This window comes from Rissa tridactyla, chromosome 3 (genome assembly GCF_028500815.1).
Source record: "Rissa tridactyla isolate bRisTri1 chromosome 3, bRisTri1.patW.cur.20221130, whole genome shotgun sequence".
NCBI lineage: Eukaryota > Metazoa > Chordata > Aves > Charadriiformes > Laridae > Rissa > Rissa tridactyla.
The window spans coordinates 49,036,035-49,324,392 of NC_071468.1; the positions used below are offsets into that span (position 1 = coordinate 49,036,035).

The following is a 288,358-nucleotide window of genomic DNA, read 5'->3' on the forward strand; positions in this document are numbered from 1 at the left end:
AAAACCACCCCCGAACGGAGACAAAAGCTCTGCCACCCACTCATCACCGGCGGGCTCATCCCTACCACACACCGCCCCCTCGCTCCCCTCAGCGGCCGTTACCGGCCGGGACGCCCCGCAAGTATCAACGGACCCACGCATCCTCTGCCAGGGCCGCCCGGCGGATTGACGGCCGCCCTGGCTAACCAGAGGCCGCGCCACCGCCCCGCCCCGCCCACTCGCTGCCCGGCTCCGCCAATCCGATGTGCGGAGGGGCGGGGGAAGCCAGCGGCTGACGGCGTGCGGGCCCGGGCAAGGGCGGGGCGGGCCTGGCGGCGGGAGGAGGGTCCTGCCCCGCCCGGGCCCGCCCCCCGTCGCCGCTCCTCCTCTGGGGCACCGGCGTGCGCCCGCTGCCTGCCCCGCCCGGGACGCCGCTCCTCGTCGTGGCCGGTGCTGGATGCCGCCCCGGAGAGGCCGGCACCGGGGCCACCCCGCGGTAAGTGCTCGGGCAGCGCTTGGGCTGCTCCGCTGGGTCACCGGCGCGGGGAGCTCCCGCGTCCCCCCGGGGCTCTGTGGGTGAGCTGCCGGGGGGGACAAAGGGCGGGTGCCGGGTCTCAAGAGCGGGGCGGTAGTGGCACCTGCTCCCGCCGGTGCCGGCCGGCTGTGGGGAGCGGTCCCCGCGGGGGCGACGGGGCTGTCGGCGGGGCGCGGAACGGAGGGACCTGCCGAGCGCCCGGTCGGGGCGAGGGAACCAGCCCTGTGAGCTGTGGAGGTGAGGGCGGTGGGGAAAGGTGCCCGCGGAGCTGCGGGGGTTTCTTCCTGCCTGTGCCCCCCGTGGCTCCGACCGTGCGGCAGCGGCTGCCGAAGCGGGGTCACAGCTCCGTCGGTAACGAGAGGTCCGAATTTCGAGTTCGATTCCGAGTTTTATTCCGAGTTTTGCCGTCGAAGGGGCGGTGGGCGCAGGGCTGAGGCCGTGAGGGTTTCTGCGGGCGCGGGGCTGTGGCTGCCGGGGGCGGCCAGGGTGGGCAGGTACCGGCTGGGAACGGGGGGGAACGGGGCACGGGAAGAGTTTTGGAGTTGCGGCAACTCCCTCGTCCCTCACCGTTGTCCCTTGTCCTCTGCCACCGGTGGGTCTCGCTGGTGCTAGAAGATGAGGTGATGCTAAGGCGCGTTCCCTGGCTCAGCAACACCACCAACCATGCGACCAGAGGGAGTCCGTCACGGCCCAGGGCAGCTGGCCATGTCTCAAAGGGCTCGTCTGGGACGCTTCCCACTTGATTGGCTGCCACCTGTCTTGCAGGTGCTGAGGGAGAGGGATATGGCTGTGGCCGGGCAGTGCAGGATGGCTTTCGGACAAGCAGGGCACAGGTCCCTGCTCTCTGTAGCACCTTCGGGCAGGGTGAGCTGTGTGGGACAGGTAGTTGAGCACCTGGACCTTCTCCAGTGCCTGCCACCACCTCCATGGAGGCAGCCTCGGGTGTGAGGGGCCGGATGGAGACATCCTGCGGGGCTGGTCTGGGTGGTCTGACGGCGGTGACAGCCTTTCATCTACTGGCACCGGACAGGACAGGGAAGGAGATGAGTGTCCCAGCAGGTATATGTGCATGGGAGAAGGGATGGGTGTCAGAAAGGAGAAAGTCTCCATACTTCGTTGTTTCTCCACCTCTTGAATTCTTTCTCAGTACCGATTTACAGGGAAAGGCTCTGGGTTTCCTCTGCTGCCTGCGCTGAGAAATCGTCATCCTCTCCACCAAGAGATGTTTCTCCTGCTGCTCGGCAGTGACAAGCTCTCAGGTTAACTCCCAAGAGGCATTTAAAATGCACATCTGTTTTTTTCCACCACACCAGCAAACTGTGACGTGCTGTCTGAACCTTGTCCCTTCTTCAGAGAACTGCCGTGATGCCCAGGCCCTCACAATAAATACCTCAAAAGCATAGGACACTTTCCCAGGGCAAATAATGAGGATGGATTTCTAGCACTCATGATCTCTGGAGTAATGTTTTAAAAAAAAGAAAAAGAAAAAAGAAAAAAACCTGAAACAACTTTTTGAACATTGGTTTCCCATTCATTTGTTTAGCTTTTATCTTTATTTATTTATTTTTAATTTTGTTCCTGGAAAACTTGTAATGACAACAGAATGCCTTAGCCTCGCTCTGTTGTTTATTCCTCCCATTTAATTGTTGTGCGTTCTTAATCAAAGTGTCCTGTTTTCAGCACTGGTGATGTTGAGAGTCTGTGTAGTAGCCATTGTTTTGGATTCAGATGAGGAATGACAAATCAGAAGAAAATGGAATTCAGAAGGGAAAAAAAAAATGTTTTCTTGCAGATATCAGCTGAAAGGGGTGGTAGGGGGACAACACACAGATGACAAAAAGGGGTAAGACAAGCATAAGCAAAAATAAGTCTACAAAATGATATTGAAGAACATGAATTGTAGTGATTCTTTTCAGTGGTTTACCAAAAAGATGCTGTCTGTGCTCTTTGGATAGGTGTTTTTCCTTAGGGATTTTTGTTGTTAACTAGATTTTTATATGAATGTGATAAACTGGTATAAACACCAGTGACAAATAAAGTTCTGTCACCTGTCAGCTTTTTTTCCTGAAACAAAAAATCCGAAAACAAACAAAAAAATTTTGTATTTACACGTGTTTTTCCGATTTAAGTCTTTTTTGATAGAGGATAAGGGCCAGGTCGTTTTGGTTTTGGTTGTGTTTGTTTGGTGGTTTGGGTTTTTTTTGGTTTGGTTTGTTTTTTTTTTTTTTTTTTTCTCCAAAAAACCCAAAGCTGATAGTGCTTTAAAGCTACAGCAGTCTTTTCTGTTCCCAACACCGCAGGTAAAAAGTACGCGAATGCAGTGGTTAACTTTGTATCAGTTAGCTTTTGTAGTTAAGTCGTGGTCCTACTGTTCGTCCAGTGCAAGACAATGTAAATGACTCACGTGCTTACTGTGCTCCAGGGTTACACTTCTTTCCTTGCAGAAAATCTTGTGCTACTCCGCTCTCCTTGATTATCTTGGTGGTTTTTAGCAGTGGTATCTTAATTTGTAGTGTGTGGTTAGTAACAGAGCATGGACAAATGGTGGTCTCAGCCCAAAAGAAGTCCTCTGATGAGGAGGAGCTGCTCCTCAGCGAATAGCAGGAGGAAATAATTTGCTTCTTGTTAAACCATTTCTTATGCTTGCTTTCTCTCTTCCTGCCCCCCCCCTATTTCTTCTTTTTGCAAAATCTGGCATGACCTCAAAAATGCAGCACACTCTAAAGCTGTGGGTTTGGGGTTTTCTTTTGTTCTTTTTTGGGCCATGTTTTCCCATTTTCCCCATCGCTTTGCTGAAGTTGGTGTCTGGCAGTACCATGTGCGGTCTCTGAACTGCATCGAATTGTGGAGACCCTGCTGTTTGTGTTAATTTTATCAAGGTATTGGCAAATTGGTGTTTTCACACTTGTAATAGAGGCAAGCTGTGTTCCAGGTGGAGTTTTATCTATTCTTTCTGGAAGTCCGTCCACTTTACATAAATCAATATTCCTCTCTGCTTTGAATATGTTCAAGACTATCTGTACACTTTAGGGGTAAAAAGTTAGCGGCAAACTGATGCAGAAGCTGGCTAGTTGGTCTGAATATTTAGACGGTGATTCAAATGCCAGGACATCAGCAGTGGACTTTCTCCTTCCTCTGAAGAAGTAAGCCAATGTTGGTGTTTTTTTGTTTTGTTGTTGGTTTTTTTTGTTTGTTTGTTTTTTTCACATGGGCATTACTGATAGGAAAGCTATTCCTGCTCAGAAGAGTTCTTTACGTGATATACTGGTGAAAGCATGTCTGTTCTTACTTGTCCTGCAACTCCAGGTATTGCCTGTGAAGTTATAATGATGCTTTGCTTTTTTTTGTTTGTGTGTTTTGTGGTTGTTGTGTTGGTTTTTTTTAAGTAAAGATTTCATAGTCTGCTTAATTCTAGAACTTACAAGATCTTGGTGAGAATAGAAAATGAAGGAAGAGTTTGTTCACGCTTTTTTTGACAGCTCTGTAAAATATTTCAGAAGGCTTAGTGATCTGTTCCAATTCAGTCCAGCCCAGCTCAAATATAAAAATACCGTCACAGTGGAACAATTTCTGCAAAGACAGTCTTGTAGAAGAGTGTCACTCAGCTGTTGTGCTTAAGGCAAGTGTATAATAGATCTGCTTGGGAGAAGTCCTGTTTCTAGCCTTGGTAGACGTAAAAAAAAGGAATATGTTTCCAGTTGGAGAATTAATTTATGGGCTTTTGGATCATGAGACTTCGTGCATTTGCAATTTGCATGGTATAGAACGATGCTTCTCTCTTGAGTTGCTATTAGAGAGACCAGGTCTTGCTGCTTCTCTCCTTGCACTTCCTAAGCTTCCTGACTGGCCAGGAAGAAAGCCTCGCTTTCCCTTATTTTAAAGACCTTTCTGCAGCTCTCCCCCTCTGTACTTTGCCCCTCCTGTTTCCCACAGGTAGAAACGATGAACAGTCTTTAGTAAAGATTGCACCGCTTGGCAGAAGCGCGCAGGGCGAGCGCTGGAGCACCAAACCGAAGTATCTGCTATTGCTGTCCTTCGCGTTGAGATGCCAGACTGGTGGCTTCTTTTACTGTGCTGCTGGCTCTGCATATGTATGCTCGTGAATAAGCTTCCTGTAAGGGTCCATCTCGAAAGAGATGCGAAGCAGTTCAGTTCCATTAATCTTTGCAAGATCTCGTGTGATGCTGTCTTGGTAATCCATCTGAGAAAATGGAGCTTTGCACTTGTGAGCAGGCTTCCTTTGCAGCCGCTTTATGTGCGGTGTGATGGACACTGAGGCTGGCTCACACCTTGTGCCATATTTTGCTGGTTCTGTATTTACCTAGGCCAGTCAATACCTTCAGTTGCTACTTACTCATAAATTTTAATTAATGTGCTTGATTTATGAATATGAGGAAGCCCTATAAGCGATTGGTAATCAATAAACAAGGCCATTAATAGATTATGCATAAGTAAACAAATTCATTGTAACAAGAAACTTCATGTTGGTAGTCGGACATGGTAAGATACATGCTACTAATTTTACCTATCAAAGAAAAGGCAGGACGAGTTGATCCATTGCTCTTCCCATGTTGTCAGGAGAATGTTTGTCCCCCCAGGAAAATGGCATGCTGGAAAAGAATAGCTGTTTGGGTATTGTTTAAAGCATGTACGTTGCTAAGTTTTGCATATGCTTCTGATAAAATAACATATTTTAAAAGGCTGCATGTTTTTGTGTACAAAAACTCAAAAGCACTTTCCATCACTTGGAAGTGGTGGAAAAACCTGGTCCCAGTGAGATCGTAATTCGTCCCTTTTTGCCTGCAGCCTTTAATACTCATTGCCTGTTTCTCTCAAAAGGCTCCTGAATTCAGTTTTGGTTTCAGGGAAAGATTAAGCCCAGATGATTCATTCTGGGCTGTCCTCATAGGGAGCAAACTGCTGAGGAGCTTTTTTCATCCCATGGGAGAGACAGATGGAAACGTGACAGCCTCTTTGCGTGGTCCTGCCTCTTTGCGTGGTCCTGCCTCTGCACTCCCACGCGCTGTAGGAGCACCTCCTTTGGTGCTCTGTCCTCAGCTAAGCCTTTTTCCTCTCCTTGAGAACTGGTTTGCAGCAGTGAGGTCTGATGTGTGCCCAGAAATGTGTGTTGCTTTCACTTGGCTACCAGAGAATGCTGCATCATCCCTGGGTCGGAGAGTTGTCCCCTGTCTTTGAGCATAAAGACTAGGGTAGCCTACAGAGTAGCATAGCAGCGTGGTCCCAGGTTCGGAATGGGTGTCTCTGGGAATTTTCAGAGAGCCCTTCTTCCTGAGCACACTGGCCACACTCACTCATGCTCCTTGACTTGAGGCAGAATTTCACAGCACGAAGGTGGAGTGTGGGCAGTCATGCCTACCTAGGAGCTGTGTCTAATCCAGCAATGAAGACTAACAAAAAAGCATTTTCTTCTTTATTGTTAAAGCTTGGTGTCACCAGGGAGTGCAGCTAGTACAGGAAGGAAAGAAGAAGGATGTTGGTTGGCATTTAAGACCAGTGCTTGGTGATTTCCCTGTCTGTCCCAAAAAGTGTGCAGGGTGATGACCAAGGGCTAGGTGCTAGGGCTCCACAGCCCTGGAGTTTCTAGAGGCATCTCCCATTGTACCTTTTGAAAATCCAAAACGATAAGTGGGAGCCAAGTTCACATCCCATGCCTGTGAGTGGACCGCATTCAGATCTAACAAGTGTTGATAGCAGATGTAGAAGGCCTGCTGCAGTTGCATCTCCCACATCTGTGGACTGAAAGCCAGTTGTCTTTGCTGCTGGTGTGGCACCTGTCCTGTGGCCAAGCTGCATGCATTCTGGGATCCAGTCCTTCAGGGCACCCAAGCGACTGGGAGGTATCTTAGTGTTCCTCATTCAATGGCTTGGCATAGGCCTTCCTACTAAGTGGTGTTCAGTGCTTGAAGGCAGGTGTGTATTCTCCCTCAAAAGCATCATGTGGACACCAAATTCAGTACCTTGCCTCCTTATGGCATCCTTGCCCTTGGATGTGCCGTGCCAGTCCCGGAGTGATGCTGAGGCAGGTACATTTGACAAGTCATTGTACTCCTGGAAAGTTACTGCAGGACATGACCTAGTTGTCCTGGCTGTTGGTTGCAGGTGGCATTTTTCACACCTGCTGCAGCCACGACATAAAACAGTCTACCTTCAGTTTTGTTTTTGACCCTGACAAGCAACTTTCCCCCCCTCACTGATGCATCTTTCCAGAGAAATTTTCATTATCTCAAGGGGTAGTCAAAGGAGGTGGGTGGGGTCTTAAAAGTTGCTGGGAAAGGCTAATATATGCCATCATTGCATCTTTTACTTGCTCAGGCTCCTTATTACTCTGTTTTGCAGACAGTACTGGTGCTCTACAGTATGCCTCTGAGGGGACAAAATACCTGGCAGGTGAGGGGGGTTCTCAGTTTTAAGGCCGTCTCTCACCAGTACGAGGCAGCCCAAGTGTGGGTTGCTGCCGAAGGCAGGCTTGTTTCCAGGCAGTTGTCTGTCTGTCTTGCTGCAGGGCTGCCTTGATTAAAGCTGCTTAAGCTGATTGTGAAACTGCAGCCTAAGAGTCTAGTTGTAGGAGCCTAAGACATTAATAAGAGTCTTAACATTTCTGGACAGTTTTTAATGGGACTCCATAGGGCCACTCTGATGAGGTTCCATCAGGAAGATTCTCAATGCTCATTTTCTGTCAGCTGTACCAAAACCAGCTTTTCCAAGATCTTTCACTGTAATAAAGCTTACAAAGCAAGTTTCCAGGTGTTTTTGAGAGAAGCGCAGAATTACCTATGGGTTGGGATTTTTGGTTTTTGGTTTTTTTCTCCCCCCCCCAATAGAGGAGGACTTTGTTCTGCTTTGCTGCTTTGAGTTGGTGGGTGATTGTTCATTCATCTATTTGCTTCATCCCCTTGAGATGTGGTTGTGGCAGTACCTAGAGGCTGAAATCAGCCTTAGGACCCAATTCACAGCGGTTCCATAGACCGATGTGCAAAATACAGCAGTGCTTGTAAGGCTACTCAAACCCACACGCTGTTTGGATGAGACCTGCTTCCAGACAGGCTGGCCGTGGCATGGCCCCAAATTCACTGGTGGTAAGTCATCCTTGTGCCATTGTGTATATGGTCTGTGTGAGGTGGTTTAGCTAGTTGTCGTGCTGATATCTGAAGCCAGCAGTCTCTGGAATTCCTCTGCATCCTCCTCCTCCCTCCGAAGGGTCTGCGGCTCTTATCCCTCTTGCTGGAGCAAACCTTGGCCATTCCGGCTTTTACTGAGCAAATGCTGAGGTTCTGCTCCGGTGCTGGGAGGCAGCTCAAGAGGCAACAGAAACAGGAGGAGAAGATTAGGGGGTTTTTCTTAACGAGTTTCTTTGGCCATGTGTGAGCTGTTTAATCAGAGGAGTCTTGAAATTAATGACAGGCGTGTTTTCCAAAGCTCCACTGCGTGTGTGTTTAGGTAAAATAAACAGTGCTACATAAGCTGTGCCATCACTCTGGGCACTAATAAGCCTCCTGACTGATACCAGAAGAATACAAATAAATAGTGCCTTTGACTGTTTCATTGATAGACCGCCAGGCCTTTGACCGAGCAATTACATCTCAAAATGCACTTCTCTGGGAGATAAAACATGAAGTGATGTAGTTAAAAAAAAAAATATGAAAAAACAAAACAAAACCCCAAACCAAACAACCTGTAGGGTGTCCCAGAGCCTGATGATTGACTTCAGCCTTTATTAATTCATCTGCAGTGCGTTTGCTGGAGCTTTTAGGGTTTAATTGAGGTTAAGAGGTTGGAATCTGTGGTAAACAAAAGAATGGCATATGGGCAGTCTGAAATTGTGTACGTTTGAGTAAGAGCATTCCTTCTGGCCGCTTGTTTTCATTGGGCAGTTACTTGGCTCACAACTTTTTTTTTTCCTTTTTTTTTTTTCTTAAAAAGGTGTAAACATGCAATGCTAGCGAGTTAATGATTCATTATGTTTTATCACATCCTAACATACCTCTAAAGAAGAGAAGGCTGAGCTGGGCTTGTTTGACCTCCCCCTTCAGATTAAGGACATTGCTTCTTTAACCTCTTACCTGCTGTGGTGGGATCGACAAGCTCATTTGTTTTAAAATGTAAAATGAAAAACACCTTCTCCCTGTCCTTCCTTACTTTCTTGCTCTTGGGGTTCACAGTTGTTCTCTTAAAAATTCAAATGGACAAAGCAGGTGTGAGACCAGAGGAAAAGCTTTCCAGAAGCTTTGTTTTATAGAGGCTATGGGGAAGTGGGATTCAATTTCTTCAGTTATCTACAGAAAATTGTGTGGATGTGTTTTTGTGGTCGCTTCTTTGTCCTATTTTCACTTGTGTTATGAGCCACGTGAACATCTTCACTGAACGTGATCTCCCCTTGCGAGTGGGAATGTGCGCTGGGCAGCGGTTTGACAATTTAGACAAACCTCCTTGTGTTGTAAAGCATGAGCTCATACTCCAAGGTCTTTACGCTGTTGATAAAGTTTATGGCGCATATGACATCAGCTGGCAATAATAATGGTGACCTGTTGCCCTCAAGTCATTCCGTAGGCATCTGTAATTTATATACAGGTGTTAGTAGTGTGTAGCCTGGAGCCTAAGAGAGCTCATCAGTATAATTATATCAATAAGAGAGGATAAATCAGATTTTTTTTCTCGTAATATTTCATTTAATAGAAACTTTCACCTGTCCCAGGAAGTGAAACGTGTCTTTCCTGCTTGCTTATAATTTAGAGCAATCTTCTTTTTAAAACTCCTAGTTCTTGTTTAATGAAATTCTGATTTTGAAAAAAAAAAAGTAGTAATAATACTAGCCTTTAATAACCACCTCCCTTCATTAATACAATAAATGCAATTTTTTGTACTTGTGTATCATAAGAGATGCTCTACATAAAGAACTTGTATCAAAAAATGCTTTATTAAGAATAAGAAGCATTTTATATGCTGGCTCAGGGAAGGAGGTGCGTGGATCAGCTTTTGTACTTGCAAAAGGACACTTAGAGATCTTTTTCTCGTATTTGATTTAAAAAAAACCCCAACTATAACGTTGGAGTGTGGAATTGAAGGGAGAGGGGTAAATCCAAGTTCTTTTTTCTGTCCTGTACTTTGTTTTACTGTGATGGTTTGCTTTTCCCATCTCCCACGCAAGAGTTTAATTCTGTCATATTTTTCCCCTGAAGCAGGACAAACATGATTGTAAATACAAAATGCTTGTAAAACTTACATGTAATGCACACATGCACAAGTACATATATGTATATATGTTGTGTGTTTGCGTAACATGACCTGCTTTCTTGCTGCTTGTTTGCTTGCTTGAATCCATTTTGGAGGGTGAAGGCAAAGCCCGTGCGTCCCTTCGCAGCCTGTCCCCGTGGGCAGGCTGTGTATTTGGCTGCCCTTGCTGGGGAACGTGCCCGTCCCCGGGGTGCGGGTCTTTGTGGGCAGGTTTCAGCCAGCAGCACCCCTGTTGCTGTCCCAGTGATGGGTGTTTGGGTGTTGCTGGCCAAAGGGAGTCGTGCGGGGGTGACTATGGGCAGCCAGGGTTTGCTGGCTTGCATCAAATCTTGTGCGAGGGTGGAGCGGACCCTGTAACCAGTTGGTATCGCACCAGTTCAGATCTCTGGTGGTGTTCATCCCTAACCTACCATTGAGGAGCCTCTCCCCATCCTCCCGGATTCATCAAGTGCCATGGGATGCTTCCTTGCCCTGGAGAGTGTCAGAGCAGAGGGCTGTAAATAAAATGTCACAATTTGCTGAGCAAACTGTGTCTAGCGTAGCGATGACATGAAGATGATGTTGGCTACTGTGTTTTTGTGCATAAATTGAATTTCTGTCTCTTATTTCTGTTGTTACCATAACTTCAGCTCTAAGATGCTCGTGCAGCTTGGGCTCAGCCCTCGGGAGGAGACTGGCAGTGCTTGTCACGCAAAAAGTACCAAACAGCAGCTCAGCCTTGTGAGTTTATGTGTTTCTGCCTCTTCCTTGGAGTTGAGGGGCAGAGGATTTGGGTTCAGCAGTTTCCCAGGGGCTCAGAGCAAAGAGAGGGGGGAAGACAGCTCGGAAGAAGTCCACTGCGCTGACACGTGCCTGCTGACGGCTCATTGAAACCTCCACTTTGGGCAGGAGTGAGGCCCCTGGTTGAAGGACAGTGTGCTCTCCCCTTCCTCGTGGGTGTTTTCGGGAAGCAGCCCATGGTGTCACCTGCCTTATCACTTACGTGCGTCTCGAAACCTTGAGTCTAGTTTATTATTCCATGGAGACGCGACTACTTTATGGCATTCTCCTGGGACTCACAGGCTCTTTAAAGGTTGACTCTGCCCACTTTGTGCTGCCATGCCAGTGGAAACATTGACCGTGGCACTGTAAAACAGATGACAGCGTTTGTGTTTTTTTTTTTTTTTTTAAACAGTGACAAGGAAAGCATCCCATCAAACATGTGCCACAGGCTGCTCCCAGTGCTGGCAGGGGCGTGGCACTGATGCTCTCTCTCACCTTCTCGGCAGGTGCGTGGGATGAAGGGAGCCTGACGTCCGCCCAGAGAGGAGACCCCTGGTCCCCGTGGAGCTGCCCACCATGAGCCGGGCACTGCTGGCCGGCAGGATGCAGCTGGAGAGCCGAAACGTCTGTGTCTTCCTGCCCACCCGGGAGCAGCTCAGCCTGGCTGTCGGGGTGAGTGGCTGGGAAGGGGGGCCGGGAGGTCTGCCGTCGTGGCTGGCTGTTGCTGCCCTTCAGTTTTGTTAGCTCCCATTGTTCTCCCAAAAGCCTGGTGCCGGTCTGCTGACCGAAAGGCTATTAGCCAGCTTAGGGTAATTGGTGTTCCATTTTCTAATTGGGCTGCTTCGACTCATTTGCAGAGTTCCTTAAAAGTTATGTTTGTATTTTTCAATAGGGGGTCCCCTCTGCTCTTTTTCTGTTGTTATTTCTTTTTTATTCTCTCTGAGTGTTTTCATGGTTTTTTTGCTACTGATAATATGTAGCAATTTTTTAAAAAATTGAACCTGAAATGGGTTGATGACTTAGCAAGCATGCCCAACACATGACCTTTTGCTCTGGCGTTTTAGCTATTTCTGGATTTGATAGTCTGCAGATCTCTTCAAAGCCTCTAAGGCAGAGTAAACAACCATGGAGGGTTTTTTTTCCCCTCCTTTGAGTACTTGTACACAAAACAACCCAGAGGTAAGTCGCTTTGTTCCTTTGATCGCCACTTCAAATGCCTGAGTGTGTGTGCACGAGTGACAGCAGGGCCAGGTCAGCTGGCAGCCCCGTGTGGCACGGTGTCCACCATGGCGCGGTGCTGCTTTGTGCAACACTGGCCGCTCCTTGAACTTGCGAGGAACTGAGCTGAGCGAGGCACTTGAGGTTGAGGTGACAAGCTGGACTCAAACAGAAGTGCTCTCTTGGGAGCGTGTGCTCTCATGTGTGGGCTGGGGAGGTTTGGCTTTGTTTTGGGTGGGTTTCCCCCCAACCCCGCCCAGGATGGGGAGGGGGAGAAGACAGTTGAGGTGAACTGTTATTTTAAGCACTTGATTTGAAACGGTGGCTTTTGAAACTATGCAGGCTAATCTTCAAAATCCATGTAGGAATTTTCCTACCTGCCGCACTTAAGTGCGGCATCGTTAACTGAAACAGCCACAAAGAAACAAGGCTTTAACAGCAAAACGTGGGGCACTCTGCCTCTAGGCTACCGGTTCAAACCCAGCCCATCTACCACCCCAGAAGGCTTTTGCAATATCCTGGCTTAAGTGCAAGCCACAAAACGATGATTTAATTGAGTTCTTGGTGACAGGTGCACGGACTGGGGTAATGGTCTGTTGCAACTGAGTCTAAATCTCACCTTCTTAAAGCTTTTATGAGGGATGCTCAAGATCTGCGATAGCAGAGCCCGCCCTGCTGCAGCGAAGGTGCGGAGCGGTGTGCAGGAGGGCGGCGTGCTGGCAGGGCTGGTGCTGTCACCGCTCCTCGCTGCGCCTGTGCCCGAGCTGGGCATACGGCTGTTCCTCCACCGCTGGGTCACTCTCCACTGCATTAAGTATAAGCAGTGCTTAGACCATACGGTAAATCCTCCATACCTGCAGTTTATCATAAAATCATAGAATCATTTAGGTTGGAAGAGACCCTTAAGATCATTGAGTCCAACCGTAAGCCTAACACTGCCAAGTCCACCACTAAACCATGTTCCTAAGTGCCACATCGACATGTCTTTTAAATACCACCATGGTATTTAATAAGAATAAGAAATGGTCTTTTGCATTGAGCGCTGGCAGGGACAGAGGGAAGGTGCTGTGTCCCCTTCCCATTTCTGCCTGCTGCACCTCCAAAGAGTCAGGGCACCTTGCGCATCGTCACCTTGTCCTGCAGAGGGATCCCTGCCACAGCACCCCTCAGTAGCCCTTTTAAAGACATTTTCCCTCCTCACTTCTGCCCCTTGCTTTGGTGGCTGGGAAGTTGGGAAAATATGTACGTGAAGATGCCTGCACGTGAAAGAGAATAGCTGCCTGGGACAAAACATGAGACCTCAACGCGCAGTTGTGTCCTAATTGCATAGAGAGTGAAACATGACCTGTTACAGCTGGGCAAGTCACCAAAACCAGCTTTTCATTTGGCTTCTGTCTTTACCACAACACCCCTTTCAAAACAACAACAAAAATTAAGATTTCACAGCTGAAGAGATATTTTTGTTTTTTTAAAGGAACATCAAGGCAATTTTCTAGTGATGTTGGTAGAACCCAAATTTAATTAGCACAACCACAGATACTTTGTGCATTTATTAGAATAGTAATGGCACCTTCTTAAGATTTCCAAAGCCTTTTAACCTCTTCAGTGTGGAATGCAAATACTAAACAAGCTTGCAGCTCAGTGAGGTAGGTAGGAGTGGTTATCCTTCCAGCAGAATAAATTACAGATCCTTCCCGTGATAAGCACCGTGTTTATGCAGGTAATTCCTTTCTCCCCCTTCCCATACAAATTCCACCCTTCCAGATAAGAGTTTACCTATATGTCTTTTATGTGGTCACATGTAGATTGAAGCCCACTCTTTAAAATGGATTTGTCTTAATGCCCTTCGCAGACAGTACTATTGAAGAGAGGAGCAGGAGCCATTTTAAAGTCTCTTCCCCCATAATCGGGTATCTCTTAATGTTGATATCCACCTTTCTGGATGTATAGACAAAGTTGAGGGGATTGTGAGGAGGAAAACTGTCTTCCCAGGACCAACTGTGAACATGAGAAGAAGCAGAGCAGTGAGGAGAAGTAGTGGGTGCTGCAGCTCACCAGCAGCCCCGAGGACAGCGAGGCAAAGTGGGAGGTCTCCGCTGGGGAGAACGGACATTGGAGCACAGAGCAAAGCAGTCTGCCTTGCTGCAGGCAGCCCCAGTGGGGAGATGGAGCGTGAGCACTGGGGAGGTTAAGCAGGCTGTGAGTGAGAATGGTGCAACTAAAAACTGTATCTGTTGCACCAAAGATCTTGGAGTGGTATCCAGTTTGTTCAGTTTTGTTTATCTGCCAGCATTGTTGCTTATCTCCCTAATAGTTTTGATCAATATCAACTAGTTCTTATGACTAGGTTTCTGAAAATTTTCTGGGGTGGTAGCAGCTGAATAAAGGAGAGACCTATGCTAGTGAAGGTCCGGCTGCCAATGAGGGCAGCAGGGCAGGCAGCTGCCCTACCTGTGTTTGGGTGGATCAGAAGCAGCCACAGCAGATGTTGCTCCTTGCCTACTGCTGCAGAAAAGGTGAGAGTGTGAGATGGAATTTTTGGAGGGGAGGAAGTCTGGTGAGGCCCTGTGTGTTGGTGAATGGCAAGCATAGGTCTGAAGTGTGAAATTGTTCTGTGAGCAGGAGAGCTGATGTTTTAAAGCATATCAACCAAGAAAAATAGAGATAGGTAACCAATATGTGTGCATATTTGGACACAGAATGACCCTGGAGTAGCAGTTACCTTCTGTAAACTTGCACTCAACTTCACTTTGGACTAAATTTCATGTGTGAAGAAGCCCTGAGTCTGACATGGGGCAAAGCTGAGCATCAGGTCAAGGAATGATTCACGGTGTGTCTGGGATGGAGCTTGGCATGGGAACCGTACGCAAAGGGAGGAAAGGCCAAAGAGAAGCGCACGGATGAAAAATGCAAAAGGCAATGTTGGTTGCTTTGAGCAGAGGGCAAGGCAGGAGGAGGGAACAGTGATTGCAAGTGTAATCAGTATTGCATAGCCTTGAAGGCTGGGAGTAAAACTTGATAGAGAAGGGAAGTGCTGAAAGAAGAATGGACAAGGTGGTAGCTCACATACCTGCTGTGCAAGAAATCTGATTAAATCACTGCTTTAGAGCTGAGTGTCACAAAACATTGAAGTGCTCAGTTCTCTAGGACTAAGTATCGTAAGCAGGTTTTTCTTCCCTTAGGTGTGAAAGCATGTCACTTAGAAAATTCATCCAATCATATAGCTTTTACATAGAGTCCTGTGCTGCCAGTGACTCTTGTATGCACATAATCATTCTGGCTAGGGGTAGGTCACCTCTTCCTTAGTGAGTCCTTCCCAGATAGAAGAACATGCTCAGAGCTTGCTTGCTTGAGAAAGGGGGCAGATCTGTGCCCAACTTCCCCTTCCAGCTGCATGTTCTTGGTGGCTGAGCAAATACTGCATTTAGGTTTGAGACTGTCAGGGTGCAGTCTCACATGGGGACGCATAATAAAACCGAGATGTGGTTTTAGGTCTTATCAGACCTGTGAACTACCTCCTTCCCTCCCAAAGCGTGTATATGCACACACATGTGGGTATTGGTGTAGCACAGGTTTCAAAGCTCTCGATAAATCAGTAGTGAGTGGTCTGCTAGTGATGCCTTGTCAAGTAGAAGAAAATGAGTACTTAAATGACCTCCAGTTTCCCATTGTCCTTGTCTAGTGACATGGTACATCCTGGGCAGGGAGGGGAACACGGCCTGTTTGAGGAGTGTGGCATGCCTGCACTAAAAGGGTTTGAAGAATTATGGTGGCGATTAGTTTGATGGCGGTGATTAGTTTGTAGGAGAGCTCAGTAGTTGACTTCTGCCCCTTCCTCTTTGCTGCTGAGAAGGTAGCGCTGCACTGTCCCCCCTCGGGAAGGCTGCTCCTGCTAATCTGCATCGTCCAGCAGCGGTGTAATAAAATCCAGAGGTTCTGGCCCATTTTTGAGCTGGCTGCACCCTGGGCTGAGCTGAGGTTGTCTGTGTTGCTGTTGTTCTGCTCTCCCCATCTGCTCTTGCTTAGAGCTCCTGCCCCCACACCTCTGAGGGTGGGGGGGTTTGGGGGTTTTGTTTGTGGCTGTGGTTGTCTGTCTGTCTGTGCTCCTGGAGTGTTGCAGTGGGGCAGGGGGAAATGAGGCTATAGGTGGGAGGAGATTTAGCGGGGGAATTTTCCAATCATAGTACACATCCATGTCTGCTTTCCCAGTGCTTCCTCAGTGCATGCACAGTGTTATGGGAGGCAAGGGTACTGGAAGGTCTCGGTGTGGCATGGAAAGGGGCAAGAGCTTATGGGCCATTGGCGACAGCTTCAGAAGATGATGATGTTAATTGCTGTGTGACGAGAAGTCAGCAGGGGACAGCTTTTCTGTGTGGCGCCCAGAGCAACCTCATCTCTAACCCATGAGCTATTTCCGTTCAAACCATACAATCTTGGGTTTGTTTGTGTTCTTCTGTTCTTAGTTCTCCTGAATGAAAGTTTTCTTCTTTGTTTTTTCTCTTAACCTCTCTCTCAAAAAAAAAAGTCTGCAAGACAGTAGTATTTTTCACTTCTGTGATTACAAACACACTTTCTGTAAGAGCACCTATAAATAGCATGGTAGGTACCGCACAAAACTAGCGTTTCAGCAGTGCTCCAAATTCTTACACAAAAATGCCAATAGATAGGAAACCTTTAATTCATGTCTTACTGAGCTGAGCCACTTTGCACTGTGAGGGAGGAAGAATGACATGTTGATTATTGTTCTGTGATAATAGCAATAATACAACTGAAAACAAAGCTTGTTATGTGGGGGGGTTTTTTGGTGTGGTACCCAAAAATGTATTGGCCAATGTAAAGAAGGCAAATTGCTCCATCCAGGTGTGAGCCATCTGTAATGTTGAATTGGTTGTTTCTTTCAGGTCAAAGCCACTGGACAGGAGCTCTTTCAGCAAGTTTGTGATTTAGTGAAGATTAAAGAGCCTCACTTCTTTGGCCTCAGCATTGTTAAAAGTAAGCAAACTCAATGCACGGAGCAAATGACTTGGCAAATGTCCACAGACCTGCTTGTGTATTTACAGTGTGTGCATATATACACAGCGGCCGTGCCTGGGGGGAATTTGATTGTAATAAGGTCACAAAGTATGTAGATTATGTACAGGCTTCTCAGAGCTCTTTTGATCTCTGGTATGTGGGCAGACAAATTGGGAGAAGGGGGGGCTTTTGTTCTCCTCCTTTGTTCCACCTCTTTGTGGGGTTTTCTTTCCTGTAGCCAAGTTGCTAGCCAACATATTTGTCACTGAATTCAAAACTGTCACTAGCTGAACAGGAGGTGAATTTTAAAAGGACACAGGGGCTGAAAGTGTTAACTTATCTTCTGAAGTCACATGCAAAGAATGTGGGACCAAGGGGAGGAAACTCAAAAGGTTTGAGGGGACTGAATGCGTGTGTGGGACATTGGGTTTTGAAATATCGCGTGTGAAATACAAAACTTATTAGTCCATGGGTTGAAGTCCAGTCTGCTTGGTCATATGGCTTAGTATTGACCAGAGAACAGTGTAAGATGATGCCTTAAAGAAGCAAACTGATACGAGATATTACATTTCTAGGATGGTGCGTGCATTGGCACCCCCCCCAACTCTTAGTAATTAGAAATGGATCTGTTGTCCTCCTCCTTATCCTGCCTTGCTGCATTTCCAAAAGCGTGGGAAGGTCTTTTCTTCCCTCCAAGAATTTTTCTCAAGTGTGTTATTATTTACTACTGCAACTCTAGATACTGCTTCATTGAAATGAGAATAGTCTTTTATGAGTCCTTCTGAATAAGGTTTCTTTTGCCTCCTTATGAATATGTGGGATAAAATAGTTTAAGTTTACTTGTCTCATTTCCTTTCTGCTCTCATTCTCTAAGAACTTTTGGTTTCTTTGAGCGCAGCACTCAAACTAAAACTGGAGTAAGCTAAGTTTATCTGCGTAAGGTTTGTAGTCTCCAAGAGATTCCATCAACATAACTAAACCGGTAACGAGCAAATACATCTGTGTGTTTAAACCAGTGCAGGTATTTTTTTTTTTTTTATGTGAGGAAGACCTGAATGCTGTTAACCTTCTTCACAAATTGACTGGTCTCCTGTGAGTCTCCACCTCTGCCTCCTTTTTATAACACCAGTATTTGCCCATTCCACTTGCAGGATGTCTTGGGTGAAATTTGAGCTCCTGTCCTCCTCTGTAAGACAGTGCAATTTCATTCCCATTTTCTTTGAATTAGGTGCTCTTCTCCCATTCTCCTCATGTTTCTTTCACTTTTTTCCCCCTTCATATCTTTCTTCTTTCATGTTTTCTGTCCCCTGCGTTTTCCTTCCCTCTCACCTTTTGCATGAAGCACTTTCCTTCCCCCTGTCAAGCGCAGGGACTCTGGCCCCAAAATACCCTATTGTGGCAGATGCCTTTCAGCCTGTTGGAAATGCAGTATAACTGCCCCAACCCAAAGAGCATAATAAAGCTGTGCTGACTAGATCTTAAAGTATATTGCCCATAGCTTTAAACATAAACAATTTTCTTTTCGCTTCACAAAAGCACTCTTCCTTTTCAGAGAAGCTCATTCTTCGCAAAGCTCTTAGAAAAATGTCAAGGAAGAGTTACAGGAGCCCGGTAGCCTGAAGTAATCTCTCTCTTTTTTTTGGTTTTGTTTTCCTGACTATTCCTTACTCATGCTTGCTGCAGCTCAGTTTGTAAAGCTGCTTAATTGAAGGCTCCTCATGCTTACCCCGGCTCCTCCTGACAGCCGTCTCCCTCCGCCACCCAGCCAAGTGTCAGGATTCGGGGTGAGGAAGAGATTTATTTTTGTTTGTGCCTCCGTTTAAGAAACTGTTGGGGCCGGACAACAGAGAAGTGTCAGCAGGGAGTTTCTCAGCCTGAATGGCCACAGCCACCAGGAAGGCGGCAGCCAGCCTTCAAGAGAGGGAGCAAACCTGGTCCGTCTGTTATTGCTTCCTCCTGTCCCTACCTTTAGTCTGTGAAAGTCCAGTAAGCTGCTGACTGGAGTCTTGTGCGATGAGTTTTAGAGTTTTCTTAATTTTATTTTGTTTTTAAAATAGCTCCAGGTTTATTACTGTAGAGCTCTAGCAAAGGAAGTCTTCTGGTTTTCTGTTCCCCAACTTGATTTCCCACCTCCACCCCCCTGTTTTGGCCAACAGACTGGTGATCATCTCCCTTGCTGCTGGTGGTAAGTGAGGTCTTGCTTCTGTTGCAAATGTAGCACTCTCCATCTCTGCCATTTGGAAGTAGCCTTTAAGGCATTGCCTCCTTTTCAGAGATTTTTGGTTTCATGGCAAGCTGTCATCTCAGGAAAGGGAAGCAGTCCAGTCAGGTTGTGGGTAGGCCTGGGTAAGTTCTGCAATGCCCAGGGGTGACTTGCGGGCACTTAAGTCAACTGCCTTGGCCGGGCAGCAGGTCGGTGTACGTCCTGCGGAGGCTGCGAGGGGAAGGTGTGAGGCTGGTCTGTGAGGCAAGGATGGGTTAGATGCCTGAAAACCAGAGTAAGCTTCTGTGTTTCACACCAAAGTATTCCTCTTCTGCGTCATGCTTTCACCTTTCTGTGATGCAGCTCTAAGATATCATTTTTTAAGAAACAACGGCCTGTTTTAATAAGGGTATATTTCCCTGTTTGTTAATGTGTATTTATTTTTGCCAATGATGTTTCCGTATGCAGAACAAGGTATTCTAATCCACCTGCATCCATTACCTTGCTGCTAATTTGTCAACAAAACGCTGACTGTCAGCAGTGGCAGGAGAATGAAAATTAAGGGATTTCTGCAGAACTGTAACCAATCACACTGGGTGGATTATCTGGATTAGGAGCCCATTTGACCTGCAGACGTTGTACAGATAGACTAATGCTCAGTTGGTCTCGTAGTAAGTATGTGTGTGAGGGGGAGAGGTTGGGCTTCTTAATCATAAACAGAAGTTTAACCCCTAAGTGTGGCAGAAGTGAAAGCAGCACCACAGAGCACTGTGCAAACTGCAAGTCACGAATGCTGTGAGGTCTCAGCTCTAGGTCTTGGACTGTCTCTTCTAGCATTTGTTGCCTTCACTTCTGACTGTTACAGACGCTGAGGGCAAGCTTCAGGATTTAACTTAACAGTAACGGTGATAGAACAGAATTTTTCACCCCTTTTGAGCTTTTTTTATTCTCAAGGCGAAAACCCTTTCATCCAACTGTATTGGGGGAAAAAGGCTTGCATCTATAAGAAGAATCTGATCCCTTGAAAAGTTCAGGAGTGTATATTAATGGGAAGCCACACCAGCACAAAGCTTGGGACATGTTAGTCTTCTACTTTTGTCACAGATCATCAAGCAGGTTACACCATGTGTGCTACTGAAGTGTATTTTTTTCCTTATAGTTTGCTCAGTGAAAGACCCTGCAACCCTGCCAGGTTCGAGCTGCTCCATAGGCTTCAGCAGATGGGTCTTACATTGCAGCTCCTTCTGCAGGGTTAGCCTTATCTAGTGCCCTGCAGGAGATTTCCCTCTTGTTATCAGAAAGTGTATGCAGCAATACAACTCGAGTCTTCTAAAACAAAACTGATTGTCAGCAGACAAAGAACAGCCAGGCCACCTTTGTTGTTAAAACCCAGATCCCTGTGATCCTGAATCTTGGCCTTCTCCTTTCTAGGAGCAAACCTTGCTTGACCCAAGCAGATGGAAGCCTTTGACTGGGAAGGAGCAAGCCTGCAGCTTCTACACCCTGCTGCGGTCTCTCTGTGTCGTCTTATCAGTTTGCCAGGCTGGCTTTCTAAAGCTTCAGCCCCCCTGCCTCGAGGATAGTCCTTCAGTTATTGTAGCTGTGGCTGTTCAGCTTGCAAGACCCATGCCTCCCAGTGCACACCTAGCAAGGAGCTTAGTGGTTAACTCTGCCAAGACCATTCTGTCTCTGTTTATCTCTTCTGCATCTGTGTATCCTCCAGTACTGAAGTTCATGGATGGACTATGCTACCATGTTATCTTTATATTATGTGGGTATCCATTATAACAAAGGATCTCTTAAGAAGACAGATGGCAAGAGAAGTTCTCCAAAATACCTTCTGATGATTTCTACTCCCCAGTCCTTCCCCACTACCCTGGCTTCTGCCTCTCTTCCCTTAAATCTGCTTGGATAGTTGCATCTCCCTTATGAATTTCTTCTGTATTCTAACTTAACATACAGCTCTATTGTACTGACTTTGATATCTCAAATGAGTTAAATGCAATGTAAGAAAAACATGTGCAGAAATGTGCCACCTAGAGGGAATTGCAAGGGTTCAGGTGTTCAAAAAGTATGTAAAACTCCTTGGAAGTACTTGCATGGTCTCTTCCTAGGAAGGCAACTTTTTGCCTGTACCTGCTGTCAGTTATTTCTCCTTCAGCATCAGTACAACATCCAGCCAAGTGCTCTCCTAATTGACAATGGCAAGGGGTTTGTTTGGTCCTGAATGAGCACTGCTAGAAATGGTTCTGCAGCTCCTCTTGCACAGAAGAATCCCCTGTGACACTGCCAAAAGTCTGAAGATCTTTGCCTGGGCATGCCTTGTTGCTAACTGTAAGGTGCCAACATAAAATTCCTGCAGTACCTATCTGATGTCAGGAATGACTGAGCCTTTATCTCAGTCTTCAGACCTCAACAGTTCCTAACGGCCACATGACCTTGGACTTCCTGATATTGCCTACTTTCATTCTTCCATCCATATAACTTCTGTCCATTCCAAGTAAAGTAACCTCAGCCAGGACCTCCCTTGCTTTACTCCCAGCCTCTCTTGTGGTTTTCTCTTCTTCACTTGGGCTATGTGTACTTATCAGCTAAAGCTAAAAACACAAGGTTATCCTGAACCAAGTTAGACCCCCTGTTAAACTAATCAACCAAGTACTGAACAGTGGACGAGGCTTCTTTCTGTTGGCTTGAAAGGTAACACCAGAAGCATCAAGAAGTTATGAAGAGGTGGTGGGAGCAGATGCCATGTGGATAATGATATTCCCGGGCCGCCAGCACTTGGAAGCCTGCGGAGTTCCACATGCAAAAGGAGTGTGTAGCTGGCTCTTCTTCAGTAAACAATGAAAACCCCCCGTGCTGGTATTCAGAGAAGCTAAACAGGTTATGTGAGGTCTACAGTATGTGTTGTGAGGTATTTTTGAGCACTGGTGGTTTTTGGTTTGGTTTTTTTTTTTTCCTCCAAGCTTTAGCTCTCCCCTAATCCCAGCATCCCTGTGTTTGGCTCCTGGTCTTTTTCCTGTTCTCACTCAAGGGAAATAGTGGTGTTGCCATGAGGCTTCTTGAAGCATCTGGGAGAATTTAAGCGCTATAGCCAAGGATAATTTTTTCCCATCTCTTTAAGGCAGAAAATGCTTGCTATGTCCAAGTTTGGTTTTGCACTAATTCTTATTTTATTTGAATCCTAATCTTCTGGACTGTCTAAATAGTTATAATATTAAAATATACTTGATTCAACCAAAGGAGTTAATGGGATGTTCCTGGCTGCCAACCGGGCCTCTTGGTAGGACAGGACTTATTTCTGTGGAATTTCTCAGTGCTCCTAGCCCAAAATGGGCACAGGAGGAGAATAGGTTTTTGGAATTCACCATGACTTACCTTTTCTGCAGGGAACTTACCTTTCATAAAAAAACAAAATGGGGAGGCACTGGTTAATGCAAAATAATGGTTTTTAGTGTAACAATGACTCAGAACTGATTTGGCCCTGTATTACAGCCACAATTTTCTATTCCTGTTTTCCCTGCAGTGTAAATAATGCCTATTGTAAATCTGTATCACTCACTGGAACTGTGTCACTTTTATTCTGACTGGAGGCCTAGCCCATTATTTTTTTTGCAACAATGTGCGTCCTATATTTGCTTAAATATGTAAATGTGCTAAGGTAATTTGGCAGAATAGGAGCGCTGGAATGTTTGCATTTCTGGTGACTGCTTAATTTGAAGTGAGATTTTTACAGCATAAACTTTCCATTTCGTTTGAGGGCTCTTAAAAGCTGAAACTGGGAGAAATGTGTGAATTGTGTACTGCAAACTAGCTGGCTGTCCAGATGTGTTTCTTGGGATTGTAGTGCAGTGCACTGGTGTGTTGTGCCAGGTCGGGTATCTGTACACACTTACACAGGGAACCTTTTAAGAGAAGCGAACATGATATATTTTTACGCTCAGTGGCAGCACTGAGATGAGATTTCATGAACACAGTGTCAGTAGCTGCAGGTGGATGGGTAGGTGTTTGTGTGCGTGCTTCTAAGCCAGCTTCTTAGTACCTTTCAGTTGTTGTCCTTCAGCTGAGCCCAGTGAAGCAATGACAGTTTGTACCTGCTGAGTATCCAGACCTGTTTGGATCCACAAATCGGACATGTTCCACCCTGGAAAGGCGACCATCTGTGCATTTCTATACTGTCCTTTACAGCAGTGCTCTGAGGTGCTGCAATTTGGTGCCTTCATCTCTGCTAGAGATGCTTGTTTTCAAAGCAGAGACAGTTTTAGCATCTGGCAAAAGATCTCTTTAAGTTTTACCACTAATCCAGTGTAAGGAAAAAAAAAAATAATCCCACAACCCACGTAGGGCTGGGGAGGGAAATACCTCTTTTGTTTTTGTAGATGGAGCCTTACACTGCAGGTTGACATTCCAGTGATATTAACTTCATTAAGGCAGGAATGCAGTGCTGCATTCTTGCACAGGGGGGAGGAGAGGGAGGATGCTGGGCTGGGCTGGGGAGGAGTGGGACCCCCAGGGAGAGCTGATACATCGGGGTGTCCTCCTCCTTCAGCCTGGCTTATTCTTGTGGTTTATGTGCACCTCTCAGTAGGCATGATAATGACCTGGAGTCCTCAGGGTTGGCATCTGCGCCCTCCCAGAGTCATCCCTCTAACTTAACTAACGTGACAGAGATAAATAGAGGCTGCAGGTAACAAACTGCTCTGTCATCCATTTTCCCTTTCTGTCCCAGTATCTGTGTGTAATGGGATGGCTCAGGGTATATCTCTGCGATTGCTGTTGACATCTTTCCCGTGTCTGAGGAATAATTCTTGGATTTCCCTAAATGCCTCTGGGCACAGGATTATTCCTGAACAAGAAGGGAAAACTGACCTCACAGCTTCTTACAGCCCTGTAGGTTTCCTACCCTCTTTACCAGATGGCAGCTAAACACCATGGTAGTGTCAGAACTGGTACAGGCTTTACCCAACACTGCTGTGCCATCAGCAGCAGCCCCAGTCCTGCCACAGGAGCCTGTAGTGGAGCGAGCACGCTGCCCTGGGACTGCCAAAGCCCGGGGAGGACTGTGTGCCATGCTCGTGTTATCTCACGCCTGTTGCTTGCTGTGCAGTTTCCTCCTAAATGAGCTTTTATTTACTTCTTTTTAAGAAAAGCTTTACAGAGAGACGCTTATCAGCTTGGCAGCTGACAAGGGGCAGAGACAAGGCCAAGAGATGGACCCATCTCTCTCCCTGACTAGGACTTCTATCAACCTTTTCAAGGCAGCGTTATCTGATCTTAATGGACTTAAGAGAAACAAGGGTTGGGGCCCGCATAGCCTCCCAGCCACCCTATCTTACAGGCGTAAGTGAAGAGGCAGGTACAAGATGCAGTCGCTGTGACGTTAAAACCTCTTCCTCTCCTTGTCAAAATAGCAAAACAACTTCTCTATCATCTTGTGTGCTACAGCACTTAAATTCCCACCGCTAAAATTTTCAGGATTTCTGTCCAGCAGTTCCAACGGTGCTGTTAAATACTGTTGCATATGTATGTGACATGTCAAGCAACATGTTAAACAGAAGTGTAATTATATTAAAATTACAACTGCAATCATTACAATGCAGGAAAGACCACAGAGATGAAAACAGGACTTTTTAGGGAATGTCCTCTTTATTTGTGTCCAGTGTTACAGGTATTTTACACAAGGCTTCCTCTTGGTGTGGTGTGTGGACCAATTCTGGCTAGCACCAGCTGTGGTTTCTCTCACTTGAGGTGGGAGCTGAAGGAGGTGGCGATAGGGGGTTGTTTTGCTTGTTTTGTAAAAGCTTGCAAAGGAGGTATTTGCTGTATCTGCCTCTGTAAGGAACTGGAATGCTCTGGGAGGATGGCTTCGAGGTGGCTCAGAGCTCTCTTGAATACCTGCTCTAACGCTGGCCTCTGCTAGTCCTTCATCTGCTGTACAGACACGAGTGCAGGCTCTCATTTGGTTGTAAATCTCCATTAGAAAAATTTCACTTCTGTTCTCCCCTTCCTTTTTTTTTGTCTTTGACATCAGAAAGCAAAAGCCAAAGCTTGGAAGTCTGGGCAGGTCTTCAGGGGCAAATTGTGAAGGATTTTTTTTCCTCTTTTTCCTTTTTCTTTTTTTTTTTTTTTCTCCTCCCCTGCTCCTTTCATGTCTAAGGAACAAGCTCTTCAACTTGGCACTTCTGTCACCTGTCAAACACTTTCCTGGTAAGACCAAAGAGTAGAGGGACTGGTCGGGTGAATGCGCTCAGCTGGCATTGCTGCTGAAGCCTGAAACACCCATCAGGTCTTTTTTTTAAGAGATTTTAGAAGACTCGGGGGGGGGGTGGGGGGGGGGGGAATCTTTCACTGGCTGAGCTGTTTGGATTTGATAATTGGTAAGCAGCGTTACAAAACATTGGCTTTGAAAGCAGCACAAAGCTCTTTCAAGATGATGTGCTGTTCAGGCTCTCTTGTTCACCCTCACCTGGGTGGAGTGCAAGTCCTGGTCCTTTGAGGCAGGCCAGGTTTCCCTTCCCTTCATTCATCTTTTTGCTCTATGAAAGAAGTTGGGTGTGAGCAGGAGACGCCAGACCTTCTTTTGGGTTTGGTCCTCCACCTTCTCACCATTTCAGAGGATCCCATTCATCTGTAGAGGATGAAACTTGTCAAATATCTAACTCTTTCCACTTGCTTATGCCACGTTGAACCATGGTTGCTACATGATGGCAGAGCGGGAGTTTGGGTAGGGCTTGCTTGTTTAATAATAAAAAACTAAATCTCCTAAACTGACAGTACAATTAGTTTGGTAAGATGATGTTTCCCTTCTGTGAGTGGCGTCTTGCTTATAAAGCAAAAATTCTGCATTTCTGGCTAAGGTGTTTGGGAAACTTTAGCTCAGCATCTCTTGTATCAAGATGTAGCTGACTTTCCTTCCATAGTGTCTGGAGTAGCACAGGTACTGAAGAGACTCAGTGCCCTCTCTTTTCCCTGCCCCATCTATTCCCTGGTCAGCTTTGTTTTAAAGTGTGTTGCTGGGAAACAAGTTGTACAGTCATCTAAGTATTTAATAAATAAGAATTTATAATTCTTTAACATTAAAAGCTTTTTCCTCTTGTCTTTCAGATAATGAATATGTTTTTATAGACCTGGAGCAGAAGCTTAGCAAATACTTTTCAAAGGAATGGAAGAAAGACACCACCAAAGTAAGACAGATGTTTAATTTCAGAGGCTGCTGCTTTGGTATTGGACTACACAGTGAAAGAAAGCTCTTAAACTAAGATCCATAAAGCGTTTCTTGAAGATGGCCTGCGGAATGCTGTTCAGTAGCAAGATGCAGTGACTTGTGCACAGCTGTACAATTAATTAAAAGAACTAAAATGTTCCCTTACACAACTTTACCTGAGCAATAGTAGCCACATGGTTGCTGCTTAGCTGCTGCAGGAGTGGAGAAGGTCAGTTGGTCAGTCTTCCTTTTGAACTTAGTCAAGCCCGTGAAGAGTCTGGAGACCTCATTGTTATCCTTAAGCAGAACAGCCTAAAATCACCTTTTGTGACTTGAACCTGATGTGAAGGAGAGGGCTGGAGCTGTGACTCTCCCACAGTACGTGCAAAAGGGCAGTGGAGCAAAAGGAAGGATATTTTGTTTGAGAAGAGCCTTAGTTCTTTAAGGCTAGCCAGCCCTGTCAAGGGAGGGAAAAGCTGTGTGAAATAAAGACAAGCCTATGTAATTGTTTAGTGCTGGTCATTCAGGCACGATAATGCCTGTTTGTGTGTGTCATTTTAGAGGAGCCACGGTCTAGAACAAAGTGGAGTATGCAATTACATTCAGATATCTTAATTAACTCATTATGACTTTTTCCACCTTCCTTAAGGGTTTTGTTTTGCGGAGTAGGCACGCTTGCCATTGCTGCTGCTTAGAGAAGTTTGCAGATGACTCGTGAGGTTTGGGGATCTCTCTTATCACATACTGCGTCTCCCACACAAGTGAGGGTTACTTCAAAGAGAGCTGCCAGTCATGCGGAGGGCTGTGTGTCCAAAAGTGAGGGTTTCCCGAGGCAGATGTTTCTGGTCACCTCGGGATGGGGTACAATTTGTGGTCGCTTTGAGGCTGGATTCTTGCAACACTTTTTAAGTCAGGTTAAGTGTCAAACCTCTGGTGTGAGGTGAATCACCTTTTGGCTGAATGAGTTCCCATTGGCAGTACTAAAGTCAGAGAGGAGTTGGGCAATTGGACTGGGTTAGCAGACAAGGATTTCATTCCGATGAAGAGGTTTCAGGTGGAAAGCCCAGTCCAGCTGATAAAATAGGGTGACTATGAACAAGTTCCAGAAATAAGATGTAAATATTTGCATGATGATCAAGAAGTTGCTGTCTGTATCAGATGTGCAGGGCATGCCACGTACCTTGTCCCAGGGAGATGGGTCTGACCAGCAAAGCATTGGAACTGCCTGTGTGAGCAAGGTTACCTGTATGAACATTAAAGAGAGTGGCAAAGTAGGAAAGACTAGAGAATAAGCTAGTAAGATAAGATGTTCCTTTCCCAACCCCCCTTCTTTTTTTTTTTTTTTTCTTTTTTTCTCCTGTTTAAACAAGCCTGTAAGTCTGAAAGGTAGGCTGTAGTTAAAACAACAACAGAACTCTTGCTGGCTTTCTTCTAACAGACATCTTCAGTGTGAAGCAGACATCAATGTCTCCTTTTGGTCTGTGGCTGCAGGAAAGTGTGAATAACTAAACATTAGCCCTGCCAAACAAAAGGCGAGGAGTTAATATCAGGCTGGTGCGCTTCAGCCTCGGGCAGTAAATGCTGAAGGCAGCAGCACGTGTGTCTCTGACGAGTGATGTGGTGCGGCGCAGAGATGTCTGGTTACTCCTAGGAGTGCTGGCGTGGCACGCTGCCCTGCTGCCTTGCCTGGCGCTTGGAGGGAGGCTGTGTTAAACTTGCTGCGTTCAGCGCTGATGCCTCTGTGGTGCTGCCAGGTGCTGAGCGAGGTAACTCTGGGCCAGGCTGAGCATCCCCAGGCTATGCTGGGACTCTTTTATACCTGCTCATCCCCCCCCTCATCCAAAATATTCTACCCTCCCTAGGATGTTTGGCCGTTCAGGTTGTCTAAATGTTTTATGGTGCCTCATTGTTGTGAACCTCCAAGGCAGTCAGGTCGTCCCCCCTGAAAATTGCCAGAAGCTAAGAGTAGAAAATGAAGAGCAGTATGGGGAGTGAGCCTGGGAGAAGAGAATGTTACCACATGGGTTAGCAGGAATTTTGGATGCTGAATGTTATTTAACTTGTCTTCTGTTTCTGCTCTAGGGAACAGAGAAATTCAGCCCTCCTTTTGTTGCGTTCTTTAGAGTACAATACTACGTAGAAAATGGAAGAGTAATAAGGTAGGTTCCCTTCTGTGGTAGTTACTGTGCTTTGAATTATTCACTGTGTTCTTAAAAGGCAAGAAAAATAATGTTTCTTTGCTGAGCTCATCTCTGTGAGCTCACAGAAATAAGCTTAAAAAATCCACTTGATTTTTTTTTTTAAAGACCTTCATGGACTTCCTCATCCAGCCATGAGTGTTCTCCCCCTGAATCACACTCCTTATCCCTAGGAAAATTGTGACTGCTTTTCCATCTGTGTTTAGAGAGCAGGTTGAATGACGACAGTAACAAAATATGTTCAATACACTTTTGCTTGCATCTTTTGTTGTATTGAAAGCATCAGATGAATATACGAAAAATAGCTACTTATACTCCAGAGCATGTGCTAATGATTTTGGATCTGGTTTTTGTATCTGAGTAGTGCTTTGTGCAGTCTGCTCCTGGAAATAGAATTTTGTAAACGGCCAAAAGGAATTACTTCCTAAGTTAGACAGTTGTAACATTTGTAGTCCATTCACATGGAATATGGGCTACACTCAAAACACCACCACCCTCATCCATGGTACAGAACAAAGGATGAGGTAGTTAAAAATGAACAACTGACAGAGTTAATTTGCATCAGCACTTCTGGCGTGGCTGTGACCCTGGGGCAAGCCAAGGCTGGGATCATTTGGGTGGATTAAAATCTTTGCTAAAATTTTGGCATTTGTTCTCATCTTGAACAAAGCTTGGTGGTTTTTTGTTTTTCTCACTCCACAGTCTTTTCATTTTGGATACAGGGGAGTCTTTCTTCTGGCGTCTGTTTGGCTGTTACGTGTCTTTTATTTAGTTTTGCTTTTAGGTACAAACGGAGATTGCATATCATTGTACCATGCTGATGTATATATCCTTTAGCATTACAAGCAACTTTCCCTTGCACTAGTAATTTAATCGGAGAGGTTTGTGGAGCCATGCAGAGGTAGTTACATGGCCCCTTCAAACTATATGCACACATTTTTACGAGTGGGCTGTGGTGTCCAGCACCTCATCTATACGTACCCATCAGCAGCCTGCTCCCTGTGAGCTCTTACAGTGCGGGGTGTGTGGGTTATCAATGCTACGTGATAGTTATGCCTTATCAGACTTTCCCTGTTTAACAGCTTGAGGAAGAAGACAAAAACAAGCCCAAGGCTCCTCTGTCTTTTGATCTACCTTGCAAGGAATTAACTGTTGAAAAGTACCTTGAGCCTAAGGCAAGGTGAAATGAAAAAGCAGTGCCAGGTTTAGAGGGGAAGGGAGGACAGGTGTGCAAGAAACAGGACTGGGAGTCAAGGGAGTTGACTCTCCTGACTGCTACAGGCTTTCCAGAGAAACAGAAGTGCTTGATGTAGTCAGTCTCCAAAACAGGTGTGATGTGATTTTTTTTTTTTTCTTTCATCTACCTTCTGCCCTAACTTCTTAGATCTCATGCTTCTCAAGATAGAAGCTGCCATTTCCCATGTTTGTACAACACTTAGTGGGAGAAGATCTTGATCTTGGCTTGCTGTTCCCTACACACACGTAACTGTATCAAGGTGGCACTGGCACACACCAGGGATGTCAAAGTTTAATCCCTCCTCTCAGAAGGAAGATGTGTTTGAGGGACCTTATCTGAGCCTGAACTTTCTTTTCTTCAAGTAAATTTGCCTTTGTGTCTTGCAGCGATAAGGTGGCCCGGCAGCTCTACTACTGCCATCTCAAAGAGCAAGTACTTATGTCTCGGTGCAACCACAAAGAAGAAATCTACTTCTTGCTGGCTGCCTACAGCTTACAGGCAGACTTGGGCAACTACAGGGAGAAGGTCCATGCTGGCAAATATTTTGAACCTCAGGCTTATTTCCCGCAATGGGTAAGTTTTGGGGGATCTTTCTGTCAACAGATTGTCTGTGCAGCAGGAGCTATGTCAAGCTGGTACCCAGCTGTAGTCACGCAACTTCCCCAACTCCCACTGCAATGATCAGGCAGAGTGGTAGAGCATCATCCTGAATTTCCCTCAGGAGGTATCTGCTCTCTTTCCACTGGATGTAGGTGCCTGTTCCTCCTGGGCTCACTCATCGGTGAGGTGGGTGGTGTGTACCCGTCCTTGGTGAGGGAATGTGTTGGTGTCAGATTAATAACTCCAACAGTGCGTCTGTCTTCATTTAATTCTTCTGTGGCTTAAAGGGTTTTGTGTTTGCAGTCGTACATCTGCATGATCTGCACAACCTAAGCTCTACAGAAAACCTCAGGGCTGTGAAGCCGAGTCTGATGCCCTTTTGTTCCTCTCTCTGTAATGCTTACCTCTGGGATGGATAGACCCAAAGCCTAAGGGGTAGTACTGCTGTGCAGTGCCTCTGGTGCTTGCTTTGGCATTAATCTCTGGCTCAACTGTGGTAAGAGAAAAGCGACAGGCCTGGAAATAGGTTTGCATGTTTGTTTACAAGCATGTGCACTTGGGTTTGTGCCCTTCAAGACTTACAAACAGCTTAGAAAGCCAAGAGGTAAAATGTCAAGAAAACTGTTGATAAACACTTTAGCATCCATAAAAATAGAAAGGGAAGCTAGCTTTGTTACAGACATGGCACTGTAATGTCTTCTGGAGTGGGATATCCCCTGTGACCTGGACAGACCCTCCTCTGCAACCTAAGATAGTTCTGGAGCCCCCTTCTCCTCTGTGACAGCGGATTTTAGCCCAGACCACGCCTTGGGGTAGCTGTCAAAAAGCCCAGATGCCTCTGGTAGTTGTCTGCTTGTCCCCAGGCGAGTCACGTCTTCCCTGAAGGAGGGAGCACTGAAGCACTGTCACCTGCTTTGGGAAGAAGGTTCAGAGCACTGACAGGGCTCGCATCAGGGAGGCAAGGCTGGTAGAGCCTCCTTTACACACAAGTCCCAGCCTGCCCACCTTGCTGTGCAGAAGTGCACCTTTCTCCTGGACAACAGGCCTTTATCCCATGCTGTTCCTTGCTATAGGGTGCCTGGCAGGAGGTAGCTAATAAAGGGCTGGCAAAGGTGAGTCTCATGCACGCCATTTCTGGGGCAGTTAAAATTCTTATCACAGACTATTGCTCATCTCGCAAACATTGCAAAGGCCAAGGCAAAGCATGGCTCACCTGTGCTAAGCCACAACCCCAAGCAAGTATGTGGGTGATTTATTACATCATTACAAAGAGCAAAATCTGGCAGGCATGGGGACGCTTCTCTCCCTGCCCCCGGGCTCCCGTGGGGGGATACTGAGCGATCTCCTCCTCCAACACGATCTCTTCCTCCAACATATGCTTGAGATCATTTGGCCAAGGGCTGCCCCAAGCCTCGTGCTAGCGAGGAGAGGCGGTGCTGCCCCGGGGCGATCAGCCTAGCTTTGAACTGTGAAGCTGGCGTGTCTCTTTCTGCTGACATTGCGCAGCTGATGGCATCGATGTTGTCCTCCACCGAGCCCAGCCTTCCCCATGGGAGGGCAGCTAATCTGGCAAGGCATGTCAAGGAGGGCAGAGGTGTTACCAACAGAGTAAATGAGGGGCTTACTAAAAAAATGGAAGTGGGAACTGGGTGGTGATGGGGTCTGGTTGTCTTGAGCCAGGGCAGGTTGTTCCTGGCAAGACGTTCTCGGATACCTGGTAGGATCTAGTTTTAAATGCCCCCAGCGGTGGGGGATTTTGTGAAGTAAATTCAGCCAACATCCCTCTTATCTGTCACTGCCACTCACAGCCTGGAAGGGGCCAGTCTGGCACAGGAGCTGGCCAGGCTGCCCTGTAGCCTTGTACAGAGAGGGCATATGGGCAAGCATGGGAACTGGGCACTCACAGGGCAAGAGCAAAAGGCCCAGTGTGGGTTTTTCTCCTGCTTAGCAAAGCCACGTGCTTGCCAACCACTCCTGACAGATAAAAAATACCTTGAGATAGTGTTATCAACCCCTTTGAGGATGGAAATGCTAAATAAGCCTAATGTGTAGTTTCTGGTCTTAAAAGGACCACCTAGCACTTCTGCAGTGTTTGGAGATGTTGCTGTTGATTGTGTTGGCATGCACAGCACTACTTGTTATCTGCCCATAAGCATTTATGGATGCCAAGAGTTATGAAAAGTAATTCCATACTTAAAAATGAAAAGATCTGACAGTCTGTAGTCTTGGTCTGTTATGATTTTGACATCTAGGATCTCTTTGGAGACATTGGTATCATCTGGGCTGCTTTGAGTGCTTATCCTCTGGGGAGGCAGAGGTGAACATAGACTAACATCTTGAGGGACCGTATAGAACTCCTCCACCTCCAGTCTCTGCTTTGCTGTTGATCATAGCTGCCTCCCATGGGGATCCCATGAAGAGTTGCTGACCTGTTTGTTTTCCTTGTGGTTTAGATAATTGCAAAGAGGGGGAGCGACTACATCTTGAAACATGCCCCAGAGATGCACCGAGAACAGCAAGGGCTGAGCGCTAAGGAAGCGGTGCTGAAGTTCATTAAAGAGTCCTGCCTGCTGGAAGATGTGCCCGTCCACTTCTACAGGCTGCAGAAGGTTAAACAAAGAGCTTCTTACTTTTAACTTCTCTCCCATCATTAATTGGGTGCACCGTTGCATTTTTTACTTTGTTTATTTGAGGGATGGTTGCCTCTGATTCAGAGAGGCCAAACAAATCTAAAACGTTCAGCCAATGAGGCCTGTCCCCACAAACAAATCTGTTGCCAATATACAGGTATAACTGGAATCCAGTTTTGTTCCTCAGCCAAGAGAGACTGGCTGCAGGAATGGCAAAACTTAATTTCTGTCCCTGCCTGTCAGTAGACTCACACCAGGGAAATCAGTGAGAAGCCTCTTTTTTTTGTTGTTGTTGCAGTCCCTTGAAATGGTGACAAGAGGTTGGCCAGCTTTCACACAAATGGCATGTAATAACTGAAGGTGACAGTGAGTCATCCTGATGTTCTTACCCACCTCCTGCTTCAACCCTGTCAGAGTGGTTTGTGTTTTTTCAGCTGTATGTCAGCTTTTTGGATTGTTGCTTTTCCCTGAGTCTTAGACTACTTACTCAAGCCTGTTTAACAGAATGCGCTTCTTTTTAACATGCTAAGAGACTTTAGGTCTAGAAATAGGACTAAAGAGAAGTTTTGTGCTTCACTTGAGTGAGTGAAAGCTGCTCGTGCAATCAGGCTTGGATCTTTTTTCCAAGTGGAGATACTCCACTTTGTCAGACTCATAATTAAACTTCTTAGTTGTTTGCGCTCAGTGGGAATTATGTCTGGGAGGTATCTGTGTCCTTTGACCAGATCTAGCAGCTCTAGTTACTGGAGAACTATGCATTTTCTGGAAGAAATAAGTTCCAATTTGGTCTGTAGTCCAGGCTTAGTTTCAGTTTGTTGTAAACCGTAGATACTCCCCCTACCTCTCCTTTGTCCTCTCTGTTTTGATTCTAATGCTGTTAATGATGCAGTCATAAGAGGGTTCGTTACACTTGAATGCCGTAAGAAATCCACCTGGCAGGACACGATGCAATTTATAACCGGAAGCACCAGGGCTGTGAAATTGGTTGCTCTTAATATCCAAATTCCTGTCTGACTTGAACTTGTATTTTATGCATTGCTAACTCCTTCATGTGTTGTTTGATCCACAATGTGCTCTTCTTCCTGCTGTGTGACACAGTTATCCCATCTTGTGATGAGATATCCTCCTCCTAGGTGACACCTGGGTCACAAAGCTCCTGATCAAGCTAACAGGGGTGCCAGGTGAAGGTGTTGGTGCGCTGCCTGCCCTGAAATTTCGAAACCAGTCACTTTTGTCTTACGCCCTCCTCATGGCTGCTACTGAGGTTGGGAACTCTGAAAGAAAACACAGCACTGAGCCCTGTATCTCTCCTCCAGACCAATACTGATTTACAAAGCTTTTTGCCCTTAGGAGGCAGAAGTCATTTCTTAGTGGCTTTAAACTGGAGACCTGGATGGTACCGGGGCAAAGGGTGAGGTAATGTGATGGCATAAGGCTTGCATCTTGACAAGCCAGATGAGGAGAGAAAGTTTTGATGTAAACTTTGAACTCTATGAGCCTATAAGTTTTTACCCCCAAATTTTCTTCCTCCTAGCAAGAAAAGTATGTGTACCCCTCCGGAATTCTGCCATGCCAGGACAGACTGAAAGAACTAGTTTATGATATCCTTCAAGCAAAGGAATCTCATTAGAGACTGAGTATGTCATACCAAGATACAGCATGAGGAAAAACAAGGCGGTATTCCAACCCAGCTGCAAGCATTTAAACACACCTGGTCTCAACACTGAGATCAAAAGTTTAGAAGGGAAGTCCCTGTAACTCTGGGTATTGATTAGCTCCCTCCTGGCCAAGGGACACTTAAGGTCCAGCAAGTCCCTGGATGGGAACAGCAGTGCTGTGGCAAGGAGAAGGGGACAGGTGTCCCTTCTGTTTCGAGCTGTCACCTGGAGAGGGAGAGTGGTGCACGTTCATGGGGACAGCAGAGACAGCGCGTGGCAGTATGAGAGGTTACAAGGTACCTCTGAGACCAGTAATTGTCCCTGCCCTCAAATCACTGAAGCTACAGGATTCCTCATCCAGAGCAGCTAGGGTGTTTGCTGGTGAAATGCTTGAGATGCCCAGCACGAGGGGGTTTTAGGTGTAGATATTTCAGGGGTCAATAAGGCAAGGTGCACTTTACAAACACAATAAAAACTAAATGAGCTGATGGCATCTGCCTGATGAGCAGTCCTGCTACCTCTCCTGCAGTAGGTGCCAGAACAAGAGCGTGGTCTTTGTAGATTAACCTTTGACTCCAGGCTCTTCTGTTCTTTTAGGATAAGAAGGAGGATCGCCCCACGGTTATCCTGGGCCTGACCCTGAGAGGAATGCACATCTATCAGGTAACAGACTGCTGTGAAAGCCTTCTGGTATAGCATTAACTTTGTCCAGCTCCCCTGTCCTCCCCCGCCACCGCAGCTCCTCTGCCTCCCCTGCGAGCACCAGGCTCCGCATATCTCAAATTCTTGGTTGTTTGCAAATTCTTTGCACATCGCTGACTCCACCCTGTACCTGCCAGTCCCTGTGTCACTCCGAGTTTGATGTGTTGCAGGAGGTGAATCACGTTCGCCAGCTCCTCTACGACTTTCCCTGGTCGCACATCGGGAAGCTGGCGTTTCTGGTGAGTTTGATGGAACGGAGGCCATCTGGCAGCGGGCTGTCAACCTGGGACCCAGCAAAGCTGTTGGCCTGCTCGCACTGCCATGTCATGTCTTGTCACTCATATGCACAAGACTGCAGCTATTTCTGGTAGCTGTGTGGCTGAAAACATGCTCTTGCTCATTTGACTGGCATCTCCCCTCTTTATGCAGGGCAAAAAATTTGAGATCCAGCCGGATGGTTTGCCCTCTGCACGGAAACTGGTTTACTACACGGGCTGCCCCTTCAGGTCGCGGCACTTGCTGCAGCTCCTCAGCAACAGCCACCGGCTCTTTCTGAATATCCAGCCAGTGTTGAAGCAAATCCAAAAACTGGAGGAGGCTGAAGGTGAGTGACGGAAGAGCAGATGACTTCGGTAAGGGGAAGAGTACGGCATGCTAGGCTCTGCTATTGCTTCATGGTGTCTGCTCTCTTATCTAATTAATGGTGTTTCTGCCTTATCAGGAAGCTGGTGAGAGACACAGAGGTGTTAGATGCATTTCAAGTCCATTACTGGGAAGTGTTTATGGCTCCTGCATTGCTAGACTGATCAGAAAGTGTGCGCGAGAGCAATAGAGGGGGAATATCTCCCTTGAAGTAAGAGGAGATCCTCGCTCTCTGCGCTCCCGATTTCTGCACATTTGACACGTGCTTCTGAGTGGAAATAATTTTGAATAAAAAGCTTTCCACTGGGATAAGATCTTGTATTCAAGCAGCAGTACAAGTTTTGAGCCTATGCCTTAATTTTTTAGTGCTCTTTACTAAACACTGCACACAACTTAGTCTATAGTGTCCAGCAGTTAAGAGCTAGGAGTCGCAGGTGCCAGAAACAGCCTGAGAGCAGATCAAGACTCCCAGAATTTGCCTTTTCTGATGGCGTCCCCTCTCTGTAGGAACAGTAATTTGAACTCTTGACAGTCTCTGGTATCCTTCCAGGCAAACTTCAGTCACTTCATCACCTCTCAGCCTGCTTCCTTCCATCTTCCAGCTTTGCAGGCTGGGTCTCCTACAATTTCTTAGCCTGCTTCTCTCTGGTAACTGTTTTAATGCATTACGTAAGTCTTCTTCCAGAGGATTGCTGTCCCCTTTCCTCTAGCCTTCTCATGAATGCTTTTTTTCCCCTACCTCTTTCCTGACTGCTGTTCCCTGCATTCTTCATTCACGCTTTCTCTTCTCTGGGGTTTGTAAGCTTTGTACCATTACCTTCAAGGTCAGCAGAAGTCAGCCAGCAATAGCTGGTCCTCTTGTCTGAGGACACAGGCTGACTCCTTCCAGGGAGAAGTCAGGAGGAAACTTATTTCTGGTTATTGCCCATCTCAATTAACTCTAAGGAGCTTACATCCATCTCTGAAGTGGTGATTGCTGGTTGTGGCGAGGCCCTTGGTCTCGTCTAGCTCGGGTATTTCTGTCTTTCCCTTCAGTGGGTTTATAGAAGTGGCCTTAAGGTGTGTGGGTGCAACCAGTGGCACATGCCAGTCACCTGCAGAAAGGCTCACTAAGCAAGGGCAAAAGGCCATAGGCTGTTTTGTGTCTACTACTGTCTCATGGGTTTTTTTGGCCACCCTTAGCACACCTCTCTTTAGGTAACAGATACAAGCCATGGGAGAAATAATTATTAAATCATTAATAAGTGCCAGCCATTGGGATCCTGTTCTTGGCTATCTCCACACGTTGGTGACTTTCAAGAATCAATCAGTGTACTCTTAAAGACTGAGCACTTAAGTTAGCGAAGTAATTCCCTCCCCACCACACTTTTTTTTTTTTTAACCTTTCCTTCATTCTGGAAGTTACTATTTTCTGTATCATAACTGCCTCTAATTCAGGAGCTGCTGGGTTTACTGCAAGTATGACTGACTAATTCTTTTACAACCAGCTGGACATCCCAGTATCTGTTGGGCAAACAAAAGACAAAACTGTCCCTGTATTTGTTCGGTAGCTGCAGCAGTTGTTTCTTAATTGTCAGGTTGTGCCAGTCCCAGGACTTACTGGTTATTTTTGCTGCCCTTCCTTTGGTCTTGCTTTAAGTTCTCCCTGGTTTCCCTTGTCTTTCTTCTTCAGAGAAGAAGCGCTACCGGGAGTCCTATATCAGCGACACACTAGACATGGACCTGGACCCATGCGATAAGAACTCGCGTGGCAGTGGGAGCAGCGGGGGCAGCCGGAGGGATAACCGTCTCTCGCGCCAGTCCACAGGGAGTCACGGCAGCTCTCACACATCCGGCATCGAGGCTGACTCCAGGCACCGGGTGTCAGTGGAAATGTCAGTGGATGAGCCCTTCAGCATTGACCGGGTGCACAGGAAAGAGAAATCCTGCAGCTCAACCATCAGCTACGGTAGCTCTGGCATTGACAGTGGCAGCAAAGGGCGGGCTGAAGACGACTCTCAGGACGATGGTAAAGCATTTGGACATGGGGAGCAACTTCTAAGCCCGCTCTTGCCTTCTGCAGGAGAATGGGGATTAAGAGAATGTGAAGCAGCTTGGAGCAGAAGTGTAATGCTAACCCTTTTCCTGCCGCTCTCTTCCTCCTAGAGCTTGAGCTGGCAGTAGATGAGCCAGAGGAGGTGCCTGTAGATGAGCCTTTAGAGGGAGACCAGTTAGAGGAGGCCACTGTGGGAGAATCTGTTGAATCTCTTCCTCTAGATGCTGCTAGCTGCCAAGGTGAGATGGCTTTCTGCTACTGCTCAGTGCTTTTCTTCAGGCTCTAGCAACAGGAAGACATGTTTGGCAAGCCAGGCGTAATCTGAGAGATCTAAGACAGCTGTATCTTCTTCCAAACAGCTGTCAGTGCTACTTACTGTCCTACTGCAACAGGATCTGAAGTCAGCTCATCTAGAGGTTAAAGGCCAGCACCCTATATTGTACAGTGCTGCTCTCCTCTGTGCTCCTTGAGGTCTCCCTTCTCCAAATTTGCCAAGCTTATACTGAGTTAACAACAAAAAGATAACTGAGGTAACCTTTTGTAGTGAAGGAATTTGCTTTGAAATCTTGTATATTGCAAAACAGCCAAGGGGTGCAACCACAGATTAATGGGCTAGTCGCAGGAATTAATAGGCAAAGCTCTGTGGCTTGTGATACAGGGAATGCTAGACAATGGGGTCATACAGGAGCTGTCTGGCCTTACGACAATACAGCCTTTATAGCAAAGCAAGACAGGTGAATATGGGACAAGTTGGTGAGAAGCTGTTTTCTTGAGAGTTTTTAAACACTGATCCTTAAGGACAAAAAGGAGTACTCATGAGCAAAGCTCCCAGAATACTGAGGGTGCTTACTAACGTATACTTATATTTATAGGATACCACTGCTTGAATGTGGCCTGTGAGAACAACTTCCCTTTTCCCCAGACCACAAAACCTCAAACCTACAATGCTTTTCACTTCCTCCTTCTCCTTTGCAGCTATAAATCAGGAATCGCTGTCTGTGGTGCAAGTCACTCTAATAAAAATGAGAGGTCAGAGTGTGGAATCCCTTCACCAGGTAAAGCGGGGCGCTCGGTAGGAGGGACTGTGTGTGGGCATTGAACCCAGGGTCTAGTGTAATGGAGACAGCTGTAAATCAGGTGAACTCAATTGGTTTGCATTTGGCTGATTTTAAATGGTGTAACCAAAACCAGCTGTTGGCCAGCTACTGCTATCAGGAATAGGACAAGAGCAGCGTTTGGGTCCAGAGTAGTATAGAGAGGTTTGGAGCAGTCTGCATGGAAATCTTGCAAGGCAGCTATCGTCTGCCTTAGGCTTCCAGACGGGAAATGGAAAATAAACCACTTGCAAATTTTCAGTGCAATATAGAGCCAAGACCATCCATGCAGTTTGGATCTGGGTTGCAAACTTGATCATCTTCCTGCTCCTGAAGCCAGAAGGAGCTCACATCAGAGCAAAACCAGATGCTCAAGCTCTAATTACTATCGTTTGTGCAATTATACTATGTGTGTGTGCTGAAGTCTTTGTTGTCAACATTTTCTCTTCTTCAGACCCTTGACAAAAGGCAACTATATAAGGTAAAATATGTCATATCAGAAGTTGTGCTTGGAAAAAGCTTATTAAAATGTCTTTTTAAGGCCAAACAATATTTCTTTTCAAAGTATAGCTGTACCCACTGGGGTAGAAATGTTGTGTGGTTTTCTTTTTTAAAAAAAAAAAAAAAGGCAAACACCCAAAAAAAAACCCCAACAACAAAAATCCACCAAGCCTGCACCATTTCTTCTCCATCTAAATCCAAATTAGCCTTATCTGCTGAAAGAATTTTTAAAATCTGTTCATCATTTTCCCCTTTACTTCTTGAACTTTACTGCACAAGGACTTTAATCACTTAGGACTTTTTTTTTTCTGTATTCATGCTTCTTCCTGGACCCACTCAAAAGTGATAAGAAGTTTTTATTTATCAGCAAAATAGTCTGTAAAGTGCTACAGGAGATTTAAATAAAATCTGTGTTATTTTTTCCAAAACTGAAGACTGTGTGGTACAAATCATAATGAACTTATTCCTATATTTGAGTGAAATGACTTAAGAGTGCAAGGCAGGGAGTGGGTATCTTGCTTAAAGTAATGTTTTTAACATTAATGTTTTTACCAACACATGCTTATGCTATTAGTTGATCAGGAGGCATCTCTTTCATAAGAACGTTTCTGATCAACACAGGACTGTCTAAGCAATTGCAAAGACCTGGCTGCCACTTCTATGCATCAACTATTTGGTGCATCTTTAAAAAAAAAAAAAAAAACCTAACCCCGAAACCTTCCTTGCAAGGCCATGCAACTAAACGCTGCAGGACTGGATTTCAGCATATGCCCTGTCTGGGAGCACAGCTGAGACAGTGCAGGATTTCCTCAGGGCAGTTTTTTAATTCCCATCCTGTGGAGGTGAGAGAAGTGATACTGGGAGGAAGTTTACCATGTTGCCAGCAGAAGTATTTTGCTTTAAAAGTGATGTTACTGAAATCAGCCTTAATATTGTCATTTAAAAGCTGATTATGAAGAGACAGAGCAAGAAAAATCAGGTGGGGAATTTGGAAATGTCTCATAGTCTGTAACTCTTCCAAAGAGGCCGAGTCACTACAGCTCGTGTAGCAAGATACTGCCTCTGGGAATTACTGCTGGTTTGCTGCTCCTGTTTTCTTTATTGCTGAACAGTGCTATGTAGATGAAGCTCTGTGTTGCACTTAGTGAATTTTGGACACCATAACCCATTAGTTTGCATGGTTGCCTTCTGAACCCTCCCTTCAGCTCATGAGACTTTCACTAACTCAGTGCGTTCAAGCAGTTAATTTTTTGTTACATGCACTTTGTCCATTTGAGGATGACTGCACGGATCTGCCAAGAAGTGTCAGGTCATTCAGGTGTCAATACCTGTCAGGTGTTTCGTCCATGGTACTGGATGCTGAGAACACAGCGCAGAGAGATCAGGATCTGGCTCAATATGGCAGGGCAGCTTAATGCACTTGTGATTTCTTAATGGTTCACAGCTTCTTCATTAAGCCAACATCCTTCAGAAGGCTGGCGGGGCTGTTTTGAAGGAGTGGAAGAACAATTTTGGAAAATGTGTAGCATGCATAGCCAGCATCCTTAGGCTGTATCTGAGCTCATTGTTCTTATTCGTGTGTGTCTTACTGAACTGGCAGGTCAGATCACCCAAAAGCAGGAGCTGCACGGACCAGCACAGCCAGAGTTTAGATGACATCCGCCTTTACAAGCACCGGCACCCGCCACTAAGTGCCACGCTGTCTTCAGACACGTCCCACAGCTACACGTTTGGCTGCAGCCTGGAGGATAAGCTGTCCATCTATGGCTGCGTTTATTCCACAGCGGACTGCAAAACCAAGTCTGCCCTTTACGGGAAGCGATCCATGAACTGCCTCTCCTTGGATCTTCTGGGAGAGGACCAGCTCCCGGAGGAGTTTGTGGTGTAATGAGATTGGAGCTCTTCCATACCAGGAAACAGCTCATCATGGAAATATATACCTCATTAACACGTGTGATGTCACTCTGGTTCTTGCAGGAGGTTGTGAGCAGCTTTGTTATTCAGCTCCATAATCAGTAAGTGGCATCACTTTTGCAGACCTGGCTACAGGGCAAATCAACTGGAGTGTAGCACTTAACGTTGGCGTTTGAAGTGTCTGAGCAGAAAATGGAAGTGGCCTGCACCATTAGCAGTGACACAACCAACATAAAAACCAAAAACAGTGGACCAAAACTGACGCTGAGCTAGTAAAGCAAACACTGTGTCTAAATGGATTTATCAGAAAGAAATTTAAAGTCTATGTCAGTTTATCTTCCTGCCTTTCTCTTGCAATCCATTTATGTTAATGCTAGTGTACAGATAGTTTGGTTGTCTTGAATTTGTGCTGCTGCAACACTGCCAACAGCTGTCAGGCCAGGATATACTGAGCACATTTGGAGGGCTGTGTATGGAAGTGTCTAGCCTGTTCCTGTTGTAATGAATACAAGTTGCCTATTTGCTTTACTGGGAGCGAGACCTGCTCTGCCAGGAGTTTATTTCTCTCTTTTTGTTCTTGTTGTTGTTGTTGTTTTGTTTTGTTGTAAGCATCCAGCCAAATACAAAGTGCGTTCTTTTTTTTTTTTCTTCTTTAATGCAACAAATGGAACTGTCTCTCAGCTGTCTACTACTGCCATGGTGCAGATTGGTAAATAAATGCTTATACCCTTGGGGAGATGGGGGAGGGGACAGAACAAATGACAAATGACTGCTGCTGAGAGTACAGAAGACAAGAGCGTTAATTGACTGGCTCTTGAAGACAGGAGTGTGACTGGAGAATTTGTCCAGGCATGATCACCCCTTGCTTTGAATCATACTCTTATGTTGTTCTCTTCTTTGTTTTTCATAAATCTGTTCCTTAGAAATTTTTCCTCTGCTTAGGAGACAAGTATGGACTGGAGAAAGTCACTTTGGAAGGACAGACAGAGTGACTGTGTCCAACTTAGTCACGGATAGGTCATGCAAATGTGAGTGTGTGGTGCTGCAGGGCTGGGGCTGGTGGAAGCGTAGAGTGTTTGGGTGCCAAACCAAGGGTACTTGTTTGGTGATATTCAGTGGTGGAGCTGGCTGTGCTGGCTTTTACTAGGAAAATAATGATAATTATGCTCTTTGAGTCAAGTATTTGGTGTGGAAAATATTCTGCCACCTTATTACATCCAAATAAATGTAAGTTTGTTTGATTTCCTTCCCAGTCTTCCCCCAGTACTTCCTCCCCTCATCGATTCCCAGCATTTGGGAAGTTTGTACTTGCAGGCATGTGTAACCTGTGCCCGGCTCTTGACAGCCTTGCAGGTGGAAGCTAATAATTTTTTGGCAAACTCTAGAAGCAGACTGATACTATTCTGCTGGTTGAGGAAGCGTGTGTTGTGCAGTGTCAATCACTCAAAAGCTTAAGATAGATGAATTCAAGAACGGGAGGAAGCCAGACCACGACTAGGAGGGTTTGAGCTGCTGCTTTGTTGGTGGGCTCGCAGGCTTAGCAGTTGTCTGGTAAATTGCGTTCCCGTGAACTGTTAAAATAGCAAATCCATGAAGTCTGTCGTCTCACTACGTCTGTGCAAGTGTGGTGTAGAGACAGAGAATCCAGGTGCATCTGCATTTACTGAAGTGGCATCAGTGGCAGTACATCCTCAGATGAATCCAGCATCAAACCCCAGCTCTGTGTTTGAGGAATGAATGATGGGCACAAGCTCACTGTAGCCACGACTTAATTGACCATGCCCTCTTTGATCACACTTTTCTTTCTTTTTGTAATGAAAAATTAATTAGGAGCTGTGTGTTCACCATAGTCTCTTTTCCCTTCTTCCAAGCAAAGCCAGTTTACAGAATACTTTGAGGTATGTTTACTGCATCCAAAAGAAACTCATCTAAATGGGTAAAGGACATCTGGCTGCTCATGGACAGTCCAGTCAAGCCTCGTGCTGTCGGTTGCTCCCTGTTGTCTGGAGCCTGTTTGGCCATAAGCCGTAGAAGACTGGCACGGCCAGGATCCAGGAGGCCCATGGCTGTGCTGCAGGGAGCAGCCTTGTTCTTGCAGCTGCTGTGGAGCTGGAGGGATGGCTCTTGCTGCAGCAATGCCCGTCTGTCCATGGAAAAGGTTGGGGGGGTCTGGAGCGACAGCCCTGCTAAACTGTTTCTCTCCCACACATGCAGAAGTACAGTTATTCCTGATTCTGGTGATGGTTGCTAACAGGAAAAAAGGTGAAAATTCAGCAGGTGGAGTTGTTTTGAAAGGTGTCATAAAACATGTGTACACCATGTGCTCACGTATGTGCACCCATGTTTCAAAGACAATCACATTCTTGCCTGCTTCAGCCTAACCACCTTACTGAAGTGTTTATTGCCACCGAGCAGCTTGGGATTTTCTTTTTGCGGTTACCAAGCATTCAGTGGATTCGACGAAATGCTGCAATCCTGCTGTCGCTGGTTACAAAATACACCAGTGCCTGAAAAACAGTGTGATTGGCTCTCGCGTGAGCATCCGCTGCCTTGTATGTACGTGGGGTTTCTTGTATTTATTCATGGCTGGTGGGGAAGGCAAACTCTCCAGGTCTGACCATCTTTCTCAGTGGTCTACACAGCTCCCTCCAGTACTCTTAAGTTACATATGAAGGGGAGACCAGACACTTGTGTGTGTAGACTGAGAATGAATTAATATCTTACAAGCACTGTGAATATCTATTATGCAAGTTTTTGTATTCATATGGAAAAAAAAACCCACCCTGTTCCTGCTAGTAGTAGATTTATTTTTTGTTCATCTTTGGATTTAGAAAGTCTCTTTATTATTTTTGGTTTAGATTAGTTTGGTAGAGGGTAATGTGTAAGCATTTATCAGCTGATGTTAGAAACCAGCTGCCAATATTTGTACATATTTGTAAAATACTCATGGTGTAATCACTCTATTTTAATGGTAAAAGTTTCTCCTTTCCATGAAAGGAATTTCTTGTTTAAAATATAAATAATTATATGTACACCTGCAATAAAGTATGACTAGAAAATGGTAATTGTGTATCTTATAATTTTTTTTTTTTTCTTCCAAGGCGTCCATGTCAGTGAAATCTTCCATTTGAGACAGGTAGGTTGCAGAAATGAATTTGCTGCCAGACTGTAATGCATGTGAGCTTGGCTTGTGATGGCAAACCCAGAGGTGCTGCAGCCATTCTCGGCACGTGGCCACAGGGCCCTCTGTCAGGCCCTGAGGACCCAGTCGAGCAGGTTGGAGTCAGCGGGAACACTAATGGGAGCTGAATCTAACTGAAGAGACAAGTTAAGCCGCTCATGGTAGTTAGTCAAGAAAACCGAGCGTGTGAACTCCCAAGGGTGTAGAGAGATCCTGTCAGCATCCTCCCGGGGGCCGCATCTGAGGATGGGCACAGCAGACAACGTGATGCAGAGCGCTGCTGAAGAGCTCTTCTGCCATAAGTCACCTAACCTGCTGGCCTGGTCTCTGGCATGAGTAAAGGAAAGTTCTGCTTTTCTTGGGACATAAATCTATTAAGGGGTGCTATAGTATAACGATTCACACTTCTTGAAGAAGCTTGCTGATTAGGGTTGTCTCCTATATATATATATTTTTTTTTTCTTTATGTTATGGACTGCTAAAGCTAGCATTCAAAAAAAAAAAAAGTAAAACTTTTTTATGTACTTTGATATTGTAGTGTTGCCCCTGTTCTTATGACTTCCCATCTTGTACTTCATGTTCCTGTCCAGTACGTGCTCTGTTTCCCGTACATAAATTTTCGAGGACTTCAGGGACTCATCCAGCTTTGGTTTGGGGATGCTAGAAGGAAGTGGTCTGGTTACAGATGGAGCTTTCTATGGAGGTAAAATTAAATAATAGTCAAATGTTAAATCTTCTAACTGAAGGGCTTTGTCACTTCTCTTTGTTTCTTTTCTTGGCAAGTAATAGCACTTTGCCTGCCAGGGTGCACTGCTGCTGATCAGAATACGTAGGATGAGTCTGTCTCTGAAGAGGGGGCTTCTCATGGTACCGGTTCTCGGGGTACCGGAATCCTGTGTGGGTTCATCAAAGCGATGCAGCGTGGGATGGGGGAAATAGCACCGCAGCTGGTCTGTGCTGAGGTGTGCTAAGTGCGGGAGCTGGATGGAGGGAAGGTCTGACGGTGCGTGCTAAAGCTGGCGGGGGAGAAGGGGTGTTTTAAAACACCGAGGGGTGAAGTGAGAATAGTTCCTTGGTGGAGTTCCTGGCAGCAAGGTCTGAGACACCGTTTTAAAAGCCTTAATGCTTTTGAGCAAGAACTGCTCATGGAGACTCACGCTGGTGGGCAAGCTCCCTGCGGCAGCCCTTAGCAATGGGTGGTTATGGTATCTCCTGGTCAGGCTGTCCAGGCTTCTCCTCGTCCCTACCCCTGCCTCCTCTGCCCCTGTAGCTGCCCGCATCTCTACCTCAGAGCCCCCACTATGGACCCTGCCCCTTCTCTGGGTGCCTTCCCCTCGGTGCCTCCCCGTCTCTCATGCAGGCCCCACCAGCAGGGGCGGGAGGAGGCAGGGAACAAACGTGTCCCCTCGGGGCTGTTCCCAGCCCGCCGGTGGCAGCGGGTCCAGCTGGGGCACAAAAAGGCGCTCCCAGAACAGCCGGGGTGCGGCTGGGAACGGCCGAGGGGGAGCCGGGCCCCGGGCCTGCCCCGCGGCCCACCCCCGCGGCCTTCCCGGCACCTGGCACCGCCCCTTTCCCCTGTGTTAACAACGGGGCCCCGAGCCTTTAGGCCACGCGTAAGGCCGCTCGGGGGGCCGCAGCGAAAGGCCCGGGACGGCACCGCGCTCCCCGTCGCGGGGCCGGGGCCTGGCCCGGACCGGCTGGCGGCAGTACCGGGCCGGGGCGCCAGGCGGCGCCCGAGGAGCGCGGCGGCCGCTGCGCTATGGCCGGGGCTCCTCCGGCCGGGGCTACGGGCGGGCTGGAGCCGCGGCTGCGGGCCAGGGCCGGGCCGAGGGTGCTCCAGCCGCCGCCCCAGGCTGCCACCTCCCGCCGCCGGTGCCGGCTGGGCCGAGCCGCCTCACGCAGAGCTGCCAGGGGGGTGGCTAAGTGGTGCTGGGGGCCGGGGAGACACCTCGGGCAGCTTCTGCCAGCACGTGGCCAGGGAGGGACCAAACTGCCGGGGGCAGGGACACACGGCCGGCTGCGACGCGGGCCCAGGCAGGCCAGAGCTGCTGGGAGGTGGGTAGTCGAGCGAGTGGGCCCCGAGGCGGCTGGTGGCCATCGTGTGCTCACCGGGTCCCGGCAGAAAGTGTATGGAGAGTTCCCAGGTCAGCGGGGCAGCACCTCTGGTTCCGGCACAGAGAGTGAGGTGCCCAGACTGCACCGGGGACAAAGCTGTTGGTTCTTAGCCTGTGGGAGTCCTTGGCAGGGGATGCTCTAGGTGTTAAGTGTTGATGTTAGTCCAAAAAAAAACCAGCTCCAACAAGTCGTTTTATGGAAGACGAGCCCATTCAATGCCATATACCCCCGGTATGGGGAGTCCCAGAATCACAAACAGTTTGTTACCGTCTGAGGAACCCACAACAATTCATTGTCGCTTAGACAATTCTATCACCCAATGACCTCCTCCCCACCCAGGAAAGGGAATCGGGAAAAACAAGGAAACCTGAGGGTTGAAATATAAACAGATTTAATAGAATAGGACCAGATAATTAACAGCAATGACGCTGAAGAACCAATATTGATCCCAATACCAATATAACATGTACAGGATTATACTCAGCCCACTCTATCAGCAGGAAGCTGTGCACTCCCAGCAGGGGACAGCAAATGTTGGACACTGCGAGCGCTGTGGCTTCGGGAGGAAGGGAAGGGCTCAGGGGTCTGGCACCGGGGCAAGGAGTTCTCTGGACTGCCACTATCAAGGGAAAGAGAAGGCACTACACCGCAAACTTTCTAGTTGATATTGAATGTTATGTTTCTGATATGAAATAATCCTGTTGGCCAGCTTGGGTCAAGTGCCTGGGTCTTGCCCCTTCTCATCCTGCACCTGGTGAGCTCGAAAACACTGAGACCTTGAAATCCTCATACCATAGCTGCCTATAAAGTAAATATTTTCACAAATTCAGACACTAGCGTCTTCTAAAAGTGCAATTTTCCCAGGTGTTAGAAGAGAAGTTAGTCCTGGTTGCTCAAACCAGCCCACAGTTGTAACATGAGAGGCTGTAGTTGAGGCAGTGCGGCTGTGTGCCTGCTCTGTGCCGGGCATTTCCTTCGGCACTGTGCATGGGGCATCGCTGGAAACAGGATGGGTGTAGACAAGCCGTGGGTACCGCTCAGTGAAGGGGTTTTTCTTTCACTGCCAAGCTGCCTCCTTCTGCAGAACCTCTGCAGGTGTCAGAGCAGCATCACTGAGTGTGTCCCTTAGCCCCATCCAGGAAATCAGACATCCAGAATTTTTAATTCCATACTGAATTTTTAATGACATTTGCACACTGTTGCAACCACTTGCCTGTTGCCACTTGTCACAGCCCAGCTCCACCTGTGATGGTGCGCTCCCCGCGAGGCGCCAACTTCACCTTTATGTCCTGTAACCTGCCCAAGCGATAACCACCCGTGGTGGTCACAACGGGTGCATCTAGTCATGATGGTGGCATCTGGGGCTAAGCGTGGTTTTGAGGAGACAGATAACAACATGATAGCCAAGGGCTAACTTGAGCAATGTGCCCACCTGACCACAACGCTCGTACTGTGGTCGATATGCAAATATGACTATAGCGAGCAGCCCAAGAGCCCTTTGAGCTCTCCTGCACGGCAGCAGGCTGCGTGCCAGGGTCTCCCCTTCAGTAGGTTACTTCTCAAGGTAGTAACCTCTGAAGGTTAGTGCTTGAGATTCAGAGATTCCTTGCCGCGACAGGTTCTCAGTAAGTGACTAATAGCATGCTAAACTTTGAAATATTAGCTAAGTGATATAAAGGATTGATTTTGCATATATAGCCCTTCAGACATAAACTGTTGACCAAGTCTGGAAGTAGGATTGGATCCAGCCACACCTAGACTTCTCTCTGAGAAGAAGTTTAGAAAGCAAGGGGGTCCTTTCTGAACCTCGACTCAACGGGAGGGTCTCCCTGACAGCTTGTCTCACCCTGGCCTCTCTGTAGTAAATAATCCAGTATACCCTGTCATCGAATCTTTTTAAAACACCATCACATTTACTATCAAACGTTGTTAAATCCCTGTTTTATATTAATGACTCATTGCTTCTCTCTCTGAGTGAAGTGCATCACTCCATCTGTGACCCCACCTCCGTGAGCCCCTTGGGCAGCTAAATGCTAGTGGTGGGCTGCTGTTTGGGCCCTTTTGCTGTGTTCCTTCAGCCGGGGCAGCTGGGTCCGTGGCTGGGCGAGATGTACCGCCCGGTGCAAGGGTATGGGGTGCCAGCACCTTGCCAGCTCAGCACGCTCTGCAACAGCCCCGATCGCTGCACCAGCGCTGGGCTTCCTCATGGAGGGGAGCAGAGGAAAGGGGCGAATCTGGTACACGCAAGGTGCCATCGGTCAGCAGGGACGGGCCGGAGGAGGCGATGGAATGATGCAGAAATGAGCGGGAAGAACTTTGTTTCCCCATGGATGATTTCACTTCTCACATCCAAACAACGTTTTATAAAGTAAACCCACCTCAAAATAGTTCCCGCTCCTCCTTTGCTGGCACATATTGTGTCCCTGCAGCTCATTTTTTAGGGGCATGCTTCAGCCCATGGCCATACTGTATTTTCACACCAGCTACTGCTGCATCCATCCTAGACCGTGAACTTGGGTCTGTCAGGAGGGGATTGTAGTTGTTAGAGTAAGATCCAGATAGCAACCCTCGCATTGGAAGTCCGTTGTTCTACCACAGAGATATAATGAACAAAAATCGTATTTATTCTTTCTGGTAGACTGCAGGGGCAGCTGAATATGAGCTCCTGAAGAACATAGCTGTGGTATTTTAAAATTCTGCTTTATTTTTATTCCTGGAAATATTAGCCTCACATTTTTATTTTAGATCTCATAAATACATTTATACCAATCTTTATTTTTCTTTCTCCAATCACTGCTGTTCTCAATACACGATTAGATAATTGGATATGGCACATGCTAGAAGCCTGAAGTCTCAGGCCACCACGTGGAAAATACCACTGAATACTTCAGCAACAGTAGAGCATTCGGTGTAGGAAAAATTAGTTTGCATTACCATAGAAAATACTCGGCCTCTTTGCTACGACCAGCTGACAAACAGCCCGAGTTGTGCCTGATTCCCACAACCATGCTCTCCACCCTTTTAGAAAATGAAGCTTTGAACGTGGCTCGGTCTCTAACGAAGGGGTTCCAGACTGGAAGGGTTGGATTGAGGCAGCCCCTCCCTGCTCTTCTGCTGGCTGCAGGCTTCGGGGTTACCCCCCCCTGCCCCCGGCTCCACACCGTCTCACACCCGAGTGCATTCCAAAGAGCTCTGGCTATCGGGATGGAGATCCCTGAGCAAAAACATGCGCTGTAGGAAGCCAGGTACTTTTCTCTCCTCCAGGCGTGACTTGGGGGATGAGAGCAAGGAGGCTTTTAGCCCTCTTCTGAGGCACCCCCGCTTACCCACTGCTGGAAATAAGGTCTGTGCTGCAGTTTGTTGTTATTCCTGGCGGTGCTATTGAAATCTTTCTTGCCTGGCTTGTGGGCTGTGCTCCTATATTTAGGGTTAAGAGGCTTGCTGCGTGTATGGAGGAAGCACGGGATGCCAGCCTGGGTTTTGTCTGTAGGGTCTGCTGAGGTGGATCCTGAGCTCTCTGCGTTTGCAGGACCAGTGACACCGGCAATGCCCCTGTCCTCTCCTCTGGCACACGTAGCTGCTGCTGGGCTCAGGGAGGGCTTTCTGCCCATATGACCTTTGTGTGGCTAACGCAAACTTTCTCCCCGTGGTCTTTCTAGTCAGACATGAACAGAGGGCTCCTCTATTAAAGTGCTAATGGGTTATGAGATGCATTTTTGGGAGCTCCCCTTCTTGGGATGGCCAAGAAGGACATGCTGGTCACCAGAGTGGGTACATCAAGGCAGATGAGACACCCAAGGCCAGATGGACAATATTAATATTGCCAGCTTTGACTGCATTTCTCACAAGTGTTGCAGTACACTATGGGTCTTTTTAAACTCTAGGTCCCCAAGTCACACTTTTGCATAAGGCTCACAACTTGTAATAAGAAAAGCAAGGAATCCTTCCCAGCATACCTGGCTGAAGGGAAAATTTGGCAATAGGACTGCTCAAACGGCCCATGCCAGAAGGGCAATAAAGAGACCCCCAAGTGCAGCTGTGTTTTTGAACGTCTAGATCCAAACTCACACTTAGGAAATGCCTTGAGGCTGGGGGTGCGGACATGGGGGCCGTGCCCCTGGCCAGTCCCAGCCCAGCCGGGCTGCCATGCTGGCATTCAGCTAGCCACGTCCTGCAGCAGGGGATGAGCAGCAGGGTTTGCTGTGGGAGCAGCTGGGTACAATTTTGATTAACATTCACTGCAAATAATAGAGAGGGTACAAACCATTGCTTGCCAATCTGCTTCAACACAAACCACTTTGAAATCCAAAGCAGAATTAACTGCTGAAAAATAGAGGGCTAGCATGCTAAGGGAGAGCTCTACAGCCACGATGCTGATTTTAGCCTGTTTTCAGAATAAACAGAGGAGGGTTGGAGCTCTTGAAGGCTGCCTTTCCCAAGGACATTGCCAGAGCATCGGCTGAGCTTTTGGACAACCTAGCACTTTTAAGGCTAACAAGCTTTAAGGACTCCCCAAAGCTGCTGCCCCCGACTGCTGCTGCCACCACTCTGGCCCTGCTTCGTTGATGCCATCCTGCAGGCTCAGAGCTGCCTCTCCAACTCCAGGCAGGTGCCCACAATTTCGCTTCATGTACAATTTCTCCCCACGTAGAGGATGCCTGGATAAAACGCAGAGCCCCGCAAGGCACAGTGACAGCAATTCTCACATTCTGTTTCAGCCGTGACATCCTAGGCATGGAGGAGCACCAGGTGGTTTCTGGTGTCCCTAAGCTGTTCTCCTCTGCCTGTGAGCAGGGGCCAGAAAGTGTTGCCAGCAGCTCAGGTGTTTACCTTGCTGCAGCTGGTAGCAGGTCCAGGTGGAGGTTGCTATAAAGGAGGCACTCAAAGCACAGGAAATCAGCTCGCTTCTGAGGAGAAGAGCTAGACAAAGGACGTGGTTTCTGCAGACTCCATGGGAGAAGAGTTACCAGCAGGCTCCAGTCTCGTGGTTCTGTGGATAAGCTGCCTAGGAGAGAAGTAAGGAGAGCCCTGCTGGGGTGGTGGGGTAGGGCTTACTTACCTCTCAGTCGTGCTTAAATGTTGTTCACTGTAGGAGTCACAAGCACTGGTGTTGCAAGATGCTCTTGGCTGTTGTGGAGCAGCTTTTATGTGTGGGTGCTGGACTGTAGTCACCGGCTGTGTCAGTGGTGGGTGTAATTTAATTGTGTACTGGAACCAGCTGTGTACCCCCAGATAACAGGTCTCTGTGGACCTGCATGAGCGCCTTGTCCTGCCCGGGAAGCTGGCATTTCAGCGGTCACCATAAGCTGTGTTGGTATCCTGAGTGTTTGTTGGGGTCTCCTAAAAGGCATCCTGGCTGAAGGCAGTTTGGCGCTGCCTTGTGAAGCGTCAGGCTTGCCTGCAAATGGGCAGAGGTGTCCTCAGTGGCACCTTCCCTTCCTCGGGCTTGGCTTGGTCTGTTCTGTAGAGGCACTACCTCACCATCCCATGGTAGTGCATGGCTCACTTCAGGAGAGACACAGGAGGAGCAAACCTGTGGGTGTAGGTGCTTATCTCAGACAAGAGGAAGTTGATGCTTCCTAGAAGTGTGAGCGTGGAGAAGGTGGCTGCTCTGTTGGCCTGAATTAGAAGGCCTTAGCTGTAGTAGCCTATAGCTACTTCTAAGTTCATGCAAGCTCCATAACTGGACTGGATGCAGTCCTGGTGACATGAGAAGCAGGAGGTAATAGCTGTGTGTCCATCTTCCCCAGGCGCTGCATTTCCCTGCTATGTAGCTTGACCAGAAAAGTTTTTTTACTAGGATTTCAGTAGCAGCTGTACCCTCACCAGCAGGAGCCCTCCCAGGACTGCAGTGACTGTGCAGGTGGCTTGCTTCTCTTCCTCTGCCCCATGCAACTGCATGTTTTTACATCTTCATTATTCATCAATTCGTGTGCCTTTTCTCTGTATACCTTAGAGCTGAGCTTGTGACTTGCCGCTGGGATTGCACAGGTTGTGATGTTTTGATGTGCCAGGATTTATGGGGCTGAGGTGGAAAGGGTTAACACAGACCTGCTCATGCTGAGAAACTGTAGGCCTATTGTTTGCATCCCGTGTCCTGAAAGTGGCTGTTGTGAGTTGTCCACAGTCATGTGGTGTCTACGCCAGTGTGTGCATTGTAAGTCTTCTCTCCTTGTTCACGTGGAGATGATGCTGGTGAATGTGCAGGAACAGCGTCTTGTGTTCAGGCATCACAGTCTCATCCGGCCTCTTGCTGTTGCAAATGCTACGCCAAATTTTGCAGGTAAACCAGATTCTGGTAAGGATGCAGAAGTGAGGCTATGGACCTCTTTTTCCTCCCTTTGCATTGCCCGTTGCATGTTCCCCCCCATCACAGCTGCTGGTCTGGTAGCTCCTGTGGGCAGTTTCAGAGTCTTCCTGAGCCAAGGTAAGAGGAGAGGTGAAGAGTGCAACAGGTACATCACAGCAGCGTCTTGGCTGATCTAAGGGGCTTGCTACCAAAAGGTGTTTCTCTGCTCTCATGGCATTAGGTGGTGAACAGCAGCAAAAGTTACTGCTGTAACTTCCGGCTGGTACATGTTGACAGTGAATCTACACCAGCTTTCCACAAAAAGGCATTATAAAGCCTTTTTTCTGGATGGAGACTGGGAGGGCAGCATATGGGACACGTATCTCTCCATAAGACAGCATCAATGAGGAATGTCCAGAGACACGATGCCCTTTACAGCCCCTGGAGACAGCCTGGGCAGTAGATTTTGCACTGCCTGGTACCTTCCCAACACCCAGTTTGTAGTCCCTCTGGATTGAGCCCTGTGCCATCTCCGTGAGGTGTCCCTATTTGGATGCTGCAATATTGAATTGCCTCTTGAGAACTTTGTCCCATCTCTGTTGGGAAGTGCTGCCCACAAGTCGGACACCATGAAATAACTTGTCAGATCTGGCTGCCTAAGCTCAAGTTGCATTGTGAAACACTAAGAGCATTGGCGGGTGAAGCACTGTCTGTCCTGTGCAACCTGCTCTGGGTGACCCTGCTCTGGCAGGGGGGTTGGACTAGATGATCTCCAGAGGTCCTTTCCAACCCCTACCATTCTGTGATTCTCTGTGGATTCAGCCTGGGCAGCAGACCCAGCCAGAGCCGCACGGGCTGCTCATCCTGCTCCTTTTTATCTGCCTGCGCTGAACCACCTACCCTGGGTAATGCACGTTGTGTCGGGAACATCGGTGCTGCCTGGCCAAAGCACGTAGGGCTTGAAGTATGCGAGGCCTGTAGCTAAAGCATAAAGAAGGACTGCTTACTAGTGCATCGTCTGCTCTGCAAAATGCTGGTTGTGAATTCGACCTGGAGCTTGTGTTTATCCAAATGCCAGCTCAGAGCATGCAGTGGGCAGAGTCCGTGTGTGTGTCCTCGGAAAGAGGCGGAGGAGGCTCATGCTGCTAAAAACCCAAACGTCTGAAGTGAGGGAGGAAGTATCGTCTTCTGTCTCTTGGATCTTCAAAGCTTCTGGTGTGGCTTCCAAAGCTTTTTATATTAGTGGCGTTGGCTTTTTTTTTTTTCTTGTTTTGTTTTTATTTTTGTTTAGAAGAGGGAAGGAACTGATTAGTAAAGTCCAGAGGAAAATGAGAGGGAAAACCACTCCCGGTGCTTGCCTTTAAGTGAACTGCTGGGCAGTGACTCATCCCAGCGAGGACAGTAATTTCATTTCACAGAAAAAGGGCAAGAGGGGACACGTGTTGGAGGAGATACTTGCAAGCATGCAGGGAGCTGGAAGAACATGGGGGGGATAACTTGGCTTAACTGTGGTTCCCCAGGGAGTTGAGCAGAGGTGCAACTTTAAGCCTGCAGGTCTGTGGGTAGGATGTGCAAATCTCGCGTCCCTGGAGTTTGATAACTATGGATTTGTTTGATAACTATGGATTTTTCCCTCCACGTTGTTTCTGTCGGCCAAAGCTGATGCTAAATACTTGGTCCTGATAGCTGGAGCACTGCAGTCCCCTTCTTTTGTTGCTGAATTTAGGCCCTGGTGTTTGAACTGCTAGTACTGACATCTGAATGTGTCTGGTCACTTGACCATTTAAGCATTTCAGCAGGTTCTCTGAGGTTTATCTCCAAGTCATTAGAGATATATCGTGTACTGAACAAACGAGGTGAATTTAGAGCATTGCGTCATGTCATTGAAATACTGAGTTTGGGACTCCTCTTCCAAATGCTTTTTCTGGTCAGTCTCAAACTCTTGGGTATGGGGAAGAGTGATCATCTCTTTTTTTTTTTTGGGGGGGGATGTTGTCATGAAGTAAGGGAGCAGTTAAGGTCATCTCTCACAGCCCAAGAGCTCAGAGAGGGGTGTGCAGTAGAGCACAAAGATGCATTCCCTGGTGTCTTCGGTGCTCTCTGTGCGGCCCCGCGCAGTTCCTGCAGCAAGCCAGCGCCGTTGGGGAAGCCATAGGTTGTCTCAAACCTGCAACCCTTTGCAGCCATGGGCCTCGGTCCCCAGCACCAGCCTGTGGCCAGGCGCCGGCCGAAACCTTTTGAGCACTGCAGTGCCCCGTCCCTCCGCTGCGTTGGCTCTCCCTGCCCCCAGGGCCCTGCTGTGAAACCCTCGCTTCTAAATGTCACCAAAGAATAGTTCAACGCAACTTTTGGATGGTTATTGTTTGGACGTGTTGCCAACCTTAGTCAGTACCACGGGCACCTTGCCACTTATTAAAGATTAATTCAAATAAACGAAACTGAATGTGGCTGTCCACTCCCCCAGCCTCTCTGGAGATACTTGCATGACTTCAGGGAGGCTCAGATTTTATCTTTTTCTTTTTTTCTTTTTAATCTCCCTTGATATAAACAAAATTAAAAGGGGCAAATGTATTGCAAAACAAAACCTGGTATGATAAAAACGGAGGTAAGAAAAAAGAATTGAAGACAATGTTTTCCCTCACTCATGCCCTTCAATTAGATCCCCCCGTGCCCTCCTTTGTATGGTATGTGGCTTGCATTTTTGTCAGGCTGGGGCTATGGTTAATGTCGGTGCTCAAACGCCAAGTTGGTTTTGTGAAAGGCTGAGGTACCTTTGGCATTCCAGCACGCCAGGCCCGCCTGCTCCCTCTTCCTCTGGTTGGAAGGGGCTCGCAAACCCACCAGCTTGTGACTGCTTGTCCACAGCAGGAGCTGAAAGCCCTTCCCAATAAACGCTTCGTTCTGCCCGTGCTTTCATTCTGCAGAGGTTTGGAAAAGTGCTTCATAAAATGGGATTGGCAATTTAATAACAAATTAAACATTTTTGTGAACTTTCCAATGCTAATTATGGTTTCCCTAGCCCGGCTAAAACCAAGAGCAGCCTCTCTTTGTGGTGTGGCTGCTGCCAAGGCATGAAGCCACATATGGAAATTAAATATATAATTTTCAAATGTCAGCATAGGTCAAGGTTTTGTTTAAGAGTGGGCCAAAGGCACTGGCTGGTTAATTACTGCTTTTTTTTTTTAACCCCGTGGTGAGATGCAGCACTGTTAAGCAATTGTGGATCACGTCGCTTCCTTGGGCCCTACTGATAAGAGTCCTCCTGGGTGGTGAGGAAGATTAATGGCTTGTCTGCAGAGGGTGCAGAGTGCTAGGGCCTGCAGGGGGAATTTACAGCGTGGCAGACACGTGCTCGGCGTGCGGCAGCTCAGGGAGCATGTAGCTGCCCTGCACAAAGACGCGTTCACTACGGGCGCTGATGAAAACACCCTCATGGGGAACTGGTGGGGAGCAGCTCCTGTGCCGTATGCTCTGCTCTGCGCCCCTGCACGCTGCCTTCCCCCCGTAGGCAAAGCCAGGCGCCGCAAGTGAACGGGGGACAGATTTGCGGAGGCTGAAAGGCAGCGTGTTGGACCAGTGCTGCAGAGTGTAACGTTAGAGCAGGGTAGGTGCAGTAGGGATCAAGTTGAAAAAATGAGTGAAAAACCTCCACAGCAGTTGTCTGACCTTCAAAACCAGGCCCTTGAGCAATTGGTTTCCCTGGCCGTGGCAAACTGAGAGTTGGGGCTCTAAAGCCTTTGCCTGGACTCCTTCGCTGGACCAGGGAAGCAGAGGTACTTGCTGAAAGTGGATCTATCCTGTTAATCCCTTTGCCTTGGCTGCCAGGGGCACCAACAACCAGAGTTGATAAATTCCATCTGTAATGATAAATCCACAGAGAAACATGGGCACCGAGCTGTACCAAATTTGGGATTTGTATCTTGAAGGCTATTGTCTGATTCTATATATGTCTAGACTTCTGCTAACTTTGTGTAGGTCTACATGTACGTGTATTTTGCTCTAGCAAGCTCCACTTGCTATTAGGACTTGGGGGTTGGTCTGGTAGAGTCCCACTTCCAGATCTGCTGGATGTCCTACAAGCCAGAGCATTCACTTGTGTGGGGAGTGACAGGAGCTCAAATCCTTTGTCCTTGAACTGGATCTAAATGTTCTGCTTTCTGGGAGGGTGCTTGGCCCATGGGTTAGAGGATGCCAGGGTGTGAGGGGTGCTTGCAGTGTGGAAGCAGCTTTCACCTTCACGTGAGGTGCTTGGGGTACATTGGCATGAATACCAGACCCTGGGCCTCCCAGGTCGCTGCTGTGCTGGTCAGGCTTCACACTGTCGATGACTTAGCCAACTTCACACTAAACCAGGACGCTGGATACCAAAATGTTCACGAGACCATATTCTCTCGTGCTGGCTGTGGGTTGACGAGACCATATTCTCTCGTGCTGGCTGTGGTTTCAATAATGGGCAGGCTTTTTGAGGAGGAGGTGGAGGCTCATAGCTACTGTTGCTAAAATGGTTTGCTCAGCTCATCTGCAGAGCAAAGAAGGTGGCAGAATAAATTTGGGAGGGGCATCTGAAGGCCAGTCCAATGTGTTTGTGGCGCTTTGCATTGTTCTGTGGAGAAATGCCTATTTCGTATGGCTGGCCAGGGAGGGTGGAAGGTGCAGTGTAGCTGAGCACTGGCTGAACTGTCACAGGGGAAAGCATGGGCCCGGGGGAGGAGGAGGAGGAGAGCCCGGCTGTGAAAGGTTAGCATGTTGACTACCACCAAGGCATGCTGGTCATGGACGGGAGAGAGGACCCCCTATACTGGCTCTCCCTCCAAAACAGTGACCAGATGACCCAGCTGAGCCGGCAGGAGGTAGAGGAGGGTTGGGAGTGCTCTTGCTTCAGTGTATCAAGAGACCAGCTGAGCTCTGGATCATACACTCATGGGCTTCACCGAAAGGATTTTCTCCTAACTTACATAGTTTTTACTCTCATTTGCCTGCACTGCTGCCCTTCCAGAGAGCAAAGCTCTATTAGCAAATACACTACATGAGCACTCTAAAACCAACCACCTTTTCCCTGGTGCTTATGACCTCGTCTCAATTCTTTATAATCCTTTCAGTTATCACTTTCTTTCTCCCAGTGTTGGTACGTGTGCTTCAGCTTTACAGTGTCAACATGATGAGGACTGGTTTATCAGGACAGGTTTTGGTCAAAAAAGGAAAGCTTAAAGTCAGCTCTGTGAATATCTGTCACACCTGCTTTTCTAACATAGCTGTCATTTCAAAGCTCAAAAGATCTGAAAACTTTTAAAAAAAAAAAAAAAGTATAGGGCCTTGCACATGCGGTTTTCCTTGCTCCTCAGGACATAAGTTACATGTCTGAAGATCCCTGCCTCTCCTTTAGCAGGTCCAAGTGAAGCTTCAGGCAAAGGACGATTCAGCCTAGATGCCAGAGTAAATCCATTTCACCCTTACAACTTTTACCCTTCTTTCCTTCAGTGCATCACGTCTTGACACTGGGATTGTGCAATCGCATCTTTATAACCCAGGAAATTCCAAAAATGAAAGTTCTTGGAGCAAAGTCTTAACTTTGCTGCCCTTTATATCCTGTACACTTCAGTGTAGGTCAAACAGCAAGTGATAGACTGCGCTGACAAGGAAAACAGAAATAGGGAATGCTGCATATGCACAATTTGGCAGAGTTAACGTTAATGTAGGAACTTAAACTTTTGGTATTTGCTGATAATTGAGACGTTGAGATGTTTATTTCTCAGCTTTAACAGTAAGCATTGCTGCTTTTCCCCTACCACACAGATTGTAAATAAATGCCAAGTTTCTACGAGTAGCTCCAGGAAAGAAAGCACGGTTCATGACAAGTTACATTTCTACGTAACGCTTAGGAAATGCCAAATCCTTAAAAACATTTGAGGAACTTGCTTAAAGATGCTGGTGGACTCAGCAAGCCCTCCCTTGTCACATAATGTGTTTTGGAGCTCTAATGCAGGCTGCTTCAGTAGCCTAGCTGTCAGGAGACTAAGGTGAGCTTCAAGCTGTCTGCTCCTGCGTTTCATTTACCAGGCTAATGTTCCTCGCTCTGACACTTTCTTCCCCGAGACTGCTTTAGTGACCATTCAGCTTCGTAAGGTCCCATGTCCAGATTCTTTTCCTACCCATCTGTTACTGCTGGAATCAGGTAAAGTTAAGGCATTTTTACCCTTGTGACATTATTTAGGAAAACAAGTATTATTACAGCTCTCTGGTCGCGATGCTCGTGTTCTAAGCACCAGAGCACTGCACGCAACACAGCAGCTGTTATATATTCAAGGGTGAAATTCCAATAATAGTACGCTATATAATCTGTGGATAAATATTTATGCTTGTGAAGGTTAAGTGACTTGGAGTACTATAAACTCCAGCCTTTTGGGCAGGCCACTGCAATTTAAGCCTTCTGGCAGTGACCTACCAATGACCTCTCTCCCAGTCCAGAGGCAGAGTGATTGCTGGAGGTAAAAATTCAGAGTGGATCCTGAGGCCTCTGCTGAGCAATAACGCAGTGCATAAAACACATCAGATGTTATTTGAACTCAGCTACCCATCTGAGAACTGCTTGTCATCTCTGACGTTGCTTAAATTTCCTTGAAACTTCTCCCGGTGTAACTTCATTCACAAGCCCTGCATGATGTTATCTCAGCATTGGTGTAAGAGGGCGAAAGCCTCTTGAAGATGACAAGTATCATATCACAAGCTGAGTGTTTGGTGTTTTGTTCACATGATAGAGAAGTGCATAGTTAACCTTTTCTCACGTGCACCTTCAAGGTTGTGATGTGGTTAACTTGCTTCAGAAATGCAAGTGAAACCACAGGCCAGACTACTACTAAAACAGTTGTACAAGTTAGGTCCCATGTGCCGCTAGGATCTGAAGTTCAGGGCCGTTAGCATTCATGGAGCAAAAAAAAAAACCACCACCAAACCCAGAAGAGGCAAAGTTGTAGTCTTAGTGAACTCAGCAGAGCTGGGATTCACTCCAAACATTTATGTGTTTTCAGAAAGTTCTATAATCCCTCATTTGCTTCCTGAGCTGCGTTCCAGAGGGATAACAGATACGGTCTTACTCCTTTTTCTCCATCTCAGTAGTACCATTATTTCCTACCTAAAACCAGAGAACCGAACTCCATTCAATACAGCTGACGGGTTCCTTTACACTTCTACCTGTCGGTAGTGCATTAGGAATGACCCCATCCATGCTAGACAGCAGAGGAAGCCACGATGACACGTCCCGTATTAATCCAAACTGGGAGGAAGTATTTCACTTGCTGCTTTGAAGCACTGGAATGATACTTAGACTCCTGCCTTCCACTGAGAAAACAGAATGCACCCTTGGCCTTTCAGAAGTGAGCCATCCTGAATCAGGGTTCTGTTGACTTGGTTCTACTTGCCCATAGGAAACACACCAAAACCAGGTCTTGAAGTAGCTTTCCTAAAAAAGCCTGATTTATTTCTATGTCATTCCACCATGGTTGGTAGCTGTTGTCAATACTTGCTATTATCTTTGGAGCAAGAACATTATCAGCAGGTTTATGGCTCAGTAATGCCACGTTGAGGATTGTTTATTTTATCTGGCAGTTGATATCTAAAAGAATGGCTTTAGGACAACAATATACATTTCAGTCTGAGGAACTCATTAATAATACTCTAATCCACAGGAGTCTTGGGTTTTATTTTGCTTTACTCGGCACTGGGAAATTTTTTTTCTTGACTTGTCCTCTCTGAACTTGCCGAGCACGAGTTCCAAAGCCCAGAGACTGCATTGATTCCGTTAAGTACTTCTGGTCAGGAGATATGCACAGCATCACCAGCAGTTTAGCATCACCTCCTAAAACCACAAAAAAGGCAAAACATACTTATTTACCTCATTATTTTCAGTAAGTTATACACTGGTAATGTATTTCTCTACACATCAATGAGCGTAGGTTACCATAGCTTTTATGAAGCAGAAGATAGTACATGAAGAGGGCTGTTTAAAAACAGACAGCTTCTTCAAGGGGAGTCTGCAACTAACAATATGATAGTTGACCCAGTAGAATAAATACTTCACAACTTGTAATGTAGATTTTTTTTCCCCTTAGAGCTTCATCAGTTAGTCTGCATGTATGTTATGGGCCTGGGCACTTCATTAAGCTTTGTCAAATGTTTGCAAATTCAGGGTAATGGCAAAATGGCTTATTTGCATGATAATAAAGCAAAACAGACTTAGAAGTTCATAGAGAATGATTACACAAACAAGGAAACTGCCACTTTCACCATTTCACCCTAACACTGTCACCCAAGTCACACAGCAGGCGTGGTTAAAACCAGGCTCAGTGCCCATACAACATGGCTCCTAAACTCACTTCTTTCTTCGGCTTTCCCTTTTCACAGGGGCACTCCAGTGCTAGGTGAAATTCAAAGGTTAAGCAAAAATTAATAGTCTTTCACAGAAGCTCTGAAGAACTGTTACCTCAGTCCCTGTCAATGCCTTGAACTGCAGACTAGAGGGATGATGCTTCTGGATGAAGAAAAACAGACTAATATACTATATGGATGGACACAAATCTGATGTTGCTGCAGGAGTTACACTTGCTTTTAAAAGTATTTCTGCGTAGACGAGGAGCTAGAGAAGAGGAAGTGACCCAAACACAAAAAGAAGTTGTAGCACAGTACGCGCATATGTTCCAAAGCCTCCCTCCTTTGTCTTACTGCTACAGGGCATAATGTTAAGGAATGTGCAAACATGTGACTACACCCTGTAGTAATAAAGATTGAAGCTTAACTTGTAAACTGTACCTGATGTGAAACACCAGTCAAATGCAATTATTACCCCATACACAATCCTATTAGAGATGATGTGATTATTCCAAGTGTATTCCTAAACTGAACCTTGGAAACAACAAGGTTTAGCCAAATTCAGGAGGAGTTCAGAACCCTCACAGTGTACTCGCGCTGCTCCAAAGCCAGAGCCTTTAATAGAGGCCCACATACAATGGAGGAGTACAAGATCACCCTCTAGTTCTACACAACAAAGGAGAGGAAAGACTGGGAAAAGAAATCTATATTGTTAAACACAAGTCGGAATAATCCCTCACCTATGGAGTCCTGAAGCAAACGTGTAAGTTTGCTGTTCCGATATGGTACATGAGATCGCTGTTCTGCTATTGCTCCAAGAACGTCTGCTAGGGCAGACAAGCTGCGGTTAATAAATGACGTCTCCCTCAGCACTGCACCTGTCACTCCAGACATACCTAGTACGGTGTAGAAAAAGGCAATGGTAAGACTAAGCAAAGCTGCTTCAACTGTAATGGTGAAAAATTCTGTTGTTGTATCATCTACTTTTGACGCAGCATTTTTGAACACAAATTCTGAACCATGACTTCCAGTGCACCCATGCCAAAGCAAGATGCAGTGATTGTTTACTCCAAACTGCCAACACATTGTTCAGTGCTTCTGCTCTTTGAAGGAAGGTTAAAGAAGGTTCAGTGCCTGCAGATGGTCTGAAGTATTTCTTCAGCTGTACAATGCATCTTGGCTCCACGTGTATTACGGAACTGAGAAAGCAGGAACACCGTAAGATCAGACAACACTGCTTTTGAAAACACCAGTCCACAGTGTCTCCAGAGAGAAGCCTGTTGTGTTCCACCAGTTTTTGTAATAGCCAACTGCCCTGTCTGTATCCCTTAGGAAGAACAGGAGTGACGCTGATGTCATAAGCTGCAGAAAAAAACCTGTAGAGCAGACAGAAATGTGAGGGGTTTGTGTTCACCAAAGTCTGTAACGTGCTGTTGTTTGTGGTGTGATTTGCTGTAAGAAAATCAATAGAGGAAAACAATGCCCTTCTAACATTTAACCAGCGTGGTGGGATGTAGCTATGCTGCCCTCCAGCAACACTGGGAAGGCTTGGTTTACAAATAAAAGTTGCACCAATTTCAAGAGGTGCTGCGAGACTGCAACTCTATGAGCAGTGTGGGTAAGTGTGCAGTTAAGTATGATTCCTCCTGTCCTTACTTCTGCCGTTTGGGGAAGAGAAACTTCCTATAAGCATTTAGCATCACATTATTCAAATTCAGCCTTTCTTCAGGATAGTGGATGAGCTACAGATGCATCTGCCATCCCTTCTCATTATCCAGAGCACGTGATCCATGATGCTAGGCAGAGCTAATGGTAGTGGGATGGTCAGATGGGGCTAACCGTTTCTACAACTGCCTTCTGTCCCACCTCTGGAGAGACCATACAGGATCTTGTTTCCCCTTTAGGCCAGCATTTTGCCAACTGGGAGAACAGGAGAGGTGTTCAGGAGGCAAGTGTAAAAAGGCACAATGACAGAAAAAAACACCTGGATTGGTAGAGTCTCTTTGCAGAGAGGCACAGAGCAAGACAGTTCGGAAGACCCTGCCACAGGGTGTCAATAATCTGAGACAGGATTTATCTCAGACTACCTTCACTGGAGTCTGTGTCTACAGGCTTCTTTTGTAGTTGGTGACAGTGGACTCCTCAGACAATGGATATCACCCTAAAGCAGAAAACTGCAAATAGGTGAGGAGAGTACAGCCAAACTGCTGATTATCTGCATTTGGTCAGATGAACTTCCACAAAGCACTCAGCTGAGTTTTCAAACTGAAACCTAGTTTGCTAAAAAGGGACCACTTAGTAAATGCTGTAAGTGATCCAGGATGGCTATGGAGCAAACAAGGCAGGGTGCTGATGTACATTTAAAGTGTGTGAGATGCCTGCTACTGCTGCTCACTTAGATTTGTCCACATTTTAAAACAATCACGAGTTAACAGCTGCCCTCACTTTTATCTGAGCAAGTCCAACACCTTCGAATCTCCAGCAGCGCAGCTGATGGCAGAGGTTAGTCCGCAGTTAGTCTGCGGCGCCCCATCTAACACTGATGTAAGTGAGCGCAGTTCTGGGCTTCACTGGAGGATCTGGCCCACTGAGCCCCAGACCAAGTAAATGGGTGTCCTGGTTGAACTGAGAGAACAAACACACACACTGTTGCTCAATTACACGTCTACCAGTTTCCAGCGTTAAGAGCAAATGAAAAAAATAATGTATTATATTAGGTTTCTTTGTAGAACAAAAGTTTAACAGTGAGTAACAGCAAGAATTCTTGGCAGCAAAGTAAAAGACTCTTTCATAATACTGGTTCAGTTTTCAAAACATTATTTCTGGAATGGTACATTTGGCTGCATGGCTTTTCTTGGTAAGAAAGCTCGTCCTTTAGGAAATAATCAAGTTTTTGAAATTATTGTGTGCATAGAGGAGGGGGAGGAGGAAAGCGCTTTGAGGAAACAATGAAAACAATATTATCTTTTCAACACTAACTTCCTCCAAGACTTTTTCCATAATAAGGCAGAAAAACTCACACATGGTAATATCAATTATTACAGATATTTGTACTATTTAAATAATTTATGCACTTTACACATTCCTGTACAAAGACATGCTAATTTTCAGAGTAGAAAAACAGGCCTAATAGAACCAGTCTGAACAAATAATATACCTATGATATGGGTAACCGCCCTGGGCTTATTTTAGGCTTATGCAGTCAGATTTTCAGTTAAACTGTACCAGTGTAAAACTGGAACAATCAGGCCCACAATTTTTTTTATGTCAGGATCTGTGGGTTTAAACCACCCGCTGTGTGAAAGCAGGGTAGCACGTTTTCCTACATAAAGAGGTAAAGGCAGCTGTTGTAACCTAGATCTGGGAGGATCCATGCCCATAAACAGACACGTTCACTTACCGACGCATTCGCTACCAGCCAGATCCACCAGCTGCAGTCTAGTTTTGACTTGCTTCAGTTTCTCAGTGGCTTCAAGTTGTGCTGGTGAAGAGGCTCTGGAAGAAGAGGTGGATTTATTGTCTCTCATTTTTTGTGGAAAGGTGCAGGAAACCTCCTTATTTAGTCTCTGACTGGTTTGTTCGTCTTCCCATGAAGTACCTGATTAATGGAAAAAAACAAGGGGAGTTTCTCACTGACACTGGAAATTGAGAAGGGGGGAAAAAAATGGGGTATCAATAGGGGAAGTACAATATCTGCTGTTTTAGACTATTCTAACAGAAGCAATGTACAACTCAGAATCAATGGCATGGGCAGGCCAAATGACTTTTTCTATCTCATTTAAGGTTTTGTTCATCAAACCAATCGTACCGGTTGGTAACAAGACTTGTTGTAGGTTGTGTTGTATCTAATATCCCCATTGATCACGCTTCTTTGTGGAAAACAAGAAACAGGAGTCCGGTAAGGATTTTAAAGGGGCATTTTTTCATGTTTTAGATTGACTGCAACCAAAGTGAGATTTTGGATGTTTGGGAGCTGTAAGCTCTGAAGTCTGTTTCTATGTATTTGAAACATAACCTGCTGGTGCTCTGGCAAGAAAAAAGTTCATCCTGCCTCTTCTATTTTGTCCTTTGCTGCTGTTCCCTCTAGATTTCCTTCAGCCCTCATATGCCACTGCTGCATCTCCACATCATGAGCTATTAGCCTCAAAAGCATTACTCCCAGTTTTTCAGGTTGGTTATCTACTTACTACTAGTAGTAGTTCTGCAGCTGCACTAGTCTGCTTCATATCGTTCCTCTCCCTCAACAGCAGCATCTGGCTTTTGTTCTCTGCTGGGAAGGAAGAGGAAAACAGATTCTTTGGGAAAGCTACTTTGACATTAGCTTAGCAGGAGTATATGCAAAAAGAGCAAAAAAAAAGCACTTATGCTTTTTTCTTCAGTGTTTTGTTTTTCATCCATCTCTCTCTCTCAAAGACACAGAAGAATAAAAGGTTCTGCTACAGGTAATAGAGACAACAGGCTCTCCTGGGGACTGAGAGAGTCTAGTTGCAACAGTAAAAAGTTCCCAGCTGCAAAACTTGAGTAAGGAACAGACTGAACAGGATTGCAGAGCTCTATCTCTTCAGCTAGGCCAAAACCTGAGCTGTTCACAGTGTAGACAGAGCAGCTGTGTTGGTTTACACTGAATAAATGGCATCAGGCCACACAGTGTAAAAATAAGTGTTCTCGCTATTCTTCCATTTCAGACAAGGAAGTTAAGAAACTGCTCTCCTCAAACAACAGATATTACTGAAGCAAAATGCTAGAAGACTTTAATCAAACCTGAAAAAGTGCTGACTTGTCAACCCTGGCTTTAGATGCAGGACTCAACACAGACTTTACAACTTTTTATTTAGTGACTTAGATCTCCGGTGTTGAGATACTTAACAATAGCACCTAGCTTTTACATCAGGAATTTCTCCTTTTAAACAAGCCAGAATGCGCTGTCACACTGCTATATTGAGGTCTCATTTACAGTGCTGCTCTGCCCCTCAGGATTGCTCATCTTCATCCATGCACTATGAGCTGAAAGCCTGAGTTTGCATTCAACGTAAATTAGACATTTCTATGGAGCTCTGCTGCCAGACAACATGACTGCAATTTGAAATGGCAAAGGGAAGACTGGACTGGACAAGATGGCTGGTATGCTAACGGTGCAAACATAGTGTTTTGAAAAGTAACATCTGTCTGATTGACAAGAATCTGGAGCTGGCTAGAGCTAACATCTGGGACACTGGAGCTGAAACTTGTGAAGTAACTGTGTCTTTTGGCAAGGCCCGTAGGTAAGTGAGGGCACTGTTTGTTCTGTTTTGCTAATATCGTTGGTTTAATTTCTGATAGCAATCTAAGGGAAAAAATGTTAAATATTTTCCACTTTCTAAAACCATATTGTTGTTGCAGAGTATGAAGGAGATGGACCACAGCACTGGAAGCAGTGAGCCTAATTACAACATGAGCAAAAGAAAACAAAGTTAACCCCCAAAAGCCAAAGTTATTCCTAAAGCAATAAACTGGTAAGCCTTGGTGTAGTAATGAAAAGTAGAAATACAGGTTTTGCCATAGTAAATAAGACAACTATGTTGTCTGTTTCTAGAGTGGCCTATTATTAACAATTCAAGAGACTCTGAATTTAATGGACATTTTTGCAAGGCAGCAGGAAAAAAAAATAATTCTTTCTCACCCAAAAGCATATGATGATCCCTAAAATGCATAGTTAGCTTTACCACAAACTTAGCATGAATAATTATATGGTATGTCATACAAAGTGATTTAACTACTGTATTTGAGTATCTGTCTTCTTGTTATCTTATCTTATGATTTATTGATAACATTTATTTCAATAGTTGTTTTATGCTATGAAACTTCAAGAACTCTGTAAGTCAAGACATGGAAAGAAAAGAAAAGGTTTTATGAAAGTGAAAGTTTCAGTAGCATTCAAACATCAAACTGGTCTTTTATTTAAGAAGGTGCGTAGAAGTTAAACAATGGAAAAGGAGCTGAGGGAATGTATTAAACATTAGAAAAAGGGGAAAAAAACAATATGAAAATCTCTCAGTCCACAGACTGTTTTTCAAAAAACAACTGGCTCTAGATATATTCTAGTAACATCCTACTTACCACAGTTATCTTCAGAGATAATTGTGGTTATGGTCAATGTAACTACCAGATGAGAACGAGAGGAATGAGCGTGCACCAGTGTTGGGTGCCTGACTCTCAGCTGTAGGCCTCTGTTGACTAGATGCAAAAATTCAGATGCATTTTCAACAGTCCTAGAAAGTAAAGAAACAAACAATTTAACAGACTCACAGTAAAAATCACATGAGAAAGCTGACAACTTAGACATGAATTTGAGCATTTCCACTTTCCCACTCTTCTAACTCCTTACAGTAATCTCAGTTTTGAACTGCATAAACAACTGTATAAAGACTTTTTCAGGTGCGATATAGTCCAAGATGAAAATTGAAGACAAAAGCTGTGATGTAGTACTGAAAGTGCTGAAGAAGGGGTCTGCCAGCCTTGCAGGTCTATAGGTACTGTAGCTCCGCTCTGGAAGTGACTATAATTTCTACATGTCCACACTTGGGAAGACAAGACACAGATGTAGACATTCCTGGAATCTCTGGTCTTACAGAAACGGAGTTGTCCAGTTTATGTTAAGGTAGCTCCTGTTCTTTTAGGAGCTGTACAGAATTAGGGCAAAAAAAAGATATTTCTGTGGGCCTTTGGAAATCATATTTCGCATTTGGAATTAAATTCAGAATCCTTGGAAAAAAGTTCAGTTCCACTGTTCAATAAGCAGGGACTCTAGCGCAGCGTCAGAATAGACAGGCATAAGTTTCTATAGACCATTTTATCTTATACTGTCTGTTTTCCAGCTAAAAGCAATACTGCAAATGTGACCAATTGAAGGGCAAAAACCTAACACAGAAAATGAAATAAACACTGTGATTTCCCCCAGGTTTGCAGTGCTTAAAACAGATAAGGTAAGATTGCCTACCCTTTCCTTTCACTGCATTGCCTTCTTCAATAACCACTCAAGTTACGTCACCTAAACATTAGTTTCTAGATGGGGGTATAAATTATTATGACTGCATATCACAGCCTTGTTACAGAATGCCTTGTAATAGCACAACCATTGATAACTCTCCTGACAGGCTGCAAGCTTGGTTCCACATTGCCGCAGTCAGCAAAAGCAAGCATGTGATAAAAGGCAAGGCCTTCATGACTTAGATTTGGCTGATTTCAGTAAAAGTCACACTGGGCACAAACTTATTTCGTCCTAAGAAGAGCCATACTTGAAGAGTTTAGAAACAAGAGAGCTATACCCAACTAAAACAATTTCCTCTGAAAATAAAGTAACGGCATGTGAAGAACAGAAAAACACTTAGCGACGCCATGCTTATAGACACTTAAGGGAAGCTGCCACCTAAAAGCAGTTCCCTGTGTAACCAGGGCTGCAGGAGATAAATGATCACTATGGACTTTGCCTAACAATCCTGAGCCGCACATGCTGGCCCCCCCTGTAGTATCTCTGCCTCTGTGCAAGGCACCGGCAAGGAAGCAGCAGCTCTAGTTCCTACTGTCAGAGAAGGCAGAGCTTCACACTGGGGTGATGTGACTATTGCCTCAGATCCACGGAGGCAGATCCCGCCTTCCTAAGTTTTGAACTGCATCTTCCAGTAGCTGGTCAGCCAGGACTGGATAGAGCCTGAGAGGTAAGCAGCCTTCACTAGGATGTAGCAACAGGCAATCGGCTTCTGGAAGCTGCTGCTGTGCACTGGCAAGGGGTCAGTGCTGCAATCTGCTGTCCTCCAACTAGTGTTTGCAGAAGAAGATAGGCCTCAGGGTATGCTGTCAGTGCTGGTCACCTACTGGGAAACCGCAGTTGACTTTGGAGGTAAAAAGCATCCCCAGCCCAGTGCTGCAAGCTTGGCACAGTAGCTTCTCGGCAGGACTGACAGTAATAATTTTTTAGTATAATCTCTACGACTTTATCATACTGTATGTACCGCACGTTCCAGGACCAGATTCTACAAAGAGAAGCCCTGTTGTGGTTAAGTTAAAAATTTGATGCTGAATATTCTCCAAAGTCAACCAAGCCATAAAAGAAGAAAGAGACTGAGGTTTTTGTGAGTCAGTAAGATGTACATGTTAGCAGGAAAGAGACTACTGTACTTTAATGGACATATGGAGAAGCCAATGAGACCCAGCAGGCCAATATATTCTAGACGAAATATTATCACAAATGAGTATGTGTTTTTATTCAAAGCACCAGCTGTTTACTTTAGATTTCGGGCAGCTGGGTGGCCTCATTCAATGGTTCCCTTACTTTGTTTGGGTTTGCTTTTTCTTATTAACCTTTCTGTGTAATTATTAATATAACCTGTTTATGACTTGGACTTCTTTTGCTGCTTGCATTGTAACTGAGACACAAGTCCATATTCTTATTTATATTTGCATTAGAATTGGGTATTTCTCAATTGATTGAGATAAATGTTTTTTAAGAGCTGTTTAGTTCAAGGCACCAGGTTACTTTACTATAAATTAAAATTTACAGAAATAAACAGAGCAGCCATTTTATTAACTAGAAGGACAAATAAAACCTTATTGCAGCTTCTAGTTCTTGTCTCTATGGCACAAGTCGAGCTACATCTCACCCCTCCCTTCCCCAAAGCCTAGGAAAAGAGATGGGTCACTTACTAACTATGCAAAGCTCCCTTGGGAGGGTGAGTAGCCATTTTTCGGCCAGCGTCTTGGTTAGTGAAATACTATAATTAAAAGTTACTTAGAGGTTCTGATGAAGCAGGAAAAATTAAACTCCCATCATACCCACACTGTCTTCATTTTCTATGTCATACGGTTTCTTTCTTCTCTAGTCAAAGGAAAAAGATTAGCTCCTTCAAGAAAGATTCGGCACGCACAGGTTAAGGTCTGCTCACAACCTGTTCTGAAGGAGTTTTTCATTCCCTTGACAGCAGAGCCTTAACCAGATGCTAGAAGTGGGAGTGCAGTCACAGTTGGGGAAATCCAAGAACAGAGACTGAGAGAAACCCACCAGTCAGCATAATACAGACAGAGAGGGCAAAAGGATTCATTGCTTCAAGCTCCAGTCATTTTTAATTCATTCCATACTCTTATGGAACATGCAGACTGCAATCAAAGATGCAGAATTTCTCTGGAAATCATATTTAACCTCAAGACTGAAGAGCAGGCATACCCCAGATAGAGATGTTAATCCTTCCTAGAATATTGCAGTGATTATTATTTCATAGAAAGAAAGGAGAGTTATATAGCCCCACAGTGAAGAAAACCACTTTAAAATTTCTCTGGGGTCTCACTTTTCTATGAGCAGTTCAATGTCTAGGAAATACAAGTCAATAAAAGTATGTAACTAGGCAGAATATAAATATGTTTGCGCAACCCTCCACTACATTCTTGTATTTTTATCAAGGCTTTCTGGCAATAGCATAAACCCACATAAACAAACAACTACTAGCCTGCTTGTGTGATTAAGTCCCACAAGACAAAAATACTGCCTTCAATTATTTCCCACCGAGGGTGCATTTTATTTTAACAGGGAGTTGGGGGGGGTGCTTTTCATATCTGACTTCTAATTCCTCCTGGAAAAGTAGAGACTAGACCATGAAAAGCATTATTATAGAGAAGTGAAGAAAAACATCACGTTCTCCCCAGAAACATAAAACACTATAATGCTGTGCTAAACATTTCAATAGGGCAAGATGTTTTTCACAAACATTATTTGCTCAAGGAGCAGAACATTTTTTCTGTTTCTAGACCTCTCTGTAGTGCACGAGCAGAAATGTTCCGTTCTGGAATCTGTTCACGTGCTGGGCGCTCGCAGGGAGATGTCTGGTAGCTTAATTCCACTGAGTAGCATCACCTTGCTGGTGCCAATAGTACTGCTTGTCATAATTTTTCTTGCTAATATTGATTTAATACTAGCATAAACAATACAGCCATTACTAAAATAAAGCATCTGAAACATTCACCCTTGTTAATGGATGAATTATTATGCACATGTGATTTTTACCATCTAATTAGCCAAGGTTAGTGTTTTATATAAAACAAGAAAGTTATACATTTGCTTTGTGTACTACACATAAATAACACCAAGAATCATTCCCATGTGTACTAGAACAAGCCTTTGTAATGCTTAGCAAGTACGAGAAGGCATTAAAGTAAGTATAGGTGTAGCCTTAAATACCTTAGCTCTCCCTACACTGCCAAGATAAGTAAATAAGAATCAAACTTGCCATACACCAATGCTAGGAAGGTATACATCTTAAAACTAAATGAGTAGAAGCTTAGCTACTTCTTAGCTTTCAGTTTGAAGAACCTGGATTTTCAAGAACTACAGGCTCAAATGCCAGCATATGAATCCCCACTTTAGTACCTCTGGTTATGAAAACAGAACACTAAGCAGTGTGAGATGGGTATTTCTATTAAAAGATAACTTTAAATCTTATTCTTTCTAAAGTACATTTTTTTTTAACTCCAATGCATGTAGGGAAAGCTAACACTTTACAGATGCTTAAAGATCTACAATAAGTACATACATTTCTATTCTAATCCGTAAATTTTATAATTTGGTAAGACTGAAGGGCAGGTCCTTTGTTGACTGGGTTCCCCTTCTTTTCTACAGCTGACAAGATGCCCTAGATCCAGCCACAATGAAACACACAGCTGTCTTCAGGCATTCTGAGTGGAAGGCGCTTAACAAAGGAGTATAACCCAAACTAATCGTACTGTTATTTCTGAAAGTATTTTGTCATTTGCAGCCAACTGCAGTCTAACAGACTGAGCTAATGGAAACAGTGAGAACCGTTCTTTTGCATATGCTAAGAATTCATTGTTTAGAAGTGATAATTGGTGCCTATAATGCAATTTTGTGACAGCTATACATTGCATTGACACCAGATCATGGTTGGATGATAAGAATCAAATCATGTACTTACTCATGCGTAAGCAATGGCACGTCGTTCTTTCCTTCTCTGGTTGTGACAACATCGCGTTTGACGCCAAATACTTTTCCACAACTGTCTTTAGCCAGAAGATCAAAAATTTCATTATTATACACTTCTACAACAGAAACCTCAACCCAGTAACTTCCTGGTGGCTTTTCAGAAATAAGCCTAGAGAATAAAAATAGAGAAAAAAGAGAAGAAAAAAGCCAAAAAATGTTGAAGTCAAACCCCAAGTGAACAATCTGTAAATAAACATCTATTCTTTAATTATAATCTAATTACAATCTGATAAAAGTGCTTATTAAATATCGGCAGCCGTGAATTTGCCTCATACACATGCTAACGTTAAGCTGAAGAATCAGAATATACAGTTAAATTATATGTGAAGTAAATAAAACTTCATTTTCCAAACAGCTGTGCCAGCTTAAATTGTTTTTCTCCACTAGCCTCCCTCCCTCCTCAAGATTTTTTTGAACCATTTCTCTGCTGGACGTTATTGCATTCAAGCTCAAGGTATGATAAACTCTGGCAGACTGCAAGCAACAAACAGGCAGAGATGGCAAACTGCCCAGTTAGATTTGTATGAGGTTATCTGTCCACAGCCGCAGAAAAATCATAAATTAAGGGCTTGTCTATTCAGGAGAGTATTTACAGTTAGACAGTTATACTTGTACAAAATTGGATCTTTGATTTTTCTTATACCGTTCTCTGAAAGAAATAGCCTTAGCTGGAAAAACCTCTAATGACTCTTCTGTTACAACATAGCAGCATGTCAGTTCAAATCACGCATTAGGTTCAACCAAAAAATTCTCAAAGCAAGAACAGATTGTGGTTAAAAATTCTCTTATCATTATTCTTGGGGACTGAGTTCTAATCTGGATCCTCTTCATCTATTCCAATGGACAATTTTCACAAAACTTACAAGAACTTAATTATCTTTTAGACTCCCACAACTATGGCTGAAACGTATTCAGAAGTTAATTAGGAGTCCAAAAGACAGACAGACAGATAACACACAGCAAAACTGCATAATCTTATTTTCTTAGAAAATCAGACTAAGCAGGAGAGAGATCAAATATTGAATGGCAGTTAGAGAAGCTATAAATAATAATCATTGTGAAGCTGAAATCCGTAATGATAAATACATTACAAACATTATTTCATCCTTTCTATAAAGTTTAAGGTGACTGCCATTGACACCAGCTTTTTCTTAGTTGTTACCTGAATACTTCTTGGGCAGCTCGAGGAATAATTCCAAGTTCCAATTCATCTTCCAAGGAGAATGCGAAGTTCTCCTCTAGCTGTGGTCCCAACATTGTGTATGTCTTCCCACTTCCAGTTTGTCCATAAGCCATGATACACACATTGTACCTGAAAATTAAAAGAGCCTTCATTTATTTTACCATTACCAAATGTATTTGTTAGATGGCAAGTCAAACCCCAAACACAAACTGAAACAAAAAATAAATACACCGCCCCTGCAGATTTCTTTCTGGAGATCTCAAAATCTGACAGCTATTTAAAGTGTTGCTCATAATTTCACCTAAACAGATTTTATTTTTTAAGCCGAATTGAAGGGATGCTTTTCAGCAGAGTTTAAGGGATGCTTAGCTTGGAATGACTGATGAGGTTTGACCTCCTGGTCTGCCCAACTTCCAGTTCATGCACTACTGAGCTGCTAGTTGATCAGCTCCTGAACCCCTGCAGTTTACAGTACAGCATTTTAAAGTAAACCATTGCTGGGTTTGATTTGTCTCACAGTGCTATGCTGCAAACCACAGCACTAATATCTTAACAGCTGGGAACAGTAAATTCTTTGGCTCTCGTAATCTTTTTCAGGAAGACTCATCAATCATAGTCACTGGAAAAGGTAAGACCGCCCTAATGATAAGAGGCATAAATTTTAAATCAAATGCATTAGTTCAGTATAAGCATGCACACAACAACCACTCTGGAATAAAGGTGGTAGGAACAGCTCTGGTACAGACTTGTAGAGGGTACAAACATACAATGTCACTGCAGAGGTACAGGCACCTATGAAACACAATTCATCATCTTCTGAAGTAGATGTGTAAAATACATTTAATGAACAGAACTCTGAAAACTCTGCACTGAAAATAATGATTAAAAAAAAAAAGTCCACAGCTGGGAGCTCTGTTGTGGATGTCTGTGCCGCAGGGATCTGAATTTAGATGTATGCATCTAAAGTGTATTTCTAACACAGTCAGATCAAAGTCAACATCTTAAGCAAAACAAGTGGGCAGATACAAAAGTGTCCAGCCACAGTACTACTCTCTATTGAGGACCAACACCGTACTGTGCAGCTGAGGGTTAGTCCCTCCTCAGCTGCATCTGCTCCGCAGCACCTGCCAGCACCTTGGTGTTGGCCACAGAACTGTGCCAGCAAAAACTCTTGGAAGACATGCAGTTATGCTGACAGGACTGCTCCTTTCCTGGAGTATCTTGTTTGTTCAGAGACACAACATTAGCAGAATCTCCATCCATGGTGAGTGCTTTGCAGTGTGCTGAAATTTCTGCTCCACCAGAAAGCTGCAAGAATGGGCTTGCTCCTGGTCTGCCAAGGAGTAAAATTTCACTGCCTAAGCTATACCTCCTCCGTGGGCAGACCTGAACAGCTGCTTTTGGTTATCCGATGCTTTTCCTCCTATCAAAAATGTTGTTTCAAGCACGTGCCAGCAAATTTCAATGAACACCCCTCATCTAATTGTTTTAAATTTACGGCTTCAAGTCATTAAATACTTACACAGCCATTGCAACGAAATATATTTGCAGCATTTTTTTGCATATTAAACATGCCTAGAAACAGTTATTTTTGGAGGATTATTTAGAAAGCTTACTCTTGTTAGAAATGTGGGATGATTGATAAGCAACACAGCAAATACCTGGGTACCCGTTCTGGGGATGCAAAGTCAAAGGTGCAGTCAGTGAACCTATGGTTAAGTTCCCTCCATGTTTCAGGATGCAGAATACAATGCAGAAGTCTAGTCACAGATTTGATGAAGTAAAGGAGATGAGATAACCGTTACTGAAAATAAAGAGCACTACAGCAAAATGAAATGTGCTAGAAATCAGGGCTGTGAATCTGAAACAAGGGATTTCTCTAAGTATTCACTGCTGACATAACTCTATTTGCATTTATGTCAGTGGAAAAGCTCCAACTAATTTAGGTAGCTTTCAGCTAGGCTAACAATGAACAATTTTCACAATTCCACCCCTAATGCACACCACCTCAGCAGCCCATAGCTTATTGAGACTTCTAGCCCCGCTTCAACATCAGAGAGATCTTTGGAACCAAAAAGGTAGCCAGTGGTTTGCAAGCAGTAACTTCCCTTAGGAAAAACAGAATGGAAGTCTTTTTAGAAGTCTCTCAAACTTTCATATAGTCCAGCTATTCAAATTTTACTTAGTTGCTACTTGTTAGAAAGCAAGCATTGTGGACAAAATAGTTCTGACAAGATACAGATGATATGATTAGAAGCTAAGTAGACAGGTGCTTGTAGCACTGAAGATAGAGATGCAAATCAGGTATCAACCAGTGACAATTTCTCTGCCAAAGCCAAAACAGTATCTCAGTAAGCCCAAACGAGTTCAAAATACCTGAAGCAGTATTACATCTAAGTAGGCACAGGAGAGAATGAACTGTTGGGTGATTGAGCACTGTGTCCAGTTTTGGGCCCCTCACCACAAAAAAGACATTGAGGTGCTAGAGCAGGTCCAGAGAAGGGCTACAAAGCTGGTGAGGGGTCTGGAGAACAAGTTTTATGAGGAGTGGCTGAGGGAACTGGGTTGTTTAGTCTGAAGAGAAGGAGGCTGAGGGGAGACCTTATTGCTCTCTACAACTACCTGAAAGGAGGTAATGGCCTCAAGTCGCGCCAGGGGAGGTTTAGACTGGATATTCGGAAAAATTTTTACACTGAAAGGGTTATTAAGCATTGGAACAGGCTGCCCAGGGAAGCGGTTGAGTCACCATCCCTGGAGGTATTTAAAAGACGGGTAGACGTAGTGCTTAGAGATATGGTTAGGGGTGGTTTTTGTCAAGAGTTATGTTGATGGTTGGACTAGACGATCTGAAAAGGTCCCTTCCAACCTAGGCGATTCTATGAGTCAACAAGACAACAAGCAGGAGACTATATTTACCTAGTTTACTTTTTGGTGTTCTGGTTCCAACATAAGGCTGTCCAATAGAGCAATATGAAAATTTCAGACTACAATTCACCTGCGCGCCCTAATATTTCTCCTTCTCCACTCTGCTTCATTAGTTATATTCTTGTTTCAAAAAGTTCTTATTGTCAAGCTAGAATACCAATATTTTCATAGTATTTCTCTCCTGAAAAGAGTGCGGGTGTTCAGTATAACAAAGTTATCACTAGGAGAGAACACTGTTAAAGGAAATCAAAGGAGAAGAAATGTATTCTTCTTTAAAATAAATAAACAAGTTTGATTCTTCAATGCTGTAAAGAAAAGAAATATTATCTCACTCCCTTGCTGGCCCTGTATGGCTAACTGTAAACTTTGAAGCCTGCTGTACTTTGTCTGTTTTGCATATGGGACAATCTTTTCTTCCTGTATATTTTTACTGAAAAATGAAACAATTCATTAAGAAAGAAAAATAAAGAAAAAAATAAAGAAAGAAAAGGAGTGGAACACTCCTTTCTACTTAAGCTAAAAGTTGTTACAGACCACTTTGGAGCCCAGACTAAAACAATCAGGAGCAGCAAAAAGGTTCAAGGTTCAGCCTAAGCATGTCTGTTTCCCATTTACAATGGGAAGGCTGCTGAGAAACATGGCTCGTATGCACAGCCTCGCCTTCCCTGAAAATCTGCTTCTGTTTAAATGCACTTCTAGAAGAACAAGACAACTCTTTTGTTTTCAATAACAGAACATTTCCTAACTGAATATAAAAATCCTAGCTTTTAGGACAGGATTCTCTCAGTGTGGAAATTAGGAAGTTGGAAGTACGGCAGATCAAGGTACAGATCAGATATGTCTGAAGATACACAGACAACATACTGAGCCAAAGCAAACTTACATTCATTGCAAAAGGAAAAGCAGGGAGAGAAAACAGGGGTTACAAGGACTTCTTCAAACTGGTCCAATCTAGTGGTCCCTAGGTTACTCAGCTATGGAAACTGTGATTACTTGTCCTTGGTAAACTAGAATAACAGCCTTCAGAAAGGCCAAGGTGCAGCTGGAGCTGAACTTGTCAAAGAACACAAAGAATAATAAGGGCTTCTACAGGTATGTCAGACAGAAAAGGAAGGTCAAAGAAAGCATACCCACTGCAATGAACGTGACTGGCAAACTGATAATAACAGATGAGGAGAAGGCTGAGGTACTCAACAACTTTTTTTGCCCCAGTCTTCACTGGCAACCTCTCTCCCCACACCTCTTGAGTGAATGGATCGCAAGGCAGGGACTGGGGGAGAAAAGTCCCTCCCACTGTAAGAGAAGATCAGGTTCATGACCACCTGAGGAAACTGAACATACATAAGTCTATGGAACCTGACGAGATGTATCCCAGAGTCCCAAGGGAACAAGCTGAGGTAGTTGCCAAGCCACTCTCCATGACATTTGAAGAGTAATGGCAGTCAGGTGACTGGAAAAAGGGAAACATTGCACCCATTTGTAAAAAGCATAGAAAGGAGGACCCTGGGAACTACCTGTCAGCCTCACCTTTGTTCCTGGAAAGATCTTTGTTCCTGGAAAGATCATGGAACAGATCCTCCTAGAAGCTATGTGAAGGCACATGAAGGTGATTCAAGACAGCCAGCATGGCTTAACTAGGGGCAAGTCCTGCCTGACCAACCTAGTGGCCTTTTATGATGGAGTAACTACATCAGTGGACAAGGGAAGAGCTATGGATGTTGTCTATCTGGACTTCTGTAAGGCCTTTGACATGGTCCCCCACAACATCCTTCTAAATTGGAGAGATATGGACTTGATAGGTGGACTGTTTGGTGGATGAGGAATTGGCTGGGTGGTCACATTCAGAGAGTAGTGGTCAACAGCTCAATGTCCAGACAGAGATCGGTGACAAGTGGTGTCCCTCAGGGGCCCATACTGCGAAAAGTATTGTTTCATACCTTCATCAAAGACCAAAGACACAGACAGTGGGATCGAGTGCACCCTCAGCAAGCTTGCAGATGACACCATGCTTAGTGGTGAGGTTGACATGCCTGAGGAATGGGATGCCATCCAGAGGGACCTGGACAGGCTCAAGAAGTGGGCCTGTCTGAACCTCACAAGGTTCAACAAGGCCAAGTGCAGGGCTCTGCACGTGGTTTGGTACAACCCCTGATTATCAGTACAGGCTGGGGGATGGAGGGATTGAGAGCAGCCCTGCCAAAAAGGACTTGGGGATACTGGTGGATGAAAAGCTGGACAATGTGCACTTGCAACCCAGAAAGCCAACCATATCCTGGGCTACATCAAAAGAAACATGGCCAGCAGGTCAAGGGAGGTGATTCTGCCCCTCTACTCCGCTCTGGTAAGACCCCACTTGCAGTACTGTGTTCAGCAGTACTGAGTACTTTCCTGAGCCCTCAGTGCAGGAAAGACATGGACCTGTTGGAGCAGGTCCAGAGGAGGGCCACAAAAACAATCAGAAGGCTGGAGCACCTCTCCTGTGAAAACAGGCTGAGAGGGTTGGGGTTGTTCAGCCTGGAGAAGAGAAGGCTCCAGGGAGACCTTATTGCAGCCTTCCACTACTTTACTTAAAGGGGGCTTATAAGAAAGATAGAGACAAACTTTTTGGCAGGGCTAGCTGCAATAGGACAAGGGGTAATGATTTTAAACTAAAAGAGGGTGGATTCAGACTAGATATAAGGAAGAAATGTTTTACAACGAGGGTGGTGAAACACTGGCACAGGTTGCCCAGAGAGGTGGGAGATGCCTCATCCCTGGAAACATTCAAGGTCAGGTTGGATGGGGCTCTGAGCAACTTGATCTAGTTGAAGATGTCCCTGCTCATTGCAGGGGGGTTGGACTAGATGACCTTTAAAAGTCCCTTCCAACCCAAACTGTTCTGATTCTATGAATGTCATATGGGCCATACAGAATTTCCCTTAGCCCAGACAGCCCTAGTGCGCCCCTCTGTGGCATGTGTAAAGGGATGGCTGGGATTTCCCAGTACCCACAATATCCTGATTACCTCTTCTAGGCTGCTTTTAAGAAAACTTCAGTGTGCAGCCTGCCAGGAACAAGGATTGCCACTGTTCAACTATGCCACTGTGCACAGAAAGGGATTGGCTTTCCCTCTACAGGGAGGGAAAGATCCATGACAGCTCCATAACCACCATCTAAAATTAAGTGGAATTAGAGCAGGGGTGAGAAAGGAGCAGCAAGGAAGTTTCGTATGAATCTCAGTTCAAGCTTCAAGGATTGTAACAATATGCGCTTTAAGGCTTCTTCACAACAGTTGCTTAAGTTGGCTCTAGAATAAATGAAGAATCACACTTCATGAACTTCAGTGGCTAGAAATAATTACACATATTTGTTAGTGGTTGTTACTGATCAGTTTTGTATTCAAACCAGAACTCTGTTTTAACCCCAGTGCCTGAAGGAACGTTAGAACTGTGACTGAGGGTGCTCAGTTCTGGTTCAACCAGGAACTGATTATATCACCTCCTATGGTCTGTGCTGTACACAAAAACAGATGATCCTGGCAGGCTTTTCATATATGAATACATTGATGGAAAAGATGTATCATACTGTGTCTATAACTGAAAAACAGCTATAAAACATAACCTACAAAAAAAATAGTGTCCCCCATTAGAAACAATGCTTAAGCTTGCCAGAAAGAGACCACAGAAAAAAACCTGATTTTCCCCCTCCACTCCTCACGGTTTTCTGCTCTGCTATTATTTTTAAAGAGTGTTTTCACTGTTTATAAGGGGAAACAACGTTCACTTGGTGTTGAGTAGAAAGAAAACAGGGAAATGCAACTGCAAAGCCGCAAAACTTGACAAGACCGCCACTATTAAGTAATTTTAATTGATGGATTTCAGTCGATTATTGCCCTTTAGCTTTCTTACCTCCACCTTTTAACTTACCCATCTAGAAGAGATGTTAGCAAAGGGGCCACATCTGCAAATACTGCGTCTTGAGACTCCGAAGCACTGTAAACTCTAAGGAGCAAAGTGCAATGATTAACTGAAGAAAAAAAATATAACTATGTTGTCACAATACAAGAATACAAACTAGGGAAAATATAGGCCAGTGACTTTAAACTTGTGACCTGCTGACATTGCTATGTCGGGGGACTGAAAATAAGAACTCCAAATCTCTCGCACACTTTTTTGGAGTGGCTGTTGTCTGTGCTGGAGGGAGCGACCCACACGTGTACACTTGTGGCTCTCTGACCTCATCCTAATCTTCTGCCTGCCCCTCTGGCAGACAGAGTCTTTTTTCAGTCTGTACTGGATTCCTGTCACCTTCTCCCACCTACCAGACTGTGAAATATCCCTGCTGCCCGCTTCTCCTTTGTGTCACACTAAGGGAGGGAGTGGTCACGTTGTACTCCCCTTTAGACGTGGATAAGGTCTGGGGAAAAAAAGAGCTACAGAGGATGTAAACTTGCCTCAGGAATTGTCTCAGAAGAGTCAGTGGCAGAACAGAATTCAGAAGGCCCCTGGGGGTCATGTTTAAGGATGCGCTGTCTTTGTGGGTAGCATCAGCCTAAGGTATTTCCACTCCCACCCCTGCTGAACTATCTACTATGAAATAAACGTTTCTCACTGGAGGGAAGACTTTCTTTCACATTGTGATGTAGATTTCAGACTAAATTTTAAACAGAATGAAAGACAATTAAATAGAATGAGTTATTCTTCCTCTTAGAAAAGAGCAACGACAGTACAATCCTTGGGCCAACACAATGATGTCTAAAATGACTGCATGTATTTTTTCAAATTCCAGGAAAAAAAAAGCTAACACAGGGCTCTTCAAAGAACTTTTTCTTCCAACCCTTTCAACTATCGAGTTTGTACCACATAAAATCAAGACCCAAAAATAGGAAATCAAAGGGAGGAAATTCTGATCATAAAATATGGACATCCTAACTCATTCATTTCTTCTCTAGCACACCAAAAATGTATCCTCCCCAAGATTACAGCCTGTAGCACGTACTGTTTATAGAAGATGAACAGAATCTAAAACATGAATGTCATCAGACACACTGAAGCATTTGAGGTATGAATGTTTATCTTTGGGAAAAAGCTTCCTTTTCTGATATCTTTCTGTTGTGACATCGGTTTTGTTTGTTTAGCTCTGTTTTCCAATGAGTGATGTGTGCTCTTTATAGCTTATAGCAAAACAATTAATTAGAAACAGGAATTTTGGTAGCAGCAAACATTACAAAGCATAGTTACTTCCCTGTGTATATAGCGTACTAACACACGTTACTTAGCAGTATTCTACAGCTTGTATATGATCCTACAAGTTTAACTGAATTAAGACATAGTGTGCTTTTTAGCGTTTACTCAAGCCTCTTTGTATATCTGACCACGATCTGGGCACTACCGTCTGTAGCCTGCACAAATGTAGATATTTGTATTCATGTTGTCCATAAATAAGACTGTACAGACGGATCTCTGATAAACAGATACAGAATTAGAGTCAACCCACTTAGTTTAGTGTTCTATTCCTGACAATAGCCAGAGGAAGGAGTAAGAAACACTATGGCGGCTGGAAACGCAATAATTAATCTCTGTGTCGCTGTGTCGCACCCTAATCCTTAAAAGCTGTAAACTGGCCTCAAAAACTGAAATATCAGTTGAATCTCCGTTTCAAAAAAAATATTATTAGAATTAGTATTCAGTTTCTTTTTGCATCTTGCTGAATTCTTGGCCTGGAGTAACATCCTGTGGCAATGTGTTCCACAGTCTAATTGTAAGTTGCATGAAAATGTACTCTCTTTAATCAGGAAAGGAGCTCTTGTCTGGCTTGATGGACAAATACTGCTTGTCTTGCCATTCCATTGATGTGCTGTCATACTACACTGAGAAACCAACAAATATGCAGAGATGTGGCACAGTTTGTACTGGGAGGACAGACACTGAATAGCAATACTCCATCCTTGCTTTGCATGCATACCCACATATGCTTCAGTAAACTCTGCGCATCAAATCTGCAAGGTCAATATAAGTGAGCAAAAACACTTCCAAACACTTTCCTCTACTTCATTTATCATCTGCAATCGATGAAATATTCATTAGCACCAGGTCCTCCATCTTAACCAACTAGGTCTCTAACTCAGTATGTGCTGAGATGGTATTTTTTTCTTAATACATCAAAACATCTCAGAGCTACTACATAAAAAAAAAAAAGAGCCACCTTAAAAAGGTATTTTAGTGATGAGAACATTCATACTGTCTTCACTTGCTGTTGATGGGTTTTGCTATCTAATAAAGCAAACAGATTGCAACCTGCCACAATCAGGGCTAGAATCAACCAGTCTTAGTAGACTGTTTGCACTAAGTAGTACAGCCATAGCTAACTATGTCAAGTTCAGGTTCTGGTGGCCGTTCAGAGGAAAGGCACAGGGCTCCATGTTACAGTAACTACTCCAAATATTTACTCAACTTCCTAAAGGAGTTTTACTGCCACTATTTAGCTGCTGTGGTTCAAATCTTGGACCAGATGATCCTTGAGGTCCCTTACAACCTGGTATTCTATGATTCTATGAAATGCTACCAGTACCCAAATGAAATAGTTTAAAGTTGGCTTGAACTAGTTTATGCTACACTGTAATCACAGCACTGGCTGAAGCATGGACACCCGCTTAATTAGAGACCATGAAAGATGCAGCAAATCCAGAGAATCTCTTTTTGTAAGCCCATGTATTTTTACCAGAATGATGACAGATTTGTCCCTGTGTAGCGATTAATGTTAATTTCACCTTGAAAATTCTGAGCTTCTTTTTTATTTTGCTAACTGATTCACCAATAAAATTATAAAAGCATAACATGCTGAAAGCTGGAATTTTCTTCCTGAGCTGAAATCAAATATTTTGACATTTATTAGTTCCATAAAACTTTGCTAAAAAAAATAAACATTTTTGAGTTCATAAGAACCATATGCTCTTCTGTTTATAAAAAAGAGCTGTGCTGGGACACTGAAAAAACATTCCCCAAGAACTGCATTCTTTGGGGGATTTACATTTTTTTAACCCTTTTCCTGATTATCAGGATCTACACCACATGTCCAGAGTCACAGCATCTCTGGAGTCCCGTGTCAATACCATTAACGGTTTTGCTCTACAGAGTTGAATTCCAGCATTATTCTGCATGTACTTCAGCTGGTACGGCTGCATTAGGTATAGTTGGAGGCTGAAAAGAACTACTTTGAGTAGGTCAGCAGACATGCAAGGGGGCCATGAACCTTGAGAGATCGCATATGCCTTGTATCAAGGGAGTCCTACAACCTATGGAGTCAGCAAAGCATTCCCAAGATTTGCATTATCTCAGGAATTTTTAGTTGTTTGATGGCCTACACAACAGCAGTCCCCAGTCTTCGCGAGCAGAAAAAGGCAGCATCCGAGAAGGATGCCTCAAGGAAAGGGTGAATGACTGGCAATGTTTAGCAAACCTACAGCAGTTCAGGCTGAACAGGCTCAGACCTTAAGTTTAAACCAGGACAGATAGTTCATGTTGGATACATGTGACTTTAAACCAAGTTTTGCCTTCAAGCAAGGAAGCGTGAAATCGTCCTCATGTGTTGTTTCGAGAGGATTTTGAAGCATGGTTCAGGATACAGAGCATACTGTATGAGTCATTGCAACGTATAGATGCAAAGTTTGGATTAGAAAAAAGGCATGAGGCAAAATTTTGTATCTCTTCATTTACAGAGATCTCATTTGTATTAATTTAACTCTTCGTTTCTGTTTTCAGAGGTTCAGGTCAGCTCCATTCTGAAAGAACATCAGGCACCTTTCAGCCTGACTCCGTGCAGTTTTCTGTGTTCTGTTGGCGTCTCATAAGGCACAAGCACCAATTAAAACCCTTAACACAGCTGGTGCATTCAAAATCTCTCTTGCTTATGTGGATTCTTGACCATCTAATAAGGAAAGTGGTTACACTACAGCCTTTCCCTTGGGGAGTGCTTATTTACATGCCACTACTCCACCCTGCTGTCCATGCTGAGGCCATTTTAACTGTAAGTTAAAAGAAGCATGGCTAAACATCAAGTCTTACAAGTCCTCAGTCCAGTTTCTGGCTCAGTCATGCTGTATGTCTAATGTTGAAGTCACACAATCCACCTCAAGTCCTTACCTTAAAAATGTGGATAACATTTTGCTATCTCGCAACATGTTGCAAGGATCACCAGAGCTACTCAGACTGCGAAAAGGGTAAAATAAATCTCTACACAGGTTTCAAGCTTAGGCATATCAGTAGTCTTCACTACGAGGGAAGATTAAATGTGTCATCTATATCCTGAAGTGCATTATTCTGTCCTGGGAAGAATGTGAATACAACATAAATAAAAAAATATGAACATTACCTTCTAACCAATGCCTACTAAAAAATTAGCCTTCACTATACAAATCTTCCAGCAATGCAGACTGCTACACAGGACTACTCACCTCTCAAACTGAAAAGTCTTGTTTATTGATGCATGACCAGGACGGCTACACTTTACAAGGACAGTTTCCTAAGAGAAAAACAAAATACTTAGAGTTAATATCTTAGACACACACACGCACACACACAAAAGGAAATAGTTATCATTTCTAACATTCCAGGTGACAGTAGTAATTAAGGGTCATGAAGTCCAAGGCCCTTCTCCAGCAGTCACCAAGACATGAGGCTTTAGAGCCTGTATACTGCAGTGAACTAGCAAGACCACAAGAAAGAATTTCAAAACACATTCAGATTATTAAAGAACAACCAACACAAACTATGCATACTTAAGTGCAAAAAAAGAAAGATCGAAGCCCTTACCTGAACTTCTTATGTGCCTGGAAAGCCACAAGCAAATAAACCCAACCTCCCTAACTGCTGCCACAGGCAGAAAAAATGGCAAAAAAGAGCCCCTTATTTATTATAGGGACAGTTTCACAGTGCCTTTTCAGATTATATATCTGTGCCTAGAACTGATCAGAAGACACACATTTCACAGAATTACGTGCTAGTCCACAACTGTAAGAAAGAGCTGCACTAGCACAATTGCTAGAATTCCATGAGTTTTTAGTGAAATACATTTTTGAGATGGATTATACAGTAGTTTTGTAAGTCTGACAGATATGTAAGCAGCTCCTTAAACTATTACCAGAGTGTCTGGCATGTCTTATATAGCAACATCTGTGCCCTTCCACTCCTTGTGGCATATGTTGCTTAATTGCAGAGAAAAGTAAAGAAAAAAAATGTGGGGGTTTACAACAATTTGGGTGGAAGCTCACTATCACACAAAATACTCCATCTAATTCAAGGAGGTTTCCTAGTTTACTAACGTGCGGTTACATTACTGCATTTGATGGGAGTGCGGAAATTCCTACTGTGCTTCAGACAAGTAGCTCGGAGTGCTGAACTAACGGCCTTCAAATGAGTATTGCCACAGAATGAAGCTGTAAAGAGCTGAGCAAATAATGACTGCATAACAGCATGTCCAGCATGCAAATGGCTAATAAAAATCAAATTTCTTGTGTTGAGTTTATAAGTATTTCTTCCTCTTTGGAGAAGGCCAACGTATCATTATCCACTTAATGATGACAACACTCACTCTACAGAATGAGCTATGTTACCCGTACCAGTACTGGCAAACCTAGCAGCTCTATAGATGTGAGTACACCACTTTGCTCCAAAATAGCCTGACACAGAAATTCTAACAGGATCGGTAACCAACAGACTGTGAGGAAAGGAGGGAAGGAAGGAGAAAAAAAAAGAAAAAAAAGGAAAAAAAAGGAAAAGGACACAGAGTTATGGAACACGTTTCTGATTCTGATATCAAATTTGACCAGCTTTCCCTTTGTGAGAAATTGGACATAAAAAACTCTATTTGCATAACATAAAGAATTGTTAATAGGCAGAAGTTTCATATGAACATTGGGAACGACCTTCCTTTCTCAGATCGGTACGGCCTAACACATCCATCACGGCTGGTGGCCTCCAGAATCTCATCAGGTTTCCCTGTCAATAGTGCTCATTAAATCCATACAGCTGTCTCACATGAACACTGAAGAACCTTTTTTTCACCCCAGAGTCACAGAATACTCCCAGTCTGAGTTCTTTCAGGGCAATACAAATCATGGAAATGATAAAAGGATACTTCATAAATATTCACAATCTGTCCTGACACCCAAGCCTGACTTCCCAAGACTGGGGAGCTGTTCAGTAAGTGAAATTCAGTAAGGCAGAGAAGTAATTTTAAATGAGTCATATATAATAGTGGATATAGACACGATCACAGAATCCAGCTGTGGGAATTATCATTTCTTATTGTTTGTTACAGCACATCTGCTGAAGGCTATGCCCCCTTTCCAAAGACTACTGCTCCACAGCACAGCCCATGTAAGGGACACTGCTACCGCTCCTCGTGTTTCACTGTCAACTTCAGTGCTACTGGCTGACACAGCACTGAGGCTGACATGGACAGCTTAAAGGATCCCCCACACTGAGTAAGCACCAGGGAAAGAAATCTCTGAGGAGATTTCCCCTCTCTGGGGATGGTGATAAGCAACTGGGGAACTATAATGTCTCCAACTGCTATAGCTACATCCATCTGACCTATTACAAAATTATCTCCCATGAAAAGGAGGGTCTTGGATGTCTTGGATGAGTTAATTCATGTTTTCCCAGTCCTATCTTGAAGAAACAGCAGAATCTTGCACCTTCCCTGATATGCACAACAGCCTCTTTGCTATCCCCTTTTTCTCAACTACTCACAAGTGACAACCTTCTCAAAATTATCTGAAAGGAATTAAGGACATAGAGGCAGCCAGTTTCTTTTCTCTGTGCCAAAGGAAGTTGGATTCAAACATCACTTCAGGTGTTACGCTACAGCAGGTGCCTCAGGTGCCTACGTAGTCGTGGAGACAAACATATTTAAAGTTTAATTCAGATCTAGGTGAATGATTTTCCCTCTGGAGGTGGCTGCTTTTCTTCAGCGACCACAGGGGGAGTCTGGAGTGATGATAGGCACCTCATTTAAGTGTCTACAATTGGTGTCGTGAATCCAGGCGAAAACATAGCTACTCATTCAAACGTGACACCTATATTCACTAGTACCTATACTCACGGCACATCCTGCCAGAGATGGATGAAACTACAGAAAAGCAGCAGGTGGGATCCTAGACCAGAATGACAGAATGGTTGAGGATGGAGGGGAGTTAGAGAGATCATTCAAGGACAACCCTCTGCTCAGAGCAGGGTCAGCTACAGCAAGTTGCCCAGAATCATGTCCCGTCAGGTTTTGAGTATCTCCAAAGACAGAGACTCCACGCCCTCTGTGGGCAACCTGTTTCATTGTTTTACTGCCCTCATGCTTCTTCTCATCTTTAAGCTGAATTTCCTGTATTTCAATTTGAGCCTATTCCTCAGCTTGTCCTGTCACCACCCAGAAGAGTCTGAGCATTCAGTACTTCATTTACTCCTTTTCTCAGGTAGTGACAATACTGGCGGTGCCACTCAGTGTCCTAATCTATGTGGAATAGTTCAACCTGATGTTCAGTGTGTACTCACTCTCTGCCATTACTGCACAATAAGCTTCAGGAGAAAGGCTCAGGCAGTTGTCACTGTTATGCTAAGAAGCCGGGCATACATGGGAAAGCAAAAAGAAATCTTAAAGTAGCTCAAAAACTGAAATGAAATACTCTTCTGCACATCCAGTAAAATCCTAAGCCTTTTTCAGACTTAGAATCAGAATAATGATTCTCTAGACAAGATAAGCAGAGTTATAGAAAAGATCACGTGTCTTTTGAATAATGATACAAATATCTAAATAAAGAAAAGAAAAAATACTCAAAGACGACACTAAACAGAATTAATGTATTCTCAATCTCACAAAAAGATACACAGCCATTCTGTCCCAGTGTCAGTTCTGTCTATCTACAGGCAGTTTGAAGGAAATCTTAACACTGCTGTCTTCTGCTCCTGGCAGAATGGAAGCAAAGCTACTATATACTGCAAAGAGCAGAGATGTGACAGATAAGCATTTTACTAGCACAATCCAGGAACAATGTCAAGCTGAAGCTCTTCCAGATGATCCAACCATAGTTTCCAATATGTATGCTGGACTGTGTTGTGACTGTGGTTCTCAAATGCAGCTCTACTTTCTAATGAACATTAGTTCTAAAATGATCATAGCAGAAAACTGCCTGGTTATGCTACACATATGAAGTATTTTCAGGAAAAAATCTGGAAAGCAAAACGAATAGACTCAGCAGCACTATTATAGACAGTCTTCTTTCACCTTGACCTAAAATTTCCTTTAGATCATAAATACTTGTCTGGAAAATGGTTAACTTGTTTCCAGAAATAGGAGCGTTGACTGTGTTGAGCCTAAAAGCTCAGTAACAAATCAAGTCCGTAATTTTATCTGAAAATTGCATATTTATCCTAGCCACAAGCATAACACTTTCAGTCGTTAAAAGCAAAATAAGCAGGCAATATACATTGTTTTCCTTTACTTTTGTTAGATTAGTCTAAATTGACTGCTTTTTGTAGCAAGTCAGTTGTACTTTTATCCTCCTTCATGAACTTGAATACTTTAAACAAATATACTTTTTTTTTTCTCATTAAAAAATTCATATTAAGAAACTAACACAAAGACTTAAGGTGTTTGATCAAAACTAGACAGCATTTTAACCAAATAAATGTCAAGGCAAACCAATAAAACATTTGAAGTTAATGTTGTGTTTTCCAAAAAAAGGAAGTTACTATCTTGCAAGTTTCGTTTTACAATCAAGTCCATGCATACGTTTATTTTCCTGGAATATTTCATAAGGACTTTTAAACATGAGAACAGGTTAGCATACTGATGGTTACTAGGTCACTGCTTCATGTAAACTAAACCTCAAATTAGCATAAGCAAGCAGACATTGCTTTGCCTGTAAACATATAGATGCTGCAGTATATCAGATATCTCTATGAAATAGTTCAAAACCTAAATATTATCTAATTTAATCTTCATGCAATAAAATTGAACATGTCAGAAATAGCCATGGCATTTTACAGTACAATAAATGGGTCATGGCATACAGAATACTACGTCTACCATTACAGATCAGTTTTTTATCTCCTGACATATTTACTCTTTCTTAGCTGCCTCTTCATGTGCTCCATTAGTTTCCTAATTGCATATATATATATCTATCTCTCAAAGTATCCACTTTATGCAAGCGAGATCTGCCTAATGAAGCTATAATTTGGGGAGATTTCAATGCATAACATATTGTAGGTCACTTCAGCAATATTTTAAGCACTACACTATAGAATAGAATTTCGCTAATCACCATGTAAGTAACAGCGAGCAGCCAACTAAGAACTATAGCGGCTAAGAAAATTAAGACCCAAGTTAATACTTCCACCTTAGCTCACACTACTGTGCATTTTTAAATTTTCTATCTTGGTAATGGCCTCAATTAATGCTGGAATGTCATCTGGATTTGCAGCCTCAATGCTCATTGTCCTTACTCTGATGGATCTAAGCCAGGACACTTTAACATGCTTCACTGCAGTACCACGTAGCCTTCTGTGGTTCATGAGATATCATATTTCTCTCTGAATGCATTTGTTGTGTTGCAATAATAAAATGAAAAAAGCCTGACATAATTTTAGAAATAGTTACAGTAAATACCAGTGGCTCAAAAGGACTGACTGCAGGAAGTCTGCAGTGGTTTCACTACTGCAAACACAGCCTCCGGTTCATGGATGACTGGACCAGCAGAAGCTCCAAGCTATTACCACTACAAAGAATCAGGATGAAAACAGCACAAATTACCTGCTGTTGCACCCATGGGTTATCAAAGCTGGGCACTGATTGACAAGAAAGTACCTAATTGATATTTTTGTGTAAACCACATGTCCCTCCTGTTTCTCCCTCCCAGTATCTATGAATGTGCTTTTGAATTTCACCATCAAATACTCACATCATCAACTGCATATGCCACTTTTTCTGAAAAGCTTCTTTGCCTGTAAGAAAAAAAAAGTCAACAGGGAAAAAACAGTATTTTTCAAACCAGAAATGATCCATTTAGCTCAGGAAAGTCAATGCTCAAAATGTCTGTGAACTACACATTGTCTGAAGAGTACCTTTCAGAATTGCCATCATTATTGTACCCCATGTACATACTAACACCACAGTTAATTGTGAATAAAAAACAAATTAAGATGCAATCAAGCAAAATAATCCACTTAAAAAAAAGAAATTTAGAACAAACCCAATTAAGACTAATTCACATGCAAACCATCCTATTATCCTGAGATTGTAATGTGAGTTTGTAACAAGAGGCTTTCGCTTTGGAACATTAAAGTGAAAAACACCATATTTTTATGATTTTGTCCCTGATCTCACGTCCATTACTAGTCCAAAAACTGACTGGGATTGCTGAGGTATATAAATCCATTCATGCGTGTGTTTTGAGAACCACTCCTTAGTTTTACAACTAAGTTTTATTTAAATTACTTTTTGATATATTAAGAAAAGTTAGTCTTAACAATTGTTTGTCTGGCCCAGCCTATCCTGTTTTACACTGCAATTCAGGACCTGATTGCCCTGTTTCATACAGTTACAAAAACAGGGAGTGGGTTCCTTCCCAGGTAAATCAAGCACAGGTTAATGCAATTCCCCCTTCAGGCTCCTTGAAATCTCGTCTGCTATTTTTGATGTTGTTTTAATAAAAACAATTAATAAACTTTAAAACGCTGAATGTACTGTTTTAGAATTACCATCCAGCAAAAGTAAAATAAAGCCCCAAATCAGTTATTTAGTGATAGGATAAGTGATAATGTTACTGTTTTCTAGCCACCCACCTAGTTTTCCCCTTCTTTCTTTCTTTCTTTCTTTCTTTCTTTCTGTATATTTCAGTCCCTAACTTCTTTCATGTCCGTCATCTATGGAGAATTCAGCTTGTTATAGCACATACTTGCATCTAATCCTTCTTTTCCTTTTGGACCTTGGAATGTTTTGACACTTCAGTTACAGTAAGTGTATTATAAATTAGGGATGCAGAGCCAAATTATACTGAAATAGAATTACACCAGTGTTTGTGCTGACAGCAAATCTGTTCTATAGGATTACAAAACAACTGTAATGCTGAGTGCGTTTCTCTACCCACGACTTCTGACAGTTATTACATTACTGTATCACAGAATTTGTATAGGATAGTGAATATACTCTAAACTGATTGCAGCTGTGTTACTTCTGCCAAGGCAGTGATAATCCTGGCTTGGCAGAAGAGCTACAGCTTTCTATTTGGGTGGACATACTTTTAAACAAGGGGATGAGATTGGCTAAAGCCAATTTAGCAGGCAAAACAAAAGGAAACAGTAATTAGTTTTTATGATACCATCATCATCATCCTACACACATAAAACCAGAAAAATCAAGAACACAGTTCTTTTCAAACACACATATAACTATTGTTTTCTCTGTATATTAATTATGAGTCAGCTAAGATCTAACACAGCGAAAATAAATTACCTATCTTGTGATATCGAATGTCCAGCAGCAGTGTCAAAAGGTAGTAATGGTCGGATTCTGCAGTGGACTCTGATATTTCCTCTCAGTTCCTAGGTTTAGAATATTAAGATGCATTTAACAAATTACTGGAGAGGACAAATACACTGGAAATTGTGAAGCAGACATGAAAGTGTTTAAGAGAGCAGGTGTTTACAACATCACAGCCTTAGATTCTGTGGAGAGAAAAATAGTATCGATACCATTTTCCTTAAGAAGTGAGGAGAAAGTACTTGAGGAAGCATGAGCTCTTCAGAGCTCTGGAATGGTACAGCCCTCTCCAGTCTATATGAAAAAAATAAAGGCTTTCAATCTGAGACATTTCCCCCTCTTCAGTCTCCTTCCTCTTCACTTGAGCTTCTTCAGACACCTGTATTAACTCAACAGACAAGATTACCCACTCCATTTCTCTTTCGCCAGCCCTGAGGAAGATGTGGAATAGAAAACATTTTGTACCTTTTCCTCTCCACTGTGTGTTCATACAGGACTAAAAGGCCAGTAACTGATTTTCCTCTGCAGGCTGTTTCAGACTTCAGTTTATCTAATCTGGTATTTTTCCTTCCTTTTTACTGGTGATCAGTTCTTCTCATTTTGTATTAGTGAAAACAGCTTGCCTGTGATGACCAGTGACCACTGGCATTAACTCCCCTCTGCCTTGGGGAACATCTTTTCAGCAAACTGCAGCACAAGGCAGAGTTTGCCAGGGAAGTACTTTGTACCAAAAAGAGCTTCATTGTCCCAGGTAGAAAAAGTTAAAAGAATTTTGTTTGAAGGCAGCTTGTGTTTCTAAAAATCACGTCCTGATTCAGGCAACCCAAAACTAGTCACCTGGGGAGGTGGGCTGGAAGAATAAAGTACAAAAAGGAAAAACCTAATCCTGAATGAACCATCACTAATGGCTGAGCAGGATACAGCAAAATATATTTGGAAAAATAAAAGAGTACCACTTTGTAAGTTCAAGTTAATCATTTTAACAATTCTAAAACAATTTCAGAAGCTGCAAATTTAGAGAAGAGGCTAAAGAAACTCAAGATTTTTTCACTATTCAAAATGGATGATACTCCATAGTGCAATATGCTCCAGGACTGCATTTGGAAGACACTTGTGTAAAAAATAATGGGCTGGGGCTTATTCTAAGACCGATGTGCCTCAGCAAAAAATGAATAGTATATAGACAGCTGGAGGAAGTGATATATCCATGAAAAGCATATTCACTAGTTTTACTGGTGAGGAAATTATGGACATAATTACAACAAAATAAGAAAGTGTTCTGTCATTAAAGATACTTACGACTAAACTGTTATGTAGAGCTCTCCTCTTTTGCTTTTCTTTCTCATATCTCTCTGTCACCTCTTGTAGAGACTGCTCAAGATCAAAAGCTTTTATCTGAAACACTGGAAAAAGAAAACTGTTTCAAAGAACTAAATTCTGTGACTTTACAACATGAATTTTCTGGTAGCGCCTCATGACATATAAGCACAAACCTTTTTAAATTCTGCCAAACAAATTAGGAGGGTTAGTTCCTAATTTACTAGACACTCTGAAAAATCCCATCGTACTTCTTGCTATGAAATGGCTATGTGAAGTTACAGATAATTACCACAGGTATACATAAGAAATCTTGAAAAACGATCAAAAAGACAAGGTATTTAAGGCAGTTCAAAAGTGTCAGTTTAGTTAACGTTATCTGTCAGTGAAGCCTGAAACCTAAACCTGAAGCAACCTGCTGCTGGATGGGGCTGTCATTTGCAACGCTAATGCCATATTTGTAGATTGTTAGGTTAACTTCTTTTAATGTTAGCTGCCATGAATCTATCATTTATCCTTGTGCTACTAATCCTGAAAACAGCTCTAAGGCTCCCCTTTAAGATAGCTGCACTCGAATCATGGGTAGGATTTAATAAAAAAGATTGATCTTTTGAACCTCAGGGAGTCTCCTCCACAAAACTGAAGAGAACAATATGGGTCATTATAAAAGCCTTCTAACTTTACAAATTATTTTATTTCAGCCCAATTACATTAACAATGAGCAGGCCTAAAACAAACATGCAGCCCAAACAGCACACAATGTGTCTGTAAACGTGTAAAAAGGAAGCTTTTAGAAACCTCAGTGGGATATCAATCTCCCCAGCAATTAGTGAGCAGTTTGAAGATGTAGCGTATCAAGCGGTCAAAACCATGGTCTGAGAGCCAAATTAGCAGGATGGCCACCAGCCTCAGCATGTGTTACCTTACAAAGAAAGGAACAGACTTAAAGTCTCAGTATGTAATATATATGATGTACGCTCTCTGCTATAGACTAAAAATCAGGTAACTTCAAGGGACATTTGTCTACACTAGAGATTTCTGAGATCTTATTTTTGTAATACCCATGCTGTTCACCTCCAGCTCATAACGTTCCTCCACAAGTGCATGCATGCAGGGGAAACACTGTTAATAGTTGAGGAATCAAAGTCTAGGAGTTTCACTGGAAAAATCCCTTTCTTGTATCCTGTATGTGGAATAACACTAGTATGTCTTGGTTTGGAGAATCACATGCAAGTATGTTACAATAAATTGTCAAAAACGACTCTTACAGTCACTGACCCCCAGTCATACAGTATTTTTCAAAATATGAGGTTGGAACCCATTTATTATTTAAGTAATCTCCATAATAAGTATCTTCATTTATAAATTTGCTTCAGTTCTTGAAGTCTCTGGAATAAGCAGTAAAGCAATACGTGCTAAGGGTACTCTTCCATTCTTCCAGTCTTGAAAGAAAAAAATAAATTACTAATTTGTTTCAATATTTAAGTGGTCTCTTCATGAAGACTCCATGAAGCCTACTGGACATTACAGATCTAGTTTCAGTTAACTTAGGCCCTAATTACTCAATTTTTTTCTTTTCTAACTAGCCCACCTATGGTGAAGATGACTGTGAAAACAGAAATCAACCTTGGGGCATCCTAATTTGACACCGGGGCTTTTGAGCACACAGGCGAAGGACTGCAGTCTCTAGGAAATGAGTCAAGTTGTTGCATTTAGCCAACTGTATTTTGATATTTGTAAAAGTGAACCATCAGTTTTAATGTCCATCTTCTGCAGCACAGAAAAACTTCTTCTGTTTTTTAAAATACTAATAACATACTCTTCATTATTCCACAGAAGTAGTTAGTACATGCCTGCAGCTGTTACAGACATCCCTTTCCCTCATGCTCAACTCATCAACCCATACAGAAACTTTCTAGGAGCTGGGAATGCTGATTTTTCTGTTTAAATGTCACTGAGCACAGTTAGGATCTTCATCAATAAACAGAGTAACAGCTGTAGAAGAGTGATTGCTTGAAAACGTGTTCAGGATTGTAATGTTTCTTTAATTGACAGTCCTGGTTAAGGAGCTTTTCATTCCCTTCCATTCAGTGCTGCACCAGACCTTCTGCTGTGCTTGCACAACTGCTTCCACAGTCAGGTGGAGGTCTAAAAGCAGTCCTTCTTGCAGAGTAATTTCTGTCCTGATCAGCTCCCCAATCTGTTTTGTGTGTGGTCACACCAACAGTTACACCAGCATAACAGAAAGGTCTATGATGGGGACATGAACAACAGGAGCAGCATAACCTAGCACAGCCACAGCCTACCACAGGTATGGATGTGTAGCTGTCCCCATAGTTTCCTGGGGTTTGTAATGTTTCTTTCCACACTAGATTCCATTTTAAAAAGGAGGTCAATCTGACCATGTCTTCTAGGATAAGCAGTTATGATGAAATAGACTTCATTCCAAAACTTCTTTTGAATTCAGCTGTGTTTTATATCCTGAGCTACAACATTATGCTTCGGGCTGCTACAATATTATTGTCATCAAGGTCCCTTTCCTCCTTCTCTACTCTACACTAAGAAGGAAAGGCTTTCCAAAGGCAGCTGACCTGGTGAGACTCTGCTGTCGAGTTGACGGTAAAAGATTATGGTAATCCACATTCCACAAGTACAAGTCGTCAGTACAGCGCAGAGCTCAGCTTTCTCCAAGAGGAGCACGGCACTTAAGTGCTAGCATATGGAAAAAGTGGGAAATCACCTCTTTACCCAATTTTTCCTCTTCTCCACCCCAGGGAGAAAGTGTCCTGGAACCACAAAGGATACCTCAGTCACTGGGCTGCAGCAGCTTTCACAAAATATGTCAGTAGTCTGCAGCAACTCCTCTGTCACATATTCACTTGGACAGATTTTGCTCCTTAGTACTCGCCACTTTGCCAAGCAGTGAGAACAGTGGTGTCCCCTCCCTGAAAATGTTCTGCATGCACAGATACTGTTGTTTCCTCTTTCTGATAATACCTGCATGGTAAATCAATCTAAAGTAATCTCAAAGTTTTAGAAATTCCTACCCTTCCAGAAATCTGCTGAATTACTGCATCTGCCTCAGTAGTATCATATGCAGTCAGGTGGGTAGTATTTTTTTCTGAAAATGATAGCAGCTTTGTTTATCATGGAAACAGGCCTATAACAAAAGAATAATGGGCACTTCTGCCTTTTATGAATTACTGCTATTTAAATTTCAGTGGGAAAGATGGCAATTGCATTTCTAAGCAATTATTTCTAAGCAAGGGACTACTCAGTTATTACAGGAGAATTTTAGTTTGCTGCACGTCAAATACAGCCTTGAAATTAACCTACTTCAATGTTTCTTCTATAATTCTCTCCCACATTTTCAATCTCTATTTTAGGATTAAATTGATAACATATATTGTCTCCAGAATACATACTTTGGGCTTTCTGTTTACAAAAGATTATATGTAATTTAAGGATGGCAATTCTGACTGTCATATTTAACCTTAACAATAGAATTTCCATCTAAAACATTTGACAGAGAACTGAAAAGTGGCCAAATTAAAAACATAACTCATCCATGTAAGTACCAATACACTATTTTGTTATAGGCAAGGAAGTTTCTCCTGGTTATGATTTCATAGAACAATGCACCACAAAGTACAAATTGAGAACTGACAATGGGAATTTTCAAGGCCTCATAAGGAATATTTACACCACAACAGCTCAAGTGCTGAATCTAACCTATCTGTTCATACATACATACCCCTGCTTCGATAAGAGGAACATTCAAGTTATCTAGGGTTAATTTTCCACTTTGTTTTCTTCTATTTTAAAGACAACTTGATTAAGCATTTTCTCTACATGGGTAATACAGTAATCAAATAAATCCTAATGATAACTTAGTACATAACATACAGGGACAAGTTCTGCAAACACCTATCACTGAGAATGCAGTTTGTTGCTATTGACATGAGTAGTCCCATCAGAATCAAATCAGTCCCAAAATTAAATATTTCAATCAAAAAGTAATGCAGGAGAAAAAAGTTCCTTTTTACATGGCAACACATGGATATCAGAGCATCACCCAGGGACTGATTATAAATTTGCGTATTTGTTGTTAGTTCATCAGGCTGCTAAGCTTCAAACAATTTAAGCTCCATATGTGCCAGGCCTGGTAGGAGCTTCATCAGAATCAAGGACATTGGAAGCAGACGCAGAGATCCAGGTGTAGGACCAATGCACTTAGAACTCAACGATGAGGGCAGAGAGCGCCCCTGCACTGCAGGGCCTGCTTTGTACACATGAACAAGGACCTGAATTCCCAAACAGTAGTCCATATGGTATTATTATCTACAGTCTAGCGAGTGGAACTGATTTTGATCTGGAAGTAAAATTTTGTCTGTAAACGCACAGAAATATTCAAAATCCATTCTGTCCTAATTACAGGCAGTATTTTCAGAAATCTCTGAAATCACCCAAGTCCTTTTCTGGTACAGTCAAAAGCAGAAAAATTTCAGCTAAAGCAACACATTCTTTATTCAACTGTTCTAAAATAGTCAAGGTAACAAGCCTGAGAACTTCAGATTAAAAATGTTACAGCTGAGAAAACTCAGCAGCCTAGTAGCAGCTGCATTCAGCACAAAAGCTAAATCCAAATGATCAGTCAACCTCTGCAGTTATTTGCACTCCTTCTAATGCTTCAGAACTCCCTGATGATCTAACATCAAACAAAAAACAAATGCTACAATTTGTGACACATTTCTCAAAAATCAAATGCAATCTTTCAATGTTACTAACACTTAATGATGACATTGTTGATGTTACATGTTTAAAATGTGCGTACAGTGAAGCCTTACTTTGCAGTGCTTCATTTTGCAGCTGTATCTCTTGGACTGCTGTCAAAACTTGGTAAAGATAAGTCTTGCTTTGACGCTGAAAGTCTTTTGAAAGCTCAAGAGCAAATGAACGGAGGCTCTTCAGGTCTTGCTTAAGTCTCTTCTCAGCAAGAAGAAAAAATCCATTATAAAGACACAAAACAGCAGTTAAGGAAGCATCAATATAACCACAATACAAATAATTACGGTGAGATATCATAGTCAGGAAGATCACTCTGTTTGGTGAAAGGAAGTCTTTGGGAGCACATCTTTCATCATGTTTAGAGAAGAATCCTGCAAGATATTTAGCACTGTCATTTCCTAAAGACTTCAGCAAGACTTTGTGGATCCTTACCATCTTATGGTACATACTTCAACCATAACACAGCTTCAGGTATAAGAAACTATCTTTCTTATTTCATCAAACAAAAATAAGCGTGTGCGTGTTCTGTCCACTTATAAGACATATCCAGAATTAGCAATGAAAAATTGTGATACATATCCCTTACTGCATTCACTCTCCACACTTTGATCGGGAGGTATTTGCTAAGCTTCACTCTAAGTAATTTCTTAAATAAGCCAGTTCTATGCCTTCCTAAGAGAAAAGATGTATTTTTAAAAGATAAGAAACCATAATAATTCAGAAAATTATTTGTATTATGGATGTGACTCAGCATAACATATATGATAAGACTTAAACATTTACAAGAGCACCTTATATTCACTTAAAAGTCCAAATAAAGTAAAACCAAATTGACCTGATTTTAGGATTAGTAGACTTCTTGACATCTAAGTCTTGGAACAAACACGTAAAGCAATCTGTAAAATGGATTTAACAATACCTTATCTCGTAGGAGCACTGTGATGTTTCATTAGTGAGCCTGGCACAAAGTGACACATATTATGTGACATTTTATTTTTCCAACTGTGGTACTGACCTTGAATTAATTGACTGGTTTCAATGATAAAACAGTAAACTAAAGAGAGAAAAATCACTGCACTTCTCACTCTCAAAACCCACAGAATATAACTGGGAAGAAGTGTTTATTTATTTTTTTTTGTTACAGGTATAGGATTACCATCAATCTAGACTCCTATTTGGAGAGCTTTGCTCTCTCCTAACTTTCATTGATCTCTGATAGTAAACCATCTTAATCCACTGGTATTGCATCACAAACTGTTCTGCCATTCTAGTTAACCTAAAATGTAAGACACCACTGCAAAATTTACCAAGCAGAATCACTGTAATTAGAACAGAATAGTTCCGTTGGAAGGGACCTACAACCATCATCTAGTCCAACTATGCTACAAATTAAGCTACATCCTTCTGCCTGTTAAGAATCAGATTTCTTTCCTGAGATACTTTTCAGTCATTTTATGCAGGCATTCAGTGCTGCCCTGAGCAAAGCTGACATTTGTTAAGTGTCCCTAAAAGGACAAACTTTTTAGCATGCCTGTCGCAACAGGACAAGGGGTAATGGTTTTAAACTAAAAGAGGGTGGATTCAGACTAGGTATAAGGAAAAAATTTTTTACAATGAGAGTGGTGAAACACTGGCACATGTTGCCCAGAGAGGTGGTAGATGCCCCATCCCTGGAAACATTCAAGGTCAGGTTGGACGGGGCTCTGAGCAACCTGATCGGGTGATTGGACTTGAGGACCTTTAAAGGTCCCTTACAACCCAAATTATTCTATGATTCTATGGAGTAATTTAAGGAATAAGTACTTTTTTTTTTTAGAGGATGCCTGTGTGATAGTCAAATCAGGGATTGCAAGGTTTTGATTACAAAAATATTTAACTCAGGTATTGATAGCAGCCTATACATAATATCCTGGAGCTCAGAAGCAGCCACTTTTACCAGTTTCTCTGGTGACTTTGCAGCCTATTGCAGCAAAACCACTATAACTTTTAAGCTAACTCGGGCATTGCTACACTTCCCTGTAAGCACTGCTGTGAATCTAATAAAGCCATTGATCAAGTTCATATGTGACCATTTTCTGGGTTTTACTATATTTGATAACATATAAATGTTTAGGGCATGAATTATGCCTGCATTATCACTAAAGGTCTTTACCTTTATTGATCCACGGAGCTGGGTTACAACAGAACTCCTCTGCAACTTCTGCTGCTGGCCATGAGCAGAGTAGAGCTGCAATACTTCATTAGTGCTTCTTCTAGCAAACCCTTGATACTGTTTAAAAAAAAAAAAAAACTCACCTAAAAAAAATCACTTTAAAGAGCTGATGTTTTCTGTTGCATCCTGTCCCCTTCATCCCTGTAAACATTTGTAACTCAACTATCTGATTACACGTGATGTTGTAAATACATAATTTCTTTGCTTTTATCTCCTTCTGAGTCACGTGAAGGATCATCTCGAGGTAACTGACTAACATCACAATATTCTACTTCCTTAGGGTGGTAAACCTCAGCATCAGATTACTACAATGCTTTTGCAGTACCTAACACCCCTTACTTACGCTTCAGGTGGATCTAAATGGTTAAAATTTGCCTTCAGTTAGGGAAAAGGGCTGGTTAAGTGTCCTCCTACAGCTACATTTAATGTAGAAAGCTCTCTGAAAGGACATGAAACAGAACGAGGACACACATACACGTGTTAACTGCTTAAGTCCTGAAGGAGCTGGTAATACACAGCCCCCAACTTAATGTTCACTGCTCTACCTTCCTGCCAACACCGACTCCATTACATTCAGATCTGCAATAGTGCAAAACCGTATAAAGCACTAAGCTAGGTCTTCAGAGATCAAAGCAATCAAAGCAATTTTTAAAGGATGTGGAGAAGAATGCTTTCTAATAATCTAAAATTACCTATTATGCAAAAGCAATTTTTATGGCCAATTTTTTTAGAGATGTTGAAATCAAAAGGAAAATAGAAATAGTGCAACTTTAAATATTTACAGGCAAGAACACAAAAGAGACATCCTTGTAGAATACATGTGACATTCTGCAATATAACAGAATCTGTATTATATTAAAAACTGCTTTTTAATCATTTACGGACAGTCTTGGTGCGTACAATGAGCTACAACTTCTCCACCTACTTTCCCTTGCAACCTGTTGACATCTATCATTCCTTAACCGGTACTAATAGCCTCTTTCCTTATTTTTGAAATGCACTTGTCTCTAGCACAGGCTTAGTTCCTACCTTATTCAGGCCATAAATTATGTGGCTGCAGTTCCCTGGTATTTAAACTAACAAAGCACAGAAGAGTACAAAAACACGAAAGAGCTAAATCTACTCACATAAAGGGTTTGATTTAATTCCAATCATCTGGTAATGATAGGTAAAAAGGAAACATTTAATTGCAGTTTAACTACAAATGATATTGCGAGAACAACACCACAATGTCCTGGAGCTGTCAGAATAAAAAAAGATTATATTTCCCAAGAAAAGTATTTCACTTGATGTAAACCAACCTTTTCACGTGAAGCCTTTGTGAAGGCTTTTTCACCTTCACAAAGCATGCATCTTCTATTTACAAATGTAACCTGAGGTCCTGCACAGCTACAACACCTTAACGCTAATATAAAAAGTTCTTACATGGAAAAGAAATAGCAGGAAGAGATCATTTTAAAAGAACTCTCATGTTTTTGTTATAGGCTTTAAGTTCCCAGAAATTGAGACTGATGCTATGTGTTCTTTTACTGTGAGGATTTTCAAGACTCATGTTTCTCAGATGCAATATTTACAAACATCCTTGACAAAAATGCATACAAGTAGATCACCAGAATTAGTATCGCTAATCACATGTGAAAAGTTAAGCATATATACAAGCAATTGCAGTACTCAAGCCTTATCGTTAAATAAGCTTAAACTGATTAAAACCTACTTTTAACATCTAGTACGTTTTCCACCATCTGTACAGGTTCCCCCCGACTCCCCCATTTTTCTCAACATGGACAGCAAAAGTGGAATTGTCAATTCGACTTTCATTGCAGTCAACCTCTCATTGCTTCCACTATCAAGTTTATCTGTATTGCAAATGCTGCCTTGGTTTTGAGGTTTTCTCCGTTATAATAGTTCTAGCATTCATCAGAATTTTTTGTATGCCAGAACTTGCAAATTTGTGCTCATGCATGAGAAGCAAAAACTGACTATAAAACTTTTTATAGTCAGCTTTATTATAAACAGAAGTGAAACTGAGATACTTAATAGTCTTCTCCAAAGTGAAATCTCAGTTCTGCAATTGGATCCATTCTGGCAGACTTGGCTTTATGTGTGGAAGACAGCAGGATCAGGACCTCAAGGACTACAAACAAAGGGGCGTGCAGGTAGACAAGCACATTTCCAAGTAGGCAAAAGCAAGTCTACAGAAAAAGAATCTGACTTCCTATGTTCAAGAACAACCCTTACAATATGCTGCTAGGATAATAATACACTGGGCTGCAAAAAAAACAGTGGCAGTGCTGATATTCACAATTGTCTTAAGGATATAAGCAAGGGAAGGTATATAACAAGAGATAACATTTTTATTAGACTGATGAAACCTAGAGACAAATATTTACATTGCAAATCCTAATTCATGGCTATCTTCATAAGTTTGTCTCCAAAGCTCGCTCGCTCACTCCAGCCAAAATGAATCCAATTAGCTTTTACAAGTTAAGAACGAGACCTCTGTTAACCCTGGTCACTGTGACAACCTGTTAAAGCTCAATCATTCAAGCAGCTCCGCCAGCAGATCTGAAGGGTCAGTGACTGATAGCTGAGGGCAGTAGCTTTTTTCACCAGCATAGCTGGTGAAATATTGGGAGATGTGGTGCAACATTATACAACCTTGAATTAATCTAATGAAAATTAGTATTCTTTTTAATAGAGACTCTTCAATTAAGGTAAAACTATTTCATGTTAGTTTAGCTCACCTTTTCAGATTGCTGGGGCAAATTAACCAAGGAGAAGCAAAAGTCTTTTAAGTGTAATTAAATAACCATCTGAATAGAAACATCAGTGCAAGGTTAATTGCAAAGTATTTCCACAAATCATTTGACGTTGTTTCTGACTGATGGTGGTAACACTGCCACGCTCCTCAGGCAGCTGTAGGTGCTTGTATCTTCCAGCACATTTTGCAATAAAATGAAGCAGTGCTGTATTTGGAAAACAAGGCTTTGTTATCTAATACTCAGATAATTACTTCCTACATCTGATGCACTTTACTGACTAAAATAATTTCTTTCATGTGTTTGTGAGAGTCAAAAAAAAAAACCACCACCAAAACAGCTCAAATACTTAAAACTTTTGGTAATTATTATAAAGCAGAACAAAAACAATAGAAACATTTTCTCGGAATGAGTTACAGTATTCTTCTTTATACCTAGCAAAACTCATTTCAGATGTACCATCTGCTTCTAGTCAGGCTTTTAAAAATGTTAAACCCACTTTTATCAACAGGTGTTAACAAACCCACAGGGAGGGCAAATGGCTTTCCTGAGGTCACCCAACCATTTAATGTTTCAGCCCTCATTAAAAACTCTTGGCCAACAGTCTCTATCACAACTAATACTCACAGCCAGCTCTAGTCTAGTGGTGTAGATCAACATTCACAATCCTGTGATTTTCTGAAACCTTACCTTTGAAGACCCCAAACAGTATCACAGGCTGCTTCTTGTTTCGATAATGGTCTAGGAACAACATATCCTTCTGTAGAAGGATATAAGGAAATGATGGCATCCAGTTGTTGCTATATGCTCTGTGACTGGCCTCTGCAACAGTACCTTGCTTTTTCTAGACAAGTTCAACACTAGTGCTATGAAGACATGCCACAGTGCACCTTTGGTATGTTCACTCAAAATGAAATGTCTTTCCTGCGCTCTATGAATAGTGCTTATTAAAGGATCATCCTGATTGTGCCTAAAAAGTATTCCTTCAAAATCTCCCCTTACCTTCTAGGCAAACATTTTCCCTGCAAGCAGAAAGCAATATTCCATATTTAATGCTCACAGAGTTGTTCCCTCAGTTCACTTTTGCAGATTTAAAACAATAGCAATTATTTAAATGTACGTCAGTTTCTAGTTACTTAATCAGTCTATCGCTATTGCTGATAAAACAAACAAAAAAAAGAAACATTGAGCCTTAATCCCTTCAATAGGTTTCCCCAACAGGTAAAGAGTGCAAAACTTGAAAATAAGAAGGCAGATTTCAGTGTCTTTTTCTCTATTTTCCTAAGAATTCTTTTTGGAAAAACAAACAATAGTTACCTCTGCAAGCTTTAGATGAAGAGCAGCATTTTCAGTTTCCAGGACAACTATTCTTTCTTCTTTGGTCTAAGGAAAAAACCCACCCAAAATCAGCAAAGTAAAAATTAAATGGGTCTGATGAACGTTATTTCATTATAATAATTTTATTGCATTCCTCTGTTTCTCTGCCTTCCAAAATCAAAGGGCTACCTACCTCCAATCTCCTCAGCACAGTATTTGTCTACAAGCACATAAAAATTAGGATAAACTCTTAATATTCCATGATTACCTATAGTTTCTGTCACTTTGCCTGCTTATGTGGAAATGCATATGTTCAAAATTTTAACTGCTTTTGCTTTATAAAACCATATCCTGATATTTTCCAGGTTGTTAGAGAAGTGCTAGTTTATTTATTTATAAATAACCACGTGAATTTCCATTTCCAAGGCTGCACTGTTAGAGATCGTCAATGGCGTCGCAGAAAGACCATTCCTCTGCAGGGATGCTGCCTTCCCAAACAGCCGGTCGCCCATCCTGCCCTGTGGCGGGGCTGGGGAGACCCATCAGAGCTCAGACACCCCATTTCTAAACCAGTCCCTGGCAAAAGCAGCCTCTCCCGGACATCGGATCTGCCTGCCAAGTCACACAGTTCGGGTTGGAAGGGACATTAAAGATCACCTCGTTCAAACCCCCCTTGCCATGGGCAGGGACACCTCCCACTAGACCAGGCTGCTCAAAGCCCCATCCAGCCTGGCCTTGAACACTTCCAGGGACGGGGCACCCACAACTCCTCCTGGAACTCCATCCACAACTGGAACAGGACAACCTGTTCCAGTGTCTCACCACCCTCACAGTAAAGAATTTCTTCCTAATATCTAATCTAGAACTACCCTCTTCCAGTTTAAAACCGTTACCCCTTGTCCTATCATTACACTCCCTGATAAAGGGTCCCTCCTCATCTCTCCTGTAGGCCCCCTTTAGGTACGGACAGGGTGCTGTATTTAGGATTCTCCCCTTAATTTTAAGCCTAGAAATATACTTTTGACAGCAAGGGGCAGAAGAGGGGCGGGCGGGACGGGCCGTACCTCCGGGCAGAGGCGCTGCCCGTCGCCAGGGCGGCCGGGCCAGTCCGGCTCCCTCCCCGCCGCCGGCCCCTCACCTCCCCTCCCCTCCCTCCCCGCCGCGGCGGCGCGGGGCTCACTCGCAACCGCCGCTCCAGCTGCCGGAGGCGCTGCGCCCACACGGAGCCCGGGTCGATGCCGCTCGGCGGCCGCATGGTCCTCCCCACTGTCGCGGCGGGGCAGAGCGGGGCCTGGCGCGGACCCCCCCACCACCCGCGGAGCTGGTAACGGACCCGCCGGCGGCAGCGGGCGCGCGTCTGAGTGGCAGGGACGCCCACCAATCCGCTGGCAGGGAGGGGGGACGGGGCGGGGCCCCGGCGAGGAGCCGTTAACGGTCGTGCTGAGATCGGTCACCTCAGAGGCCGAGGCCAAGGATTAGGCTGGGGAGCGCAGGGAGCGAGGGGAGGCCTGGAGCTCCCACACGGCTGGGGTGAGGCTACGGGAAAGATGTCTCCTCAGAGCACCGGGGCCAGGGGCACAGGCCCCGCCTTCAGGTTCAGCGACCGCAACGACGGGTGAGGGGCAGGACAGCGGTCCTGTGTCAGCTACAGGATTTCTGCCCCAAGCAGTTGGTCTAAGGCTTGCAAAGGCCACAAAGAGGATTAAGGGATAGGAACATCTGTTATACAGAGCGGCGGGAAGATCAGAGCAATATGTATAAAGAAGGCAGAACCAGACTCCACCATGGTGCCCAGGTGACAGGACAAGAGGCAATAGGCACAAATTGAGACACATGAAGCTCCTTCTAAACCTGGAAATTTATTTATTCTTTTTTAGTGCGAGGGTAGTCAAACGTTGGCACAAGTTGCCCAGAGCAGCTGTGGAGTCTCCATCCTTGGAGATAACTCAAAACCCAACTAGACACAGCCCTGGGCAACTGGCTGTAGTTGACCTTGCTTTGACCCTGGGCTAGATGACACGCAGAGGCCCCTTCCAACTGCAACCATTCAGTAACTCTGCGAACACAAAGTCAGTGTCTAGGGCTAGTCTTAGGAGATGGGCAAAGCCTGCAAGGCCAACTGGTGTGCGAGTCCTAAGAGGCTGCCCAAGAACCCCCCACGTTATGGAAGGGGGTCTCATACTAAGGTTTCCGAGGCCAGTACGTTACGTACATTAGTAATACTACTTGGTGCTCTACTCTATTGCACTGCAAGATTAACCTTATCTTTAAGGCAGTATGAAGACTATTTGGCTACTAAATGTGAAAGTATGCCAGATACAAACATGTCATTTTTTTGGAAGTGGAAAATAACACTATTTTTGCACTACAGTTGGTTTTTTTTGTTTGGTTTTTTTTTTTTTTTTTGAGAAACTGAAGCCAACATCATAATTACAGAGGAATCCGGTTCTGCAAAACAGCAGTCTCAAGTTACTGTCTACTGAACATGGAGAATGTGCTCTCATACGGGCAGTAGAAAAATCCAAAGGCATGCTGGAGTGAATCTCCCCATCTCTTGGCATAAAAGGGATAGCAATCCTTCACAGAGGAACCCAGATAGAGCCCCTCTCTCACAGACCAACTGTCTTCCCTGATACTGCAACTTCCTCCCGTAAACTCAAGCCTCGGTTTAAAAAAAAAATCAACAAAAAAACCCCAAACGGAGTGGAAGCCCTTGAGCAGTTCGTCCTTGCAACTAGTTCTGCATTGGTGGAAAAATGAAAACTGACAAATGGATTTAGGTCAAACAAAGAGTTCCAAAGTACTGCAATACTGAGGATGTCAAGAGATGTTGGCACTAAGTAAAGCAGACAGGATTTTATCAGCAGCAGCTATTTTAGGGAGAATATTTTAGTACCTTGGGGGTGTTTGACTCAATTCTTGACACTGAGCTGCGATGTTTATGTAATGATTATCCTGCAGCAGCGATCAAGTCAGAACAATGTTATTTTCCAACATAACTCATCTTCATCTCGGAAGGACAATCTCTGAAGCGTAATGGTTGTTCTAATCCACTCTGGTGTGACCCCACCTGGGGTCATGTGTCCAGCTCTGGAGCCCTCAGTGCAGGAAAGACATGGACCTGTTGGAGCAGGTCCAGAGGAGGGCCACAAAAACAATCAGAGGGCTGGAGCACCTCTCCTGTGAGGACAGGCTGAGAGAGCTGGGGTTGTTCAGCCTGGAGAAGAGAAGGCTCCAGGGAGACCTTATTGTGGCCTTTCAGTGCTTAAAGGGGGCCTAAAGGAAAGATGTGGACAAACGTTTTTGCAGAGCCTGTTGTAACAGGACAAGGGGTAATGGCTTTAAACTAAAAGAGGGTGGATTCAGACTAGGTATAAGGAAGAAATGTTTTACAACGAGGGTGGTGAAACACTGGCACAGGTTGCCCAGAGAGGTGGGAGATGCCTCATCCCTGGAAACATTCAAGGTCAGGTTGGATGGGGCTCTGAGCAACCTGATCTAGTTGAAGATGTCCCTGCTCATTGCAGGGGGGTTGGACTAGATCTCTTCCAACCGAAACTATTCTATGCCATATGGGCCATATAGGACTTCCCTTAGCCCAAGCCCCTACTGTGAGTTTTACTATGAATGAGATTAAGAATCTGGTTTCTGTAGGCTGTAACAGAGAAGACTTAATGTACTATCACCCTGACTTTGAACTAGTAACCTAAAACTGAGCATCCCTGGACTACTTTTATTTATTCATTTCTCTATGCGCACCTGAAAGTTGGATAGTGCTGAAAACTCAGTCCCATCTGTATCCAAAAAAAAAAAAAAGTCACAGTATGATCCATGACTCACCATAACAGCAGCAATTCTCTTTTGGGATCTTCCTTCCGCTTCCAAAGATCAGGAGAAGTTCCTTGATGGGCAGGCAACAAAACAGTCTATCAGTTCAATCAGGGCAAGAAACAAATATAAAATCCAACTATCTTCTAGAAATGCTGCAAGGCTGTATTCCAGCACACCTTTCTACACTGATTCTCTGGTTTAAAGAATCTCATTTTTTCCCCAAGACTACTACTAACTTGATCCTGTCTTCTCCCTGCAAATGCAGAGCCCTGCCTTATTACTGATCTTTCTAGGGAACAGATCCTTCTGAGGGCCAGAAATTTAATGAAATTGCCTAAATCCACATTTTCCTCTATTAATTTTAGCATCAGTGAAAAACCGTGGTGGATTATAAATCATAAGATGCTACTAAGTAAGCATCGTCTTTAAAAATTCTGATGCATTTCACATGACCCCAGTAGTGGAACCAACAAGACTAATGAGGTCCCAGCTTCAGCGTTCTGATATGAATCATCCATTACAGCATTCCCAAATGCAGTAACAGGAAACAAAATGGGTAAGAAAAGCACTTGGGGAAAAAAAACAAGAGAAAAGTTTGCTATCCCTCTTGTGCCAAACACGGAGAGATTCACTGCTGTACTTTGCATTTTCTGTTGGCCATATGAAGGCGCATTCGCCACGCTGCAGACAGTAACCTGAGACGGCTGTATTGCACGTGGCCTCTCATTGGAACCTCCCAAGCCACTATTCATTGAAGCTGTAAACATTTCCACATTTTTAGCAAGACATTTGCTTTAGTAACTGTAGGTCAGTTCTGAACTTGTCACTAAGAATAAAGGGAGGTCCTCCGAGCAGGTGTGTGGCACTTTGGTCTCCTTAGGGAGTTTATCTGCCATTACAGCTGGGACAGAAGTCAGCTGACTCCAAATGTTTAATCTGTGAGGCTTTGCCTTCTGGGCCACCCAGCCACCGACTGACCATTTGAGATGGCAGTATCATTTGGCAACACTGGAGAAAGAGCCAATTTTTTCCCCATTCTTATTATTAAATGCATGAGTTACTACGTATGTTTTAAGACTATCCTTGTTGAAGCTAACTTTTTATCATCGTTATTTTTGTTACGATTTCTCATGTTACCTAATTGAATTAGGAGGTAAAGAACGGTCTTGTTTATTCTGCTGCTTGTGTAGTCACCTACAAACGGCAATCTGTATGATCACATATATAGTTTATTATTTCGGTAAACAGGATATATACTATAGACTTTGACGATTTCTTAATTTCCCTACCTCTTACTCAATTACAAGTACAAACAGTACATAAAAGCAGCTGAAAAGCAGTGTAAGTGAATGATAGGACCTGAACTGTGCAAGGCATAGCTCAAAACTTGTTTTCCCACTGGAAATGCATTACAACTGTTGCATATGACAAACTGCAACCCCTGTTCTATTTTAGTCTGGAAATAAATGTTTCTATGACACAGTTCACAGCTGCAACAACTGTAGTCTCATCAAATAAATCACTTTTTGCTTGTACTGGTTCTTTGCTCATGATTAGACTGGGGGACTACCATACAGAAGGGCAACGGATTGTTTCCTTTTTCTTCTAGACTACACATTCTATATTCAAAATTAAAAGTTCTCTTTCTTCAGGCTGTTCTCACAGTGAAAAACTACATACTCAAAACATGGATAAAAGCCTCCCCTCAGCCATGCCTGGAGGTCCTGGCAGTCATTTCCTTGCAACATACTACACAGCACTTCTGGCTTTCCGTGGTTCCTTTAGCTTCTTCCCTGCCTTTATACATCATACATCATATACATCACTCATACTGAAATCCAGAATGTCCTTATTAGTGATTTTGAAAATTCCATAGCGTAGACCCCACAACTCAAGAGACTAAGGTACTCACCTGGGAAGAGACACAGGTGGCTCTCAATCCCAGCTCCAGTGAACGTTCAGCTCCAGCAGAAGGCATCTACAGCACTTCACTGGGGCCTGGTTCCCTCCTTCACCCTCCCCAGGCAGAGCTTAAACTGTAGTTTCCCATCGAGAGTCCGGTCATCTAACCATATCAATCCAACGATAAAAGAGGAGCACCACCATTCCCAAGTCCTTTAGCTCAACCTTCATTCAAAACTGCACACTGAATTTGAGTCCACTGCCCCAAACTTCCAGGTCAGCCAAACTGATTTTTTCCAAAGATTTGTCAAAAAGTTATCCTGTCTTTGTGTTCAAAATAGAGATCAAATGACTTTTTAACCTCAGCAATGAGAACGGAAACTCTGGTTATAATACTGTTTACTTTTCCAAAAGGAGCTGCATTCCAGGTTCCTCTTTGCTGTTAGAAATACAAGTTTGCACCGGAGGAGGATATAAATACAGTATGACAAGCCTGCGTAATTGACGCCACCAATACTTCCCATTTCATAAGTTGCTGGGTAAGCTGTAAAAACTTCCACTTCTTTCAAGTCAGTGCTGCAGATATTGAACAACATTAGGCCAAAAAATTCTCGACTCTGATCAATGAGAATCAGTCTCCTTTGTTGATTCTCCATGTAAAATTAATTTGAGGTTTTCATCTATTGATTATGAGATACACTGACTTTGCTTGTAAATATATTTCAAAAGGACGGGTAAGGCAAAACATATTAACAAGAGCCCCTTTGGTTTATGATAGCACTGTTATGAATGCGGAATCACATAACAGACAGTACAAAAAACATTTAATGCAAAGTTAAATACAATACAAACTTTATTAAAAATAGGTTGCAAGTGAAATACAGTAGAAATGGGAAACTACAGCAGTTTTGATGTTTTTCATAATAATGCACAGACAAATATGAAAAGCACTTTTACACATATTCACACTTGACCCGAATGCCCAATAGCGGCCAAATCCACTCGACTGAAGGTTATAGGTATTTTTTTTTTGCTAAGCCTTTTTCAGATTCTAGCAGCAACAGTAATTCAGCCACAGCATAAGTTTTTTCCTTAAGAAAAATTTGTCACTGTAAGGCTGCTAGTGTTCTCAAGATAAATTGGGAGAGGCTTGCTTTTCCTGATTAACAGACATAGCAAGCATGCAGATCCTTCATTAACACTTTGAACCAGTTTAATCTTCTACTTCATATTTAACAGGTGAAACGGTAAAAGCACACTTTCAAATAAGAAACCTGAAATACGTAAAAAATATTTACACTCCAATTTTCATTAACTTGCATTTATTTATCATACAACTCTTATTAAAAGTGATTTCTTTCCTAAGGCAGTGAAAGTCTACCCCTTTGTATTTGGAAGTGTGCACAATTCCCTAAATATATATTTATAAGAGAACAATATGATACAGGAAAAAAAAAATCATCTAAAGCCAGTAAAGGGCTTTGTCAAATAGAAAATTTGCTTGGAATCACAATATATATTGTCTTAACATCACACAATGAGAAAAACTCTGATGAGGTCCTTATTCCCAACATCATCAGCCACATATGCACAGCTGAAGAGATAGTGGGAGGAAAAAGATTAACGACTTAAAATTAAATAAGGCTATTACAGTGCGAAAAAATAGCTTGAACTGCCAAAAAGGGTTTCGGTACAACAGTAACAGGATGCCAGTAAAGCCCGCTAGACGAAAGAAGGGCTCGCCAGCACTGCCTCCTCAGCAGGAGCAGAGGTGGTTGGGTGCCAGCACACCAGGTCTGTTCATGACCTTACTAACATGCCCACTCCCAGCCAGCCGTATTGTATCTGATGCTTCACACCAATGTGCCAGTTCGCTTCTCCACAGAAAAAAAGAAGAAAAAAAAAAAAAGATATTGCTGAACTGATAATAGCAGACTTATCAATACTTTTCCTTACCTACTAACTTCTAATCTACCTTTCTCAGAAAACAAAGGTATCTGTTCTGCTCACCTTGGAACTGGAATCATTCATTACTCCTCGCCTTTAACACGTTACAAACATTTTGGTCCTAGCTGATGAAGGGCCACTAGTGTGGCCTACTATCTATTGCTTATGTAATTTTTAGTAAAGCAATTATCCAAAGGTTTTATTGTCACATTTTTGAAAGTCTGAAGCACATGTAGTAGGGATGCATCAACGTACAGACTTTTCCATAACTACAGATACATTCGTAGACAACCATTTTAGACCCAACAGATACGTAGAACTAGAAATATTTTTATTCCAAAGTTCTACCTACAGAATGCGTGTTATTCCAGTACTAAGTAATGGTAAGATCTGTATTGATATGCTGATCATTCTATGAACACAATACAGTATGTCAAACTTGTGTATAAAGTCTTACTTAAGGTGGCCCAGATATTGGCTTCTTATCAAACAACCTAAAATACTAATTTCTAGTGCACAGTTTAGTTCAGGCAGTTCAAGCTATTCTCACTCTCTCTGCTCAGCAGCTAAAACAAAAGTGTGTCTGTAAAACACCAGGAAACAGAACTTATCTTTGACAAGTGCTACTTGGTCTGGTGCACAAGAACTTAACCCCCAAAACAGGAAAAAAAAAAAAGTTACCTTCACGTGATTCATATCTTTAAAATTTTACAGTGCTTTCATTGTATAAACCACAAGCTCCTGGCAAAGTAATCAGTTTTCTTGCTATTGCAACATCTCTAAATCTTAATTAACAGTCTTAGAGGAATCAAAGTCACTCCTTTCAGAAAACATTCATTTTCTGTTCATTAGTAGTGTGCCCCCCATCTCAATCCCTCAATTTAGAGATCTTCAGTTACATCTGATAAGGTGCTTTAATCTTATTTTGTGTTCAACTCATTTTCCAGTTCCATTAATTTCCTAGAAGCTTTTACTTTATTGGATACATCCTGACCCTGTGAAAAAAGTCGCTGGCGTTCCCTGAACGTCAGGTTTTCTGGTGCTCCAGGTAAATCTGTATCTTGACTGGAAAGGGGAAAAAAAAAGTCTTTGTTATAAATCTTATCTACAATATCCTTAAATATAATAATTCTCAGTGACATGTACTGGCTGAAAGCTTTTTTGACTACAGAAGATTCTCCGTTTAGCGTTCTGCAAGGTTTTGTTCCCAAATACACCTTTAATTCTGACACTGTGCTATCACTTTGTCAAATTAGTGGCTCATGAGCCATCTCTGGCACGTTAACATGAATGAAACTGCTTGCAAGTTTTTAAAGTGAAGTGCAGGTGTAAACTAAGGTTCTGTCTGTGTTAGCACAGCATTGCTGTTGTGGCTAAATCAGCAGGCCTTTCCGTGTCTAGGAAAAAGCACTGGAATACAAAGCTTTTGTGTCTTGTAAATAAAACTACCGGTACTGAGGTATGCTGTAGCGGCTGCAACACCTCTGTATTTCATTCTATGCTGGCAAAGCTTCCAAGAGCCACTGTTGGCTAAGCTCTTGCACTTATCTCTTACCCTTGTAGCAAACCAATTTGTGTGTTATGTGTTTCTGACCATGGCAGTGAAGATCTCAAACCATTCTTAGCTGTAGCTGTAACAATATCTTACATATGTGATTAACCCTTATATAATGAAGCTTTAATATATTCTTCAATATCTTGATCGGAAGATGACTTTTAGCTCCAGGAGGTCTCTGCTCTGCATGTTCCACTGAAACATTAACTACATTTTGAAACGTAGGAACTGGCCTAACAGCTTCTACAGAACCCTAGCCAAGCCCAGCCACATCTCCAGTACACTACACAGTAAAGCTTGCCACTCACATGTAAGATACAGCCTGTATTATTTACGCTTATTACAAATTTGGTAAGAATCCCACTTGAGAGGTATTGTTCAGATTTATAAGTACACCTAAAACAGTCAAAGTTGTTAATTTGCAATGATTTACTGAGTATTCAGTTGTAGCACTGAAATTTCCTGCTGTGAATTAGTACTTCAGATCCCCTAAAGACTTGTGGAGAACTTAGTTGTATTTTATAGTAATCCAAGATACTCCAGAACCAACGGCAGAACTCTTGAATAGCCCACAGAATTACAACACCAACGGAAAATACTGCAGAAGTTAGCCGAGTCAGGTGTATAAAAGTTAATGGGCTCCTGCACGTCACCTTTTAGATCTTTTGTCTCTTGGATCCCGATAAACTTCATGGGCTCCAACAGCTGCTCCTCCAGATCCAGTGTACGAATTTATTCCTTATGCAAAAGAAGAAGTAAGTTGAAGGATAGCAGTTACAACACAAAAGTTTTCTATTGTATTTCTTCAAAAAGGTGCAGTGCTTCTTTCAAGAGGTAATCTCAAACTAGAATCAGAAATAAATTTAGAGGGTCATCTGACCTGTAGACTATTTAAAACCAGTACTACCAAATTCCACCTCCTGTCAAAACAGCTGTAATTTTTTTTTATTCCTAATTTTGAGTCAGAACACGTTTTGTTTAGATTACCCAGCACATATCAAATCATGGTCTTTATCTTATTATGGCTTACTGTAAGACAGACATTAGAAGTTGTTCAAGGAGACTGACAGAAAAGAGCAACACACTCCGTTATCCTGTAACGAGCTCCACAGGGAGTAAGTTAGCTGCAGCTGCTCTCTTTAGGAGGCTAAAAGTAAGCTAAGATTAGTATATACCATCTTTGCAATTCAGCAGAGTCAGAATTTTTGTCTGTTTAGTCTCATTAAGTAAACAGTATCACTCAGAAAATGCTCCCCCCCTTAAAATTTCAAGCAAGTATCTTGCAGCACTGCACCTTTAGTTTAAGTTGATGTAACACACAGGTTTCATACATTATATTAATTCTTTCTAAAGGCCACAAGACAAAACCTTTTCTTTCCAATCAAAAAGTTCAATAATTTAATCTATATTTAAGACCATATTATCTTATTAACTGTCAGGAAAAGAGTAAAAGTAAGTGTCAGCACAATACTCAGATTTGTCTTCAGACAGTTCGGGTCTCGATATTGTACACGTTATGTCTTGTGAACCTTCTTTGCTATAGAAGGAAATGTTTGCTTCTTCCACTGGTATATGTAATTTCTCATAAATATTCAATAACAGACACATGAGGCTGGAACACACAAGCAAATTTCGCTCACGTGTTGCAGGCTAAATTTTTTCCTCCAAAAATTTGCAGCAGACCAAATCATACTTGGTTTGCTAGGCACATGAAGATTTGTTTTTCCTTTCCGACACGCGTCTTACAGGCACATACAAGTACCACCTCCCCTGCTCTGGGAAGTCTGCGTCCACATGCCGTGGCTCGCACTTCCACCTGCTTTAGGACAGCAGCTTTGATTTGGGTGTTGGCTTTTTTTCTTGGTTAGTTGACAGACCCAATGGTCTTAAGAGAACCCAGTGGAAGAAGGTAGGAGAGCAAAATTTGCAGAAGCGTGGTTTACTAGAGTTAACATTGAGAACAGAAGAGAGCTGTAAAGGACAGTAATGTAACAGAGTCAGCGAGATGGGAGATGGTAAACTGCACGGTGAATTCTGCATTTTGTGCAAACGGCTTTGTACGTTACGCAGGCAGTCTTCATAGAAGCTTGAGCAATCAGGTGAAGTTAACCTGTTCTCATGGCTATTTTGAAAATTATGAAATAAGAGTATTCAGAATTAGTTGTATGGTTTATGAATTAGGTTATTAAAGGCGAAGCATCATACTACAATATTCCTTAATTGTTACCAAAACCCTAACCAAATCTTTGTAGATTGTCCTTCTGATTGTTTTCCAGGAAAAACAAACGCGCATACGTGAAAAATATCACTGAACATTTCACTTTCCTGAGATTAATTTTCCATTAAAATTAACAGAAAGCAGGATTGGGAAATGCGATTACATATGAAATGGCATTCTGGGTTGTGGATGATGGGAGGCAGGAAGAGTGGTGGTGACAACCACTGAGAGATGGTTCTACAGTTACTTAATTCATTACATGTACAGCCTGCAAAGCGCCAAATAACGAAGGGAAGCAGGGGCCTTTGGAAGCCTACGTGTTGTGATGAAAGGCACATTTTACACTCTATTGTAGTCAGTTTCAAATAAGAATTTCTAGAAAAAGAAAGTCCTTTGAAAGAAGAAAAAAATCAACAGAGATATACACTACAAAAGTTTCATGTCAGAAGCCTGACGTTTCAGAATATTCCTAAAAGCAAGCTGACAACATAGACAGTCACAGTGTTTAAAGAGAATCTTTTCCATACATTTCCTGTCTGTCTTTAATCTTATTTTAACTCATTTAACTATGTGATACAAGGTGCTCAAAAGCTCGAGTCAAAACTGTGATTTGGGTTCACTGGTTGCAGGTTTATCAGTGGGCTCACATCATGGTACACAGGCATAATGGAATTATTTGCATTGTAATGGTAGCACATAGGAGGTAGTGTACAGTGTGTCTACTTACACTCCAGTCTAACGACGACACACTGAAAAGCTAAAGCCTTCCCTCACCTTCCTTTAAGATTTAGAACCTGTAACAGAGCCAGACAGGAGTGACAGATGGGCTTGCAGGATCCATAGGGACTACTACATCATGAGATCTCGCAGGCAACAACAGGATAAACAAACAGTTTTGGGTTTTTTTTCCTTTAAACAAGTATCAGAGTGGATACTTTTTATGCGACTTGGGTGCTGTACTGACCCCAAACAGTGAAACTGCTAAGCACCAACTGTATCAGTTGGACAGTAATTATAACTGAGCTAAACTACTGTCCCTTCAGCAACATTAGAACTACGCAATGCTGTGCAGAGCTTCTCTTCGGCCCTGGAAGCAGTCCAAATGTAGCAGAAGCTGAGTCACCCTGCAAAGGAAAGGATGCCTTGTGGAAAATGATGACTTGAGCCTGAATTGAAAAGGACGCAGACAGGAAGCTCAAAGTATCATGTACCTGTATGGCCTTAAACATATCCTAAATCAGATTCATACACTACTGCAGCTGGATTAGAAGTGCTTCTGATAGGTGGAACCTACTCTGAGCCTCATAGGCCCCCTGTGAACAGAGCACACCACACCTCTGATTCAAGAAAGTAAGTGATTTTCATAATTCATTAGGTGGACAAAAGGGTGATACGGGATAGACCATATTGTAGGCATCCAGATCTGTCACGGAGACTTGAATCCAGTAAACAAGTTAGCCATTTGGCTAGAAGCCAGCATAAACACAGTCCCTTGCTATCTCAGGTGACTTGCTACCCTTTGCATTTTAGAAGGACGATCTGATCAGCTGGAGTTGCTTGTCAGATATTTGTTGACTTCAAGCACAAGTGAAAAGAACAAACTAGGAGAATGTCCTGGCCACCACTGCCTTCAGAAAAATACAGGAGAAGAAAACAAACGTAGGAGAAGCACTGGCAGATGCTGCTATTCAAAGAAAAAAAATCTTATATTAATGGACCGCAAATTTATTAGAGTGAGATTTACACAGACACATACTTAAAGAGTAAACTACGTAAGACTCCTCCTATACGGCAGCAGTTTTAAAAGAATTTAGCATGGAACTTTGGACTGAATTAGCTTTGAATTCATGAGTGTAGCTAAACGAGTACTCTGCAGATAAAATATGGTACTGACGTTACTAGCAGCTAGAGCTCTACTTGAAATTAAACTCCATTATGGCTGCCCACTTGGAGTTATAAGAAACAAGATGAGGAGGAGACAAAGAAATACAAGGGTGTAGAAGGGAAGGAGTAAGGCAAAAAGCACTGAGATGAAATTTAGACTTTTGTCTCTCTTTGCAAGAAAACTGCACCGTACAAACCAGAAGTAAAAGAATGGTGCCTAATACATGAAACTAACTGCATGTCCTGTATGTCTCTTGCTGCTTGTATATTTAAGAACTATGTCTACAAAGGTAATTTTTAAAGCCATTTGCACACACTATTAAAAGAGAGAACCCTGGTACCAATAATGAAAGCAGAAGATAAGCTCTGTCCATGAACCCATTAGCAAAGGTGTCCTATGCTCAAGAAAGGTGCATTTCCAGATGCCCTGAGTAACCAGTGGTCAGTCATACAAAACAAATCACTGAAAGATACAGAGTGAAAGCCAAAACCAACAGTACTTCGAATTGGCTGTGTAACAGTTAAAATCATTTCTGATTCAGTGTGTGAAAGACGGAATTTTTGCTTTTGAAGAGTTTGGGTAAGGAACAAGGAAATTTGAGAAATCAAAACAATTAAAAATTGGAGGATTCATATTAATATCAGAATTTGAGTTAGATCACCATAGTGAAAAATAGCGATTAAGTGGGGAAAAAAGTAAATCACAAAGTAAGTGATTCAATCTACAGCACCAGAGTTGAGAACAGGAGGAGAGTTCTGTAGAGATGACTGATTTCATGGTGTCTACCTTTAGAGCTGCTGGCATGGATGGAACCCGGTTTGTTTGGAGGGGGTGGGGGCTGGCTTTTTTTGGCAGCAGTACTGTTGGCATTGACTGGAGATGACTGGAATGAGTTGGAAAGAAAGAGGCCATCTGAAACTGGGCGAGGCTGGCGGGAGGGCTGCTGTGGCTTAGGGGTGGCAGGAGGAAAGTCACCATAAGATTTTCTTGTGCTGGAGTACTTATCCTGACCTGCTAGATTGGAATCCTCCTCCTCCTCATCATCATCATTGTATGCAACAAACTTGGCAGTATAAATCGTGTCAGGGGAGAGGACCTGTGTTTTGAGGTAAGAGGTGTTTCGCTGAGGTGGGGGAGGAGGAGCGTTAGATGAAGGGGTTGGGGATGGGAGTTCATATTCCCGTGGAAGCGGAGGTCTGTACAGACCAGGCTCGTCAGGTTCCAGTAATCTTCGTTCTGCTTCATCGTGCTGCCTGCGCCTTTCGGCCTCTAATCGACTGTAATACTCCTCTTCCTGACGCCTCTGCAAGGCCAGAGGAAACAGAAACACAGTGGTCAGAAAGACAGACGTTTAAATCTAAGACAGACTTAAGTTTTCCAGCACCAAGCTACAAACATCCTTTTTTGTCTCCTTTTGTGGCAATGAGCAGGGCATCTATATGGACTCATACAAAGAATATTTACTACTAAGACAAAAAATGGCAGTCGTCCTGTAACACAGCGTTGCTGTTATTTCCAGATTTACCACTGGCTCTGGTAACTAAGGCAGCTGCCTGTGTGAACTAAGGGCTATTCCAGCATTTATTACTCAAAATGTAACCACAGTTAATAAGGGGTAGATTTACTAAAGCTGTAAAGAATCTGTGGGAGAAGGAAATAACTAAAATAACTACCATCTTAAAAAAAAGGCACTTTGTAATTTTGCTGCATGCTTATACAATGTAAATTAATCAACAGAACCTTGGAATAAATGACTCCTAACAAAGCTTCTAGTATAAATACCAGGAAAACTACCTTCACATAGAAATCAAATTAAAAAGAACTTTTCTAAAACAGACATCAAATAACTGTTTTTAAAAAACTTTTCTAAAAAACAAATTAAAAAAAGATATGCTAATGATATTTATATGAGGCTACTGACCATTTAAAAGGTCATGAAATATCTTCTGTGTGTTTTTCCAGTTTAAAAGATTTTTACTGTTTTTAAACTAAATAGCATTTAATCTGTTCAGCTCTTGTCTAAGCCACATTGTAAATTAATACAAGGGTCTATTCAATAGTTTGTTTGATAATGAATGAAAACGTGTATTTGGAAACTCTATGTTACAAAAACCCCTTTTGTCTAAGTACGGTATAACTTCTGTTGGGAATATATGACATTTTGAACAACTATCCTTTCTGTTTTTAATCCATATCTTTAACAAAATCCATCTTATCTGCTCAACACCATGAGTCAGTTATCCTAAAAAAAAATTAAATAAATAAATCTGATCTTGTTCATCTAGAGCAAAGACATGAAACTCTCCGCCTTGTACTACTCTCTAAAACCACTGTAGTGGTGAGATGGCACTGAGTTCTGGTCGGCAGATGCACGATTGTCTCAGTCAAGATCTGTCAGTGAAAACCCTTTCAAGTGCGTGATCCAAATGTTGTTTGTCTGCATCATTGTGAGAAGTTCAGAAAGCCTTGACTGATTTTTTTGGTTGCTTTTTGTTTGTTTTTAAACTTTCTACAGTATATTTTTAAATACTTCCCTCAGTCCAGATACACCTTCCTCACTTCTCACCTATCACCACCCCCAGCTTAGCTGTCTTCTGCTCATCGACCCATACTGCTTACGGAAAACAGTCTAACAAAGCTTGAAAACAATTTAACAAAACAAATTAACAAAGTGAATATATCTAAAGGGTTTTTTTAAAATATATATTTGCTCAATCTTCTGAGATGAAATTTCTCTCAACATTGAAAGCTAGCCCTCTTTCTTCATTCTGAAGTCAGTGTTAATAACAGGCAATTCTTCAAAATCTGGACAGAAGTAACTGTTCTTTCCCTAGGAAGAAGAGGGTCTTAAACATGGCAAGAGTCAAATGACGTGCTCTGTCCTCCAGTTTGGAACAACAAAGCTTCTCAAATTCACCTATAATGTTCTGAAGGAACATAGGAGCCTGAATTTTTAGAATCTGTTTGATTGCATTTACTTCCTTTCTAGAAGACAATTCCTTTCCTCCCATAGTCCAAACGTAAAAGACAACATGAAGTACTCATCTCTACTCCACCCTATTTCGTATTTTTCTCTCTCTCTCTGTATTGGCATAAAACAGTTACTGCAAAAATACTTAAGTGCCGTCTCTGAGATACAGCAAAAGCCAACGCCAGTAACTCAGCCATTCTAATAAAGAAAGTAGGCAAGTCATGTTGGGGGCTGAAGGAAACCAGGAGGCAACTAATTTCTGCCATAACTTTCAGAAAAGGCTCTGAACGCAAGCGCTTGCCACTGCTAAGGTTCACCTTTAGCAGTTAAACCTACAATACTATTTCTGCAATACCAGTCAACTCCAGCCACCACAAATGGACTATTTGTTTAATTACTTTTTGTTTTATATTGGATAAACTGAAGCCTTGGGCCATGACCCTTATCGGTAGGGCTAGCGTGTTGAACCCCTGCTGACCCAACACCGAGCTGTCACTGGCCAGGCTAAAGCGGGGAGGTCTGCAAGAACCCCTGCAGCACTCAGAAGACCACAACCTTTTCTTCAGCCTCTCTTCTGGTCCGCTCCTCCTCTTGCTGTCGGCGCTCTTCTTCCTGCCGGGCCCTGTCTTCTGCTTCTCGTTTGCGCATTTCTTCCAACTGTTGCTGCCGTCTGCGTTCTTCATCCTGTAACTAACAGAGACGCATCTTTAATTTTTTCATCACTCATATGGGTAAGATGGATCAAAAAAAAGATATATAACCCGAGTATTTGCATCTAAAAATAACTCATTCAATAGAAAATGCTATACTACAGATAAATCAATATAATTTCTAGCTGCTAAGAGTATGCTTTGTTACATTGTTTTCCCTAAAATCCCTTTAGGAAAAAAAAAGAGGGGGGGAAAAAAAAAAAAAGATGCACAGAACCACATACATAAAAGCACAAAACACACAGGGAGACGTTTTTAGCAGCCATATATGAATGCCTAGCAGAAGACTGAGGTGACTCACATTCCAGACAGCTTCAGCAACCATAGTCTCGTAGGTACAGTAAAGTGAAATTAAATGCTTGGAACCAATAGTTCACAGCTCCAGCAGCCAATTGGTTTTTCATTTTGGATTAGTATTTAAGCACCGGAAAAATCATGACTCATTAGTCAAAGGGTCAATCCATTTAAAGTAACAGGCTCATTGAGCAAGTCTGCAAAGAGTCTCGGGAGATAAATAAAATCTCCCACTGTATCTGCAACAGATGTGTTTTGGAAAAAACAGAGTGAGGCAAAGAAATCTTTGACTACTGGGATTAAACAACTCACATGAACAACTGATGTCCAACAGACAATACCTGTTTTATATATGCTTATGGTAAACACTGCACAGATAAGAAAACTGAGGAACAATCCACAGTTTGCACAATTCTCTGAAGCTAACAGTATGTACGCCCTTGATGGACAGGAATATTCACTGGCACAATAATATTCACAAGTAGAAATTAACTGGACTACATGCTGTGTTATTTCTTACTGCAGCATGTGTTTTAAAGTGTTTCCCCTCCCCGCCTGCCCCCCAAATCTTTACACTGATTGGTAAAAATCAGTAAGTCACTGGATCTTGCTGCATGTAACACGGAAACTTCTCTGCCCCTAGATTTGTTTTTACAATCCAGTTTCACTTGCAGAGAAAGGCCCTTAACACACAAAGCAATAACGATCTAGTAAGAGAAATTTAGTTTTAATAGACCTTGTGAGGACAACCTTCATGTAGGTCTCTCTCCCCCCAAGTTAATTAACAGAAAACACGCTTTAAAGCGGATTAGGTTTTTTAATCAATTTTCTAGTCAATTCTAAAACCAAACTTTTTTTGGGGGGGCTAATTTTCTGGTAATGATTTCCCCCCACTGTTCATGTACTATTTGTGTTATGGGTATCTTATGATCTTGTACAACAGGCAATTTTGAAAAGATTTGCCTTCTACATCTTCAAGCAGCTATAGAGACTACCTGCAGTGAAAACACCTCTCATTTGAAGTGTTAAAAACCACCATTTTTGAGCATGAAAGGTAAAGAACAAAAATTAATTAATTTAATTTAGGCAGTAATTTTGCAAATGTATACTACAGGATGCTACCTCCAAGTAAATTCCCCTTATTTAGGGCTAAAATTTTTGTAATTCCTAACTGAAGACGACATAAAGGTAGGGATGAAATTCAGTATATATGGTAGAGCACGGAATAAAGTACTTAACCAACTCCCTGCTTGGATGAAGACCTTTTCTTGTCTTAGTTCTTATAAAGACATTATTTTAGCAAAGGAGATAATATTGCTGTCAAAAGGAAAGACAGCTAGTTATTCAAAAGAGTTGTAGAAGAGAAGTAATTTCCTTCCAAGAAAAAAAAAAAACAGGGGGGTGTGGGGTGTGGGGGGGGGAAGGACAAAAACTGCACAGTGAAAAAAATACAGGAAAACTCCTTGACTGTGTCCCAACTGCATTTAGAGAAAAACTCTGCACGTGGCAGTTACTGATCCCAGGTTACGGTATGGATGCCTTTCTCCTTAGTAGCAAATATTCCTATTCAAACGCACTTAAACAAGAAAATATTTTCAAATAAATTAAAGGGAATGATTTGTTTGATTAGGATGATTTGTTAATGATTAGGACTGATTTGTTTTATTTTCTTGTGAGCTTAACTAAAGCAAGGAGGGAAAACTGGGCAGGGTGCCCACCTGGGAACTGTTGTCAGCATCTGAACCATAATAATTGCGAAGACAACAAGTATCCAGGTCAGAGGCTATTCTAAACATAAATACCTAGTAAAAATTATATGTAAAGCACAAGCAGAAATAGAATAACTATCGAGAGAGTGACATTTCATTTCTTTATGATTAGTAACTAGTTTCTCCTTTGGAGCATTCCCAGACCAGGGCAGGGCGCAGTGGGATAGCGAGGCGAGGCATGCCAGAACGCTTGCAGGCATTTGTGCAGAGAACACTACCCAATTCAAACTTCATCCCACATTTTCAAGACGCTAAGGAAGATTAGCTTCACATCCCATTTCTAGTAAGAGGGCTGTCAGATTCCCAGCTTGAATATTTAGATTCAATACCTCTCTATCCCAATTAGTTTTTCTCTAATTTAAAAGTCGTGTTGCGACATGATCTACTGTACTTCCAGGGTTTCTCCAAAGCAGCACGTGTTTATATTGCAACAGGCAGAAACAGCTGATCTGTACAGCCAGAGTGACGGAGGAGAGCATTCTCCCAGCAGTAACCACGAGAAGCAGCTAAGCACAAAGCACCAGTTCTTTCCCCCTGCTTTGTCCCAGCTCTAGACAGTTCGCTTAGCCGCACATCTCTGTCCCCCTATCGCCAACATGCGCTTGCAGCGCTATTCCTACCTAGGAGGGGGAAAAAGGCCACCTTTCTTCTGAGGCATTGCGCCTGGCAAAGGAGCCGATGGGCTGATCTGTATCAGAAATGTTAAGACATTCCTAGGACTGGCAGGCACCCAGAAAGTCTCAGATTCCAGGCAAAATTCATTTCCCCAAGCACTGCCTAGAACGCTTTAAAAGACGTTCCAGAAGAACTTTAAATTTATACCTATTTATTTATGACAGCTAAAGCTGGGTCAGATCAGTGGCCCGGGGAATTTAAAAAGACAAACACTAGCCAAGTTGACAATTCATGCACTAACTATTCATCACTTTTCAATTCCTTGTAATTAGCAGAACAGCTATCACCAATGTTCATGTTAGACATACATAAAAAGCACTAAGCATTTGAAAGTGTATTTTTTTTTCTAGAAACAAAGAAGTAATTACTTGGGTACATGAAGTGGCATAGGATAAATGCAAATATGCCCAGAAAGTCATGTGAACAGTATGAAAATGATGAAATTAGGAAAAAGAAGTATTCGCTGGGTATAGTGTTCAGCATTATCTATTTCAGAATTAGCTTGCTTGCTTTACTGAAAGCCAAATTTATGAACATAATAAATCCCCAACTGATTCTGGCCATAGATCCATCTAGTAGTCTGTCTCTGACCACGGCAGGAAGAGTTGCACGTAAGCCTGGCCATTTCTTGTAGTATCTCCCCAGCATTCAGCACGGTACTAGAGATGTCAGCTGCTACAGCCTCCTGTAAGCCTTTGAGTGGCTGTTCACAGGCGTGATGTCTATGAATTTGTCTAATCCATTTTCAAAGCTGATGATACAGTCTGCCTTCACAACCTCCTGTCGCAGAAAGATCCTGAAGTTTACAGCCTGCTTGGCAAAGTACTTTATCTATCCAGTCGCAGCTCTGGGGACCAAGTAATAAGAAAAAATATTGATAGATACTAAGTCTGAAAAATCCATGACTCCTGGCCTGTCCATTAATTCAGAAAGCTGACACGCTTCACTTGTTTCGCTGCTGTCAACTGCTTAACACTCATGTACCACACAGATACAAAAAACACTCAACACCTTAGACAGACCTACTAACTTATCTGAAGTAGGCATTTTAAAAGATGGATTTTTTTTTTTTAAATAAAGCAGCGCTGAAGATCCAAATCCATATTTTGAACATGCATGTTTACATTTTTTTCCAGCAGCACAAATTACTACACTAACAGAACTTGCAAGCATTACCTTTCTTTCAAATTGGTATATTAGTTACATAGAAATACACTTTGAAGGGGATATATTTTTTTCTCTGGGAGACTACAGAACTCTTTTTCCATGTACCCATTTCCAATGAGAGCAATAAAATACAGAATTAGCTGGAGTCATAGCAATTACTGCTCCAGTTTGAAAGCCTGTCATGTTTTAGATACAAGAGAATGGTATTAACCAATTGAAATTGAAATTATATAGTAACTTAATAATTGCATGTTTATGTGACCTACTTGGAAATATTAGTTCAGAAGTAATTTCCGAGTTTACCAGCCAGTTTTTCTTTAATGAGAAAGTTGTAACACCTGTAAACAACAGGGTTTCAGCACGTGCTTAAAACTGTATGCTGTATTACTAGGCTCTCAGGACAATTTCACTTCAAATTGGAAAGGAATGGTGTTACTAGAGCTCTTCTAAAACCTGTAGGAGTGGGGAAGGGAAGCGAGGAAATCTTACCTCACAGCCTGTTCATTCAAAGTTATTAGTAAGATTTTATAAACACGATTGCACAAAACATCAATACACAGTTTTACGTTAGACCACGGCTGCAACAAACAAACCAAGCCTGCAAGCAGAGCACAACATCTAAAAGAAAGGAAACACGAGGAAAGGAGTCACCACATCTGGAAACATTCAAATGCATGCTTACAGTTAACTTACTACTTATTATATCACAATGATTTTTTAACACCCGAAGAGGCCAAATCATCATCATCCACAGCACAGAGGGTGGTTATTAACAATATCAGGAATTGAAACAGGAAAGAGAAAGAAACAAACATACCAAATCTAGAACAGAGATTGCTGGCACAGCAGTCTGCTGCAGGTAGTAAGAAAGGGGAAAAAAAGAAAGATGCACAGTGAAAATAAAGATAGGTTAGACTTGTGCTATTTCAAAAGCATTTTCTTTTATTTGTTAAGTCAGCTGTTTTAGAACGAGGAACTGAACTGACATAATCCTGAAATACAAAAACGAAAACAATCAAATAATCCAGAGTTTTTATCAGTATTGGTTTGACTCATTCAAAACGGCAGTATTTCTCCAGAGATGCTACTTAGGCCATCTCTAGCAGTATAGACAGTGAAACGTAACCAAAATGCAAACGTTAGTTCAGTTCAAGACAACTGCTGTTTTTTAGTTTCCAAGTGTTCCAAAATGCTGGATGTACTTTATGCGCAAGTAGTATTTCAAATCCAGCACTTACAGAGAAGACTGATACAATGTTATGCGATGCAACTGGCTTTCTGTTAATGACACATGGTGTTTTTAGCCTTGCTACAGTAAAATTTTAAAAACACTATTTGTTAAAACGCTAGTTTTACATGGATTTTTTTATACCCATAGGTAACTGCCTGCGTGCTACAAATTACATGTTAGAGATGCTGGGCTTTAAACGCAACCTGTTTGCCAAAGATATATTTAGCTTTTCCTTTCTTCACTTTCCAAGTCTGAGGTATCTATTGTTTTACACAGTAATAAAGTTAGCCACAAGAAAAAAAGGAAAGCAATGCAGACTGCAGCAAACACAAGAAGAGTAAGTTTAGGAAACCAAGCTGACAAAACAAGCCTGAGCTCAAATACTACTCAAGCTGATAGCTATTTCTGAACGTCAAAACAAGCATGTCCAAACACTTCTCAAGAATTAAAAATTGCTTACCACAGAATTAAGTCAAACTTTCAAGATAAACAGAATACACTCAGCATACTACAGAGCTAGTTTTTAAGCCTGTCAAAGCATAGCTGTTGGTATGTAACTTCAGTATTTGTGCTATTATTCAGAAAAGAAAAATAAATTTTCCTATAGAAATTGTGTCTCAGTAATGAGATATTTAACAGTTTGTGAGAGACAACAGCCACCAGCAGAGTGATAAAAACTTCATCATACTATTCAATTGTATTATCTTATTACATATATTACGAGCTTTCACAGTACTGAAGCTAAGGTTCGCAAACCGTGTCAGATACTGATTAAACTGAACACCATGCAAAATCCAGGTACGTATGAGCTGGAGCCCTAGACCGGGTGTATCAGTTGTTACAACACCCAAACCCACATGGCTCAACCTAATTTTTCCCCCCAGCAATGCTGGGGTCACCACTGAGGTGGTGGTAAAGGCAGAGGTAGCAGCTGCCTTATACCCTGGCCGTCACTCGGAGCAGACCGGCAAGGTGGAATCTCAGTTCAGGTCACTGTTCCCTGGAAACAGTATGCATTCAGTGTCTGTGTTCAGGTCCGAGACTACAAATAAGAACTCATAGAGGTAAATGTATTTGGGGGGGGAGGGAAAGGGGGGGAAAAAAAATAAAAAATAAAATCACACTACTTTTGTTGCTGATTCTTCTAGAAACTTTCATAATTTCAAACTTTTTCGCTTACCTTCCTGTAAGCAAATTCCTGTTATATTTAACCTTCTAATCCTACTCCAGGTACACGGCAAAATCCCTTTATCCAAAGGGAATTTCTTTCCCCACAACCAGAAAAGTAAATTTGACTGCCACCTTAGATTCTATAGTAGGTAGCTGCGATACCTTCATAACACAACACTTCATGGGCGATGCCACTGTAAGTTAGCAATTTTAAAATTCAAGGTATTTAAGAAAGCTTCATCCTCGTTTACCCTATAAGAGTATCTAAATACTCAGACAAAGCCAGAGAACCCACCAAGATAGATATTTATAATACTTTTTGTCTAGAAAGGATTATCCCCTTTTACCCTCGCTCTTCTTTCTGCCTCCAGTCGCTGCATGATGAGCATAGTATCCACATCATCATCCTCCTCTTCATCATCATCTTCATCCTTTTGCTTTGATTCTTGAAGTCGCTTTTGGAACTGCCACTCAAGCATGAGTTTGCGGAGACGGTCATTTTCTTCCGCTGTACGATCAGGCTTGTTCTGAAGTTCCTGAATCTCTTTGCTCAGCATGTCCACAATGTGCATCTGTTGCTGCTTCTCCAGTTTCTCCTTTGCATCCCGTTTCCAGGGATCTGGAGAGAGGCTGTCACTAGAGGACAGTTCTTCCTTGCTGATAGTAATGTACTGCAGATCTCTCCGTTCAATAGTCCGAGGCTGCTGTTGGGGCTGCAACTCTCGAATAACTGTTTCTTGAGACCTCTGCAAAGTTGAAGGTTTTTCTGATTTCACTTGTTGAAGGGAAACAGGAGGAACCACGGGCTGAGCAGGAATTAGTGGCTGAGAACGCATTTGGCCCAGTTTTCTCTCCTGCTCGCGACGTTTCCTTTCTCGTTCTTCTTCCAAACGTGCCTTTTCCTTTTCATACCACCTCTGATGCTCTTCTCTTTTTTTACGCTCAGCAGCAGCTACCTGGGAGGATGCTTGGGCTCCTATCTGATTTGGAGGAGGAGGCGGAGGCAGAGGCAAATCCATTTGTAGTTCATCAAATTCGGCTGCATAATGCACTGGAGGAGGTGGCGGTGGAGGGGGAAGATCTGTTCTGATGGGCTGGGAAATGGCCACTGGAGTCGTCTGGCTAGTAGCTGGAGTTTTCCAACGGCCAGGTCCACTTTTAGTTAAACAAGAACCAGGCGAGACCGGTTTGGATGAATGGTTCAGGTGTTCTTGGCTAGATGTACTAGAATCCACAGATGAATTCATCCACTGATCACTGTCTGACTTCCGATCAATGTACTCTACGTCCTTCCGTATAACAACTTCCAAACGATTCCTCTCTGGCTGGAAAACTTTATCTCGGAGTTCTTCCTGGGAACGAGCGACACGCTGGAAAAAATTAAACAAGGCATGTATTTCATAGTCCATCTATATTACAACATATTTGAAAAAGGCTCGCAAATGGCATTCTTATTACTGAAGGTAATTACTTTTAGTGAATTTCAGCATTTCCATGCCCAGTAAGTTTCCCAAAACTAACAATAAGATATTCTTCTCTGTCTTTTTCACTCATTCTAGCGATGGAAGACTTTGCAACCTCTGAAGTGCCTGGAAAGCTGGACTGGGAGGAAGGATGAACACAAAATGGAGTTTCAGCTGAAAAACCTCCCCCATCTCATGCGATTTCTCAGGACTATCCCTGACACCCGCCCTCCCCCACATGTGAGCACGAGAGTCCTGGCAGCTCAGAACAGCAGCTCGGGCATACCAGCTCTGCCATTCAGGCTTCAGCTGGCTCAATTGAATATTTTTCCTATTGGGAAGGCAAACAGAAAAGCTGCTGAGGGAGAGAGGAAGCAGCCTCTGCCCACCCTCCTCCATTAACAGGCGAGATGACCCGCGGGAAGCTCCCATTACTACAGCACCATTCACGGGTATGGAATGTGGGCAGAGAGGTCTCATTCTACCTGCTTTTGGGGCAGGGGTGTATTGGTCTGCGCTTTTGCCACTTTTTTAGCGCATCGAAAACCAAGTCTGTTTTTTTTTTTTTTATACAAGCTCGGGGTCTTATTGCACTATACAACCTCCTGAAAAGGAATCCTGGACCATAAGTTAGGCTTATCAAATCTATTAATGATTTTCTTGAAGCAAATATTCATACTCTGAATGTTAGGAACTACTAAGCCCTGAACACATAACGTACCAATTATCAACAACTGAGAGAAGACTAACAAAGCAAACTCCTTTTCTTTTTCCTCCATCAGTGACCTTATCCATGACCTCCAAAGAATGCCTTCTTTGAGATGAACAAGTGTATTTTTTCTGCTCTATTAGTCCAGCAGAGCTGAACACACAGCTATTTGTGTTAGATTTGCTGTAAAGATGCACCTAGCCAAACACTTTGCTAATGCCTTCATAACAGAAAACAGGCATTTCATGTCAGTCAGTAGCTTATGACAGCTTTTTTTTTTTTTTTACAAGCCCAGTTCTCGCTGTAAGGATTAAAAGGATATATTTATTATTTTTTTTTAAAAGTCTATTTTCCCGTAATTTTCAACATAAAAGAACTACTGTATGGTGGGGAAAAATTGTGTACACTTTCAACGCTTGTAAGGAGCTAAAGTTTCTAGCCCTTTGCTTGATGAAAATGCTTTCCTGCACTGCATTCAGCCGTAAGACGACAGCTCAGATTCAGTATCTGTCAACAACTTCAACAGATGGGGTTCATCTCACCAGTTTTAACCACCTCATCTAAGCTACTCACTTAAGCTTGTCTTAAGCAGGGGAGAGATGCAAGTCCAGGCAGCAATTCATCCCATTAAGACAAATGGATAGGAACCGTTCTCCGGAGGTACCAGCCTCCCCCTGTCCCACCACTGACAGAGAAAGCCTAGATGTAAACTATGCAGTTAAGATTAGGCGAGATGAAATCACGAAACGTGAAGGGGTTAAGCACAGAAATTCAGCAAAGTATTTCCATAACTTTGCCAGAGTCATTTAATTTGCAGCATTCCCCTTCAAAATTACCATCCTACTTTGGGAATAACATCTGTTTTCTTAACAGCTGAAATAATTAGGATTTAATATCTATAATAATGAAAAAAAAGCACTAAGCTTTTATCCAATTGACTTTTTACAGAACTCACTTGCCAATACATGTGTGACTAATCAATCCTTACTTTGCTTCTGTGACATGATTTCAAGATAATTTACATGACACTGCATTTCCAAAAGTAAAACATACTGAGGCTGGTGTAACTCTCCGCTTTTATCACAAATCAATAAATATAAAAAAAAGTTTTCTCTCTATATTTTTAAGTCTCTGGTGGATTAGAGAAAAAGATGATCCAATGACTGGATTTGGTAGATCTAGATTTAATTTCCTGCATGGATTTGAGTGAAGTCCTCATTTACAAAGAGCAGAACAACATTATTTTCTAATTTATAACGGTACAGTGGATGTAAATTCATTTCAGGACAAGAAATATCTGCACTTTGGTAACAGATTCAACTTGAATTTATTATTATTTTTTTTAAGCAAGAGCAGGGAATGTGTTTCAGTGAAGACCTTGGATAGGCCTCAAAGTACTGTTTTATTTCATTTTTAATACTTCACTTTGTCACTTGAACAGTGCAACCCACAGGCAGAGACTTTTCCATGTAAACCTTCTTGGAAGGGTGAAAGATTTAGTTTGCTTTTCAGAAAAATCACAAAATCTTTTTTAAGACAAACCCTACTACCATCTACACCCCATTACCTCTAATGGGGGATTAAAACATCCCAGACAAGAGATCTGCAGAACACGATAATATAAATTCTATGGAGGTAGGCAGGAACGAAAGAAAAAAAAAAAAAAAAAAAAAAAGAGTAGTGTTTCTGAACCCAAGCCAATCTTGGCAAAAGTACAGTTGTTCCCTCTCCCCATGGTATAGTTTGTCGTCAACAGCTCAGAGATTATAGAGTTGACTGTTTTGCAAAAATGTCTCCCACAGTCTGGGAGTGGAAAGCAAGCAGTTTCTTTCTGGTTGTTTGGGGTTTTTGTTTTGGGTTTTTTTTTTTTTTTCCTTCTATTGAAAGAAATTACTTCTCACCTGCATTGTAGAATTGATCGAATGATTGCTTTCTGCCTGGACCTGTGGTTTTTCTTCATAATTTGGCCACTGACTCTGAGGTGGACCCATTCGATCCTGGGACTTTGAAGCTGGGAATGTGAAATATTCTCTAGTATAGGTCTGTGTTGGGATGGGATAAGCTTCAGGTCGTGGGGGAGGAGTCTGTTCCTGAAAAATGTAGAAAGAACATAGGGTGGAATTTTTTAGTCACACAGGTCTGTACGGAGTATCACTCTAAACGTGCATTTTCCAAATTTTTTCTTTTGGCTCATAAGAGCATGGAACAAGAGATAAAGGGGCTGCCTAGTATCAAATATAACTGTGGTTATGACTCATGTTTTTATGGTCTGAAAACAAGTATGCAATATTATACAAACCTAAGAAATCACAAGGATAACTTCATGAACAAGATTTAATAAAATCACTCAAAGCTGTCTCAATCTTTCATGAGCTTTAATAAGCAAAAACCCCCACCAAGTCACTCACACCAGCGTTACATTCAAATAGTTAAGTCAGACACTGGTTTGACTCAAGCACACTGACGCTATTGATAGCTAAGGAAAGTTTAATAGCCAGCATTTTGCTTGCCACTTCTGACCTCTGTACAAAGATTTCCAGTAGAGACTGAGGTTATTTTGGTGGTAGTTCCAGATGCATAAGCGTTCTTTCCCCCGGGGCTTGGAGGCTGATCTGTTGGAAAGTTAAAGGAAGCATTTACATGACTGTTAATAATAATTTACATAACTTAATAAAATAAAAACATTCATAAAATAACTATGATTTTTCCTTCAAATAGTTCTAACAAGAGGCTTGCTCCAAACATAACTACTACGTTGGCATTCTAAACTTAAACCATTTTTAAAAACAATCATTCCCTTTTGAATTCAAACAGCCTCTAAAACTAGTGGAGGAGGCATCTACCCTTAAAAGAAGGATAATCTTACTTACTTGCTACATTGGGGCTGGAGCGATGATCGGCTCTGTTCTTCATTAATCTGTCATCCCCTGGCAGCTTCTTTGGTTCACTGTACTCGGTCCACGGCAGCTGAGGGCTCTCAGGTGATCCATTTTGAGTGGAGTTGTTATACAGCTCAAATCCTTCACTCTTTGGTCGGGGTTTACCTGAGCCACGGCGGTCAAAAACTGTAACAGTTGGATATGTATTTTCCCCCTTTCACTTATATTAACTACTGTCTCGCGGGTTCTTTTTCAAACCAGAGCTACCTTGCAGTTTCCCAGTAAAGCAAGCGCTAGATTTTAAAATCTTTGCTTCTTCAGATACACAATCCCACTCTTCTATCTACTATACAGGATTCCTTTGATTTGTATGATTCAAAAGAGCTTTTGAAAAAGTACCACAATATTTGGAAAAGCCAAATGTGCTTTACTGAAGTCTCTTGCTGACTCTCAGAGGCATATGGCATCTGGGATGGTGGTGTAAACTGTGATAATAAGGATTTATTCTTTTAACCCATTCTTTTCTATACTGTAGTACTACCCTATGTGTAGAAAAGGTCTTCCTTTACAAAATTATTTCCTTTACGATGTTATTTTACATAAGATTTAAGTATGTCTTTTGTTAGTTCACTGAAGTAGGATGATAAAACGTAACATTGGAGAAACATCAAAGAACTTCTTATGATCAGACACAGAAACTTAAGAAGATACATTTAGTTTTAAAATAATAATAATAAAAAATTAAAATCGATGGCAAAACATGTTCCAGAGACTTCTGTTTCTATTTATTTCTCTCTCAGTAATTACACTACACTCTCTGGTTACAAGGAAGTCATATTCCAAGAGGAGGAGAGAAGCTTTTATGAAAGGGATAAAAAGCCATTGAAGTTTAATGCCCTTTGTATTCACTATACTCCATCTGTTAAAATAAAAATTACTTCATACCAGAACTGTGTCTAAATGCATCATTTAATTTTTTTAAAAGGTACATATGCGAAGTATTTATTAATGATTAGACTAGCATAATTTCAAACACTATTTAAAAGCAGATTAACTTCTGATAAGGAAAGAAATGCTTCTTTTCTGTGTGATTATGTTTCTTCTCTGATTTAGTATTTTGATAATATTTGGAAAGCTACTGTGCATTATAATGTTTTCTGCATTCTAACACTTATAAAGCTGCTATCGACATAAATAATATTAGCATTTTTACCTCTTTGCATCATTGGGGATGGCTGATTAAGCAGGGTTGCCAGGCCATGGTAAATTGCTCCTTGTTTTGCTACTTCTAGCGTTACTACAGAACCTGTCCTAGTCATAAGTTCTGCTGCCCTGCAATAAAAGCCAAAGCAAATAAAACAAAATAAAATTAGGCACTGTAGTACTTAGTTCTTCTTATTATCAGGTCGTATGTCATAATTTTTCACATTTGTTTTAGTAATCTTTTGCTTGACAAAACACTCTTCTTCTGATTAATACTTAAAGTCACTTTGAAAAAAAATTAGAAGATGACTAGGAAATATGCTTGTTAAACAGACAATTTAAACATTAAACCTACAAGCAAGTACTGCTTCCAGTTCCTGCACTTAAAGGCAAGAAGCCAAAATATTTAAAATCAGAGCTAAATAAAGTTTGCTCAAAACTAAAGCCCAAACGTGTAATACAATCTCGTCTATATGCATAATCCGTATCATATACAGAAAGTACTACACGAACAGTTGAACGTGTTACTAAGGTTATTCATAGGCCGTTATAAAAAGCCAAGTCAAAGCCTAACACGTAAAAGAAGAAGGTTCAGCCCTTTTCAGTAAATTATTACTCTAGCATTTTCTTCATGTAAAGACCCTCAAGGAAAGCATTCCGTACCTTTCCTGGGACAAGCCCACCAAACTTCGACCATCCACACTGAGCAACTGATCCCCTGCAGCCAGACGACCATCCTAATTGCACATTCAAGAGAGAAGAAAATTCATACACCAATGCTAAGATGATCTAAATTAAAACAATTACTCACACATACTAGTAAACAAAGGATTTAAAAACATTTCCGAAGCATCTTTCTACCTTTGAACTTCTGATGTTTAAGAATATTACTAACCACATCTGCAGCACCTCCTTTCACAACAGACTTGACATATATTCCAAGTTTGTCTTGACCAGCACCCTACAGAGAAAGAGGCATTAATTTATTACATTTATATTTGATCTCTTAAGCATTCCACAAGCGTTAATCAGAATTTTACATGGCTAGGTAAACCTGTAAGTTCTGATTACTTTTACACATTCACAAACTGGAAAAAAATTATTATACAGAAAAGTGTTACATTCATTTGAAGTCAAAAGAAAATTTTAATATTAGGCTTATTGAACCTGCAAGCAACATTAGAAGCAAAAAATATTTGGTCTTAATGCAAGCTTGAGTAAGAAAGAAAATACATCAACTAAAACTTATACTTTAGAAGTTTGTTCTAATCCCCTTCTAATACAAAATACTTATTTGCACTTTTACATGCACGTTATTATTTTTTTTATACCTCTATGTATTATGTTGCAAAAGACTGCACTATTTCCCTTGCTAATACCCAAATGAAACAAGGTAAATTGCGGATTATAAGAAAATAAAATAGAAATGCTTTTTACATTCATTAGGACTGTAAAGGAGCTAGCATAAAGCAAAAAACGGTGCCTCTAGTTTGACAATAAACAAGTAGACATTATAATTAATAAGTATTTAGAGTTGACAGAGCCAGTATTTAAGTCTACTGTAAACTCATGCAATTCTGTTCGTAAAACATCTGCCTCAAAGTATTCAGCTAAGTTTTAAAAGGACTGTTAACAGTGAACTTATTGCGAGACAACCGACAGATTCAAGACCAGAGAACATAAGCATCTATTCAAGCCATGCTGTTGCATCATCCACATGCTCCAGTTTACAAGACACCACACAGATCAGTCAAAATGTTAGTATCACAAACCTTTAAATTGGCACTTATAAGGTAAGACAATCACTTGTGACTTCATTGTCTACTATAGCCATTTTACTCTACAAGTCACTTTGAAGAAGAATGCTAAGTTTTCAACAGAGCAGTTTTTAAATGGAACATCGTTTTCTAAAATACTCCCCAAGTTGCTTTTGATATTTGAATATGCAACTTCCTCCTCCTTTTTCCCACCCCACCTTTTCCAACTCCTTTTGGCAGCAGAAGGATTCATTGCTCCCCCCGTTCTAATAAAATAAAATAAAAATCAAGGTGAAGATTATACAAAAGCTAGTGTTACAGATGGTTTTCTAAGCAGGTGAAGGACCTAATTTTTATTCCTTAAATCTTGAGCTAATCCCAAATGTTTACTCAAAAGCCACAGAAAAGGAATTACTTTGAGTCCTGCGACTCCAGATTAACATTCTATATGTCCAAATTTTTCATAATAATTGCTTAGGCTGTACTTAAAGAAAAAAAGGAAAAACTATACAATAAATAAATGAAGTAAGGACACTTTCTTTTTCTGGAAAGAATATAAGGGGCAAAATCAGTTACTTCTTGTTTGTTTTGTAAAAGGGATCTAAAGAAACATCAAGGTAACTGCAGAATATTTTTAACTTTATATCAGAAAAATTGGTTAAAGATATGAGAAATACTAGTCAGAAGACAGCTAGATAAATATAATGAAATATAACGCTTCACAAATTTCTTCCCCCCCTTCCCTAGCAACCAAGTAGCACATGGGGAAGGATGATGTGGTTGACAGAATATCTAGACTTCCAGAACACACATGGCAAGATCTCTTACCAGGCGCTTTTCAAGATTTCAAGGTGACATGGCGTAAGAAGGAACTTGTCCTTGTATATTAATAGCTACTTCAAAAATGGATAGGAAGTTATTTGTTTTCACAAGGAAAGAAGTTATCATAGAAGCCCTAAATGAATATGCTGTTCAGCATGCACATAAGTGTTCCAGAAGAAGGGCAAACAATAATGTAACTATCCAAATGTGAAGTAGTGCTCCAACCTTCTAAGGGACCAGTGCCCATCAGGGCACTGTTGGCAGAACCAGTTATGACCTCCCCTTGTTGGGAACGGAAAATTAAGATGATTGAGTTTATATACTCTGAAGCCACTTGGGACTGATGGTGCTTTCATTAACTCCTAACTTCAAAGGATGCTAGCAAGAATCTCATCCCCCTTGGGTCCAAAGATCTGCCTAATGCTAAGATTAGGTAAAAAACAACAAGCCTTTGGAAAAGCATCGACACTTTAAACAGTGCACACATTAATCAAGCAGTGTGGGGACTTTGGCACTCGTAGATTATGTTTGACACACTATATCCATCTATATCACCTTTCTTATGTTTGATTGTGATTGTTAGTGCGCATCAAATGAAGTTGAAACCTTCTGTTTAAGCCCATGATACATGCACTGGTTTGCAAACAGTGACAAGAGAAACATTTGCAATTGCACTAGTATCCATTTAAACTGACTAACTCATTGAGAAAGGTCTTTTTAGTCATTGTTTTCAGAGCTGTCTTCACATATCAGCTCAAATATTTGGAAGCCAACAGAACTAACAGAAAAGAACAAGCAGAACAGAAACCACCATGGTCACCAAACATTTAAAAGTTTCCCATTTAGAAAACTGTTTATAATTATTATTATTTTGAGTCTTGGAGGATAACAAAGATGATCAGAAACACGGAATAGCTTCCTTGAGAGAACCAACTAAACAGACATGGAATCCTCAGTTCAGCAACAATCAATGAAGTGAAGGTCTATGGGATTATGAGTGGCACAGGCTGGATTATTTATCATCTCTCTAATCAGCCAAAAGACAAAGCTTTCTTATTCATGCTATCAGCTAGCATATTTTAAAAAGTTAAAAAAAACAAAACAAAACAAAAAGACGAAAAAAACCACCAACCACCACCACCACGCTCCCCAACAACAACACACCAAAAAAAAACCCCCAAAACAACAAAAGAGAATATTTTCCATAGTATTTCATAATTTAATTGGGAAACTGACAGGAACAAGACTGCTGTAGATGCCAAAGTGTAAACATGCGCAAAGAAGACCACAGATTCATGGTACTGCCCTGCAAGGGCTTTCAGAAAAAGTGATACAGATATAATACATTCTGAAATTACAGAAAGTTAGAAACTAGGAGGAACCATCTTACACTTGTTTTGTTATGTTTTTTTGGCTAAATATCCCACAGCTGGAGGATACCAGATCAGATGGATTTTTGCTCTGAATATAAATGTTCTTAAACACTAAGCCTTACAGTTAATTTTCCATTACGATTTGCAGGAGCTGACATTTTACTCTGTTTCTTCTTTTTTTAATGCTTTTACGAAGCCTATACAGTTTGTCAATCCCTTTCCTGTTCTTCTAAGAGAAGTTACGAGCAGATGTGTTAGCTCCAAGTCATTTCACTAAATACAAAATGAATTTCGAAAGCATAAAAAATGATTTAAAAATAAATCTCCATTCAGATTACGTCAAAAATCTTTATCAGCCACCACATCTACTCAGATATTATTAGGACAAATGAGTTTCTTCCCTGCCTCCTTCACATGCCATTTAGTATGTTTCTCACAACATGTCTGTGCTCTCACTTATGCCTGGGAAGACCTCTCAGTAAGCATCCTCAAAGTTAACTCATCACCTCCCTTCAACTTTTACCCTAAACTTTAGCGTAATTTGAATCTAAATTCTTAATTTCTATTGAAATGGACCTAATTTTGCTTCAGTTCCACCTTCCAGGAGACGGCATTAGAAGGAAACGTACAATTAAGGGCACAAAAAGGATGTTAATATGTGGTTAGACATGCATACTAAGCTCCAAATTGAGTGAAATTCTCATACACACCACATGTTTTTTTCACCTATCATTTACTGACATTACAATAAAAGAGGTTTCTTTGTAAACTGCTTATTAACCTGCTTTCTTTCAAAGGAATGTGAAGGTCAACTAAAACAATTCCCCCACAAACAAAACAGAGCAATGACACGTGTGCATCAATAACAGTAATATGTCAGTTCTCTTTATTTTCTCCAGTTATGAATAACAAAAGCACGTGTATTGGTAAAGTTGTTAGTCCGAACAGAAGAACACAACTGTAGAGAAGATAAGTGATTGTGGAAAGCAAGAATGTAGTAAGCATAAAAAGATGGTTTATTCCCCCAGGATTAACCTACAGCACATTTTCTCAAGTATATATACAGCCATTTACAAAACCCCCAAAACCTTTACAAGTATTTTTCAAAAAATAATGTAGAGAGTCAATGCAGAAACTCAAAGAAAAAAAAAAGCCTCCTCTAATAAACTCTCTACTGCTACCAATCTGTATGTTTTTCTTTCACACTTGAAGCAATGTTTTTCCACAATCCTAGCAGAAAGTGAAATTATAGTACCCTTTTTAAGGAAAAATTTGGGAAATCCTTTCCCTTAAGTAATAATTTAAGAAAAATTTTCAAGGAGTGTAACTGAAAAACGCCACAAACATAATGCTGCTTCTTTATTGCTTCCAAAGTAGCAGCCACACGTTTTACTCACACCTTTCAACTGGAAGAACCACTTCTACAGAACAGGCCCAATCATTACATCAAAAGCCACCAACACAGGCTTCAGGTTACCTGGGTGACAATAATCCCGAACTGAACTGCAAAAACCTAACACTCCACTCTGAAGATCTCCTTCGTTTACCCTGAGTGTTATCTATTCTTACAATGCATAGCCAAAGCAGAGAACCACAGGGAAAAAGTTTTATAAGGAAGATACTAGCTGATCAGAATTAGAAGAACAGAAGAATGGGAATTATATTACATTTAAAAGTTCTGATACCTCAAGTACATTAGACCTAAGCTTCAAAATGAGGAATACCTCCATGCTGTGCTCTTACAATACAGCTAAATAATCAGTACAGAAGAACAACCCCGATCATAAAAACTACATAAAGCAGAGAGAACTAAATTTAGAGGCCAGCAGTGGAGCACTATTTACACGTTTCAGTATTTTTTTAAGAAAATGTTATTCTAAATTAGTAGTAAATGACACTAGCAGTGCAGAGCGTCAGAAAAAAAAATCCACCTGCCTGCTCCCACTCTGTCTTGCGCTGGGACCTGCAGCGGCACCACTGTGCCATGGCAGGTCCCACGACAGACCTGGCTGAAGGTTAAGCTGACCTCCCTCCGCAGCCCCCTTCCTCCCAAATAAAAGCTTTGTTTTTAATCAAATCAGCTTCCTTAAATTGCTTACAGCACATCAAGACCTGCCATACAGGAAAGGGGGTTGCTGAGAGGGGCCTGGATCAATAAGGGGGGGTGACGCTATTCTTGTTAAGCTGTTGTGCCAATTTTTATCAGGTTACAGCAACTGTGTACCCATGCTAACAAATGTGTAATCGTCAGGGGCTGTGAGTATCTACGGGAAATTTCAGGTAGGCTTTTCACATCAGACCTTGAACTGGGCTTTTCACTGGTAGAAACCCAAAAGCCCTCTTTGAGAAGGAAAGTAAGAGCCAGGAACTGTTTATCTTTTAAATGTAAGAACCTTCACCCGTGTTTAGAGCACACCTATGAACTTCCACTAGGGAAGTCTTCTTTTTAATAAGCAACACAAAGAAATGCCGAGTTTGACCTAACGGAGAATATTTCAGTTTAAACACTGTCCAAGTAATTCCCAAGTGGGTTAAAACAGCGTAACAGTGTTTTTCTGCTACAGCCTCAGACTTCACTGTTTGGTGAATAAAGTGATTTTTAACCCAACAATTTAAACTGTTTCAAATTCCTAAGTCCTACTGTAGGCATCCTATTGACTTGTCAAGCAGCTCTGAGCAGCATCTGCCGAGCAACAGTATTCTAGTGGAAACTGAGTCCCAAAACAATTGCAAAACCAAAAAAAGCCACATACATGCAGACTCACACACAGAGAAGCAAACTACACAGCAGAAAAACATCTTCATTTTGTTTTTGATAACCTGCATGGCAAGTGTACCCAAAAGACACTTCCCAACTTTGCCAAGGCCCACCCCATGCTTGGGCTTTGTCATCTTTAAGACTGATGTGCGTAGCCAACGCATGTGGGAAACTGAGGAAAATGGTTAGGTCTACTACCCAGAATGACACCACGCATTTGCATGAGATGCAATACCTGTACGAAGTTTTTCTTATCATCTTACACTTATCTTAAGAAGTCATTTAATGCTTTAAAACAGTACAAGTTGAAAGATGTTAACATATTACACTTGCAAGTTTGGCATGCACTTGAGTTTAGTCAGAGTATGAGAATAATTAATCCTAAATTTGCCGTGACTTACAGGTTGCTGCAGGAATTCTATGACAATGGGGAACTTTCGCATTTACATGGAGTTTTAATAGATCTTCTAATCCTACTTGGGAGGTAAAGGCACACACAGCACACTTCTGCATACAGAAGTCTGCTTAGAATGATAACTCAGGTCTTTATCCTAAATCTAAATGAAGAAAACAATGTAGGGGAAAAGGTTTGTTTAATGACCAGACTACCGTGTAAAAAGTAATTAAACAATGAGTCCTCCTCATTAAGAGCAAGAATAAAAGGAGCTACAAGTCAAGAGGATAAGCAAAAAATTGAGGTATGAAACACTATCAATAAATCCAGCAATTAAAACTCAGCAGGAGCTCTGTTTCCCTTCGATCTGGTTTTATTGCATCTGTGTGGCCCACATACACTGTGTAACAATATTTAAAGTGGGACACATGTAAGATAGGTAAGCTTTTAGAAAAGAGGACTAGCTTTATTTTTGTCATAGTGGCCTAGTTTCAAATAGTTCTTACCCCAGGACAAAAACATATTCAGAAAAATCTTACAAGGTGGAGTCAAACATTAAAGCCTGGGGATATAAATAAAAGTAAGGAAATAAAACACAGAGAGGGCTTGTTTATTACACATTTGTATGATGAGTTATACGCTTACAGTATCAACAGAACTTCATCTGAAAATATGACTAAAAACTGCAGAGCAGAGCAGTTAACCAGACAGAACTTCAGCAAGGGCTTCCAGCTCTTTCAAAAAAAAAAGCTATCTATTTCAGAGATTCATGAATTCAGACAGACTGAAGCCAACAGAAAAGGGTCAACATTAAAATCTCACCTGAGAGACAACAACTTTTTAAATTTTTTTCATTACATATATAATATAAATAACATTGCTATGTTATTTATAACCTGGAAGGTGAAGAAAATAACAAACCCCTCAAATATTAGGTTTGTTTACAGGATTTCCACTCTTCAAGTCACATAGCCTGCAAGCTCAAAAACAAAATCTGAAAATTCGCTGGGAACAGGAGGATGGAAGGAAAACAAAGTCGATACAACAGAGCAAAGTCAATCACACATTTAATGCATCAAAAGGAAAAAAAATACAAAAATATGCTCAGCTGACTATGATTATGGCAGACAAAGGTATGCAAAGATTTCATACCTGTTGTTAAAATGGGTATTTGCCCCTTTTAAGCCTGGTACGATTCTCTGCTTGACTACAAAAACCTCTATGATGTTCAAGAAGCCAAAGGACTGAGTTGGATAATGCAATCTAACCTCGGCTTTTGAGACAGCCTAATGAAAACAAGTCATTTTCCATAGCATCCACTTATCACCTGGGCCATCTATCAAGCAGCACACCAGCGTACAGTAGTCCATACTTGTTTTCAGAATTAGCATTACTTTGCACGCCCCTCCTTGCTCTAAGAGGATTGTGCCCAAATTACTTCATTTGCTTAAAAAATTACTATGAGAACTATAGAAACAGAAGCGGTAGCATTAAAAAAAAATTACAGCTACTTCTATGGAGTAATCAGAGCAATAAGGAAGCGAACAAGATTAAACTACAGTGATCTGAAAAAAAGAAACACCTACTCCTAGATCAGAGGAATGTAAAATTGAGGATGTACAAGACTACAGCAGTAATGAATTAATAAAAGTGACAGAACTGAAGTATTTAAGGAGAACAGATTTTACTACTAGCGTTGCTATGTCACCAAGATGAGTTATAAGATTCCCTCGTCAGTAACAAACACAGGAAACTTTGGCTTGTATCCATTACCTCAGCCATAAAATCAGAACACACCATATAGCACAACAGTATATAAAGCAGCAGTTTGAATAACAGGAACATCAGATAGAATGTTCTAATGGCAGCATCACAGCTAGCCCATCAGCTGGTGACTCAGTCACCACAGAAGCATTAAAAGTAGGCAGAAGAAATCCCGCCCGCTCCTCCTTCCCGGTTGGTATTTGCCAGGACAAGCAGCTGTAATGCCATGGTGGAAAAAACAGGCAGCTCCTTCTAGTGAGCATCAACATGCAGCCAGGTTCCCAGAGGAGCCACACATGACACGCCACGCAGGAACCTGCCACCAGTGGTATGATGGGCTGGAGGTGCTCAGACACCACACAGCCCCACCAGTACTCCAACGTGAAGGTATCAGAGTGGGAATGAAGGTCCATCTGTTGACGAGGAACAGTTAAGCTACCCCCATCCTCAAACATCAAGCCCCACAACTAGCTTAAGGTGGACCTCAAACTAGTACTTTCTGCGAGATTAGTAATATTCTTGCAGTTTCAGTAGATCTGTAGGATGACCTAGTTATTTCAATAGCTATCATTAGAATTAAAACTACGGAAACTATTACAAAAACACTTTTCCAGTTGTTAGGAGTGACAGCAAAATTGTAGTATTAAGTAATTAAAGAAAAACTATGCATCTGCAAAACATATCTGCAAGTACGGCACCTAACCAAACCGGTAATGCTCCAGACAATTAACAGTAAGGTCTTGTTATTACTTGTTCGAAACCATCATTTGCTCATACCTGTTTAGCTTCATATACCTTGTTTATCACTCCAATAAAACTGGAGCGATGAATAGCTTCTGATAAAGACTGGCAGAATCATGTTTGATTAAAGAAAATAATACACTTCAATAACAAGTTTTTTTAAATATGTTACATGCATTAAGAACTCCTTTTATTTACACAAAATGCAAGAAAGTGTTCCTAATGACCTTTCAATACTGATCTGAAGATTCCTGTGTTAAATACATTTAAATGGTTTCAAGGTTCACATAAATGGTAATATAAAAAAGTAATCCTGAAGTGAATGTGTCTTCAGTCTCCAATTATAGTTTGACTGAATCCACAAAGTGTCATAGTTACCAACCTTTTCAAAGTAATATTCCAATTATAGTGGCTTCAGATACCAACACTACATGTCAAAACACTCCAATGGGTCACATAAATCATTGGAGATTTTTTTTTAAAGAAACAATTTTCAAGACTTTCTTGGATTTTGCATAGTTATGCAAACATTAAACAAGATTTCATTTTAATGATGTAGATATCACATATATGTGCGTGTATATACGTACACAAATATACCTTGCTGAAACAGTAGGACCTGGTATCTCTTATAACATTTCAAAGATGACACTCTTTCTCCAAGTCAGTCTTTTGTGCTAAGCCTCTGTTGTATTTTATACAAATGAAAGATTTTAAAAGCAGCATGAATGCCTGCAACTAAAATGTCTTTAAACAAAACAGGACTGAAACGTAGCTATCAAGCCTGATACCAGCTATCAGGCCTGAAATCTTTTATCTGCCTACACCCAGAGTAGATTTTACTGATTTTTATCACAGCTAATTCTATGATTCCAGACTCTTAAGTTTACGTAGATGATCTCTGTAAGTTTTTATAAACATCCTTAAAGGCAAGTTTATGCAACAGAATCAAGTCTTAGTCTGACCTCCCTGGCAAGCAATTAGTCTAGAAGCATTTAAGTAACCCAAGCTTGTAAGCGTTTTAAAGCATACCAGTTTGCTAAACTATGCAGCCAGTTTACAAAAGTACTCTCTAGGAGGCAAAAGCAAAGGGTTCTGATCACCCAAACACTCACATTGCCTAAAGCTGCATGCATTTTGTAGGTTGTATCTGGATAAGTACATATTTATCTACTTTATGTACCGAACATACTCATTGAACTATTTGCTGTCAGCCCAGAGGAATCAGAAAGACCAACTTTGTAGCTACTGGTCTCACCTCCAGTCAGGGCAAACTTCTCTGGCAGAAAAAAACCCACTTTGTCAGAGGAGGGGAAGGCCTCTACTGCCTTAAGACCAATGTAAAGACTTTGGAAATCTGTCATCGTTAGACAAAATACTTCATAGCATGCCCCATATAATTTCCAAATATAAATGAGGTGAACCAGCCTACTGTATGTAAAACTGGTCTCTTAGTTGTGGCTACAGCTGCTCTGAGTCATGTCGTACCCTGACTTAAAAAGAATTTTAAAACTGACCCATGCTCCACATATGTAAACTTCTGCTTTGCTTTCTCCTCTCTAATTCTCCTCCACGGTGGGGGCAAAAACCCAAATATTTTTGGAGTTGGATGAACTACAGTCAAAAGTGGGCAAAACATTTCCAATTAAACAAAACAGGCAGTGGTGACAGTCAACACTATTCACAGGCAAAGAAACATCAAGCATTTAACATCTATGAATAATTTCATTGTAGCTTTAAGTTGCACTGGGTGGGAAACAGATGAAAAATAAGGGCCTTACTATTCAGAGAAAAAAAAGCTAGACTACAAGCAGCATGATATCACGGGACTCTGAAGCATCCAACGACCTAGAAACTTTACATCCAGTGTATCCAGAAGCTCTATTTATAAATAGCCTCAAAAGGAGTAAAGAGAAAGGAGTGAAGAGTTTTGTTGTTCTCTTCAATAGAGTAAGAGTTATCTGTTACTTTTTTATAAAAGAATGTCTGCCATGAAGATTGACTTGCACACAAAGCAAGCAAGCGAATACACCCTCTTATCTTCCTGAAGTGTGCTTCTCCCAGGAGATAAAAGACCAAATAATCCAAGATGTTCTGTAATGGAATTCCTGAAACAGCATTAATAAAATATGCAATACTGCAGGCTTTTGCATAGGTAGTCTTTTTTAAATTTTTTTAAATAAAAAACAAATTATGGTATTTGGTAACCTTAATAAGGCAATTAGATAAACATGGAAAGCAGGCACGCTGACTTCTGTGCTAGACAGAAGCCTATCAATTTCTAACGTGATTTCTCTCACACGCTGGAAATTGAGTGCTTCTAAAAAGAAATCTTTGAGGAAAACCAAAGCAACTACACAAAATAGCTAAAGCAATTGGCCTAAAGTCTCATTCTGAGACTGCAATCAAGTATGCAACAGTTCCTCCCTAACTGTGCTCTCATGAAACGGGAAAAGTCATAAGTGAAGGGAAAACGCTTCACACGCAACATTCATAAAAGACTAAGCAAGTTTTATTCATTAGCCTTCCTTAACCTTTCTGAAAAGGAAGCCTCTTTCATTATTATAAATGCTGCAACTTAAAATTCGTATGATAGTCTACAAATGCATAAAAGCACTCCTAATTTTTAAGAAAAGAAATTAAATACATGAGTCTGATTCAATTTCACTTTTCTTTCAATGGAAAAATCTTTGTTGAGCTCAAGGAAAATATATTGGTTGAGCTCTATTTCCCCAAACAAGGGTTAACTTTTTAATGTACGTTTGCTATAAATACTCCATGAGCAGTGACACACTAAGGGCTATTCAGAGTTACGCGCCAATCTACAAATCATATTGCAGAGTCTGTGATGCTCTTCCCTGTTAAGGCAACTCTGAATTAATGCCTCAGCTTAATTACATCTGTGGATAGGACTTTACAGGCAAGACACACTGGGCGATCTATTTTGGAAAGAAAACCCACCCTGTATCTCTGCGCTTTTTCGAAGAAATGTCTCTTGGCTCTATAGCTAAGGACAAATTACAACCAAAAAACCCCCCACAGCCCAATCTTCCCCACAATGCTGCTCTGCAGTTTCAGATGGATACAACTTAACTCAGTATATATGCGTACACTGTCACTTAATAGTAAGCGACTAAATTTCTACTCCAATTGAGAGTATTATTCATACAGGGATAAGTCTACATGGAATTAGTTAACTTCTGAAAATCTTTTTCATTAATAGGAGTAAAAAAATTAAAAGTAAAATGCTGTATTAACATGTTATCTAAACAGAATTTTTGAAGTTATTTGAATGCCTGAATTGAGCGAAGTCTGGTGGAGGAATTCTAGCTAAAACATCTGTGCAGTATAACTTTTGGGGACTTGCTAGCAAGTGCCTGCATACAGAAGATATGAGTCCAAGGAGGAACTGGCACATGAAATTTAAAACCCGGTTTGTTCCGGAAGGTATTAAATACAAACATCTGGGTGACCCATTTGTAGTATCAATTTAAATACAAGCAAATATAAAAGACAAAAACATTCTACTTGAGCAGAGTTGCGGTCTCGCAGCGAGTGAGAAGAAAAAAATCATGCTGTGCTGGCGTAAGCTTTAGTTTTTACACAGCATATGAAAGCAATAGGAAAACTTTATAGAGCATGTACAAAGTACCAAAATTTAACCAAAAACCCCACTGGAAGTTATGAATCAACAAGAAACAGGCAAATTGCTAACACATAGCTGCTTATCTGTTTATGGTGAAGACTAAACTGGCAACTTACACACTATCTTATTCCAGAGACGGAGAAATCTGTGCTGGAAATGACAATTAAGTACTGTATTTTTATTTTAAGTTCCTCCTAAGAAGCCTGTTAAGGCAAGATCAGTAGTTTACACCGCTGATGTGAATTAGTATCAAACATTAAAAAAAAACCAAAACCAAAAAAACCTGAAACTAAACAATATCTCAATTTTCTTACTCAAACATTTCAATTAATTCATACTTGGAGGAAAGGGCAAAAATTTTCCTTAAATACTTAGAAAGCATAGACACAAGACAACTTCAGATACTGAGGTATCTGAAATGTTAAAAAAAATAATCTTAAGACCTGGAACGCAAGTAAAAAGCTAAGAAGTGGTTTAAAAAAAAAATCCCATCAACTGTCTATATTTGCAAACGCAGAGTAGAGAGATTTTGTACGAAATTTGTATATTATTTTACCAGTACTATTATCTATAGACCTAATTTTCAATTTTTTTGGGGGAAAAGAATATTAAGATTTTAAAATTAAAGTTTAAGCCTGTTCCTTCTACACATATCACCTGAAAGATATTTGTAGAACTAACTTTCAGAAAATTTTCGTATTGAAATTGATATTGCTGGTAGTCTCAAACCCTCCTTAAATTTAACACCTAGAATTGACTTTTAAATATAAAATGACAAGCAACAGTTTAGAAAATACAGCAACTGAGAATGATTTAATTAAATCTTAAGAACAACAAGGTCACCAAATAATACCAATTATTTATGGTTAAGATGCCACCTACTTGTTTTTAGAGAAGTAAGCCCCTTCCCCAGAATATTTATTGATGAACTGTCACACACAGTGTTTGAAATTCTTCTATTAAAAAAGAAACACCTTATCACCATCTCATCCTATTTTAGCAAGCACTATTAAAATATTTAATCTATTTGTTAAAAAAAACCCTAGAAAATATACTTTGATTTATACGCAAGTAGGGGCATATACATATGTACTTTAAGATGCTTGTATATATTTTAAGGTAACTTTTGCTGTTATGCTAATAAAAGATGACTGAGAAAGAAGCAGAAGTGTGCCATACTTTAAAGAACTAAACAGCAGCATAGTAATGAATATAACCATCACGCAAAGATTAATCAACACAACCTGCTCGATCGTTCTTGCAGAACACGGGAATCCTTTCTTCTGTGCAGCAGCAATCTAAACAGAATTTAAATGCCTCTACGCTGTGAATGTGTTGAACATAAGATATCCTAACTGCGGCATATTTGCGTGTTCTGGTCTTTTCAGAAGGGGTCTACAGAGTATTAAAAATCTTATACATACTGTTTGGGATGTCAATTTTAATTATTCTACTAAGACTTTATAAAGGGAAAACAGACTTTTAGAGCAACCTGGATTAAAGCCAACCACTATGACAAGTAAACAGATCACAGGTCATGCTATTCATGCTCCGCCACAGTAAAATAGTAGTTATCACACCTAAAACTTTAAATATTAACAGTCACTTCCGCAAATTTGAGAAGTGCATATGAAGAACAAGCTAAAAAATTAGTTTTTTCTTTCTAGATTTTAGCAAGTTAGCTACTAACATCTGACTATATTTAACTGCATGCTGTATTACATCGTTGCTACACGAACAAATAACTACCGGCAGGTTTAAACAAGCAAGAGAGCAGGAGAAAGTACAGGGATAGTATTTAAAACTTCAGAGAAAAACAGTCCCAACAGAAACCTGAACAGACTTACCATGGATTCTGTTCTTCCAACAACAGAAAACCACATTTTGATCTCCGGGACTACAGATCCTTGAAAGAAAAAAAACAATTCTCCACTTCTCTTCCAGCCCTCAACAGCAACCACCGCTCTAGTCTGCTGGATTTTCCAAGATACCCATCAAGATAACTGGGAGCTGGATGCGATGACACAGCGTAGCGTTTATCAACACCAGCTATAACCAATACAGTATTCAGACTCTTACGTAATCAGTTATGCTGTTCTGACTTCCATTTGCTTTAGAGGCTTTATTAAACTTTGAAAACTGCTAGGAAAAACAAAAAGGGAGCCCTTTTGTACAAAAGACAAAACCCCTCCAAATTAAACAGGAAGTAATGTGCTGGCCCACAGATGGCTAAGAAGTCACATGCGAAAGCCCCCAAAAAGCGATATATTTTTAAAGTAAACTGCATGCACACGCTGCTTCCAAATCATCTGGATTTCATAAAAACTTAACCGCAATGTGGTTGGGAGTCAGGCAGCTTTTAACATCAAAACATCTTTCAGGGTTAGAGCAACCAAATTCTGCACACAACCTCAAAAAGCAATACTGTTCCCGATGCCCGACCACTCCTACCAACTACATTTCCATACACCTATTACAAAAGCTACTGCTAATGAAGCTACAGGAGTATTGCTGTAAGAAAACATGCAACACCTACAAACGGGTAGAACAACAAGTTACCTTTTTGGATCACATATGAAGCTATACAATTTAACTTTACATAAAAATAAAAATAAAAATCTGTGTATTCAGTTTAAGAAATGCTGTTAGGCATCTTCCCAGTTTAAAAACAGAACCAAACAAAACCCAAACAAGCACAACACTGTTTACAGTGCTCTGGCAGCTAACAGTAGTTTCATAACTAAACTTGTTTTTTCTGTTATGTTTGCATATAGCGTACATGCTTACTACACGGTTGCTCAAAGGGGCTGTCCTGCCTCAGAAAACACCCTTACAGCAACGCAAGGCCAACTAGGTGATGCGCAGCGTTTCTGCCTTCTCCAGCACTCCTGGCAGCCCTGTAAAATGTTTATTTCACAGCTACTCGTATTTTAGTGAACTAGAAGTAATGCACTTAAACATTTTACCTGTCATTAGGTGGAAAGAGGATCAAATACAGGGTTCCCCAGGGACCTAACACTTGCATGTACTCCTTGGCTCACCTCCTTTGGTTTTGTTTTGTTTGTACATTAATGTCAATATGCTTGCAATCACCTAGTATCACAAACTGAATCCATCTATCATAAGAATAAGCAGGTGCACAGCATTTCAATGCAAGCTGCATCACTCCTCTGCTTGTACAACCTTAGCTTCAACTCTAATCATCTTTTCCAATCGCAGCACAGGTGTGACAATCACTTGGTAATTAAGAACATTTGGTGTGGAAGGGGTATGTAAGGTATGGTATCTAATTTTCCCATTAAAAACTCTTAATTGGCACAGACTTTGTTTATCTACAAAACCCTGCAAACTAATAAAAACCTCAACAAATTGTCAAATGATAAATCTGTCAGATGTTTCCTCAGAGATGAGCACAGATTACTAGGAAAGCGCAGATTTTTTGCAACGGGTAGAAGGAATAAAAGTAGTCAGTAGGAATTATCTTTCTTTACGTAATTTCCTTACGAATTGGCCCATTTCTTCCTCCCCTAGAGTATCACCAACCTATATTTTAACCAACTTCATCCGAAGCCAGTGACAAGTACGAGGAGTCCATTAAGACTTAACAAGAAAGGCAGGTCAGCGCTGATGTGCAAAGGGATTCTCAAGGCACCTTACTGAGAGCAACTACTTTGTCACATCACAGGAAAAAGACAACTGTCTTCCTAAACAAAGCTGAAGAGTTTCAGGGTCGTCTTTCACTGGTTGGAGCAGGGCCCCTTGTTGACCAGTCCCTGCATTTTCTTTTATCACAGCACTTTTGAAGCACTCTAGAAACCAATAGTTCAATGAATGTAAGCGGGTCAGCAAACTGGGATCCTGTGCACAGCAGCAGTAACTGTGTATTTCTGAAACTGAATGTGAGCTTTCATCAACTATAAGGTACTTTCATATCAGCATTTGATAGCCAAGCTTTTACTATTATAAAAGTTAGAAAAACCTAAATTTATTCTCACACTTGCCTGTTCCTCTCATTTCAGATATTCTATCCAGTTAACGTTTAGAAAATTTTAACGAATAGTCTACTGGACTTCTTCCTCCATTTTTCTCAGCCAAAGGAAAAAAAGGAGAATTTTATTTTTTATGCTGGTAAAAGACACATGAATGGAGACCTGTCAGAAAAATTATTAGTAAAAGCCAACAAGATAGGAATAGAAAAAAAAAATCCACCCACTCTTGCTAGCTTCTCGGTCACACTCAATTCTCTGATCTGTTCTGCTCTGGCTAGATTGAGAAAATTAATGCCTGTGTATTCTTCCTTACTCTGTTGTTTTTATGAAGCCTATTACAGGAAAAACATGCTATTATTTACTTAAAATCAGCAACTTTGAACTCCTTCAACCAACCCCTTGAAAATAATCCTATTTAACTACTACAGCAACTTGTTTCAACACTTAATGCGAGATGATTATTTCTATCCAATGAACATTCTGCTGACTTTGAATTAAGCAAAAGATTTTATTCTACACTGAAGCTGAAATAAAAGTCTGCTTCTTGCTTATTTCAGATCAAGATTTAAGCCATAACGCTTTTTAAAATCAGAGTTCCAATATTGCAGCAGGCACACAGCAGCGAGATGAAATATAATCAGTGCCTGAACGAACAAGTGTCTCTGCAACTCTGCTGAGATGAAGACTGCTGCTTCCATCACTGATCATGTTAAAGAAATCGTGAAACTGGTTAAACAATTTGTAAAAAACCTTCAAATCAAGTTTACACACTGTCCAGTAGCACTATTACATACTGCTAATGGAAGTGAAGTGCCAGCTGTTAAAACAGCATATAGAAGCCAGCCAGCTCCAGTGAAAAGGGAAACTTCCCCCCCTATTATATCCTGCTTCTCTCTACATGAAAAAAATCATATTTCACAGTTTAAAGTGGGAAAAAAATAATTTCCATTGCATATTTTGAAACATTCAACAGAAATGCAGATGGCAGTCAGAATCTGACACACATTTAATCTGGCATATCTCAAGATAACAGCATTTGCTTTTCAAATTATTAACCCACTTCACCAAAATAAGAGCAGAATAGTGCATTACATTTTTCAGATCCTGAATAGTTTCCTCAATAACTGCTGATTGTTAGCAACATACACCTGACACCTGATATTCCTCTACAGATGTCAGAAATAAATCTTAAAAGTGATATTGTGCAAGATTACCGACTCAAAAACAGACTATGAAACAATCAAAGCTGTATAAAAAAAATAGTGCTGTTTAGAAGCAATTAACTATGTGAGATAACTTAAAAGCAGTAAAACAATCATGTTTTCAGCCTATGCACTAGTTGCCAAGGATGACTACAGCATTATGAAGTTTCATGTACTACACAGTGGAGAGACATTAGGAAAGATTTATTCTACCTGTTGTACACCACATATTTACAAGACGGACTTTTGGATATCACCATTGCATAATTTATAACAAGCTTAAAACTCAAAGATTACGTCTGCTATATGACCCAGTTAATAAAGCAAAACCAACCAACTAGTGGAGTCCTCCATCTGGTGGCTGGAGTTGTATGTGCATTCTATACATTACTCTCTAGTGCTACTAAGAGCAGTATACACCCACAATTTTGGCAAGTCAGGGCAAGAGGTATACCCTCCTTCAGCAAGCTACTTAATACACTGTAGCTCTCTACTATAATGAGGCAAAACTGAAGTCATACATGCATATGTACACTGTGCAAAAGATAAGGTGGTGTCTTCACAGCAGAAAGTATACAAACTTTAACATATATATGTGAATTATTTTATTCATTCAACAAATTAAATTAAAAAAAAAACCAAAGCACACATTTTATTCTTTATATTTACTGCTTTTCTTTCCTAGATACTTCTGCTACTTTTCAGCTAAATAAGCTGGTTTTTATTTCCATTTATCAACACTGCCAATTTTTGGCTCTGAAGCATGAATAAACCTGTAGTAGAGGCTTAAACTTAAATGTCATAGCTACACTGACAATAGGTTTCCTCTTGTATTGGTCACATCTGTGTATTTTACCAAAACATTCCCCAGCCAGAATAAAAGTATGATCAACATAATGTGCACAACAAACTTAAAAGAAATAGATTTTTCCATTAACATTTTCCACAGTAGGCTGACAGAAAAAAAAAAAAAAAAAAAAAAAAGCTTTTTTCAGTCACACTTACACAAACTGACTTCCATACCTTGGCAGCAACAATGCTCAGTCCCATTCCGTTTTGTTTTTTTAGTGTCACAGTGATAATTTCAGGTTCTTTCCTCAAAGGCTGAGCCTATCAAGCAGGGAAGGGAAGAAGAAAAAAGTCAAGAGTTCATATTCACTGCCAGGCCAGGAAAATTACTGCGTAAAATAATTCATCTACCATCAAAACAAAGTTGTTAGTGCAGCAGAAGATCTCGCACTCTAAATAATATATCTGGCACTCCTTTTTAAAGGTAGAATCTCTAACATTTCATTAATATGGATTCACATTATTAAGTACTACATTTGAACACTGCTGAAGCTTTGAAGTCTACCCATTGTTTCTCCTTCTCTAATTCAGTAAAGAGATTATTAATGATTCACAATTTGAAATGTTAACAGGTCTATAAAACCATAGTAACTTCTAATGAAAACTGAAGTTTGGACTCAGTAGGCCCCTATTAGAAAGGTGAGGGTGATCTACACAGAGCTCAGTTTTTAGTGCTGCATCTAAAAGATAATTCTGCAAAGATACTAAGAGGCCAACTCATTTCAAAGGCATAGTTAAAGCCTTGAAAGAAAGTTCCAAAAACTTTCACTTCTGAAAACTCTGTAAGTCGAAAACAACCCAAGCCCCTAAACACGTTCACTAATTTTTTTGTATCTTTGCAACATTGCCAGACCCCTCTAGTCAAGAAGTTACCATCACAGCCTTCATTGGCTGAAGCATGTAAGTTAAAGCACCCTAGAGCTCGTATTCATATTAAAAACTGCAAGTTCCGCAAGATCCAGGACGAAGTGAAAATATAAACAACGGAAATTAATTAAAAAAAATTAAACACTTTTTGATTAAGTTCAAGTATTAGAAAGTTAGTAGTTTATTAGTAGTTTTCAAGCTAGGAGTATTCTAGCACTCCTGTGCCAAGGGTGGCAGAAAAACAGAATCTGTTCCTACTTCATTTAGGATTTTTTCCATTAATTTAAATAGAAACATTATTAAAGTAATTCAACAAGAAACATACAGACTGGAAAAGGTAAGCCACAAGGAACATAACTTTGCCATTAGTCTATACTGAATTTCCCTCTTGGTCTAAGAATAAAAGAAATTCTTCAGTGATAATTTGAGGAGACTTCCTAGCCTGGGCAATTCCCCAGACTACCAACAGAAGCAGAATTGTGAGAGTAGTTTTGGCTTGGGGTAAGGAAAAAAACCCAAACCCAATCCAACCAAACGAAAAAAGACCTCATGGATATAAACTGGAACATCTAACTAGCACTTAGATTATGCAGACATGTTGCACTGAGAGGTGATTTGTGAACCAGCATTCAGAGCATTGCTCAGACACCAGACTAAAGACTCGTAGAACTCTGAAGCTTACCGTTAACATACATGCACCGGAGAGAAGAATGATTAGATCAGGTTATTTGAACAGTCTTACATGGTATTAATTTCCATGGATGAATGAAACAGTAACACCCACTCATCCTGCATTCCCTTATCAAGCCTTTTTAAGGAAGACTGGCCAGAATTCTACTTTAGCTTGTTCTTAGTATGAGAAACAGCAAGTACCTAGTGTAACTTCAGATGGTTTTTCTTTCCACTAGCTCTAAAAAATGCACTTCTTTAGAGCAACAAAGGGAGGAGGAAGAGCATGGTGCCTCAAGAATGTTGCTGCTATAGTTAACTCAGTCAAATGCCCATTTAACCAAGATACTAAGCCTGCAGAGCCTGGCTTATCAGTTCAAGACTAGGCTCTGCTGTATCAGTTACACAGATTTAGGAGATGCTCCCTTCTGTAAACATGTTATTTGGGCCAGTGCAGCGAGGCTGCATAATGTCATCTAACAAACGCCAAGTTCTGAACAGAGTAAATGAAGCTTTCAAGTCCCTCTGAGTAGCGAGGGGCAGGTATTTTTCATAGAAGGCCTTAGAAACATAATTCTAGTTTCATGTTGGTCTTCCTGATTTCACTGAAATGCTAATTATAAATATGAAGCTATTTCTCTTTAGTTGCTCTAAAAATTATTTCACATAAAGCCGTATCTTTCCAAAACCAAGTTGTTCTGTAGCTGTGATATTCTTGGCTATCACATACTCAAAAAATAAAAAAAAAACCCCGACCAAAAAACCCCCACAAAACCAAAAAAACACAACAGAAAAAAAAAGCTACCTCACACTAAAGTGAAACCCCTCTTTGATAAGTATAATGAAAAGGAAAACTAAATAATTTTTCCTGAAAACCTAGCAGAAAAAAAAAGTACCAGATCACAACTTAATACAAAACATTTAGTTGGTAACTGCCAGTTTATAAATAAAAGCAGCCTGCAGCTCTATTCACATTTCAAGTTATTTACAGATGCTTGTCCATATATATTTTTGCATGTGTTTAAAAGGAATTTCTTCACTGTTTACCCCCAGGGTGCGGGAACACAACAGACAAAATTTGCTTACATGAGAATTATATCATGCCACAGCCTAGAAAAGCACTGACTTACAAAAAACTGCAAATAGTTCCTTAAATTCACCAAATCACTGACGAACTATGTTTACTGATGAAGTCTGTTCTTCCTAATAAGGATTAAAACTCATCACATAAAACACAACGGCTTGCCAAGGTATCAGTTTTGACAATTATTCACGGAATCAATACTTACTAGCTCAGCATTCTCATGTGACAGGTGACTTTCATAGTCTGCACCTTCAAAGTATATCGTCCATGTGCCTGGTGACCGTGGATGAGGTATTAGCCTACAAAAACCTAGAAGAGAAAGTAACATCAACATACTCATTGTGTTTTCTCAACAAATTAATTAAAATCGAACAGCCTGACACAAGGAACTACCAAATAGCTGTATTTATCTTTTTATATTCATTACTATGTTGAATCTTGCATGTTAGATGCCATTATGTGCTTCAGTGAAATTTTATGGCATCTACAAAATCCTACAGCAGTATAGCTGCTGCTCCTGTGGAACATACATATTTAAAAACACTACAACCTCATAGAAATCTCTTGGGCTGAAAAATGTTGATTGTACCAACCAGATTCAAGAGAGATAAGAAACACCAAGTCATCTTCCAGAATACAAACCACCAGCACTCTGAATACGCCATCACCAAGTGGGGGTTTTCTTTGATTTGTTTTTTGTAAATTGAGCAATTCCTACAGTTTTGAAAAAAGGAGCCACAGCAGCTGAGAGGTATCCAACATTGTCTCCTAAATCATGAACAGTGAGAATCCACACCACAGTCAAATTACCAGTCACTCTATCCAAACAGATGAGATTCTCCTCCTCACAAAGACTATCTCTCAGCAATCCAGTCTACACTGAGTTACTGCAAATTACACTGATTTACTGAAAACCAGTCCCTCAGCATAATTTAAGGGACAAGTAAAAGGTAAAATTTTGAATGTATGCATTAAAAAGGCCCTGCTTGTAATAACAATACAGACATTTGTACAGCAAATTAATTACTAATTAAAGGTTTTATTCTATTAGTCGTCTTTAGTCTCATGACTACATCCTCTGTAACTGACTGTACTTTCAGAACAGTCAGTTTCCTACTATTTGGGGTTTTTTTTAAATGAAAGAATACGGCTTTTCTATAAACTAAGTAGGAACCAACGACTGCAAAACTTCACTGTAGGACAGAGTAAGTCTGCTTTGCTGATAGCCTCCTTTGCTGTCCTACCTAACATGGTATTCCTGTGGAAATTTTTAAACAAATGGTTTTTAAGTAGAAAGTTATTAAGAAATTACATAACAAAAATGCTTCTCATAAAATTGAATAGCACAAGATAAGGATCATAAGTTGTTCATTCACTGTAAATTCTCTGACAGACTCCCCCTGCTTTACTTTCTCAAGTTTAGGTCACTTTCATCCAAGCACAAGAGCTCTTTACTCATCATCTGAAATTTTGTTTGGACTACAAATGCCCAAACCATACATTCCCACACTGATGAACATTAAAAGAACTACTTTAAGCTCATGTTTTTTTAATGTTATATGTAAGGAGCTGGTAAATAAAAAAAGTGACTTAACTATTTAATTTATATTAGCTTTAAAAGTTGACTGTGAAATTGTTGAAGTATTATAAACTTCACATTTATGTAAATTTTTGCTGCTCTAGCACCAAAATCCAAAAAATGCTCTGGAGCAAATGCAAAACAAAGTTTCAATAGGCACTAGTAACTCAGCACTGCTTATTTAGAACCTTGAAAGTGAACAAAAGGGACAGGGAGAAAGGGTAAAGATTAAAGAATCCTGCATACTTTTTATGGGTTGCAAAAGTAAACACTTGAAGAACACAGTATAAAAAGATTGAAACATATTTTAGTTAAATGTAAACAACTTACTTTCTCTCTCTCTCTATGTATGTAGCATTCTGTGGTCACTACATCAAAAATAGAAGACCATTGTAAAACAACAGAAGAACTAACCTCTCTGACAGAGTGGATCTAAAAATTCTTGTAGACCACTTGGAACATTTCTGACAACATCGCAGGAATAGCCATCTTCTGGTAAAAGAAAAGGTAGCTGTAAGTCAGGATCCTCTTCCAGTTGGACTTCTCGGCCATCGCTGCGAGCAAGTTCATCAGCCGTATTTTCTGCAACTGTTACTACATTCTCTATCAATTCCTGGACAGAAGGCAGAAAGGCATTGTTACTTTTAATTTTCCATTAAACTTTATATTTTCCATTATATAATTATATATAATAATTATAATAGGAATAATCATATATAGTAATTATAAATGATAGTTATAATATAAATAATATATAATTTCCATTAAATTTTATATTTTCCATTATATATTAAAATTATATAGCATAGAACATGCATGTACAGAGGTGGAATCACAGGTAGGTTTAAATTTTGACACTTTGTTGAGTATACATATGTATTTCTATAAGACTAAATATATAGAAAGGAAACAGACAGCTTGTGTAAACCAGGATTTTCAGCTCCATCAGGACACACAGACCCACAAAGGACCAATGCCATATACAGTTCCCTAGGTTTGGAAGTTTTATAGAATTAATATAATTCTACATTTCCTGGGAGACCCGTATAAAGTGAAGGAACCCTTAAGAGAGGTATCTATTTTTTAAACAACACTGTAGAAGCACACAACACAAGAGCAGGATCACTCAAGATGCATCAGGGAACTTTAAAGTTTTACATTTGGTGCACAACTGTTAATGCTTAATATCATGAAAAGCTCTATGAAAACAGTGTACTTTTCACAATGTAGCTACTGCGGTTGCATGTAGCACACAATAGTCTTCCTTCTGTATTTTAGAGAGATCTTTAAGATTTCAGTAGGATATCTGTTACTAGATACAACTTCGCAGAAAGTAAACGTCCAAACACCACATTGTGTTTCTACATTCTTCCATTTAGCCCACATTACTCAGACAGTAGTGAGAAATCACCTCAGGTTTGACTCATCCCTATGTTTCAACGAGACTAGCCTTACTGCAGTCCTCCCCCTGACACAAGGACCTGTCAAATCAAGCACTATATTTCTTTAAAGGTCCCTAAAGAACAATAATAATAAGCAATGTAATTCTACCTATGTGTAAAAGGAAATATAAGCTATCTTCTTCAGGAAAAACCTTTTGGTTTGGTAGCCAATATGTAAAAATATATCCAAGCTACAAGTCCCCAGTAACACCCTTAGAACCACTGTATTAGTACCTTTGATTTAATAAAGAGAGGTATACAAAGTTATTAAAAATAGACTTCGTAGATAATGCATCCAGTTATATAAATATTAGATTATCTTCACCTTTTAAGATTTTTGAGATCAGTCAACTATCCTATAATCAGGGTTTACCTTAAGAGTTTTCATCCACATATGATTACAATTCTGCAAGGAACACAAAACCGCTTTTGACTTCTGCCAAAAGTGTTCCCATGGCTACCGCTTAGAATAGCCATTTATGTTTTCAATATCAAGATAAAAACCAGTTCTGTAAACAACATATATATATATATATCTTTCTACATAGATGTTCCATGTATACATTTGTCCATCAGAGGACAATCCGTCCACTGCTTATATGATGGGATTCAAGATTCATGGATTTTTACAGCCCACATGTAAAAAATGCTCAGTGTTCCTGCTTCTTTCATTTGATTTCTATAGTTGAAATTTCAATTTTTGTTCCTTGTGGTTATACATAGAACTAGTTTTTGGGAGTGCTCTGAGCACTTCTCTGCCGCCTCACTGAGTTTTATCCGCAAATAGTGTAAGGTGCAGTGACCCCTCTCTGAGTACGCGCAACACACGGTGTTACCTTACATTCCAACTTGCTGTAAGAGAGATTTTCAGCAATATCCTGCTCAAGTTGCAGTGAAGTACACCCAACAAAGTTGGTGGCCAGAAGCAGGCTGACACCACTGACACTTACTGTATGGAGAGCAGATTGTCCATTCTGACTCTTCTCGGAACAACGTGAAACCAATCAACAGTAAGATGGCTATTTTCAGCCAGTGTTTTTACTTGAAGTCTATATTCCTCAGGTACGTTAAACAGCACAGCAAGTGATAGGAGAGACTTACTGTTGGGATGAGAGGTTCATCTGGAGCACAGTGATAATTCTGCAACAAAGCTTGGAGCTGCAGGGAATTCAGCTTAAAGCAAGTACTGTTAATATTTGGAACATCTGCATGGGAATATTTGTCCATGGTAAGCAATGTGGTTGCCTAGGAGAGGGAAAAAAAAAAAAAAGTCATAGGAGACAAATCCAAGCCAGAAATAAAACCTTAAGCCTTGTTTCTGAGTTTTCTTTAGACGAGAGATAGGAAAAGACAAAGCAAGAAGCCAGACTTGTTACATAAGCAACATAAGTATCTCCGAAACAACCACTAAATATAACTCCTGTACCTACAAGATGAATTAATACTAAACCTATCATAAATAAGGCATATCAATTTTTCAGCTACTCTTCTTGTCTCTTTTCAGCATAGTTATAGCTCAGTCTTATAAACAGAAATTGAACAGCATGTTGGCTAAAAATCACTGATTATTAATTTCACTTGTAGCTTAAATATTAATGATGCTGAAAACATTATTTTGTGTCTGTGCATGCTACTTCAGTGTTCCAGGATTGATTCACGCAAACTGTACGTGTCCACATCCTACTCTCTAGGAATAGAGAATACACAGATATTCTTTTTGAATATACAATTATGTGAGAAGTGTTAATCAGAAATACACACTCACCTGCACTATCCTGCTCAAGTGGCAATCGGCAGCCAATTCTAAACCCTGTTTTTCTGCCCAGGCTTCAATATGGCCCAACTGTTGACGAACGATAGCTCCCCAGTAATGTGAACATAACCCTGAATCGGGGGCTGTAACTAATCTGTTAAAAAGCCACATGTTGATAAAATGAAACAGCTGGGAGAAGAGCTGTATAGTCAGAGCAGCATTCACTCTACATCGTCGCAAGAGGGACATAGCTCCAGTCAACGTATGCAGCACATCATCTACAGAGATAAAACAAAAAGTAAATCACATTCACCTACTGCAATGTACAACTGCTTCAGGCCATAAATAATAATGCAGAGACACCTAACCCAGGCTGGTGAATGCTAGCTGGAACTTAGATGTATTTAAGTTATACAAACTTTCAGAAATAAATTTACTGCTTCATGGTTTTCAAGATGGAGCAACATTAAACTGACAACTGAAATACATTTTTTAACTCTTGAAACAAAAATAAATTCTTTTAGGGAAATATTTAGTATGCAAATATATCATTGGTTATATCTGACACTTAAATCATGTCCTCACTTGAGTAAACTAGGTTTTATGTTATTTTTAATAATAAGTTAAAAACTTTATATTCTTCTGTTTCAAATGCATATTGCAATTACTCCATAGCTTCTTGCAGTTAAATAACAAACTGCATTAAAAAATTTCAGCAAAAACTATTTGCATTGCATGATGTACTTAAACTGCAGAATGCATCTCCTGTTTACACATTAGTTTTTTTAAATATTACTCAAATTTCCTGTTGCCCATTAGTTCAATGCAGTATTATGTAAGAAGCAAGGTCTCCCTGCTAGCTTCACCATGAGCAAACATCCTTATATGCTTCCTAGTGGAATGTATTAATGCAAGCAGAACATTTATCTCTAAGCCTTCTTTTAAGGCAATACTTTCATCTGAAATCTCTATTGAAGAGACCACCAAATCAATTTCTTTAGAATTGAAACACGGAATTGTGACTGAAAAAAAATTATCTGTATGTTATAAGACAGAAATATATAAAGCAGTTCAAAAATAACTAAAATAATGAACGTCATCTGCCTTTATTCCAATTTCAGTTTGCTACTTTTTCAGAGTTCACGTTCCAGAAAGTTCTCTCGCTTCAGTACAGGGCACTAAAACCTTCCTTCATTGTTCAACACAGGAACAAAGCAATTGCAGCAAGTTTAAAAGACCAGAAAGTATGTATGAATTTTGTATGGATACTCTTCGTAGTTGAACAGAATGACTGTATGTAATAGCTCTGCAGATCATCTTTACTTCAATTATTCAGAATGTCACTATCTTCTTAACTCTTCCTAACCTCTTATCCCCGGTTAATTCCTTCAAACTTGAATATTTTTTACGTTTTCCATTTTCTTCTTTAGTCACCAGGCTACATAACGTAGGAGGCTCTCGCACTTTCCCCATGAAAAGCGCAACAGGGGGTTCCTATCTCAGGGGCCTGTGCCTGAATGCGTTCAGCATGGAAAACAGCAAGAGGCGTTAGAAGTCTGAGCACAGTTACCAAGCCGGGATTACAGACATAGTGGGACAGCACACATGAGCAGAATGCTCTCATGGACAGGAACAGCCCAGGAAGACTGACGTTGCTGCAAAGCACCACCATATTTAAAGTATCATGGCAGGGATCCTTGGCAGGAATCTACAAGGCCAGTCAGCTTAACCTTAGTATCTGGGAGGTACTTTGGCAGATTCTCCCGTAGCATCCTTATAGTGAAATTGCTGAGATAAGGACTGGATAAGCAGATGATAGTGTAGGTAGATATTTGGCTGGACCGCTGGACTTGGTGCATTTGTGGATAGGAAGTCCAGTTGGCAGTAGGCTATTAGTGGCTTCCCTCATGGACTGAGGCTGGGACCGATACTGTTTAATGATTTTATTAATGACCCGAGAGATCGTATGGAGTGCATTCTCAGCAAATTCAGAGATGATACCAACAAAAGCCATGGCAGTTTCCCCCCAGGATGAGGGAAAATATTGACACACTGAAGGGCAGTGCTATTTTTCAGAAGGGCTTCAGTAGGCTGGAGAAATGGACTGACAGGGACTTCATGAAGTTCAAAGGCAACTGCCAAGTCCTGCATCTGAGAAGGAATAAGTCTGTGCATCTGGATAGAAAGCAACCCTGCTGAAAATGATGTAGAGATTCTAGTAAACATCAAGTTGAGTGTGATTAAGCAGCGCGTCCTTGCTTGAAAGGCAGTCAGTTGCATACTAAGCTATTAAGTTAACAGCAGTGAAGCTAGCAGAAGGGAACAAAGAAATCCCTCCTATGCATTCAGCGTTTGTACAACTGCATCTGGAGCAGTCTTAGACTCCCCAGCACAAGGAAGATGCCAATTTAATGGAGCAAATTCAGCAGAGAGCAACCAAGATGATTAGGGGGCTGGAGAAAAAGACAGAGAGGGACAGAGAAGTGGATTTCATTCATCCCAGGGAAAGAGACGACTAAGGGCACAGCTTACTGCTGTCTTCATCTACCTAATGGGAGGGGTTCAGAACAAGATCCCTCTCAAAGGTGCACAGTCATAGCAGAGAACAACAAACCAACCAACACAAGAATTGCAATATGGGTACTTCCAATTAGATATAGGAAAAGTATTTTCACCATGAGGGTGGTCAAACGTTGGAACAGTTTACTCAGAGATGTTACGGCATCTCCATCCCTCAGTGGAGATTCAGTACTCAACCGGGCAATGGTCTGAACAACCCGATCCAGTTGCACCTGCCTTGAGCAAGACACTGGAATAGGTGACACCCAGAGGTTCCCCTCGAAACTAAATTATTCCATGATTTTAAAACCAAATACAGATCGTTTGAATGTCACTACTGTCCTTTCTTATCATCCATACAAAATTGATCCAAACAATTCTCAGGGGTTAGGGCAGTTTGTAAATATCATATCACTGTTAGGAAAAATTCTATTTATTATTAATTAACTGCATGGTTTAGAAGACACAAGAAAACGTCAAGTAGTCTAACCTATTTTAGGCCTCTGAGGATTATTTTCCTCTGGATCATCAAGGAACGCTGGCATGTAGTTATTAAGCTCTGATTGCAGACAATGAACCAGGTACCTGGAAGGGAGGGGAAAAACAACGAAATTTTAAAATCCTTTATGTGTTCATTATGAATGCTTCTAAAGAAAAGAGATTTATCCAATTACAAGATTCCTGGAATTGCAGTGTTATGTATGTGACTATAGGGAACCAAATAATACTTTTTAAAAGGCCAGAGAGACCAGTCCTCCCACACCTTTCCTAGAAACGTTGGAAGAAGAATTAGGTTGTCAGGGAACAAACACAGTCACTTAAATGCAGTATCGTTATCACGATTATAAGCAAAGGTCATATGCTACATAAAGAGATGCCATCAGGCCAAACTGTGCTTCTGTAAGATCGCAAAAACTACTTTTCCACACAGAAATACACTTTTTTCTGTTTCAAAATCTATCAAGAATAGTATTAAAAAAAAAAAATTTCCTATTCTGAGCCAATGCCCAAGATCCTGAAATGGCCCTAGTGTTCTGTGTAAACAATTTTTTGATTCTTGTATTTCTCTTCTGTTTTAGTATTCTTTCTCTTCTAATAATTAAACATTTTCTTTAACACTGTTTTGATAATTCATTTATACATTTTCTGTTAAGAACTGAAACTAAAAGGGAATGAAATTGTAAAAGGAAAACATTTCACGGCTTTCTACAACTCCTCTTTCTGTTTCACTGGCAACATTCATAATGAAATATCCTCAATTGCTAGGAAAAAAAAGCCAAGGCAATTTCAACGAATTCTGGGTATGCCAGTTGTTACCATACATTTTCACAGCAGGTGTTTTTCTTTTCATGCTTCTGTTGTGCTTTTTATTTGCCTTCTAAATATATATTCCACAGTTCTGTTCTCCAAAAGTTTAACACATCCGTTTGAAATCTTCCATGTTACAGTGTACTTAGGGGAGAATTCACACACAGCTGAAATTCAGAAATACCCTTTCGCATCCAGCCTGCTCATTGTTTACAGGGAAATATACAGTGCCATTCCTTCCTAGCCCCAGAAATATTCTGTCTTCAATGACTATCTAGTAAATTGAAGTAGTAAAGAGTTGTTTCAAGACACCAATCCAAAACACTGACCTGTGGCAAAAAGGCATACAGCTTCATTAACAGTTAATAATTTAGAGGTACTATAAACAAATGAAAGACTGTCAAAAAAGCTACTTGGTATAACCTATTTTCCCATAATTCACCAAGAGAAAAAAAAATAAAAATCTGTGGGAGTACTACAAAGTGCTTTGGTGCTTCTCTGATACCTTTCAAATGTTCAGAAAGCAATGATAAGGTTTCACATTCCACATTCACATACTACATATTGCTCTTTAGAGCAATTCAACCCCCCTTAAAGCTAAACAGTTAACAATGGGTTAGGTCTCCCAATCCTGTCATGGTATAAAAAGAAGAATGATTATATTCTGTGCTATTACAGAAGTATGAAAAGCCCATATTTAAAATAGACATCTTACAAATAGAGGAAGTCTGGGTATAAGTCACTCAAGGTACACTGGGACTTCTCTAAACATTAGTTTCAGAGACACAAATTTGCTGAGAAAAACTTGTTCAATGCTGGCTTGGGGAAAAAAAATATCTAAACATGTACAAAAATTAAGCCTTTCTTGTTGATTAACTCACTCAATTTTGTTATCTTTGTTCGAGGATCCTTTCCTCAGAGGACTTCCCTTCCCATTAGGTACTTCATTCAATTTTTCTTTCAATCAGTATTGTAAGTGCCTGAGCTGACTAGCATAGGTTGATTTTACCCCAAGGCAAAACCTACCTTTATGTTTTTAAGAAAAAATTGTGCAAAAAACCCACTGTGCAAATTGCTGCTTACGTGAATTATGAAAGGAGTAGATTATTAATATCATTAGAAGCCCTTAAAGAGGACAAGGTTCATTACTTTAGAGCCCCATAAATATTTAAGCCCATGTATTTATATATTAACAGCAAAAATAACCTTTCAGCACATCTCCATAAAAACTTTAAATTAAAAAAAAAAGCAATCAACACAAATCCAATTTAAATAACATTTCCCTAAAATTTTAATTGGCAGCCTTGACTATCACAAGAACAGCTAACAGATGAAACTCCTTGCATAGCCCAGTGACACATATTCATAGAACAGAATATATGTCTAAATAAATAAGTCTAGCCTCTCTTATAAATCCTCCTCTCAGATGTTTAACAATACACAGAAGACATTATTGCTAAACCAAAATTTTGGCAAAAATGTGAAGTTATTCTAAAAACCACAGAAAACCAGACTATTTCAAGTGAAAGAAAAGTTTCATAGCCTTACTTGAATGCCATTTGAACTAAGTGTGCCAAAACATCTTGTGCATCCACAGTAATTCGGCTAAGATCTCGGTCTTGCTTTATGAAATTCAGTAATTCAGATGCGTTTGCCATCCAAAAGGCAAGTGCCCCAGCAATATTCTTCTGTTTCTGTAAGTAGAAAGAAGCAAGAAATAATACAGGGAAATAGTCTTCTGATAAAGCACGGCAGCTTAAAAAGGCTCCAAAAGATAGACCAGTACCTTCTCCCATTTCACCAAACATATCTCAGATACCAGATATTTGCAAAATGTTTGTATGTAATATTGCAATTGCTGTAAAGTTCAATTTTAACATGTTCACTGAACATACAAAATTCTGTTAAATTGCCAATAGCAATATCAATAAAGCCACGGCATAAGCATCCAGTTACACGGTGCTGAGCTTAGCGGAATGCAGTATCTGGTAATCTGTGCACTTTTAAGCGCATATTCACTACTGCCCACTGCCACCCTGATACTGCGCTCACTGGCTTTGATACCAGGTGATTCAGTATCAAGTACTGATCTATCTCACCATCTCCCGACCACAAATGCCAGGCCAGGCAACCTCAGATGAAATCCAAAGAATAGGAACCACAAACAACAAAAAAAGAAAATAAAGGGAAGAAAAAGAACTTTGGTCATTTCATATCCACATTGAAGTGCGTTAAGCAGAAATTATGGAATGCCGTAAAAGTTGCAAGTCAAAAAAGGATTTTAGTACTGCATGTTCCAGTTGCTGAATGAGTGTTATGAACTGTTCAAGTCCAGCTGTTTATCGTATTTTGATATGGAAGCAGCATGAGAAACTGAGCTAAGCCAACATAGCTAGGATCAGTTCCCAGCAATATATCCTACCTGATCAACCTGGTCTACCTCCTGGAGAAAAACGGACGAAGGAAATCAAACAGAATAGAAGAAAGAAACTTGTGAACAATCATGATAGCTTTAGAAATCAAACACTAAATATGAAGGTACAACACTTATGTTCACAGTTATACACAGATGCATTAATTAGTAGCTACGATGCAACTGAGCCCCTTTTAAAATTGAATTATTTTAATAGGACTAGTAGCACAACAGCAAAGAACTGAAGTGCCCATGTCACAACTAATTCAAGGAATGCTCTATACTAGTTGACATCCCAGACTAGTTGGTTATTCCATGCTCAGTGCACCACAGAAACCCTGCAGAACTTTTTGCAGGCAACAGGGTAATTATCATCCAAGTAACAGATCCAGGGAGCTATTTGCCCACAGTGCTGCAATGAAGACAATGTACAAACACACACAAAGAGGGGCCAGGATAAAAAAAAAAGAGTAAGAAAAAAAACCAAAACAAAACACAAAACAAAACCAACAACCAAACAAAAAGCATAAAACACCTAGGACAGATTTAATACATGGCTTTTCAATTAAAGAACAAAAAGACTGTTTTAAACAACAAAAGACAGTCAGATGAAATACTGCACTAAGCTGCTTAAATGCTGCTTAAAAGCTACACTGAGTTAAGGAAACAAAAAAACCCCACCAGATAAGTCTGTCTGATTATTTAAAACTGAGCTATTAACCTAATTCATTTTGGCTTTCTATTCAGACCACTCTCCCCCACCTGCAACACACCGAGCTTTGATGTAAAAATTTGAGGTGTCCTTTGCTGTTACTATCGTAACTTTAGTTAGAGCTCAAAAAGAAACTAATTGCCACTGCTTCTGTGTTTCTTCTCCCTTTTCAACCAAGGCACTCTGAACTGCCTGAAAATGTGTTGGCACAGAACAAAAGGAGATAACTCCTTCCACACACAAATGATAAAATTTGCAGAGGATCAGAAATGCTACAGAATGATTTGGAAAAAAATAAATCAGGACAAAAAAACCCCTGGCTTTTTATATGAACTAAGTTTCTATTCCTAGATTTTTATTGGAAGCACCAAGCCTTCTCATAGATCTCTCCAATTTTATCTCTATCTCATATTAAGTCTTCTATAATTTCTGCATACACTAAAGCAAAGACTACAGAAAGTTACACAATTTGTTAGCAAGTACTACTTGAGTAACTTCAGAAAGCTGTCAAGTGTCGCTACGATCTAGGCAGGCAAAATTAGGATCTAAACAATTTATTTCACTCCCACAGTACAGCACAGGAGTTTGTGCACCTTCCTTTTGCTTCTGCTCTGGGTGCCTCTCTCCCCTTGCCTCCTATCTGCCCTCTTTGTCTTTCACACCCTCAGATCCCTTTCAGTGCAGGAGTGCTTTCCAGTTGAGACATACAAAAAAAGCTATTGTGATCCACCAACTTACTACATAGTAGTGTGACAGCCATCAATATAACCACTCATTCTACAGCTTGGATGAAGTAATTTGACTTAGCTTAGCCAGTTCTGTTTACACTCCACTAAGACAGGTCCAAGCTAATGACGTTTTCCTGGTCAAGCTTTAGAATCAATGCATTTCTTTGTCTCCAGCCCATTAACTTTGAAATTCACTGAAGTTCTACTCTTTCGTCACCTTTGTAATTTTCCCCCTTTCCTCCAGCTTCTTCAGCATGACATCTGGAAAAACCTCCTACCAATATTCTTCAACCTTCAACTCTCTTCAGTTTATTTCTTGCAACTAGATAACATCTTTCACAAAGCACAAATGCAGCCACGACTTCCTTGTTGCTGTCTTCCTTAAATTTTAGGTTGGAGATTAGGTTGTGACTATAGAGTTGAAATGCTGTAGAAAAGGCCTTTCACAAAGGACATCCCAAACAAACACTTTTTGTTAACAGTTTTGTAATACTGTTAACAGTATTACAAAATGATAATTAGCAGGATTATATAAAATACACCTGCTTGCAACAACCACAAGGCTGGACTTGATTTGGGAAGACTTTCTCAGTGTTGGAAATGAATGTTTTCACAGGATAATCTATTTTACAGCTTTGACTTGTTTCCAAATCTAACTGATGTTTGAGCCCACATCTATCTTCTAGCAGCTACATGGTTATCCATTTTAGTTCAACACAAAGAACGAAGAACTTTATCTTTGCATTCCCACTGTACCCATCCCTGTCACTCAAGTCTTTTGGGGGTCATTGTTACCAGTTTACATTAGTTATATAAACTGATTCAAAGTTATAGAAACTTTGATTCGGCCCTGTAATTTCCAAATTATATTTGAAGCCGTCCCTTTCATTGTTTACTTTCCATTTTCACAACTACATTCAGGCTCTTTACATTTCATGTTCTTCACTACTGCCACGGTCTTTCCTCTCTGACCTTAGTGAATTCAGTCTTACACAGCCAGATCTTTTCTTTTTTTATAGCAGAACCTGAATGTTTAACTTTTGATGCCATTTCAATTTTATCAAATATCCATTTACCACGGCATCAAGAGTCAAAGTAATGTACTAGTTCACCAATTCAGATTCAAACCAATTTTCAGCCTCTCATCAGCTTCAAAACGTACGTGAAAGGCTAGTCCTTCTTTTCTTACTGTAAAGCGTCTTCAACACCGGCATTTTGTCCCATTCTTTCTTGTGAAAGGTGGGAGCCTGTAGTTACTGTTTACAGAGCTGTACAATTATAACATTCTCCCTACTGAAAACTCCATTAAATCTTTCCAAAACCCAAACAAAAAGCTGAACAGTTTTGATGTACTGTGATTTTCATGCCACTCTCTTGTTGTTTACTTTCCTCTTCTCCCTTAATCAACCCGTTGTGTAAGACTTGCATCGTAAATTCTCTAAAGCAGGACTGATGCGTTTGTTATGCTTGTACAGTGCCTAGCGCAGCAGCGTCCTTGCTATATAGAGGCTACTATGGCAGTACTTTTTGCAACGGACGTGTATGTTTTAGCAAACACAGAAATATATTTCAATTTTTCCTCTGAGAAAATTCTACAGACAAAGAAGTTACAATAATTCATTAGTGAGGATACCTACAACTAGCACTCCTTTTTCAGGAAATGCTCATTAAATTTTATCAGCAGTTACACAATGCAAGGTATTGTCTAATTTCACAGACAACCCACTGGATCTTATCCTGCATTCCTACACAAAACAGAAGTCCCCCTGTGCTTCTGTAGAAGTTTTGCACACATAATAGCAATACATATAAGATGCTGGAACATTTGAGAATTTACATTTTTCTTTATAAAGCAATTGTGTCATATTGGTTCAGAAAGTCCAGTTTTATTACCATTTTTGTAGTTACAGAAGTTGTAAAAGTAACAGGATCAAAATTCAAAAGCCATGTTTCTTTTAAATATGTTCACTTCAAACATCAATCCCTGCAAGCAACTGCTATCTATACGATAGTCTTTAATAAGCACATCCAACTTGTTTTTCTAGAGAACAGAGGAACGACTTCTTGTCAGAGAACATATCTTCAGAGCAACAGCCCCTCCCTAACCTCCCACATTACTCAAGAAAGAGTTTCTTACCACTCACATTATTCACTGGCACAAAAGCAAATCTTCAGATGGGCACTCAACGCATGTATTAGTCTGACCCTTAACAATAGTTCATTGAACACTAAGAAAAAGACTAAGAAGGTTATTAGATGCATTTAATTCCCTTGATATGTTTTTGCAGAGAAACTCACCTGTATAACTCCTTCCATCATGTTCACCATCTTGTTGACTATTGCAATGACTTTGTGAGTACGCTCAGTAGGAGTGATGTCAGGTCTGTACTGGCTTGACAATACATACCGACATGTCATATACAACACATATGTAGGTGACAGCTTAAAATGAACTGTTGAGCTATTTGTGTAATTTATAATGGCAGATAAGAAGGCATCTTCAGCTGCAGAGAACGAGGAAAAAAAACATGTCATAAAGCCAAAGACAGAACGAAAATGAAATAAAACAATTCTGTAAGTTGGGATGTAGAAGTTTTCTTCTTGCAGGAGGCAATGGGGAGAGGGAAGCAACTTAGAGGAATTTGAACTCTACATTGTTTGTTATGTACTACAGTTAGTTAGGCACAATAACAACACACTTCTATATAGAGCTAGAAAATCTGATCATCAGGAAACATTTCTGTATTACTTCCTATCTCTTTGATGAAGATTTGCATCTTCAAGGGAACAGGAAAACACAAGTTTTCTCTTGTCCATTCTATTCCTGCAAGTCTCCCTTATAGGGAATTTTATACTAATAAAAATCTTTGCTTGCTCACAAATCTATATAGTTTCAAATATATGAATTCTGGACAATCTCTGGTATGATATTCTTCTACCAGACTTGAGCCCTTAAAAAACCTGTGGACCAAGATAACAAAAAATTAAGTTTAAATTTTCATTTAGAATTTAGTCAGATTTTATATAAAATGGATTTTAACCGAGATGTAGTCTATTATCCAAGGCATGGAGACCTGTATAGAAGAAAGAGGATGAATTCAATGTACCGTTGAGGAGATGGGATTAACATTTTTTGACACAGTTAAATTTGAGTATCTGAAGATAAAGAGTTGAAATACAATTAGAATTAAGGTATGCATGAACCTGCCTCAATACCTGAAGTGTCTGTTCACCCTCTCCAACAAAATAAATTATATTACTGGATTAACTATAATCTGTTTAGAAATTATTCTTTTCAATGTTTACTTAAGTTACCCTTAAGTTTTAGAGCTGACTGAAATACTGTACTATAGAAAAACATGTCAACAGGTTAGTGTTATAACTTCGCAATTTACTTACAGCTTTCCCTGAATTCAATACTGGCAGGTAGTATCAGTTCTGGTCCATGGGTATCCTGAGATCTAAAGAAGACAGACAAAAATTAAAACAAACAATACACACGGGTGATATTAATTCCACTGTAAAATGATAGATTTCTCCAAATATACTGGTTCCAAATGCTGACAAGACATCCTTCCCCAAAACGATCCTTTTCTTACCTATCCTCTGGATTCATTCAAGCTATATTTGCCTGCAACACGACAGATCGAAGTACAGACTTGAACTGTGGAGTCTGTGATATTAATGAACATCCTCTTCTGGGCTGTATGGCAGACTGATAGGATCAGTTTGCCATCTGCTATTGACAGGATTCAAGTAACAAATTATTCATGGACACATGAAAAAGTGAAGGAAGCTTCAACTGAAACATCAGCTCGGTTACAATAAATGTACTTTGCCAGCCTTAATGCCCTCAAAACTGAGAACTTGGTCAACTTATTTGTCCTTTCCTCTGGTAAGGAGGAAAAGGAGGTAAAATCTAGACACCCCCCCTCACCTAGCTGTTGCTGTGCTGTATTAAGAAACAGCAGTCCCAGTTAAGAAACATGATCTCCAGAACCATATCCTCACTTAAACCAACTGCAGTGCTCTTTTTTACTAGTACCTATCAGAGAATTCAAAGAGGAAAAAAAAAAAAGAACAGAGAATTTTAGTGTTCTGGTGTCTACAAAAGGTTAAGCACGTATCTCACTCCTCCCTTAAGCAAAAGCATTAACTGAGTTGTTCTCTGTAGTTAGGCACCTATTTTTAGGAAATATGTAAAAGCTTAACGTCTTCTGCATGCAATAGCCATTTTTAACCGCATGTAACACACTAAGTAGCTTTCTACTTTTCCCAGCAACTTTGATAAAGAAAGGAATGTAATACGATTATATAAGCCTCATTCTCCTGAGAAATTTTAGTTATGCCACAGAGCAGAGACAGAGAAAGCCTTTATTCAGCTATCTGCTGTAATAAAAATCCACAAGATAGCTTTGAAGGCTGATGTCAAATGATCTAAAGTTAAATTTCAGCATATTCAATCAAAAAATCAAGGGTATCTTTGGGTTTTGGTGTTTCATTGGGTTTTTTCTGTGGTTTTTTTTTTTTTTTAAACTTGCAAAAACTTAAACCAAGAGAAAAATCAGTTATGTCATCTAGATAATGCTTTATTATAAAAAGAGCTTAGCAAAATGAAGTTCTGGGAAGCTGGAAGTTAAGGAACAGCAGGCACAGCAGGGCAATATGTATACCAATTTCTGCCAGTTCAGTTACATTTCAAAGATGACAACGCGCTCTCTTTATGAAGAGCACTCAGTTGTTGTGTAAATTGTAGCATTTCCTCTGTTTCTATTGCTATAAATTTAAGATGAACTAATTTCTCACTACATCCACACTGTCAGAAGTGCATTGTCTTTACTGAGAACTTAATTACTTCCGTAGAAGAGTAACTAATATTCACACTGCCTTATCAAAATAGAACTATAGCGACAACTCCAGAGAAATTTTTGATCTGTTATTATAGGAATGGCAATAAGATAAAGAAATGTTTCAACAAACTGGCTGGTAAACCACTTGACAGATTTCAGCTTATGATTTATTTCCTTTTCTTTAGAACAATAAGGTAGTGATCCCTTTCAGCACAAAGGAAGGAAGAGGATTCTCAGTCTTCCCTCCAATGGGAGAGAAAGCAGCACAGGAGATGAGAACTGATACAGATTAGGGTAAGATTGTTTACAGAAGTTTGAAAATTGGCTTTAAGAGAGAAGTAAGTATGAAGCAGGAAGAGAAAAGACTTCTTTAAAGAAATGTTAATTTAGTTTTACCTGTAAATTAGTTCTCTAGGAACAGATGCACTGTCAATTATTTTAGCTACCTTAATATGAGTTTCCTTCAACTAACCATTTTCTGCCTTCCCTAAGCACACACAAAAAGAAATACTCTCTAATTGAGCTTCTCAAATTGTAAATTTAAGTTAAAATAACTCTCGGTGCTTCCGGTATGACAGCAGCTAGCCAACCTACTTTGTTACTGGATACATTTGAAGTATATACGGTCTTTGTGCTATTGCTTTTATAGAAAAATCCTCTCTGATGAAATTCTCTGAACTAAACAACTCTGAAAGTCAAGTTAGGGTATGTCTAGCAAGGCCATAAAATATTGATTAGGGGTTGCCTACACAAAATACATCCACAACAGAGAAGAATTCAGTTTATCTGAGCAACTCATTGCCTGGCATTTCCTCATTTGACAGCCCAGCTTTGCTATTTTGTTAATCTCAGTACAGTGAATACATCTGAGAAAGAGCACGGGATAGAAATGCTGTATTTAGATAAATAACTCTCCATGCAATTACACAACACATACTATACGCATGTAAGATGTACACGGAAATAAAACAGCAATGTCAACGCTGATGACAAAAAAAAAAAAAAAAGATCTCTGCAGTTGTAGCTATCACAAATCTAAGTGTAGTTTGGATGCCTCTCTAAAACTATTTTCTGTACACAGGTACCAAGATGAAAGAAACCCTGTGTATAGTAACAATAAGACTAGTATGCATATTCTTTTCAGAAGAAATTTTAAAAGGTTTTTAAAAAAAATAATAAAGCCAAGATGCAGCTCACAGATGCCTCTGTATTTTTGAAATATACAACTATAGCACAAAATAATCCTCTTTATAAGAAGTGCTCTTGCTGAAAGGCAGAAATATGGATATTTCATAATCTTCATAAACATACAAATGCACAGCTAGAACTCAGTAAATATTAACACTAGGAGCGCCTCAACACCTTCTGACAGACTATAAAAAGTTCACAAAGAAGTTTTGTACATCTTTTATCAGAGAGAAAAATTACAGTAAACACACTAGTAATTCAGCAACCTTAATAAAAACAGTTCTGAAAAAGAGACTCAAGATGCCCAGGCACTCTAACAAGAGGGTGTATAGTAGAACAGAGCTGTATTCTACTGTAACTTCACTGAAAGCATTTAAAAGATGTCCCTGATACAAAACACTAGAACATCAGGAATTCAATTCAGCTGGAAGAACAATTTTCTGCCCTTTTTTTTCTTTAACTCTGTTTTCTGTCTAGTGAACAATAAATCCACCTAAAGGTATAAGAAGCTTCATACTAGAAGCTTTGCAACCGGAATCACTGCACTTTTTAACCCTGCAGCACATTTACCTTACCTTTCATCCATTTATCATAGCAGTTCATCTAAATTTAAAAGCTGATTTGTGTAGACAGCAATACAATTTTTTTTTTTTTTAAACACTTAAAAAAAATTATTTTCACAGAACCACGGAATCACTGAGGTGTGAAGGGGCCTCTGGAGATCATCTGGTCCAACCTCCCTGCTCAAAACAGGGTCAACTAGAGTCAAGTTGCTCACGACTTTGTCCAGTCAGGTTCTGAATACCTTCAAGGATGGAGATTCCACACCCTCTCCAGGCAATCCGTTCCAGTGCTCAATCACTCTCACTGTAAAGAAGGTCCTCCCATCAGGTATTTCCATCCATTGATAGGATCCACCCTGAGCCTTCTCTTATCAAGACTATGTAATTCCAACTGTAGGTACCCAGTCATTCTTTTCATAAATACATTCTTTTTATCAGAACTAAGACATTGGACTCCAGTTGCAACTAATTGCACTGAAGGCTGAGTTGGAAGAGACCTCTGGAGATCACGTGCTCCAATCTTCCGTTGAAAGCAAGGCATTATCCACGATTATCCAGACCCTTGTCAAGCAGAATCTTGAAAATTTCCAGCAAGAAAGATCACACCAGTTCTCTGGGCAACCTATCGCAAAGTTCACTTGGTCTCACAGTGAAGATTCCTCCCCTCTGTTCCCTACAGCCAGATAATTCTCCCCAGAAGCAATTTCTGCTCATTGCCTCTTCACCTGTCAACCTTGTGATGACAGCACCTCCATCTTCTCTGTAACTACCCTTTTAGGTATTGGAACATTGTGATTAGATCCACCCTGAGTCACCTGCTTTCTAGACTGAAAAACACAAATCTCTTCAGCCTTTCTTCATACATCAAGTTCTTTAATCCTCTAATCATCTTGGTGGAGATGTCCCTTCACAGGACTGTTGCCAGTTTTTCAGTATCTCTCTCTTTCCATCTCTGGGGGCACCAAAACCAGACACAGTATTCCAGTTGTGGCCTAAAAAAAGCCAGTGATCTGCTGGCTGTGTTCTTGCTGATGCAGCCCAGGACATAGTTTGCCTTCACTGCTGCAATACACACTGCTGACTCAACTTTAGCTTGCTATACACCAGGACCCGAGGTTCTTTTCAGCAGAGCTACAATCCAAATGGTCAGACTTCAGCCTACACTGCTCTTGGCATTTTCTGTCTCATGTCCAGGGCTTCACATTTACTTTTGTTAAAGTTCACGCAATTCTTGTTGCACAGGTCTCTCTAAACAGTGGCTCTTTTGTGGCTTATTTGCTGCCCTCCAAGTTTGGTATTACCCACAAACTTGGTGACGATGCATTCAATCCTTTTACCCAGATTGTTTATACAGTTACTGAGTAGTTTCAGATCCAAGGTCACAAGACTTGCCAAGAACACTACTGTAGAAACAGGAATGACCTGATTATTTCCCTCTCCAAAGAAATCACATCATTTTGCCCCAGACAAACGAAAGTTTCAGATAATTGTACTTTTGTTATTAAAGACATTTCATATGACATGCCTAACCACAAATCAACAACAGTGGGAGGACATGACTATCAGCTTGACTTTACAAAAAGGGAACTACAAATAACAGAAAAGTGAAGCAAAGAATTTTTTTTAACATTCTGAAATTTTTTGCTTTGGTTGTTAATCCTGGGTTCTATTTGGAGTGAGATCTCAAAGGGCATCTCATTTTCCATTGGCAAAATCAGGTAGTTCAAGATATTTTAACACACTGCTTGATCTATCAGAAAAACGTATCCAGTTTTTTTCCGTTATGAGAAGTAATGGATTACACATTTCCTACCTGTTTTCCTGTCTGCGGTAATCTTGCTGCTGTTCTATTCTAATCATTGGCTTCACCATTCCTCGTTCAGCTGTGCTGGATGCTGATGATGTCCTGTCACCATCAAGCCTGCTGGTGCTCTAATTCAAAACAGCGGGACAGGTGCTTAGCATGCAAACATTGGATTAGCCAGTGTTTGTGCTTGTCACTATTAAAATGAAGTGTCAATTTGAGGCTTGAAAAGAGATGGGAAAACAGAAGAGAAGAGTACAGCATAGAATCCAGCAACTCAGCAGGTGCTTTCACCGCAATGAAATATTGAAGAGCACACGCACACTTGCAATTCAAAAGATGATAATGACCAGCTAGGAGCAGCTATTTCTTAATGCATTGCAAGAATATATAATGAAAATTTCAAATGTCTTTATTTAAAAGTTGCATAATTATCAATACAAAGTAGGAACAAATTGTTAATGAAAACTTTAGCTAAGAGACAAAGTTAAACATATTAAGAGATTTAAAACTGGCTATGGTCCTCTACCCTGCTTCTGTAATAGAACCATAGAATGGTTCGGGTTGGAAGGGACCTTAAAGATCATGTAGTTCCAACTCCCCTGCCATGGGCAGGGACACCTCCCACTAGACCAGGTTGCCCAAAGCCCCATCCAGCCTGGCCTGGAACACTTCCAGGGATGGGGCATCCACAGCTTCTCTGGGAAACCTGTGCCAGTGTCTCACCACGCTCACAGGAAAGAATTTCTTCCTGATATCTAAATCTAAATTTCCCCTCTTTCAGTTTAAAATGGTTACCCCTTGTCATATCGCTACAAGTGCTTACATTATTGATACAGAATTTATCCTGTTCTTAACGAAAGTCTTCTACACAGTACATAATTTTCCAAGACAAGAAGTAGCAAACTATGCAATTTTTTTATGTACAATTTCATTTGTTTTCTTTCAGTGTCACAAGCGCCTTAATACGAAGCTTTTAATTTATGATTTTCAATTACATCAAACCCTATCAGGAAAGGGAAAACGTTATGCTTTAAGCAGCAAAATATGTAGCAATTATTTTTCACTATGAAGAGTTGAAACCATAACATCAGTAAAATATGAAGTGTTTCCATATTTCCTAAGAAATTTCTATGACTAAATAATTTGATTTGACATAGGAAAACATACAAAAAAGTGCATCTCAAAACAAGAGTTTGAACAACATATTTTTTTTCAGTACTGACGTGCCAATCCACGAATCAGTTTTCATCACCAGGTCTCAGAGAACTTTCATGGAAGTTATTGTTACCCTTTTCCAAACAGAAGAGCAAATTCATAAGCGCGACTGTTAGAAAACAAGTGATTCACCAGTGATTTAACAAGATGTGATGTACATTCTCAAACAGTACAACTCGAAAAAAAAATACTAAGTTTTCCCAAGCTTCCCTAGGTGCCCTAGAAGTATTTTTCTAATGAGTCTGAAAAGAGTGAGGTATGGTATATAATAATGTCAGAAACTCCAATTCTGAGCAATTTTGAGTCACTTTCATAGTTTTAAAAGTTTTTTTTTTTTCCTTCCGAAGTGTCACTAAATAAATTCCTATCAGAGGTAAAGAATGCATCCAAGATAAAAGAATGCAGTCACAAACAAAGCTACAAAGACAGGAGAAAAACTGAATAAGTAGTCTGTGGAAAAAAAAAAAAAAGACTAACAAATATATTAAAAAACTATCAGAGTATTATTAATACCTACACTGCCACACCATTATCACTAAATTTCTTTACAAGTATTTCAATATGAAAATAGCAGTAATAAAACATAGAAGGAGATGCATTTCTAGGAGGACTACTATATTTCATACTGCTGAAATTATTCATTCTCTCATTTCATCTGAGGCATGTGATCGTAGAACCAAGAAAGGCATTAACCACTGTGTCATTTCACTCTATTTGTTTGCTCTTGGAAAATGCAGCTCTGGCGCAGAATTTATTAACAGAAAGACAGTGCAGAAAGAAAGCAAGAAAAGATTATCACCTCATAAAATGTTTATAACTATGACTGCAAAGACAGTTTGTTTAGTCAATGTGTGTACATGAGCTCTATTGAAGTCAGAAGTCACATCCATTAAATTTTAAAAGCCTAGTTAAATTAAAGTTGAACACCCTTTCACATTTGACAATAGTCATATGCTACCTACATGAGATAACGTTGTATCATTTCTAATATGAATCTCTACCTGCATGTAATCTGCCTTCGATAGGTCAGTTTGGGGAGAAACTATTCCAGGTTCAAGGAGTTTCCCTTTCTAAAACGAAGTTAATAGTCTCGGCACAGAACGCATGCCAAATGTTAATACAAATTTAAACAGAACAGTTTTGTGGGAAAAAAAAATAAATTTTTTAAAAATGCACATAATACCCAAGCCCACCCACAACAGGAAGTGACTGGGGAGAACAATGAACTGGTCACACTTTACCAAATACTACTGATGTTATAATTTTGGCCTAACTTGCACGTGATATTTTACTATTTATTGCTAATTTACGCATAATATAATACCTTGCTTGCTGGTAATGCTGTTCCACTGTGAACATCTCCCTCCAGATCAAATGTGGTTTCCTGAACAGCACTAAAAGCAAGATAACATTTCAAGTACTTTTTAGAAATTATATTGTTAAACATTTAACAAACAAGGAACAGAGTAGCTAAAATTAGTAAATTAAAATTCCAAGGGGTATACCATGACTCCAGTTAATACTCACTTTGTAAAACATTGTATCAATTCTTTACATAAAACCACTACAAATATTTATACAGATAACTTCCTTTGGAAAAACAGATTCTTAGTTACATTTTTTCCCAGTCAAGTGAGAAAATATAAATATGCATAAACATAAATAATACAAATATAAAACCACATAAAAATATGTTCAAGGTATTGTATTCACTGTAGTAGACTTGCTACAATTTTTTTGCTCAGCTCTGTAGTACTAGATGTACAACAATCTTAATCATGTAAATCATTCATAAATCATAGTAATGCATTTTATTATCTGCTTATTCTAAAGATTTAAAAAAAATATTTGATTCTTCAAGCTGCAATAGCCCTTTGCCAGAGATTTTGCTCTCCAGTTAAAGCTCTGCAGTAGTACAGCGCTTTGCAATTGACTATGTAAACCTGCGAGAGCATTTGTTTATTGATCTGCAGGCTAGAGGTAGAATGAACACAAGATTTAAGCAGAAGTACCACATGACAGCTAAATGGGTGGAGGTCTTCCTGCAGACAGGTCCTACAACAAGCACACAGTGTACTTCCACATTAAAATAAAGTGGAGAAAAAAAAATAATAATGGTTGAAGTATACATCTATATTAACTCAAAAGATTAGCCAGAAGAGCCTCCTTCCCTAGGCATCTTCCTCTTATTCCCCTCCAAGCCAATTTGTTTCTTTCCTAAACCACGGTATACTACAATAGTAACCTCACTGGGACCTAGAGAGAATGGAATAATGTTATTTTTTTTCCATGCTATGCAGTCTGATTTTAAGACTGTTTCTCCTGGATATTTCTATAGCCACTGAACACAATACCTGAGCCCCTACAAGTCACTAAATTATAATCAGTATTTTTATCATGCACCTTTCAAAAACATGAATATACACAGAAACAACAGGAATGACATCTGGACCATTACTCCTTGCAACACAGAAACTAGAAAATAATTAATCGCACTTTAAAAAGTGGTTGCTATATTGAGACATTTAGCACCACACCTTGACAGTGTCATTTCCTGATCACCCTACTTAATTTCCAAATCCTTCTAGTGGAATTTTAGAACTTATCTTAGAAAAAAAAAACAAAAAACAGGCTCTCTGAAAACATCCAGCCAATTCATTACTTTTCCTGAAGGTTGGATGAACTTTGAAAATACATTAAAATAAGGCATTCCACTGTTTTTAACACAGCAGTGAGCACCAGGAAAACTTGGCCGAATACTTCATCATGAAAAATACACTTGCTAATCCTTAAAAAAATCACAAGGTGGAGCTCAAGTATTAAAATAGCTATTACATATTTAAGACTTAAAAGTAGCTATTCAGAACTCATTTAAAGTCATACTCTAGTCACAGGCCATTTATAATGCTCTCATTCTCTACTTTTTCCAAGGCTTCCCCCTTCATCTCAGTGGCAAGAAAATAAATTTTACTCACCCAGTTTTGTGTCTTGGACCTTTGACCATAAGACTTGCATCAACAGGTCTTTTAGGAATAATATGGTCCTGAGTGGGATCCACAAACTTAAATACATGAGATGACCCAAACTGAACCTTCATTCCACTTTGCAGCATAGTGGTTTCTGAAATACGCTGACCTTCCACATAGGTTTCGGCATCAATGCTTCTCGGGGTTACAGTAACAACTCCATCCATATTAGTGAGGTCACAATGATGAGGCTGAATTCCTGGACCAAATAACTAGGAATAAAATTAATTAACATGGAATAAGCTAAATTATACCACAGCAGAAATTAAAACAAAAAGATTGAGCTGCAGCTTACCCTACTCACAGACTAGTAACTTAACTTTGCTTGCTTATGAATTTAACACAGATGAGTGGTACTAAAATGAGTAGAGTTTCACTTCAATTTTCATTGCAACAGAGATAATAAACCAGACATTCAACTAAAATGTGCGGCAGAAATCCCTTAATGAAAAGTTTTTCACTTTTTTGGTCACATGCTGTTCAGAACTGTTTTCTTCCACTTGTTGTTTTGATGTGAAATCTCACAATGCAAGTATTTACAAGTCAACTACCTGCACTGACGTGGATCCAGGGTGCTATAAGAGACTCCCTGGCATGAACTTCATACAACTATGTTTGTTTTATACATTTAAGAAATCCTGTCTCACTCAAAGGGGTTGAGACTAGGACTTGAAAGCCATTAAGTTGTTATGGTAACACTGATACCCATTTTAAATAATGAAATCCTTACTTCTTAAAGCAAGGCAGAGGAAATAAAATAAATCAGAGAGTTATCACCATTAACATGAAATTGCAGCAATATTTTACCCTTCTAACTCTGAAGGGTATTCACAGAGTATTTTACTAGTTTACACAACTATACATAACTGACCAGATATTGGATCAGTTTTGTCATCTGCTTTTTTTTTTTTTCCCTCCATACCTGAATAGAATTGTCATCAAATTTTTCAGTTCCAACTTCAGTGACACTTAATTGTAGACGATAGAGCTTTGGCTTATCTCTGGAGTCAGAACCATCTGTATAGCAAGTGATAAACATTAAGTTGCAAGTTATTAAATTTCAAGTACTCACACAGTATTTCTACGTTATTGCAATTTAGTTCAGACTAGCAAAGTTCACTAAAAAAATAACCGAGAGACATTATTTCAAGATTTGTTCATCGTAGTGTGAAAACACTGAAAGTAGACAGAGCCCACTCAGAGTGGCTGTTTTCCACAAGTGCAAGGAACAAATTAATCAAGAACTACTATTACAAACATACTTTGGAAAATTTCCTCTATTTCCTTAATAGTTTAAGCAATACAATTGTTCTTAATTTCTAAGATTTTATACGGGTATACCAATATGGGTTTAGAAGATTTAGAAAATTAGGTATCTGCAGATCTCTATAATAATAGTGTTTATTGATCTTACTAAAAGTACAGGTTATCAGCAATATCTACTGTTGGGTGGCCAACATGCCAAAGTGTTTCCTATTCATCAGATACTGAAACAGGGTGATATTAAAAGAGAATCTTACAAAATGTTTACCTATGACAGCTTCAGTCCTGATATACAGGACTGTAGCATTTCTGGACTTATCTTTATAGTCCCATTGACCTGTATTTTCATCTTGCAGAAAATGAGGTCAAAGATAAAGTTAGTCTTCCTCCTCTGCCCAAAAGAACATATTGTCCAAATAGAATAAAATACCACAAGAAACACTGGATGTAGCACAGGATTTAGCTGCTGCCTTCACAGGCTAACACAGATGGGTTTTGGCATACATATAAATCCTCCCCGCTTCCCAGAAAACACTACAACTTTAAATACTATCAGATATTAAATTAATATTGTCACTTCTGACTTCTCTCCAATTTCCCCTCCAAAGGGAAGATCCAAAAAGTGGAGGCTGCAAGACAAAGAACGTCTTACCTGTGGACATGAACAATGATTTCAAGTCATCCCCCAAAACCATTAGAGAATATTATTAAAGCCATGGCACATATAGTGATACCATCTTCAGTAGTTTACTAGTCATCTTCAAATTTTAAATGAAAGTCAATATAAACAGAACCTCCATAAATCTAATTGTAAACTCCCAGCATTACTACCAGGGTCTGTCCATTTAAATCAGAATAAAAGCCCTTTAACCATAACATATAACTTAGTCTATATAGTCCTCTATCAATCCTTCAATGAACAGTATTTAAAGGAATTAAAAGCCAACAGCACAGAAAAAGCTTAACAGTTAAGAACAATACACTGACTAAAAGCAGAAGATACAAAGAAAGGAAGGCAACAGTACAAAAAAAAAACCCCCAGAAAACACAAAGTGAATGGAGAGTGGAAGAAGCTGGGTTATCAATGAAGAACGACAACAGAGTTTCACATGATTTTGACATAGGGAAAGTATAATGTGTCCTCCTACTAGTAAGCTGCTCCTGAGGGTGTCGTGATGGTATTAGGACATAAAGACATCAGGCAGAGACAGTCCATAGAGTAGTACTATAAATACCAAAGTTAAGCGTTGATTCTATAGTAATACCCAGTTATTGAACATATTTAGAATCACTGTCATAATAGTAGTACATCATCCATCACAAAAGTAGTATTAAACATAAAAGCACTCAATCTTTTAAACATTTTTCAGGTACAGGGATAAGTCTTTTATTAAATCCCAATATTTGGGTCTATACAGACATACATCTAATATCACTGAACACTAAAAAAAGGTAATGCTAATACTGTATCTTCAGCAATTTAAATTGTGTGCAATTTTTAATACTTAACAATGCTGATCGGAAATTATATGGCTGCATCTTCAATATCACCAAATTCAGACATGTAGTATGCTACTGAATACATTTGGCTCCTTACCTCCAATTCTCTGCATCGTTATTCTGTCTCTCCACAACATACACATCAAAAACTAGAGTAGCTCCTCCATTTATTTATTTATGAATCCAAAAGTAAAACATTTCCTTCTCATACCCACATCCCAGTTTCGTAAAACTGGCACCCAAAGGATACAAGATTCAGTTTGGAGGCGAGGACCCTTATTCAACATGCAAAAATACCAGTCAGCGACATAGAAGACAGGGCTAGTTATCTAGGGCTTTTGTTCTTAATTTCTTATGGCACTTTCTCCTAAGATCTTGATACACAGATTAGAGAATAGGCTTTACAGTCCAGTGATTTTACCCCTATACTAAATATACTCCCCCCACCGCCTCATACTTTTTCTTTTTTAAAATCTTAAAAAGAAAAAAAAAAGCAAAGAACACTTTAAAACATTCTTACACATTTCTGAAATATTGTGTAAAATACATGATAAAATATTATGTTTTTCAAGTGTTTATTTAAGATAACTTCTGGATCTCATTCCCGAGTTCAGCAACTGTGAATAATCAATCAATAAACAAGTTCCTGCTAATAAACTTTTACCTCACATCACTGTATATCCTCGGTATAGATGCATGTCATGTAAAATGTGCTTTCACATGAGAAATATATTTTAGCATCACAATGCTTCTGCTGAGACAAATTAAGACTGTTTTGTTTCTCTGAAGCATCCAATGTAACAAAAAAAAAAAACCTTCTACAGTAAAAGGTATCCTAAACTTGAAGGGAATTACTAGAAATTCTAAAAAGGATGAAAAGCCTTTTTGCTCTAGGGGAGAGATGCAGGAGGGAAGGAAGGTTGCATTATACTACAACGTAAAACTCTTGTATTTCCTGTTTTTCAAGAGCTGGAAGTTCGCCTAAATGTTGTTTGGAATGCATACCTCAACTCAATGCAGCAGGATACAGATTCTACCAAACCTATGGCAAAGTCCCTGCTCCCCAAACCACGACAGTCCAAGGCGGCTGTTCTTAGCCTCTAAGGACGAAACTGTAAAGATTTATGATGGCCCAGAAATATGATACACACGATCCAAGTCATACAACTCAAGGTCCAGGATTTGGGGGTAAGGGATGAAGCAATAATCTATCTGGGGGTTTTATATGGCACAACAACAATTTTCTTTTAATTCAGAAATCTGAAAGGTCAAAGTTCTCTGGAAGGTGGGCGTTAATAAACAATACAGAAGAAGCAGCAAGAGGCCTAAGGAAAATGTATGACTTCTATACAAACCTCTTCATTTTATACACATGCATGAGTAAACACGTGGCATGGAAGAAAGATGGCTTGTATTCTGTCTATGGCACCCATGACTGAATAACATTAACAGGGCTAAATAGGTACAGAAAACATCTAGTCTGGGTTTTTTTTTTTTTAAGCTTAGAAAATCGAATTGGAACGTGTCTCCCAGATGTGCCTCCAAGACATAAACTGAAGAAGCAAGCAAGAACTATGATTCAAGAGACCAAGTTAGCCACTACTGCATATTAAACTTAAACCTGACAAAGCTTTTCCCAGTGACATCATACGAGGGTTCAACTAAACTTGGTACAATCTGCATTTGAAGTAAGTTTCACAAGCTAATTTCCCCCATGATAGAAGTACACATACAAAGATACATATACATCTATGTATACTGCCTATTGCAGACTGAAAACTTGTATTTCAAGAAGTAACCCTCAGTGGGAAAGCAGACCCTATCACCAAAGACCAGGCAGGAAACTGATTTAGAAAAAAAGATTTTTTCAAAAACACTAAAGCGTGTAAATGTAGCATAAAAACTGCTATAAAACACACAATGTAGAGTAAAAAGATGCACAGTATATTACTATTCACCTATAGTCACTAGTGAAATTGTATATGTAAAACGTGTGAAAACTGTGGCTTTCTATCACTTTCCATGCTAAGGATGCAATACAAATAGATTTCATGACTGGGTTTATACAGTTACATTCATACTTCAAATAGCAGTGTTAAAAAAAACTGTGCAGTGAACAGAAGTGAACAGTCACTGTAAGCACATCAACTCAGTGATTCATAATACAAATGTACATTTTTGATCAACAGAAAAAGACAAGACAGGCCTCCCTCCATGGATTTACATTTTAAATTCATTTGCCACTAAAATGTGAAGCCTAAACCACTTTGGAGATGATAGTTTCAATTGATTTTGCTAATCCAGTGCTTGAAACAATGCTGGGAAATAGTATCGACTTAAAAACAGACTAAACCAAATGATGAAGATAAGATCATAGAAAACAAGTAAGCCCAAAGTTGAACAGAAACATCCACACAAGGGACTGCACCTATCGACTTAAAAATTAAGTTATATTAAAGCAACAGATTTCCTGCACAACTTCTGGAGTGCTAAGAATTTAGAGAGTAAGAAGTTTAAGAGATTGGCTGGGCAGATTTGAAATATCATGTCGAATTCAGGACATAATTCTGCTACTAAATTTCAGACAAGATGTGCTCTTCCAGCAGAAGGAGCCAACAGTAAACGTTCTGGTTACAGGAAGATTCAGTGAGGAATGTGGCAGACAACAAAGCTCCTTCAGACTAACGTGTATGTGTTACTACACACCATACTGCAGTTCTGTTCTCAGAAAGAAGGCTGGGTAGGGAAACTGTGCTGGCCAAGGCTTTCAAGCTTCTCCACCCTCCTGTAATTCTTCTTTGCGCCTTCTTTATGCCAGGAACATACCTGCATGTTCCCAGCATCTCCCATTGCTATAAACTCTACAGCTCCGTGTTGCTTTTTCATGATTTGGCAGGGAGAAAAGGTTTTGCCTTTTTTTTTTTTAATCCTTTATCATTTTTATTTCGGGCTTGCAGGATAAGTCTCAGAGGCTCACATGCTAAAAAAAAAAAAAGGCTTTTTGTCATTTCTCTCAGTCTTTAAATATTATGATTGAACAACTGGAGTCAATAACATCCCTGAACTCATCAGCAGCGATATTCACAGATAACATAGGCAGTATCAGATACTCAAAGTGCTGCTTTGTCTCACTTCAGTCTACCCAGTCAATTTCTTTTACTGTCAGATTCATCTCTGTTTATTGGTTCATTTACATGACTTCGAAGACAGAGACAATTACTGACTGCCACATTTACAGCCACAAGCTACTGAAGTGCATCCTCTACCGTACTGTGCAGAATCTGATCTTCAGTCTATAAAACAGTCATACAACCAGCAACGTCAGCAGCTGTGGAGAAGTGCAAACTTACTGAATCTGTGCAATTGCACAAGGCATGAAACTGAAGTCTGCCAGGTTCTTCTGCAAGAATATAAACAGCAAATGTTTTGACAGAAGGACACTTCTACAGGAGTTACTTCTATAATAAATACAAGTATCCTGAAATGCATTGTTCCAAAGAGACAGACTGGACTCTAGACTAATAAGAGCTCTTTTTCGCACTCTGAGATAAAGATCTAAGAAATTGTAATATTTGTTTTCCAGCGAAATGCAACTAAATTTCAACCTTTCTACTCAGGTGTTTCTGCAGAGCTTGTCTATGCTTATTAGTTCAGCACACTCTATGGAACTTCTCTGCTTGCTGGAATAATGATGTTAATGAAATGGAAGTCTGAATTCATCAAAGAGTTGAGCACTGCAGGCATAAGTTTGGACAGAGTTCTTTAAATCCCAGTATTGTACTCCACAGCCATGAAAGGGTGAGCAACATCAACAGACATATAGTACTTTTACAGCAGTCTAGAAAATAAAATGAGGAGCAGATGCTAGAAAACTAAGAAAAGGAAAAAGTATTTTGGTAGACATTTCACAATGAAGGAGAAAGTGGCTTTGTATTCTTGTCTATTTGGCCAAATCAGGACATACCTGCATATTACTCTGAACTCTAAAGAGAATCAAAGATCCATAATAATTTGCAGATTTGGTTATCAATGTCAAATGCTACAGATAAAACTGAACAATGTGGATAAATCTCTTTGACGTACACTGTTAATGTTAGAAACAACACAAACCAGGCCAGCACAAATACCGAAGAGCTGAAAGTGAGGTCACTTTACCAGTGAAACACTATTTCACATAAAAATCATCATGGATTTCATCCACTGTATCAATGCAGTCAAACATTGAAAGACAAAATTAAGTCCATGCCATTTACCCAATTCACTTTTTAACAATGAACTCTGCAAGTAGATTGATCAAGGAACGTTTTTGTGTTTTGGTTTTTTTTTCCTACCACAACACTATGAAATTTAGTTGTTAACCTTAGCTGGAAGGTTAAACTCTTCAGATAATAGCATGTTCACGATCTGTTTGATGTTTGTTCACAGATAGAATAATTAAATGGCAGCTGACAAGACATTAACTACTTCACAGAAGTAGTCCCTTGGAAAAAAAAGGAAGATAAGCAAGATGAGCCTTTCATTTATCAAAAAGAAACAAAAGATTTACAGCTAGCAATGTTTTTAGTGACTAATGAGAGAACAGTATTAAATATAGCGTTACCTTCGTAAGCGTGATAATTGTAGTAGGCAAAGTGATTCCTTCTCCCTGGGGTTAGAAACACATGCAGAGGACCCAGGTGAAGGCAGCACCAGCAGAACAGATACCATGCAGAACATGCGGAAGAGGCAGGAAAAGAAAAGACAGGAAAGGGTGAAACTGCAGCCAGACAACATTTATTCAGTTTGTAAGGATGAAGTGTATTAAATTCTTTCAATTTTAGAAACCGCATAGAATATAAAGACATCAGTACTACAAAGCTACTGAATGAAACAATCCTTATTGTTTAGAAAAGCGACAACAAGCTGTTAGAAGAAAAACATGAACAATAGGTCAGGCCCACAGGCAATGTGCAAAGGCTTAGTAAACTGCGTTGCCACCTGTGGCATTTCAGATTGTTTTTCCTCTCTCAGTTAATGGATGTCTTGCTCCACTGCCCAAGCACAACGCTTTAATACTAAAGCAAGGAGGCTCCACGAAGAGTTGGAGTTTAGAGCACAAGAAATCAAAAGTACTATCGAAAGAACCCAAAATATTAATATGCAAATCAAACTGCAGCATATAGAACACCATATAAAATACGCTTAATATACTCTGTGTACTGCTAATTTCACCTGGCTTTTTTTTTTTTGAGCTGCAAGTAACTAAATCACCAAAAATGAAAGTACAGATCTAAATCTTTAAATGTGAAAACAACAGAAATTAAGAGTAGAAGTTACACGTGTTTTATCAGTTGTTGTGCTATCAACAACAAAGCTCCCCTGGCTGTTCCTAGATCATAAAATTAATTGTAAATTACAATGCAGCCCGGAGAGTTGCAATGATGCCAAAACAAAACCCAGCCTTGCTAGTTATTTGAAGTTTCCATATAAGATGAAAAATGTTTAGCAAGTAAGTTCGATTTAAAAATTCATGTTCTTGTCCTTCTAAAAATGTAGTTTTCATGTATGGTGCTGCCAAATATATCTTACCAGGTATGCTACAGCACACTTCTGAATGTAAAACAAACCAGATTTAGGCAGTGCTTTTCTGGTCATTCCCCCAAATTACAAGGCAATGGCTTCAACTATTTGACAACTTACCAAGTTTTAAACCTCAAAATCCAAAGGAAATTAAAGATTGAAGGATTTTTTTCATTTTGAACCACTTAAAAATTCGTACTTGAAACCATGGTAAGAGAGACAAAGTCTTCATCAGTCATTTCTCCCCTGTTTTTTTTTTAACTCCAAACATTTGCTACTAAAATTTCGATATTGTAGCAATATGCAGCTCTATCCCTAGATAGCCCCAGTTAAGAATCCGACATCAGAAGAACAACCGATGTGGCATTCACTTACACTGCCAACAGAGTTTCTTGTGCTTCCAATGAAAGTCTTATTTTTGGAAAATCTAAATGATTATGTAATAATGTAATTCAGATTATTAGATAACCAGAATTCTTACCTGGGCTTAGTTCTACCAGGTATGGTAGTTTCTCAGGAGGAAGGCAAGAGCCATAGCCAGACCCGTCAACTCTTTCCTTCCCCTTTAATGGCTTTCCATCAGTTATTTTCTTGGATTTCTTTGGGACATAATCAGGAGGCCGCCTTTTTAACTGAAAGACTAGTATTCCTAGAACACAATATTATACATTCTTTGAGTCTCACTATCCGTGAACAAGCATGCATCCAACATCTATTAATTTGTGAGCATTCCATAGGATTACTTTCAGCTTACTAAGTTCCTGATACTGCTTTACATAGTTATTTTTAAGTTAAAATTATTGAAAAGATTAATAGCATACTTTTCCATAGTGGATAATTTAGAAACTTCAGGATAGAATGTAAAACACTTCTACTGTTGAAAGATGCATTACTATAAACAGTGCTGAATGAAACAGTAAATAACTCTAAAAGCATCTGGTATTAAAAGTGCCTGAAAACCAAACACTTAAAATATATATTCCAATTTCTTACTTTACAGGGGGTCCACACCATGGCTTACAGCACCCAAAGGACAAAAATCTCTTAAAGCTTTTTAGACATACCTTTATCACTAGGCCACTCCCTGAATATCTGCAGTGGACACTCATCATCATCAAGAATAGTTTCTTTAGCACCTTTATCATCAGAGTGCTGAGCACCAGGAGGCAGCATGACCTAGAAAAGAACGATTATCAGTTTTCTGAGCTGTTAGTGTACAATTAGAACATATGATTCAGAGGTTTATCTTCTGATTTCTTTTTTGTTTGTTTGTTTATAACAAGAGATAAAGCAAAAGAATTCACTAACTTGACATGCATTTTGCTTTCCAAGACTTTTTCTAACTCTCTTCTCTTGCCTCTTGTTACAGTTAAATCACGCTTCCCAAAACACCAGATATATTTAAAAAGCAAAGGAAAGCAAGTTACACTTAAGGGAGACAAGACAATCCTCCAGTAAACAAAATTATTCCAATTTCTCAACAGTCAAGGGGAAGAAAAAAATAAAATCTGTGGAGGTGATAGTAAAAAATAAACCTGATATTTCCTTTTATTATCTCACACACTGGAATCAGCCTTTCATTTTGCTAATGCTATTCCACTAATGCAACATGTAAGTATCTTTAGAAATGGCAAGACGAGCTGGCAAAGAGAATGTCGTGAAGCCTCCTGTCCTCGTCTTACCTAACCTTTACCTGGTCTACCCGGAGACTAAGGGCACGACTGGAGCATTTCACACAATTGCTTCATGCTGTATAGCTTTAAGGAAGTACCAAAACCAAGTATACTTTGGGAACAGAAACACAGACTGCTTGTACCTTTTACCCAGCTGTATCCTTACAAGGTAGAGAGAAAGGGGGAAACCTTGATTCATGAGTTCTGAGTCTAGAGGAGACACAACCTGTGATTTCACGCACATTTGCATTACCGCTCCCCACAGCAATCAAGCATAAAAAGCAATGACAGGCAGTATTACAGGGCATGAGTACCCTCTAAGTTAAAGACAGATCTTTCAAAATGGAATTAAATTAAAAAGAGAAAATAAATATACATTTTGCTCCCTCTTTTGTGATCCTAACAATGTTATTTAAATTCACAGACAACTCTATTTTAAACAAACTACTCAAGATTATTCCCATCTCTGAACTATGACCCAGGTAACACCTTCTGAAGTAACGCAGCTGTTGGCTACTGCACCCTACCACGCTGCAGCCCTCAAGAGGCTTTCCACTCTTATTTGTCGCCTCCTCTCCATGCCTATTTCAGCATTAACTAAGTTCTCACAGATCCACCTCAAACGTCCTTTCATCATCTTCCAAGCAGGAAAGAAGTACATTTAAGATCAGAAGTACGTAATCGAGTCATTGGTCTTTCCCTAAAACATTTTCTATGCAAAACCTGGCTAAACATAGGACTAATTAAATTATCTTTAATGAGATTTTCAAATAGACAAGATATTATAAAACAAGGAAAACATTAAAATGTATGAACCGAAGGGGAACAGAAACACATCTACACTCTAATCTTATCCTGCCAAACCACTCTTTCCTATTTCACATCTTGGCTTTTACAATCAATTATACCCATACCTAATTTTGATTAGCTAATTAAAGTAACACTGTGTTTCAAGCCTTATTCAACAAGCAACAATTTTTAAATTTGAAAGCCCTGGAGACAGAAGGTAACTAGTTACAAGAACTACATGCATACCAGGGGCTGACCAACACTGGACTGGGAAGCAAACCAAAGAAAACCCAAACGCAGTGAAGTTAGAGGACAGATGAGATATAAATACATAGGGGCTACTACTTGACCCTGTTATTACTTCTGCCTTGGAACTTGGATAAGCATCTGTACTTGTCATTGGGCTGAACAGCAGCAAAGGTAAACTAGACAAGTCAGAAAAGAGGGGTTAGAAATGCACTGAATGCCTTGTCCTCCCAGACAGTTGCTGCTCCTCCTCAGGAAGCGTGAGCCGATAACTCAGACATACCTCACTTAAAAAAAGTGTGTGACCTAATCTGCGTAAAGACAAAACACCACACCTGAGCTTATGCAGGCCAAGAGACTTTTAATTGTGATGAAGACGTTTTAGAAAACATCTCTGTTTTAGGCAAATGCTGCCTCAATGTCAGCCACAAAGCTGAAATTCTCACATTTTAGAATAACGGAAAAAGACGGGAATAAGTTTGTGTTATGATTGGGGTTTGGTTCATGGGTTGACGTGGTTTGGGCCAGACTGGCTGCTTTCATTTTGAAAAATAGAAGATGCAGTTAAATATCCTTTCATGAATTTGAATCCATACAGACTGCTGAGATCAGGCGCAGACAGTTCCCTGATTTCTGCAACAGCAGAGGAAATGGAGAAGGGTAAAACCAGCTTAAGGTCACAAGTCTCAGAAGCAGGTTGTCAGCTGGCAACCTACAAACTAAAACAAACTCATTACAGATAATGAGGAAGAATATACTCTGCTTCCTCACAATTGCAGTCATGAGCATATACGAATTATCATAAAGTCATTCCAATCTATTTTTATTAATTTAAAATGCAGTGAAACATGCAGGAAATACAAGCTAAGAAATTGAAGTGAAGTCCATAGCAACTTAGGACTTAAATTCCAAGGCATGTGCTGGGATAAACAAGAAGATAATACTCAAATACTTACACCCCCGGGAGAGGGGCCACAGATAAAGCTGTCAGATCTATCCTTAACAAAAGTTTCTCACACACAAAAAAAACCACGCTATAACAGCTCTTCAATAAGCTTTTCTGTCATGTTAATGTTTTTTAATTAGAAAACTCATATCTACTGTATGGTTTTAATATATCTGCTTATTCAAATTAATTAATCCTCGATTTTCCTTACAAGTTGGGAACACAGGCTCTACACATGCCACTGAAAAAAAACAACCAAAAACACTGGAACTTGCTAAAAAGTATTTTAAGCCTCATGTCTGTAATGTCTGCTTCTTTAAAAAACAAACAAACAAACAAAAAAAACCAAAAAAAACCCCAAAACCTAATCACCATGAACTACATGTTTTTGCTTGACATTATAAAAAGTTATTTATGCCTTATCCTCAAGTGAAAAATAACAGCATGCTAAAAAAAAAAAGTCTAATCAAGATTCTACTTTTAAAGAGTTAACTGGTTTGCTGCATGCCTCAAGTCTTATGCCCTAAGTGAATATGCACAGGTAGCTGGGAAGACTGTCTAATTAATTTGACATCTTGAGAGAAGTGCAGTGAACCCCATGTTATTCGGGGAAACTCAAACCAAGCAAACTGAAACAAACAAAACGTATATTGGAACAAACTTGTATTTACTTGACTACATAGAAAAGCACTTTAAAAGTGGGCACAAAGGTACAGCCTGATGCACCACAAACCAGGGTATGAAAGCAAGCAGCTAACAGGAAACTGCCATTTACAATAAAAGTTGTCAATGCTAAGTGTTAAGAAAAATTCATACAACATTCGTGTTTCAACAGAAACTTCAGAAGTGAGTGAACTTTATTACACATACTTATGCAGCCTTATAAAGGTCTTGTCATGTAACTTAAAATCCATCTAATAATAAAGTAAATGTCAACTGCTTAAGTCTTCTTTGAAGACACTTCACCTACCAGCCAAAGAGACAAAATATTTGAAAATCCTAACCAATAGAAAACTCAAGTTATATATTCCACTGTACACTGTTTTAAACCCAACAAAAAGTAAAGAATAGGAACATGTGCAAGATACATTTGTGTTCCACAGAACACTGTGGAAGAACAGGGGCAAAAGCCCCTCTAGAGGTACAGAATACCTATAAGACTTCAGTGTAAAGGTGTCATGGTCATTGGTACTCCTATTTGGCACTGTATTTGTAACTTTCCAAAAAAGCAAGCAGAGATGAAAGATGCACCAAGCTAAAGCTAGGATATTTTAATGTTTCAAGCAAGGAAAGCAACTTCATAAAATATTTCGCAAAAAACTACATTTTACAGTTAGTTTAAAAATACTCAACTTTTTTAATAAAGGAAGGATTATCATATTTAAAACCCAAGCACTGTATCAGCAGAGGCACTGAGAAAGGCCAAGTAGATTTTAGCCAACTACAACGACTTATGGTGAGCAAAACAGTAAGGTCTTCTAAAATTAAAGGTTTCAAAAAGATCTGCTATTAGCCAATGCTAATTAGCCAATTAGATCTGCTATTAGCCTACTCGCACATTTCAAATGTAAACATAAACATACAATTTATGTCAGTATAGAAACTTACTATATCAAGAATATGTGTTGCTCAGAAAAGGCAAAATATTTTCCAGAAGTGCTTTCCAGAAAACTAATTTAAATCAATTTGCTTCACAGCAAAGACTTCATTAATCTTTCCCAAGATCAAAGCAACATTCTTCAGACTATTTTCTACGTTAAACATCTCCACACATGATCAGAGAACAGGGAAGGTGAGAGGGAACACCACCACCACCACCACAACCGTGACTTGCAATAGTTTTCCTGGTAAGTATGCAATCAATTCAATAAATTCCCTAAAATACAAATATTTCATAATAAATCACAATACCCTCTAACTCTGAACTAAACAAACTGATGCAAAACTATCTTCCAAATTCAGTCACAATGCCTCTGCTGTAGCCCGCAATTCTCTCAAACAAGCAGAAAAATGAGCATGTCAAGTCAGTAGCCTGTTTAGTAAGATCAATGACTGGGAATCATTAATTTAATTTATAGAACCCACATTATGAAGATAATTGTCATAATTAAAACTACATGTAGAAAATACTTCTCAGCTAAAACTGAGAATCAATTTTTAATATGCCGTGCCATTTAATAACTGCTATTATTTACATTATCCCCCTCCATAATAAAAACCTATGTAAAATTTTACTGAAGTTAAGTAAAATTAACTTTCACAGTTGTGACCCCAACTTCAGGTTACTGAAAACAAAGATAAAATGACCAGAACCACATTTAGAACTAAGACAAAACTGCTGAAACAATAAAAACTGAGATTAGTTCACTGTTACAAAACTACAAAAGCACTACCACCATACAGTTTCCTTATTACTAATTAGAATAAAATTAGAGCAACATGTCAATTCCCAGATAATTATACCACTAGAGGCTGTAAGCACAGCAAAAGTAGACACTAAGTTTACTCAAATATATCCTAAAAAACAAATCAGAAAGCAATTTTAAGACCAAAGCTCTATCTACAGCTTTTAGAGCAGCTAGAAAGTACAGGGAATAGCAAATAATGTAAACTTTCTTACTGTTTTCCGGTGGCACTTTAAGCACCAGAAAAAGGGCAGGGGAAGAGAGCACAATATGATGAGACACAAACATTTTTCCCTTTCTTTCATTGTTTTAAGGAGCAATAAATCTAAGTTTATAGACAAATAATAGCCAGAAATGCAATAAAAGGATTATATGTTCTCAAATCTCACTATTCTCTTTCGAAAGCTGATACCAACACACACTTGTAACTTTTATTCTGTACTGCCCATGGGACTTTTTGATAAAGCCATACCTCTAAGAAACAGCAATTCTATATAATTCATTTAGAACTCCTAAAATAATTACATTCTGAAAGCAAGCGTAAGTTTCACTTAAATGTCTAAACTTTTCTGATGTGTAATAGGGTAACCTACCACTGAAAGGCATATTTAGGTATCCACAGCATTAACTATTAGTTTGTACCTCTGAGAACCATAAGCCCACTTAGTGGTATAAAACCACAGTGCCAAATACGGGAATACGTTACTTCCATCATTAATGTTTATCTATGTAGCAAGTAGTAACTTAGTAAGATTGGAAGATTTAGGTCTTAAAAACAAGAAATCTGACAAACAACTTCAGAATTCCCAAGGCTGTTAGTTGTTAAAACGTCAAGTCACAGAACTATCAGAGTCTTTCCATTTAGTTTTAAAGTTACTACAAGGAACAAAATAAAGTACGAAGCATGAGAAGATTGTGACTTAGTAACTTCACTTACACGAGCAATACAATAATCCTTGGGATTTTCCTTCTCCAGGCCATATTTTTCCAGTGCTTCAATAACTGCAAAGTCTGCAGTATCCGTAGTGGACAGCAGGATTGTCTTGTACGGTATATTTGGTTTTAAACTGTCTGCATAAATTCTCAGTGTCCCACCTTGGAAACAAAATTTAATTAACAACGCTACCAGAGAATAAAAAGACAGCCATTCAGCCATTCATTGTATTTCTAACAGAATGTAAGAACGAACTCCTTCAGAAATCATTTAGTCAATCCACTAATACAAGAAAAGTTACATAACATCCCTGAAATAAATTTGTCTCCGCCACTGGCAGAAACCTCCAGTGATGCTTTCCTAATTTCTCTAAGCAAGTATTTTCCTCACTATGTCACCATTCTTAATATTAACTGAAGTTAAAATGAAACGGTGACAACGACTGGATGAAAAACTGACCATTTCCAACTTGGTGGCAAGTTTGCGTCCCTCTCTTTAAAAAGCCGATTTAGGATTTCCCTCAGGTGATGTTTTCTACACCTCTGAACTACTCCTTCACTACTCTTCTGTGGACGGAACACATCATTTAAGGTTTTATTAGTACTAACATTGCTTCATTTGTTCATTTAACACTGATGTTTATACAACCACTATGATCTTTATCCCCACCCCCAAGAATCTGAAATACTTGATTGCTGATATTCACAAGATCTACCAGAACCCTTTGTGCAGACCTGAACAATCACTCCTTGCCATTTTGTATTTGTGCTACTGATTGCACTTTTACATTCAAGTCATTCAGCTTGTTCTTAGTAAAATGAATAACGCGTATTTCAGACGACTTCCTCAGTTTCTCAGCTTAATAGGTCTAATTCTGTCCTTCCTTCTTCCCCAGTTTAGGACCATTAGCAAGATCAATGAGCATTTTCTCTCCCATCAATTTGCGCATCACTGAAAGCTTTGACTCTCACTTGTCACAGAACGCGCTCCTGTGGAATCTGACCTCTACAAATCCTTCATTCAGTTACATCATAGATAAATTAGCCATGAAGAACAGAAAATGCTGGAGAAAGCAGAGGTTAAGTCAAATTTATAAGAGTTGCTGGCCATAAAAATACTCTCTCAGTGAGCAGTTTACTGTTTACAACTTAACCAGAAGAAATCCAAGTACCTGAGTCTGGTCTGCCATCAGAACTACGAAATTCCTGCATTCTCTTCTCTAGTTTTTGCTGTCGCCGCCGTTTCATAACCACCTCGGGATTGGATATTGTGCGAGTGAAGCTGGTCTCAGGCATATCTTTGTAAACCTCAGCTGCAAGGCGAGAATTCTCACTGCCAAGTTAGTTTAAATAAAGAGAAAAAATTGACATTAATAGCTTAAAATACATATATCCTCATCACTTCATAAAGGATAAAAGGCAACTAGAGTCCATACATGTAGGAGATCAATTAAGTTACTGTAAAATGGTTTCTACATGAACTTCACTTTTGCTAGGATTAACGCTGTTCATATATTCATGCTCACCTGAAACAGGTAACGACCAATTTAAGTATTGATGGTCTCTTCGGGGCAGGGGGGTGGAGGGGAAGGCAGGCATTTAGGAAACTTTACATTACACCCCCAACTTTATTCTGATTTACAGTGTTGCAAATCATGTGGAAGCAGAGTTGCAGCTCATGCTTTGGCTAATGCACCTAAATACAATTCTATTTTAATTTAAAAAAAATTAAGATCAAGCAGAGAATACTGGAAAGATCACGCTGACGTTTGAAGAGCGTTGCAAACATAACCATGAAGAGTGGGTACACATTTGAAAAACAATCATGAACTCAAACATAACACAACACAACATAAAATCAAGCTCTATTCTATGTTAACCAGTCAATTTATTTAATCTCTGAGAATCTGTTCTCAATTATTACATTTTCATCATTAATTTTCTTTCTGGGTATGTTAAAAATCCACCATTTATGATTTTTTTTCTGAGGTATTACACATGAAACCTACAGAATCTGGTACAGAGACTAAGTTTAATTTAATGTAGACCTTTCTCAGCTTTCGAGTTCTACATTCAGTTATTCATGCCTGATTCCTGTGCTCCAGTTTTCTGTACAAGGATTAATGTATGTCCTGCCCTGTCTCAATGACGAAGACGCAGCAGATATGGGAGGAGACTGGCTACCAAAATACATCTCAGAGAAAAACAAACTGATAGTCAGGTAAGTCAAATGCAAACACCTACACATACTATTTTTTCTGGCAAAAGACAGAATAATCAAACATAGGGAAGAGAAATAAACCCACTCTAGAGTAAATGCTCAAGAATAAACATAGTGCAGAAACTCCATGTCACCAAGCATGTGTCAATTTCTGTACAAGGAGGTGGAAAAAAAAGCTTATTTCATGGTTTAAAAACCAAACCTTGTGGCAAAATGTGGCAAACTCCCCCCCCAAAAAACAACACAGAAATTGCCATCACATACTCGTTCATGATGATATTGCACCCATGTCAACTACTTACTTTTGAAAGAAACAACAACTTATTTGTTAGAGAGGGGGGATGCTTTAAAGTAAGATGTAGGTTATATGAACTGGTTGAACTTTAAAACACTTACATATCATCCCCATGAAGAAGTCTATCATCTTTATCTGATGCTTGTCGCAATGCCTCTTTTTCACGCCTCTTTTTTTCTTTTTTTTCTTTTTTTGAGAGAGTTCGTTTGAAATTCTGAATTACTCCCTCTTTTTCTTGTTTTTCAGGGCCATTACTCTGAGCCTTCTGAAAGAAATAAGTTTAAAACAACTTCCATCAGTTTTAGTCCAATGAAAACTTAGTATTGGTTTTAACTTTCCAGACAAATCTGATTAAGACATAGTATCACTAACACAAAAACAATATTTTAAGCAATAATACTGCATTACACAAGGGTGGGACTAATACTCTCTGGAATAACACGGAGGGCAAAAATAATTTCTTATTCCAAAGCAGGTATGAACTGAACGAGCACCTCATACTCCAGAAAATGAAGAAACTGCAGAATTTTACTTGAATAATGCCTTCTATTTACTTGGCCTCAAAGATTAACCGAAGGCTGCAAAACAAATTTCTGCCTCCCAGTAAAAATACTTCACAAAACAACACCGCACTTAATCTCTTTTCAAGACAACTGTGTTGCAGCATCTGATAAGAATAAACTGCACAAGGAAAAATATTATAGAGGACATTTCCCCTGTGGTGTATTTTTCAGAGTTGTCCTTCCAGCGTTCTCTTCTCCAGTTCCTGCTCCTTGCATACACAAGATACCTGTAATCCTAGGCACATTTGCCTTCTGTAGAGAAAATAACAGAAGACGAGAAAAAGAAGATACAGGTCTCTCTGCTTCTATCAGGAAGTGAAGAACACAGAGAAGGAAGATTGAAGATTGCTTCATTCAATGAATAGGAACAGCAAGTCTGGTAGACGTAGTGCAAAACATTAATTTTCCCTCCCCACCTCTAAAATGGATGTATCCTGTAGTCAAAAGTGTAGTGTAAGAGTAGCTCATGTACCTATAGACAAAGCACCTTTAAAATTAACAAGCTCTAATTCAAAGAGGAAAAGAAATATAGTGCTCTTGTCTGAAGATAGCTCACACTGAACAGCATGTTTTCCATAGCTATAAGCATCAGATAGATATCATACACATAATTATATGACTTCAGAAGCCAAAGTCTGATCTAATTTAATGTTTAAATGACTAATATAAAAAAAAGCTTTTGTACAGCTGATGTTCACATGTGAGCATTTCGAAGGAAAAATTATGCATTTAAAAGAAAAACAAAACAAAACAAAACAAAACACCACCACCTCCCCAAAAGGAAATAGGCTCCCATCAGTTCTGTTAAGAAACTGAATGTTACCTAGGGAGATAACAATTTTTAGTTATTTAACTCCCTCTGGCATCCCCTTTTAGAGGCTCTGCAAGAGGTGGGATCACCTCCTAGGTGTTTGGCATCATACTATTTGAGGAAATGTTTAATTCATCATATTAGAACAAAGCAAGCTCTAAGTTCTCTGGGCATTACATGCTGCAGTACTAGACAGCTTCACAGATCAAAGCATCACAAGCCATCTGAAAGATCACAAAAAAGCTGTGTTGCAAGGATACATTTTAAGTATTTAAAAAGTCTTGCTGCAGATATCAAAGGTCATTATCAGCAGTTGTTTTCAGGAATTAGAAAAGAAGAAATTATGTTTTGCTATATGAAGTCCCACACATTTCAAAACTGCTGTTACCACTAGCATACTCCTTCTTAAAGACGCACCTTTGGAGGAAGTGTATCATTTTCATTTTTGAGAACAAATCTTCCCTCTCGATCATCTTTGTTCCAGTTTAATTGTACAACAAGAGGCTTCTCATCTACATCTAATCTTCTTTCTTCTTCAAAAAAATGAAAAGCAGTAACAGTTACTTGGCACCTCAAGAGTAAAGATATTTAGAAACAAGTTATGCTCTTAAGAAAACAAAAGGTTTGCTGAACAGTATACGTAAGTTCATATTTCCCTGTTAAGTATAGGGACAGAAAGCCTTGGGAGGTAGAAATATATGTCCCCTTTCCAGCAACAAGTCTAAATGCATTCCCTCTATCTACATCAGATAACAGTCCACATAAAATAGTCTTGCGTACATCCTTTCCCAGAACTGAAGTCTAGGAACACAAGATTATCACTCAGGAGGAGAAGTTACATCTACACTTTTACTGTTTCAAACTTTATAACTTCATGAGACTTCCAAATACTCATTTTGTTATTTTAAATTTAACCAGTCTCATTATGGCCCAAGACTGCAGAAAAATAAACCAGATTATGAAATAAAATAAAAAAAATCCACTATGCACATGCTAGCAAAAATTTCATTTAGTGTATTCAGTGTATTATATCTATTTTAAATATATGAAAAAAATCTGAGTGGTTAAAAAAATTAAACAAGTTTTGCCATTTGGTCATCTATCTAGAAGGAGGAGACAGTACTTATGCATAGCAAGACAATGATGTCTTTGCAGTTATATTTTATTTAATGAGAAACACTCCTATTGCCATGTTTTAAAAGGCAGGAACTTGCTCTGCAAAGGAAACAATTTCATTTTGACTCCAGGTACAGTGCTAACAGATTTTTAAAGAACACTAAAGTAGAAAAACCACATCCTATTCATTGCTTAAATTAGTGATGGCACATACACTTTTCCTTAATCCCATATAATTTACATCAAGCCATCATTCATAGGCCATGAAAAGTGACACATATCCCAAGAAATTTCCATTCTCTATCTGCAATAAAATTATTTTCAGTCTTTCAAAAGCAGAATTTAAGGTAGCTAATCCACTTGTGTAGGCTTCTGAAGTACAAAAAAAGAAAAAGCACGACAAAAAGCGAGTTTCTCCCATTCCTGTGTCCACCACCAGCACACACACTACCACCTTCCAACCTGAAGCTTTCTACTGGGGAGACATAAATGCTAGCAGCATCAAAAGGCTATTTAGATATCTTGATTCTTCACAGGTAACATGAAAGGATCTGTTTATGAAACACAGTGGCTTCAAACAATAATATGTTGAATGTCCCCCAATTTAGCAGTAAAGGAACATGCATTATAAGGCTACCTATCAAAGGCCCACAACATCACAGAACCAAGGATGTACTCTCTAAGTGCTCCACTTAAACACTCATATTCTCCCATTATACATTTAGTCTTTACCTATCAGTCCAAAAAATAGCAACTCTCTCACAAATGTCAACAAATTAACAGGAGGTCAAGTACAGCATTTAAAAGATCATAATCAAAACTTACATAAACTGCAGGCCTGATACATCTACTGACATTTTCAAATACCACTCTCCCACGTAACAATTACTTAGGAACAAAAACATGAAGTCTTATGTGGTTCAGAAGCTGGAGGCAAACCTAAAGATATTTTGGCTGGGGGTGGATAGGAAGGTGGTATGGATGCAGGACTTTGTGAATAAATACTAACCTCCGCTGACATGCACCTCATAAAGTGAGTATTTAGGGGATGATAACATTCGCATGTCTGGTCGAAACTTCTCTGCAAGAGTTTCTATCACATCTTGAGTTGTGGCAGTACTAGAGACACGGATACATTTTGTTGCGAAATTTCCAGCTGCTTTATCTTGAAAGTAGAATCTCATTACTCCATGAAACTCCAGATCCTGTAAAGAAATAAAAATACACATCTTAGTGTTGGCTAACAGTTATACGGTTCATAGTTCTTTCATTATTTATTAGTTACAAATATATTATAAACTAGAAGCTATTGAAATATCACACTGGTTTTCGAAATTTTGATGACAGCAGAATGTACTAACTAGGACACCACAAACTTGAAAAAAAAGGATGTTCTGTAAAAAGAAATTAATTACTAATTAATATATTTTATATTTTCAGAAAGGTTAGTCTTTGGTACAGCTCCCTAAACACTCTGGGAGGGAAGAAAAGCTCCCGTACCAACACAATGTGAAAGGGAGGGAAGAAAGGGACTGCAACTGTTAACCAGGTGGCTACACAATAGCTGCAATATTGGTGTGTTCAAACTATTGTAAATTCACATCCTCAAATATTTTCCTTAACCATTGGAGTCCTGTCCTCCACTCCAGCCTACCAAACTGCAGGAGGGTACTGGCTGCTTATACTACTCCGTTACTGCTCTGATCACTGACGTCAAACTCAAATTTTAGTTCCCCAGCGGTCTCCACCTGGCTGACTCTTGCCCCTTGCATAAATCCCAGCACTCATGGGGAATCAAGAAGATTCAAGTGCCCTAGTTGACATTGCCAAGTTTACTCTGAAGTTTAATAATCATTGCACCCATCTTCACTTTTCAGAGGCTTTGAAATAGATATACCCTTAGGTGTCGAGCGTAGTGGCAGATTTCATGCTAAGCACAGCCCTTTCCAGTGCTACATCTGATCACACAAAACACATCACGACATTTCTTTGAACAGCAAAAAACATGAGATATTTATTGAAGGTACTCTATCATACAGAAAAAAAAAACACGCCAAGTGTTATAACCTACACTAAGACAAACGTTTCAGTCAGCTAGAAATACACAGAAGCAAGCACTGTTCTTCTCAGGATGCTCCCAAGCCTGTGCCAATACAGCAGTCACATGAAAACGTACCATGGACCTAGACAATGGCTGATTTTGTTTTATTCTCTGTTGTTATCCTAACAATTTATAGAGTTAATCCTTCTGAGCCCAAACTGGTGCTCCCACAGAACTGTCTATTGTAATCCCACACTAGTGTTCCTTCCTGCAAGGAGTTACAGGTTCCACATGCCTCACTTCAGCTTAACTGCCACCTCCTCATCCACTCTGGATTTCACTGCATTATTCAAAGGTGGGTCTCAATTCTTCTACCCTGAATATTTTTGTAACAGCTCCTATTCACCCCTGAAAAACATCCTATCCACTTCATTTCTTGTCTCCCGTTATCTATCTTTAATTATTAACTAATTATCCATACAAGGACTTACCCTTCTCATGCAGAAGGCTACTGAATGACTTCTGGAAATCCCACCTACCACAGCAAATCTTTACATGTATTCTTGCTAATTCCAGCAAGAGCTCCAAATAACTTGAGCTCCAAAAGGTTTAAGGCACAACTTCTTTTCACAAATCTCTGTTGACTTTTCCACCATCTATTACAATTACCACGTGTCCATGAACTCTGTACGTTACTGTAGTTTCTAATCAGCACAGACAACATCCTGAGTAAACATCCTCTTAATATTGGCCTCACACTGCATTTATATCCAACAACCTAAAGGTGTCTAGCTAAAGGAGTCATTACATACCGGTTAGTACAATTACTTCATTGCTCACTTTCTATAGAGTGATTGGATTAACATTGTCTGGTTCTAGCAACTTGCTTTCATATTGTCCATTTGTTCTCTAAATTCTTAACAAATGTTGATTTGAGAGAGAGTTCCTCTGAGGAGTTACCCAGAAAAGGTTCTCGGCAGGGCAACCTTTCCAAGATTTTCAACAATGAGCACAGGTGCAAAGCAAAGGTTTTTCTGCTATCGCCTTACCTTCTGAAAGTTTCTTTTATAAAGTGATCATCTCATGGCCCTATGGCTTGTGGTAGGTTTGCTACTACTAATGTGCTGAAAGATCGTTATTATTAAAGACTTTTCAAAATTTACTAATCGAATTCTTTTGTTCTATCTTATACTTTTATATTCTACTTGCCTTACAATTTTCCTAATTGGGATACTACTTCAGCTTTCTAATAACTATCTTTGCCTGATGTTCAGCCGTGCCAGCTCCCTTTCACACTTCCCTTGATAGCTGGCATGCTTTTGGTCTGTACCTCCAGCATGGCATCTTTAATTCTCGGCAGGTGGTAAGTACTTTGCTACTACTTGCCTCTTTTAGCTTTAACAAGCTTCCCTAGTGCAGCTATGTTGTATTTCCAATCGAGTTGGAAAATTTTGCAGTTCCTGAAAGAAAAATGATTATCAGCATTGTGAGCCACATCCCACACGCTCTTCTGGACCAATTTAAAGGGTTGCCTCTTCTGTAAATACTCCTTAACCATGCTGCTTCAAACAGCCATGACTATTTTTATAACCAACTCAGGGTTGTGATCCACTTGTTTGGTGGTTGCAAAAGACAACACATGAGCTTTCTGTAGAAGCGTCACAAACCATAATCATATCGCATTTGTATCTTTTTTTACATTTACACAAGGTTTCCCCTATCACCATCTCAAGGCGAAGCTATTCTGCTGAAGTAAGAATTGAGAGAGATGATGAGCACACTGCAAATCTCTCTTCAGGAGTTAAATATTACATGAGATTCTACACACAGATAGAGTTCCAGTTGATTTCTTTATTTTTGTTAAGGAGATGAGATTACTTTACTGAGAACACACTCCACTGTCCATTGGCCATACTTTTAATCCTATAGATTTTATGCGTTCTCTACAACAACATAGCAGTACTAGCAGAGATTCAAGAGCAAAGTGCAACGCAGATCCATTCAGAAAAGATCTAGAAAGCTGTTCAAGAAGCTCTCTAAACTTCCAGGGGATTATTATTATTATTTAAAGTTTTATTGATAAAACTTATTTCTACTTCCAGACACTAACAAAGCATAAATGTGACAGAACTCCACTGTGAATACTCAAGATACGACGTTCGTATAAAGCCAGCTTTGTTTTCCTTTTACAAAATAAAGTAATGTATTCCTCTGAAGAATTGTCACTTGAGTTTTGTTTCATCTCTTTGACAATCTGGATGCGAAAACAACCGAATGCAGTAACCACTATCTGTCCATTTCCCACTGTCCTCCTCTATGGCAGCTTCTCATGCTGTGTCCCCATAGCCCATGCCCCCACCCCCTCCTTAATTTTCCAAAGTTTTCCATTTGAAAAAAAGAAAAAAGAAAAAAAAAGATAGACTGCACAACTGCATCCCAATGCTCTGCCGCTTCCCAGTGTAAAACTCTAGTTAATTTAATGGTTTTTTGGAGTAAGTTCCAAACTGTTCCTTTGGGCATTGCTAGAGAATTACAATATTTAAATAAAAGTGTTCAGTGACACAGAAGTCAGTAGTTTTACATTTCAAAAACTTAGGAAAGTAGGAGAAAAAGGAAAAAAAAACAACCCAAACCCAAAACCCCACAACGCTCCCCCACCCCCAGTCTTCATCATTATTATACATGAGATGTGTGTGTGTCTATATATATTTTTTTTTTCCATCCAGTTCAAGACACATTTAACTTTCTGGCCATGTCCTTAGCAGATCAGTAAGAAGCCACACACAGAGACTGAAGCCACCACCCACATCAAGACAACAAGGTAGTCTTCACAGAAATTTCCACTCTCCACTCTAACTCTGCCTTTATTTTTGAGAGGAACGTTTCATCCTCAAACTCGCTCACTTCTGAATTTCTTTGTCAAGTCTGTCAGGTAGGTTCACTGCAGTTTATACCATGGACTTGTGTCAAGAGAAGAGGCTAAAGAATAAAAGTCACTTGCCTTCAGTCAAATAGATATGCAAATATTATCTGTTCATGTTCCCTAACATACACTTCTGAGTGGAGAAATCTCCCCAAAACATTTACAACTCTCTTAAAACCATCTTCCTCTAAAGATAAGAACTGCCATTTATAAATTACCAAAAAGAAGTCAAAATGTTTTCTGCATTTCAAAAGTGCCTAATTACATAAGCGTATGAAAGCTCTTTTAAATTCCTCTCGGGAGTTTATATGCATCATAAGCAATTTTAGCTTTCTCATCTAATCACATTAGGTATTTTATGTATCTACTGTGCAAGTCCATGGCTCCTTAGGAAGGAACATAAGGATACAGAACAGACTTCCGCTACACAAGTACAGTCAATTTTCACGAAATTTTAATTCTGATCATCTAGACTGCAAAATATATTTTTTTAAAGCACCTAGCAAAAGTCAGCTCTTTTTAAGCCTTTCAAATCATAAATAACATTTTCTTTAAGTACAAAGCCTAACTATTCTTTTTTATCACTAACAGAAGAATTTACAGTGGTTTCCAAAAGTATGTCCAACTCAAAAGAAGGTTCCAACTTACATAATAAAAATCTGCCAGTTAACCATTGTTTCTCGGTTTTACAAACAAAAGGAAGTTGTATCACCTCATTAGGCATGAAAAAGAAATTATAAATGCGCTTCAACTACTTAGTTACGACATTTTGCATAAAGTCAACAACTGTCAGTAACTGCTTCAAAACCAACAGGTTAGATGTTTCAAAAGCATGTCTTTAGAAAAAGAAAATACAGACACACTGAAGTATCAGAACCGCACACTTGAAACAACAGCTTTTACAATAGCAAAAGACTTCAGAATTCTACAAAATCTTGTGGAAAGCTTTGATGAAACATTCTTAGAAAACATCTGTGTGCTCAGTGCTATCACCCTCTCCTCTGACATCCTCCTTGATGACCTCAGACCATCAACAACTGAAAAAGAGCACTACAAAAACAGGAAGCAAACAAACTTTAATACATAACAGAGTCTCACAGATCACTTAAGTCACATTTAAAACTGAAGATGTGACATATAAGTTTTCAAATCAGTCATCATCAAAGTTTTCAGGGAAGCTTCAGCAAAGTGATTCCTGTTTCTCAAAACAGGTTGTTTGATCTTCAAATCTAGCTCCCAGTCACTTACTATCAAATAGATATTTCTGCTTTAAAGCAGTAATCAGCAATCATCCAGATAATCATTCATTTGAAGTTATGTTATACAGAAATGCAAACAAGTAAGTGAGGCAGAGAAAAGCATCTCAAGCTTCCACCCCCGATTACAGAGGCTGGTTACATACACTCATAAAAAGTGTTAACAGTTATGGAAGACCGAGGTATTTAATACTTTGTTTATTTGAAAATCCCCACAGAAAAATAGCTCTTTTTTCTTCCAATCATCCCATTCTTTTTACACAAGGAGAACATAGTCAAGAAGGAATATGAAAAACAAGCAGAAAGAGATAAAAAGAATGTGCTGTAGGTGAGGTATGGAAGAAGTCTGCAACGTGACACAACGGGATTTGCAGCAGGGAAACCTGGACTTCCTGAAGAATCAAACAGAGAGGCTGCTACAAACAAAGCAGTAATATCCAGGAGCAGTAATCCACAGCCATGCTCACGTATGAGAAAGGAAACCCCTCCTTTAAAGTGTCAGAGGAGGTAACGAGGGACTATTATCCCAGTAAGTAGGGCCCAGCGATGAATGAGAAGATCAGGATCACTATTCCCACAGGCCAAGCAAAGAATACTTGTAGGCTTTTAAACTACTATCCCACCAATATCAATCACAAAGCAATACGGACTTCAATAATTAAGCATTCAATAATTAAGCACTATCCATTTTGTAAACTATTCAATCTCTTGAGCAGCAGAGAATATACAAGTTTCCCTTCAGAAATCCTCATCTGTAACCCCTCCAAGAGTCTATCTTTGATCTCTTTCAGCTGCATTGATAACACTGTTTGCCTTGCAAGCAGCATTCTGCATGACTGCATCTAGAAAATACCAAAAAACAGCATTAAGAATGTCATGTCTTTCTTCCTTCCCCATTCAAATTCCATGAGCAAAAAACCTACAGAACACTAACTCCTAAGCAAGCTGTGATTATTATTCAGGTGCATGTACTTGTCGCTCAGGAGTTTTGCTAATAGAATATAAATCACAAAAAAAAAACCAATTCACAATGCAACAATTGGAATTAAAGCAAATACAAGTTTCTTTCAAACGAATTCAGGTCACAACATTGATCTAACAGGTCAGCATAACAACACTATTATCACTGCAAGATATTCTGAGACATTCACGTAATGCCTTTGTATCTGACCCCGTGTCAGTCTACAGACTAAAATGGAATTGCTTCCTTTGCCTCTCCAAAAGCCATAAGTATGCAACAAATCCGAGCAATTCTAATGAGTATATGAATATTAAAAAAAGAATTCCTACAAGATTTAAAAACCCAACCATATTAAATCACTAGGGGAGTAAACACTGAAATTACATGAGGGTCAAGTTTCTAGCATACATTCCCAGGAGTGATTTCTCAACTTGAAACTAAAGGATAGCTAATATGTTCATATGCAGACACTGCAGCCAACTATTAAAAAGGAATTCCAAATAGTCTTAAAAAAATAATAATAAATCAATCCTGTTAACTGTTACAAACTGTTTTCCATGTAGTAGAGAAAGGCAGTGTTCTTGCTAAGCTACAGTTTTTCAGATACCTTCAACAAGCACAGCTTCAAGATTAATGAAAGAATACCCTAAATGGTTCCAAGAGAACAGAGGAAGAACAATACAGATGAAAAAACAGCTCCTATAAAAATAATTTTCATCAGCTTTATTTCCTCTTCCAAACTTTTGACACCTGGATCAACAAAGGCTTTCCACTACAGAATGACTCACTCTGCCACAACAATTTACATACACTGTAATGTTCACAGAAGCAGGACCAACAGCTGAGTTTTCTATTAGGGAGAATTATCAATAATCCACAACACAATGAGCATAACTAAATGACCTCCCCTCTTTATTTTCCTGAAGAAAACCACATCTTAGGAACTAGCCCCACTACAATATGAAACAAACCCTCAGGGTCAAAAAATAAGAGACACTGCATTTTTATAATATCAATGTAATGCAACGAAGTCAACACAAAACCCACTGCAGTATATGACAAATGTTACACAAATAAAATCTTAAACTAAGGCCAAAATTCATGTCTATAAATATAATTAACACATATGCTAAAAAGGAATTACTTTTTTAAATGCAACTTGAATGCCCATGTGAACCTTGAATCATCACCGATGTAAGTATTCTACTGTTTACTTCACATGCATTGTCTCTACTTCCCATTACCTATTTGCCCACATAGCAAGAATGATTAATGTAACGACTCTTGGGATGAAAAAAAACATTACTGTAATCTTAAGTTACACCTTACAGTTCAAAAAATTAAACTTCAGAACAGACCCATCTACCACAGTATTTCCTACCTACTTCAAAACAAAACGAAAAGTTGTTTTCAGAACTATATTTTGGCAAAGCCACCAGACTCAGTATGCGGCCATCAACCATGCTTCATTCCAAAAACACTTAAGTTTTCATAATCTTCTACAAAAGGCATTGTTATACAGGAAACAGGAAGTGTCTTCAAGCAAGATTTATTATTCCAGAAGCAGCTACCATTAAAAATAAACAAAAATCTGCCAATGGTGCTCCCCAAAAGCATTACAGGCTTAGCCTTCTAACTCTAATTTTCAAATCTATAGTAAACGACCAGCAAATCTTAACAGCGCTTGCAACACACAGCAACTGTCTGCCACCTGCAGGATATTTTTTGTTAAGCTGTGGTAGACAGCAACATTTAATCTTTCACGATTAACACAGAAAACATAATTGTTCTTACAAAATAAAATCTACAACAGTTAACTGAAAAACAAAAATATTTTAAGCAACAACCACTACCAACAGTTCTGTAATTATTTAAGCATTCATTAAACTAGATTGCTTAAACTCAAAATGCAACAAATAAAGGTACAGGAGATTATATCATAGCCCCTGATTAAATCAGTCCCCCTTTTAAAAGCCCCCTTTATGTTGGTGATGCCACTGCCATCCAGTGGCATCCCAATACCTCTCTCCCAATACCACAACACTGAGGACCTGGTAGTTACTGCCAATAGATACTTTGAAAAGATGCCCTAAAATAAATAAATAAATAAATGAAATAAATTGGAAAGTTGTTTTAAGGAGGTGACATGACAGGAGAGGGGAAAAAAATAAAAAAGTCATTGACACATGTTTTGTCTATCAAAATGCCCTGAAAGTCTCTAATAACAAAACAGAGATACAGGCAGAGTACAATCATATTTGAAACCAGGTAAAAAGCCTGTCAAAACCAAAACAAAGCTTACTTTGAATTAGTCATGACATATTTAGAAGCAATAGCAAAACTAATAAGTAGCAAGAGCCCTCACGAATACATCACTTACGTTTCTATTTACCTACAATCTGTCACTGTTGCAGAACTAAGAACCGAAAGTTTATAAAAAAACTCCAGAAAACTTAGAGAAGAAAAATTAGAAGTACAGACAATCCACCAGAGCTTCTTTAAAAAAGATTTGTTTAATCTAAATTCTTACTTCCTGTGTTAAAGATTGTTCCTTTTAAATAGTCTGATTTGGAGGAAGAAGAACACATTATTACATCCACCTCAAATCAAAACACAGCAGGAAAATTGTAATGAAAGTTCAAGCACTGGAAGTCTGATTTTTCACTGGCATACCTGCCAACGACCAGCAGAGCTGCAGCTTCTGTATTTAAGGGGCATTAATCAGACCACAAAAATGATAGCCCTTACTCACTTTAACCTTAAAGAGTGTAGACACACAGTCGCTTTAAACTAACAGAGACTCCATCTGCTGCAGAAAGCCCTTCCTCATACCAAGACGTTTATTCCCACCTCCTCCCTAAACGTCAGACACCAGCATCCTGCAGCTGTACAGCAACATGAATCAGGTTAACTACCTCAGAAGTTTGGAGTTTCCCCACTGCCTCCGTTCAACATGGAAGAAACTGTCAGTGCCAGCCGTTGGATTAAACCGTCCTTCTGCTGGCACCTTGTATTAACTTGCAGGAACCATGAAACAGCAACCTCTGCCAAGCTAGACACTTTATTCCCACTTTTAAACTCGCATCAGCACATACCAGACCCTGCACAGAGACTTCTCAGCACTATAGGCCAGCAGGTACTTCGTTGGGTTTTTTTGTTTGTTTCAGGCCACACTGGCTTGGTACGGTGTGAAGTCTTTGCACAGGTCAGAGAAGCACCAGACCAAAGAAGGGAACAGAAACGTAGCAGCCAGCAGCTCGCCTATCCAACCTCATCTCTGACTGCTCTTGCTTTCACACCTGCTCAGCAGCGTGGTAGCATCAGAGTGTCTGGTTCATCCGACAGCATCCAGGCAACACTTAATTGTATTTCTCTTTTCTCATGCGATGTTTATACATTTCTGAACGAACAGTTAAGAGTGTAACAGCACAGCAACAAAGCATTTCTTTGTACAATGACAATCCTGCTTTCAAAGGGGAATTTTAAAGCTAGAGGCAGATGGGCTTTTCAAAGGAACATTTGAATGTTGTATGTAAAAAGTGAAGATCCGAATGGATGTTTTTCAAGGGAAAAGTAATTCTAGCTCATCTACCCAGTGGCATCGTCACCAAAAAGAAAGTTCTCTTGAGGATGCTGACACTGATAGGGTGGAACTGTGTCCTAGCAGAGACTGAGAGTCCTGATAAGCTAAGCGGAAAGTGTGGCCTGCTACAGAAATGGCAAATCTCTCAAATATTTTAAAGGTTCATTCGATAAATGCATGACATTTAGAAAAATACACAAATTTTTAAATCCACAAACTGAAGTTTAAAATACCATAGTCTTAAGGGCATTTCCAGAACAGGCATACTGCAGGAGTTCTTGGATACTGGAGTTACATGGTAAATTCTCTAAAATTTAAAAAGAACAAGCTGTTTCCTGTATAATTAAACGTTGGTAGAGAAACTTATCACTAAAAATAATGTTAAATCCATTAAAAAAAACAACAGTACAGATAGCTTTTGAATTAATCAGTGAAACTGGTAAGAACTGGAAAGAGAATTTTCACCTCAAGAAGCACACGCTACAGACTCTCTCTTCGTAGTGGGAATTAGATCTGATGTCTTGTCTCTATCCGACCACTTACTGCAGCAACTTCACATTCCTGACATAGGCTGAAGGTTCAAACAACCAACGGATTAATTAAAAAATCAAATTTGACAAGTTGGTCCCCACCAAAAGGCTGACCAGAGCCAGCAACACAGAGCAGCTCAGAAACCACCTTCACTTTGACCGTCTGGGATCCACCTGACATAGTATTCATTTTTATTTGCTCTCAGTATACCCTGTATATTGGAAGTATAGGAAATAAACTCTCACAGCATGACAAGAAGTGTGACAACAACAATCCTTTAAATAAACAGTTTTCTGAATTAATTTCTTGCAACCAGCACTGCATTTTTACTGTATTAGTATCAGGCTTTAGTATGATGCAACATGGTATCAAAAGAAACAATCAAATAGGGTAATTTTTACAGAATACAACAAGGGGTCATATCGTATTTATTTTTCTGCTGACACAGCCAGGAAAAACTGGCCCAACTTCTAGTTTGCGATGATAAACTTGATTGCGTTACATTTGCTTCTCTTTCCTGTGGGATGAGCTGGAATCCGCACCACACAGGGTCAAGGCACCCAGCTACACTGACTGAACTAGAAAAACGCGGGTGCTACCCGATACTCTGCATGCAAGCGCTCTGGCAACCAGGCTAATTAGTCAGGAGTTTAAAGTAGGAATGCGAACAAGCCTAATAGGAAACAAGCACCTGATTCTCCTGGAGCAGACAAACTGCAGCAGGGAATCTACTTGAAAAAAATTGAAGAATTTATCAAAAAAAAAAAAAAAACACCAAAAAAACCCCAACAAAAAAAAACAAACCCAAAAAACCAAAACCAACAACAACAACAAAAAAAACACACTAAAAAAAACAAACCCACAAAACACACCTCAAAACCAAACAACAGGAAAAAAAAGAAAAATCAAAAACCCATACAACACCAAAATGTGCTTAAACCCTTACCTTAACACAAAATCTATTCTTGACTAGACCCAATTCCCAAATTTCTTCCTCTATCCTCTGAGATGGGGCAGACCCACTTTAAAAACATTTTAAAAGGAGCAAAGCATTTACTTCTTTTCTGGGAGACCTTAGAGTAGCTATGGGTATGATGAATTATACAGCCAAAAAAAAAAAAAAAAGTAAGAGGATGCTATCTGGCAAAATGTGAAATAGATAGGCCAACAAGAGATTATTGTGCACGTAAATTTGGGAAGAAAGGGGTCCCGAACACAGAAAAAACTCTCAATCTGTGTTCTCTTGTTTACAGCACTGTTGAGAGCTCACTGCCAAATTGACATTGCTAAAGGTTTTATAGCAGGTCAAGACCTTGCCAAAAAGCAATGTGATAGCACAGGAATTGCACCGGACTGTTGCCAGCTTCATTAACCTTATTACTCGTTTTACTACCTCAAGAGACACTAATGTGCGACATTTAAATTTGTTCCAGTTGCACAATTATTGTTGCACTGTCTTGGAATTCAGTCTACAATCATTAAATTCATACATTCCAGATCACATTGATTCAAATCCAACATTTGACTGAATCTCAAAAAGTTGTTTTCCAAGTAAATTAGGTTAGTCAAGCAGGTTTGAAGGAATAATAACATTTCAAAACGTAGCCCAAAACACAATTTTGTTGTAACAAATATCATGAAAATAAGGGGAAGGACCTCTTTTTGAACTATTATTATTTTTCCTCTCTACCTGAAATACTTACCTTCCCCTTTCCTTTTTAAGAACAGAACAACCATACTTCAGACTATATAATCACCAACATCTACAGTATTAGTTCTGGGGGGAAAAAAAAAAAAAAAACAACGAAAAAAACCCCAAACAACCAGCCCCAAACGTAAAATCTGCAGTTGAATGAAATTTAGTGATATCAGCTGTGTCGGAGCCAAAGATGCACAACCACAGCGCTCATATGCAGCTTCATCTTGAGCACACACACACACAAACACCTAAGGCATCCTTCTACTTACTCCTACCATACATCTGGAAAAAGGATGTTTATTCACTACGGATACAACCAAACAGGTAGCCAAATTTACACATGAAAACGCCACACACTTTTAGACATGATTAGAAGCATTAACTGTAGCTTTTTTTGACCATTGAAAAGAAATACTGGGTCCATGTTGCACCTTCAAAACAGGAGACACAGTCCCAAAAAGTGCACTTTTTTAAAATTCTGTCACTCAAAAACTCTTACAGGAATTATCTTTTTGAATGACATGCTCATTTGTTTATTTAAAGGAATAAGGTCATTTCTTAAAATCTATGAAACAGCTTACTATATTCATTAGTTATTTTAATGTTGGTTAACAAGACTACCAAGGGCACAGAGAGCTTGGAAAAAAAATCTTTACAGTAGTTGTAATACTTTGGTAAAATTTATCTGTTGATAGCCTTCTCTCTGCAAATCCTACTTAATCCTGTTGTATAATCTTTGGCAACAATTTCATCAAGCACTGCGCTTGGTGAATGACATTCAGCTTCAGTTAGTTGCATTTAAAAACAACTGCTGACAAGTTAAAAAAAGGGCTTTCTCTGCAGTAACACCATCTACAGTATCCTCAGACCAACAGTGATTTTGCATTTACTGTTTTGTGAAGCTTTGACTACTCTCATACTCCAAGTTCCTCCATTCTAACACAAAAGCTAGTTCAAAGTAGTCCTAAACACACAAACAGATTTCTTACTAAGGTACTTGCACAAGCAAAATATTGCTTTGGTTCTGATTTTACTCCCTCACTACTCTATTTACTTTTAGATTTTAAAGAGAAGATACCAAGATATCAACATAACAAATCACTTTGATGCGTTGTACTTGAGCTGGCACCCTTCTCATGAAGCAGCATTTTCTCTTCCAATTACGCACCAGTTTCCTTTTCTCCTAGGGGGTTCCACCCTTGCTCCCACCTACAATAGCGTCTATTTTGCCAGACTGGAAGCAAGTACATTGGCTGAAAGGTCTTGCTCTGTAAACAGGTTCATTTAACAAGATCTCTATACCTGAATGCCACCCTCTTTTATGTATCCTCCACATCATTTATTATTATTAGAACAGAACATGGAACGTACTCTTCACATAGACCTAGAAATAAATTCCATTAATTTCCCTAATCGCCAATTACTGGAAGATTACGTCAAGAGAAAAATTACTCCATGTGTCCTGTTTGTTTGTGGCAGTGAGGGAGAGTATGACATTAAGCTAATTCAATGGCAACTAGCGGTTACCTTTGAAGGGGCTTGCCCTCTCCCTACCTACCCCCCCTCCAGCTACATGTCATTTCAGATTGCTTCAACACAAGCATTTAGGTGAACTCTAATGAGCTAGTTCAGAGACAAAAGCCCAAGGAAAATTAACCCTAGTCCCCCAGCTTTCTTAAGAACTTCACCATGGAGTCATGATGCCAGTATAAAGGAGGGATTAAAAAAAATGCTCAATTGGAGAAGGGGCGAGGGGAGTGCTCTTTTGCAGCTAGAGAGCCATTTTACTAGCTTCAGTTATAAATATGAAATCTCCCCCTCACACTTTTCCCTTGTGTAGGTATTGGCACTCAAAATAAAACCAAGAACAACAGTTTACAGAACTAAGGAACATCTCTGCAGACCCAGAACCCCAACCAACCAGGAGCATGACAGAGACTAGCTTTAACAGCACCTAGCAGTGATAACTTGGTTATCTACGGGAATTCAGGTATTTCATCAACCCTGTCAAAACATCTATTTCACTTGTCTAAGGCTCAACAAACAAAACATTATGAAAGTAATACAGTATTTGAAACTCAGTGTAAAAGGCCTAAGAAAGGCTATTAAAATAAAATCAGGCTGTACTTCAATTAGTCATTTACTAAGAACAGAAGTCATGTTTTTGTTTACAATACTAGAGGACATAGCACCTAATGTCTAAGAGCAGCACTGTATAAAAATACATACAGCTTTCTACTGTTTTAATTAGAAGTAACTAAATAATAACTAAAGGTACCAAATAACAAGTTGATCTGATTTTCTACTAGAAATAATGTTTTCCCCAAAACGTCAGGAGCCACTGAGTACAGAGTACATTACAGCTACAATAAGCGGCTGCTAACATCAGCCTCTGAAATATTTTTCACATCCTGGGCATAAAAAGCCAATACTGACAAGGATTCAGTTAAAGCAGGAATGACACAAATGGTAGAGGAATTGCTCAGTGGTGCCAAGAGACCACCTGCAAACACTGACAGGGTTTTACAGTCCTGAGAGTCTCCAGTGTTCTCCAGAGATCACAGTAGCATCATTTCAACAAAACAGGCCAGAAGCGAAAAGTAAGCAAAATTATTAAAAGAAAATGAAATTTGACAAAGCGGTCATAATTAAGAAAGTCAGTCCAGAGACAGGGTGGGTTAAATGTGTTTAAAGAAGCTCAATTAAACCTGTTAAAAGTAACATTTAACTGTGCCACCACACAGTCATTAAAACAAAGAAGCACTCGAAAGCACCTCATAACTATGGGAGTAAAAAGCTACTCTCTTTCTATAACTGCAATATTTCAGCCATGGGCACTGTATTTTTTCTTTCCCTCCTACTGCTTCGGGGTCTCTTATTCCACGCTCAGGACAACAATGCAAACGCAGTGACTGTGAGTAATCGCCAGTGCTATTCCCAATAGAGGAAACAGCAGTTGACCACTTGATTACATAGGAAGCTCCTCATTTCCTTTGCAGTTCTCTTCATAATAGCATAAATAATCTAGAAAGAGGTATCATGCGGTACAAGCATAAAGACCAATTTTAGCAACTTTTTGTCAAAAGGAACTCAGTCAGAAATCACCATTAATTTTTCAAACAATGGAGCTGAGATACATGCCCGAGTTAAAAAAAAAAGTTTGAGTTACTGTTTTATAATTGTTGATCTTAACCTCAAAATACTTGAGAGGGTGAGTCTCTAATTAGATTAAGTGTTCTGTACAAGACTATTCAGGTTTTATGAAAAACTTCTATTTTCAAACAGCAGCATGGCAGCTCTTTTCCGACCCATAAACACGAGTATTTCATTACTTCTTCAAAATGATATAAAGCATCTGGAACTATCATTTTGTTGCAATACCAGGTAAGATAAGAATCTGCCTTCATTTTTCATCACGATGACCAGCTGAAAGATAAGTACGCGACTGATTCGGTTGATTAAGTGCTCAAAATTTAAAGTAGCCAGAGTCACTTGCTCACTTCTCAATTAAGCATCATAACAAATTACTCCCACAGATCGTCAACTAAACGAATACTTCCCCACCATTTTGTAGTGGCTTGCACCTTCTTTCACAAAGGGTTGCCACCAGCTGCTTACAGAAGAGCGAGGAAGTTTCAGAGGGCAGGTTGGTCAGATCACCAGTTACAAGACTGGGCGTGTGGAGTTGGGAGGAGATAGGAACAACATAAAGATGACTGAAAAGCTGAATGCTTAATCATCACATAAGCATCCTTCACATATACTGCTTTCTTCCTCACCCTTCCTATCCGCCCCTGGTCTGGAATCATGCACTTAAAAATAAACAGTACATCTCTGTGTTTGTACATGGCTTATTCTAGGCAGCAGCTTCATTCCTAGAACTGAGAGAGCAGATGGTTACAGATCTTACAGATTACAACTCAGTAGCTCCTTCAAGAGTTTGTTCATTCAGTGTTAAGGCTTCATATTGTCATAACGTAGGCAGTTTCTCTCCACCGCACATGGCTGTGGCTGTCTTCAGCTGAATAGCTTCCATTTATGAAAGAAGACTTCTGGAAGGATATTTTTCTTGAGGAACTCCAGACTGTGATCTCTGAACTTCTGGAACAAACCAGTTCTAACCTACTGACTTCACAGAGTGCACAATAAACCTTTCTAACTATGTATTTTATGTGGAAAGCCAAGAACAAGCATCTGGACCCGTGGGTTTATCAGCTGAAGTCGTAACTTAGCTACTTAAGACAGAGTAGCAAGTTTGCATCAAAATACATTTCAACAAAACATGCAGGAAAGGCGATTTAAAGCTTTGTTTAAATTTAATATCAACATATAAAATTTAATGTTGAGGTTTGGGGGTTTTGCTTGCTTGGCTTATTTCAGTTTTAAATTCCTGCTATGTTAATACTGGCCTTGGAACGTTTACAGAAGTAACAGATTAATACTACCCAAGCTTCAAAGTAGTAATTTAAATTTTAATGGTAAAAATGCTCCTTTGAAGTGATAAATAGTAATATTGAACATCTGTGGCCAGACGAGATGATAGTCTACTTTCAACTAGTACTTCAGCATTTCTTCCACCAAAAATGTTACACTATCAGCACAGTTGTATTTCCATACAATTGGCATAATCGCCATATCTAACCAACTATACCAGATGTTTTGAAGTTCTGATACCATGAAAAAAGACTCCTCTGTGGTTAAAATTAATGTTTTGTAGATACAACTTTTTGTTTCTAAACATCACAAATGCAAGATACATTCAGCAGCTACCACTTGCCTCAAGCAATGCGTGCTGGTTTTTAAGACTTTTTGTTAGGCATCACACAGTGACCCATATCACAACATCAGAATTCAAAGCACAAAAAACATGAGATTCTTCATGGAGAATTTAACTAGTCAACACACTGTACTGCACAAAATACAGTATTATAAAGCCAGTAACAATCAGGAGTGAAAGCAATTATATTCACAATAAACACGTATCAGCAAGAACAATCCAGCATAACTTATTCACTGCAAGTATCTATTTCAGTAACTGATACAGGCATGTGATCCGGAGAAGGAAGAAAAGCAGGAGCAGAAAATGGGAAAAAATAGAGTGGAATTTAGAGAACTTATATCACTTCTTGTGCTGCAGTATCAGGACCTCCAATCTCCCACCACAATCTATCATATAAACAAAGTATGTTCCTTCGATGTATGTTTAAGTCAAAGGATACATAAAGTGATCCCGAAATGTTAAAGTACTTTCAATCATAAAAGTTGGTTAGGACAGGGGTAGAAGAATACTGTGCTCAACTTCAAAAAGGATCTAAGCATTTCAGTATTCAAAGCACTCAAGCACATGCCTAAATGTTTTGCCAAAGGAAGTTCTACAAGGTGGGGTTTGGCTTTTTTGTTGTTTTGTGGTTTTGTTTGGGATTTTGAGCAGTTTTTTAATTCCCTGGAATTCAACAAGGACAAACGCAAAGTCCTGCCCCTGAAAGGAATGTCCTGCAACAACATGGGCTCAAGAATCACTGGCTGAGGAGGAGCTCTGCTAAAAAGGACCTAGGGATCTTGGCGGACAGCAAGCTGAAGACGATTCAGAAGCATACCCTGGCAGCAAAGGTGGTCATCATCATCCTAAGCTGTATTAATAGGAGGAATATAGGCTTTAGATCAAGTAAAATGATTATCCTTCTCTACCCACCAGTCCAATTCTGGGCTATCAATAGAAGAAGAACAGAGATAAAGTGAAGTTTGGCAGAGGGCCACAAGACGATCAAGCGGCTGGAGAGCATCTTAGGAGAAGAGACTGAAGGAACTGAGTTTTTTCCTCCTGGAGGAGGCGGCTCTGGGGAGACCTACAAAGCAGCCCACAATATCTACAAGGAGGCAATCAAGAATATGCAGCAAGGATCTTCACAATAGTGCATGGTGGGAGGACAAGCAACAACAGACATAAGTTGAAACAATAGAGGCCTTTAAACTGGATATAAGGAAAAGCCTTTTCACCATTAGGACAGTCAAGCAGTGGAGGAGGGTGCCCAGAGAGGTTGTGTAGAACCTGGTGCTTCAGGGTTTTCAAGACCTTACTGAGTAAAGCCCTGAGGAAGCTCAGGGCTGACCCTGCTTTGAGCAGGAGGTTGGACTAGAAACCTCCTGAAGTCTCTTCCAAACCAAGAATCCTATGATATTATTTAAGCATCTATGGAGGACAGGCTAATTGATTTTCCAGGACTGTTCTCCTGCAGAAAACACTAATTATTACACTAGCCAGGCAGTCAGATATCCCTAGTTTACACAAGTTTACCTCCAAACATGAAATAACAGAGGATGAGACCAGCAGGAGAGCTCCAATACTGAGATGTCCCAACATGTATGTCACAACAAGGGCCATGACAAAAGAAGGGATGAAAAAAGTTAAATAAACTAGTTTAAGTAGCAGCATAACATTTGCAAATTTCTCTTCAGGTACCAGTCCAACTGGTAAAGACTAGAGACACTAAAATGTACATAAGTGGTTCAACTACACGTATCAAGAGCTATTTCTCCAACTAATGCAATGCAATACATCCCAGATGGAAATAAACTAGAATGTGCACACACATCATTGATCCATCTAGGATCTCAGGATAATTCAGGGAGGAAGGAACCTCAGGAGTTTCCTCTTCCTGCTGAAAGAAAGGTCATCTTTGAGGTGAGATCAGGCTGTTTGCAGCTTTATCCAGTCCAGTCTTAAAACCAAGGGTAATAGTACAAGTTACTCCTGGGGAGATTCCAACTGAATACAAGAGGAAAATTTTTCACAATGAGAACAATCAGCCATTGGAATAGCCTCCCCAGGGAAATGGTAGATTCCCCAACATTAGACACTTTTAAGATTCAGTTGAACAGGGTGCTGAGCCATCTTGTGTAGACCACGCTCTTGCCAAGACAGGTTGGAACAGATGATCCTTGAGGTCCCTTCCAACTTGGTATTCTATGATTCTATGACCTGCATAATGATTTCACTTTTAATATGCATAAAGTGAACTGTAAGCCTGAAAACATTTTTTCAAATGTTATCAGGTGAAGCACTGTATAGTGGCTCTAAAATAAGCTTGCTTACTCTACTCACCAGTGCAAAACACTAGCCTCTAACTCATTTTTACTTTAAGAATACAAGTGATCTTTTATAACATAAATAGGTCATCAGGAATTTTCCAGGTGATTCTTTTAACACGTAATTCCTGTTCATTCTTCAAGAAAGATTATAAAACCAAAAAGCAAAGAAAGATCAGAAAAAGCACGTCAAACACAGTTTAAGGCAAGAACTCAGAAGAGGTGTTTTTTAAAAAAATAATAGATCAAATATTCTTCACCCTCCCTTTATCCTCAAACTGGTGAGATTTCCTTAGGTTGTCTATGTTACTTTTGAACACAGTTCAGTTCTGAAGTTCCAGACAAGCACCTGAGTGCAACAGGGAAAGTGATTCACCACCATCAATACCAATTTGTTGCTATCCTCTAGTTGCTACAGGGTATGTGCGGTTCAGGAGGGCGGGAGTGGGTGGAAATATTATTATTATTAATAATAATAATCACATCCTAACCACAGCAGTACAACTTGATTTTGAGGAGACCACCACAAAGCAACAGAACATCAGAAGAAAACAAACCCAGAAAGCAGGAACGAAAGGAAAGTTGGGTAGACCAAGACAAGAGAGAGATCAAGAGAAGAATGAAGGAACACTGGTCTAATTATATTAACAGTCTAGTTTCAAGCTTCTTGGTCGTTCACTTCATGCAAGTATACATAGGGGGCAGGAGGAGAGAGAGAGTCCCAAACAGTATCTCAATTTCAGACACTAAGAGAACACTGTTTCAGTGTTCTCACGAACTAAAAACCAAAACGAAACAAAAAGCCCAAACCCAGAAAAGTTAGAGGATCAGCCATCCTTCTGCACATTTAAAATAAAAAAATAAAAAAATAAATGGAACAAAGATAACAGTCTTGTTTAAAGGAGAAAAATGCACTTCTGGTTCACCTTATCAATCTCAAAATACTAGACACCCAATTCAACTTCAAATACCTCCTTAATTTCAGTTTGAGATCTTATTTTCTGAACTTAATTTAGCTGGCACACCAGTATGTAGCCAAGAAGTTGCATGTAACAACAGAAAAATATCATGGTCTTATTTTCAACATGGCACTGTATAATTATATCTGTATGACAATGAAGATACTGTTTATACGATACAGGTCTAGGATCTGCATCATGTGAATTTGTCACAACGCTGGTTCTAGAAACCAACTACACTAAAAATGAAGACTTTCCTAATAATTTCCAACAATTTCATGATCAAAAATTTTCAAGTAAATATTCACCCCTGCTGAGAGTACTAGGCTAGCAACAATTCACTCTAAAACCTACATCACTTATATTTGCTAGTAATGAGTCATTTCCAAACTCTAATCTGGATACCCAGAGCAGCTGAGAGGAATGCTCCCTCACAGAGAGAAGGGTAAATCATGTCACTGACACTACTTTTAACATGTGGATCACCTTGTCATCTTTTAAGAGCAACTTGATATTTAGTAGTTGTTGTCAGGTAATCAGTAAACATCTGATATGTGTCCACAAAAATCACATGGACAAGTCTCTCCATTTCAGCACTAAAAAAAAAATGTGGTCCTCATTGTCAGAAGTTTTGAAATTCTCAATACAGAAGGCATACGGACAACCATCAAAGCAATCTGTATCAGCTTCTTTTCAAATTATTAAATGCAACAATAAGCTTTTTCTTAATGCTAAGTGAGCTACCTGAGCACTGAAGAACTCTGAAAACTAGCTCTGAGGGTTTTGATGTCAAGCAGAGAAGAACAGTTGGTTTTGCCTGTCTTTTTGATTCATACCTTTCAAATCCATATCCAAGAGACAGCATGCATTTCAGCCCCCAAAAGTTACAGTCCAGCAAATTATTTTTTTTATTAAAATTATATACAGCAGAAATTAGGAATAACGAAACTAATTAGACTAACTGTAGAAGAAAGGAATTCACATTTTTAGTCTTTTGTCCTAAAATCAAACTGCTATACAGTAAAAAACACATTTATGTCTTTACAAATTGAGATACATGACCAAACTATACAGAAGTCTTGACCAACTATAAACTCTTCCCTCTCAAGATGTTATTTCCAACGACGTCACCTCTACAAGGTCTTCAGCCTAAAATTTTAAGCTATATAATGTCTCAAATTGCTAAAAGTAAACAAATAAACAGAACACCTTTCCCCTAAAGACAGTTTTTTCAGAGGTTCTGGTGAACAACAAAAAGGAGCAAGTATAGTTTCCTCTATAAGGATGTAGGTCTGCAAGCTGTTCGGTTTGGACAGAGCCATACTAATAAAGTGAGATGTGCTAATTTGCAACATCAGAGTCAGAAATGGTAATTCCAGATTCCATTCATTTTTAAGCTGTGATCAAGAACTACTGAGCTTAGACACACAAATCCTCCCTGTGCCACAGGCTACCCACTCTTCTTCATCAGTAAGTTTACATGACTTAGCAATGAAAGTGATCTCGAGCAGATTTTGACAATAATCAAGCCCAGATCAGCTACATTTTTCAGTAAAACAAGGCAAATTTTTTTTTTACTAAAATTTTTTGCTACTAAAAAATTCCAACCCTCTGGAATAACTTCAGCTTTAGGAAAAAAATGCTTGAAATTATTTCAGTCTGAAAATACAATCTAAACCTTTAAATATATTTTGTAAATTTTGGTTTGCAATTCACAGCATTTAAGTTCTCTATAATATGTATCAGATATACAAAAAAGATATACACGATTTTTTTTTTTTAAATGTAGAGTAACAAACTGAAAAGCACTTCCTCAGTCAGGGAAGTAACTTTGCATTGGGGAATCCACCCATGAATGTGCTCGTTTCACACTTCAAATGGCACATTTAATTACCAAAGGAGCTATGTTTTAAAAAGTACTACCAGCTCTATTTTAAGGATTTCTTCTAGAAGACTACAAATTACTGTTTTTATCATGCAGCACTAGTTAACAAAACTGGTCTTTGCAGCTGTGTTAATTGGGAGTCACCAGAAGAAAGTGTTAGCCAGTGTACTGGCAAAGAGTTCTTATTCTCAGCAAGTCTCGCACTTCTGCCCAGTAGGTAGTTTTGCAGCCAGTGACATGGCTCATATGTTTAGTTAGCTCCATCTAAAAAATTCCCACCTTTCATTTGTCACCACTACATTGCAAAAAAACTACCAGAAAAATTAACTGGTTGCTTAACTTTGAAGCATTTTCTTGCTCTAAACAGAATTCCATCAAACAACCTTAATTTTACTCTTATCAAGAGGCTGTCATTTCAGTGGCACATGGACCAAGGACAAGTTACAATACAAACATTAATGCAGATGATTAACCGTGAACGGGAGTATTTCGAGTTTAAACAGGCTCAGATTACAAAAGCATTTAGTAACTTGGTTTGGCTTACTCAGATACTAAAACACAGTTAATAAAGGCCTAAGTGATACTACCATGCAAGATTTCAAGTATATTCTGACTCATTGTGAAACTTTTTCACAATGTAAAAATTAGGCTTTAACTGGTGATATTACCCAAAGAATCTTTGCAGCAAATCAGGATTAATGTAGCTGAAAAGTTATGCCAAAAGACAGGTCTATCCTCTCATTAGTGAGGGAGTATGTCACAAGGATATGAAAAGATGCCCCAAAAAAAGAAACCTGTCAAGAAGCAAAGACTGCAATATACGGAAGTAGAAAAGAATTTAAAAATATAAGTAGTCCCTAGCCTCTTTTCCTCTTATTTAATTAACAACCAGTGATCTCTCCCAGTGTGACATGTGCACTGGCTACTGTTTTGTTTCTCTACTAGTGAGGACAGTAACATTTTCCAGGCTTATTTGTACAAAAATAGTCTATTTGTACAGAAATTAAAAAAAAAAAACAACACCATGACAAAAAAACCCACCTCAAACCAACCAAACAAAAAAATACATGCACATTTCATATACTCTTAGTTAGCACCATATTATCTGTGCTGTGTATTTTTTATTATTATCCACAAAGAAGCAAGCTTTCTTTAGGATTAAGTACTTTGAGTAATTCATTCAAGAAGATGTTTTTTAATTATTATTGCAAAGTATTTGGGGATTTTTAATTTCTTCTGTATTCAGTATTCACTTTAAGAATGTCAATAAAGCATATAAACTTGTCTTAACATTTTACAAGCTTCCTAGCAGCTCGAATACCAGAAAGTTACACATGTGGAAAATGAAATTATTCATCAGGTTCAAAACTTAAGTTACCTATCTACTGAAATGAAGCAGTCTCATGTAGATTTGATATTTAAGTATTTTTGAAACAAAAAGAATAAAACCAAAAAATTAAAGTTACTCAAGTTTTCTAGGTAGATACATAACCTACTTGTCACTATATGCAGGTACTAAATAGAGAAAATGGGCATTCTTTGCTACATCATACAAGTCAGCTTAAGATTTAAACCAGAGGTGCTGGGGTGGTGGTGTGTGACATCCTAAGTGTGATCCCGTTACATAAAAAATGTATCATATATGTTCTACCTACAAAACTGGTTTAGATTGATAGTCAATGTAAGGAAAAAGTCAGGCTACCGTGTTATTTTGTACTGGCATACATAAACAGGAAAGCTCAGTAAAAAAAGTCCACTTTTGTATAGAATCATAGAATAAAGGAATGGTTAGAAACAGAAGGGAACTTGCAGATCGTCTAGTTCCAAACCTCCTGCCATGGGCAGGGACACCTCCCACTAGACCAGGCTGCTCAAAGCCCCATCCAGCCTGGCCTTGAACACTTCCAGGGATGGGGCATCCACAGCTTCTCTGGGCAACCTGTTTCAGTGTCTCACCACACTCACAGTAAAGATTTTCTTCCTAATATCTAACCTAATTCTACCCTCTTTCAGTTTAAATACGTTACCTCTTGTCCTATTGCTACATAAAGAGTCACTCCCCATCTCTCCTCTAGGCCCCCTTCAGGTACTGGAAGGCTGCTGTAAGGTTTCCCTGGAGCCTGCTCTTCTCCAGGCTGAACAACCCCAGCTCTCTCAGCCTGTCCTCATAGCAGAGGTTCTCCAGCCCTCCGATCATCTTCATGGCCCTCCTCTGGGCTTGCTCCAACAGGTCTGTGTCCCTCTTATGTTGGGGGCTCCAGAGCTGGACACAGTACTCCAGGTGGGGTAATCAGCTTTTCCCAACAAACTCATTAAGCTTTAGCAAAACCTAAACTTGTCAAACTTTTTTTTCATTTGACATAGTTTTCACATACGTAAAATATGGAAGCAAGTTTTTGAAATAAATGAAGCACCAATTAAAATGTCAACATTTAATGACATTTAAGTCAGATGCACATTGGAGGTGGAGGACACCGCAGAGAAAGGGCCAGCCTAAGTTTTTGAAAGCCACAATAAATATCAACATACAAAGTTCACTGCTACTATTGAGGATTTTTGGATGCTGTAAAAGCGGTAAGGATCAGCTCAAAGCAACTGCTGAACACCAGCAGCAGGAAAACCCACCCCTGCCTTTCGCTGTCAACACCACAGAGCTGGAAGAGAATTAAAGATGGACAATTCTGCATTGTGGAAGACAACCCCCATGATGGCAATCAGATGGCCAACATTACCAGCTTGCTTTCAGTGCCTCACAATGCTGAGAGGTGGGGGAAGAAGCTGCTGCAGAACAGACTATGTACATAAACGTGAAACTATTCATCCTCTTTTACAGCTGCTGAGCTGGAAAAGGCTTCAGATTACTTAGGCATCTATCAGCCATGCCAAAGAACAGTGCTCTTTGACATTTTACTTCAGAAATTAAGGGTATAAAGGTATCAGAAACATGCTGGTATCTCACTCTGCTCACAGACTTCTACTACTACTGATAGTATGGTAGGACATGGTATTACCTTTGAAGGAAGGAGTTGGAACTAGGAAAAAAGCAAGTCTATCAAGGATCAGAGCCAATTGCCTTAGACATTTTGCACCAGAAAGAAACACACTTTTTATCCTCAGGATTTGGCTAAATTTAGCTCTACCTTCTGTGAGTACCATCCTAACTACCTTTGAGGTGGTTAGGAAGGAATTTTTCCCCTTGGTGCAAGATTCCCTTCTCAGCAGCTGAGGAATTCAGTGCAAGGTTAATCCATAAAACTCATTCTGTCTCTACCTAGCAGGTACCCAGAATAGATGACACTCAAGCTGAAAGAGTAGTAAAAGAAGGAATCCTCTCCAAAATAAGCAAAACGTTATCTATGGTTATAATAGTGCAGCAAGCAAGAAATAAACACCTTTTCTCCCCACTCCCTTAGAAGAAAACCCCACTGCCACAGCTACCATCAGCACGGCGACCAGCTGGTTATAAAGAGGCCCGACTGCAACGGTCCAGCCACTCCAAACTCCAAAGTCCACAAGGCACATGCCAGAGGACTGGCTGATCAGTAACCTCACGGGAAACTACTCACAAAGCTAGATAATCATAAAGTCATGCTCCCGAGGTCTTTCTAAAGCCTATGTAGCAGGATGAACACATCTGAAGACTGTTGTAATTGGCATTTTTTTTGCCCTAAGTAGAAGACCAAGGTGTCCAGTTTAGGCTTGTGGATTTGAGATTTTTGGGGCAGAGTGTGTGTGGGAAGTGTGGAAGAGAAGGGGATTCTACATAGGCAGGTTAACCGAGAGAGCTAGATCACTGCAGTTATAATGATATACATGGATATTTATGAGCATCCATGCTCACAAGGATGCTCAAAGACCTGGAGACAAACGTGGAACACTGAAGATAAGACAGAGGCTTAAGGTAAGTGCTGAATTTCAGCAGGTTTTTACAAACTTCAGACTACCACCATCAGAGTGCTGTAAAATACTTTGCTTCAGTACATGACTGTCTCACATTGGTACAATGCTATTCAAGTTTTGTGCTGCCACTTGACACATAGCACTCAAGATGAATGAACATTACTCTGAGAGGGCAAAGTTATCAAATTTGGCAAATCTCTCATTAATTTGATGCACTGATTTTATGAGTTCATTCTTAATCTTAATGCAGCTGAGAAAGCAAAGCGTGAAATAAAACTATTCTGGAGCTTGTAGTAGACTGCAAACAATTTATTTCCAACAAGTACTAGTAACTCCTTCAGAACTACTAATACTCAACATATGGAGTCAGTATCAGATTGTTAAGAGATTTTCTTGACTACTACTTCAGAAAATTCTACTAGGATTTTGAATACTGTAAAATTCAAACACTGCAAGGTCATCACAGATCCCACCTTACAGGCCAACTTTAGACAAAGCTACATACAAACAGAAATCAAAAGGTAACAGAAAACTAGATATTTATTTTTTTACTCTAAATCCTGACAAAGGCTCTAGGATAGAGACAGTACCTCTCTTCTTCCACTTTTTTTTTCCCCTATTAAATGGCTAGAACACCTGAGACACACTCCAAACCCAGCTCATGTCTTGAGCACTTCCTGGGACTGTAATAATTTCATCACTTTGGGATGGTTAGGTCTTTAGATGTTTGCAGATGGCTTCAATGAATATGCCAATAGTCAGTGCATAAAATTACTTCATTATTCTCTTTTTTTTTTTGTAGTCTACATATCAATCCTTATCTGCCTGAAAACAGTTTGTTAGAGGCGTAACAGATGAATTTATTGCAATAGTCCTTGTTGCGCTATGGCAACAACTAAAACACTCTTGTAATACTAGATACAATTTCAGTATTTCTGGAGACTTTATTGAAAAGTACTCTAATACATCTCTTACACAAAACAAAGAAGGGTTTTGTTAGAGCATTTCACCAATTTTTGAAGAAGGAAACAGTTGTTTGGCCTTTTTTTTTTTTCCAAAGGCTTCAGCAAAGCTAAAGAATTAGATCGCAAAACGCAGTAATCTGAAGTAATTCCACTTTTGAGTTTCCTCGCGATGCAGCAAACACTAGACATAACAGGCAATCCACCAAAACCAATTAGCAGGATTGAGCAATGTTTTCATTAGTAAACATTGTCTTTCCATCACAATTTTCAAATTATTTTCCTTTTCCAGATATGAAAACAATCTATCCCAGTCTTTCAATAGCCAGAATAAATATAGTATGTGCTAAAGAACTCTTCTAAAACTTCCATTGTGTCTACATTGAAAATAAGTAGTATTCACGTTCAGTAAAGCTATCACTTTAAATGGAAAAAACTTACATGTTTCCTAATAAAATACCCAGCATTCTACAAGAAGTATGCAATGCTTGGATATGATCCGAAAGCAGTAAATATTATCGAACTATATATGAAAGGTGAATACAAGCCAGGTTTCTCCAGATTTCTCAACATAAAAGAAATGATATTTTAGAAGACCATTTTATCAACGCAAAGCTTTCTAAAACACAACCTGGTACGAATTTCATTTGTTTCCATAAAAACATCTTTCTGTCCAGAAGGACACTGCATCACAGACAGCATTGTCCTGATATTTTTAAATTAAGAACATGGAATAATTGTTTTTACCAAAACTGAGAACAACAACAAAAGGGTTAAAGGGCCCTTTTTAAATTTCAAGCTGATGTATTGCTCAAAGTAGAGCACCTTCTGGGAGGGCAGAGGGAAGGAGACCTTTTCTTGTTGTAGTCACTGGGGGAGGGTTTCTTTGTCCTTTGAACTCTTTTGCCCAACCGTAGACTATGCAGCGGCCACTAATCTTCGTTAAGAAGGGCAATTCTGATCTTCCACTGGGTTTTGTGAGCAATACAATATACGTGTAAAAGCATGACACCGTGATTAAATTGTGTATCTGCCTGTAAGAAAATACTCAAGCGTGGACTGACAAGACAACTCATCTAACAAAGAGAAAGCTCTACTAAGCAGCTCATGAGGTGCTTGAAAAATCTAGGCACCAAAGTTTTAGTTCATAGATACTGCTATGGGCGACATACTTTGTTGGTCAAATAAATATCGTTGCCAGACAACTCATTCTTTCACTTTTTCCCCCCTACTATAAAGGTGCTTTCACTACAGAGTAGACCAGAAATTCAGCCATGCCCCGGGACATAATTCATCAAGTTCAAGTCTTAAAACACTTCACCAATAAAATGTAATCTAGTACTAGGTAGTAAGTTATTGCAAGAGCTTTCATATTCCTTAACTCTAGTTACAACAGAGTACAACATTATCAAAGTAGAAACAAAAACAACGAACAAATAAAACAAAAACCCCCATGCTGGAGCCATTAACATACATCACTTTTGTTCTGGTCTGCCACCACTCGATAGCAACTAGTGCTGTGTTACACAAAACCTATTCTAGAATATTTACCCAAGAGTTAACCTGGCATTAGGAATCATATAGTCAAACAGATACTCAATTTCCAATTACATCACAAACCAGCAGGTTTTCTAGTGTCCTCGAAAAGAATTGCTATAGTAACTCTTAACTATTTTTTAAAGTCTAGTGTGTCTTATACTCTTGAAACACGAGTAAAATTAGAAATTCGTTGATAATTATTCTTAAGATATACCAAGCACCATTTGAAAAAAAAAGCTTAAAACTTGCAAAGTTGACAATGTGTAATTTCTGCTCTTGACTGGAACAGGTGACATGGACAAACTTATGGAAGAGCACACACAATTTCATCAGTGCAATCACAAACTCTATTAACAGTCTCTTCTGCTTAGATGATGAAATTCAAAGACAGATTAGAAATATGTGTATTAGAGTATTATTTACATTTCCTATTTGCCATTTGCCCTTACAACTAAGACCATATACTGATCTTTTAGATGACAGCCCTAGCCCCAGGACTTTTTTACAGTTTTTTCAGGATTCAAACTCTAAAGACATTTCCAGAAGTAACTAGTAATCAACACCAAAATTGTCCAAGACAGACCAGGGCAATGAAGAGCCCTGTCCCGCTCAATATGGAGAGAAATAAAGAAAGCAGTATCAGACAGATGGCTTCTTCATAAAGTTACAAGAATGGAGGTGGTATCACAGAAATGGTTCCCTGGTAAGAATATCTGGGCTAGAAGATGATGTGAAGAGATGAGCAAAGGATCTAACTTAGAGGTGAGCACACAAGGAAAGACAGCAGCTCTAGAAAGTGTAATGAAATATAACACATGACAATAGTAACCAGTTGGTAACGTTGAGGCTAAAGCCTGTAACAGAAGTGATGATCAGAATCCTGAAGTATTTCGCAAAATGGTTTTACCAAGTTACACAGACTCAACAGGGGAAAAGTATAAGTCACCTAGAATAAGAAGGTATCAGCAAAACAGGCGAGTACTGAAAAAAAGGAAGCAACGAACATCAGACTTATGTCAAAGCAGATTTTTAGTCTTACTAGAGAACCAACTAGACTGCAATGAAAGACAGAACTGCACTTTGATGATTAAGGGCAACCAATCGCATAGAAAACTTATCCTCCCACTGCAAAAAGTTATGTTACAACTGTATACATTTGTTCATTAAGCAGATGCTCACGAGGCCCAATACAGTCCATGAAGATAGCTTAAATGTTACTGCTAGACCTGAACGACTTATCATCAATAGAAAGTCATCTCTGTTGCCTCCAGTTTTTGTCTTGGATTATCAATCTTCTGGACAAGTAATTTCTACCCACAATTAAAGACTAAGGGTGGGAGGGGTTTAAACACTGCAGAGTGTTTAACTAGAATTATGAGCTAAGTCATGTGCACATCCAGAAGTACTATCTAATATGTAGTTTGGTTTAACCTGACAACATTCACTGAAATAAAAAAATAATAAAAAAGAAGTTAGCTAAAGAATATTTCTAAGCCCCTTAGTCATAAACATAAACCAAGACAAAGAAAAAGCTGTCTCTGATACATACCTTGACTACAGAAAACACTACGCAACACCTTGGGAAAGAAAAGATATGAACATTTGCTTTACAGAGGCCACTAAATTGAATGAAAATGCTACAAGTTAGTGACATTACCGTAAATTTTATCTTCAATTTCCACATTCTTGATTGCTTAGCAAATAATAAAAAAGAAAGGAGCATCTCAATGAAAATTAGTAAAGGTTACATTTCCTTCCTTGAAAAGAAGAGAGAAGCACTAAAGGAGATAAGGAAATGAACAAGAGGAGAGAAAAGAGAGCAAACAAAAACTAACAAATTAGGAAAAGCAGCAGTCCTTGAGCATTTTCACTTTTAATGATTTTGATTCCATCAAGAAAGAGAAATTATTGTACTCTATTTTTACACAAACCTCAAAAAGTTGAGGTTTGTGCGTTCAACATTATTTATCATTTCTGACCTTGATGTACAAGACTAGACAGCAGAAACCCCACACTAGTTGTTAATATGACGATTCTTAACTCTGCTGTGAGATAGACCTAACACAACATGTTGCCCTCTTCATCTCAACTACTTAACACACAATTAATGTAAATACATTGCTTAACGGTTACTGAAATAATTCACGTTAGAGTTTTATATCCAGTTTAAAAAAAAAAATCCTCCTAAAACCTTATTGCATTTAACTGCTAGCAGCTGATTTTTTAAGGTAAAAATTAATGTTGTGAGGAGAAAAGATCTCCAAAATCAACCTAACAACCTTAACAGCAGAAATTAACAGGCTCCAGCCTTTTCAGAAGCTTAAAGCAAAAACCTGTATATCTCTATTCACTGGAATAAGCATTACTCAAAACATTTTAAACATAAATATTTTTACTAGCCAAAAATCGCAAAAAACTCAAGAATTACCTAAGCACTGCTTAACTCAAATATACTTCAGAAGAGGCTTCCATTAACATGAGGTTCATTTTGAAAGACAGAGCAAATACTCCACACTTACCTGGAATATCTGCTAAATTTGAATTTACTTAAGTTTATCAAAATAGTCAGTTTATTACTTAACACTGTGAATTTCAATTCCACCTTCATCAGAACCACTGGTCAAAACCAGAAGTTATTCTTTATGCAACACTCTGGATTTTGCATAGACACAATCTATTTCCCTCCATTTGTAACAAAGCAACTTTTCAAACAAAAGCCAAGCCACGACATACTGACACAAAGATCAATTCAGAGTGGTTTCTTATGATCAACATCCTTATCACAAACACCAGTTCATTTCAATTCCTTCCAGCTAAGTTTTAGTTTTTCTTACTCCATTTAGATGAATATTTCTTACGGACAAAAGCAAAATTTTATTGATTATAAAGCAAGGTTTTCCTCAAAAAAATCATGAAGTGCGTTCCACTCACTTTGTTTTAACCTTTTTGAAAGAGAAATAGTTTTGCAGAAAAAACACTTGGGAAAACAAAGCAAATCCCTAACATGTCCAGAGGACTAGGGGATTTTTTTCAACTGAAAAATAATGCTTGTCAATGGCATGTTAGGCAGGGAACAGATTCACACATCAGGAGGGAATTCTTAAAGCCAGTATGACTGAATTGTATGAACCTAATTAGCCACCAACTAAAGAAATAACTTACATAAGGACTATTAAAAGCACAGCATAAAGCTTCTTCCTAAAAATATTATCATGCCATTACGTTGTCCGTAGATTGCGGTCAAAATCTTAATTCAAACTTCTTATCACTCTCTAGATAGTAGCAATTATATTTCATTTGTAAAGACAGACTATTCACTTTTACTCAGTTAAAGGAAAACTGGTCTCCAAATACTCCTTTTGATGCAAATGAGCAGACCTGTGTCTATGACTTCTTTTCTCCAGCCATTTCAATGCAGAACTAGAACTAAGACTCAGTGTTTTTATGTCCTCTTGAACTGTGCCTGTTTAGTGGTAGTAACTATAGGAAAATATTCTGCTCACTAAAAAGTGCAGGCACCAGTCCATAAAGATTACAAGTCATCTTTCCAGACTGTCTAAATATTGGCTTATAACATTTGTTGCAAAGAGAATTTATTTTCCATATCGTAGGTTTGGTATACTTAAAAAGACAGCATTTTCAGATATATTCATCAGCTTCTTGATATTTACATGGTTTGCAGAGCTGCACTAGTTAAAACTACTGAAAGCTGGAAAATCCAATGTGTGGAGAAAGCACAACATATCCCTACCTCCAGACTTTAATTTCCACTACTATCTTCCCCCATAATGCAATAGATATAGTTACTGGTAATCTCAATCTTAAAACATGAGTCCTTTTAAAGTCTCAGAGACAGATTTTTAAAAGCCTACCAGTGAGCAACCATGCCGATAGGAATCTACAGGGGCTCTACAACCTAAAAGATGTCTAATTCTTATTGCTTTAACTAGATTTAAATAATGAGCTTGCATACCTACTTTGAAAAGGCAACAAATTTATGTCATGTATCAGTTTTCCCTATGACCCTTAATGAACCAGAATCAGAGCTGAACCCAAAGATAAAAATTGCATCAACTTTAAAAGATCCTGTCATACTGTGTAACGTTTTCTGTAAATAGATTGTTTATTTGCATTAAAAACAGTAAAATGAACTTAAAACATACTGACTATGCCAAACATATAACACCAGAGCAGGGGGGAAGTCAATATAAGAATACGCAACAACAACAACAAAAAAAAAAAAAAAAAACACACTCTCATTCTGAAGAGTTATTCCTAATGCCTTGCTGCAAAACCTACACAAGTGATTTTCAGGGGAGGGCGGAATCATCAAATAGCCATAAAGACCTTCCAAATTCCTCATTTTATTTATTTTTTTAAACTAGGGCCAGTTAAAAGTTAAATACTCTACTAGTAATTATTCTTAACACGAAGAATGCTATTTGTCCGAATTTTTTTATTAGACCTTGTTACATTTGTTAACACATAGATATATTAGATCAGTTTAGAACAGCTTTCTCCATCAGATCAATGTTTCTGACAACAATCCCCAAGCCCTTGGGCAGCTACCAAAAAACCCCACCTGTTCTAAAAGGTGTCTTTCTCAAAAAAACTAAAGGCAATTCACATTTCTAACTCACAAACCACGATCAGAAAAACCACAATGCTTCTCTTCCTCTCATATACAGTTATCAAAGTGTACATTGAAGATGAAACCTTTTTTTGTCACCACAATCAACGACAATTATAACACCTAGTTCACATATAACATCTTAAACCAATAAATCTTAAATGCTTTCAGGAGGATTTATATTTACTCTATCTGACAGTGATAAACGCACTAGTCTACAGTGCCTTTGCATTCATTGCTCTGCCCTAAAACATTCATATGCACTTATTTTATATAATCAATCACTTAATTCCAGTGGGCACTTTCACTGGGGGAGGGAGGGAGGTAAAAGTGTATAAATGCAAATCATTTCTTATCTACAAGCTTCTGAACAACTCTATGCCCTTGTTCCCAAATCATTAATTCAAATTTGTTCCTTTTTGAGAACTTGGGTACTATAATACCCAAGACTTGGGTACTATATACCAAGACTTAAATCAAGATCAAAACATCAGTTTATCTCCTACTACAAAATGTCTGAAGTCTTTTTACTGCATTTCTATCCTTGGACAAGGTGGGGGGGGAAGAAAAAGTAAGCCAAATAATTAAAATCATCCAAAAACTTGGTAATACAAAGGCAGGGAGAAAGTTGAATGGAAATGGGAAACAGATTTAAGAAAAGGGTTAACATACTGTTTAATTTTTAATTTCATTATTGATTTATCCGTAAACAAAATTATGATTCACCCTACATTTCCACAAAACCTTCTGTATCTTCTTTAGATTTGCAAAAGTGAGTAGCTGCCGCATCACTGGAAGTAGATAACAGCAAAGCTTAAATTAGTACCAGCATTACAGGGTTTTTTAGGAAAGGTTTGTATCTAGCATTGCTCTTGACATCACTAGAGTTTAACTAAAACTTTAAAATCAGAGTTTTGGGTTTGTTCATTTATAAGCTCCTCAAGCCACAGAGCTTCTCTCTACTTTCTGAATTAAAAAAAAAAATCTTCAACATGAAAATAATGCAGACTATTAACAGATTTCTCAGAATAGCAACAAGTGTTAAAATAGGTAAACAACTTCAACTTTGTTAGGTATTAACTCAAGCACGAATCCACAAGTGACTTCAGTGAATGCTTAAGTGAAGATATGAAACCCTCACTCCCAAGAAATCTTCAATCTTCTTCACACGGGGTACAGACAGAGGAACATCCAACTTTGAGGATGGAACAGAAAGATCCCTTCATCCCTGTTTTGCTGGGAAAAAGCAGCACTGAATTACTTCATTAACTGCTCATATCACACAAAAAGTTAGGAAAAAGTCAGAAATGGAACTCTACAATATGCCCTACCCAAGGCTCTTGCTTTTCAATATCTTACAGGCAATATACTTTTAAGAAATAATTTGTGTCTAACTCTCAAAAGAGGCAAGTAGACAAGTGGACCTCTAATCCCTTGCTTCTCTAGTCTACACTTCATAGTCTACACTATGAAATATTAACAGGAATTCAAACGGATTCGTTTCATGAAGCACTCTTCTGAAAAAAACCTCACATTTAAACTACTTTGAAAATCCTACTCTAAACATTCAAAACCAAGTCATATTTTACACTCTCCATTAAAGTGATGAGGACCCAATGGACTTAGAGCAATTGTGTCTCAGCAAAAAATTAGACCTTTCAAACACCAAGGTACATCAGCAGGTCACATGCAAATACCTTTCACTGTCACTGCCTAAGCTATACTGTCAGAACTGTAGTCAATTTACACTAGATTTCACTCTTCCTTTTCTTTTCTGAATATATATATCTCCCTGAAACCCTACTATTAAGGAAGTGATTAGCTCCTCTGGAAAATCCTACTCTCTCCGTATAGGAAACTTAAGTCACTTAAACCAGATTATTTACCCTGAAGAAATGCCTGAAGAATTACTATAAAGCATCAAGTCTTGATATTCTAACCATGATTTATACAACCAGAAGCTCCTGGAGGACAATTTGCAGTATGGGCAGCTGTGAGCTGCAAAGTTAACCCAGACTCCCGACCATGTCTGAACAGTTTAAATGATCCAGTCTGACCCAGCTCCGGCACACCCAACCAAAAGTCATATCCAGGTTACGGCATCTTCACAGATGCCACACTCGCTGCAGCCCCTACAATAAGCAAGACGCACCTCGTGGTCAAGCTGAGCCAGGAAAAGCTGGGAAAACAACAGAGAATTGTCAGCTCTCAAGCAGTCTAGTAAAAGGGCTTTCATTCAAGCTGATAAATAGTACACATGTGAATTGCACCATCATCTGGGTTGAAAATACTGCCAAATTTAGGTCAGCTCAGGGTAATGGTGAGAAAAATGTGAACATTTGTAATTATCTGTAAGGAAAATATACCTTAGCTATAAAATCATTACCTACTGCCACTTTGTTGCAGACTTACCTGCAGTCTTATCAAACCTTTTTAAAACTAGTAGTCTAAAAAGCTGAGGTGTTTAGAGAGATATGCATGCACTTAATTTTTACTATTGCTACTTGAACTGAAATAAATGTCATCGTTGACAGCAGTAAGTATGCTCCTATATAGGTTCAGAGGCTTAAATTGCAGAAGTGTGGAGCTAATGCAAGTAAAATTGTTATTTCTTTCCATAATAACTACAATGGAACTGGTAGCTTTTGTGCAAAGTCTAGTTAATTATGATAAACATGTAAGGCTGACCTAAAAAGGGATAAGATTTGTTAAACTACTTATTAAGAAAACTACAGAAGCACAATCTGTCATCAACACAAAGAAAACAGGTTGGAGTTAAAACATATTGGGAATTGACAAATGCATTAATCAGACAAAAAATGAGGCACAGACAGTTAGCAGTCAACCTGCAATTCCAGAAAGACTGTGCTATGTTCTCAAACACAATCATGAAGGCTCCCTCACACTAGCATCAGCCCAGTTTTTTGAACAAGCCACTGTCAGCCAACAGTCACACGGTTAAAACCTAAGCAATCCAAGCAAGGAGCTCTAATTATGATAAAGATTGCAGGATGTGGGAAATAATCACAGAAACACCTCATCTTGGCCTTCAAGAAACAGTCTGCAACAGCAGAACTGTGATAGCTCTTTTCCAGCTACCACACACTGAATAATCTTAGAATTGCTTTCAAGACTTTTTCGTGGCTTATGCTAGCAGCCAGCACCTGGGTGCAGAAACGGTAGCAAGCTGCAAGACGAAGCCAACGTGATTTCTCAGAGGCTTCTGTTAATAAACAACCAGGACCGCGGCCAGGCCGAGAGCAAGTGTGAATTTCCTCCTTTTCCCGGGAACACGCACACGATCCGGCCTCCACCCTCTGAGCAGGGAGCTCTGGCTGTCACACACAAACAGGGCTGTAACCTGCCTCCCCAGCCCTCACCCCCCCCCGCCGCTTTCAAACCAGACTAACCAGCCAAAGGGAACATGACAAGGGGCAGCGGTAGGGTGTGGTTGGACTATTACTTTTTTTTTTTTAATTATTATTATTTAAAAAAAAAAAAAAAAAGAGAGAGTAAATCCCAGCCTCTCTCAGCCATCGAGAAACACCCATTTCACTAGGAAGAAATTACCCGCTGTGTTTTTCCGGTACAACATGTGAACTCGGGACTGCGAACCTGCGCCATGTGTTTGCTCTACACCGAAGGCTGGCAGCCTTGGGGACACGGCCGGCCACAAAGCGCTCCCTCCGTCACGCCCCGGGAAAAGCCACCCCGGGCACCGCCACCAGCCGCCCGGAGAAGCCGCCCGAGCGGAGCAGGTTGCTTTGTACGAGGCTGCCTTCCGCACAAAGATGAATATTTAAACGAAACGAACAAGGAGCAGCAACAAAAAAAAAAATTTAAAATAAATAAAACAAAAGCCCACCAGCAGGCTTCTCAGTTGTCTTCCACCAGCCGCCTTTCGGCTCTGTTTAAGTCACAGACAGACAATAAAATCAAGCCCACAGAGGTGGCCCGGTTCGGGGTCGGGGGGGGGGGGGGGGGGGGGTAGCTCCTGCATGACCGCCCTCGCCCGCCCCCTTTCGCCACCTCCAGCGCCCAGAGGGTTCCCTACCTCCCAGCCGCCGGTCCCGCAGGCTCGGGCCGGCATGTGCCCGCGGGAGGGGAGGGAGGGCGCGCTCCGGCCCTGCGCTCCCTTTCTCTCCCCGGCCGCTGCAACCTGCCCTCACCCGAGCCGCTCCAGGCACGGCAAGGGGCCCGCCGCTCGCTGCCCGGCCCTCCCCGCCGAAGAGCGGAGCCTCCTCCCCGGCCAGAGCGGGCCCCGCGTTAGCGGAGCGCGGGGGGAGGCCTGTGCCCGAGCCCCCCGGCCGGGAGAGGGGGGGAACGGGTGAACGGGGGGCCGAGCTGGCGGCGGGGCGGAGGCGGGCGCGGCCTGGCCCGGGCGCGGTGTCTCACCTCCCGGAGGGGGTGGCGGGCCGGGCCGGGCCGCGGCGGGCCGGCCGGGAGGGAGAGAGCAGGGGGGTGCCGCGGCGGGGTCGCTCACCTCCGTGGGGTCGCTGATCTCGAACAGGTCCAGCCGGTTCGCGTTCCAGTGGTTGATGATGTCGGCGAGTTTGCGCCGCTCCTCCTCCCGGCTGCCGCCGCCGCCGCCCGACATCCTCGCCGAGCCCGCCGCCGGGGAGCCGAGCCGGAGCCGGGGCCGGGGCCGGGCCCTCTCCGCCGAGCCCCGGCGAGGGGCGGAGGCGGGGACGGAGTGGGGGGTCCCTCAGTCCCGGCTGGGGAGGGGAGGGGCCGGCTCTCCCCTCGGCCGCTGCCGGCACCGGCGCCGCGGAAACGCCCCGGGATCGCGCCGCCGATCGCGATCGGCCCCGGAGGACAACGGGGAAGGAAAGAAAGAGAACGGGGGAAGGGCAGGGAGGAGGAGGGAGGATGCCCCAAGTCGTCGTCGGCGGTGGCGGCCGCTGTGTCTCCCGGCTCGGCGGCGTCTGTCCCCGCTCGCCTGCCCTGAGCCGAGCGAAGCCGCCGCTGCCGCCTTTCTCCGCCCCGCTATCGCCCTCCCTCCCCTCGCTCGCTCCCTCACACACCGTCCCGTGCGCGCCCCCGCTCGGCCGCCCGCCCGCCCTTCTCTGTGGGCGCGCCTGCGCGCGCTCCCGCCGGCCGTCACCTCCTGCCGGCGGCCGCGCGCGCCTCAGGAGGGCGCCCCCTCCGCCTCCCCCCGGCGCGGGGAGGCGGCCGGGGCGCGGCCAGGTGCGGCGGCAGCCTCCGCCTGGGGAACCGGGGCGGTTGGGGAGGAGCGGAGGGGGGGGGTGTTACCGGCAGGAGGCCCCTGGCCGGCAGCGGGAGCTCTGGCCGCCGCGCGGGGCCGGCGGTCGGGCGCTGGCGGCAACAAAGGGCCTGGGCGGCCGCTGCTGCCGCCGCCGCCGGAACAAAGACCCTGCGGGCGGAGGGTGGTGCGGACCCGTCGTGGCCTCTCCGCGCCCGCCCGGGCGGGCGGGAATGTCGCCGCTTCTCAGCCCGCCCTGTCGAAACCCTCCCTGCCCGCGGGCAGAGGTCAGGGCTCGGGGGAGGTGTTGCGGGGGGGTGTCCCCAGGTCAAGGCCGCGGCGAAGCGGAGCGGTGTCGCCCCGCGGCCCCCAGCCCCTCGCCCAGCTCGGCTGCGCCTCGGCTTCTCCCGGCAAAGCGAGGAGAACGACCCGCCGCCGCTCCCCCGGGCGCTGCCGGCTTTAATAGCGTTTGCGGAGTGCTTTCGGAGCGCGGCGTGAAAGGAATTGTCTAAAAAGGCTGTATTGACAGGAATTTCCATGGCTTGAGATGAAGCTTAAGCATCAGATATGTTTTAATGGTTTTTAGATGTATAATTTGTGGTTGCTCACAAAACGTGTCAGTTGGCTGTAAGAGGCATGGCTCATTGTATAGTATTTGGAATCCATTGCGGGTCTGGGGGTTTGGCTTTGTTTTTTAACCCGCTGAAGTAAGTAATGCGTCCTGATACTTCAGCGGTCGTGTTTGCTTTGCGTTGGGCATCCTTTGAAACTTAGTCCTTGTACAGTCGTATTTGAACTCGGCTGTCCGACTGTGTATATTTTTTGGTTTCTTCAGGTGGTTAAAAAGGGGGGAAGTACTCTTTCTTTTTAGCGTACCTGGCACAGTGTTTCAAGTTCCTCTTTGCTGCAGGAGTTTGGAGGAGTGGGTTTTGCTGATGAAGTTTTGATTGGTTGGGTTATTTGAAGAAGGAGATTCCTCAGAGGCCTTGTCTACATTAAGCAATTAAATTATTGTTTTTATTCAGCAGTAGAGCTCCTGTATAAGTACCAGCAGTTCTGGTTTTACAGGTGAAGGTCAGTTATACTTTTGCCCTACATCTTTAACTGTGCCATATTAGCAGTTCCAAGGACGGAAGAGATCCTGTTTATCGGGTCCCAAACTCCGTGAGGCATTGAAAGCCCTTCTCAGAGCTCTTGGAGAACTTGGGGGGGGGGGCGGGGGGATGGACACAAAACCTCAAGTTCTTGTAATATCACCATCCTAAAACTATACTATATTCCTTTTAGAAGTAAGGTGTAGAGAGAAGAAGGAAAAAACAAACTAACCTAAGTCTTCTTACATAAAAGGGAAAAAAAATGATGCTGGATTTTTTTCCCATATCCAGAAGGAGTGTGCTACCAGATAACTTCGGATGTTCTGGCAGCGCCTGCAAAGATCAAGAAACCATCTGTAATGCAGATATCCACAACCCAGGCAGATAGCTGCGTGCTCTGTCACAGATGACATCTGGGGAGTGGTGTGCTGACTTGGGTCCTTGGCTCTGGTTATTGGTGAAATGGGATTGTTCAAGACACATGATGAGAAAGAGTGGCTGTACTACTTCAGGATTAGGAAGGAGACTTTTAGGTACAGGGTGTGCATAAATCACCGTTTTGCTGTTACAAGCTACATAGATAAAATTGTTTTTCCTGAGGAAAAGAGGCAGTTGCTCTTGGAAAACTGGCTACTGAAAGTAGTTTATTTAGCATTGCTTGCATGCCTGGGTTTTCAAATGCTGAGGAGCACCAGGAATAAAATTATCACTGTGCTGGACTCACATGGTGTGTATAATCAGCTGTGAATTTATTTATTTCTATTTTAACTGCAGCTAGTCAGCATTTCTAAACTGTAGCTAGACTCCAGCCTGGATACAAACAAATCCCTCAAACTGAGCAGAATTGGAGCAGGCTAAAATGTTTAGATGGCGTTTCTCAGAAGTTCCAAGTCACTACAGTGTATTTCTACAATGTAGTGGCAGGAGCAATGGAAATGCTACTGCCGGTCAGATAACTAGCAGGGACCATGCTGCTGATTAGCCCTGTGCTGAGCTGGGCAGTGCTGAAGCAGTATTGAAAGAAACCAGGCCAGCTTGTACCTGCAGAACCAGTTGTTGCCATCAACAGTCAAACGGCAGCAGCTTTAGGACAGCATCAGGGTTTAAGAAAAATCATAATGTAGACAAGAATTTAGCTGTCTGAGTGAACCAGCAGGACGGTATGCTTGTGGAGATAGTACTGTGGGAGATAAAGCATAAGCCCTGATTTCCTTGGAAAAACAAGTGTGCGGAGAGCTAAAGCATGAAATTACAGTGTGCTGGCTAGTTTACAGTGGAAAATGTGTGCTGCTTCACTTTCAATCCCTATTTTTTTCATAGGGCTATTGCAATGAGAAGTAAAACAGCTGCTGTAAAGCCTAGCAAGTGACATGATTCCTGTGAACAGTTGTAAAAAAAATTCAGATGTATTTATGAATGGAAAGCATTATACACATAAAATACATTATAAACAGGATTGTGTGTTTGAGCTATCATCAAGGCATCTTCCATTTAAGGTATTGCATAAAGTTACTCAAAACCAATAAATTAAATTTTCCTCTGTATTCAGTCTGAGATTTTTATCATTTAGATAGTGAGAAGACAGAATCCTGTTTGAGGAGTTTCCATTTCAGCCCAGCAGTCCTGTAGGTAGTCCCACTGAAGCTGGTGGTAGAGTTAGGTTTAACTCTATAAATGATCACGTACTTGATGAGAAATAATAGGGTGGGAGAAGCAAAAGAATGGGGAACAAAAACTGCTTTACTTGCAGGTGATAATGAAAAATGTTTTTTACTTCTTTCCTTACTAAACAGTGTTCTTTTCTTTTTTAAGGTGCTTAAGATAACTAAGCTACCATAAGCCATTATGTGATTGTTTGTTCAGCGCTTAAAGTATAATATGCATTTTACAGAACAAATAAGATAAATGCCCTTCCCTGTAGAGCTTGCAAGCTGAATTTTGTCACAGGTGAGAGCAACAACAAGAGGAGAGATCCATAAAGAAGAAGCGCAGATATACAAGGAAGGCCTCTGCAATCCTCTCCATTCCCCGAGACATCGAGAAGTGCGGTGCCCGTGTGGTTACCTGCCGCAAGGGGGTCATGTCTGTGCGGCTTCTCTCATTAATCATATTGGCATACATCAACATACAGCAACAACAACGTACAGGATCCCTTTATTTTTGCTCCTCGGACAGTGTCAGTTGATGCAAACAGTTCTCTTGCCTAGGGAAGGTTTGCATGAAGGTAGGGTCGTGCTCTGCTGGTCTCCTGGCTGCTCGCCAGCTGCCCATATGGTTGCCAGAATGCGGCATTAATTTTCTGAGGCAGCACGAATCTGATGTATGGTGCCACGCTGTATAAATCAGCACGCTATTGGAAGTTATAAATTCATAGATGAGACTGAAATTTATTGAAGTAACCCTTCTCGTGGCTTCCCCAGGTGTGCGTGCGTTTCTAGAGCAGAAGTATCAGAGCTGTAATTTTGCATAATGCAATGCAAAAGCTTATGTTAGAGCAACTTTAACATTGCAGACCTGGGTCATCAAACTGCCGTCCTTACATAGATGACACACCCACTGAGGTAGATAAATTAGCCGGAATGAGGGTTGCAGCTTTGGACGCTATAAACACACATGAGTCAGGGAGGGAAAAGAAGTTTTTCATTGCACCATTATCTCACCCCCATGAACTGCACGCACTGTGTACATCAAAGTATCAATTTCATAGCCTAATTGGTAAATAAACATAGTACATACAGGCTACGTGGGCAAATTCATGCTGCGTGAACAATCTTTGCTGTATGTTTACATCCTACTTTTCTTGCTGTATGAATGTAGGAGCTTATATTTAATAACCTTGACCTCTTTAAAGTAGAAGTAAGGGGCGGGGGGGCGGGGAGTAGAGGGGAAAACAGGGCAAGTGTGGCAAGTTATGTAATTGGGTTTTGGAAATCTTTTGGTTTTCAGTTCAATTATCCTCGCTCTATTTTTAGGGAGAGGGAAGCACAAAACTATAAATGACAGCTATCTTAATAAATGTGTCTTGCTTTTGGTTTATATATGGATGAATTACAAAAACTGTCAAGCAAATTCCCTTACGGAAAATGCTTAGTTTTTATTATGTATAGAAGATCTTTCCAAATGATTTACTGGTAAACGCTTCTTGAGTCAAGACCCCTGGAGTTATATTTGTACTAATAAAATAGACACTGTAAAGGCCTTTCTCTAGCCCTACAGCCAGCTGACCTGGCCTGGCCATTTACACGTTTTTATATTGTTTTAGGTCTAAAACAGGGTGGCTGCATGCAGATTGCCTGCTGGAGTGGTCACTGGCCCATGCTGACTCCTAGTCTGTGTCCAGGAGTTGTCTGTGAGATACGTGGTTCATAGCCAGACCATGCTAACAATTTAACTTACAGATGGTTGGGCACAAAGGAGCAGATCTGGATGCTGAAATGGTCCAGTGGACCATTTAGCAGTGGAGAAAGAGCCTGGAAGCTCTTCTTGCGCAGCTGGCTTCAAGGCAGGGTTCTCTGCCCGGACGGGGTGCTCAGGCATACCCGTGATTGTAGGTTCAGAGCACGCACAGCCTCCGTCCGATCTTTACTCTGTGTGTGCTCTTCGATCCACATTCAACAAGGTGGATGAGCGTTTCACTGTCTTGCAGCGTGCGAGCATTGTGTTGGCTTCAGCAAGGTGTATGTTTGTCTGTCTTCAGGTGAGCAGCTCCAGGAAATCAGAAGCACATGGGAAGAGGGACACGTCCCGGTTAGAGGTTTGCAGTCCGTGTCAGCCTAATACCGGAATCCTGCTGGATTCATCCTCAGATGAGTACTGAATGCTTTTCTGGAAAACGCTTTTTATCCAGGGAGTGCCGTTCTCAACGTAGAAGTATTGAGGAGTAATTTAATGCCTGGTATATACATTAGATTATCAGGTGATCTCTCCTGGCCTTATCCCATGTAATTTAAAATGCAATCAGTTAAAACAAAGTTCAGAGCTGCTGCAGGTACCACAAAAGCTTTCTGATAGTTTTTAATCACAGATCACTACTTTAAACTATTTTCTCTCAAGCTGCTGTGCTGTTAAAGAAGATGAGAAATTGTCCAACCATAAGAAGGGAAAGGAAGAAATAGAGTCTATGTAAAACTGTCAAGTGGACAGTGTAAATAAACTGACATCCCCTGTCTCCAATTTAGCTAATCTCTCCGTGGTATACAGCATTGTTTGTAAAAATGGTAAAGATGCTTAGACAGAAGTTCTGCATTGAGGGTAGCTCTCCAATCAATGGTCCAAACTAGGCTATTAGTTACAACAATGTGTAATCACTTCAAGGCTCTTTGAGCAAGATATAGTGGGTGTTTGGTCTTGTAATTAACCTGCTGCCATTGGCCACATATTCTCTCCACCCTGTAATTACTTGACTAAAAAAATAACGCCATTCAAAGCATACATTGTATAGAAAATTAAAAGAGCATTCATTTTAATCTGCTTTCACACATGATGATTATAACTCGTACATACATTTCATGTATGAGCAGGAGTTGTTTGGCCGCATCTGAGCAGTTTGTGTTAGAAAAGTTTTGATTAGGAAGCACACTGGGTCAGCATGCCGTTGGCTTTTTGTTTTTATTTCACTTTTTTAGAACCAATCTGAAAGTACCGGAAGGATTTTCACTTAAAAATGCCTTACCACTGAGCTAAGAACGCAATGGATATTAAATTATTTGCTCCAACAATCGCTTTTCTTTTAAATCATATGACATGCATAAGTCCTGTATGTGGAGAGCTTTAGCCTCAAAACCAAATACTTCAGGAAGCTTATAAGTGAAAACATTGGTGTAAACCTGTGAAATAAAAGTGCCTGCTCATCAAAAAAAGTCCGGTCCTTTCCTCGGCAAGTTTTCCTTAGTAATGCTTCTGCGTTCTTGAGGTCTTTGTCCAGAACAAGTATGGAACAGGAGTGGCATTTGTATGTATGAATGAAAAGCAACAGAAAGCATCGAGGATCTCCTCTACAGAAACCTGCAGAGGCATTTATTTTATTTAACCTGAATTGTCTAAAAGTCAGACCGAGAGGGTGAGTGTAGACTCCCTCTATAGGTAGTGGAGAGAAGCGGGCATTTCCAGAAAGCAACTGACACCTCTCTTGTGACAGGATTAAACCCTAACTTTTAGATGGCTGTGGAGAAGTCAGGTGAATCCCTCCGTGAGAGTAATGCTTCCATCCCTCAGCTTCTTCAATGCTTCAGTCTTTTGATTGTGGCATAGGCGTCACTTCCAAGCCCACCGTTGCTTTAGCCAGTGATGCCGTTTTTGTATCGTGCATGATACAGCTGTGTTGGTCATCTCATTTATACAAAGGCGAGGAGTCCCTCCACCTGCGTTAGTCCGAATGCATCAAACTCAATGAAGGACCTGTTTTTCAGTTTATGGATACCACAGTGCAGTCCTGCCCAACTGGGTAAAGAAGGGAATAGCTGCGGGGGAGGGGGGGGCATATTAGGGAGTATATTTACATTGCAGAACATGAAATAGAGATACTTGGGCTACATTTAAAAGCGCATCCTTTTTAGCTGGCTAAACTTGTCCATGTGAAATTCTCTTCTGCCTCCCCTCCTAGACAGCTAGCTGGGATGTCTGCGCTCAACACCGCGTCTGCCAGCGTAGGAATACTCAATAATTACACTTCGAAATAACTGAGCCCTGACTTTTCTCTGCAAGAGCAACCTCTAATACCAGGTTGTGCATTTTTTCCTCAAACACCCTCACCTTTCATCCCATGCCACTCCTTCATTGTGGGAAGAGACACAGCTAAAATCACAAAGGTACTTCCTTCGGATCCTTCTTAATTCACTCCAGTCATGAAGCTTGTGAACTGCTAGCCTGTGGATAAGGCACTTTGTGTGCTGTGACCTCTGCTTGTTAAGCTAACCACAAGCCTCACGTTTTTACCATGCTTTCCTCATCTTTCCCCTTTCCATCTGGCCGTTCTATTCCTTTCCTCCTTACTGTCTTTCTATACATGCTGGGATTTGCATATTACTTGGAGGCAGGGACCATCTTCTTGTACACGTGTGCAGCAGTTAGCACAGCTCAAAACGAGAGGGGTAAGATGCATCACCACGTGATAGATATTAAAGCTTGCTGGAAAGCAAGTGTGACTACTAGACCCTGGTACAATAATCCTGTATGTATACAAAGCATTTTGTATCATTGGCCCCTTCTCCCATGAGTGCCATTTTGTACAGCAACAGGGAATGGAAAAAGCAGACCGTCTGCTGGCAGTGTGGGCAGGCTGGCACAGCGGGCAGCTAGAGCTTGGTGTTAATGACCCTGTTGTGCACAACACACAGCGTCACAGGTAATTTAAGAAATGTGTAAGAGCGTCTTTACTTAATGTTACCCAGCAAGGCACTGTGGGATCTGTTTAGGCAAAATCCTAAAGGCGGCATACCCTACCTTGTAAGCGCCTTCAGGGTCAACACCTCCCAGACAAGCTTTCCCGTATGCAGTTTTTCTAAGTGCAAAATTTGTCCTTACATTGTTTTCACATTGTAAAAGTGCATTTCAATGTTACCAAACAAAAACCAAAAAAACCAACCATAAACAGTTTGGGAGTAGATCTGACGTAGACAAAGTACAGTTTCCAGGGCATATATCCCAAGGAAGGTTATCCAGATCCAGCACTGCAGGCCAATCAAATGAGAAGCCAAGAATTAAAAGATCATTGTAGACAGAGATTATGGAGGAGTGCAGCTCTCTGGGTGAAGGATCTCCCGAATCACGTTACTTCTATGTTTCAATACGGGAAGATCACCGCATTCACTCTTTCTGACTAAACTTAGAAACACATGCACAGAAATAGGCACCTAGATTAATGACCTGTTTTCCAAAATGCTGTAAATTCCCAGCCATCAAAGGCACCTTTGAATCTTCACTTACAGGTTTAGACCACGAGGCATGAAAAATGTCTCCTTTGCCTCCCAGAAGCACCTATCCAAATATGAGAATGCAACAGCGAGGCTCCGCAAAAACTTTGCCCGACGTGGTTGTGGCAGACAACTGTGAACCGCTTAATGTGACAAATCACCAGCATCCGGAGGCGATGCTCCGAAGCTGGGGTGTGCTGCCGGGCTGCAGGTTTTCCCTGCCGGGGGGCTCTGCTGGCTCAGCCCTGGCCCCAGAGCATGGGGGAGATCGGACGCTCTGGGCAATGTATTTACGTGGGCTGCAGCAACCACTTTGGGTGTCGCAAGCAAGGATGTCGTGGCAGCAGGGAGCCCAGCAAACCCTACCAAGCACGCTGCGGAATTGAGGGGTCAGTCTGGTGGGCCTCTCCGCCAGCAGAGTGGTTAAAGCTAGGGCAGGGTAATCTTCCCAAGACGTAGGCACTTTAGCTTGAGTAGGGTGTTTTGAAATCCCCAGCCTATGCTGAATTTTCTTGTGGTTATTGACCCTAATCTGACCATTGGAATTACCATCATGTGAGAAGGCAGCGTGGTAAGATTATGGCTCCCTCTTACTGTAATTTTTGATTGACGGTGGGCTAAGAAAACATCATCCACTAAGGAGATGTAATATAAAATGCCCTGCTGCAGGCATGAGCCGTGACACAAGTGCCCCAGTGCAGAGGGAGCAATGGGAAGATTCATCTGTATTCCAGTAGATGATGAGGCAGAATCAGCAGCAGATCTGGTCTGGCTTGCTTAATACAAACAGTAGAATTTAATTCAGCTGGTCTTTGGATTAATTCAGTGACTTACATTTGGTGAAGTCCAATCTTTTGTAAAGACTTGAACTGAAGATGGCAAGGGACAGAGGATAAAGAACCTCACGGGGTTTGTTCCAGCCGTTAATCATCCTTGCCGCTAAAAGGTGTTGTATTCAATGTGTCCAAATGCAACTTCCAGGCACTAGCTCTTGTCACGCTTCTCTGTTTCGTTCAATAGCCCTTTGGTACTTCATATTTTCTCCCTTTTAAGATACTCATATCTTGCCTGCTGGTTTCTAAAGATACCACTTTATCTTCTTCTTTTTAACTAGCTAAACAGATAACCCCCTCTCTCACTGTAGCACGCTTTTTCTAGCTTGAAAGTAAGCACTGAGGCTGTTCACTGCACCTGCAAGCATATCTTGACTTTTCTGAAAGGGGATACCTAGCATCCAGCAAAACAACAATTCGTTTTTCTGGCTGTAGGAGTTGGAGCACTCACCGAGACCTTCAGGGCCTCCTGGCACAAAGGTTAGCTCTGCATAAATCAGGCTGTACTTCTCGTATCAAGTTCTTCCTGAATCTTTGGGCTGTTTCCTATTGTTTCAATTCAGAGTACAGAGCATTACGTGATTAATTTTTAAAAAGTATGTATTAAGACAGCATTCCTTCATGTACGCAGTAGCATTCTTTCTAGCCATACATCTTTTTAACAAATGTAAAATGTTTTAAGGAGGAACTGTTTAAATTCTGTCTGTGGTAATACAACTAATTTCATTCCTTAAAACCAGGCTTTTTGATGTCTGGAAGTGCAAAGGAGCTTCTAAACACTTACAAATCTCTCTAAATGGAAATAAATACATATAGCCTATACTTCTTTTTTATATATTTTTTCCCCCTATGTCAGGCTTTTAGGCCAATAAGTGATGTGTTAAGTTACATCAGGGGTGGTCTAAAGTTCGCTCCTAATGATCTGATGGCTTACTCACAGGGAAAATGCTAAGAGAACCTTAAGGCAAGCAGCGGTGGTTGTTTTCAGTGAATCAGAGATTGCTTGCAATGGTTCTGAAGACTGTGTATATATATGATAACTCTTTTGTTAAGGATTATAGACTGTTCTGTTACTTGTTAAACACAATAGGAGCATTACTGCAGGTCAGAGAGGAGTGTCATTGGTAAAAATTCCTGCAATCCATAGTTTTGCTCAATGGCCAGTTTTGGTGTTTCTATCTCAGAACAAGCTACAGCACACACACCTCAAGAAGGAGAAAACTTATGCAGGGATATGAAATGTGCTTCCAGAAATATTTACAAGATCTTCCAAAGTCCTAGTTATTTGCATTTGTCCCTGGAAAGCAGATACACCAGTGTTACAGCCCTCAGCCTTTCAGCAAGGGTAAGAAATTGAAACAGATTTAAAGAAAATAATAATTTAATACTGTCATATACAAATAAAGTCTTGAGCTCAAAGGGCTCCATTAGACTGAGCAGAGGAAAAAAAAAGTCTTCAGAAATTATTATTCCTTTTAAATATAATTATTTTCTTTAAGGAACATATTAAAGAGACTGCAGCTGCCCAGCCTTGCTGTGATATCTGTACAGCAGCCTGTTGGATTAACTGTGCAGGAGATTTAAAAGGGTTATTCCAGGTTTCACACCAGTGCTGGAAAAATAAAATTACACCAGACCCAAACTGAATTAAGTAGTTAAGAACCCAGCCTAACATGCTAAAATGACCTTCTTGCTACCGATTTAATGCTTTTCAAGCAAAGCCATGATCCTTAGCCACTGATGTAAATGGATTTGCTATTGACTGTAGCAAAAACAAAATCGAGGCTCATTTGTGGTTCAAGACTTTTTGCAAAGGGATTTGGCACACTTAATGCACAGTGATAAAACAAAAGCAGCATTGAACGTGTAATAGATACACAGAGAAGGGACAAGAGTAGAATAAAATTAAAAGGTTTTTTAGAAGAAAGTCCCCCTTCCCACTCTACCTTTTCCATTTTTCCATTTCTGTTTTCTTCTTCCTTTCCTCTTCCTTTCCTTTTCTTTTATTTCCTTTCTCTTCTTTGCCTTTCTTTGCCTTGCCTTGCCCATTCTAGGCGGGGATTATATATTTGCTGAGTTCCTCTTTACTAAAAATATAACTCAGCTCATGTGAATTTATGCATATGCTTACACATCTTTCCTGACTACAGATATTTAGGTGAAGTCAGGCCTTAATTAGCATCTTCAAGGATTTCTCCAGCTGATAGCAAGATGCTCACAGAGGCTGCCTTTACCACGGGAAAGCCACGCTCACTGTGGCTTCTCTGCTGTTAAAAAAGGAAGGCTCTTATGGAGGGCACTTCAGGGCAGGATCACAGAATCACAAAATCACAGAATGGTAGCGGTTGGAAGGGACCTCTGGAGATCATCTAGTCCAACCCCCCTGCCAGAGCAGGTTCACTTAGAGCAGATCCTCACCTCGCTCTCTTGAATCAGCCCCTGGAAATGCTTCTCTTCCTTGATTTTGGAGCAACGATAGGAAATCCTTTCCATACCACGTGCCTCATGTCTCATCATGTGCCAGACCCTGAGTCCCGTGTGTGGAAACTCCTGCACCAGCCCCAGAGCGAGGGACTTCGGTCATTGTTTCTGCTGTTCAGGCGGTGCCTGTCTCCGGCAGAGAGAGGAGAGAGCTAAAGCTGAGTTTGACAAGTCCATCCTTTTTATCATGCTATGTTTTCTTTTAGGATAAGCACAGCACGCACATGTGTGAGCAATGAGAAGGGGGAGAAGACACAGCCGTGTGTACCGGAGACTCGCATCGCACTGTGACGGACCCTCCATCGCTTGGCATTTTCATGGCTGTGCCCCAATCTACCCTGCTTTGGCACCCACTTTGTTCCTGCACTTAAGTGCCTAATGATGCCGTGTTCCTGAACAAATGCCTGCGCGGCTCCTTAGGCAGGGCAGACGGAAATTCACCTACTGCAGAGGGAGATCCTGTCTGACGAAATTTGAATATCCAAGTCAGGCAGACGAGTTCCCTTGTGGGAATACTCCTCTCCTCTGACATACCCAACCGGTGAGTTTGCCTATGTTTTTGAAACTGCCATACCTCAAAGAGTGGGGTATAAACCTGCCGCATGAGAAGGTTCGGTATCCACTGACTAACTGAGTCTTTCCAGAGCTGGGGAGGGAGTCAGATCATGATCTCAGTCTGACTTTCTCTTTGACAGAGCTTTTCAAAGTCATGAGCAAGCCTAATAGCTGCTTATGAAAATTAAGGTATGAAAATTAAACATAATGTGCATCACCTCTTTTCATCCAGCTATCAAAACTGGGAGTGAACTTAGAAACTCCCATTTTACAGAGGAGGAAGCAGATGCCGAGTGAAACGATGAAGCAGAAAGAGGAGGCAGGCTCCTGACTCCTCCTTCTCCTCCCTACCCGCTCACCCACCACACCTCCCGTAGGTACCTGTCATGCTGCTCCTGGCTGTCATTTGTGAGAGGTGTTAGTAAACGCAGCTATTCTTAGCTGTCCCTGGGCAGAGCCCATGGACGCCACCCTGGGCTGAATACCCATCAGGTATCTAAGATACAGCCAGGGACCAAGACAAGTGCTGGTCCAAATGGCTCCCATGCCTTAGGGACGGTGGAGAGGGTGGAGGGGAAGTGCAAGTGCGTTTTCCATACTCAGCAGCATGAGCAGCAGCCTCAGCATGCCACCTGCCTCTCTGTCGTCAGAGTCTCCCAAAAAGGACTGTGCGTGAGGACCTCCTCACTCACAATCTGTTCCTGGGGCTGCGCTACTCGCAGGTGAAGAGTTTTGTTACAGAGGGAGGCCAACAAGAGTGTGTTTGAATTTCAGCAGTGGAGGCTCCACTTGCACCTTTCTCAGATCAACTGTTCGACGGCAGGACTTCACCACTCTGTTGTGACTTACTCAGTAAAAGTTGCGTTACAGTCAAAGAAAAAAGCTCCGATTTAGGCACCAAGCAGAGATGAGATCCTAGAAGTTCAGGCTACGCCTGAGGAATGAGTGCTGAAAGATGTCTGGGAGAGGAGCTGGTAGCAAAGTCTACAATGTCGACGTGCCAGCACGAATAGATTGCAGGACTCAGAGAGAGTTTTAAGGGTTACTCGGCTTATATACTCATGTCTGTCAGCAGTGCTGGCAATTTGCCTTCTACATAGTGGCAGTGGGTATCAGCTTAAATCTGCTTTATGGCTCCCTACAAAAGGAATGCATTTTCTTAAAGAGCGTTAAAGAAAAGCAACGCAAACTCAATACAAATTGACCTGTCCTACAGACAGGAAGAAATCAGCCTGTTATTTTGTTACTAAGTTCAATAAAAATAATTACTTTACCAATATGTAATAGTACGCTGACTCTAGCTGTCGGATAAGCAAAACCTTAGTCATACGGATGAGAACTGGAAGAAGTCATTAGCAGCAGAGAGGCAATTTTAACAGTTCTGTGTTTGATTCCCATGGAGAATTTCATATGTCAGTCACATCTCCTAAACAAAAAATTTTTGGCAGTCCCATGCAAAGTAATATATATACAGATAGACTCATTGGCTTGCTTTCACCCAAGCTTGTTCTGATACAAGGAGGTAAATACATTAGTTGTTTTATGAGTTTCTTTAATTCAGATTTTTAGCTGGCACAAGTCAGTGCATCTTTAGTGATTCAGATCTGAATTACATTCACACAAAACTCAAGGGAATGCACTGTCGTGGAGCTAAACTGATTTACCTTTGCTGAAAACCTGGTGAATTTTTTAAAGCCTCTTTTGTAGTGATACAAATACAGTGTAAAGTGAGTGTGAAATCATGGATACATAAGAATTTTAACATTTGTCTGTAATGCATATGTATGTGGCTATGTAGCGAAAAATGTGTAAATACGCTTTTTACTCCCCAGTCTTTGCCATGGTATTAATGTAAGGGAATACAACTGAGCAACCCAAAGTCCACTCATGCCTTATGACTGCCACTCCTGGTGCCACGGCATCTGTGGGTAAAGGTGGGTCCTTACACAATGCTCACGTTCCCTCTGTATTGTTATGGGAATTGTAGCTCAGCCAGGTGTGGAAGCTCACGTAGATATGACCACCAGCTCCAGCAGTTGTCCATCAGCCCAGGCTTCCCTCTGTTGTGACTGTGGTAACAGCCCTTGTCAGAGCCTCCCGCGGCACCAGGCTCCTGGAGTATCAAATACCCCATCCCCAAGCCTTCTGGTATGCAGGAGAATGGGCAACTGATTGAAGCTACAAAAGATGAGAGGAAGAAGAAACTTGTAAAGAATAAAGAATTAAAAGTAAGGGACAGTAGGACAAGAATTAGTGCCGGCAAGAGATGCAAAATAAAGCATGTAGACCAAAGAGGCATGGGCAGAGACAGAGATGACAATAAAACTGTGTCAGGACAGAGACCCAAGAAATAAGAATAGTTTCTAAGCAATTGTAGGGGAAAGTTTCCACTCAAATCCATGTATCACAGCTTTGAAACTGTCTCTGAGCTGTAGCTCTTGGTGGCCCTCTGATAATCTACCCCTGCAGCCTGCAGAGTTGGTCCTTCTCAGCATTGGCAGTTTGTGAGCAGGTATTTAGTTCTGTTTACTCTTTTCTTATTGTGGATAAATGACGAAATCTGCCCTGTAGAGAGTCAGTCACGGGAACGGTTTCACTATAAGAGTACCCGTGGCACAGTAGTACTGCCAGCAGCATGAATTAGCTCTGTTTTTCAGGACATACAAAGAATTAGTTGGCATTTATGCTTCTGTGCCCTTCTAAGAGCTGTCACAGGTGTAATGTTTTATGTCTTGTTAAGCACCTTCACCAGCACGATGTTTATTTTCTTCTGTTTGCTCTGACTTTGGACAAAAGGTGGCTTGCTGTGGCAGGCAAAGGCGGTATCCTAGGAGAGAATGATGTAAATGTCTACGTGGATTCATATAAATGACAGTTTCTACTGCCAGTGGTATTGGGAGATGGTAACATTCTCATGAATGCAGCTCACAGTGGAAATACCACAGTGGAAGAAACTTCTACAGCATTTGCTATATAGTTCTGCCATTCTCTGCTATCAACAACAGGGAGCTGTGAAGCCCAAACTTAAACTGCACGGGAAGAGCAGTTTAAGGAATGCAAATCTGATATATACAGTTCAGTGCTTTACATGAATGTCACTCCTGAATGGCTTTAAAATAGCTTTTCCTTTGCAAGATGAAATTTCCGGTTGACAAACAGCTTGACTTGGAGCCCATTCTTGTGCTAGGAAAATATTGTATATCAGCTGTTTCTGAGAAAAAACTCACCATAGCAAAACTTACCTTTTAGAATAACCATGAAAAATATCACTGATGGGCAAATACTTGGTGATTAATGTTTATCAAGGTTCCTTTCTAAGTAGTGACTTCTATTTTTATGCTGAACTTTCTCTAAATTGGTGACACAATGTTATCTCAAGACCTTTCAGCTGGATAAGACCATGCCAGTTTCCTCAAAACCGGTCTTCTGTCTATGGATTTTGTATATATTTGGGGTAGGGAGGCACCGTGGGAAGCAAAACACTGACTGTATTCAAATTCCTTTTTAAAGTAGAATTCTTAAAAGTTGATGTTAGTTAGGGAGTTGACCTGAAAGTTTTTGGTAACTTGCATAACATCGAGATAGGCCTCATACCAGATTTGTCCAAAGACTTTGGATAAATGCTCTGGAAAGCAAAAAGAACCAGCCCAAAAAAGGATAAGGAAAATTAATGTTCTAAAATCTCTGTGACCATCCACCTTGGGCAGAGAAAAGTCACCGCACTAAAAAGTACCCCCTACCAGCATGTGACTAGTCATCTTGAACGGAGCAAAAGTCTGTTCAAGAGATGTGACATCCAGCAGATCACCATCTGGCTTATTGGCTGTAGTCCTGTGTTTTACTTTGTATAAATTCAGAAGCCTTAAAGAGCTGATTTTCAGTCTCCAGCTACCTTCAGAAATTTATTCTTTTTTTTCTCTATTCTTCTATGCTGTGAAATGCCGTGGTCTTTTTATGTTCCTTAATCTTATGCGCGAAAGCAGGCATATCAGATGCATGCATATGAGCACGTGTAGAGTCAATCTAGAGAAGTCTTTGCTATTCAAATACTATTTTATAAAATTTTTTTAGAGTGTATTGTATGTTTAAAAGTCTGAAAAGAATCAATTATCTACAATTCTTGGTAAATAAAGTTTTCAAACTTCTTATCAAATTGATAAATATCTCTGAGGGTGGAGGAGGGAAAAGTAACAACTAGATTTTCAAGGTTGCCAATATGATTTTCAAAAGCACCAGAGCAGGCTGTCTGTTTAAGTACTCAACCATTCAGCAATATAATTCTAAGAAGAAAGCTTTAATAATCATCCCTGATGGTGATGATCACCCTGATCATCATCAGATGGTGGTTTTATTTCAGCACCAAGAAGGTTAACATTTTCAATCACAACTTGACAGGTTTTGGTAAAATTCTTCAGCTGTACTTTCTAAACAGAGGACATCCCTCTTTTAGATTCTTTTTAAAATGCATAAAGACTGATTATTTTTTAAGTAATTTGATTAAATTTCTGTATAATATTGAAGTTCATCTGACTTTGGTATGACGGTTGTAATTAATTCTAAATTAATTATATTAATCAGATTATAACAATATTTAATTTTATCATTTGTTTAAGTGTTTGGATTAATGAATAGAGTAGATACTGAGTTTAATTTCTTGCAAAACTCAGGACCTATGAGGCTGTCAGTCGGTCAGCCTAAACACCTGACCAGCTTTCCTGATCCCCGTTCAATTTCCTAGGACCTTTCCACCTACTGAGTTGTGCTGGTTGAACTTAGTTGTCATTTTAAAGCTGATTAAGAACAACAAAAAGCTCTGATTTAAAATATTTAAATTTAAAATCTTCTGCATTAAGATGAAGATTGCCCAAAGCCCCCAGGAACAGGCTGAAACTGAATCTGAGTTCTGAACTAAACTGAACAGACAAGACATATCAAACCCACCAGTGTTTGAAGGCAGCATCCCAGCTCTCTGTTCATGTGTCCATTGACATGGCAGTGAAATCACTGGGGACCAGCATGGATGGGTGGGGTTGGCTTAGCCGCTTACCTTGGCATGACTCAAAAAGTTTCTTCCTCACTGCCTCTGCTGCCCTGTTTGCCATGTGAATGCCCGAGCTGCTCATGGATCAGTCCCTCCGCTGCTGCCATACACCATGGGATGTCTTGAGCAAACCAAAATTGGTGAGGGTGTGCTTTCCACTGCACAGCTGGAAATCACAGAAGCTCAGACCTGGTTCATGAGTAGCATGGGACCAGGTACAGCAGGCATGGGGAAGGCATCTAGAGCATCATTGCTGCAGGTGTCATTCCCCAGGGGAGTCATAGAATCACGGAATCCCAGAATGGTTAGAGTTGGAAGGGACCTTAAAGATCATCTGGTTCCAACCCCCCTGCCATGGGCAGGGACACCTCCCACTAGACCAGGCTGCTCAAAGCCCCATCCAGCCTGGCCTTGAACACTTCCAGGGATGGGGCATCCACAGCTTCTCTGGGCAACCTGTTCCAGTGCCTCACCACCCTCACAGTAAAGAATTTCTTCCTAATATCTAACCTGAATCTCCCCTCTTCCAGTTTAAAACCGTTACCTCTTGTCCTATCATTACACTCCCTGATAAAGAGTCCCTCCCCATCTTTCCTGTAGGCCCCCTTTAGGTACTGAAAGGCTGCTAGATACTGAAGGTCTGCCTGGAGCCTTCTCTTCATAAACCAGAGGCTGAAGCGCATTGTCCTGGCTCTGCTGTGGGAATGTTGATGACTGGCAGAGAGCTGGCAAGAAACAGAGGGTAAGAAACTCTGCCAGTGAATTGTGAGGTGAACGTGAACCAAAGATCTCAGTGAATCTTAACCTGAAGAAAGAGTCTGCAGGTAAGTCTGCAGCTGCTGGATTAAATGAGAAAGACCCTGTACAGAAGGGGAGCCTTGCTGCAGACCGCCCATCCCCTAAAGTGAATGAGCTGGGACAGCTTCCCCTTGCTCGCCCAGGCAGAGCCGTCCGTAAGCACCAGCACTTGTGTGTTTGGTGGCCTCAGCTCCTACAGCGTGGTGTAGTACAGGACTAGACTAGATCCAACAGAGTTCAGGTGGCTACAACCAGGGTGTTGCATGTTTCCTTGCATATAAACCCAAGTTGAGGGCCTGGGTTGCCTAGAGAGAGCATGGAAGAGGGTCAGTGACTCAGAACAGGATGCAGACAGACCACACGCTGAACGAGGTGGTGCCCAACGTCAGTGTGCTGCTGCCAAGTGTCCCCGTAGAGAAACACTAGATGCAGCTGCCTCTGCATGTTCTTTCAAAAACATCACTCTGCTTGCTCCTTGTATCTAGACGTTGATGGAGAGTGTGCATCTCCCGTGCGTACAATAAATTAGCGGTTCAGAAAACTATGAAAAGACAGAAGTCTTCACACGGTCAAGGGCTTGCAAGCACAAAAGCAATGCACTGCATTTTGCTTAAAGGAAAATTGCTCAGTACTTTTGCACTGGCATGCTATTATGTCAAAAACTTGTAATTTGGGATGTGAGTATACAAGTATTCATTTGATTTTATATCTTTGTTGCTAATTTGTGGGATGAAGACTAGGGGAGTGCTTTTGGCCGGCTTTATGAATTCTGAGTACCATCTGTATTCCAAAATATCTAAGCATGGACTGTTCATTAGATGCACTAAGAAAGTGTCAGTATTTTACAGAAATTGTTGCATGTATTTCACTGAAGTGACAGGCAGAGCACACTCCTTTTTTTGGTCCCCATATGTCAGCTGCTTCGAGAAGCAGGGGAGGACTAGAAGGTTCCCAGAGGTTCCTTCCAGCCTCGACTGTTCTGTGATTCTATGACTTCGTTATTTTATGCATAAAACACTGGTTGAGAGAAATGCTGTTTTCCTGTTATGTTTCATTTTGGCCTTAATCCGTTTGAACAACTGGATTTGCTTCTGAATTGACAGCAAAATGAAGATGCCGATATAAAAAGAAACACAGACAGGATACTTTCACAAATTCTGAAGAGGGTGGAAATGAGAGAAATCACAGTTGCATCACTTTCACCAAAAGGGGAAGTAAAAACCACAGGGGAAACCATCAAAACCAACTGTGTCACATCTTGCTGTATGTAATTGTTAGCTCTCTTATAGCGAGTAGCTGGCACAAGGTTTATTTCATCTGATTACCTGTTGGGAGACAGCTGTCAAATATAAACATTCACAAACCATCTTTTGTTTATGGTGGATGTGTCTTCTCTCCTGTTCAAAGCCTAAATGCTACCAGTTTGATTTAAAAAAAAAAAAAAAAAAGTAATGATCTTTTTCAGTTAAAGGAAGATAAAAACTAAGATAAAGGAAGGGTAATTTAAAGCACCTTTGTATCACACCTGAACTCGGCCATACGTCTTTGTTCTCTGGAGAATTTTGCATCTCCCCCCTAATGTTAAATAATAGGAATGATGAATCATGTTTTGATCAAGTCTAATCTGTCAGGACTGAGAGTCTGAAGGTGAAATTTGTGCCGTGGTGTCCCCTGAGCTGCTCTTCAAAGATGAGTTTTCGATTTCCTTTTTACCCTTTGCCTGCTGCTCACGGAGGGATGGTGGCCACATTCATCAGGGATGCACTGGTGCCTGCTGGGTCCATTCGGCAGCACTCACTCTCATGGGCGCCTCCACTCGAACCAAAGGGCCTGAGCAGCCCTTTGGGCACCCCACTGTCCCCTCCTGTGCCAGGAGCCCCCGTGCACCGGGGAGATGTCAGGGTTAGCGCAGGGAGGCTTTGCTCTTCCCCTGCTGCTTCAGCCCTGGGGTCTCTCACAGTTTTCCCTCTTGCACATCCTTCGTTTCAACAGCCTCCCCATCCCATTTCTTCATTAGGCATAATTTATCCAGCAAATGAACTGTTTTTCTGGCATGTGCTAGGTGGGGAGGAGCAGCTTCAATTTTTTCATGTAAAAATATGACCGAAGCATTGTCTTGCAGCTGCATGTTAGCACGTGCAGCGCCCACAGCCAGAGAAAAGCCCTTGGCTGTCTCGTTGGTCACCCACAGGTATTTGCTTGAGGCTACTGAATTTGTTGCCTCACCTGGAACTGACATCTTTAAGCTTCTGCAAGAGAAGTGAATCTTGATCTGGTCTATTTTGATCATAGGTCAAGAGGAGTAAAATGTGCGTGAGCTTGGGCTAGAGGAACTCCACATACCATCTGCACCATCACTGCACTGCACAGGTCAGGGACCAAAGACCTGACATTGCTGGCTTCAGATAAGGGCACATGAACAGGGAAGGTGGCTAGATCTGTGTACCTCTGCTCAGAACACAGTCTTCTGGAAAGGCGCCATTGCAGTCACAGGAATGGTATGGATGAAGAAGCGCCGCGCTGAGAGATGAATGCATCCAGGAGGAGGAACAGCTTAGATAGAAATCTGCCAGTCCTTTTAATGTGGCATCCATATAGCACTTCTTATCGACATGTCTCAGAGTGCTTCCCTGCCTTTGATTCCAGATCCTTGTCTGCTCTTTTTTTCACACCTTGCTATCAACCCTCCAGTAAAGGATGATCTACACTATGATGATTTCAAAACACAGACTATTTTTGAAAGTTCAGATTGGAGAGCAATAGAGCTCCTTCTAAGACATACAGGAGACAAGGCTTGGAGTTATTAAAACAAACTTTTAAAAAATTATTTTGTTTGAGGGTTCTGAGTGTCCCTTTGAGGTCTGTAATGTGACTGGGCCTGGGTGGGAGCCAGAGGGGAGGACTGAGGGTATCTCAGGCAGTTGCCTGCACCTTTTCCTCCTGCCTCTGAAATAGCATCCACGCAGCACGTTTCTGCAGTGCTGGCTGCCACCTGGGAAGGGGACGCACTCAGCTACCATGCATGCCTGGGAGGGAGAAGGCAGTCAAGGAGGCACACAAACCTCCCTGGTGCGGATCCATGAAATGCATAAGGTTCTGGGTTGCATTTGAACACGCTGTCCCCAGCATCCCTCTCTCAGGCTGTGTCTCTCGATATCTGTGCCCTGCTGTGCGGAGGTTCCTCTTTCCACAGGCTGATGAGCTGAAGGCAGATGTGCCTGTTCTCAGGCCGTGCTCCGGCTGGACTCGTGTCAAGTGTGGCAGGACATACTGAAGGCTTGCGGCTCTCAGCGGGTGCAATGGGTGTTGACCAGCATGCTGCTGCCCGCAGTCCCACTGGCTGTCACCCACTGAGGTCACACGTGTGCACCATCACCACACGGAAGATCCTGTTCACACACACCAGCAAGAGGGTCACTGCTTATTTGTATTTTTCCCTACAAAAAACATTCACAGGGGCTCATGCCCCTACACTGGTAGCCGCAGTGCAGATCAGCAAAGGGGTTTTTGAAAACACTGCTGCCCCAAAGGACAGACGCTGGCTGTCTTATTCCTTGTACGGTAGGAAAGTCTGCTTTTAGCTCTCGCCTTTTCTTATTCGCGTCTCCTTCATCTGGAGGACTGTGACCTGCACACCTCCTGAGCAGCCCCCGAGGAAGGGCTCAGGACTGCGCATCACTCAGATGTGGGGATCAGGTCCTTGTGGTCCCCTGGGCTGTGCTCGGTGCCAGTCCTTCCATTCCTCCTCCTGGGAGCTGCTGAGGGCAGGAGGGGCAGGGGGTGAGGAGAGGCCCTCCCAGAACAGAGGATGGAGAGGACAAAGACCGGTGGTAGTGGGAAGGGAGACTGTGGCAGGCACAAGTTTCACCAAGACCATGGCAAAAAACAGGTTCATGATGTGGGAGAGCAGGGAGGTAACAGGAGGGAAAGGAGAGACACCGGCAGACAGAGAGATTGGGGAGTAGAGGGCAAAGGGTGGGCCAAAAGGACGGGAGAGAGAAAGAGAAAAGGTGATAAGAAGGAAGATAACAATAAATAGTAATGTGAAATAAGTAAATGGCAATTAATAGCAATCTGCTCAGGGTACTGGGCAAAGAATGATAAACTTGCAATCAATTAAAGGCAGTGAACAAGCTATCTATTAGAGTCAGCCAGCCAGCACATAATCAATAACAACGCAGAATTGGAAGATGGGGAATAATACTAACAGCAGACAGATAACACGTGCATTGCCCTCTTGCCAGGATGCTCCTAGAAGGACCATAGACCTTGATGTGTCTGGAAGTCATGGATACACAAGAGGAAGTGTGCTGACGGAGTACTTCTGCACATCAAAGAGGTGTCAAACCGGAATGGCTGTTGGGATCCTCAGAGAGATTCTCTTTTAGATTCCAGATGAGCTTTGAATTCATGCCACGCCTTGAGGAGGAAGACAGAGATGCCCATACAGTTTTCTCCTTCCGGAAGACATTGGCAGGTGAGAGGCTGGAGCAGTTTGTGGCAAAGGGGTAGCTCTGATCAACGGCTGGATTGTGGCTGGAATTTAGAGACTCTCCTCCACCCTCCCAATACATCTGCAGAGAATTGCAACTACCTTTTTTACTCCTCTTGCCCACAAAAAAATGTTCAGCTCTTCCATATAAAATCAATCAAACTGATACTGGCCAAGAAAGCACAGCCTAAATTTCCCTGTAACTGCATTATACCTCCACCTTTTCCCTAAAAGTGCTGGTGTGTGTTCTCCAGGACTCTTTCTGAGTTTGGATGTAGGAGTCCCTCATAGAACACAAGGAGGTCATACTTATCTGCTGATCAAGTTAAAATACGGGTCACCATTATTACAAGAAAAATTACAAAATCGTCTGCTGAAATTTTTTTTAGTCACAAATTTTGCCCAGAGGGCCTCCTGAGTGCCTGATACACATCTTTGAAAAGAACGATGACATCCTATTCCATTTTAGCTGTAATCTGTAGCTCCGCTGGATTCCTGCCATGCTCCTAGAAGTGTGCTAGGTGGCATATGCATGTCTGCTGCGCTATCTCCCAAAATGTGTCAAAAAGACACACATTCTGTAGAACATGCCAAGAACAACCCTGCATCCTCTGCCATCCTGTCCTCCTCCCAGCCAGTGCTTTCATGCCGTGGGGTTTTGCCTGCTGCCTTCTCAAGGCTGCTGGCCCCGAGGCAGGCACCTGAGCACCCACCTCCTCCCACCCCTCTGTGCACTGAGCCTTGCCAGATGTACTGTGCCCCATCACGAATGAAGAAGGGATGGGATATGTTATCCAAGAAGGGGAAGAAAACTCAATCCGAAGAGCAATTTGCCATATGAACGGTAACACATGGCCGTGTCCTGGGGAAGAGGAAACCTCTGCAGAAGGGAGCAGCAGCAGTCTTCTCACAGCGTGCGTTCCTTGCAATGACCTATTCCACCTCATCCAGATGACGGAGTGAGTGAAGGCTAGCTTGACCTTTTCTTGTGTGCCACTCACATCGCATGGCTCCTTTGCATCTTGTGCATGCTCACAGGAGTGCTTCTCTTTAGTCTGTTGCCTTCTGAAGCGCTGAGAAATGCTGCCTGAGTGCTGAGCTGTCTGTGGCAAAGAAGCTGTGCCGCCAGGCTCTAAGATGGTGTAATGCTCTTTATCGTGAAGTGCCCTTGAAGCTGCACAAAACATCTGCTGCTGAACAGCTTCTCGAGACCCCGGCTCACAGGAGTCACGGCGTTTCTGCCTCACCACCTGCTCTGGCTGACTCTGGGTCATCAGCGCGCGCGCTGCCATTTTACCCTGAGCGACTTGATCAAAACAGAAAGCCCGTGACGATGCTGCACGAGTTGTCAGCGTAGCTGCTGCTAACCAGGAGTGCCAGCTGGGAAGGCGCAAAGTGTACCTGGCAGGAAATGCGCAGCCACCTTTTTATTTGCCACTATACACCACAGGGTTAAGTGCACCGGGCACAGGTGCTGTGTTACATGGCAGATCTGGTAGCTCCCAGCACGGGTACCATTCGGCACCCTGAGAGAATAACCCTAGAAGCTGTTAGAGCAAGGGAAAAAATGCGGTCTCCACCACTGGGTGCTCTCAGGCTGCCTAAATTCTGGTCCTCGCAAGCACAGAATGGCTCGGGAGAGCTATACAGTGCTCTCTAGTTATTTGTATCTCACGCAGTTTGTGAGTAATTGCAACCTAAAGGAGCTGATCCTCTTTTTCTGCTCCATACAGCTGATAACAAACATTTTTCTTGCTTTTGTGAAAAAATTATTTCTCCTTGGATCTATAGTTTATTCTGTTGGTGACTAGCCCTTTGAATGTGTGCCCAAGGAAAAAGAAGTGGGGTTTTCTGTCCTCTTCCACTGTGGAGCTGTATGATGGTATATTGCTCGTGAGTTATGTCTAAGGTGCAAGAAAATACTTATGTGTCAGTGTGTGCAATTCTGGTTATAGGCGCTTGTGGATAAGACACTGCAGGAGCACAGAAGAAAAGGAGAAGACTGTGACCCTTTCTCCCAGGGTAGTGAGGCACTGGCACAGGTTGCCCAGGGAAGCTGTGGATGCCCCATCCCTGGAAGTGTTCAAGGCCAGGCTGGATGGGGCTTTGAGCAGCCTGGTCTAGTGGGAGGTGTCCCTGCCCATGGCAGGGGGGTTGGAACTAGATGATCTTTAAGGTCCCTTCCAACCTGATCCATTCTGTGATTCTGTGATTTTATGATTCTGTGACCCAGGAACTGGGGACTCCTTTACAGTGGCAAAGAGAGAAACCAGAAAGGGGCAGTCAGTGGCCCCGCACAGTGAGCTGAAAGGCCAGAGCATGGCCCTGAGTGGAAAATACAGCCTTGCAGAGAGTTACCATTTCTTGGATTATATTCTCTTCCAGAGTCCCTCACAGGGGGAGAAAGAAGAAAAAAGAAATATTCTGCTTTCCCTATTAGAGCCTCGATACATCTCTGCAGACAGCACCATCCTCCTTCTTGGCAGTCAGATCTTTTTTCTCTCCCAATAAAAGAGCCTCTGGAGAGCAACTAAGAGGAACAACTTCACTAGAGCAGCTTAGGACAGCACGTGCCGCCCTACATGGCCAGATTGAAATCTGAACTTCTGCCCCCTTCCATGCGCATGAGTTCATATTTTGGCAAGTCCGTAGAGTTTCTAAACAATTATATGTTTAGTTTACTGGTACAAAAGGGGAAGCCACTCCAGACAAGTAAATAAGATACAGAGATAAGTTTCTTGAGAAATTAAGGTTTCAATGAATACACAAATATACAAAGGATGTATAAATAAATGACATTTATAAATAATATACTTAGTGTACCGTTATTCATACTATCTTTCTTCTCCAGTTAATGTTTAAAAGAAAATAATTCCGTAAGAATATTTTCCTTAAGTGTATTCAAGATGGCCAACACAATGGCTTTAAGTAGTTAGAACACACAATAAAATGATGCTGCTTCACTTCAGGAAAAAAAAACATTCTCATATAATGTCTCTCATTTTAATTTAATGCATTCATATGAGTTACTAGTCTCATTCATGATAAACCCACAGTTTGTCCTGTTTTCCTCTTACTAATAGCAGGGAGCAAGCTCAGTTCCCAGCGTAGTTCTGCTTCTCTCACTGTCCTCAACACCAGGGCCCACAGCCACCGTGGGGGCCAACACGATAGGAGCCACCAAAAGAAGCTGCAGCCCCTCGATGCTTTTCTGCCGCTCCATTAGGAAGCCCCACTCAAGGACGTTCCTTGAGCGTAATTTTGTCCAGTTATCGAAATCCAATCTGGGAAAGAAACACCTCTGTGTTATAATGCCCTGTAGTTCGGCTGCATAGGTCTCACTGGTCTATTTTAGGCATGGATGGTGCCGCAGTCACAGCCATTGTGCTCACAGGGCTCCCCTGCAACAGGAGCCTCAGTTGCGCAGGCAGTAGCGCTGAGGCACAGAAAGCTTCACGGATCATTTCAAAGCGGGCTGTAATGCCCAAGGGATGAGGCCAGCAATGAGCACCTCTGAGAAGCCCAACACAGGTGACTTGCTCAAGGGCACACAAGAAATCGGTAGCAGAACTGATACTGAAAGTTAGAGGATCAAACTCGCATCCATCTTCCTAACTGATCGTCTTCTGACAAATAATAGAGCAATACATCATTAATTGGAAGACGATGGCCAGGGATTTTCAGAGTAGTCTATTCATTCCTACAGCGTTTCATGTTTTGAGTTCCAGTTTGAGAGAGAAGGTGCAATTTTCAGAAAAAAAATAAGCACTCGCTTCCTGACAAACAGGCTCTTGAGATTCTGTTAAAGTGGATACTCCAAATACAAGGCAGCCAAAATCACTAGCCAGATTTGCAAATCTTTCTGCCTTGCAAGATTTCAGCTATGATTTGCCTTAAAAAAAACATTCATTCATTTTAAGAAGCTTATGATGTCACATGTGAAATGTCAACAGATAGCAACTTAGACTAATCCCTAAAAGATGACCTACTTGAAGGTGTTTGACAGACCAGGCAGTCTCTCTATACTGCATCAATGAATGACATTTTTGTGAAGCCGGATTTTTAAATGCATCAGATTTTGTGCTAACCAACTGATTTACTGTTGGATCAAACTTTGATTTCCTAGTCTACTTCTAAGACAGAGTGTGTTAAAGACACAACATATTCGTTTTCCATAAACTGCCTACAGACCTGAAGCTTTCACATTCCTTTAATTCATTTTTATCTGATCTGTTCTCTTTTATTACCATAGATACGAACTTATATAATTGCTTTTCTTTCCACGGAGGTCTAAATCCCTCTGGATTGAGGGCTGGCTTTCCCTATAATCGAGGGAGTGTTAGCCACAGACTCTGGTGGGAGCAGAAGTATAACCTTAATAGACAGATCAAGATTACAATGCAACATGTATCATCTGGATAATTTTAGGGAAAGAGAAAATTCCATCCAGTCTAGACCTTTCCAATGAACAGGGAGGGTTTTTTTTGTCTCCCAGCAGAGGTATTTTTCCACGTGGCACTGAACCCAAGAGGCTGGAGATTACTTCAAGATAATAAAGATGTTGGCTGAGCAAAATTCACCCTTGCCCAGAAGGCCAGCCCAAGGTCTTAAATGATCTATAGGCTTTGTGCTGACCCCTGGTGCAGAAGCACTTTTCACCGTCTATGCAAATAAAAGGGGCAGCCTCGCCTGCGCCGGGGCCAGGAAAGGGCAGGGGCCAAGAGTGGTTGTACTGACAGGCCATTCGTTTCACACTCTTGTCTCCTTAATTTCCTTATTTCATCGATGCTTTTTGGCTTAAAGATAATGTTTCCTGGACACGCCTTTAAGAGCTCTGCCAAATAAGAGATATTTGGGCAAGAACGGTTGCAGAGAGCCTCCGGAGGTGCAGTTTTTGGGGGGTTTTGGGGTGTGTGGGGAGGGGCCCTGGGCTCAGTGAGCGCAACCCAAACGCAGCCAGATGGGATGCGCTCAAAATCAAACATCACTGCATCACCCCGACACGCTCCCGTGCCACAGGGGCAGATAAGGACGAGTCCTCGTTAGCACATGAAGGAGATTCATACCTTGGGGCAGGTTATTGGGTATGGAAACCTGTGCCTCTGGGTACCGCCTGGTGTGGAGAGACCTCAGAGAGGCTGGTTCCAGGAGAAGATAGAGCCACTGATGGTTTAGTTAAAATGGAAAAGACCGGTGAAAATTAGTGCTAAGGTAATGGGGCCAGCACTGCAGAATTAGGAGCTTCCACAAGGCAAGATCATTTTGGGAATGTTTACGTAACGCTGCTATATGGCTAGCATATTTTATATCTTTAGAAAAACCCAACCCCAAACAATCAAAATAAAGAGGATCAAGTAAATAAAACATAATTAATACGTGCACAGCAGCTCTGTTGACAGTGCCTACTTAGAAAACCAACTTTGTATTCAGGGGCAGCTCCGTACCTTAGTGAGAGGCCAAGCATGTACACAAACCTCGTAATGCAGAGTCAGATTTATGTGGGTTTAAATTCTTGCCTGTGACTGTTGGCTTCAATCAAAACTGAAAAGCAAGCGAGAATGGATGTGATCTCTTCTTAAAATGCAGGAGGAGTACAGAAAAAAGAGGCCGCCTGGAACGTTGCTAGCTGTTCTCCTCCTCCACAAAGGGAGAATGCTTTTTATTACACATCACTACTACATTTTGCAATAAAAGTAAAGCCTGGCAGTTTTGTGAATGGTATGTATATTTTACTGATCTTATCCACCCACTGTGGGTCTGATAGAAATAACTTTCTAGGTAAAAGAATAATAAAAGAAGAAAAGAAAAACTGAAACACCGGTTAAGAAATTGTCAGGAAAATTGGGACTTACTTGCTTATCACATTAAATTAAATTATACTGGGTCTTTACTATGACATGTAATTATCAAGGCAGTCTCACCTGCACCTATTTGGATTTTGCACATTTTCTACAGTCAGTGTATTAATATTTTACAGGCAGTTTGCTGCATACAAAGGAAGAAAGCAAATGGGGGCCAGTGGGATAGCAAATCTTGTGAGCTTGTAATAGCGGAAAGCTCAACAAAGCTTGCAGCGGACACAAAGGCTGGATGAGAAAACAAAGCAGCCTATTTGTTATAGCACTACAATTATCCGGGCTGCAGCATCAATTTTAGATGGGCTAGCTGGTTATTTTCCTTAGGTCTTCACATAATCCTCGGTTTGACTTTCTGTGGTATGAACTCTGGCTCTTCGAACGAGCCAGGGAAAACCTGCTTACCGCCTGTGATGATCTGTGTTCACCCGCGGCGCCCTCTTACTACTGCAGGCACAGTCAAGAGGAGGGCACAGATTATTTTCCCTCTTTTAAAACCGCGGCGTAATTTGTGGAGGGAGAAATCATTACGACCTTGCGTGCACTGGAATTTTACTGACACCTCAGTTATTTTGGGAACGACGGGGAAGCCTGCGCTGGCAATTTTGCTTGACTGCAGAACTGTGTTCACCTTTGTGTCTTCTTCAGAAGATAAGCCTTTTAATTTGTTTTGTTTTGTTTTGCCAATATTACTATATGGCTAACAAATATATGAAGATTCAGGTGTGGGCAGTGAAATGCTATTTTTTTAATCTTTTTTTACTAACAGAAGTCTCTTATAACAGATGGGAAGCAAATATTATTTTTAATTGCACCCTTTGATATAAATTACTATGCAAACATGGCTTTGTTATGTTTTATGTTTCCAATGTAAGAGCTAGGTTTTTATATACTCTCATGTATACTGACACACTTACTACTTACCATAGTGGGTTTTTGTGTATGTACATACACACACACACACACATATATATACACATAGTGCACGTATATGTGCATGTGTATATACATGTGTACATGTAAATGCAGAGGCCAGCGGCAGCATGATTTACTCTTCCTCGGAATATTTATTAATTCTGTAAGTTGTTAAATGAAGACAGAAAATGCATGCTCTAAAAAAGGATGTGACATGACTCAAGCTTAGTGTTGTACCCAAGTTTGGGCTAGCCAGCTTAGAAAAAAAAAACGTATTTTTTTGTGAAGAGACTGTTTTCGAAAGTCATCCCATGAGCTGGGAACTAGTTAAATGAAACCTTCCTCTCAGCTTTTCCAGTGTCCGAAACCTAGATCGGGACAGAATGAAAACTGAAAGTCATTACTCTTTGGGGTGGAGCCAAGATGGGAAATGTTACTTACATCTCTACTTGCAGCAAACTGCATGAATTATGGCCGGGAGTGAGCCCCTGAGGACATTCTGCATTTTTTAATTCTCTTAGCCCCTGTCCTCTCTGAACAGGCACAACCTTTGCAGAACCATGCTGCCAAATTTGTCAGTGATGAAGTTTTGTAAGCAGACAAAAGGGTGCTGAAATATAAACTCTTTTGAATATATATATACACACACATATAATATAAATAATACTTATATATATATATATATCTATATTTAAGTTACTTCAAGCTTTGCACAGAAACATGAAAGACATTTCCAGGGGACATTATAGTGTAGTTGAGCTGGTGACCAAGGTGTCTCCTGAAATGAGCATTTCTTAGGTAGTTGTGCTTTTCTAAAAAAAAAAAAATCCAGGGATTTCAGAATTAACTCTTGGACAGACGGATATCAAAGAAAAAAGGAGGACACAATTTGCAAAAGAAAGTGTCTATATCTTGATTCATTGACCTGCTTTGCTATTTGTTTCCAGCTGTTGCTTTATTGCTTGCTATGAGATAAATTGCCTAAAGGTTATAGAGTAGCAGGAGCCGCTCTGTAGTTAAAGTTATTTTTTAGGCCAGTTTTCTATCTTACAACTTCTCCAAAAATAAAATTGGTCCCAGTAAAAATCCCAGCTGTCACATCCCATCCTGAAGGGTGATCTTGAAAGATACCAGGCAGCAATTCACCTATGTCATTTTAAAGAGAGTGAGTCAGTTTTCAAATGTCCCTTTTCCAGGTTTTAAACCCTAATGTTCTTGCTCATGCGCAGGATGCCGTTTTTTGTTGACTTGGCTGAGACATATCTTTTACAATTGTCTGAAAAAATAGACAGGATTACATAGAAAGCTACACTTTCTAGCTTAAATGTACTAAAATAGGCAGGGCAAGTGCTGATTAAAGCATTAATAGTGAAGGGAAAAGGTAGCTGGAGGAGACCTACCTTGGAGGAAGCTCTGAGGAAAAGTAGATATATATATATATCTTGCCAACAAAAGTCCATTTGAAGTATGGAGAATACGACTGCCAACTCCCACATCCCAAAATGGCAAATACCAGCCTTTTACCTCTAGTTGCCCTGCTAAATTTTTTCAGATGGCCAATAAGACAGGCTGGCCTAACTGGATGCTGTCAAGCTGACCCTCTTCTCCCTTTCTTTCTGTTTTTTATTTTTGAATTCTTTCTTACCTCTGTCTATTAGCTTGAAAGTTGACTGATTTCATCATTTCAATGTCCTCATTTTCTGAATGGAATAATCGCTTAGATTTTCGAATCTTGTTTTTCTGGAGGGTGGCTTGGTTTTATTATTCAATACCAGTTTGCAAAGTTTGTTTAGATGAACTTAGTTTGCTTTTTGGGTTTTGGGGATTTTTTTTTTAAGGGCACACTTCTAGCCCATCTGTTTAATTAAATGCCACAGAAGTTTCTGACATGTTCATGCCAGATGTGCCTGTTGATTTTCTGCTCCTAAAACCTTCCGCAGCTGGGAAGATGGCATCCTCGCCCCAGCAGCCTGACTCCATCTTTTGTGCAAGTGTGCGAGGAATGGAGTGAAATGGAAGGGCGACGATCGATGAAAGGTTCATAGCAAAGTAAAGATATCCTAAATTTTTGAAGATAATCAATCCAGCAAAGAATATCCAGAAATGGATGGGCAAATGTCAATGTGAAAGGCTGATTTATTCTGGGCTGAGTTGGAAAACCCCACATATTGCCGGCTAGCGCAAATGTTCTTGATTCCTGCCAGGCTTTGAGCTACCTGCGAGGCTGAAGTACTGAGTGTCTCGATTGTTCGAGAGACAATAAATGAGACTCAGACTCCCTAATAGGATAAGGGTAATGAAAAATGCCTCAAATTGCAATTAATTGGATATCCTTGGTTCAAGAAGAGAAGAGCAGCCACACTGGGTCAGATCAGGGGTCACTGTAGCCTGACACATTGCCTCGGACAGAAGTCAGTGGCAGGTGCCTAGGGAGAGTGCAGGAACGGGGCTTGCATACAGTGATATTTTCTTGGAATACTTCCCCAGCTTCCAGTGATTTTTGACTCTGGGTGTCCGTGAGAAAGAGGAGGTGCATTTGTATTTAATAGTACTCAGTGGAAAACCCATGGAAGGAAAATCACTTCTTCAGCCCCCTTTCCTCCACTCAAGGCATGCTGTTACCCAAAGAGCTGGACATGAGCTTTTGTTGCATACTTTTTTTCTCGTGGTAGCTGGAACATTTGCAGTTCTTGGCAAGGGCCATTTACTGGTGATTCAGCCTCCAGTAATCAGCACAATGGCAAAACTATACTGCGGCAGCTCAGGGATGAACTTGCAAATCCTACCAGTATCTCCCTTTCTTGTCCATTTTCTTCCTTTTTATGAGGTGGGAGGAATGATGTGAAGCCTTCTTCTGACATTTAGATGCATAATCTGATGAGTTATTTCTGAAAAACACCCAAAATAAAAAGGATGGTGAGAAGATACTTGCTTCTTCCTACTAATCAGCTGTAGCAACTTTTTATCTCCTAGCCTTCTCTAAATTTCCATATTTATATTTAATCCCCTACTCTTAGCATTTAGATTAATTATCTGTTTGTCAGTTAACATATTACTGCATTTTGCTTATGTTTTGGACTTTTGGGAGAGTGGAGTGTCTGATTTCTCCTTGTAAAACAGAAGTTTACTTACATGCAAAGAGGACAAATTAGTTATTTTGGATTGCCCCTGGGCCATGGTTCAATGAGTCCAGAAATTAAATTTTGGGCACCTGATGCTGTGTCAAAAACATGTCAGCTACAGGACATTAATTCATTTATCAATTTAAAGAGACTTTACTGATTCAGACACACATTTTCCCAGCAGATCTGCAAGGCTTTCTGTCTTTAGGCCTTTGACTGGACCTCCCATAGTCCTTTATTGCCACCTACACGCCAAGTGCATGGTCTCTGGCTATTGCTGCGCTGCTCTGTAAACAGGTTTGGACCCGGGCACTTCTTCTTCTATTTGCACGCTCATCAGGCATGAACTGTGGTCAGGCTTCTCCTTGCCTGCTACCAATGTGCCTCAGTTTCCGGTCTTGTTAGTGCCTGGACTCACTCATGCACCATCTCCATTTACCTCACTGCTCTCTGTAACAGGAGCACACTTGCTGGCTTCGCATGCTTTGGCCAGGCAAGAGTTGTGGCAACCCAGGTGTTGTGCAGCCTGCCAGGTCAGCAGAACAAACTAGCAGTTGCCATCCATGGTGATCCACAAGGTCCTGGCACAGAACGGAGGAGGACAAAGAGATGCAAAGGGTGGGCATCTGCATCTTCTCAAGGGTCCCAACCCTGGAGACACACACCCATACTAGAAAGTCCTCCACACTGTCCATTTGTGCTCATCCCCTGCAGACAGCATGAACAGAGACTCTTCTGGGTAGCATAAATCAGCTCCGAAGTTATCTTGCTGGATGTCCAATCTCTGCACCAAAGCAGTAGCAGGGTCTGCTGGATAACTCTTTCCTTAATACTTAAGCTGTCCCTATTCATCAACAGGCAAGCGATCAGGAAATTTAATTAAACAACAGGATCTATGTGAATCAGCTCTTACAGGTGTAAGGATGCAACTGGGTGTGGATTAGTCCTGCTACTTAGTGTGATTTGGAAATATTTCGCTTTGCTGGCCATAATGCTGAGCTTCCTCTGAACACCTTGCAGCACCCCATTGGAAACACACGGGAGGTGTGTTTGAAATTGAAAGGCTGGTCCCTTGGGGTGCCACCTCCAAACATCCTCTCAATGCAACTGGGACAATGTTCCCCAGTCACACAAAGGCAACCGAAACAAGCGGCCAAATGCAACACCAGGGCTGCCAGGTCATGATTGTAGCGCAAGCTGGCACAGAAGTACACAGTTACTAACCTGATAGAAATGCAGTTGAGGGCTTGTTTCTGATCTGGATTAAACTTGTACTGCCAAGTGATCTGGATTAAACTTGTACTGGTATATACAGAGCTGGTATTAATGAATGTTGAATCACAGACTTGGTGAACAATACCTGGGTCAAACTCTGCACTCCAAACCCATATATTACTGCTGCTGCTGAATGCGCCCCCTTATCCTACTCATTGAACCGATGTGATGAGATAGAAAACATTTTTATTATTGATACTGTCTCAGGCAAGAAAGGGGATGCAGCTGAGGAATATAAGAACAGGTCGAGTGGCAATTAGAGCTAATATTAGTCTGACTGACCTGCCTTGACATTAAATGGCTTGGAGAATTCACTCTGCCATTGGAAAATGTGCTTTTCTGCATAAGTGAGATTAAAAGGGAGCATGCACATGCCATTAGAAATGCGTAAGGGTATCTCAGCAGGTCCAGGATGATTGTGGTAGCAGCAGAACCACTGTGTAGGTAGAACGTGACCACTGCCTCCAAGGAACAGCAGAGAGGGAGGAAAACATATTCTGCATTAGGAGGAGGGGGGCTGCTATTTAAACAAACAGGAAAAGGTAGCTGATGTTAGTTTAGATTAATTTCTATCTTAGGCAACTGAACAAATAGTTCACGGCAGCTAAGCATGAGGCAGGATGTACTCTGGTCACCCAAACCAGTAAAAGGATGGGAAGAAATAGCGGACGGCAAAGTCCCCCACCGCTTTCCAGCATTTCATAAGACATGCATTCCTCTCTGCCAGATAATAAAAATCAGAGCTCACCCCCAAATTCATAAAAACCTGTTTTCTATTGCAAAGCCTTAAGAGTGACCCCATCACATGCTTGTGCATATCTGCAAGTCAGCATGCGGTCCTGTCAGCTCCTGTGCCTCTGGGGAAGCAGTTGGCCTTACTACCACCAAGACCATTGCTAAAGCAAAGAGCGTGGTTCTTCTCAAGCTCTCCTCTTGCTGAGGTGTGTGGCGTAAGTCAGTAATGAGAGGTGAAGAACTGCACAGGAATTGAAGCAGCGCTTGGACTCTGCTCTCCCCTTTTGCAGCCCAGCAAGCTCCCCCCCAGGCTAGTGGGGTATTTGGCAAGTGCTGGCGTTCATATGTCAGCTTATTTATCAAAACATTGAAATTCAGGCGGTTCAGCATGGTGCATATGTTTGCTGTTAGGCTCAACTGGTGCAAAATGCTCAGTACGACTGATGTGCTGGGTGTTAGGACACAGGAAGCAAAAAACTGGCCCAGACTCAGAGGGTGGTTAGATGCGTATGAAGAGAAGCAGGGCAAGCCACTAAAAATGAAAATTACATACAGGACTGAACTCAAAGCACTTCTTCTCTGTTAGTTAATTATTTCACCAACTCACGGTGAAAAATGCATTAGGGTTCAAAATATATATTATGGTCAAAAAATAAAGAGTTAAAGCTCGTGCTGAAACAGAACACCATACTACTGCTATAGCCGTACCCCTGGAGAGAATATCATGCGGATAGAATGGGTCTGGCTTAAACACAGAAAATCTCCCAGGTGGGACACACACTGCTTGTCTACACTAGCAACCTTGACACAGAGGTCTTGGCAAGCCCTCCTGCTGCTTATAACTCTTCAGTATTTTTACAGATGAAAAAGAGGTTGCCATCAGGGAATGTCGCAGCATGGAGAGAACTAATTGTAAGTGATAATAATCCAGCAGACCTATACTGAGATTAAAACATCTCATGGAATTATTTTTGCCTTTGAAAGGTGGACGCTGGCTTTTTTTGCACAGTCTAACCTAGGGACATGTAGCAAAAAAGCCCTCTTGCATGTCCCAAAATGAAACCAATCATATCAACAAAAGTACTTTCCCCTTAGCAAAATGCCACAGGGCATCAGCTAACAGAGCTGCAGCAATTTTCTCTGCAGACTTTCCACACTGCTGGCAAAACTCAAAGATGGACCATGTCCCAGGTGTTTCTGAAGGTTTTCCACAAGTGAAACTATGGCTTCCCAGTCTTTTGGCTAGCTGTGCTGTGAGGATGTTTTTGGCAGTGTATGATCTAATCAAAGACGATGATGTTGGTGGCCTATGTATTTTATCTAAGCCCATAGTAATCCCTTTGTCATCTTGCCAGCAATTTGTGAGACAACAGATAGAGTATGCTGCCAAAACGCTCCTTGTGCCCAGGTATTGCACCCAGGTGCTACTGCCATGGCAACGCGGGTACCACGCAGCAGCGCAGCCTTTTCTGCATCGCCTAACACGACCCCCACCCCGTACGACGCCTATTTGCGGCATGGCAGGGCTGCATCCTCATGATCACTCATGGTAAGTCCTGCCCTGGGTGCTGCACCATGGCGAGTGGTGGGAAACATGGAGCTGCTGGCCCTGAGCAGCTGGTCCCGGGTCCTGATCATCCTGGTGCTGATCCCTTGGCTGCCGCTGGCTGACCTCCCTGTGTCTCCCTCTTGTTTCCTCTGAGGCAGGGTATGGTTTGACCTTCCAAAAGCCCTGTGCTTTTCCAAAAGCACCCTTTGGAAGGGTGCTGGATATTGTAGCTGAAAACTGGCTTTGAAATGGTGATTTCCAGCTCCTGTTATCCTCAGCACTATGGGGATGATGGCAGGGATGCACCAGAGCTGCAGAGGGGTAGCAGACTCTCCGGACCATGGGACAAACCCTAAAGCTGCCCACTGACCTTGGCAGGTGGGATTTCACCTGCAATCCAAAGCAGCACGCTGCGAGGAGGGACCTGCCGCTGCTTCCCCTTGCCAAGATGAGCCTACTGAGCATCACTGCTCCTACGTCTCTCAGGCCCTCTTTCAGCAAGGTATTAATCTTACGGCTAATACAAGAAGCTGCCGATTGTTACACTGGGATTATGCATGTGTTTATGTTTCTTGCTGAATGGGAGCCTTAATGCATTATGGAGAAAACATTAAGGAAATTGGCTCGAAGGCTTGGAAAAATCATTACTGTGTCTGACCAGACTGAAGATACAAATACAACCTTTTTTTTCAGGTAATGATCAGATTCTACTAAATGATAATTTACACCTGAGCTATCAAATCTAACACTGACCATTTTTTTTTCATTTTTCTAACCCTGTAACAGAAGATGGAGTTTAGAATAAATAACACTTATTAGATTTGGGACAAAACAATATTTTTAGAGGAAGTTTCTGGTATACTGGTTTGAGGGCGGTGATGAAACACTGCTTAATAGTCCTGTTATCTACCCTACTCATCACACAACAATCCAGCAGCAATTATCTAGTATCTTATGGGAAGCCGCATGAGCTGTCGAACTTGCCAAGCAAGTCTCTCAGCACCCAGATGTATGACAACAGGCTGAGAGTCACAAGACGTGCTGGGATGTTGTCTCTCCTGACCGGGCCAGGAGAGCAGCAGCCTCCCCAGAGGGCGGCCAGGACAGGCTCTCCTCATGGGCGATCCTGCCCACGCTGATGAAAAGCCATTTATCTTTCAGAGGCTGGGGACAGACTAAAAAACCCAGTCCCTCACTGTCTCAAAAGTGAGTGTGGCTTTTTCTGAGCCTGTTTTCCTTTATCTTCTATATTAGCTTCCACTCCTCGGTTCCAGTTTTGTCCGTTCCCTACATATTGGTCCTGCATTTACCATTTTCTCACTAGCTTCAGATACACCGGGGCATTGTGGGGGAGAAATGAACAGTGGGGAGTTCATTCTCTCTGGCTGAGCCTCGTGCTCAGGCTGAGATGCCATGGGGATGAGCAACCAGAAAAAAATCCTAAAATCTAGATAGCTGCTCAGCTGCAAGACATAACACTCCCTTTTACAAAAGGCAGCAGACACACCTAGAAGAGCTAAATTGGAGGTAATAATAATAAAACAACTTGTGCCCTCTACACCCTATGTGAAGGGCAAAGGCAGATTGAATGCTTAGGAGAAAAGTGGTTCTGAAATGCAGCTATTACTGTTGTTTTCCCAAAACAGAGTCAACAGCGAAAGATCAACAAGGCCATGGCAATTCTCAGGCTGCTGAAGGACCATGGGAACAGTGACACATTAAGACTTCAGACTAGCAGAAATCTTGATGTTAACCCCGATGTTTGGACTCCCGGTGTTCAGTGTTGTTCAGATCCACATTCTTCAGTCAGCGATGCAAATAGCGGCACTTTTCAAAGAGAAGATCAAGAGATGGCTCAGATTTTAACACAGCTTCACAAGGGGGGACGCTGGATCCCCCTACAGTAAGAGCTTTTCATTGTCAAGTACCAGACTTTGGCATCCCTTGCCTGTACAAACTTTGTTTCTGCTGTGAATCTAATCGATAGATTTCTCCACATTAGTCCTTATATTTAAAATGGCAATGTGCACTTCCTCATAAGCATCGCGGTTTTGCTCACCCATCCCTGTTGGGGGGAACCTCCTTCTAAAAGCTGAGGGTGGAAATTTGCAGCCAGCAGGGGAGGTCTGGGGGATGACTTTACAAGAACTTCATTCAGCTGCTTTCTGAGTTTCTAGAACAAGGAACACGCAAAGCACATTTTTCTTTTATCAGGGGACTTGGGTTTTCTTGTAAGGTTGGTTGGTGAGTTGTTGGATTTGGAAGCCCCACTCATGCCAATGATTCTGTGGGGCAAGATGCGTGCTGTGGTCCTTATGGAGCCTTAGGGGTCATCTCTGCTGGGGCAGTCACCAACCCAGGGCCTAATTTAGTAGGCATCCCAGGTTTTTTGCTTGTGAATGCAGCAACAGTCCAAGGACTTTTGGGGGCAAAGCTTCACTGCAAAGCACGCTGGTGGTGTCAGAAACAGGCCTCCCAGGAAAGAAGAATGAGTTTGGAAGGTGTTATTTAAAATTCTGGAGTTACGAGGGATTACCAAACAAGTTTCTCACTGACAGAATGAGACCTGTAACTAAATTCTGACCTGGGTAGCTTTCTGCTGCCTTACACCATTGTGCAAATATGCGATTACATGCCGCCACCAAGGCTGTGCAGTTGCGTACCTCTGAAATTGCCAAAGAGCTCAATTAGCTAACCCCATCATAATACACTTAGCACTGTTTGTTTTGCTCTTGCCTTTTCTTTTCAACTCAAAGGGTGGAGAAAATTAAGTAAGCACTCTGTTTATTAGCAGTTACCCTCTCCAGTTTGCAGATCTCAGGAAATGAGGGTGCTCGGCAATAACTGACAACATGAGCTGTGGATTTGCCCAGAATTCCCTGCGGTGCCCCCATGCTCGGTGTGGGCTGCGGGGTGAGCGAGCCGGTGGAGGCTGTGGGATTGCATGGCCACCGCGCTTGCCCCCAGCTAAACTGGGGCTGCATCGAACAGGATGTGTAGCGTGTCAGTCGTGCTTGTAATTTAGCTCGGCTATTCTCTAATGGCCCCTGTATCTGCAGGTAGGGAGTCCTGGATGGAAAGGAGGGTACAAAATACACGTGCAGAGTCTGTTAGATATCTCAGACCTCTAGCACTTATCCCATATGAATATATAATATTGCTGTGGAGTCTGGGACAGACTGAGCCGATGGCATGTATGCTGTACATTGCGGTAAACCAGAGGTGTCTGCAACACGTGGGACTGGCTGAGGAAGTGGAGGTTGGTTGGGCAGCATGGCCACAGAAGGTCTGCCTTGTGCATAGCTGGTGTAAGAATGTATGTGTGAGTATGTGTGTGAAGCTTTCTGATGAGACAAAATGTATTTGACATCTGGAAAAAGTCCAAATTCTTTCCCCCCCCCCCCTTGTTTGAACAAAAATTGTATGCTGAAAAAGAGGGCATGCTCACATAAACCCAGACTTATTTGGCCCTAAATTCAAATTATCGAACTCTCCTGAAAGTGCTTGTATGGGGGAGAAGACATTTTAGTACTCAACTCAGCTGCTCCCATGGAAAATGGAGAATTGTATTTGCTGAAGCTAGTAAAAAAAAATAAAATATTGTGCAGCCTACAGGTGCTTCTCTCACACACCTGTGCTGCTCTCTTCAAATTAAGTTGCCGGTGATGGATGTGTAATTGTGTTTGCAGATGTGTATCTGGCGGGATCTTGGAAGTGCTTGCTCGGGAACAAAAGGAGCAGCACCCAGCCTGCTCCCCTTTGGCTGGCGTGGCTCTGCAGGGCCAACTTGAGAAAAACAGCGCTTCAGACTTGTCTCAGCCCTGACAGTGATGGAGACAGCTGTATTACCTGCTTCGCGTTCAGCGACCTTGCAGGGTTTGCAGGGCTGTGGCAGTGTGGGGAGATTTTAAGAGGCGGCTTTTGACTTGTGAGGCGAGCAGGGTTGGTGTGGGAATGCGGGGCAGACATCGAGCCCTGCCGTACCCCGGGGGCAGAGATGGACACAGCTCCCCTTCCCTCCTGCCCGAGGCCCAGCTCCGAGATCCTGCTGCCGCCTTCCCACACCCAGCCCACCCACTCGCCCCATTCCTCCTCCTCCTCCTCCTCCTCCTCCTCCCAGCCCAACCCCACAGGCTGCTCCATGCCCCCCACTCCCCATACTTCTCTTGGCAATTTCTCACATACAGGTTGGTGACTGCAGACAGGCCCAGCAGGACTTCTTGGAGGGAGGGAGGGGAGTAGCCCAGGGCTACAGAAAAATAATCTGCTGTGTCTACATAATTAATCTGTTGTGTCAAGGGCAAAATTAAACTATGCCCCTGTTCTTCTCATTGCTGTGTTCATCAAGCAATCACACAACACATGGAGTGCCTCCACCACACCAGGTCCTATCTGTAGGCCCCCTTTCTGCTCCCTCCTTTTCCCTGTGAAATACATCAGAAATACTCTTAATTTACAAGCTGTGACTAGTCAGTAATCCCATCAATATATTTTTCAAGGACACACATATATAACACATTCTGAGCATGTCTGCAAAATCCAATTGTTTTTAGTCGAGAAACCATCATTTTTGATTGCTTGTGCTCCTTCCAAATTAGATATTCATTCTCATCTTATTATATTTTATTCTACTGCTGTGCACTGATTTACAGCAGTGGAAAACCTACTCATTGAAAGATCCACTGTTGCTGATGAATTCTGCATGAGATACATGATTAAATGTTATTTAGTTTTTTAATGATGTCCATAAGTGTATATGAGTGTTCTCCAGGGAATATAAATTTCCATGCAGCAACACTGAGCAATAAGCTACTCAGAGACCTGATCTGCTAAACAATCCAGATAGGTCAGATGATCAAATGTGACTGCTCCAGCTTTAACATTTATGGTTCCTGAAGAACAAAAACAAGCTTACTGTAACTACAAAAAGAAATCTTTCCTTATTTGATTTTGTACTACAAGCATCACCTGGCAACTTGATTGTGGCCTTGCCTCTCATCTGAGCACACCCCTGCTGATCCCTCCTTTTGCAAAAACATTATGCTTTTTACCTTGATATTGATCTGCTTGCCAAGGATTAGCATAAAATTGTACAACCCTCTTAAAGCTTTATATCTTCATTGCAAAACCCATATAAACCCTTTTCTATTATGACAGAAGAGTCTGTATCGCATCTCTTAATCTGTCAGCCTTCTGTAGGAAGGAAAGATGTAGATATGATTGCAGAGTTTGAAAGTCCTGTTCTAGGCCGGTCCAGCTGCCTGGAAAAGGAATCTAAAGAAGATATATCTATACATACCACTAGCCTCAATCCCTCTTCCAGAGTTTTGTAATGCAAGATGCCTGCACACGCCATTTTAAACACCCAGTCCCCAAGTGTATCATTAAGTGTATTCTGTATCGTATACTGATAAAAATCTCTCCCTAAGATTGACTTTACACCCTTTTACCTAATGTGTATTGTCAAAAGCAAATCTTCTATGCAGAGTGGAATTCATAATCTGTGATGATAAATATTGGTACCACAATGGCATAACCTAAAGATCAGTGAAATAACTTCCATGTGGAGCTGGAAGACATTAGCTAGATAATGACGCTAGAATCTCTTCTGTGGCACTCTGCCTTCTCCGCTAAGCCCAGAATTTGTCAAGGATGCCAGGAGAAGCCTTTCTTTTCCTTTTCACTGCATTCTTCTGACCTGTCTTATGCACCGGTACTATAGTGTTACAGCCAACTAGATCAGAGTAAACTGTCAAACTATTCTAAATACAGTAAATGAAATGCACGTGCAGTTACAATGACTGAGGTACAGATTGCAGAATTAATCTCGAGCCTTGCCTTCACACACAGCCAGGGGCTCTGCCGCTTCCTTTCCCTGCCGTCTTCCCCTCTTACCTGGGTGTCTCCTTCAGTTTGCTTTATCCAACAGCTATTCATCTGATGTGGAGAGGTCAGAGGCAGTGGGATGGGATGCTAGTGTTATCATTTAACTCTCACAGTATAACAACTGAGTTCAGGACAGACTTCAGACAGGCCCCACTGCCCTCCTCTCAGCCTTGACTGGAAAATTACCATCTTGAAGTTTGCAAGGCTGGGACTTTATGTCTGAAACTTTCTGAAGTACAGGTGATGGTTTAGTTACATGAGTGTCTAGTGAAGTACTGACTGGGACACTGGCCTCTAAAGGCATACTGCAGTGCACATACATCATAACACACAAACCCACTTATTTAGTTGGGTGGACTTGGATGGATTTTCTTCCACTTAACTGGAGATTGAGTCTTACAGAGGACAGAAACTACTCAGGTTAAGTTCACATAAATAATTACATGCCAGAGTGCATTATATAGATGGCATCACCTTCCTTTTCTTTAATCTGTGAACAGTTTGCTCTTGCTGTTCACCAACATCTTTCCTTTTGTATAAGGAAAAAACCTACTAAGAGTAGTTTTGTCTCCGGTGACTTACACCATAAGACCACAAAACAGGCTCAGAGCAATCACCCTTTTTTCTCACCAGGACATCCTAAGAGTTTGGGACTGAGACGGCCCGATGTCACAGTGATACTGGTGCCCATCCGATGACACTTTTATGAGAGGTGAGAAAGCTGTTTGCAGAGCGAGAAGCTCAGGATAAAAATAGCAAAGTCCCCCACACCCTTTGCTTCCAGTGGGTGATAATAGTAACTGACATGTCAGCCTTGCTCTGGGTGGGCTCTGCAGAAGCTGGCGGAGAGGCAGATACAAGATAACTCTCAGAAAGACCCAGGAAGCTATGGAGTGTGCGCAGGGGGCTGTGCAAAGAAGGAGAGGAAAGGCAAAGCCTTGGGAGAGGTCAACCAGAGCCAGCAAGCTTTCATCAAAACCAGGCCTTTTCAGGCATTGCTTTTACACGTGCTGCTGTTTTAGCAGAGAAATCTTTCCCTGGAGAACTTCTTCCATGGACCTCAACCTCTTTTCCTGACTCAACATTATGCTGGCAAGTAAGCATTTGGAGTTCAAAGTCGTATCCTTTCCTTGTAGTTGGCTCTGGGTACTTTTGTGTGCATGCCGTTACTGCTCTCCTATATCTCCGACTCTCCGACTTCTCTCTCTTCCTTGGAACCCCTTCCCACCAGTCTGGATCTGGCACACTGGCTCTCTGGTGACTCCTCCCTCCCATGAGTTTGTGGGGTGTACCTTGAATGGGGGCTCCTCTACCTGGGTATTCCCTTCACTGGACTAAAGTCTCCTGTTTAAGTCTGCCCATCTTAAACTTACAGAAGCCTTTTGAGGAGGTCTCTCTATTTTCACCGGTGCTTTTACACTGGCCAGGCCTAACAACCGTAGAAATACCATTAAACAAAATTTCAGGACTGTGCAGCCAGAGCATTGTAGAGAAACAGGACCAGCTTCCCTCACACATACTGCGAGCCCTTCAGTGGTACTCCCTGGCCCCTGTTTTAGCAAAAGGTCAGATTTAGCCAGCTGGGTTACTTGCCAAATCGTTTGTAGATCCTGAGCCAAAACCTCTGACACAAACAATACCAGTATGTCACAACGTGATACTCAAGCATTCGGTCAGTTCCTATTCCAACTCAAGCTAGCTGAGGAATAATAAATGATACAAAATGCTGGCTTCTCAAAACATTTGGCTACTCTATCCCTTTATTTCTGGATCTAATCAGTATTCTGAACTAATATGCGTGCAGACTTGCATTTATACATTTTTGTTGCTGATCCAAATCTCTTGCTCTGCATATCTGGAAGCCACTTTTCTCTTCGTCCCTGGGCAGGGATGGTGACAGCCGTCCCAGGGCTGACTGCTGCACCCCATCCATGGGAGCTCCGGGAGTGGGGAGAGCACAGCGCCATGCGGGCGTGAGAGCTGGATTTTGCCTCAGGGTAAAGAACTGGGGGAAAATAAAAGCAAGATCAGAATGCAGGCTACATCAAAATGAGATTGGCACATCAGCTGGCGGCGGCTGGGGGAAGGGACGGTGCTGCAGAGTGCTGGGCAGCAGCTCGGCACTGCCAGCTTCGCTTGCCAACGCTCCGGCTTTGGATTTTCATTTTCTTGTGAAATCTCACGAGGGGTGAGACGCTGAAGCGCAGTGAAGAACCTGACCGCAAATCACCAGCCTGTCTGGCGGTAATGATTTGAGGGCATGATGCTGCAAGTGCTTCCCTGTCTGTGTCCCCCTCCGGTCCTCCAGAGGTGCCCTACGGCGCGGATCCAAACTGTGACCTACCTGGCACAGGGAGGCCACATCCCACCTTGCAGCCAGCCCTGGCAGGGAGGGGAAGGGGAACCTAGTCCTAGACCCCCCTCATTTGCTGCTTCGCACTGAAATCCTGCAGGAAAAGGAAGGGGAGGGAAGACTGACACCCATTAGCATCTCAGCAATCCCAGTTGGGAAATACCAAGATCCCTGGGCAAAGTGAGGGATTTGTTCCTAAAGGGAAAGTGGGTGATTCAGTGCAGCTGAAACCAGCCCGCTCCTTTTGCCTGGTGGTGGGGAACAGGCTGAGCACATCCCCAGGGACTGAACTAGATCCACCCTCTCCTGTGTTCAGGAGTTGTGTCTGACTCAGAGGCAAAGCAGAATGTGAACCTTTCTGAAAGCTGCTGTTGTAGAAACTTTCCGGTTAGTTAGGCATGGAAATACTGGGCATTTGCAGGTATGTGTGAGGTACATGTCCATCACCACATGGAGGTGACTGGACTGCTGCTGAGGTGGGGTGCAGGAGACTCCTCAACGCAGCTGCAGGACTGGGGCCTTTGCACTTTAAATAATTTTTTTCACTGTCTTTCTCTTGCCGTTTTGTCAGCAGACAGTAAGCTGCACCAAGAGAGGGCCCCAGGGCTGTGACTGGCACCGCTCCAGCAAAGTTGCTCTTTCCCTCTCTGCAGGCTTGGGACTGTCCTGGGGCTTGGCCCTTTGCTGATGGTGGGTGATGGTGCCAGCTTGCCATGGCCAATGCAGTCTGGGGGGTGGCAGAAGGGGCTTGGGGTGCCCATGGCTACAGGACACGGTCCTGCCTCTCTGGGCACTGGGAGATCCTTGGAAACCTGCTGTCAGAGTGGCAGGTGGCAGCAGAGGGTACAGGCACATCAGCAGGGGTTCAGCCTAGAAAAAAATTGGTAGAGCAGTTGAAAGGAGGACAGGGAAGGGCCTCCATCTGTTTTATTTAAGGTTGCATTTAGTTTCTTGGCCAGAAAACCCACAGAGAATATTTTTTGAGCCCCGACTACCCTGAAAGATTTGAAGCTGACGTGGCTATCACTTCTTTCTGTCTTGAAACACAGGAGAGAGAAGTGAGGGTATCTGCGAGGCAGATCTATGCGCTGGGACTCATGCTTATCACCATCCCGGTAATGCATCTAATTTGGACAGTAAAGTTAAACATGATGTTAACCTTCCCCACACTTCTTTGAAAGCAAAACAAAGTCTATCCTGGCCAGGGGTACATAATCCTCGGTCTTCCATGATTAACATCAAAGGGCCATCATGCAGCTTAATTTGTTATTGGTTGCAAGGTACGTTTAGATCTCAGAGCGGTTGTAATGGTGCAAAATATATAATTAATAATGAGTAATAGCTCCATAATCTGCGGCTCTCCTCTCCTCCTTGATGCGTTCTCATCCCAGTCACAAGCACAAAAAACCCCAAGTGTTCCTTTATGTCATCTTAAAACCATCACTCTAATGCTTTATTTCCGTTCATTCTTTTTCTCTGGTTTACAGCTACATGTTCCGACTACAAACGATATCAGACAGAGACCTTATCCCCACTACACTTGAAAAATATTTGCAACGGAATAAAAGTGTTGCTAACAGAACAAACACTGTAGTAATTAAGTATTCATTGAATTTTAGGACCCAGTGCTAAGAGTAAATGCATTAGTTTGTCCCCAGACACAAAGATAAGCACCAGTCTGCTGCAGCACCCACCATGCCCTGCTGGCAGATTAGAAACAGAGGGCGTAGCAGTGATTGCCACAGAGACACTGTGGTGAGGACAAGCTGGGAAAGACCAGCACCAACTCTGCTCCTTTGTGGGAGGCAAGAGACCCATGGGGAAGGGCATCCCTGGGGCTATGCCAGAGGAGTTCACCTTTGGGGATTTTTGATGTTACCACTCCTTCCACTACAGATATTATTATTATTATTATTATTATTTGATATTACTGTCCATCCACTGCAGACGTGGTGCAGAGTAGCCAGATTCAGGCAGTAGAGGGGTGCGAGTGTTCCTTCTGCAGCCTCCCCCTTCGCGCCTGCCGACCGCAGGGCCACCGCCACTGCTGCTGCCACTGGGCCGGTCGGTGCTGAAGGACCATGGAGCAGCCGGAGGTGGCACAGGTGGGGGCACAGGCCCTCTGCTGATGCTCCTGCTCAAGAGCAAAGGGCCCTGCACGCAGCCATGCAAACTCTTGCAACTAGATCTTGCTATGTATGTCCCTCGGAAGCCGCGGATGCCCTTCTGGTCACACCACATTGCACTCTAGTTGCATCCAGCAGCGTTTAAGGACATGGTCCCGCTAGTTGCAAGGTCTTTGCATCATGTGCAGGATTATTAAACTGTCTCTTCTCAAAACGTTTCCCCTCTGAACCGACATGGAAGGAGCACGATGCAGCAGCTGGGGGAAGGAGGGGCAAGGATGTTTTTTTGTGGGCCAACAAGTGCCTCGAGAGCTAGTCACAACACCCTTTCATCATTTTTATTCAGCACTCAGCAAATGCAGAGCCATTTGTTGTCCACTGAATAGTCTGTGGAGCTTTGCTTTTGCTGAGTTGTCCGTGGAACTGAGCCAAAAGGAGAAGAAATAATTAACAGTCTGCCCTGTCCATATGTTTAAAATACACTACAAAATGAAAACAGTCCTGTGGAGAGTTCTCTGCATTAAAGCTTTTCTGTCATGTGGAGTTGGAATATTTTCTCTGTTCCTTAGGGGAGGACTTAGGACAATATTTGAGAAACCAGAGTTAATATTAATTTTAAGAATCTTTCTTTCCAATCCTTTCAATTCATTATTCATATATTTTATGCCTGTATAAAAAAAGAATGGTTATAGTATGTACTGAAACTATTTCAGATATTTGGAATTCATAAGAATAATAAGGAAGAACTGAAATTAGTTTAGACCTTGAGAGTACAATCTGGAAAACAGAATGATTCCTGTTTAAAGCCAGTTTTTTTACTGAAACTTTATGGTCTAGACCCATTTATTTAAAATGGATCTGACATCACCAGACCCAAATCCATTTAAAGCAACTTACTGGGTTTGAATTTCTTAGGAAAGAAATAACATACAAAAGCTTGTTAATAATAGGGGGTTCTTGTATGACAAGGGAGGAATTCGTGTCAATCGCTATTGACATGAAATGAAGCATGCCCACATGAATGCTGCCCATTCCTGTTTAAATGACTAATTTCAGAAAAGCTCCTTAGGAATCATGATAATAGCTCCTCTGCTCCTATCAGCGCCCGCTGGCCTCATTATCAGACTCATGGCAATTGCTTTCTGGTGAATCACCAGTGCCAAGCAAACAAGATCCCAGCAGAACCAGCCAGCAAAGTATCCTCACCTTGCTGAGTAGTCATGACTGATTGTACATCCAGTTCCCCGTCGTTGTCACCAAAGGTCGTGTCAATGGTCAAGCTGTGTCTTCCAGCTTACCCTTAGGGGGCAATTACCCTTGGCCAGTCCTCTGTCTGTTCATGCACCCTTTGCCAAAGCTCGAAAAATTTTCATGTAATAAACTCGAGACTAATGAGGCTGTTTGGCTGTTTTTGTTTTCACCTGAAGGTCCTGCACAAAAAGACAAACTCTCCTTACGCTGCTGCTGGTGTTCTCCCTGTTCTCTTTCTGGCACCCCGCATCAAGAATCTATGAAAGTTACATTGGCATAACCAGTCCAGTTTAGGACAGATCCCGAGGTCAGCAATCCAACCTGTGCTGAGTGCTGTCCTGTTGGTAATCTCAGCAGAAAAGACAAGTGCTGAACAACCTACAGGCCAACCAGCAGCTCGATGCTTAGATATGGCCCTCTGGACTCATATTCAGGTCCTCTGGCAGAGTCAAGTGGAGATTTCACTGGCACAACCCTGGCTGCACCTGTAGATTTTAATCTCTCTAATCATTAATCTGGCACCTTGCAGTGCAAATACTCCAAGCAGATGCATAGCCATCCGGGTTGGCTGGACAAGGATCAAATATTCCTTGTGGAATCCCAAACATCCA

General features: G+C 41.3%; 3 protein-coding genes across 24 annotated transcripts; 1 reads left to right on the top strand and 2 right to left on the bottom strand.

Moving 5' to 3' along the window:
* The first annotated feature begins 357 nt into the window (after nucleotides 1–357).
* Nucleotides 358–44,431, top strand: FRMD1 (FERM domain containing 1). 3 transcript variants are annotated; one of them, XM_054196949.1, is made up of 14 exons: nucleotides 358–475; nucleotides 11,035–11,200; nucleotides 16,648–16,738; nucleotides 26,067–26,146; nucleotides 28,249–28,325; nucleotides 29,988–30,174; nucleotides 32,655–32,810; nucleotides 35,087–35,152; nucleotides 35,362–35,430; nucleotides 35,621–35,795; nucleotides 37,506–37,841; nucleotides 37,979–38,107; nucleotides 38,844–38,923; nucleotides 41,064–44,431. In XM_054196949.1, exons 2-14 carry the CDS (start codon nucleotides 11,105–11,107, stop codon nucleotides 41,349–41,351), a joined length of 1,830 nt encoding a protein of 609 aa, XP_054052924.1. In that variant the 5' UTR covers nucleotides 358–475; nucleotides 11,035–11,104; the 3' UTR covers nucleotides 41,352–44,431. The 3 variants fall into 3 exon arrangements, with proteins under 3 accessions (XP_054052924.1, XP_054052926.1, XP_054052925.1); XM_054196950.1 differs by lacking the exon at nucleotides 358–475 and adding an exon at nucleotides 523–555; XM_054196951.1 differs by lacking the exon at nucleotides 37,979–38,107.
* A 15,564-nt stretch (nucleotides 44,432–59,995) lies between these two features.
* KIF25 (kinesin family member 25) lies at nucleotides 59,996–105,672 on the bottom strand. Of its 3 annotated transcripts, XM_054197246.1 has the most exons (16): nucleotides 105,541–105,672; nucleotides 104,361–104,426; nucleotides 100,225–100,341; nucleotides 98,132–98,270; nucleotides 93,267–93,370; nucleotides 91,941–92,029; nucleotides 90,388–90,430; nucleotides 84,886–84,953; nucleotides 80,360–80,434; nucleotides 75,191–75,289; nucleotides 73,509–73,658; nucleotides 72,279–72,455; nucleotides 67,420–67,571; nucleotides 64,724–64,921; nucleotides 62,064–62,219; nucleotides 59,996–60,814 (listed from the first exon to the last, which is right to left on the bottom strand). In XM_054197246.1, the coding sequence occupies exons 1-16, from the start codon at nucleotides 105,613–105,615 to the stop codon at nucleotides 60,657–60,659; spliced, it is 1,866 nt and encodes a 621-aa protein (XP_054053221.1). In that variant the 5' UTR covers nucleotides 105,616–105,672; the 3' UTR covers nucleotides 59,996–60,656. The 3 variants fall into 3 exon arrangements, with proteins under 3 accessions (XP_054053221.1, XP_054053223.1, XP_054053222.1); XM_054197248.1 differs by lacking the exon at nucleotides 75,191–75,289 and having other exon boundaries at nucleotides 59,997–60,814; nucleotides 80,360–80,425; XM_054197247.1 differs by lacking the exon at nucleotides 75,191–75,289 and having other exon boundaries at nucleotides 59,997–60,814.
* A 5,256-nt stretch (nucleotides 105,673–110,928) lies between these two features.
* On the bottom strand, nucleotides 110,929–240,278 carry AFDN (afadin, adherens junction formation factor). Of its 18 annotated transcripts, XM_054194632.1 has the most exons (34): nucleotides 239,756–240,278; nucleotides 202,327–202,522; nucleotides 200,619–200,731; nucleotides 198,929–199,092; nucleotides 197,484–197,644; nucleotides 196,316–196,473; nucleotides 190,384–190,495; nucleotides 189,801–189,968; nucleotides 188,361–188,405; nucleotides 181,920–182,014; nucleotides 180,947–181,209; nucleotides 179,296–179,365; nucleotides 176,763–176,881; nucleotides 171,748–171,809; nucleotides 170,647–170,852; nucleotides 166,918–166,938; nucleotides 166,044–166,189; nucleotides 163,678–163,772; nucleotides 160,641–160,906; nucleotides 159,977–160,120; nucleotides 157,848–158,046; nucleotides 156,060–156,163; nucleotides 153,409–153,495; nucleotides 134,835–134,900; nucleotides 134,603–134,676; nucleotides 133,950–134,068; nucleotides 132,728–132,922; nucleotides 132,378–132,469; nucleotides 131,759–131,947; nucleotides 128,033–129,055; nucleotides 121,225–121,359; nucleotides 118,710–119,001; nucleotides 114,249–114,333; nucleotides 110,929–113,105 (listed from the first exon to the last, which is right to left on the bottom strand). In XM_054194632.1, exons 1-34 carry the CDS (start codon nucleotides 239,867–239,869, stop codon nucleotides 112,961–112,963), a joined length of 5,523 nt encoding a protein of 1,840 aa, XP_054050607.1. In that variant the 5' UTR covers nucleotides 239,870–240,278; the 3' UTR covers nucleotides 110,929–112,960. The 18 variants fall into 18 exon arrangements, with proteins under 18 accessions (XP_054050607.1, XP_054050596.1, XP_054050593.1 ...); XM_054194621.1 differs by lacking the exon at nucleotides 188,361–188,405 and having other exon boundaries at nucleotides 118,485–119,001; nucleotides 198,929–199,089; XM_054194618.1 differs by lacking the exon at nucleotides 188,361–188,405 and having other exon boundaries at nucleotides 118,485–119,001.
* Nucleotides 240,279–288,358: the final 48,080 nt, after the last annotated feature.

Excerpts from the sequence above, each read along its gene's own strand:
- FRMD1 (XM_054196949.1), top strand. The coding sequence starts at position 11,105 with ATGAGCCGGGCACTGCTGGCCGGCAGGATGCAGCTGGAGAGCCGAAAC. Across the intron at positions 26,147-28,248 it reads GGAAGAAAGACACCACCAAA|GGAACAGAGAAATTCAGCCC; the intron begins GTAAGACAGATG and ends TTTCTGCTCTAG. Across the intron at positions 32,811-35,086 it reads ACTTCTACAGGCTGCAGAAG|GATAAGAAGGAGGATCGCCC; the intron begins GTTAAACAAAGA and ends CTGTTCTTTTAG.
- AFDN (XM_054194617.1), bottom strand. The coding sequence starts at position 239,869 with ATGTCGGGCGGCGGCGGCGGCAGCCGGGAGGAGGAGCGGCGCAAACTC. Across the intron at positions 166,939-170,646 it reads TGATGGAAGGAGTTATACAG|GAGGTAGACCAGGTTGATCA; the intron begins GTGAGTTTCTCT and ends GTTTTTCTCCAG. Across the intron at positions 134,069-134,602 it reads GTGGGCTTGTCCCAGGAAAG|GGCAGCAGAACTTATGACTA; the intron begins GTACGGAATGCT and ends CTTTTATTGCAG.
- KIF25 (XM_054197246.1), bottom strand. The coding sequence starts at position 105,615 with ATGCGGCCGCCGAGCGGCATCGACCCGGGCTCCGTGTGGGCGCAGCGC. Across the intron at positions 100,342-104,360 it reads TTCATCTAAAGCTTGCAGAG|TATCAAGGGTTTGCTAGAAG; the intron begins GTAACTATTGTT and ends TTTTTTAAACAG. Across the intron at positions 60,815-62,063 it reads TTTGCTTCAGGACTCCATAG|GAGGTGATGCTAAACTGCTG; the intron begins GTGAGGGATTAT and ends TTGTGGTTTTAG.